Below are 280,106 nucleotides of genomic sequence, written 5' to 3'. Positions count from 1 at the left end.
GTGAGGAGGTGTGTGTAACACCTGTATCATAGCATGGTGGACAGGGAAATGGAACCGCACCTCTGTGTGATGTTGTGCACCGCCTGTGGCAGTACCACTCACCTGTTGGATCTTGTCTGGTGCCTCACACACACACGCACCCACACACACATCCTTTTGTTCCAGCTGCTTCATGGGTTCAACTCTGCGGTTCACTAGCCTTTTTTCCACTCAAGCTTCACAGCAGTTAAAGATTCCTCAAACACTTCCCAGCGTGTCAGTGTGTTTATCTCTGTCATGTCTTCATATGCCTCTGTATGAGGGGACATGCAGGACTTCAACACATTTTTTACTTGTACAACTACTAAAAATTGTTAAAAGCTAATTGCTCAGGCATGCATGTAAACCTCTACATGCAGTACATATACTACTGTCTCCTACAAGAAAAAGCATGCACAATGCTTACGTACATAGAGAACTGATGCTGTTGCATGTGATGACAAAAATATTCAAATTAATCTCCAATTAATCTCAAATTGGATCTAAGCAAAATCTCGCACATAGAAAACCGGAAAGGGTAAATTTCACATTTAGTCATTTAGCAGACGCTCTTATCCAGAGCGACTTACAGTAAGTACAGGGACATTCCCCCCGAGGCAAGTAGGGTGAAGTGCCTTGCCCAAGGACATAACGTCATTTTGCACGGCCGGGAATCGAACCAGCGACCTTCGGATTACTGCCGCAATTCCCTAACCACTCAGCCACCTGACTCCCCAATTTCACAAGTACTTCATTTCGAGGAACTAGTGCAGTGGCTGTGATGAGCTACACATGCCTTGCGTCCTCTCCGGATCAAACTCAGAGAGGGAGACAACAAACAGGTGGCTTTCAGTGGTGTTTGTAAAATACAAACATTACGAGGAACGCTGTCCATGTGGCAGAACACTGCCCCCGGTCAGGATTGGGGAGTACTGGATTACCAGTAATCGGATTACTGTAATCTGATTACAAAATAATTGTAACTGTAATCCATTACTTTACTGGCCATATTTCTTTTATCGGATTACGGATACTTTTGAAAAATATTGAGGATTACTTCAATAGTCGATTTTCTTTTGAAAAATGTATCATTTTAATTGCAAAATTGGTTGTTTTATCATTGGCCATTTTCTCCGCGACGTTTCACATTTGCTTAACAGACACACTAGCTTGTTAAAGCTTTGATAATGGCTGCCTAACAAAGTCAAAAGCAATCGCAAACATCATGTCGCACCAACACACTGCATTTTTCTACTGGTTTTTCAACCATTAATTTCTGTTCTAAGAAGTTCCAGGTTATGTAAACAAACTTCAACTGGTTATAAACCAAGTTTTGAAAGTAATCCAAAAGTAATGGAAAGTAAACATATTACATTACTGAGTCTGGGTAATCCAAAAGTTACGTTACTGATTAGAATTGTGGATGGGTAACTAGTAACTGTAACGGATTACATTTAAAAAGTAACCTTCCCAACCCTGCCCTTGGTCTCTGTATGTGCAGTCTCTGATCGTTCTGGTTCTCGGTCCAAAGGGGTTCCAGGCATGGTTGTGTGGAGCCAGCGTCAGCTCAGACTCTTGACCCTCTTAGCTCCGATGGAGGCCTTAGGCTGGAGTAGAGGAAAAGGTCTGGCGTTTGCTAAGGGCTGCCACAAGACCAGATGTGAAGTTTGGGGAAGCAGTTTCTAAAACTGCTAAATGACTAAATGTAAATGTCAACCAAGGCAGACGCAGAGCAGATGATGAGAAAGAGAAAGTTGGAACTGTCTTCCTCAAAGAACCAAAATAAAGAGGTTCTTACTTTGCTTACTTTGTCTCTTTCACGCTTTGTTTCTTTTACATAAAACACAGGGAACATACACACACACCCACACACTCTCACACCCCTGCACACTCTCTTTCTCCCCCTGCTGGTCATCTCACACAAAGATCAGGATGTGATTCAGCTCTGTGGAGTAGCAGTACAATCACACTGGCATAATTTCTGTTTACCTCGGCCACTTCCTGTCCTCCTTGATCAGTGGTCTGGCCTACCGCACAGAAGTCTATGACACACTGTGTTTCACTGCTGGACAATGACACACAGATTCTACCGTAGTTGGGGCAAGTACTGTCTTTGAATAAAAGGAAGTCCCACCATAAGGCCTCATTTGATGACTCAATGACCCATGGTTAGAGTCCCCCCCCTCTAAATATTTGAACCAGCTGTTGATCCCGTGAGTGTGTGTCTACAGAGTTTTTGAGTAATGCATTCCTGTTACTCACGCATCTACCAGGCCAGTCAAATAATCTAACCTTTAGTCACATCTGACCAATCATTTCAACCACTATCAGTTTCACCTTTTGACCTTTTAATCATGATGCTGTGCCACACACTAAGCCCTGTGCTCAGGTCCTGGGGCAAGATTCACCCCTGGTGCTTGAGGGGCCGGCAGGGAGGATAGTGGTACATTAGAGGGGCTGCACACTGGTGTTGATCCCAGTGTTTGTTTGGTTGGTTAAACATGCAATCTAAGTCTTTGGAAATTGGTGCCCCCATCTTTATGGTGCCTTCATGCGTCACCTATACCAATAACCGGTTTTGCCTCTGCTCCAAGTTTATCCCTTACAAAATATGATGGTACATAGCCTTTCAAGCATGTTTTATTAGCTTCACATATATCATGTTGTCCTAGCTAGCTAAAACTAGCTCAATGCTACCAAAACATAGCTTCCTCCTGAGGTAAACATCCTCCAACAACTGAGCTTTCATGGCCAAGAATGATCTGGAACACTGTTGATTGGCATAGGTCTCTGAGCCCTCATTCCTCGTAGAAGTACGGACTGTCAGCAAGCATTCCGGTGATTCCAGAGCTGCAGGTTATACAGGTTATAATCTAAAACCACTATTGGCTGTCACAGGTTGTTGCCAGGGTCTGTGTTAGGTTATCAGACTGATGTCACCTCTCTGGGTTTGGGTGGTGTTTGTTGACATACCAGTACCTGGATTCAATTAGGAGGAGACACAGCCAAAAACACAATAATAGACTTGCGAGTGAGATGGAGTCAAATTCACTTGGATAAATGCAGTCTGTAATGTGTGCACATATGAAAAGATGTAATGAGAATTATACTGAGCAAGGAAATTATCCATATTTTTTGGTTTGTCATCTGTCTATCTCTCTTCCTCTGTTTCTCTGGCAGGTATTGCAAGGTCCACCAGTGGGAGGCTGAGGAGGACAGACAGTAAGGGGGAGGGCTCCTCGATCACCAGTCCCAGTAAGTCTTAGCCCTCCAACCATACATGTCATAACACTGTTGACCCAAGCCATCTACCATGGTTCAATCAAACTTGAAGCTGAACTGAAAGCTTTACCAGGGCCTTCACAGGTACGGTCCCCTACACTGTGGGACTGAAGGCTAAGACTTGATCTGTGGCTCTCAGAGAATCAGAAGGGAATGGATCACATGTACTCAGCAGTTGAGGATAAGAGAGATGGAGAGCAGAGCTTAGTTTTTGGGCGAGAATAAGCATGAGGAAAAGAGTCACATGGTGGAAGGAACATTTGGGTGTGCGTGTATGCATGTGTGTGTATGATTGTGTGTGTGTGTGTGTGCGTGTATGATTGTGTATGATTGTGTGTGTGTGTGTGTGAGTGTATGACTGTGCGTATGATTGTTTGTGTGTGTGTACAATTGTGTGTGTAAGTGTGTGTGATAATAGGGAAATTAGGCTGCAGTCTGTGGCAATAGCTCACCACTGAAGCATCTCCCTTCAGTGGGAAGAGCAAACTCCTTCTGCAGAATCAGCATTTAGAGTGAGGGGGGGAGGCAAACGTCTGGAGCTCTGGGACCCACACACACACACACACGCACACACACACACACACACACATACAGTACACACACACAAACATGTGTATGTGCACATGTCCTTGCAGGATATGCACTCATGCCACAGGAATCTGACAGGCGCTGAGGCAGACAGATACTGTATGCAAGCTAACAGACAGTTGAGGAGATACACACTGACAGACAGGGTTCTGGACAGACGACTGTGTGTGTTTGTGTGTGTGTGTGATTGCAAAGTATTTGTTCCTGTGTGAGTAAGAATCAGAATCAGAATCAGAATTCGGTTTATTTGCCATGTATGTTATACAAACACGGAATTTACTGTGGCAGGGAGGTGCAAACACTAAACATATACGAATCTTAAATTAATTAAGACTGTGTGTGTGTGTATTGTAGTGACAGACAGGCCGTGTTCGCAGGTAGACATGCAGGCTGAGAGACAGGAAGTGCTCAGGGCTGTGGATGAGGCTCAGCTTGTCAGCAGACCTGCCTGATGCTGACACTGGCCCACTGGAGGCTGTACTTATATATGTGAGAATGTGTGTGTATGTGTGTGTGTGTGTGAGAGAGAGAGAGAGAGAGAGAGAGAGAGAGAGAGAGAGAGAGAGAGAGAGAGAGAGAGAGAGAGAGAGAGAGAGAGAGAGAGAGAGAGTGCATGTTTGTGTATGTATTTGTGTTTGTGTATGTGAAGCATTGTATGTCTCAGATCTAAGGAGGGGGTGAGGTTGGCCAAGGTGGGTAGGTGGGTAATGGATGTGCCCCACACACAACATTCGCAGGTAGGCAAGATTTATGAGGAGTTTTATTGGAACCTCAACACACACACACACCATCATACATGCTGAATACACAAATAGGGACATATACTTATCAACGAGCAGTACCTCAGAGCAGGGAGTAAACATACACAGACACATACACACACCAACACACACACACAGTGGCTGTATTGTCTGTCCCTGAGTGCCCTCAGGACACTGCTCCCTGTTTGAAGAGTCAGGAGACCCAGCACTGTGGGGAGCGAACAGTCACACGCCATTAAAACATCTCACTTCTCTGTGTTAATAGTGATTTAGTTCTCACTGTTTATTGGCTCCTTTTTACTCATTTTAGAGTTGGCTTTGGGAGGGAAACTTAATCAAGACAAAGAATGGGAGATGTTTCAGACCGGTGAGTCAGAAGCAGGCTTGTGTTAAATGTTCACTCTTTGAACACCCACGTACATGAGCACACACTGACGCAGAGAGACAGGCAGGCAGAAACACATGCACACACACACACACACACACACACACACACGTACACAGACACACTCGGGTCTGAGAGGGAGGTAAGGACTGTGTTTCGCAACTCTACAGTTAAACAAATCTGGGCGTGTTTGATCACTGGCTCAGAGCTCCGTCGCTTGCCAAGAGGCCCTTGACCCCTGGCGGAGTGTGAGAGACGTGCCAAAGGTCAGGGTTCACCTGAGTTGCCTGAACAAAGAAGTGGCTGGATGCCAAAACACTTCGCAGACAAGGTGGCTTGTTCTCACTGATAGTCACCATGCAGAATTCACTATCAATGGCATTTCATTGGTCAGCTCTTAGAAACACTTTCTGGGGAAGTCAGATCAATGTTCTTCCCTAGCTACCTCCCTTCCCTTTACTATTGTTTGAGTTTTAAACAGCTGATAGAAAGATAATTACCCTGGTATGTACATTCATACAGGATGACTTGTGGTATATAGCAACATGACCTTGCAGGGTTCCATTGAGCCAGACAAGAGCAATTAATCACCAATAAGTAATTTAACTGATTCTATGTGGTATTTTGACTCAGGTCAGCAAGTGGACAGACAAAATTATCATACGATGTTCTGAGGGGCTCTTGAGTCCGTGGAAGGAGCAGAGTTATTTTAGTCGAAGGAGTCCATATCACATGGTGCCAGAGTTTCTATTTTCAAGATACAATGCTGCTACAGTCTTAGAAGTCAGTTGAAGGGAAGAGGGGTAAACGAAGAAAGAGAAGGAGAAGGGACATAACAAGTGAGGAAGAAAGAACAACTAAAATCCCCCATATGATCAGCACATGGGCATGTCGTCACTCTGGATGCATTCATTAGAGACCAGACCGAAGGATTCAAACTGTGAAAAGGGAGAGAGGGGGAGCTAGAGAGAGGGAGAGAAAGAGAGGAATTGGGAGAGGGAAAACGAGGGACATAGTGGGAAGGGGAAACTGACTCAAAGAGAGCAAGAGAAAGAAGAGAGAGGGAGAAAGAGGCAGCGAGCAGAGACAGGGAGAGAGGGAGAGAGAGAGAGAGAGAGAGAGAGAGAGAGAGAGAGAGAGAGAGAGAGAGAGAGAGAGAGAGAGAGAGAGAGAGAGAGAGAGAGAGAGAGAGAGGGGGAAAGTCAGTCCACCAAAAAAAGAGAGGAGAGGAAATAAGCAGACGCTACATGAGGGTACGAAGGGAGTGCTCTGGATATGGAGGGGGACAAATTCTCAGGTAAGATATGGCTCCCCTGCCAAACCAGCCTCCTCTCCTGAGGGGACTCCTGGTGTCAGATGTTTGTGGCGTGCTTTCTGCTGCGGTGGAAGCAAGTTTTGGGCTTTCCCTCTGGTTATTTTCCACACTCCTAATTGTGTATGTGCTGACGAGTTGCTTTTGCCATTGAGCTCAGCAGGATCTTGGAGACTTTGTTTGCAGAGGGACAGTGGACCTGTCATGTCATGCTGTGTTTTGTCTGTCTGTCTGTCTGTCTCTGTGTCTGCCTGCCATAGACAGACAGACAGGCAGTCTATCTGTCTATGTCTCTCTACTTGTCTGGCTGTGTCTGCCTGTCTATCTGTCTGTCAGCTTGACTGTTTGTCTTGGTGTCTGTCTGTCTGCCTGTATGTCGACCCACCTGTCTGTCAGTGTATCTGTCTGCCTGCCTGTCTGTGTGTCTGCCTGTCTGTCTCTGGTCATGTATATACAGAATACCGTTGAGGTGGGTGACAGGACAGTAGCACAGTACTGTGGCTTCCTCTGTTCTCTGTGGGGGGTTCCTGTCTTTCTTTCTCTCTCCATCTCTCTGTTCTCATGTTCCTCTTTGGCGTGAAAACAGGAAAAGGGGTGTTTGAACAGTACTACTTTTGTCCCCCGCGACTCTGGTCGTGGCCGACACACACACACACACACACACACACACACAGAGTTGGGACAGAGAAGCACCATCCAGTTTCCAAGTGATCCTCACATTTTCCACCGTGTCCCATGTTGATGTGATTTCCCTCAGTGGAGCCCATAAGGTCTATCTGTCAACAGCGTGCATACTGGACGAATTAGAGTCAGTCTGTGAATGCATGCATGCTGTATGCTAAATCCATCAGTGGAGCCGCAGTGTCAGTCCCTTAATGGTGTTTTTATGAGTGTTTGTGGACTATTGTAAAGAAGGCTAAGTGTTGGCATGGAGGCTGTGTAATGGTTGTAACAGCTCGCAGACACAGTGCCCTTGCGTGGCTCGCTGTAGCACCTACTCAATGTCTGAACCCGGGTGAGATCACCAGCAAGTTTTTGTATGTGATGGTGGTGTCACGACCCCCCCCCCCTTCCCCCCCGCCATCCTCCATCCCTCCCTTCTCCTCTCTCCCAGAGTGGCCCCCCTGTCTCCAGGTGCTTCCTACTGGGAGCTGTAATGGCTTCTACAGCCCAATCAGAGAGAAAGAGAGAGAGTGTGTTTGTGTGTGCATGTGTGTGTGTGTGTGAGGGAACAGCTGAATGAAGAGAATCACAGTTCTACAGGCTGATATCTCCTTCTGTGACCTCCATCTGACCATCCCAGGAGCGGTTGCTATTGGGCTGCACGCATTAAAGACCACAACCATCCTAGAACGCAATCAATCTCACATTAGTCCTGCATCATCCTAATGGTATCTTGTCCTGTATGTGCATTGGGTTCATACATTTTGCCAAGTTGGATTTGACTGTTGTTCAGTGTCATATCTTTAAAATGTACTTGTTTTGTTTTTTTTGCCCCCAGCCCCCCAGCTCCCCAGCCATCCCTGCAGACTCTCCATTGAGAATGGAAAGACCATACAATACTTGTTATTACCACAAGATGGGGGCATTTAGTTAGCAAACAAATTCCATCCAGCATCATAAACTGCTTTAATAGGGTCCTTTTCTCTCAAATTGCAGAGATAGTGTGTGAGAGGAAAGTTTCAAAGTCATGGTAGGTCTTTATCTGTCGGCCTTCTCCTTGTTTCTAGTCTCAGACTCTGTCTCTGACTATTTCGAGTACTCCAGAAGAGGTTTTATTGGGGAAATTGTGGGCAGAGCTACTTCCTGGTTGACTGTGTCTGGTGTTTTGGGTGGGTTACCATGGAGACGAGCTGAGTAGAACAATATGTGTCTGCCGCTGTGAGGCCGTCGAGGTCGGTGATTATAATGCTGGCCTGTTGACGTGCTAACAGTATTATTATGGAGGGGAAAGACATGGAAGAAGAAGAAAGGGGGAGAGAGAAAGGAGAGGAGAGGGAGAGAAGAAGAGAGGACTATTGCGAGCCACCCCTGATGGAGGACAGCTGCTTGCTCTCAGAGTCATTCCATCCCTATGTGTGAGGGATAACACAGACACACATACACACTCACACACACACATGCTGACATGTACATATGCACACTAGTGGGCCTTTTTGGACATACTATGTGTACAGGGGACACATATATGTATGCATGCTTGTCGTCTGACACACAATCTCTCTCTCCCTCACTCTCCCTCTCTCTTTCTATCTCTCTCTATCTGTCTCTTTCTCTCTCTCTGTGAAGCAGCCTGGAAGTGTGAGTGTGTGTGTGTGTGACTGTACAGTTTGCGTAGACACATTTTTCCAGCAGGTGCTGTGTTTGATTAAGGTTTGGGTTTGTCAGGCCTGGCCTCATGCTGTGACTTTGCTTAAGGACAGCTGTGTGCGCAGCTGTGCATATGTGTGTGTTTTTCCATGTGTGTTTGGGTGGCGGGGGGTGGGGGACTTTCATGTGTATGTGTGTGTCTACGTGTGCATGTGCCCGTGTAATATGCGTGCATGTCTGAGTGACTATGATCACGTACATTTAGATTCAAACTTACCACAGTAGTTTTCAGCTACATTGATCGTTGATGACAATCAGTGGAGATAAACCACAGCTCATTTGCCATCCATGGACCCTCATAGCTTAGCCACGCATGCGCCTTCTAGGCAGGGCTCCAGACTAACTTGTTGCCTTGGTTGCACTGGTGCGCCTAACTTTTTGATTTAGGTGCACCAGCACAAAATTTAGGTGCACCCAAATTTTTCCTTGCGTCGCCACAATTTCAAGGTCACCTTTTTATCACGCTCCATATACATTCATATATATTATGTAAATGATCTTAAACAAGAATAAGGTGTAGGTAAATATAGGCCTATTTTTTATTTGAAGCACAATCATACCGTAGCGTATATATATATATATATATATATACAGTGGCGGCCGGGACTTTGCAGAGGCCCCCGCAAAGTCGGAGCTCGAGGCCCCTCCCCTAAATCCACTCAAAATGTATCTCCATCCTATCTTATACATTGCTGTCTACCTTTAAATATAGCCTCTATATGTGAGAGAGAAATAAAAAGGTTTAAAAATAACAAAAGCACAACAGCAGCCTATTTGTGTGGCATCCTGCGGAAACCCGTCGGATGTCGCGGAAGCTCATTGTTGGCTATAAGACATAAAAGATCGAAAATCGTTTTCTGTCAAAATTGAGATTTTTGATGTTTTCTATAGTTAACACCCTAAACTTCATTGTAATGTACAAAAAGTATATATTTACTTATTAAAAACAGTTAATTTCAACGGTTTTTGGACATGTCAGCTAGCAAGATTTCCAAGCCATTTCAAATCAAATGCTTAGTTTGCCTGCTCTTTTGAGTGCTGCAGCATCTCCAAACAACTAAAAATAACTTGCTAAGAAGTTATTAATGTAGCTTATACTTAAACTGACATTTACATTCACAACGTGATTACGAACAAAATGATTTTCTTTCCATATTCGCCACAGAATTAGAATGAAACGGAGTGGAATCTTTGAATGCAATTTTCTAGCTTATAACTTTTTGACACAGGTCAACTTTAAAATGATGTAACTTCAGTTGTGATAAAGATATCTGAGTGATATGAACAGATTTGTATTCAGGAGAGTTTGTAGTTTCCAAATGTATAATACCCAAAAGATCCAAATGTTCACGATGTGAAGGGTTTCTGCAGGCCGCCACACATTTGTCGTTGTTCAAAACCAAAGACAGCGCTTGCCTTCTGATAGTTCAGCACCAAGGATAGCATCGCCGAAATAACACACAATCAACGGAGGAAAGGAAAACATTTATTCTTGCCAATAAGTAGGCTAAGCAAGTATATTTATTGTTGGTTGCTGGTGAAGACGTGCTGCTGCTAGCTACCTGCGGCTGCGGTAGTGTTTCGTCTGTGGAGATGTCTTTAATATTCCTCTCTGGCTGGTCTAAATAAGTGTGTAATCTTCGTTTTGTTCGACCTTGTTCAGACAACAGTTTATTGCTGCGCTTTTGGGCACCGCTTGCATATTTTCTTTTACTCATGTCTCTACCGTCATCTAGCAGAACGTAATGATTAGCATTTTTTAATGTGCGCGTTCAATAGGCGTAATGGCGCAAAAGGCACGTAAGAATAGGCGTAATGGCGCAAAAGGCACGTAAGATGCGCAAAAGCCATTGTTGCCGGATTCTGGGATTTTGAGACTATTTAGCCCATGGAAGTGGATGAAGATCTGTTACGTTGCCTACATTACGGAATTCCTTTACCTGGCAGTTGAAACTTGGGGCTCTCAATGAGCGCCCTCAAAGTGTTTTCCTTGTTTTTATATATATATATTTTATATTGGCCATTAGTCTGTTTTTTGATATGCAGGGCGGGGCCCTTAGGGCGTGGGGGCCCCCCCGCCTCGCGGGGGCTGCGGGGGCTTCCCAGCCGCCACTGTATATATATATATATTTTAAGTGCTTCACTGAGCTACCAAACTAAAACATTTTAAGCAAAATAAAACATTTCAAAATAGAAAGTGCTACTTTTTAAAAGTGCTTCCCTGAACTGAGACCTAACATTTCATGGCTCAAAGTCTTAGAGCAGGTCCCACCTTGCTGTCGCATGCCCTTCAGATGGCCAACACCTGTAATTTGGCCTTCTTGCCCTATGGCCTTGGCTAAATCATCTTGCCACACTCTCCCTAGCATCAAAATCCTAGCTCCATGGGTTAGCTCCATGGCCCAGCTTCGTAACTCAGGGGTCCGCAATTCATTTTTACAAGGGGCCACATGAGAAACCTGAAATGTGTTGGAGGGCCTCATCAATTTGCTCACTATTCATTTTCTCCCATTGTAAAAAGCAGTAAAGTATATATTTTGATTAGATGCTACTGGTTATCAGAAGAATAAGAATATTCTGTAAATATTTATATAAATATTTTAGATTTTGGTGTAGGTCAAATAGGAAAGATTATAGAAGTAATAAACAGTATAAACAGCAACAACAGTGTTTCATTTTATTTGTAACCAGTTAATCTTCACAAACACTGAAAAGTTGTTTTGCAGTATGTTAAAGATGTGGAATTGATCAACTTTATACAAAAAGCAATACGTTTTTTCAGTTAATTTTGTTCTGTGAGAGAAATCCAGTGGGCTTGAACAAGTGCATCGAAATCTGTCTGAATGTCTGAGGTGGATATGCGAAGGACAGCTGACAGGTAATGATCAGGGTCTGCAGTTCAACTAGCAAACCATCAGCCCGCGCCCACTGAATCAGTCAAGTTCTTATTATGTCCGCGTTAGTTTTTTTTCTTCACAGCTTTCACTTTGACCTCAGTAAACAGATACTTAGAAGTCCATGTCTTGTTAAAAGTTAATCAGTGGCAAAGTTTTTCATTTTCGAGGGCTAACCAACAGCTAACTCTCCTGTCGGTGAGGTTGCGCAAGCGCACATATGTAACTCGCCTGATCACTGTAGTCTTTCAGGACTACATATTTACTACCGCTCAACACATTTATTTATTTTAATTTTTTGATTTACCTCACGCGGGCCGGATTGAGACAGCCTGTGGCCGGTTATGGCCCGCGGGCCATACAATGCCCAGGTCTGCTAAACTGACTCTCTGGTGCTCAGGTCGTAATTTCAATCACACAGCACGGAGCTACAGGAATATCTGGACCACAGCCAATCAGAGGCAAAGACCCGCCCCATCTCTGTGTCTGATTGGTTTAGACCACGATATGATCCAACCATGAGTGTCAGTTCCGTTTTAGGATAACAAACGCTTCGTTTGTGGAGAGACAGCGGATGCGAGGAGGTTAGGTGCACCGGTGCGACCTAGGAAAAAATTTAGTCGCACCCGTGCACATTTTGGTCGCACTCTAGAGCCCTGCTAGGGAATATACGGTTTAGTACCGCACACTGCATAACACATGGTTTCACATGATTTCACCTCACTGGGATATTTCAGCTATTCATAATGGTACTTGACCAGTATTCTGTTTCTTAGAGCCCAACTGTCTCGGTGTACAGGCATGTCTGGTTGTGTTTAAAGAGTTCTGGTCATTACATTAGTCATGCAAGAGCTGGGTTCACACACAAATACCCCCCCCCCCCCCCCCCCCCTGCCACACACACACACAGGCGTGAGCGCACACACATACTGAGTCTACAGTGGGAAGTTTCACCACTTGCTAGTTTCCATCAAAACAAGTTTTGGGATTTCCTCAAACTCTGTCTCTGTCTCAGTCACCACTGTAATCAGGTCAGCTCAATGGCACTCCCACAATCTACAATATGCTCTTCCTCTCCACCTCCGCTTCACTTCCTCCTCTCGCCTTTCCCTTCCGTCTCTCCCCTCCTTCCATCTCCCTCGTTTTCGCTCCAACTCAGCCTGAGCCAGGTTAGACCTGCTTATTATGGGGTTGCCATGCAAACAGAGCTGTGGAAACACTGTGGTAACCAAGGAGAGGAGTCCAGAGTACAGATGGCATTTGTGTAAGGTGTGATCGGAACAGAGAGAGAGAGCGAGAGAGAGAGAGAAAGAGAGGGGGGAGGAGACAGACAGAGAGAGAGAGAGAGAGAGAGAGAGAGAGAGAGAGAGAGGGGGGGGGGGGGAGACATACAAAGAATCCATTAACCTTCTGACTGTGGTGTGTGTATCTGTAGCAGATTGTTTCAGGCGGGTGTCCAGCTGACATCTTCAACCACCTTACACACGTGTGTTCAGTCACCCCGCTTCCCCTTCCTCTGACAGACACACCCTGTCAAAGAACACTCCCTCACTTATGTTTTTAGGATGTTGTCACACAATCAGAGCTAACAACGACAATGTCCCCCTCATGTCCCTGTCTCCCTGTCCCCTGCCTCACAGGTTTTCTGTCTCTTTCTTCCTGTCGTTCTGTTTCCTGCCTCCCTGTCTCCCTGCATCCCTGTCTCCCTGTCTCCCTGCCTTCCAGTCCCCTGACTCCCTGTCTCCCTGCCTCCCTGCCTCCCTGTCTCCCTGCTTTCCAGTCCCCTGCCTCCCTGCCTCCCTGTCTCCCTGCCTCCCTGTCTCCCAGTCCACTGTCTTCCCGTCTTCCCGTACCCCGTCTCCCTGTCTTCCTGTCTACGTTGCCTACAGTCAAGCATGGGGCAGCACTTCCCAGCTCAGCGTCTCAGATTCCTGAGATGGAGACAGGTCCCATGGAGTGGGCTCCAGCAATACCGTCAGCTGGCAGGGAAACCCACATACTCTGTCCTCGGGAGAGGGGGTGAGGCTGGCGCCAACGCCTGGAACAGGCGTGGCGTAGGGGGGCAATTGTAACCTGTCGATGCTTGTCGATGCCACACCACCCTGGAATCTGTTTATAGAAACTTGCCTTCACTCCTCTCTTTCTCGCTCCCTGACTCCTCTCATCTTCCAGTTCACCACAAGGCAGGTGAACAGAGTGCCAAGGCCAAGGTTACTTTCAGCATTGGCCAGCTGTCTATAAAATTATAACAGACAACTGGAGCCAGTTGTCTGTGGCTTTCATAGTACAGTAAAAACAATACATCATTAAATACATATTATTTCCAGTCCCTGGAGTAAATCTCCAGTCCTTAACCCCATCTTTAAGCCTCACCCAGAAAGCAAAGTAATCCTTTACAGACTCTAATGTGCATAATGTGAAGTGTAGTTTGGAATAGCATTAGGACAACCTTCCCCAGTAAGGATCAGGAGAAGGTTTGAGGGTCTTTTGAGTATATCCTGTGCCTGGAAGCAAGCCAAATACTTTGATCTCAACTGTGTAACCCAGCCCTGAGAGTAAACGGTGAGGGAGGTGATGTCTGTGGTGACCGTGTGTGACCCGATGGAAGGATGCCAGGACAGAAACACTTCCTGCCAGGCACGACCCATAATGCTCTGCACAGGGCACATGAACACTGTCAGTCACATGTGACAATCCAAACAATCTTTCGTTTGTCTTCCTACCAATGTAATATATATAATAACTGATGCTGTTCAGACTTTGGTTTCGATTAAAATGTGAGAAAATAACTAATAAAAGTCATCCCTCAATGCCCAACTACTCTGTCAGGATGTTCTGCAGAGGTTATGACTTGCAAACACATTTGGCACATACTGCTTTAGAGGACAACATGTTCAAACATGTGGTGTGTGTGTGTGTGTGCTTGTTTGTGTGTGTGGGTGTGTGTGTGTGTGTGTGTGTGGTGCAGAAACATAGCAGAATGTGGAACACAGGTGCTGGAGGTGTGTGTGTGGGTGAGGGTGTGACACAGAGAAGATAGTCTAGTGAGGGATTCTCCAAATCTCTCCCTCCGTATCAGGTTCCATATCCTGTTACTATGAGATGGTCACACACACTCGCTCCTGGCCATGATGTCGATGGTGACACACAGGCTTCTCACTTTTTACAACCAATACTGACATCTAGTGGGGATTCTGTGTTGTTGTCGGGGAGTAGGTGGGGGGGTCTGACCCCCCTAATTAAGACTTGGACCCCCCCAAAAGAGGTAAAAACAACAGGTTGGGGGGGTCAATACACACCCTGGAGAAGAAGTTGACCCCCCCGATTGTCATTGTATAATTCGCACTCTGCATGCACACCCGTGTGTAAACATGTGTGTGTCTTATGGAGTAATTCTGCTGTTGTAAGCATTTGGCACTGCATCATTAAGAGTAAGTAGAGGTTGGTTGACAGGTTTATGGTAAAGATACTGGGACACACACACACACACACACACTGAGAACACCACTATGGTGGACGAGAAGGGAAGATTGGGCTCTGGTTATTTCTAACTGGTGTGGTAACTGACTGTACCTGGAACCTGAAGGCTTTAGCTGCCACTCAGATATCCAGGCTTTGAATCGGCCAGTTAGCACAGTTCTACACCACACCATACCACTACTGCGATATACACACACTAAGCAGACACTCACCGCGTGACACTATTATACACACATAATACACATGAGCAGCATAACCACAGAGGTTGCAGCTGCCAACTCTGTTTTACTAGATGGTTTGAGAAAAAATCAGCTGGTTGTAAATCATCTCGTTGAGCACCCGTATCCTCTCACATCTCTTTAAAGTCGTTTTTCACTCCTTCGCTCCGTCCTTCTGCCCTCCAGCGACGTTGTCTGGATCCGTGGTGTACGTCTCCTCCCTGTTGAGACAACAGGCCCCTGTGGTGGACGAGAGAGAGTTATGAGGCTGTGAGAGAGGCGGATGCCAATCGTCACACACAATACACACAGAGACATGCACACATACGCGTCAAGCTACGTGTCTCTCTTTTTTCCCCTCTCTCTTTGTGCCTTTCTGTCTATTTCTCTCTCTCTCTTTTTCTCCATCTCTCTCTGCTCTGACACACACACACAACAAAGCCAAGCTACTAGGTGATGCATTGTATCATACAGGGGCCAGTCTCAGACCTGATGATTGGCCTGTCTCCTGTCTCCATTGGAGGAAGGTATTGGTGGCCCCAGGGCTGGCTGTGGATTGGCAGTCTGCGTAGCTGTCAATAACTGTACCACCAACAGAGTCTGGAATCCAAGAGGTTCGGAGAATGGAGCCTTGTCTAGCTAGACTGTCTTAGTGGACATTCATGTCACAATGGAAATAGTGAACATCTCTCCAGTAGTTTTACACATATGCTTATTGGACGTGTATCTGTAGTACACATCCAATCAAATCCATGTGTTCATGGAACATTAACTCAAACAATGTACATTTTTTTAAATAGTATTTTCTGTTCTAATTTCCTTTCCTTACCTCTTTCTTCTCTTCCTTACAACACTTGTTTTTCTGCCACCAGCCCTCTCTCTCTGTCCTTCTCTTTTCTCTCCATGGCATAAACCAAACTTACACACCCACAGGCTCATTCACATGGCCATTAAGTCATTAATCAATTATTTATTGATGTCTGGCCCCAAACATATCTGAAGATCTTCTAACGGGCCGTATTAGAGAGCCTGTGCTGACATGCCCATATTAGTCCAGGATAGGATGCAACTCAAGCCTGTATTTATTTCTCTATCTAGGTATCCCAGATGTCTCTGTGAATCTCTAGCAGCAGTGTTGGCTGTGTGGGAGGATTTGTGAGGAAGGATGTGTATCATTGTGTACCTGCTAGCATACTTTTGAATTGTATTAAGTATTTGTATTTTGTAAATTTGCCCAATTCATAGTTGTGTGAATACGGGACTATGCAAATGATTTACATCTGTGTGTGTGTGTGTGTGTGTTCCTGTGTGTGTGTGTGTGTGAGTGAGTGTGTGCCTGTGTGAGTGTGTGCGCATTAGAGTGTGTTCCTGTGTGTGTTTGTGTGTGTGTGTGTGTGTGTGTGTGTGTGTGTGTGTGTGTGTGTGTGTGTGTGTGTGTGTGTGTGAAAGTGAGTGGGTTAAAGAATCTTCACTGACTAAAATGAGAGTATTGACTGAAAGAAACCCCATTGGAAGGAAAGCTAGAGAGAGGATAAGGGAAAAAAGGGGGAGGGAGTGAGGGAGAGAGAGAGAGAGGAAGAGAGAGGGAGGGAGGGAGAGAGGGGGAGAGAGAGAGAGAGACAGAGAGAGAAAGAGAGAAGACCCAGAGAGTAACAGAAGTGGGTGGGGGTTGTCATTGCTAACTCATTTCTAGCTCTGCAGCTCTAGAAGTGGAGGAGGAGGAGGAGGAGGAAGGGAAGAAAAATAAGTTGGTGCTTTAAGAGAGTGGAGGGCTTGGTTCAGTGCTCCGTTGCACCACAGTGTGTGTGCGGTTTTTTTTTTCTTCCTGCATGGGTTCCTAATTTGGGATTTGTTTAAAGCGGGTTAGCGTCTGGGAGACTTTGCCTTGCTTGGGAAGGGAATCCTGCTCCCTGATATTCACTCACAAAATGTCTGATTCCACTGTCAATGCTCACTTGGAGGGAATTATATCAGACTTTGAAGGTTAGTCATCTTTTTCTCCTTTTCACTCAATCTTTGTCTTTTAGTAGAGTGCTTTTCTGCTCTTGCTCTTGCAAGACCCTCATTCAGCTGTTACACCAGGCACATTGAAACATTCTCCTTTAGTTGGCTAAACTTATGTCCTTCTCATTTTGGGTGTGTGAAAGAAAAGTCAGTGTGGTGTGTTTCTAGTATCTTTTATGCACCCTTTCTATATTAAATTGTAAAATGCTCGCCTCCCTCCTCTCTCTTCCTCTGTAGCTGTGTTAAGCTCCATGCGTTATCAGTGCTGTGTGTGTGTGTGTGTGTGGGTGTGTGTGTGGGTGTGTGTGTGTGTGTGTGTGTGAGAGAGTGTGTGTCCAACAGGTCATGTGGCCATATGGTATGTCTGAGCGTGTTCAGAGCACAGTGTGCTATTGATTTAGCAACTCCCTAAAGCACACTGCACCGGTCAGTAGGAGAATGAGAGGGATGAGAGAGAGAGAGAGAGAGAGAGAGAGAGAGAGAGAGAGAGAGAGAGAGAGAGAGAGAGAGAGAGCCCATGAGACAGCGACTGACCACGGCTGCAAGGGTAACACCTGGCAGTCCTCCCCCTCTGTTCCTCCCTCCCTTTTTAAGGAGCTTTCTTCCCCCTTTTCATCTCCCCTGCCCCTGGCATCGATTCCCCCTGTCATCTCTCTCCTCCTCCCTCTCTTCCTCTCTCAGCACCTCGTCCATCCCCTGTTCATTCTCCAGCTGTGTGGGTTAGTGACAGGCTAACGCCTCTGTCTGCCTCTCACAAACACACAGCCATTAGGGACGCATCCACACTTGTCCTGGGCTCCTCTCTGTCAACACCAGCCAGCCTCTGGTATGCACTCTGCTGTGCTCATCCTAACCAGCCGCCTGACAGCCATCACCAATAAAACCCAGGGAGAGACCCTATAACAGCACAGAAACAAAAGGCTAGACCTGGAAAGAGAAACATTAGGGGAGGATTTTTTTTTTGGCCATGTGGCGTGAAACTATTCTTTTGTATGTGGTCATAGAACTGGATGTAAGTCATGGCTAATGGGCTACTGTTTTGGTTGCCAAGACCGTGAGCTGCTCCTGTCTTGCTGAATGGGGTCTGTGTGGCAAGGCTCGGGTGATGTACGATTGGTTGCAAAGCAGAGAGTGTCTCACTGTCTGAGTCAGAGTGTGGAAACCCCTGTCAGAGTTCTTATCTGATGGTGTGTGTGAGTGAGTCTGTGTATGTGTGCGTGTGTGTGTGGATGGGACACAGAGGGCAAGCTTCTCTCACACAGTAGGGTGATGGCCTCAGGCATGACCTCATCCTGACACAGCCCCTGGTGCTCCGACCAGGTCGCAGGGGCCTTCCGCCCTGAGGTCACTCCAGTGTTTCACACTCTTAGCATTCCCCCTGTTCTTATCTTCTCTGAGGACGGTGTTGTGTTGTGTAATTAAAAGGACTCCTGCCATTTTCATTTCATTCAGTACTGCCGGTAGATAAAGATTTTAGGAGCAGAGAGCAAAGTCTTTCATTCACTTCCACAAAATATAACTATATGATGACAACATTGTGTAACTTCATTTTAGGACCCGAGTCCCAGTGGTTTGCATATATTAGTTCCCACCGGATAAAGACAGTCTCTCTCTCTTTCTATCTCCCTCCCTCCCTCTTTCTGTTACGTTGTGAGAGGCGTTTGGGCAGTCAGAGGAAATTCCACAGGAGGAGTAGATTTCTGTGGTGGGTTGAAAATGTCGGGAATGGTAGACAGTGGAGTGAATATCCACCCAGCCAGACCTCGGTGTGCAGGCCTGACAGGGGCTGGGCTGGTCCTGCATTCACATTTAACCCTCTCCTCCCTCACACAGCTCATACACTTTTTAGTGGCATTTTGTTGTCTTTAAAATAGAATTTTTATCAATGTCACTGATGCAGTTTGAAAGACAGGCTTTTTTGGTCAATTTAATCCATTGACAACTAACAAAACCAGTTAAATCCGTGTGACTCTAACTACTCTCTTTTGCTCTGGTAAAAACACATATCCTCTTAGCCAGCTGCGTCCTTACCCCAATTCCCACAATTACCGGCCTCCTGTACTGCCTGAGTGAGGTGTGCCCCAAAAACAATAAAACACAACCAGTACTATAAACAAAATTACAACTGATTATGGTGAAACGGCTTTGACACACTTCTTATACACTTAAGTAGGCTAATTGTAAACAGTGATTCAAGAAGAATGTTTTGGTATTGGTTTACAGATGTATGTTACACTTTTCATAGAGTTGCAATATTTAATCAGTAGTTATCCAATGGTAAGATACACAGGATCAAATGTTACTTCCTTACCGCAGTAAGGTTATGCTGCATATACTGCTACATAAAGCTGCTTGTTGCCAGCCAAACAGATGCTATGAATAACCATTGGGAACATTATCTCAGCTTACAGGCTAGTTTTACAATGACAACAAAATGATGGGACACACCTCATTTTTTAGGAAATGTAACAGCTCAAATGCAAAAGTTAGACAAGATGTCATGGTAAAAATGTAAGGCTTCAAATAGAAAACCATCATTAAGCCAACTACTATTTAGCTGTGGTTATGTTTTTTCCTGAATAGCCCTTCAATCATTGGTTCCCTATAGGCACCAACATGCCTTCAAACTATACAGTACCCTGAAAGGTATTCTTAGAATAAATACAAGTTCAAGTCTTTTATTGTCAGATGCACAGAACAACACAGGGTCAGACTGGGCACTGAAATTCTTAGGACAAGACAACGCAAAGCAACCTGGCATAACATAACATATAAGTACACAGAACATAGATCACATCTATGAGAAGCAAAAATATAGCAAATCTCCTACTATACAATAATATACAATATTCAATAGAGTATACTAAACCTCTAACCCTAACCTCTAGGAGTTAGGTGGCTGAGCGGTTAGGGAATCGGGCTAGTAATCAAAAGGTTGCCGGTTCGATATTTGGCCGTGCAAATTATGTTGTGTCCTTGGGCAAGGCACTTCACCCTACTTGCCTCGGGGGGAATGTCCCTGTACTTACTGTAAGTTGCTCTGGATAAGAGCGTCTGCTAAATGAAAAGAATATATATATATGTAAATACACATAATAACCTATACTAACCTTAGAAACCTATACTAACCTAAGACAAGTAAAGTACAATAGTGCAATATTGCTGATAGTGCAACCAGTGGCTGAAAGTGACAGTGTGTAAAGCGACTAGTGAGAAGTTCCACATCAATGTTCATTCAGAAGCCTGATGACCCTTGGAAAGAAACTGTTGTCCGGTCTGCATGTGCGAGGCCGAATGCTTCGGTATCGCCTGCCAGAAGGCAACAGGGTAAAAAAACTGAATGATGGGTGGTAACAGTCTCTTAGAATCCTGCCAGCTTTCCTGAGGCATCATGTGTGTATGCTCTCTATAGTGCATCTGTAAAAGTTAGTGAGGATGACTGAGTCCATGCCAAACTTCTTCAGGCTTCTCAAGAAGAAGAGGCATTTCAGGGCCAGAACAAGTCAAACAATGTTCTTCAGGTTATTCTGGTTAATCAAGAGTCAAATTGATGTATAGACTACAGTGTAACAAATAAACTGTACTATGTAAATGTCTTGATTGAGTAGATTCACATAAAAGTGGATTTGGAACTCGGACCTCTTGATAGTCAAATGCTCTACCACAGAGCTATAAATATCCCACATACACATACAATTCAACATCATATGACCAAGGAGCTAAAACCATCAGTCAATCTTATTGTACATGTATGTCCTATACGCAAGTTATTGGACATTAAAGCCAGACTTAGGCGTACAACTCAAAACTAGAAAATGCAATGCATGATTTCCAGACAAACACACTGGACTTTATTCTTAGAAGCTTTCAATCCACCACTGAAGGAAATATTCTGCACCTGAAGCGGATGAAGGCCCAACCAGCTGTCTCCATCCTTATCAGAGCTATCAGCCTGCTTCTCACCGGCTAACACAGGTTTCCTGCTGGCACCACAGTAAATAGGTACTGTAGCAACTTCAGCCATCCTTAGGAGTTATAGAGAGAAAGAGAGAGAGAGAATAGAGAGAGAGAGAGAGAGAGAGAGAGAGAGAACAGTCAGTCTTTGTGTGCTCTACTCTACTGCTCTTTGTTATTCTCCCTCTAGGACACGTGGAGTGAAACCCATACTCACCCTCAGATTCGCCAAGACCTATTATCACTAGGCCAACACGCTAAGGCTAAAAACCACAAGGCAATGAAAGACTTCCTTTTGGTTGGTCTGAGAGAGACAATTATTTGCAATAGTTGGAGTTCTTTTTTTTGTGTCTTTTTTTGACAACGGTGAAGGAAGACTTTCTGAAGGATTTGGTCCTGCTATTATTTAAGGACGGCTTGTTCTTGTCAGAGTATAGGGTCATTTAAAAGATTCTGAGTTTGCTGAGGTGAATTATGGGGTTGGAGCTTGAGCTTGACTGGGAGGAAAGAGAGGAGCAAGTTCTCACAGGCTTCCATCCGGCCACTTTGTTATGGGTCACAGGGTGACTTTCACACAAAGCTTTCTGCCACTCAAAAGAAGAACTTGCTAGGAGGTTGTAGTGCTTCTCTTAATGACTACAGCTTGGCTCTCTGCTGTCGGGATCCGCTCATTAAACTCAAACCGAGTACCGTTGTTTTGAAAACAATTTTGTCCACTGCTCTCCTCCCTTTCCCTCCTGGCTCACTCTCAGCTGAGATGTGCTCATGTGATGAGCGAGGCCTCAGAACCAACCATCCATTGCTCCCATGTGTTGCTAATATCCTGCATCATATATCATGCTTCGTTGCTAAATCGAGCAACAATATCACATGATTTTTTTTCTTCTGTAGTTCCTGCATGGGTTGTATCATTTGTGTTCAGCTCAACATGATCTTTACAACATTGATCAGTATGACATTGTTCCCGACTTTTTTTAATTGGGTGTGCTTTGCCTTCGGCAAGGGCACAACCTTTGTTCTCTCACATATATATTATTTATTGTTTATTTTCGCCCCCCTAAGGATCAGTCAATATTTGGACTACATAGACAACGCCTGTGTCAAAATGTTGCTTGTATTTTTATTTACGTTCCGTTGCACGGTTTAGGAAGTTACAACGTTTTTGTGGCAAAAAAGTGCCTTTAGTCGACGAAAGGTACTCAGTGCTAGCTACGTCACCACGTCAGCACACGTTAGCAACGACGCATGGATTGATGTGCTGTTGCACAGCGAGTATCGTATCGTGCCGTGGTGTACTACTACCAAAGAACTTATATTGACTCTTTGCTACTACTAGCAGCATCATACATGTACATTTAAGCAAATCAAGACTTGCATGTACAGTAAGTAATGTCACATTAAAGAATGTATGTAAAGTTTAAACTCAAGCTTGTGTGGTGCGTCGCTGGCTTCAGTGCCACAGCCTAAACTTTATGTCAAAACAAACATTCTCATTTCCGGCGCTTTCAAACAATCCCCTCACTCAGTGAAGTTTGGCTAGCCACCGCAACTAGCTTGCTCGTAGCAAACTTCTTTTGAATTAGCCATTTCTCCCTAAATAGATGTAAAGCTTATTTACGTTGTTGGGGGCATATTTTCAGTTTGCAGATGGTACTGTTTGAATCGCGATTCCATCTGGAATACTGCCGGTGGCAACGTTGTTACAGTAGCTTGTTTCAAAGGGGGTTCGCTTGTTTCAAAGGGGGTTCTTCAGTAGGCTAAATGCTTGAAAATATCACTAGATGGGAAAAAACTTAGGGGGACGGACCCACCGGCGCAAGCGAGCACACCCTACAATTTCCACAGAAATTGTACCCTCTCTAGTTGTATCTGATCTTCAGGTATTAGGAAATAAGTGTATGTAACAGACTGTTTGTCTGGGAGTTCCAGGTCAAAGCCTTAAAATAAGGAGGGGAAAGCAGGGACGGAGAGATATGAGAATAATGAAAGCAAACGATAGGAGAGTTGACATTTGTTTCACATTGGTTCTCATTATTTTAATCTAGCCTATGCTGGGAGCCTTGTGATCACAGCTCCCTTCTGATAGCTCTAGATACAGCAGCTTGGAAGAATCAAACACCCTGTCCTTGAGCACTGGAATACACAATAATACATTCACAGACACTTGTGGACACAAACAGAAGGGTAAATAAGATTTCTTGTACAAATAATTACAAAAACACAAGCTAACACACACACACACACACACCACACCATACACACACATCTGATCCAACAGTATGGCAACACAATAACACAGCAGTGATTTAGGGGGGCCCGTGGCTGATGTGTGCGTCAGAGTCTATGTGAGCCTGGCTCCAACCCGGGGACAGGAGACGTTCTGTGTTTACCTTACAGCACAGCTGTGTGCAAGGGGAGGGAGATACACACATAGTCCACATCTCTCACACTCGTACTCGTGCGTAACATTACACACACACACACATACACTGAGAGGTCCTCTGTTTCCAAGTCTGTCTGCAGTGGGGGCCTTTCTCACCCCAGAACAGGCCCTCACAGACACACATATCCCTCCATCTCTCCTTCCATTGTATGGACCACCACAAGGTGATCATCATATCACAAACTATCTGTTAGGATCCGAGACATTAGAATACTTGAGACTGCGTAAGTTCTAGATCTATGATGAACCACCAGGAGAAATTAGCTGGACAGTCAGTCTGTTGCAGTTGTAGATAGCATGTTTGTTTGTGGAAGCCAGTGTGGCCTCTTTAACCCTATCCAGAGGCCTGGCTCTCCTAATCCCTGTCTTTCGTAGTGTTGGTGATAGGCCATATGGACAGTCTCTGTGGTAAAATAATCTTCAAAGCTGTCAGCATTGGTATCACATATCTCTATGGTGGTGTTATAGTGATGATACACCTGGATTGTCAATTCCTCTGGATGTAGTTTGTGTCCCAACATTATGTCACAAGAGGATTATTCCATCTGACAGTGTCTGACGTGATTTATCAAGATATTTATGCATGGATATCTTCACTTAACAATTGCAGGAGTGAATCTCAGACACATACCTAGAGAAGATTGCGACTAATTCCAACTGGTGGCAGGGTTTCAACCTCTGCAAACGGGGGACTCAGACACATATCTCTTCCACCCACTCATCACTAGTGCTGACAGTTGGTCCAAATCCCTCTTCCTGTCTGTGGGAGAAAAGCTAATGTCTGTATGGACCAGTTGGCCATCACCTGTCCTACCTCGCTGACACACCCCCTGCTGCCTGGATACAGACCCCTATTGTCCATAAACGAGGGGCTGAAATGCTCAAGGTTCCAAATGCTGACAGATCAGGAATACCAGCCTGTCATTACCCATCATCAAGCATCCTATGACTCAGGGCTCCAGACTAACCTTTTTTACTAGGAGCACCGTAGCCCTTGACTGAAAATGTTAGGAGCGCAAGCAGAAAATTTAGGGGCACACCTTTAAAATCGACCTGCAATGCAATTATTAACGTAACTAGAGAGGGTACAATTTCTGGGGGAAATTGTGGGGTGTGCTTACGTCGGTTGCAGATGGGTCACTTTTACAACTGATATACAGCGACGCACCACACAAGCTTGAGTTTAAATACATTATCTAATGTGACATTACATACTGTATGCAAGTCTTAGCTATGCCTTAAATGTATGATGCACTTATCAATCAGTCCTCCTAGAGGGGGCGATTTTAGACCCTTTTTAGGGGTGCTCAAGCACCCCTAAATTTCCTCTCAGCACCCCTAAAAATAATAATAATAAAAAAATAACAATTATTATTGTTTATTATCATTTGATGCTGGTAGTCCTTAGTTTTTTCATTCATGCAATATTTTGCATAATAATACATAAATGAATTAATTGTTATCCAGTGAAGTTAGGGATTTATTAGCAAGGGGGGTTAGCACTTTTGCAAGGCACTGTATTCATGTCACATTCTCATTGGGGGCTGAGCACCCCTGAAGGTCTGATCCTAGAATCGCCCCTACACCACACTTGCTGAGCAACAGCGCAAACACATGCAGGGATACAGTAGCTAACAACGCTAGTGCTAAATAAGTATTTAGCTGCTCGGCTCCATGACGCCGGGTAAGAAGGGCTCGTGACACATCTCACCAAAAGAACGAAGGGGAACCCACTTGTCTGGCAGATAAAGACATGTTCGTAGGAAATAGCCTAAACATTCCAAGACTTTTAGCTACGGTACTAATGCTGAGGGCTCGCTGATATCGCTGTCTTACTAGAACGTGGTATCTATGCGTCGTTGCTAACGTGTGCTGACGTTGTGCACACCCAATAAATTCCAAATGTGTTGGTCGCACATGCGCACTGTCTCAATGCTCGCACTGTCTCAAACTGGTCGCAAAATGCAACCATTTGGTTTCAGTCTGGAGCCCTGCCATGACTGTAGAGTCTGGAGCCAGCTAGGCACATTCTCATATTGTGAGTCATTCTTTTCCCCAACTCAAATTATCGTCGAGTTCTACGGCACCTCATAAATGGGAGTAACTCTTAGTTCTAACACTCCTGGTAAGCAAACCCCAGCTGCCACCAGAGATGTGATATTTCAGAAATGACCTGCTGAAAGGGAGTGAGTGTGCAAAAACAGTGGGTTCCAGAAGGGGGCCTTCTTCCACGCTAGTGGCTCGCTTCGTGCACCATGTCCCAGGTCTGACAGAGCAGAGCCAAGCCAGGTGACAACCCCGCCACCCCACCCCCCCACATCTTACAGGCCACTGTGTCTGGAGTACACTAGACAATCCTGAACAATAACATCTGGAAACAATGAGCCCAAGGCTGTACTGGTGGCTTGGTGTGTTTGCTGATGGTGAATGACCTGTGGACTCCATGGCACCTGGTGAAAGCTCTGGCATCTGGAATCCAGAGACTGAAGAGTGTGTGTACTGAATTAGAAGTTGATCTGAAAGATTCCGGGAAAACTGCTGCAGGAAAGTTTAGGTGTAGGTATTTTTCATAAATCACACAGACATTGATATTTAGTATGGTGGGATGGTATGGTGGGATCTAATCAGGTAATTAAACTTGGGTAGCTATAGACTTCCAAACTACCATTTGGGGGATGCAGAATTGCCATTATCTATATCTGTTTATCCCAAAACCTTTCTGTATTTGGATAGAAAGTGCAAATGAGTGGGGCTTAAATAAGAATTAGGTTTACTTTTTGTATAGACAAATAAGGGTATTAACAGGTAAAAACGAAGGGGATAAAAGTAAATGTAAGACTGAAATTATTCAATATTGCTTTTTCAAATGTTTTATGGTTTGTTATTAAAATAGTACCATGTAAGCAATGCAAGGACCTGGTAAACTTACCAGTTCACCAACAGCTCAGCTGCGTAAAGGTAGAGGAGTTTTTTTTTTTTTTTTTTTTTTTTTACACAAGACTGGAGACTTAGTTTCTATCAGCCAAGCTAAATATAACTAGTGACATTTTGTCAAAATGTGCTTATCAAATTATAGACAATATAGACAATTTTGAATAAATAATTATTGCATCCAGACAGACATGAATACATAGCGCTGAATACATGAATACAGGATGCATGTGCAAGTCACAAACCTACTGTGACAAACTATGACAGACAAGCTTTTGTGTAATCCCAAAAAGATTTTGGGCTTCAGATACATCCTTACTATCTACAAAGTATAGCTAACTGTTACATAATTTTTCCAGCTTTAATCCTTAAAGTCAGAATTTACTCAGCTGCCTGTAGAGGCAAGCTAGCTTTTAAAACACACCAGTTTCCCATACGCTGAGAGGACTGGCTTATTAGCATCAGCTGAAACTGATTAGTAATCAAGGCAAACGTACCAGTTCCAGTTGACTCCTAGTTGAGCACCTACCGATGTTAGAAGATAACATTATTTAACTAATTTTTGACCATTAATAACATTTCTATAGTTCAAGTACTACAATGCGTGTTTTCTCATAGATAACCTCCTTCATTGTCAACTTAGTCAGTTTATTGGTCATCCTCTTGTTCAGTTTGGCATTGTGCATCAACTACAATTGTGGGAAACACTATATTTGGAAGAGGATTTATTTTCTGAAACAATGACATCATTGTCAAGATATGTCAAACGTGTCAAATCAGGTAATCTGTGTTTTGTGAAAGTTTAAATAGATTCTTAAACCAGGCTTTAGATTTTAATTTTTCTTTTGACTTGAATATAAACACACAATTACCTTTAGTTTCAAGCATCTTATTGTTATACTCTGTTAATGGACCTTGTGAAAGGTTCACTGGAAGGTGGTGGCATTCCTGTAGGGAATATTGTAAATGTCATTAACTACACCTATGCCGTTTTTTTTCTTCGTTATTTTTTTCAGCATTGAAGCGGTCCTTTGAGGTGGAGGAGGCAGACTCGTCCACACATCCCTCACCCTTGACCCGTAGGACCACCAACCCCCTCCGCTCGTCCTCCTCCGCTCAGCGGAACTTCCACGACGCCGGCTCCCGCAACTCCGACTACTCCTCTAGGACCTCATCGTCCGAGTCCTCCAACCCCCGCTCCCCCAAGGCCAGCCTGAGGCGCATGGAGATGTCTGGGGGCCGGGCCCCTGACACCACCTCGGCTCGCCGGACCGAGATGTCCATCGAGGTGTCCTCCAAGCAAGTGGACAGCTCCCCCAGCCCTGGCATAGCTCGCTTCGGCCTGAAGAGGCCTGAAGTCCAGAGCCTTGGCAGCCGGGCTTCTCCGGACAGCTTCACCTCCAGCTCCGCACAACGACGGGCGGAGATTAGCCTCTCCCGCCCCCTTGAGCCACCCGCCCCCCCGAGAAGGTTGGATTCTCAGCCCACCGCCACCTCCAGGATCCCTGAGCCCTCCCTGAGAAGGGCTGAATCCACCTCCCCCAGCCTGAGTCCTGTGGACGTGCCCTCTAGAAAGTCAGAGGTTCCTGTGTTTAGACAGCCTGAGACGGCAGCCCCAGCCAGAGTGGCAGAGAACAACAGCAATCCCCCCCCGGTGCCCAGTGCCCCCCTGCCCAGCCTGGTAGAACCTATAGGAGAGAGGACGCTGCCTGCCGTCACAGAGACCCCCATCACCAGACCCACAGAGAGTAAGTCCAGATTCTTGGTCATCCTTCAGTCTTTTAAAAGCAAAATACAATGCTTTCAAAAACTGTAACTTACCATATAAACGACATAAACGTTAAGTTCCTAGCATACTGTCATAGCTAACTTGAATAGAAAGCTATTGTTAGCATTTTTTTATTTTATATAATTCTTTTTTGGGGGGGGGGGAGGTTGAATGTAAGACCAAACCGTTGCGTCCGCAATCTTATTGAACCATATGCTGTCTGTAACTTGCAGTTTGACTTCATACAGAAGAGGGTTGTCTGAGTATCATCAGGCATTAGGAAGTGTGCTACATATTTAGTTCAAATTCAAATAACTGAGACAGTGCTGTAGATTGTTAACCATTTTAACTGGGCTGCCTTATCCTCAGGCAATAAGACTGTTTGGGCCTGTACCTGTTACACAGGAAGATTAGTCCCATAGAAGATGGTTCTCCTCAACCTGTCTGAATGTCTGTGAATATAGGTCACAGTGATGAGAATCCCAGCCATGTCCCCGTGGTGAAGAATGGGCTCAGTCAAGATTTGTCCAACCATGACATCACTCTTATGAGGCACTGGGTTGAAACGGAGGCTGGAAAATCATGGACAAATATTGTAGTTTCTAGCTTTTACCTTTTTCTGCAAAAAAAAGACGGATGTCAATGGTGTTTGGGGCAAATCTTTTTTGTATTTGTTTTGTTCTTGAGGGAGTGAAGCAGGGATCTTTTTCTATCCATTTTGTGTGGGGGTGAGGAGATGACTGGAGAATGATGTCATAAAAGAAAAGATGAAGTAAAAGCATGTTTGGGAGCCCTTTCTCCTCTTCACCTGACTTAGCATGAGGCCGCTCTGGATCTTGACCACAAGTGACTAATGCTTGAAATTTGCTAGAGCTTCCTTGGAGCTTGTAGATTAACTGAGGAGCTGGAGGGAAATCAGGTCTCATAACTTTGGGGTTTCTAAGGAGTGCATAAATAGACTTATAACTGTGACGGAAACCACAATGCACCGACAAGTATGTGACTTGTGAGTCATGATGATGAAAGAATATTCAACTTTCAGCCAGTTGATGTTTTTAAAGGTTTATTATGTATATAGAATGTTTTTTCCCGTAAACCACAAAAAGAGCCTCTTAAGATGTTACCCATGGGTACATTTCCACATGGGTCAGAGATTTAGGTTTGTGGTTGTAAGTCTTAGAGTACAGATTATGTAATGTTGATGTAGAGATTCCCCTTCTACCATAACACTTAAAAGGCCCAGATGGCCGCAGAGGTACTCCTGAGAAGGTTTGATTTCCCTCTTTCTCTGTTGTAGTCTGGTTCCTGACAGTTGGTTTACTGAAGGGGCTATCATGTCAGGCATCTCTTCTGAAGCAGTTATATTGCAGCCTCTGGGTAGTGTGGTCCTAGTCAGCCATTGGCAGCTGGTAAGTGTGACATTCCAAATCTGGAGTCCATAAATGTGTTGCATATAAATAGCAACTCTTCAGTTTTCTGCTTGTTGAGCTCTTTTCATATTGTATTCTTATCACTTGATTTGACAGACATGTTGACTTTCTTATTGGGCGGTTCATCATTGCTCTTTCCCCTGACGTTATTGTAAATTGCTGACAGGGAACTGACGGGGCAAATATCACAAAGCAGCTACAGGGTTCTTCCTCTTTGTTTATACCATGATCTTAGTGTTCATAGAGGCTGCTTGCTTTGATTGGCAGCAAGGTAAATTGTCACAGGAGTAGAAACATCTGGAGAAATTTGTAGCTGGGTGATTTGAGGACTTTCGGTGTTTGAGTGATCTATCCAAGAGCCCCCTCTTCTGACCTGACAACTACTCGCCCCTGTCTTCTGATTGAGGTAGGAACCCTCCAAAGGATTGACAGGAATGAACATGAAAGAACAAGACAGTTCCAAAATCTGAACACAGGGGCAGAATGAGCCGGGTGGAGATGTCAGTAGAGAAAGACAGTGGGAGAAAGTGGAAGAGAGGATTAGGGAAGAGAAGGCCTCTTCTGTCACATTTGTATTTGATTATAACCCCTCAGCCCCCCTCAGTCCCTTGTGTGGAGGTGGAGACGTCAACTAACTCAAACCAGCCCATCTGAGAGACCGGAGAGAGAGGAATAGAGAAGGGGAGAGACAGACACAGATTTAGATGAGAGAGCGGATCAAGTACTAAAAGGAATAAGTGTGCACATGTGGGTCAAATGGATGCCTGGTTTCCTGTAAGTGAGAGCTGGGCTGGAAAAAAGTACTGGAGAAACAGGAAAGCAACAACTCTGACCTTTTTAAGAGGGTGGGAGGGGGTGGTGTGCTGTTACACTTCAGACTTCTGTGCATTGCCAATGTTATTCAATTTTTCTAGACTCGAGTCTTGTGTCTAGAAGGTTTTGCAGTTTTTAGAGACCCGATCTTGTCCTGGACACAGTCACCATCTCAAGCTTTAGCTAGATACTGTTTATAAGTTTATAATACTGGAATCTTCTGAACCTTGCCCTAGAGGGAACAAGTTTGCAAACAGTAAATTAGGTTATGGAATTAAGTGTTAGTATGTTTCCAAATCTCTCAGCTCTGGTACCCTCGGTGTTCTTCGCAGTTCTGTGTACTGTCGGACTGTAGCCGCCATCTCAAGTGTATGGCTGAGTTACTTGCCAACAGAGACTGTGTGTCAGGCCTCTTTATCACTTTGTTAAAGTATGACGTTCCTGTGGCCTTAAGCCACCATGACAGTACTGTATATCACAGCTGTTTACACCACTGGGACGTGAGCGGAGGTCCAGTCCTGAAAGGGAGGTTCTGAAAGTAAATCTTTCAAGGTGACTATTGACAACAATTTGGTGCAAAAATGGGGTCTTTGTGTGACGGTGCTTCAACAGGATGTGATCTCATGTTTACATTACACACACACAAACACACACACTGTCTCTCTCTCGTGCTTTCTCTTTGTATCTACCCCTCCCTCTTTGCTGATTTCCTGTCCTAGGCCCCGACCTTACTCTGGTTACTCTTGGCTGTCAGCAGTGAACCACACTAGGGTCCACGTAGGGACCACACACGCCTGGAACAAACAGGCTCTCTGGTGCTTTAAATTACCCTAGCCTGACAGATTGTAGGACACACGGGAAGAGACAGAAACATGCGTTTGTGTGTGTAACAATAGATATAAATGACACCATTGGTGTCGGCCCGTCTTTTTGTGTGTACTTGATGGACGATATACGGAATATTACAACTCAAAACATTACCAAAGTCATTTCCTCTGTCAACCCAACTCCCTCTTTATAAACTGTGACCCCTACTCTGACCCTAGGAAGTAATTAAACTGTTTCCTCATTTTGCAATGAGGCCAGAGCCTCTCAAAACCATGGGAATGACCTCACGTGTCCTTTCACACTGCGATATCAAAGCAATGAATTGCAACTGATGAATGCAATACATGACAATGGACTGCAATGCAATAAACAATGTTGAGGGGGCAAGTAGACAGCAGTGAAGTAGAGCAAAGCCAGCAACGTTATGCCGAACTGTCCTGGTGACAAAGTCAATGAGCCCAAGACTGAATAAGTCTCTTTGTAGTCTGTATTCACACAGCAGAGAGCGTATTGGAGAAATGGAAAATTGTTAGTCACACTTCAAGGATGTTTTCTCTCCCTGTGTTGACATGAGTGAAGTGCAGTGGACAACAGGGGTCTGGATTGGAGATGCTGGTGGACTAGTGGTACATTCCTGTGGGCAGAGACGAGGAGAGGAGAGGAAGAAAGGCAATACTAAAGCACTTCTGGTTTTACTGGTTGTGACCCATTTTCTCCCTGGTCATATAAAGATTCTTTTCTAAGATCAAAGATCAGTAAATGTCGATCAGGAACGCCGCTAGCCAGAGAAAAATAAACCCATAGTCACTGCAAAAAACTATCCTCAGATTCAAGTTAGCCGTAAGGCTACAGCATGTCCGGAATAATGGTTGCTTGTTGTTCACATTCTCTTCAGGCTAGCACTGTGAGTATTCCCTTTGATAAAGATTAGCTCCAAGCTAGAGGCATGCCTTCTGATTAGAGCTAATGATAGTTCTGGATGACTGTCCTCTCAAAGGAAATGGTCCAGGCATTTGCTGGGTGTGTGTTCTCCCAGGCTCTGCCTCTTTGGACAGTATTCACCCCCCTCACCCACACATAAAGAGAGCTATTGATAAGCACCACTCAAGGGACGGCTGGAGATGTGGACTTGTGCATGTCACAAGGGATGTAAATGTTTCCAGCCATAAACCATTAAGAGAGGGGGAGGGAGGGATGGATGGATGGAGGGAGTGGGGGGAGGAGGAGAGAGGAAGAGGTAGAGTATGTGTGAGACCAAGCCAACAATTTTCTTAGATTGAAGTTGTCAGGTTGTGGGTGGGTGTAGGAGAGAAAATACTTACCCAGAACTGAGCAGCCAGTTGCAGCTCTTGTGATAACCAGTAGGAGATGCTGTTACACAGGTGTAATTCTCTTTGCACCAGGTATAGTGGGGGGGGGGGGGGGGGGGGGGGCATTTTATTTGTTTTTTTGAAACATTTTAGTTTAGTGGTGTCTGTCATAACGTTGGATACCATGGTTCTCTAAGGTTTGTGCAGTCCCATTGAAAACCTTACCTTGAACCTCCTAGGGCAGGGGTGTTCAATCTTAGTCCTTGGACCCCGAGGACCAGGCTTGAACACCCCTATTCTAGGGTGTCGAGTCCCTAAAGCTTTGTAAAGCCAGCTGTCAGTTGCTATGTACAGACTTGGATTCATTTGTTGTAGCTGGGATCAGTGATGGTGAGTCAGGGCTGTCAGACTGTTGACCGAGTCCCTTGTCTGTTTTATTGAAGTGTGTAAAGGAAGCACTTCCTGCTTTCCCAGAGCCCTGCACTTATGTGACACCCCCATATATACATTTCACACAGTCACAGAGAGAGAGAGAGGCCCAAATAGTGTTCTTGTGTTTTAATTTTGTTCTACTTGGTTTCCCGTCAGGGACTAATATTCTCCCTGGATGTTTCATAATATCGCAATAATCATGGCGTGTATAAAACGCACGAGCAGCCTTATATTTTTTGTGCCTAACTGCCCACTTCTTTCTCATAGGCAGCAGAGGGCATTATGTGCCCCCTCAACATCTGTCACTTACTGGACAGAACTACAGTACATCTAGACATTTACTGTGATGGGTGGAATTTCCCCATTCGCGAATATGTTGCAGACAGGACTTGGTGGACCTGATTTGCCCACAGAAATGTGCATGAGTGAGCGTTTACGAATCCTTATTTTGGGTTTCCCCTCTCCCCTTGCTGGTACAGTACTGCAGGGGAACAATAGTGGCCCTGTTTGGTCAAGGTCTTCTAGTTTCTTCTTTCTCTCTCTCCGTTCTTCTGAGGCGTTGCAGCCCACTGAACACTGAGTATGGAAACCTGGGGAGCACAAGATGGCTATTCACTTTAGGGAAATCAGAATCAGAATGGGTTTTATTCTCCATGAAAGTTTGCACAGACAAGGAATTTGCTTTGGCAGGAAGGTGCAAACATTAAACATATAGGAATCAAAAATTTTAATATGAGGACTTACTATACTAAGGGTACATAACTAGCAATGGAATTACATTAAAATAAACTATACAATAAAATACGCTTTCTCTTTCACTCACACACTCACACATATACACACACGCACACACTATCTCTCTCTCACACACACACAAGTGTATCCAATCCTAGGGAAGCCCTACTACTCAGTTCCATTGTCTTATCTCTAACCACTAGTTCTAACCCTAACCCCCTGAAAATGTGGGGCCCAGCAAAAGGGCCCCGCGAGGTCAAGTTATTCATGTTTCATTATACTTGTGAGGATGAGTAGTTAAACAAGACCACACTCTCTCACACATACAGACACAACTTTCACACCCTCTCTCTCTCACACACACACACACACACACATTACAACTCCTCCCACTGCTGTATATGTGAACTCTACTCTATATGCAGAGGAAAGGCACCAGAGTAGGAAAATTGGCATTCAGAAGACATTGCATCAGTTCATCCCATGCATAAGTACTCACAGCCATCCACAAACCTTGTTTGTCCTGTACATTCTACATTGTGTATTGTACAATGTGAAAGGTCCTCCTCCGCTGCAGAACGCTGGTCAGCCAAGCAAAACCTCCATTTACCCTGCCAAGAGCAGACGCCATCTTGGCTCCCCATCTGTCCCTGTAACATCAGCCACAAAACCCCTGCTATTGGGTTTCTGGCACTGGGTCTCCCCCAGCACTCCAAAGGTCTTTTATCTGGAAAGTCATGTTCTCTACAGGGCAGCCACTCAATACTAAATGCACAAGCCAAGATGTTTTTGATCAAACAAATTGAACTTGGCTTAATGTGTGTGCAGGGTCATTTTGGAGTCAGCTTTTTTTCCCTGCAGCAGTTTTTGCCAAGTGTTTTGCTCAATAGAGGAACTTGGTACGTGGTACACGAACACACACAATGTATTTAGTCGTGCTGGTTTGGTGATACATTTCCGTGGGATGGTCAAGGGTATTGACCTTGAGCTGTATTCTTTTGGGGTCGAAGGGATGAACGGAAGGGCAGTGAGGAATTTCTTTCCCAAAGAAGTTTGTGCACATTATCTGTGTGTTATCTGTGTTGAGGATGTCACAGTGAAGGGTCACACAGGACTACAGGGGGGAGCAGGAGGAGAGGGAAGAAGAGAGGGAGGCCTCTGAGAATAGAGTGATAAGGGGGGGGCGGGAATGAGAAATGGCAAAACAGAGATTTCAGCTCTATGAGCAGATTGAGCCAGTGAGAGACTTGAGGCTAGTCCTTCGGCTTGTTCCAGGCTCTCTGCAGGAGGAGAACACAACACAACACAACACAGCTTCAACACTTTCTGTGCGTAGAAGGCCTCTGAGCTCTCTGTTGGCGTGTGCCATGGAACACATGTTTTAAACATTGGCGCCAAGGGGGGAGGGGGAGGGGGTTGGATGCCATGTAGGCCTTATTTACCTGAAGCTATCCACCTGGAGAGGGAGTAAGGGGGAAATAAACGTCGGTGTTTCACTTGCATTCCATCCCTCGTTAGCCCACACTGTTGTTGCTGGGTCTGGGCCCAAGGGACAAACATGAGGAGTGGGGAGAAAGTTGGTTTTGTTGTGCAGCAGCCTGCTCTGTTACCCAGAGAATCGAGTTGTACTGTGTTGTTTGAGCACCCAGAGGTATCTAATTACTCTGGAATCTGCACATGCTCAGTGCAACACATCAGTATCCTACTCAAATCTGCCATGCTGTTTAGCAACCCAGCTGGAAAAGTTTTGTCCTGAAGATTTTAAAGTTGCGGAAACTACATAGACACGATAAAAAAAAAAGCATCCTCAAAGTCATGCTACTTCCTCCAGCCAAATTCCAAAACCACAAGAACTGACTGTTTATCTACTTTGTGGTTCATGTCTTTACGTTTGAACTATTTTACTGTTAATAGATAAGCACTGACAGAGAGAGAGAGAAAGAGAGGAGAGGGGTGGAGATGAAGAGGTGTGTGTGTGTGTGTGCGTGCTAGAGGTCTCAGGGTTTTAGGGTGGCGTGGGGTACAACTTGGAAGAGTAATAATAATACAAGTGCCACTAGTAAAAGTGGCAAAAGATTTAGTGAAATGTGCCCGTTCCTTTTTATCTAAGAATGCAGATGTGGTATTACAGGTTGGCGTGTGTGTGTGTGTGTGGCTGTAATGCTATGCTCAGCCGCTGCCCTAGTGTATAATTACACTTCCTGTGAGGTGAAAGACAGCTGGTTCCTGTGCTCTTTAATCACACACACACAAGGACCTTCAACACCTCATCCTGGGAAAGGTTCTAGGTGACTTGGAGCCTGCCTGTGTCTTCCTTGTCACCATATGAAGTCGAGATATGTAAAGCTTGACCATGTATATTATTACATGTATTCATTTAGAAGATGCTTTTATACCAATTGTGAAAATAGTAAGTGCAGCATATAATCGAGGAGTACAAGTGCACTGTTCCAATCGTTTGACCGTGGTAAGAGTTGGTTTGTGTTTTAGAAGACAGTGACATGGTATCCAGATATTACACGATAGTCTCCCGAAATGTTACTGGTTGTTGCATGGAAGCTAGGTACTGTATGCACGTAGCAGAGGTAAATACTGACCTCAGTCCTTTGCCCCCCTGCCCCCTAGGGGTCGAGAGGCCACAGGAACAAGTCAACAGAACACGTGTCATCATGTTTGTTTAGCGCTGTCGGGCTCTGCTGTCAGTGCTGTGGAATGACTGGGATGCCGTAAATTCCATGCCCAGGAAGAAAGGGCCGTGCCAGGTAATTGAGGGGTTGTAAATCAGGTGTGTTTGGACACGGGGGAGGACAGGGGGCCTCAGACCTGGCTAATCCTGCCACGGGCTAGTGGATTAAGGGAAGACTGTCTGTGTATATATAAACACACTTAGAAGAGAGATTTGTATGGCAACTGGATTCTTTTTTTCTCTTTTTTGCTTCCTTCCTTCTCTGCCTCACTCAGTCCCCTCTGAAGATGTTTTGTGGTGTTGGGGGAGGGGGCGTGGCATGCCTCTACTCTGGTGTCACATGATCATAAGGGTGGGCGGGGTGGTGGGGATCCAAAGCGACCGGAGCTAGGCTTTCACTGGAGGACTGCTTCAGCCGTGGACGACACACACTCGGTGAGTCTGCAGCTCTGCAAGTGTGTGTGTGTGTGTGTGTGTGAGAGAGAGAAAAGTAAAAGAGAGAGACTATTGTTTTCTCCTCCTCAGTGGAGTTTTACTTTCTTCTCTTTCTTGACTCGTTCCGTTTCTTTTTGTTTTCTCCCCTTTTCTCTGCAGCTACTTCTTGTCATTCCTGGTGTGCTCAGTCAGAAACAGCTCTGCTTGTTTGAGCTTCTGCTGTAGAAGGAGAGACCCGAAAGGGAAATCCTGTCAGTCAGCTGTTTGGTTTGTTCTAGACATGGAGATGGGGAGACTACATGTATGTTTTTGTTCTAGATACATGAAGCCACGCATGTCATTGTATATCCTGCTACATTGTTCCTCAACAAGTGGTTTCCATACTGCACAGATAGGATGTGTGTGGGCACTGGGGAGAGGGAGGTATGATAGCTGTAGCCGCCTGCTATTGTTCAGGTTTTGTATTCCCCCTCTTCTTTCTTTCCTGAACGGTTCACATCTTGTTCCTGGCCCAACCTTGTAATCAATCCTGGGGAGGCGGAGGAGAGGGGTCGCTTGCATAAGCTCACGCACGCACGCGCACACACACGCACACAGTGAAGGCTCAGCGCTCTGGTTCATTACAAGCCTGGCTTTTTCCATGTTTTTCTTTTGCTGACATTATACACGCAGGCTTGTGAAGCTGCATCTGACAGTGATATGTTCCATGCACAAAACATGGGGAGACATTGTGCAGGCCAGTTTGACTGGGGGGTTATGGATGAAGGGCTTAATGATGGAGTTTTTGGAAGACTGGAGATGAACTTGCCTCAACCTACAATGTTAGTTCACCAGGTTTGACCTTGTGCTTTTTACAAAGACACATCTCTCAGATGTTTAGGCAGAGGAAAGCTGGAAAAACATTTTCACCTTTCGAGTTTGCTGTAGTTGGCTTCACACACACGCACACGCGCACACACACACACACACACAAACAGTTCAAAGGAGCTCTGTTCTAGACAGTCAGAGGCTCTTTTAAATTGCCAGGCGAGAACAGACACAGTAGCTTTTCACCAGCTGCTGATGGGATGCTGGGAAGGAAACATAACTTTTGCATTGTCTGTGTGTGCGTGCGTGCGTGCGCGTGATAAAGAAATAGAATGAGTCTGCTCAAATAGACTTCCAGAATATTCTGGTTAGTCTGTTTTGAGGTGGGGTAAGCCCATTTAGGCTTACCCCACCTCCAAGGGGAAAGTGCTGAGTGGTGATGTGTGTTTTGGACCTTTCAGCCATGACTTGAATGTGACTTGAATGACTTGAGGGACTTGAATGAACACCTTTGCCCGTGGGTCGCTCCAGGAATCCTGCAGCACTGAACAGGATGCAAGGGGCTCAGAGGTGACTAGTGGGGAACCAGAGGGTCCACATCCGTCATTTGAACCTCCAAACCCCTCTGTGGATGACAGACTAGGACTGACGCATTACTGAAGGGAAGCATAAGGGTGCTTTACTCGCAGAGTGTGGGTGGTGAGCACACAGACAAGATGTTCACCCAGAGCAATGTGACTTTGACTCCAGGATTGATGACAGTTGATGACCCCGGACAGTATTACTTTACACTGACTGGAATGCCATCAGACCAGTGTGTCACACACATCATCTCAAGCCTTCCACTCGAGGTGTCTCGCCACCATGGCCATTATATGTTCAAAGCCGTAAACATAATCTCCAAGTAAGATATAGCAGACCTCTGTGTGTATGCTGGGGGCAGAGAGGTGAAGCAGGGGTGAGATACCACAGTGCCCATTGGCCATCTGCTAGCTGTCACAAAACCATTCAACTGATAGCCTGTGACCTCCTCCATAATAGACTACTGGACTGTGCTAGCTACTGCAAGCTAGCTAACTTAAGCTACCTAACACAGTCACCTGTTAGCATTAGTGCTAATGTTCTCACTGTTGGAAGTGCTCATAGCTTTGTTTTGTGCCTGTTGATGTCAGTGAGTGCCAAAAGCATTACACATCAGTTTAGAGTGGTGGGAATGAGTAATGTTTTGTTGGTAGATAATTGCAGGAGGTGGTGGTGAATGAGGAACCTTGGAATACTTTCGATAGCCACCGCTAATTGTGTGTGTGTGTGTGTGTATGCCGGCATTCTTGCTAAGAATCATGAATTGTGCCTGTGAGCACTTGTGGTGGGCGCTTGGGTCTGTTTTCCATCAGATATTAGGACTTCTTATCAGGGTCTGTGACTAACCCATTCTGCACCTCCACAATGTCCCCATGCAGGCAAACATCCCTGGGGAAGTCTCATACGACCAGAGTGGGCTTGTGTTAGCACTGCTAGCTTGTTGCATAACTGTGATGTCTACAATAGCTATACTTGGTTAGTAGCTCTGTTCAGTGTTGGTAGGAACGAGCAATGGTTAAGAAATGTAAAATAGTTTGACAGCTATGCTCGTTATTGTCAGAATAGTCTGTCAAGCTGAGCCTATTTTGTCGTTTGTCACCCTGCCTATCCTTTCTGGACACACGCATCCCCAGTGGCAGGTGACCATCTGCTTTTATAGCCCTGGGGGTCAGGGGTTATGTTCTCAGGGGACCTGAATGGAGAGGACTCTGGGAAATGGATCCTCTACATAAACACGCCTGCATATTAGCACAACACGCCATGTTTGCACTGTCTTCACCCCAATTTCCCTCCAACATGGAAGAGCTTCTCTGTTGGGGGGTGGGAAATGGTGTGTGTGTGTGTGTGTGTGTGTGTTAAACCTGTCCGGGGATGTTTAACCCTTAATGCAAACTTGATGCCTTAAGGTCAGTTGCTGCTGCACTGTCAGACTTGCTCATATGACTCATTCTGTGTGGGGTTCTGAGAACTTCACCCAGCTAGCAGTGTGGGGTAGGTGGGTCACTAGCTGTTTTACATAATCTATCTCTTTCAATGATGACCATAGGAGGACAGTGTTTCCAGTAATAAAGCAGGAAGCATACTGAGCAGGAGTGCAGTATGTTATCCAGGAAGTACTATTTTATCTTTGCATTATTTAAGTCACAGAAGTTTGTGCCAGTTTTAAAGAGAGGAGCGTGTGGACAAAGTGCCCTTGAAGTACAGTACAGAATGCATGCTGAAGTAGCATCCAGATGAACCACAGGAAGCAAAGTGGACCAGCTGTACTTTTTCTTCTTTTGTTACTCCTTTGTTTGTTCTACTCTCTTTGTGTCTGTCTCGGAATGCCAACGGATAGAAAGTAACAGATGTTTTTTAACGTACGGTCATAAAACAGTTTTTTGTTACTAGAGTCAAGATAGAAGGGGTCATCCATTCACAGGAAAGCTTGTCTGAATGAGCCCTATTGCACCAGTGTTTGACGTGTCACCCTGGGCATATGCACCCATGACATCCCTTGACCTCCTTGTCACCTCAACACCCAGCACTGGAGAGGAACAGTAAACATATCTTTATGTGTAGTACAGGTAGGGTGACCAGATTTGAGTTTGTGAAAAAGAGGACACTTTGTTGTGTCGACGGGGGACCGGGGGGTGCTGGTCGTGTATTGCATGCCGCACTATCTGATCAAATTGACAGTTCTCTCTACAGTCAGAGCTCGCGCAAGAAGGTTGAACGTACGGGAGATACCATTTCGAAAGGGGTGTAAGGGCCTAATAGTTTGTGAGAGACCCAGAGAAACACAAATATCCGACGAGGCAAAATCCCAGACAATTTTGGAATCCCTGCCGGACGCATTCTTTAGGTCTCAAAAAGAGGACATGTCCGGGTAAAAGAGGACGTCTGGTCACCCTAAGTACAGGAGAAGGAAGATGTCTGAACATCGTCCACTCACAGCTCCCATCTCAGTGTGGATTACCAGGCTGCCTGACGCTGGACTCTTTTGCTAACTGACAAGGATTGTTCAGGCTGTTGAGCAGAGACCAGTTTGGCCTCAAGGTGCCCTCACTTAGAGTCCTCCTGGGAGATGGATCCCTGGACCTTTACGCCCTAGTGTTAACACACTGGACTATTAACATGCCTACATTCCTACTCACACAATAGACAAATACAACCTTACTGTTGCTATGGGTTTTGAATACTCCACTCTGGTTGATGTATTATGGTTATGGATGCTTCTATATGTTGCACATATACAGCCTTTTGTAAGTATAGCTGGTTATATACAGTATGCAGAGCCAGATCATTTAGTTAGCTGGGAATACCCCACACTATGAAGAGAATGAATCATAATTCCAGCATCCTCCCCACCTTCTCCTCCCATATTTGCGGTAAAGGGACTGTTGGCCTTGTTTACACAGCAAAGCAACTGGATACTCTGCAAAGACTGGAAAAAATTGCATTCTTATTGCCAGTAATTGAAAACAGGAAGAAGGCTCAAAATGTCTCCCTGGATTTCGGGTTTTTACGTTTCTGAAATTGTCTTTGTGGACCCAGAAGAAATTTGTGTATTCCAGATTGAACCCATGTTCAGTTTTGAAAAGTGAGCTCTTGGACAGAGCTGTGTTCTCTGATTGATACCTTGTGGAATAGAACACATTCATGTCTTGGAGCGTACCAGGCCGACTCACCATGTAGTACCAGGCCGACTCACCATGTAGAACTATGCTTGAGCTTTCTGGCTCCACTTATTACTCACAGCTGACGTGCCCAATGGTTTGGTAAAAACATGCATTTTACACTGACACTTTCTTATATGTACGCTTTCCACTGCTGTGGAACTTTAGTTACCAGAGGGAATGTTAAGAGTGATGCACAAAGCAACTGAATGCAATTGTGATTGGATAGCTGGATTGTAGTGCTTATGATGCAATCAAATTTGAACACAAAAGGAATTTGACATGTTTTTGTTACCTTTTATGTGTGCAGTTCAATGGCAGACACTGCTGCTATCTCATGTTGTAGTGTGCCGTTTGCATGTGCTGCAGTGAGCAAACCGTTGGTTGAGGCTTATTCCTATGACATGTTATTGTAGGTTTGTGAACCACAACAGGATTCAGCCAGTCACCACAGGTGTGTCTGACTGAAACCAGACCTAAACTTTCAGAAAACTGAAGTTCACACGCACTTTCTCATGAGTAGCTCTGACCTCCGTCTAGCCAGCCATATTTGGTGTGCTTCGGTCTGTATTTGGTCTGGTTTGGACCATATTCGGCTCTTTCGATCCTCCTGTGTTTGATAGCAGGTCTGTAACATCCTCCAGCTGTATAGGTTACATTGCCCAAGAAGGTAATGAATGGGTCAGAGGTTACCTCAGATTTATGGGGTTATTTTCCAGCAGCGCTGGGACACCCGTTTTCAGCACTTTCCACGCAGGCCAAGACAGACCTTTTTAATGAGCAAAAAGTGCACTTAGTTCCTTGGCAACGCTTGGCAAGATGTCCTACAGGACGTCAGTTGATTTAATTTCACATGGTTGTGCAATTCCTGCAAACGGTCATTGGGTTTGTGGATCAATGGATTTAGGGTCTGTTGATTTCTAGTGTCAGCAGGTTGAGCTTTGATTATGATTTGTGTGTTTGTAATCTGATCACCGACCATTAGAGGATTCTGTAAGATGCCTGTTTGTCTGTCTTGCTGCACAAGCTTCCAGCATTCTCCAGCAACACTGAGCTATAGAACTTCTAGAGTTAGTTGTATGCACTTGGTTTTATTCTTGGAACAGACATGACTGTGTGTGAGTATTTGCCTAGTACTTAAGTTTTTGAATGATCCTTTGTCTGTACAAACAAGTTGTGTGTATTCAATAAGGGCTGCTCGATATGCCCACCAAACACACTTCCTTATCCTGAGCAACTATTTGAGATGCAGCACATTAGAGCATCTCCATAGAGAAGCAGTGACAACCACACAGAAGAAAAGGAGATTAGTGTGGTTCTTTTTAACCAGCCCGTAGCAGAGCCCACTGGGTCCAAGTGGGAGGGTGCGCACACAAGCAGATTCACCCCTCTTAAGACTCTCCAGAGGACACAAAGGGAGAAAGGAACAGTGTGTGAAATCCCTCTTCCAATTCAGTAAAACCTCACAGGACTAGTCATTTTCAATACCATACCTGGCATTTTGGCTTGGGTAGGCTGGAGGTGCGGACACACACACGGGTGGTGTGCTGGAGGCGAAGGGAGAGGGATGAAAGGATCTCCGCTCGTATGGCTGGCAAAGCAGAAAGGAGTGGATGTGCTCTCGGGGAAGAAGAGGGAGCTCACTAGCGTGCTGACTGACTGCTGGAACAGGATGAGGAAGTGGTCAGGGAGGTGGAGAGCCTCAATACAGTGAGGGGGAAAAAAGGATTTGATCCCCTGATGATTTTGTACGTTTGCCCACTGACAAAGAAATGATCAGTCTATCATTTTAATGGTAGGTTTATTTGAACAGTGTGAGACAGAATAACAACAACAATAACAATTTCAAAATTGTTATAAATTGATTTGCATTTTAATGAGTGAAATAAGTATTTGACCCCCCTCTCAATCAGAAATATTTCTGGCTCCCAGATGTCTTTTATACAGGTAACGAGCTGAGATTAGGAGCACAATCTTGTTACCTGTAATAAAGACACCTATCCACAGAAGCAATCAATCAATCAGATTCCAAACTCTCCACCATTGCCAAGACCAAAGAGCTGTCCAAGGATGTCAGGGTACACCTACACAAGGCTGTGTAGGTGTACACAGCTTTGGGATACAAGACCATCGCCAAGCAGCTTGGCGAGAAGGTGACAACAGTCGGTGCGATTATTCGCAAATAGAAGAAACACCAAAGAACTGTCAATCTCCCTCGGTCTGGGGCTCCATGCAAGATCTCACTTAGTGGAGTTGCAATGATCATGAGAACGGTGAGGAATCAGCCCAGAACTACACGGGAAGATCTTGTCAATGATCTCAAGGCAGCTGGGACCATGATCACCAAGAAAACAATTGGTGACACACTACGCCGTGAAGGACTGAAATCCTGCAGCGCCCGCAAGGTCCCCCTGCTCAAGAAAGCACATTTACAGGTCCGTCTGAATATTGCCAATGACCATCTGAATGATTCAGAGGAGAACTGGGTCAAAGCGTTGTGGTCAGATGAGACCAAAATCGAGCTCTTTGGCATCAACTCAACTCACCGTGTTTGGAGGAGGAGGAATGCTGCCCATGACCCCAAGAACACCATCCCCACCGTCAAACACGGAGGTGGAAACATTACGCTTTGGGGATGTTTTTCTGCTAAGGGGACAGGACAACTTCACCGCATCAGATGGACGGGGTCATGTACCGTCAAATCTTGGGTGAGCAACCTGGTGGGCAACTACAAGAAACGTCGGACCTCTGTGATTGCAAATCCATTTATACAAATTTTGACATGCCTTTTTCTGGATAATTTTTGTTGTTATTTTGTCTCTTACTGTTCAAATAAACCTACCATTATATTTATAGACTGATCATTTCTTTCAGTGTGAGCAAACGTACAAAATCAGCAGGGGATCAAATAAATAAAAATTTCACTGTAGGTGTGTCGCTCCTACACTCCCTCAATGTAATGGCAGCAGAATTTGTGAAATAGTTTGTTTGACACAATCACACCCAAATCCATAACCCAGCTTTATATTTTTGACTGTGAGGTTTTTCTGTACATGGGAATGTGTGGACATTAATTTTGAAACTTTCGAAAACCTTCTGCACTAAAGTAAAGCCAACTCTGTTTTTTTTTTCCTGGGTGTCTTGCATGTCCTGTATTGGTGTTTGTCTTCCGATGTAACAGGCTCCATGTTTGAGGTAGGGAGGGAGGCTTGTGTCTGTTGGAATTTGAGAGCAGTAAGGTTCTTGGCTCCCTGCCCTGAGTCCTCAGCCAGGGGAGCTGACAGCCCTTGACAGAAGGAGCTGGAGACTGAGAGTGTATGCATGGACTGGACCAGCCAGCGTTTGTGAGAATGTATACATGACGTGGAACATGGGGCTTGCTGATGCATGTCCGTGACCAACTTCCTGATTTCAGCCTGTCCTGAATAGCAGTGCTGTTGACCCACGATGGTGTGAGTGGGTCAGTTTTCCTCCCTAGTGATTTCTCGGTTTCACGCTCACAAGCAGGACCGGAGGGGAGGGGAGGGGAGGAGAGGGAAAGGAGGAGTGGAGGCCCTGTTGGGGACAGTTAACCCTGCCTTTCTATGTGCTGGGAGGCTTGTAGCTATTTACCATCACAGATACACCTATATACACAGGGTAAAAATGAGTAATCAACCATTTCCCTGTCTCCACGAGTGGGTCCTGGAGACCACTCTACACATATTAAAAGTGAGTCATGAACCTGTGACGGGTCCTACAGCTCTTTTAAAGATGTATGAGCACTCGACCTGTACGGTATGTTCCTATGCACAGTACAAAAATTAGGACTGGTCCCCTGTGGTGAAGATAAACAAACATGCCATGTGTGTCTAACCTCTCTGAGAAGACTGGATATGGTTCTAGGAGCTGCAGTGAGAGATTGGCTCTGTTTGGGCTGTCTTTTGTTAGCCTTACAGCGCCGTCAGCCTGTGTGACATACTCTCAAGTATATTTTATGAAAGGCTAGGGTGTGTTTGGCCTCAGCCCAAGATTGCAGCTCTGCGTGGATCTCTCTCTCCTGTTTATTATGTCTGCAGCTGCTCTAGCTTTTTCATTCCGGCTACCCTGAACCGGGCTGTAATGATACAGCAACATGGCTTCTCTCTGCACTAACCTGTGGGATGCCTCAATGCTCTGAGGGGTCCTTCAAGCTGAATGCGTCTCTACAACATGGTAGTTCATGCTAACCTGACTCACCAGATGGCTTGTTACACATAGCCATCTGGGAAATCGTACTTCGAAACTGTTTGCTAAAGGGCAGGCACTTAAAAAACATATATATATATATATATATATACTTGGCAGGTGATTGGGGGAACCGTCTGTCACGGACTAACTTCAACCACACCCGTAACTGCCAGTAGTTTGTCATAGGACGTTAAGTGGTCCGACCCACTTTGGTTCGGGCACAAATGCATAACTTGGAGTTTGGCAGGGTTAGGGTTAGGGTTAGGATTTCACGAAACCAGCTGTCTCGCAAGGTTAAGTTCACACAGGAAGGAAGCAAGTTCTCCACTCCTGGTGTTGACACATCTCTGTCTCTCCCCCCCCCCCTCACTCCTCCATCTCTCTCCCACTTTCTCTTCCTACATCCCTCCCGATGTATCCATGTGCAGGGTCTGAGGTCATTCCCAGCTACAGCAGCAGTGCCATGTCTGAGGTGGCGGTGCCTGAGATGCCCCCTGCCCTGGCGGGATGTGGGGACAAGCCTGGCGTGGACTTCAGCTACGTGGGCATCGATGCCATCCTGGAGCAGATGAGGAGGAAAGCCATGAAGCAAGGCTTCGAGCTCAACATCATGGTCGTGGGTGAGGTTTACGCACGCTCACTCACTCACACAAATTCACACACAAACTCTCTCTCTCCACAAATCCACACACACACACAGGACACACACACAGTCACAGAGGAGGGTGTTAAAATACAGAGAGACATACTGTACAAACCCGTAGGTTTATTTCATCACCACTGTTAAGACCTCTTGAAAGTTGCCCATGCGTGACACAGCGTATGGGTTATCTTACAGTACTACTTTCAATTCAATTCAAGTATCCCAAATGATGTCTTCTTGAAGATCTTCTCTCTAATCGACCTGAAATACATATTCATGTACACACACAGCCCTCTTAACTCCCTACAGCCAGACTCACTAACACTAGCTTATGGCTAATAAGTAGCCTACACACGCACTCTCCAGCCGCCGTCAACGTACGGAGCCTTGGAGCCATGTCTCCATTTGACGATGTCGCGACTGACAGTCTACTTTCGTGGATAAAAGGATTCACTCAAAGATGTAGCCTTGGGGAGGAAGGTGAGGAGAGGTGTCTGAGTTTGTGGGTAAGGTAATCTAGTCTATGGAAAACTTCCATGTCTTGGGGATTGGTCTGGCTCCGTGTTAGAGCATTTGCCTGAAGATCAAAAGTTCCCAGTTTCAAATTACTCCCTGTACTGTACATCACTTCGGAAAAAAGTGTGCTAAGAGAATACGTTATTTTGCTATACCATTTTTCTTTTGACTCCCTGTATAGAGGTGGTGGCACACATAAGTTAAATGGGTGAAGGTGGGGGTGTGTGTGAGCGTTCCAGGACTAAACTCTCAGAGCAGACGGAACGAAAAGAATGAGTGTATGTGCTTTTTTTTACTTTGCAAGAAGCTAGGTTGAACGAATGTCTGGGTTTTACATAATGCTGTCCATAAAAAATAGGGGTTGTGTATTTAGCTATTGACCGATTGATCTCTCTAGGAATTAACAATCCACAAAACAGAATCTCAAGTTATCAGAGGCCTGTTCCATAAAGCGAGTTTACCGAATAAGCCAGACTTATGCCTAATTTCTAGTTCATTCGGTTCCATAAAGCTAGCTCAACGTAGTTCGAACTCCGTTACTATGTTAACTAGCCTGGTCCGGGTCAGGATAATTGTCAGGCTTAGACCGTGTTCTTGCTTAACCAGAAGTTCCTGTAACACTGACCCAACGGGAAAACGATGATTTACCACGGACATTCTCATTTTCTTTTTCTCATCAGTTCAATATGTAGGCTACATTTATAGAAAATCAACTTAAATAGCCTATAGAAGCTACAACATTTAGCCTAATGCATTAAACAATGAACAATGATTTGATACACACCATAGTCGTTAAATGTATGGCTATGGTAGTTTGTGATTTCAAATGTTTAGGCATCAGGCATAGGCCTATATCTCAATCTAAATTAGTATAATTATCATAGCAGACATCCCAAGTCTCCCGGAAAGTCCGGGAGTCTCCCGCATTTCAATTGTGGCTCCCTGACGCCCGCAAATGCTGGCGTGGGGGGGGGGGGGAGCCACCTCCCGGAAGTGAGTCTCTGCAGGTTGGGATGTCAAAGCTATATAATTGTTAACAGTAGCCTATTGCAAAACAAACCTAAATCCATAGGACATCTATCCTCCATTTTCCCGACACAAAAACCATGTTAAAAAGTTTGGCTACTGGATAATGTATTGAAGTCACCAAAACAAACAGCAGCTTTGCCCAAGACACTGCACTTTCCCTCAGTGTAGAAGCAATATTTGTTATAGGTTGTGGCTGAAGGACACACTTCTTTCCCTCAGTGAGTCTTCCACACAGATCTATTTAGTAACGTAGTGTGCAGACTGTCATGGAAATCCCATCTCCCAAATCTGCAGCAGCACAGCAGCTTGGTGGGGTGGAGAGTCATAGGAGTCACATGGTGTTCTCACCCTTTTAAAGACGGCAGTGACGGGTGGTGTGTTGCCAAGAGCTGTTTCCTGGACACCAGGGGTAATCGCTGTGGAATGTGGGGATATGTCGGCTCCACAGACACCGAACGGAGACCCAGACCTCACTCCCTTCACCTAAGCCCCCCTCCTCTCACTCTCTCTCACTCTCACACTCACACTGGCCAAATAGGTTTAGGGGACATGTAGTTCTTCTAGACCCTGGTGCTGTCCACCTCAGATGAGTCAGTGACACACTGCAGAAGAAACACATTTAACTATCCTTAACACTCTTGGTAGCCAAGTCCATACAGCATGTTGTAGGAGACAACCAGATGGGCCCCATCCTTATGCTTCTCCAACTGAGGTTGGTCTGCATAGTAGCCTGACATGAAGCACTTTACTGGCCATGTGCCTGTTATTAGCCTGGGCTAATGCTTTGTGATGTGACCTAGTGAACACCTGTTGGAAATGAAAATCAAGAGACCATTTTAAAGACAGTACTGCCAATTTGTGTGTTTTGAATGGATGTGTGGCCATGTTTAGAGAATGGGATTGATGATGGTTGTGGCCCTGCTATCACACACCAGCAACCTCTTCCTGCTGTCGCCAAAGACAGCTGTGAGGCTGGAGGTGTTGCAAGTGTGATGACAAGGTCATTATTCTGAATTCCACAGCTGTTCCAGCGAGCTCGACAATTGCAGTTTGTGAGTCTTCGAGCTTGTACATGGAACTTTTTGTTGAGCCATGTGGGTCTGTGTATTTAGGTCAAAGTGGCTTGGGGAAGTCTACCTTGATGAACACGCTGTTCAAGTCCAAGGTGAGCCGAAAGTCTGTGCTGGCCACGTCCCAGGAGAAGATCCCCAAGACCATTGAGATCAAGTCCATCAGCCATGGTGAGATCGGGGGGGATGGAATGAGGCTGGGGGGGGGGGGGGGGGGGGGGGGGGGGGGGAAATGAGGCTGAGTCGCAGAGTCACACCGTGACTCTGCGTTTCTGTTGTTCAGACATAGAAGAGAAGGGGGTGAGGATGAAGCTGACTGTCATCGACACACCCGGCTTTGGGGACCAGATTAATAACGAGAACTGGTAAGGTGCCATTCTTCATGTACTTCTTCATGCACTACTTATTTGTTGTTGTGCTGTTGGACTACTAAATACAATGTAAACAGTCGCATTTGCTCATCCATTGTTGTGATCTTTTTAATGGAAGGTGCCAAAGAAAAATCTCCATCCTGGATGGTCAAAATGTTTTTACTCCATTTTCTTAGAACTAGACAAAAGATGATGAGCAGATCTCTCTCCCTTTCTAAGTCTCTCCCTCCTTTCTTCCCTCCCTCTCTCTCAGCTGGCAGCCCATCATGAAGTTCATCAACGACCAGTATGAGCGCTACCTGCAGGAGGAGATCAACATCAACAGGAAGAAGAGGATCCCAGACTCCAGAGTGCACTGCTGCATATACTTCATCCCACCCACGGGACACTGGTGAGTGTGCACACACACACACACACAGCCACACACACACACACACATTCCTTCTGAGAGTGGAATGTGTGTGTACACACACGTTCCTCCGGTGGAATGTGAAGGTGAATGTTGAAGATGGTGACTGTACAGAGGGTGAAGTCCCTGAGGTAGATCAGGAAACAGAATTTCAGATCAGTGTTTTCAAGTTTCCTTGAAAACGTAATCTAATTTTCGTAAACTGATTATTGATGTCATGCCCCAATGACTTATTGGCAGTCACATCACGCAGATATTTCATCTCTCACTTGCACGTACACATGTACACACACATGCACACTGAGGCAGTGCTGCCCCCTTCTGATGTAAAAACAAGAAACCTGGATTGGCCATAGAGGGGGACAGAAGAGAGGAAGACGATCTCTTCTTCCATCTTTGCTCCTCTGTTATGGAGGGTTTATGCATGAGTCATGGGCATGAGTCATACTCAGAAAGCACTGCATCAACAGAAACAAAGAGAACCGTACCAGTTGACTCTGATATCAAACACACAATGACTTGGCATCGCGTAGTGTAACCAGACCATGGAAAGGTCTCCAGTCAGATGGAATGTGGATGAATTGGCCTTATCTGTGCTGACTTCTGTCCACAGATGTGAACATGTACTCTTTGCTAAGAACCCCTTCCTCCCACAACACCAGTTTTCCATGACTAGATTGATGGGGAAAGTCCCACCAGGACTTTGAAATGCCATGTTTAACTTCCCCTTCCAACTGGTGTTGCTTGCTCGCTCCAAAATTCACATCTGGGCCTGGTTATGTTTTAGTATGGTTTAACCCCCCCCTCTCTGCACTGTTTTGGTTGAACCCGCATGGCCCTTAAAGACATAACAGTCTGGGGTGTACCAATGGCAAAAAATAAGGATAGCGTTTGACAATTTTGGAGATGGCATGTTGCTGCCATTTGTTTGTTGAGCAACACCACACCAAGAACACGTTGCATAGTAACGGAAGGCAGGGGTGGTGGAATGTCTCTGTGTTGATCCTGGGCTGGCACCCCTCTACCAGCAGCTGCAGGAGATCTGGGTGCTGTCAGCTGTTGGAACGAACGCACCAGACGAACCCCCGCCCAAACTGCAGCACTGAGTTGACTGAATCACCCTGAAACGCCTGTTATAATACAAGCCCAGCATGCAGTACTAGTCTTCTTTAATGTCCTTCTCTGTGGAAAGTCTCTGCACGTTCAACCCCTGTGTGCCGTGCTGCTACGTTAAGGGTGTCCAGGATCTGTGTGTGTGTGTGTGTGTGGGCACCCACCGAGATCCTCAGTGCAGCGTTTCATGTTGCTCCAGCACTGCAGAAGTCTGTCATGTTCTGCCCAAGATCTGTCTCAAGGCTGGTTTTCACTTTTGGAATTGGAAGAGAGGATGAGAAGCCCAATAAGGGGGAGATTCAACTGGGTGTGACTGGAGAGAGAAGCAAGTGTGTCGAGGGACGGGGAACGGGAGGATGACAGAGGACAACCCAGGGGTCTTTGTTCATGGTGGCCAGTGTCCAGTGCTGTGCTGAGAGCTAGCATCAGCTGCTCTGACCGCTAACAGACGCTCCACGCTTGGTGAGGGAGGGGCTCAAGCCAGCCACAGCTCCTTTTAAGTCGCCCACCAGTCAAGGGCAGATCCTCACTGAGGTTTGATTGACGGTGACAACCACTGAATAAGCTTGGTCCCAGATGTGAGTCTTAAATGCATGTGATTTGTACTGCTTGCTGGCTTCTGTAGTTTCGCTATTTTGCAGGACCTTGTAATACTGTCCTCTGGTGGCCATTACATGTCATAGCAGGTCAAATATTCACCTAACTTGCTTTGCCTTTGTCTCCCTTCTTCAGTTTGAGACCTCTGGATGTGGAGTTCATGAGGCGCCTTAGTAAAGTGGTCAACATAGTTCCTGTCATTGCCAAGGCAGACACACTCACCCTTGAGGAGAGGGACTTCTTCAAAAAGAAGGTGAGCATTCCTCCTCCTCCTCATCTGCTCTCTGACTTCTTCTTCCCTCACTTTCAGGCATATGTTCTCTAAATTCCTCCAGTCCTGGTGTGTGTCGTAGCAGAAACATTTACAGGAAGTGATGTCATTGGATTTCCACTGAAGCCACATCAGCAGTCTGGGGGCTGGGGTTGGAGGGAGGGAGGTTCCTTCAAGCCAGAAACATTTACAGGAAATGTTTCTGGAGTCTTCTTTGGCCTCTGCAGCTGCCGTTGGTCTTCGGCCAATGAGAAAGCAGCCCTGTGTAGAGAGGGCTCCCAAGGTCAAAGCCTCTATAAAGAGTTCAGGATCGGCTTGGTTTGGTTTGAAGGAACCTCCTTCCCTTAACCCCCAGCCCCCAGACTGCTGATGTGGCTTCAGTGGAAATCCAATGACATCACTTCCTCCCACGCGGGGTGCCAAAACATGAAAAAGACCATTTTGATCATGGACCCCTGGGGAGAGATCAGAGAGAGGGGTAAGAGGCTGAGAGGGTAGTAATTGAAAAAAGGCAGGCTTTAATTTGCTTTGCTGTTACTGGCATCGTGTACAAAGAAACCACCAGGCAGTCTCTCATTAGAAAGCCATGTGAGAGTGGATAGGAAAAAATCAACTGTGTGTGTGTAGACTCTGATGTGTTGATTTTTTAAATGGAGCATTTTGGGGGGGGGGGGGATTAGTGGAGGGATTTATGCAAATAACACTGGGGAGTGGGTGAAAGCATGTCTTTCAGCTAACGTCTGTTGGGCTGTCCCATCTTTGAAAGATTCAGAGGATTCCGAAGACAGACTGTTTTAGTTTGGGGGCTCCTACAGGCTTTGGCATATTGTGCTCACGACAGGCTCTAGTTAGGCGTGATGGTGAGCCTTTATGAGTTGGAGCTTTTGGTGTGCATTTGTGGACCTCGAACACCCTCAAATGACTGCTCGCCCCAACCCCTTCTGATCACTGACACACGCACACACCCACAGCCTATATACGCCAATGTAAAGGGGTATTAAGTGTCTCCTCCTACCTGTGTGTGTAGATCAGGGAAGAGCTGCGAGCCAACGGGATCGATGTGTACCCCCAGAAGGAGTTTGACGAGGATGTAGAGGACAGGATGATCAATGAGAAGATCAGAGTAAGACACTCTCGCACACGTACACACACACTCCTGGTAATCGGGCCGTAAAATATGTTGGAGGCCCACACCACCTGCTTCTTTACATCCACGGAAAGGGTTAGGATGACATCACATTCACATCACAAAATGTCACCCCTGACCTTTGCCCCTTGCGGACTTTCTGCAGGAGATGATCCCATTCGCTGTGGTGGGGAGCGACCAGGAGTACCAGGTCAATGGCAGAAGGCTTCTGGGAAGGAAAACAAAATGGGGCACCATAGAAGGTATTTTAACGACTTGACTTAATCTCACCCACTTCTGTCACTGCATTCTCATACAGTCTCCTCAAGGCCTCTGGGAGGCTCTGTCTGTCACTGGGAGGAGTCTAAAGGAGCCGTCAAAGGACTGAATGATGGAAAGAGTAGAGGGAGAAGCAAATGGGGCCTTTGATTGACTGGACATGCATGCACACACACACACACACACACCACATCAACCCAGACAGAGAGAAGTGGCGTGTGTCATGCAGCTGGCAGGGTCCACATGACTACAGCCATCGTGTGTGCGGGGGGGGGGGGGGGGGGGGGGGCTCATGCCCCCACACAAAGGCAGCTGTGTGTCCTGGGCTGTGGTGACCCATTGCCAGGGGTTAGAAGAGAAGGAAGTGCAGGGGGAGAATGCAAAGGAAGAAGAGGAAGAGAAGGAGAGTAATGTCCCCTTGTCCCTGGTGCTTCTATTGGCACATCTAAACCAATGTACTCAAAGTATGGGAGTCAGATGGCTGAGTGGTTAGGGAATCGGGCTAGTAATCAGAAGGTTGCTAGTTCAATTCCCGGCTATGCCAACCAAATGATGTTGTGTCCTTGGGCAAGGCACTTCACCCAACTTGCCTCGGGGGGAATGTCCCTGTACTTACTGTAAGTCGCTCTGGATAAGAGCGTCTGCTAAATGACTAAATGTAAATGTATGCCGGCCTACACATTTCATTTCCCTCTCTCTGCTAGCATATTAAAGTTAAGAGAATGCCAGAGCAGGCATGGCTATTACTTGTGTGTGTGTGTGTGGGCACACACGCATCCTTGTGTGTGTGTGAAGAAATCAAATGAAACACAAAAATGCTCTTCAGCTCATCTCATTTCCGATATTCGCCTTTAATGACCGCCTAATCTGGCCAGAAGGTAGACGCCTCACGTTTTATTGAAGTCTTCCTGAAGGAAACTTTAATATCCTGTACAGGCAGTTGTGCTGTACCCCCCCGCTTCTCTCTCTCCTGGGTCTGCAGACCAGGGATGGAATCTGGGCTCCAGACGTACATTCCTCTCCCGGGCTGCCTGGGCCCCGGCTGTCAGGCAGAATTTGTCGAGCCGTCAGCCGTTATCTCCTAACGGTTTAGGCTAAATTGAATTAGTCTAGCGATGGCGGGGTTCTCGAAGCTAAAGAGGAGGGGAAGAGTTAGGGGGCTGGCGGGGTGGGACACGTACACACACTGTACTGGCTCCTGTACTGGACTGTGGTGCCACACCACCTAGTGGCAAACATGGAAAGCTGCATTTTGTTAGCGAGTCAACCAGGATGTTGTCATCGGAACACCGAATGCTTTCACACTTTGCATGTTTGACTGGTGCTTTTTATTTAGTTTTGACTGCCACCCTTCTGGTCTCTTTCCTCCCTGCAGTTGAGAACATAGCTCACTGTGAGTTTGCTTACCTGCGAGACCTGCTCATCAGGTGAGTGACAAACACACGGCTCTGACTTTGACTGATAATCTTGAGTCCTCTTTTCCTATCCGGCCAAGTGTGTGTAACTGCTTGTGTGGGGTGCGTGACTGCTTGTGAGTGTGTGTGTGTGTGTGTAACCGCTTATGTGGGGGGGTTGTAACTGCTTGTGGGGTGTGTAACTGTGTGTGTAACTGGTTGCATGTGTCACCTCAGGAGCCACATGCAGAACATCAAGGACATCACCAGCAGCATCCACTACGAGGTGTATCGCGTCCGCCGCCTCAACGAGAACAACACGGCCGCCCACGGCCACGCCAACGGCGTGCCAGAGCATCACCTGACCTCCCACGAGATGTAGGGCCCCGAGAGCCCCTCCCTCCCCGCCCCCTCATCTCACCAGCCTTCACTTCCTTCTGAGGGAGCCCCTCCCCCAGAAAACCACAGCCCTATCACAGGAACGGGAGGGAGGGAGGAATGCCCACGACAAGCGAAAAGCAGACACGTGGACTGTCGATGCCCATGCACACTCTTCCACCTAGAGCTCCATAGAAAGAACAGGTCTTAGATGGTCACCAATAACTACAAATCCCTAGGTTCCTTTGCCCTCCAGTCTACATGTGTTTCCAGTTGTTCTCTCTTCTTTGTGTCAGTTTTGGGCAGGACGTGTCAGTTTTGACGGCAGCACGTCCTGTCAAACCGGCCAGGCCTGTGTCTGATGCACCTAACAATGATGGTTGTATGTTAGAATAGTTCAGTAATACTCTCAAACTCATTGTTAATGTACTAGCCAGACCCAACACCACTTAGCCAGGCAATATGTTTGACCTTCCCTGTGTGACGCACATGCGTATTGTTGAAGTCCCACTTTCATTAGTTAGCCAACAGATTCTTTTGGACAATGGAGACACAGTCACACAGCAATGTTCCAGTCAGATGAGGGGGTGTGGGTGGGGGGGTGGGTTAGAGGTGGGGGGGTTTAGAGACACTTCTCTGGGATGACTTTCACACCAGCGATGAGCCTAAACTGGATGTTGGGCTGACCACACGCAGTAATACAAGCCCCATGTCCTAGTGGCTGTTGTCGTTTTTATACCGCAGTTTCTTTGTTATATGAGTGATGTCAGTTGTATGGATTTCACATGCCTGCCCCACAGTGCCTTTTAAATTCCAAATAATAAATATGTGTTATAATAGAGATGCATTTAAAGAGTGGTTTAAAATGGTATTTATGCACAGTAGAATGACAGTATGCCAGTCTGTACTAAGTGTGCGTACACCCTCACACACACACACATCTAGTTATCCTAATAACGATTGTACCCGTGTGCCTTGGCCTTCAGTTTTAGCCTATTTATGAGACTGTCCCTAAGTGGGTTTTTAAAAACTGGAAGGAAGTCCAAGCATATTGTAGACTAAAGGATGGTTCTTAGTCTCATTATTGTGCACCCAGAGACATAATTCCCCACTTGTAATTTGTTCTCATGACTTGGACATACATCTCTTTCAGTGATATTTCTGTTCTTTTAAACAATTTATGATATTCAGACTTCAAATCTCACCACACTCTGTCTTGTGTATTCATTGTGTTCAGATTAATTTTTTTTACCGGTATTGATAACAGAATTGCCTTTGATATCATGTTATTTTAAAGAAATAAAGATTAGTTGTAAATATTCATGTTTCTTTTTCATGAAATGTGTCTTACTTGATGCTGTATAAATGCAATTGCTGGAATGGAACATATACAATAGAACTATAGCTAAAATCCTCCCAAATTTCTAGAAATTCTCCACTATGCCTGTTCATAATAATCATTGCTTATTATTCATGTCAGACATGGGAGCGTTTAATTGTATGGTCATTTAGCATTTTTACAACACGGCAGTGCCTGATGGTCCATAATTGCATACCTGAAGTTTAATGGCCTCAGCCACTTAGAGACCATGCTCTCTCCAACTGATAAACAGAAAAGGAGGACCCCAAAAGGTCAAGGAGGACCCCAAAAGGTCAAGGTTTGATCATTGGAGGTAGAGCACTTACACCTGATATTAGAGAGCAGTGGAGAAGAGATCGCTCAGAGGACAATTATAGCCATTCAAATCCTGTAAAGGTTTGTCAGAGCTAATATCTCTAGGCAAATAATTATTTACTTACACTATCATTTCACGGGCAGCATTGTGTGGAAATCACAGACCGAGTCAAACAATCTCTAAAACCAAGGGTTTTTGTCAAAATGGCATCTATGTACCCCGTCTCTCCTCAAAGCACACATCAGTCCCCGAACCCCCAAACGCGTGCGCCCCCTGCCCCAACCACACCATGTCCCATCGCAAGTCGAGACCTGGAAGGGAGCAGAGCAGTAGCAGTCTCTTCCTCTCTTTCTCTCTCTCTCTCCTTCCTCTCTCTCTCCTTCCTCTCTCTCTCTCCTCTCTCTCTCTTTCCTTCCTCTCTCTCTGTATGTCTTTCCTCCCTCACGTCAGATCCCTCTCCTCTCCTGGCACTGTGACAAGCACTCAGACATGCAGGGGGAGGGGCCACCCCTTCGTATGCAAATTGCTCTGCCTTATGCAAATCAGCCAAGCTGTTAATTAAAAGGGCCAGTTCAATTAGGGGGAGGGGTGGTCAGGGACAGGGCTGGTGGTGGTATTTGCAGGAATAAACGGGCTGGGTTCATGGCACGATGAAAGTTTCCGATCAATCGAATAGCGAGGGTTTAGGACACTCAGGAGAACAAAGGAATCCTGGGGGGGGGGGGGGGGTGATATTTGGGTGATGAGGGAATCTGATGTTTGAGGGGGATAGGGGGCATGCCAGTCTGTGGTCACGATGAGGAAAGGCTGGCGATAGCTTACATTGTGATGCTTTTAGTTTGGGCGGACTCACCAGATGTCATACACATAGCGACAAAGCACCCGAGCAGAAGTAGAATAGAGAGAGAGAGAGAGAGAGAGAGAGAGAGAGAGAGAGAGAGAGAGAGAGAGAGAGAGAGAGAGAGAGAGAGAGAGAACGGGTCTTCGTTCCCCCCTGTGTGATGGTCCTGCCTCAGGCTGATCAATGTGAGTAATTAAACCAATCAGGCCCTGCCGTTAGTGGCTCGCCGTTGCGTGGGAGGGGTTGGCGCAGCGTGTGTCTCTTCAAAAATTGATTGTGTGTGTGTGTAGGAGGCAGTAGAAAGGTAGAAAAGTGACAGTAAGGAGGTGTATGTTTCCATATTTCATATGTCTTATTACATTGTAGCTGAATAGTTTGTGCTCTGTGTGAGATAGAACATACATGTGCTCTGTTTGGTCCCACTCAGCCGTGTGTGAGTCAGTCTGTGAGTCAAAGCTCTTCCAGTGTGAGGAGCCTTCACTTGCGGATATGAGCTTTGGGGTTTCACAGATGGGGGTGTAACAAGAGGTCCACCAGAAGATGGGTGTCCCTTCTATACTGTGATATATGAAGGGGTGAGGGGGGGGGGGGGGAAGGGTAAGAGGAAGATGTGTCTCTGGTAATCATGGCAATGAGTGCCTAATTCCTCAATCAATCAGGAAGTGTCTATCAGTGATAAACTATCATCCAGGGAGCCACAGCCTCTACTGTAGCTGTTAATATATCCATCTTCTAATTAGCTACTGGGAGGTGAGGAGAGAAGAGAACTTGCTGGGTTAAAAGGATCAATTTTTGTCCTGGGGAGAACCAAGAGTCGCCAGATTTGTACTCTACGGGTGTTGTACTGAATCTATAATCTACAATAGACAATATAACCCCCTACCACAGGAACAAGGTACTGCATGCTGCTGGTGGAGAAGTGATACTTCCAAAAGTGAACTTCTTTGGGAGAAAGAATATTATGTTTCTGTCTTTGTTTTGTGAAGAAATGAGAGAGTGTGTGTGTGAGTGATTGAGTGAATGTATGCATGTGAGAGAGAGAGAGTGTGTGTGTGTATGTGTGTGTGAGAGACTGTATGTGTGTGTGTGTTCTCCTTCCTCCTACCTCACCCCCCCCCCCCCCCCCCCCCCCCCAGAAGTAGCAGACTTCAGTAAGAGCAGTTGAAATTGAGGATTTAAGGATAGTCTTCTTCAACTGGGCGTGACTGGATGTGGGTTGTAAAAAGGTGTTCGAGTTATCTGGAGGGAGGATGGATGGAGTAGTTAATGAGTGTCTAGTGAGTCCGTCTCTCTCCCTGCCAATGGTAGGAGCCTCTGTCAAATACTGCCAAACTGATGATGAGAAAGAATGAGAGAGAGGGGTAGAGAGAGAGAGTGATATCATCAAGGAATAAGAAATTAATTTTCCCCTTGGCTGCACAATGACTGGATTGTAGAGAGTTGTGATGGGAGGGATTTTAGAGAACACACACACACATACACTTGAAAACACACAAACACACACACACATGCTTGTATGGCCACCACATCCCACATCCTCCTCTGTTTGAAGCTGTCAGGATCATGTTCTGTCTCAATCTTCTTCCTTTCTGTACCACAGTTGTTCCCATCCTTGGTTTCTGAAGATGGACACACATGCATGCTCCCGCACTTACACACACACACCCAAACTCTCACAAACATACACACACATGCATGCTCTCACGAACACACACACACACATCTATACTCTCATTAACACACACACTCAAACTCATACTCAGCCGCCCCCCTCCCTGTCTCTTCCACAGGCTATGGAACTGCTGTCAGAGTCTACGGACAGGACACACACCAGCCACAACACACAGGCAGGTTGGTACCCACCAGCCACAACACACAGGCAGGTTGGTACCCACCAGCCACAACACACAGGCAGGTTGGTACCCACCATCCACAACACACAGGCAGGTTGGTACCCACCAGCCACAACACACAGGCAGGTTGGTACCCACCAGCCACAACACACAGGCAGGTTGGTACACACCAGCCACAACACTCAGGTGGGTTGGTACCCACCAGCCAAAACACACAGGCAGGTTGGTACCCACCAGCCACAACACACAGGCAGGTTGGTACCCACCAGCCACAACACACAGGCAGGTTGGTACCCACCAGCCAAAACACACAGGCAGGTTGGTACCCACCAGCCACAACACACAGGCAGGTTGGTACCCACCAGCCAAAACACACAGGCAGGTTGGTACCCACCAGCCAAAACACACAGGCAGGTTGGTACCCACCAGCCACAACACACAGGCAGGTTGGTACCCACCAGCCAAAACACACAGGCAGGTTGGTACCCACCAGCCACAACACACAGGCAGGTTGGTACACACCAGCCACAACACTCAGGTGGGTTGACATGAGGTTGCATAATACCTCATAGTGTTGTCATTCTGTATGTGGTCTAACCGTGTTTCAAATGATCGGTGTCATGGTAACCAGTCAAATTAATTGGTTGACTGTCATTTGTCTACCAGTAACTTTTACGATATTGACATTCTGGGTATATTCTTCATCACTGATAAAGTAGGAATGTGTGTGTGTATGTGTAGGACATTAAGTTAATAAAGTATTCAAGGGGGACTAAAATTGTTTAAGCATAGATACCTTATTACCATGTCACATACCAGCTGTGATTTCACTCTACTCCTGGGAAGAGAAGTGAGAGTAAAGGCTTTTAGTTTTTTGCAACTGTTTATATAATACACCTGCGCCAAACTCTACTTACTCCCTGCCTCTCTTTCTCTTTCCCTCTGTCTATTTTTCTCCCACTCCCTTCCATTGGAGAGAGATAATATTGCTATGAAGCAGGTCCCTGTAGAGCTGCCAGATATTAACCAGTAAAGTCAGCCAATCATAGCCTGCAGAGAGATATGCTTTTTATTAAAAGGGAGGTTTATGAAGTCTCTGGGTGTGAATGAAATTCTGCCTCTCAGCTCAGTTCAAAACACTTTCTTGGAAACAAGAAATACTTAAATTACCAAACATAGTAAACATACTTAGGCTATACGATGTATACAGCGCAAAATTATTTCAAATGTGTTAACATATTTTATCATTCGGTTATGAATGCAGGTTGCCTCAGATTTAGTTTCTGAAGATGAGTGAAGTGGCTCCTAGTCAGAATTCTGTTCAAGTTTGTTTCTATTTTCAATAATTGTACATGATTATTTTGAAGATATAGATTGCTAATGTTGGTGTACGAGTCTTATTGTAGCAGGAAGAATGTTTGCTCACCTCATTGCCTCTCTATAACCTGTATCTGTGTGGTCTGTGTAACTACAGGTACCTAGGGACACCTTGATGCACCTTGGTCAGACTCACCCAAATTTGCATGATATAGACACATTGCTGAAATACAGATTCAGGTACTAGACAGGTCTCAAGGGCAAATACTACAGTTTTTTGTCCAACCTTCATACCGGTAGGAAACTGTGAAGTTATCAAATTTCAAGTAATCTTCCGTTGAGATATCTCTGCAGCTTTGGCTTAGGACCATAATATTTCATCTCTTTCTCTTTTACTCTTTCTCTGTCTGAGGAACAGGCATAGTATCTCTCTCTCTTTCTCTCTCTTTGTATCTATTGATTACTTTCAATAATGTAGTGACAGTAACAGAAAGGAGGGGAGCTGGAAGTGAAAAGAAGCAGAGGGGAAATAGTGAACTACATTTGCAGACAGTAGAAGACTTCATGGATACAATTGTGAATTAAAGAGATTACTGTTGTCACCAGGGTGCTATCATACATACACACCTGGGTTTCTAGACTGGAACACATCCACAGTGTATGTTTGTGTGTGTGTGTGTGTGTGTGTGTGTGTGTTAGATGTGTCTGTAGTTGGAATGTGATTAGGGGTGTAGGGCGCCTTGCTGTCCATGGATAAATCCTTCTTCTTTGGCAGGCATCCATCTCAGTCACACACACATAGGCACACACACACACACACACACACACACATACACATACAGACAGACAGACACACATCTGGGCTCAACTCCTCATCTGCATGGCAGAGCCTTGGAGATTAGGAGGAATGCAAATTACATGCACAAGGTGATTTCAACCCTCCCCTGTCCCCTCACTCCATCCCCCATCCCTGTTTCTGAGTCTCTCTCTTCCCAAACACACTCTGTCTTCTCCCATTGATGGGTCTGTTTTCTATTCATGGTTCATGACTGGTTGGTTGTGTATCTCCCTAAGACTTTCAAGGTAAAATGTTTGGGATATCCTGGATGGATGACTTTATTATAAAAAAGAATATACTTGTATTGTGTGTGGCTGTGTGTGTGTGCAGGTGTGGCTGTGTGTTTGTTGTTTGTCGGTTGGTGGGGCCCTGTTGAGATCACTAAGACAGTGCCACAGGTGTGTGTAGAGACAGCCAGTTTAACACGGCACACATTATCTGTTGCTAATCTATGTGCCGTAGAAACTGAATTCGAGTATTTCAGACAGCCAGTATCTACAGACAGATGGTCCCCTTCACAAACACGCTCACAAAGCAAAATCTGTTTTTATGTACTTTCCATGTCAAATTTGTTTTGCCTTGACTAAGTCTGGAGGGAATGAGATTGAGATGCAGGCGGTGTCAGTAGAGGCAGGGTGCTGTGCCTGCCTTGCTTGTTATCTTCCACTGTAATAGTTAATTACACTGAAGAATGTTTTCATTGTGATACATTAAGAGAATAAATTGTTCTTTTGTTGTTTTAAATTGTTGTTGCATTAGTTTTAATTCATGAGTTTTAGTATGAAGGGGAGATGTGTGCATCTGCTTCTTTTTTTCCATCGGTAATAGAGTTCTAAGTGAAAGGAGTGTGCTAATGTGTTTTGTGAGACAGGATGTGAGTTACCTTTAAAGAAGGTAGAACTAGAGGGAATTAAAAGGAAAATTCTACAAAATGTCAAGAATCCTGACGCCTGACTCCCTCCCTAATGTATCAAAAAACTGTTGATACTTCAAACTGCGTGTTAACTAAGAGATAGATAAAGAATAGTGCCAGCAAGTGCCTCAAGTCTGGGTAAAGCCACCATGCTTAATAGACTTGGCTGAGAAAAAAGAATCTGTGAAGACTCAATCCACTAAAGTTCTGTTCAAGTTGGACTGTGGATTTGTCAGGATTTGGGTTCCTGTAAGGAATCAGAGAGGATTTTCCGGACAGGATTAGGTGATTATAGTGGAGGCAAGTGGGATTGGGATGAAGAAGCTTCTTGTTAGATGACAGAATAAGAGAGAGGGAGGCACACACAGTCTCTCCTCTTCTCTCCACCTCTCCTCTACTCCAATCAAATCAAATCTACTCAGAATCAGAATCAGAAAGGGTTTTAATCGCCATGAAAGTTTGCACAGACAAGGAATTTACTTTGGCAGGAAGGTGCATACATAAAACATATAGGAATCTTAAAACTTAAATACGTGGTCTAACTATACTAAAGGTACAAAGTCTAACTAATACTAAAGGGATTTATAATTTAAAAAATAATATATATATAAAATAAAATATAAAGTAGCCATAATTTACAATATATTAAAAAAATATATACAAATAGTGCAAAAAATACAAATAGTACAAAAGATACAAATAGTGTAATATAGTGCAAATTGCAATGTGGTAAGGTGTCATTGTGCAGATTGTGATTAAAGTCAGTGTGAGCTCTTGGCCTTGTTGAAGAGGCCAACAGCGGATGGGAAAAAACTGTTTTTGTGGCGTGTGGTATTGGTCCTGATGGACTGCAGCCTTCTGCTGCAGAGGAGTGTCTGAAACAGAGAGTGTCCAGGGTGGGAGAAGTTGGCCACAATCTTCCTGGCTCGCCTCAGGGTCCTCGAGGTGTGCAGGTCCTCGAGGGTAGGCAGATTGCAGCCAATCACCTTCTCAACAGGAGAAGGTGATTGGCTGAGGAGATCCGGTGCTGATGGACCAGGAGTCAGAGACTTGTGTTCCCAGCTTAACGCACTGCTTCCTGTCAGACAGGAAGTCTGTGATCCACCTGCAGGTGGAGTCGGGCACGTTCAGCTGAGAGAGCTTGTTGCGGGGATGATGGTGTTGAAGGCAGAGCTGAAGTCCACAAACAGGATCCAGGCGTAGGATGCTGGGGAGTCCAGGTGCTGTAGGGTGGCTTGGAGGGCCATGTTAACTGCGTCGTCCACAGACCTGTTGGCTCTGTAGGCAAACTTCAGGGGGTCCAGGAAAGGGTCCGTGATGGCTTTGAGGTGTGCCAGCACCAGGGGAGGGAGGGTAAGGGATAGTTCAGGACAGTCCAATTGTATGTCAAATCTACAGTAGAACTCGTTCAGGTCGTTGGCCAGGCGAGAGCCGTTAGTGGAGTGGGGGGCTCTGAGCTTGAAGTTGGTAATCTGCCTGAGCCCTCTCCAGACAGAAGCAGAGTCGTTAGCCGAGAACTAGTGTTTTAGTCTCTCTGAGTACAGTCTTTTAGCCTCTCTCACCACCTTGCTAAACCTGTTCTTCGACTCCTTGAAACTGTCTCTGTCCCCACTCCAAAACGCGACCTCTTTATCCAGTCTCAGCCTGCTGAGTCTAGCTGTAAACCAGGGTTTGTCGTTGTTGAAGCTCACCCTGGTGCGTGTTGGTATACAGCAGTCCTCACAGAAGCTGATGTATGATGTCACAGTCTCCATGAGCTCATCCAGACTATTGGCGTCAGTCGTGAACATGTCCCAGTACAGTCCAAGCATGCCCGCAGAGCCTGCATAGCCTCACTGGTCCACTGTTTCAATGTCCTCACAGCAGGCTTACAGTGCTTTAGCTTCTGACTGTATGCAGGAATCAGGTGGACCATGGCGTGGTCTCTACTCTCTATTCTATCCCCCATTCCTTGTAATACCCTCTTGCTTCGGAAGAAGTCTGGTGCTGGTCTGGTGCTCAGGGACGGAACGAGAGAAGAAGGAAAGAAGTTATTACATTGAAGTGAGAGAGGAAAATAGAGGGAGTCGGTAAGTTTGTTCTCAAGAGAAAAAAAGATGATAAAGCTAGGTAAAGCGAGTGACAGAGTTGTTGAAGGTAAAGTGTTGTATGAGGCTGGTATTGTCAAACAGTCCCAGTCAGCAGCTAGCTAGCATTCCAACTCAGTCTGGAGCCTTGGGGACCCCGTCTAATTAGCTGGTTGTCAGGTCTGCTGACAAGCTCACGTACTGTACACACACATTTACACACACACACATGCATACATACACACACTTCCCTTTCATGTTTAATGTTGGGGAGCCTTAGGGACAAGTTAAAACTTGCTCACCTACTCAGAACCCCCCCCCCCCCACACACACACACACGTACACACACCCCAATCACACACACCATTTTAAAACAATACAGTCTCTACAGGGATGGGAAGGCAACAGGATACATATTAAAGATGAAGTTGTTTTGCATTAAGTGTGTGTATGTGTGTGTGAGTGTGTGCCTGTGCATGTCTGAATTTGTTTGGTGTGTGTGTGTGTGTGTGTGTGTGTGTGTGTGTGTGTGTGTGTGTGTGTGTGTGTGTGTGTGTGTGTGTGTGCGTGTGTATGGGGGGGGGGGGATATGTGTCCTACCTGATTACGGCAAGTGATTCATACTTACTGACTGAAGAGAGAATGAGTGCTTAGAGTGACCATGGGACCATGTCTGCATGTGTGGAGTTCCAGGTGCTGACCCACACTTCCTGTCAACCATATCTGAGCAGGAAGCCAACCCCGAAACCCCTGAAAATACCACAACACCAGTACATGTTGCTTGGCAACCAAGAGATACCCCCTCCCCATGCTGCCCCATGAGGTGTAACTCAATTGGCTGTGTTTAATGAAGAGCAGGCCACTCCAGAGCTGCCACTCCAGAGCCTTTAGCTAATTAGGCAAGGATATGAAATGCTTGCTGTTGTAATTAAGGTGACATGGTCAGGCAGAGAATTGCACTTGAATCTTGGACCGTTTTCCTGGCCTCACTCGGTTGGCAGCACATACTACAGTGATGAACTTGTGTGTTTTAATTACTCTAATACAATTGAGTTGGTCTATGTAGCTTTGGTTATAATATGACTTTTTATTTATTAAGATACTAAACTATTAAGGTCCAAGACTGTCTGTAACTCCTTTATTTCAACATCAGGTGTAATTTGCTGTTCAGTTGAAAGAAAATCAGGGCAATATTAATTGCAGTTTTGCTGCAGATTCTAAACACTTTTCACAATCTAGCTTTCTGGCACAGTCTGGTTCAGCCCAGAATACTGGTGACAGACAGCAGCTTTGGGCAGGGTACAAATGTGTCAAGGAAACACCAGTAAGGCACCAGATGAACTCCAGCTTTGAGATTGCAGAGAGTAGCTGTAGATGGTCAGGGTCTCCAGTGGGTAATTAGATTGATTACAACTGAGCTTGTCTCAAGACGGCAAGACCCTACAAGGAAGGAGAGGGGACAGATAAACTGGAAGAAGCAATGGAGATGGATGAGCCTGCCTGGCTGCTGCTGTTGCTATGAGATAGGAATGGTGAATGGGCCCAGTCTGGGTTACTGGGTAGAACAGCACGCCTGCTAATCCACAATAGTCCATCACCATTGGCTCCCGAGGGATCATTTCTGTCAGAATCAAAAATGATCCGCAGTAAGTGTTTTGGCCCTTTTGATTTCTCCCTGCCTGCCTCTTTGCCTCTCTGCCTCTCTGCCTGCCTGTCTGCATGTATGTCTGTTTGTCTATGTGCCTGCCTGTCTGTCTGTGTATCTGCTCATCTGCCTGTCTGTCTGTCTGTCTGTCAGCTAGTCTGTGTACCTGCCTACCTGCCTTTGTGTCCCTGAGGCCATCTCTTCCTCTGAGTCTCCTGGGGACAGTGTGAACAGACTGCTAGGTGCTTTCCAACCATCAACGTCACAATGAGATTCTGTTCAGTTGGGCTTGCAACTTGTAACATTGGTTACTGGGGAAACTGCACTCTGTCCCTGGATGAAACAAAGGGCCAATTAGCTCCCCGCCAGCATAGACTCTGGCCCAATCACTGCACACAGGGATCTCAGTGGAGCTTGGACTATCACAGGTTCTCGACATCTCTCAGGTTCCTTATCTTGTTTCAGAGTGGGCCTGACGAGCCTGTCTTTGTATGACACAGCATGGGTCGAGTAAAGAGAGTTTTATTGGCGAAGCCTCGCTCCACACACCTGTTATAATGTACTATTCCTGAAAGAAACCTTTGAAGAGAATGTGGGGGAGCAGAAATGGAGAGCAGGAGGAGAAATGTGAGAGCAACCATTCATAAAATGAACTGTCCTGAACCTCCATTCAGCACCTTCCTGTTTATGATGTCATAGAAAGTTGTGTCAAAAGAAAGGAGACGAGCAAAAGACCTGAGCCGGGCTGCCCTGTTCTTACCACACAAACTGCGTAAATAGGTCCTCAAATTAGGTCCTCAAATTAGGTCCTCAAAATGGTCCTCAAATTAGGTCCTCAAATTACGCGAGGCACCTCTCTGGACTTTTGCAAGATGGAAAGCAATATATATTGAATTAAAAATGTTGATTAGCTGGGCATGCAAGGCAACATGGATGCTAATCTCTCGGAAAATAAAATTACTAATAAAAATTACTAATAAAAATTACTAATAAAAATTACTAATAAAAATTACTAATAAAAATTACTAATAAAAATTACTAATAAAAATTACTAATAAAAATTACTAATAAAAATTACTAATAAAAATTACTAATACAAATTACTAATAAAAATTACTAATAAAAATTCAAGAAATCAAATTAAAAAAACATATAATATTTTATTAAAATAATAATAATAAAATACATTGTGTGACTGTGGCAGTGGTAAACAGTTTACATTAGTCACAGTGGGTCAGGTAGGAGGGCGCCTCAGCAGGATTTTCTCAGGGCCCCAGGGAGGTCTGGACCAGCTCCTGAAGAACACATGATGAAGAGTTAAGGAGAGAAGACAGTGTCTGGGGGAGAGAGAGGGCTGGAGTAGGTGATGGACTTCTAAGTCTCCCCTTAATATCAGAGGTGTGATAGAAATTCAAATGCGCCATTTGGTTCTCCGATGCCTCTGCTTGGATTTATTTAAGGCTCTCAAGAGCTCCTTTGACCAGTGACCTGGAGTTCATTGACCCAACCACTTAGGAGAGAGTGAGGGAGTGTGTGCGTGTGGTTGTGTGAGTGTGTGAGTGTGTGTGCGTGTGTATAAGACTGGGGTAAATGTCTTCATGTCCTCTTCACACACATTATTCTTTCTCTCACACACAAACACACACACACACCCCCAATCATCCCTTCATTAAATTCTGTAAATTACAAATTAAAATGTAATGGGTATCATTACTTTTCACAAATAACCCTGCATTCATCCTTCTCTCAGAGCGATTTCTCTCTTTCTCTGTTCTATCCCTCACATTTTCAATATTTCCCTGTCAGACACACACACAAATATCATGTATTATGTAAACACAGAGCAAAGACAACTTGAGAAGAATAATTCAACAGCAAAGCATGTTTTTTTCTCAATAACAAAGGCTTTCTCAATTCCCACATTTCTCACATTTTGCAAGTTAAAAGTCTGATACACAAACAACAATGACAGATACACGCTCCATCTCCCACAATCTCTCAATCCCCCTGGGATCTGCGACGGTGACCCCTTCATCCTCTGCCAGGAAGCTCGGGGTTACCATAGATGACAAGCTCTCCCTCACAGCCCACATTGCTGCAGTCTCCCGGTCGTGTAGATTCACCCTCTACAACATCCGGAAGATCAGGAGATACCTGTCTGAGCATTCCACCCAGCTGCTAGTCAAAGCACTTGTCCTCTCCAAGTTGGACTACTGCAACTCGCTGCTCGCCGGTATCCCAGCATGCGCAACCCGCCCTCTTCAGAGGATTCAGAATGCAGCGGCCCGCCTGGTCTACAATCTACCCAGAAACTTCCATGTTACCCCGCTCCTCATCTCCCTCCACTGGCTTCCCATCACGGCCCGTATCAGATTCAAGACCCTGGTACTGACCTTCCGAGCAGTGAACGGGACTGCACCCGACTATATCAAGTCTCTCCTCCAGCCTTACACCCCCACTTACGGTCCTCTTCGGACAACCGTCTGGTGGTCCCACCGCTCAAGAGTGCCCGGTCCCAACACAAGCTCTTCTCCTGTCTGGCCCCCCAATGGTGGAATCAACTCCCCACCTCCATCAGGGAGACTGACTGTCTCCCCACCTTCAAGAAAAGGCTCAAGACGCACTTGTTCCGGGAGTATAACGGTACTTAGGAATGATCTGCTGGCCCTTAGTTCCTTCAGGATCACAAATGACTCTTATTGAGAGACTTTTTGCTCCGGTTGGTTAGTTGTAACTGATTTAAAATTCTTGTACTCGCTGTGAAATATATTATATTATTGTTGCTTGCTTTTTTTTCTACAGGTACACTCTTGCACTTTGAGGTTCATGTTGTTTAATTGTAACTTGTTTAACTGCATGCTCTTGTGGTTCTGGCCTTTGGCACTTATTTTGGTTTTCACAATGTATGCTTCATGTTTTGGCTACCTGCAATGATTGGAGCTATCTCGTTGTTACGATCAGTGACCTATGCACTTTTGTAAAGCTCTCTCTTGGAAGTCTCTTTGGATAAAAGCGTCTGCTAAATGAATAAATGTAAATGTAAATATACACAACAGAAGTAATTCATCGCTGAAAACCACATTTCACAAGTAAAACATTTACTCAAGAGCACACCTTTATTTGCTCTAAACTGTTGGTTCTATTTAAATTCATGAATGCTCATACTGACAGCTCATCTTCTGGGGGTTCCATCAATGTTACAGGCTTAGCAGCCATATTGGTTATTGATCAAGTCCCAGGGGTTGAAAGATCAGAGGGTATGTCTCAGCTGGTCTGTCTGAGGTCTTGAACCCCTGGCCTCACCATCTGACCTCTCCAGCATCTTCCTGGAGAGTGTGGGATGTGTTTGATGTGTGTGTGTGTGTAATGGTGACGCATGCTAAAGATAAGCCTCTCCAATCTTCATGAAAGTACCTTATTTTTGGGCAGTTTGCAGTCCATTCACACACACACACACACTGCTGCACCTTTACCTAGGTTAACCGACATCATCTGTCACTAACCAGCTAAACTAGTTAATCCAATCAGCCAAATTCTCTGGTAAATGGATTGAGGAGCAGTATGCTATTGTTAGCATTGCTTTGTAAAGTCTGAAGGTAGAAAAGATTAATTCATCAACAGTGTCTGTAAGAAAAGAGAATGATTAATAACCTTTTCAAACTGCTTTTAACTTGAGTTCTTCATCTAGACCATTTCAACAACACCATCCTTTAAGAGACAGCTACATTTGTTCGTAGCTTTAACTGAAAGAACAAAACCCCCCAAGCTCTAATCCCTGTCCTCTCTCTTACTGATCTATTCCTCTCTCTCCCTCTGCCTCTCTCTCTCTCTCGCTCGCTCTCGCTCCCTCTATTTCACCCTTCATCTGTTAATGAACCTGAATCCACTGAAGCCACAGGATTTGTCAAGTTATCTCAGTGCCAATATGTCTGCTCATCAAAAGCTTTCAGCCGTTATTTCTGTTCCTCTGCTCTCTCTGTTTCTTTCTCTCTCTGTACGTCTGTCTGTTTCTTCAAACGTCTTCCTCTGTTTTTCTGTCTCAAGATAAACTCAGCAAGTTCAAGTTTCATGTTCATTTGGCATTTGTATCAAATACGGCTGCAGGTCTATCTTGACAATCCTTTGTGACCTATATAAACATAGAATACATCATCTTGACCTGAAATAAGGTCCAAACATACACTGATCAGCCATAACCTTATGACCTGATTATCTCCTTATCATGGCACCTGTCAGTGGGTGGTATATATATTAGGCATGAAAGTAAACTTTTTGTCCTCAAAGTTGAAGTGTTAGAAGCAGAAACATTTAGCAAGTGTAAGGATTTGACTTTGACAAGTGCCGAAAACTGCATCTCTTCTGGCTCCAATCGACTCCCATTCAAAAATAGCCAACTTCTCTCATGAAATACCAAGTTAAAAAAAAATCCACAATTAATTATGGTGTCAATACCTACAGTAAGTGTCCTGGTGGTCCATCTGAAAATTATTGTAAAATTAATAAATTATGACTTTGAATAAAATTGAATTACAATCATTTTGGCATGCAAGGAACGCCCTACTGTTTTCATGTACTGTCGTGATAGAATCTCCACTTACTCTTTCTCCTCTCTCTCTATTTCTCTCTCTCTATTTTCTCTCTCTCTATTCCGTTGTCTCTCTCTTTCTCTCTCCGTGTGTCTCTGTCTCTGCACTTACAGCAGCTGAGGATGCTTGTTGATGGAGCCGAACATTTAATCAAGTGAGTGCAGAAAGATAAACAACATTTTGTGTGTATGTGTATGCAGTATAATATTATGTAGTGTTATATCATGTAATAATAATAACACTTAAAAGTTATATAGCATGCATTAGCCATACTACCCAGTTGTGTATAAACCTGTGACAACAACAATTAAATTGGAATCAAAATTGGTCATTGAAGTAAAACAATTTTAGGAGATAACATAATTGCCACAACAATAGATTTTCCCCACAGTAACAAAGTTGTCAGTACAGCATTCTTCTATGTGACTTACTAGCCCACACCAATATGCTACTGCCACTGACAAGCTACAACAACCGCATTAAAGATAATGAGGCTCATCCTGGTGATCAGGGCAATTGCAACCAGCCATGTCATGTAAATCACCATGACTGTCTTGGAACTAAATAACTAAGTACATGTTTCTTTACTGTGCAGGACATTTCATTTTGTCAATTAAGGCCAGGGATATCCCCATCATTTAGGGCTGTAATACTTTGGTCAAGATATTGGATACCTTATGATGTCGACACTCAGGCCACCACACACACATGAACTCCCACAAATGGACACATGAGGCCAACAATCTGTCTGTGTGTCAATCAAAGACTGGAAGTCTCTCTTTCCCTTAGGCCAGTGGAGACCTGGTTGTACTGCTTCCATTGATCTCCAGTCTGCTCATGCACATAGATCAATATCTGCATTTGAACATGTCATCTCCAACAAGCACCTCTCACTGTGTGTGTGTGTGTGTGTGTGTGTGCGTGTGTGTGTGTGTGTGTGTGTGTGTGTGTGTGTGTGTGTGTGTGTGTGTGTGTGTGTGTGTATGTGTGGGAGGTGGGAGGGGAGGGGTGGTGGGGTTTGCAGGGGCTCATGTGAGCCACGACACCCAAAGCTTCTTGATGAATTGTGTTCTAATGCAGATAGGCAGTCTATCATTGTGTCAGCACCACAGTCTTGTCTCTCTCTCTCTTTCTCTTTCGCTTTCTCTCTCCTCACATTCACTTGTCTGCCTGTCTCCCCCCCCTATACTCTACAACCCCTGCCCATCCCCACAACACCGCTCTGCACACACATACACACATGAACACACAAACATACAAATACACACACACCCCTTTCCAGATGCTTCTCACTCCCCTCTCCCCCCTTCTAGCTGCACTACATCTACACTTCTACAGTAATTGACATTTTCCATTCCGCGGGTCCTGTATCTCCTGCCCATTGTTGCCTTGGTAACCAGCGGCAATGGAGGCAACGGCTGCCTCAGCTGGCAAGGTAGCCCGGCCCTGTGGGCTAGTGCACCCAGCTGCTGCCTGCCCAAATACCTGACAGCAGCACTGTGAACCTCTTGCAGGCAATTTAATAAGACAAATAATCAGATAGACCACATCCAGTAATAACGCATAATTATATTTAGAGGAGAGAATTAATTATCACAGAGTGTGGTACTTGGCAGTGACAAAAACAAATTTCACAAGCACAGTGGTCTGCACCAAGATTATTTTGTTTTGGCTAAATTATTTTCCAGCGATTAGTGTTCTCTCAATTGTTGCGTCTTTCATAAATAATACTTTCTAATGTAAGTTCAAGTATTATCATTTGACTAGTATTATTATTTTTTATACAAAGCCAACTGATTAATTTTTTCAAAAAAGTTCAGTTGAACTAGTAGGGAGTCAGGTGGCTGAGCGGTGAGGGAATCGGGCTAGTAATCCGAAGGTTGCCAGTTCGATTCCCGGTCATGCCAACTGACGTTGTGTCCTTGGGCAAGGCACTTCACCCTACTTGCCTCGGGGGATTGTCCCTGTACTTACTGTAAGTCGCTCTGGATAAGAGCGTCTGCTAAATGACTAAATGTAAATGTAAACTTTTGTGGAATGAATGAGTTGATGTCTTCATGTTGTGTTCTCAAGTTTCAAGTTTATTGCCAACTGCAAGTACAGTTACAGGTACATTGGAATTCTTTGGTCAACAAAACACACTCAACAAATGCTGAGAGTCCTGGACCCTTATTCAGCAACTCTCTGCACACACACACACACACCTCCCACCCTCTCAAACTAAGACATCAAAGCTTTTAGTCACTTCACGAGAACCGGAAAAGGAGGTATAGAGAGGTTACGTCTGTGCATTAAAGGATGTCTGATAACGAAAACAATGCTTTTGTTACATTGAAATGCTGCGAGACGAAAGTCTAACATTCAATGAGGTTGTATACAACAGCACTCATCCACCTCAGTTTCCATTCAGACTAAACAGACTTGAATGTGCCAGGCTGGTGACTGTCCTTGAAGTCACAGATTCCTTTCTCCTGCTCCCCCTTCAGATCCTCCTATTATGAGTTTTAGAGTGTTATTATAATTGTGTGTCTATGTGTGTGTCTATGAGGGACGCTTTATTTTTTTGCATGCGTAAAAATGGTACGCAACTAAATATTGTGTGAGCTGTTTATGTGAGTTTGCACTTCACATCAGCAGTAGCAGGTAGTCCCAGGTAGCATGTAGCATCAGGAGGAGTGTGTGTGTGTGTGTGTGTGTGTGTGTGTGTGTGTGTGTGTGTGTGTGTGTGTGTGTGTGTGTGTGTGTGTGTGTGTGTGTGTGTGTGTGTGTACAGTCTGTGTGTACTGCATGTGCATTTCTGTGGGTGTGTCAAGGAGGGGTGTAGGACCACTCAAATTCCACAAGGACATGAAAGACTAATGGTTACACTTGTCCAGTATTGTTCAGCAGCTGACAATCTTTGAATGAATGTTCATTCGTAGACTGAGAGAGCTGTTGTAGAACAAGCCTCTTAAGGACGAAAAAAAACGGAGAAGTATAAATCGGCCTTTACACCAACTCAAGGAACCTTCAAAGTTACATTGGTCTGTAGTCACTGGTCACACACAGAAGACAGACTTGATTCAGTCAGATGATCTACAGTATAAAGGGTAGCAAGCAGGGCAAGACTGTTGGTGGAAAGTACCTCAGTTCTCCACTCAACTGTAGAGTGATGTAGCGTGTGTACAATGACTGAAGTCTGAACTTGTGAAATCAAGTTTAAGTGGCATGAAAGTGGGTGACATTTGCATAATTCCATACTCTGGAAAATAAATGTGTCTATTTGAGCTATTTCTATTAAAAGCCTATAGGATTCATTATTTAGCTAGGTCAAAGCTGTGTAAAAGATGTGTAAAATGTGAAGGCTGAATCAACATTGTCTAGGTTTAGAATGTAGAGAACATGTTTTTTATGCATGCAAAGACATTCAGGGGCTTTGAAGTGCTGACGCTTTTGCCAGGCAGGTGAACATGCAGGTGAACGCTTGGGTACAAGCATGAGTTTATGTGCTAGTGCACTAGTACAGTATACTGTATGAGTTTCCAGAATCTATGTGTTGGCCTGCGTAAGGTTGGTTAATGACTCAGCCTTGCTTCCTAAAGGAGGCCATAAACAGAGTCTGTTGACCCACTTCAGAGGCTAGGACCGTCAGTAACACCAGGCAGAGTCAGTAACACCAGGTAGACATGCAGCAAGACAGGTAGACAGACATGCAGCAAGACAGGCAGACATGCAGAAAGACAGTCAGTAGCACCAGGCAGAGTCAGTAACACTAGGTAGACATGCGGCAAGACAGGTAGACAGACATGCAGCAAGACAGGCAGACATGCAGAAAGACAGTCAGTAGCACCAGGCAGAGTCAGTAGCACCAGGTAGGCAGGCGCCAAGACATGCAGACAGACAGGCAGGAGGGAGGGATGGTGAGGAGGAGGACTGGGACATGGTTTATGGCTGCCCACATTCCCTTCACACACCTCCACCTTTACTTTGGCTCTGCAACATATATTCCTACCACAATACTGGCTCCCACTGGAAATCAAGCTCTATGCATTTATACATTATTCTACCTACGTGCATGCGTGTGGGGGAGACACACAAACACACACACCCACTGTTCTCAGGGGAGGATTAGCTTATTACTGGCTGTGTGATTTAGTGCCATGCTGATTAAGGGGGCAGGCCAGAGGAAGAGGAATGGATATCATTATCCTGCCAAGGCCAACATGCTGTGCAATACATGGCCTACACACTGGTCCCTATAACACATACACATTCTATACAGCACAAACTACAGTGTGCAAACTGTTCTTGTGCAAAGCAAGCTTGTAAACTGGATAGCAGCACTCAGCTGTAGCCTGTCCATTACATTGAGCTAGCCAGCGCAGTAATTCTACCGTAGAATGACAATGATACAAGTCTATGATTGCCAAACGGCACAGTGCAGTATGTTTTGTATTGTGGGAGAAGCACTTTGCTCTTTTAATGGAGTCTTTAGCATAACTGGTCATGCCAGAGCCATCTGGCATGACCCTAACCGTCATCTTAAGAGGTGTGGGGAGTATTTCCCCACACCTCTTAAGATGACGGTTTCTCACCTCTCCATCCTGACACACTAACTTCTCTCTGTTCGTTCTTCAAGGCTCGTCCTTTAAAGTCCTTTTTATTCTTTTTCTCTGTTTCTCTCTCTGTCTCTCTCTGCTGTCTCTCTCTCTCTCAGGCGAGCAGACCTATGGGATTATGCAGTGGTATGAATGATTCATTGCTCCCCGTAGAGTGTGCTCTGACTGGGAACAGTGAAGAGGGATGGGGGGGAAGGAGGGTGGAGGAACAAAGAGAGAGAAGGCAGTGACAGGGGGGTGGGAGAGGAATAGAGGGGAGTATAAGATATTGAGGATTTACTGTGTGCTATTAACTCCCTGTAAAGGATTCTGCAGAGCATAACAACATTTTGCAACACATTACCTGCAGTGTAGACTAATCAAATGTGGATTCCAGCTGCGGATGTTTGAGAAAGCTCATGACCTACTTGAACTCTGGAACCTCAGATAGAGATAAAGCAGGAGTTACAGAGGTCGGGAAAGACATCAGCATGGAAGACCCCTATCCACTCCCATACTTACACGCACTCCAACACATCACGCATCACCACTCATTTTGTATGGTGAAATAAATACCCCCATATTGTTCCCAAGGATCAGACCCCAAGAAGTAGCATCATCATCTTTTCCCATTTCCCATTACCAAGCATGCACGGATTGACTGAGATGCAATGAAGCTGCTAAATAATTAATTGAACAATAATGCTAATTTGTGAATAATAAATGTGTGAATAACAGAGGAGATTGTGTATGTGTGTGTTTGTGTGTGACATCTGACATGAAGACTGATTGTACAGGCCAGATAGTATCCCTCCACTGTGAAGGTGAGGATAAACTCTGTACATATTAATTCTACCATCTCTGCTCCTACTCTAATGACATACTTATTTATTATTAACAGGCTAATCCTTATGCAAAAATAGGGACATGTTAGTGTGGAGGTTGAAAGGCACTGGAGCCTACTGCTATAACAAGTACAGCATGAAGGTTCCGTATTCTGTCTTGGGAAGGTTGTTTTTATTTACAGTAAAATATCCTTTGAGCTAAGGGGGTCGTTCAATACTTTCCAGAATTGAAAAGTGCTTGTGTGGTCTGCGTGTGTGCGCGCAGATTTGTATAATTAAATGGCCCTGGTGTTTGTGTGTGTGTATGCATTTGTGCTGTACACGTCTGTCCATCTCTGTGTTTGTGTGCTTGTGTGTCCATTGTGTGCATCGACCTCTAATTAGGTGAGCCAGATCACAACATGCTTTTTCTCCACCTCCTTCAACATAGTCTTTCGCACTCTCTCCACAGCAGTGTAATGGGCAACACACGAACGCCAGTTTGATTACATTTCAGATTAGAGTTGTGGCCAAGCGGCTGCCTAGGGCTCTAAATTATGTGTCTGTTGTCAACGAACGCTTCTGGGGGAATGAGGCTGGCTGCATTTGCCCCACTACTGTTGACCTTGGAGGTCATTTGGAGGAAGGGGGCATTCATCAACGTGAAGCATGGGTGCTGGGGGAGAGGTGTGTGTGTTTGAGTGGGGATGTGAGTTTCCTTGTGTGTGTGGATGTTACCACTGGGGTGAGTGTCTGAGATCTCCTGCTGCAAGCCAATCCAGCATACAAAACCCCTCACTTGTGTCTACTTGTGCCGTGATATCCATTGTAATGAGACAAGGATAACACAGAATTTGCCAGTTATTGTGTGATGTCATTGACTGCAAAATCTGCAACATCTCCAACTTCAAATTATTTGCATATGTATGATAATTTTTGTCATTTTATGGTGTTTGATTAAACTAGTTCATCCTATTTGTATGACATCATCCTTCTCTGCTTCTCCAAAAGGACAGTTTATAGATTATCTGAAAGCCTTGGGACTGGCCTATCAGATAATGGTATTGATCAGGGAGAGTCCTGATCACAATGGAGGCAATCTACACAGTCGATTATTAAGATCAAATCCATTTGTGAATAGCCCTTTTAACAAGCAGTGTCACCAGTTTCCTACAGATCAATACTGACAACCAGCCTAAAAAGTCAGAGACAAAAAGGAAAAACTCCAGACATGAATCTCCCATAGGAGAGAAAATAAAAGCAAGAAAGCTCAGGAGGAGAAATTCAGTGGGGGATTCCCTTATCCTAGGATGGTTTGTATTACTGTAATACACACACAATCCACTGTGAATCTTGTAGTATTTAAGTATATGTATTTCTCTGTATGGCGCAGGACGATATCGACACAGACAGTTAGACCAAAAGGCTTGCATGTAAGGCCAACGAGATGCTGCTGCTCCCCTAGACTTCAGTCTCATCTGTGGCCAATTGAAAAGCAATCTGAGGACTGGCAGGCAGCCTTTGGCGCTAGCATACCTCCCCTCAAAACAACAGTGAGCGACCTTGGCAGGTATTGGTGTTGAAGGCTTTGAAGGATGATGAGAAAAACAGGCTTTGATGGCACACTCCTACTCTCTGCTTCTCTGCTTCTCAGAGAGCCATGTACCCTTTATGTCTCATCAGCAGTGTGTACAAAACGTTGTATGAGTGTGTGTGCTTGTGTGTGTGTGCATGTTTGTGTGTTTACCAGAGTCTATTTTGAGTGTGTGTGTGTGTGTGTATGTGTTTGATTTTCTTAAAACCGTAAGTGGGCAACAGAGCAGGGTTCATCTCCTAGGAAACTCTGCTGAAATGGTGGGCCCTATCTTGCACCCAGCGCAATTGACTTTGTCAACGACGCAAGTATCATTCCTAGTTTGCACTCGACGCAAAGCGGACTTTTCCCTCCACAGAAGCACGTCGGTAAATTAGGGCAGTGGGCACTGAATTAGGGAATGACTTTGCGCTCCCGGGGGCGGTTCAGCGAAAAAAGGAGGCGTGTTCCGGCTGGTGCTATTTTGCAGTTTCAGAAAAACAATTCCGCCACAGACCAGGAAAAACGTCAATGGCGGGTTATTCAGATGTTATTTTAAGGGCGCAAGCTTGGCCCTTGCGCACTGCGAAGCCAGGGTCTTCTTCATTGTTTTGATTTATTGTATGGCTAGCTGTGTTACATTTCTTTCAGGTCAATGATTAAAAAGATTTTCATGAGAAATATCTATGTATGTGAACTTGATTTGGAACAACTGTGGCAATTTCCTCCCACGCCTGTTTAACCGAAGCTAATTTGGGTAGGTTTCTTCTCCCATGCCCATCAGAATCAGAATTCGGTTTATTCGCCATGTAGCCTATGTTACACAAACACGGAATTTAGTGTGGCAGGAAGGTGCAAACAATAAAAAAACAAAAACAAAGCATGAGTGGGCAACTTAGTGCAATGAGAAAAGTGCTCTGCCTTTCCCATATGTCACTTCTCTATCTTTTACGGCCCTGACGAGAACGTCGGTCTCCTCGGCTGTGAACCGCTCCTGGCGTACGCCTGGCAAATCCGCCGTTATAATAGCAATCCGCCATGGAACAAGCGCTGTTCTTAAAGGGAATGTGAGATGACGCTTTGATTGGTTTATTGCACGTTACGCCCAAACCACACCCATTAGTAATGTCGCTACTTCAGACCAACCCATTTTAGACTTGCGCCAGGCGCAAAGTCATTTATCCCGCCGGCAAAATAGCAACCGCGCCGGAGTCCCGCCCACAAAGTTACTTGCGCTTTGCGTTTTGATACTTGCGTTTCAGATCGTTAAAATAGGGCCCGGTGTCTCCTTGACTCAAAGTCATCTGTCTGCATTTCTTTTTCTGAGGATGTAAATGAATAGTTTTGAGACAAATTGAGAAAGAGATGGCAGACAAGAGCATGCAGGATCAAGGGAATGAGAGAAAGATAAAAACGCTGTTTGCAGGTTCTTAATTGTTATAATTTGAATTCATATTGGCCTCCAATTATGTTAATATCTTCCATAAATCTGAACAAAAGTAAAGTCCACTGGCTTCACACAAGTGAGTCTGTATGGATTTAATGCCTACTTCAGCTAATATGTTTGCTCAGCACCTAGGGTTATCCTTGATATAATTCAATAGCCATATATTGCCACAGACACAGAATGTGTAAAGCAGAATGTGTAAAAAGTCATTCACAACAAACATCAATGAGGGACTGCTCTGCTTGACAGTTGGGCTGGGAGAGACATTCATTTTGTAAGTGGCCCAGAGTGTTGTTGTGCGTGATTAAGAAAGAGCTCTTGGCAGTTCCTTTATTGTTTACATGCTGTGGGCTCTTTTTTCATGGTTCTCTGGTTTGTGTTTGTTGTGGCTTGTCATGATTTGTGGAAGGGGAAACTGCAACGTCCATTATATAAGGGGTTGGACAGAGAAGGTGTCTTATTACAGATAATGTCCACCTTGACAGACATTTCCTTCTGTCACAGATGTGCTCCTCTTTCACTCTCAGTGATATGCCTCCAGGCCCTGCCCTGCTCAATTATCCCCTCTGGAGAAATGAACCCATTCTATATAGTACCACCACTTATGTCCTTGCTAGCAACCCTTCCCTTTGACACCCCATATTTCAGTGTGTGTAGCCCCAACCCATCACCCCTTTAGCTCACTTTCGGCATCTGACAGGCACACAGAGTGTATGTGTGGGATCAGTTGTTCCTGAACCAACTTCTCACCATACATTAGAGATCAATATAAAAAAGTTTACCCTTCCACCCCGCCCCCTACCCTCCCCCCCCCCACACACACACATTGTACCTCAGAGATGATCATCTTGACCAGCCTCCTGTGTTGTAGTGCTGCAGCTGATACGTTAACAGCCTGACCCTGACCCTGACGCCACCCCCAGACAGATGTAATGAGGTTGTCAGGTCATCATTTAATCTCTGATGTAATAGCACATCTGACGTTGACTTGCTGTGACCACGATCAATGCTAAGGTCTAGAACCACTCAGGGAACACCCTAACCATAGCCCCGAAGTGGAAAACACCAGAAATAATATGTAAATGGGGGATCACCAGGACAACGACACCGGCTAGATTCATCCACGGATGCTGTGATTAGTGCCTCTCTCCTGATGCAGCTCTACTCCATGCTTTTACTTTAGAAATCATCATTGTGGTGGCTGAATAATTGTGATTTTCCTTTGATGCTGTAAAGTATAACATCACCATATAAACCATACGTTGGTGACACTTGTACAGATGGTGATTTAATTGCATGCGCCTGTCATGCTGTTCTGTAGTCAGTTATGATGTGCTCACACCATATTATGTCTTCCAGTATTTCTATATATATCCAGTATATCTCCACAACAGCATCAGCTACAGGAGCAGTAGTATCAGATGGTGATGGTGGTTAATGGTGAACCTGCTAATGATAGGAGGGAGGGAGGAAGGGACAGTGAGAGAGAAAGAGAGAGAGAGAGGGAGGCAGGAGAAAGAGTGAGAGAGAGACATAGAGAGAGACAGAGGAAATAAGGAGGGGGGGTAATGATGGATCTGTCCCTTGTTTCAGATATGGCTCATTGCACATGGACATATTTGGCCAACCCTCAAATCAAATTTGTTTTTCTCATTATGAAGGCAGAGATAAAGTTGTGGCTAGCTGGGGGACTGTGGGCTGGGGATTTGTCATCCTATCAGCATGACTATAATATTGACTTGCGGGAGGTAATTGTGTTTCCCTGTCCCTACTGGAAAGACAAGATACCATGCCAGCCTATTGTAGTCTCTTCTGTCTAATCTGCTGCTGCCAGTTTAATGCAGTGCCTCCTTCTTTGGATCTGAAGCAGACAGGAGGTGGCTACCCAGTACCCACACACTTTTAGCACCGGACAAAACCCTGTGGAGACCACTTACAGACCAATTTCTTTCCCTTGGAGCAGTCTTCTAAAATTCACAAATTAAAAGTGTGTGTGCGTATTATGTGTGTAAGGGGTAGGGGTCTCTTTCAGTGTGTGTATTGATGATATATATGGTGTGAGCTCCAGGTATCTTCACTGAAAGGTTGTGAGTCAGGTGTCTTTACTGAGATTGTCTTTCTGACATACAGACAGTCGGGAGTGTATTGGCGTTATTCACGATTCAGGGTCTCTTTTTTTTCGTGCCCTCTGCTGGTAAAATATGTTGAGAATCAATTTTCTTCGACAAGGTTGTCCAAATTGTCTATGAGAAACCAGCGAGCTTTACGAAACAAAATGTCAAAGCTCTGCATTTTGATAAGCGCTCCTGCGTTTGTACAAATATGAGGGGAACCCGCACAGTGTTGGAAGGAGGGATTAGGTGGAGGGACTCTTGTTGTCATGGAAACGGGTAGGAGGAGCATGGGTGCCTGTAGTGGGACCAGTTTGTTTGTTATTGAAGGTCACGTGGCTGGGGACTGAACAGAGGTACTTCCCCTCACCGCCGAAAGAAGCGTCGCGAGCCGCTCTCACCAGTTTCAACAAAATGGCTGCAAAGGCACCATCGCCTTCGAAAATCCACTGACTGTTCAACAGTTCATGGTAGGACTTCTTTTTTTAATCTTCAGCGGTTATTTATTTTATTTTAACATATTTTCATATGTTGGACGTTGCACGAATTAATGACCGGGATTGCTTTATTACCAAGTCGCGCGCTTTAAAACGTTTTTCTTGCACTTTGCGTTTGTCTCGACGACAACTCGTCAAAAGAATAAGGATTTCTTGACGTTTGTAGCTGATTACTTAGTTGTATTGATGGTTGTTGTTATCGCATTCGCATATCTAACGAATGCATACTATATAGCTGACGTTGGCTAAGCAAGCTAAATCTGCTGAATTATAGTTGCTAGCTTCGTAGCAAGCTTTGTATCTCGGGACGAATACTAGTGCATCGCCTTGCAGATAGCTTGCACAGACCTTGCTACGATCATCAGGATCAAACAGGAGCCCTTATGCTCAAGCGAGTTGAATTGTTATGAATTTGCAAGTTCAACTAGCTACAATAAGCATTGTATCTTATTGCTGTCTAGATAGCTAGGTTAGCTGCCTAATAATAACATTGGAGGAGGGGCAGTGATTCGGAGGCAGCTTAGCAACGCATTTAGTTCTCCCCGCTTCTGCACAGACATTGGTACAGTGCTAAACTCCTAGTTGGGATGCACACTCAAAATTGATTTGTTTAAAATAGCTACTTGACCGAGGAATTATTGTTATATTTTGTGTCCATTTTGCATGCACGATAAAGGCAATACAAGTGGTTTTTGTATGCATAACATAACTGACAGATGCATGTTACCTTATTTAAATAGTTATCTTAGATGTACGTGCCCGTGACTTATTTTGAATGTTAAGAAATGTAATTGAAATGAAATGTGACATGCTGTGGCTACTAGATTCTGACCTTTTGGTTTTGGTAGTCTTCCAGAGTTGTGAATCTATTCAAATGACTGTGTTGTGGACGTAGGCTATGTGGCGTAAAACTCTGGTTCAAAACAAAAAAAGGACAGTTAAAACATGAGCTATTACGTAGTTCCTATCAAGCACAGTGACTGCACATCACAGTAAGCCACATATACAGTGAAGCCTTCCTGAGCAAAAGAAGCTTCCATTGGTGGGGGGGTTGAGTGGGATGCTATGTTCACTTATTTTTTGCTGAAGACAGACAGACCCTGCACTGCTGCCCTGGCAAAATGCCCCCCTCATTCAATTGAAGTGTATTTCCTCTGCCAGTGTCGCCCCACTAAACAATGACGCTCCTGTCATAACTCTCCGGCCTCACTGCCACTTATCCACCGGCAGCCAGCCTGAAGGGTTCGCTGAGCACACTCCGATATCCCTGAGCGGGTTTAACACACCTAACACAGAGTGGGGGCCAGCTGCTTTGAGCCTGGCTGGGGACCTCTGGTTAGCTAATTCGTTGCAGTCCCTGCTCTGTGGCCCTGGTGGAGGAAAATGGTGTGTGTGGAAGGCTTTTCTACCCTTTTCAGGGTCAGGGCCCCCTGTCAACACCCAGGCCTGTGAATGAGCCTGTGTATTCACGGGGAGGCGCCAAAGGGGGGGGCACGATAACAAAAAGAGGCCACTTAATGCTGTGATTACTGTCGAGCTTAGGTCATATCCCAGATCTCAGTCCTCCTTCTGCAGCCTGTTGCACCATAGCTGAAGGGCTAAGTGAATATATTTCTAAGGTACAGTTTAACTCCGGGGTCCCCAAACTACGGCCCGCGGGTCGAATATGGCCCGCCCACACATTTGTCCCCACCCTCAGAACAATGCCAGAGATCAGTTCACACTGATTAATATGCATAAGTAAGTAAATGTTTTGATTTCAATAGCAATGAATATGACAAAAAGTCATTACGATAGTAATAATGCTCTTTTAATAGGCTATATATCCCTTATGTACGGAGCATAATAAACTAATCTAGCATAATAAATACATTTAAAATCATAATAAAATCTCCACAATAATACTCGTAGTCACTCCGGCCCATGTAATTTTCTGTTACAGACCGAGCCGGCCCCACATTAAAGAAAGGAAAGATTATCTGGCCCTCGCAGAAAAAAGTTTGGGGACACCTGGTTTAACTCTAAGTCCTAATGATGATATTCATGCCTTTAATACAAACAGTATTTGTACATGCTTTTATTGGCCTCTCTCCTCTGTGCTGTGGATCATTCATTGCGGGAAAATACTTTGCATCTTGTCCGTGCAAGTGTGGTCATTTGACATCACCGCTAGTGACATTCACAGGTCTCGACTGAAAAAGTACAGAACTGGACTGAAAACATAGTTGACTTCATTTCTGTCTATGAACCTCAGCCTCTCCAGATTCCTATCAATAGGATCCAGTCCACTCATGTCATGGACTGCTGCTTCGTTTGAGACAGCACTCAATGGAGTCCCTGTTGGTAAATGCTTGGAAAGGTTTAACGAGCCATGAACCAGGGCTTTCTCTGTGCTAGTGGCCCATGCCCCTCAGGACTCCAGCTCTGTCAACCTCGAGATGGCTATTTAATCAAAGCTATTTAACGCTATTGAATGGTATTTTGAACAACTTTTTCGGTGGCCGAAATAGGGCTGTAGTCAACCAAAGAAATGCTTAGGCGACCAAAGTCTTGTCCTGCCCAACGATCAGTCGACTAAAAAAAGAAAAGAAAAAAAAAAAAGACGCGATGTTTTGCATTTTGATTGACCATTTATTAAACAATTGTCATAGAGCTTTTATAAAACAACGAAAAAACAGCAATAATACATAAAACTATAATAATAATAAAAAAAATTGAAAATTAAGTGATTTTTTTAACTGCAAAGTGAGGATCTCTGTCCTAGGTCTATAGTGACCGTCACAATCGCGCACCTGACCACACCACACGCTACAAAAAATATAACTGCTAAAACTGCCAAATAATGAAAAATCCTAACAAAAGCTCTTGTTTATACAGGCTGTATATTCTTCTTTACTTTCAAAGCTATGGGTTAACTTTTGTCCAGCCGATCTAAGCGTTTTAAAACAAACACAAAAAACCCAAATAGCCTAAAAAAACAATCCTAACAATAATAGGCTGTATAGTAGGAAGGCCTATAGGTTTATTTTCGTTTTGTTACATTATTAAGGCTATTTTCAAACATGTCAAGTGTACAAATAAAAACAAAAACATAAGAAAACACAATCTATTGAGTCAGCATAATAAAGCCGTTAAGGCTACTTACAGATCTGCAGGCCTAGTCCACCTTTTTTATGTTGTGGGCCAAAAACACTAACATGTCCACATTCTTGGGTAAAAGACAGCTCCTCGACTTGTTAACAATAAATCCTGCTTTGGAAAATATGCGCTCTGCAGGAGTGGAGGTTGCAGGGATGCAGAGCAGGCGTTTGGCTGCCCGAGCAAGTTGTGGATATCTCTCCTCATTATTTTTCCACCACGCAAGTGGCCCAGCAGTGTCCACTTTACTTCTGTCCTGAAGATAATCTTTCATTTCGTCGCAAGAGGATCCACAGTCTTGTCGTCTTTTTTTGTAAAATGCAGCCAGACAAAAGATTTAGATTTCTTGGACATTTTGTCGACTAAAGACAAAACACGTAGCGTTCTAACTGAATGAATACAGCAAAACTACCCATATTTCTTAGGCTACTGAGCGCGAAGCAGCAGTGCAGCCAGCCACGTGCGGTTCCCGAGTGTTCTACGTGGTGCGCTAAACTGTGGCGCTGTTACGAAATAGCCTAAATTAAAGCATTTAAAGTTGGGGATAAAACATAGGCTAATTATATTTTGAATACAGTAATATATAACTGCTTATAAAGGAATAAATATCAAAGACTAAATTAATGAAAATGTCTTTATTGGTAAAAAAAATGCAACTGGTCGACCAATGAGAATGTCAGTCGACCAAGACGAAATTGACCGATTAGTCGACTAAACGACTAAAGTTGACATCTGAAGTGGCACAATGTTGGGTCGAATGTATCAGGTATCCCAATAAAAGCTTGCCTAGTCATGAAACCACACAATGGAAATCTTGAGTAAGGTGATGTGTTCTTTATTCAGCCCGGTGTTTTGTGGGTATCCCCTGCCTTACAACCTATTACTCCACAGAAGTCCTAGATTGTTTGCTCTTCGTGAAGACAAATGTGAGACAGTGAAAGTGCTACACGATTAGAGGCCAAGTCCTTTGTTGGTGACTTTCTGTGATCTATTGGAGCAATAAATCGTGGGCCGGGCTCATGAAAGACTTCTCATTACTGACAGAGAGGATCATGGGAGTCATTTGGGACTGCCATCAGAGTAAATCCGTAGTTATTTCAGGAGCTTGTCGGAGTGAGCATGAGAGCAGAATATTAAAAATCTCCTTTCCTCTTCATTGTGGATTGGCATTGGCCAAGTAAAGCTATGACATAAGAGAATAACTTTATTTTTGAATGGGAAATCCTCTTTGTTGAGCAATAGAGAGAGCTAGTTAGCCAGTTAATCTGAATTCTATTATAACTTCAATTAAATAGGAATTGGTACCGGGTGACGCGTTATGGCTTAATCCTGAGTTGACTTCGGACTGGGTATGGGGGATGTGTTTTGAGATCCAGCCTGGGTTCTTTATTAGCATCGCTTATCACCACAGTTTGGTGAAGGGTGTCTCACCACTGCTGAGAAGCGGAGTGGCAGATTCTGCCGTTGTGACTGTGGTTGTTGCTGTGGCTGTGGCTGTTGCTGTGGCTGTGGCTGTTGCTAGCGAGTGAACGTGCTCCCTGGGGCTTGCCGTGCTCTTGTTTGTCTTGCAGCACTGGCATTCCTGGCTCTGTGCCCAGTGACTAGTCGTCTAGCTAGCGCATGCACGCGCACATACACACAGACACGCACACACAGTCCGCCTAGTCTCGTCAATCTTTGTGCACTTGTTTCCCCACTCCCTAACATTCTTCCCTCCTTCGTTCCAACATGAGAGCATTCAGACATGCCTCTTCCATGTGCTACACACGCACGCACACACAGACACAGACACACACTGACTGACATAAAAAACCTGTCTCCTGACATTTCCACCCTGCAATTTTACACTTGCTCTTAATAGGCCCTTTCTGGGGTCTCTTTGTTCTCCTTGTTCATCCTCCCCGTCTGCCTGGTTTGAGGGACCTCACCCATGATCCAGGCATGGCTCTCTGGGCCAGCAGGGTTCCACTCCCTGACAGGTGTCTGTCCATTAGCCCCTCCCTGGTCCCTTCTCTGCTGGGCTTCCTGCCGTTGCAGCGTCCACTGCAGCCGCTCATGGAACTCCCATTTGTGCACCACACTGTCTTGAGGTGTTTCAGCTTCACACTTGGTTAATGCTGCTTCTGTGTCCCAACCCTATGCATAAAGACTGTCTGGCGGGCCACATAAATACCTGACAGATGTTGAGGAACAGGAGCCCTTCCCTCCAACCCGCCCAAACTAGATTCCCTGTTGATGGGTGTGTTCTCCTCTCGTCTCAGACGGGGCAGACAGCAGTACAGATTAACTGGAGCATCCATGGGAGTCTGGGATGCTACGTGACACAAGCAGACTGTTGGCTTTGAATAAAGAGATCCTATTTATAGCAAGGCAGCTGAAGCACCAGGACTTCTACTTAGACGCTTGGATCTGAAAAATAAATATTTATGAAGTGAATGGGTGGTAAGGGCAGTGTGTGCGCTGGCCTCTTCCGCGTGCGCATGTACATTTTGAGGCAAATTCCATCCACGTAATTGCAGGCCTCCATTCTAGAGAACAGCCTAGTGATAAACAAGGACAGGACTATAAATAGCCCAACTGTCCTTTCCTGTTTTTCTCTTTGAAACCAAAATGCTTAAAGTGAAGTAAAAGTATGTTCTTTCCTATGGTGGCTTGGCAAAACCCTGTTCTAAACCAGTTCCAAACCCATTGTGAGACAGCAGAATTGTAGGATCCAAAATCTGACGAGCCCTCAGGGTAGGGTGAAGAGAATCACATTGCCGCATAGCTTTGGCTTGATGGCAGACTCCAGAAAATAGTTCTCCTCTCAGCCATGGTCTAAGATGAACTCTCTTCACTCCAGCCCTCACCTGGCTACACACAGGGCCTGGGTGGAGCGTCTTCTGCCATGCAATGGCCCGCTCCACAGGCAGCAAGCTGCTTTGCCAGAGACTTAAAAGCAAACCTTTTTATGTGCAAATTCTCATTAAAGGTTCAAGGAAGCGGATCACAATTTATGTATTTTTCCAGACTCTTTTATTTCTCTCCTCTCAGGCCTTAAAGCAGCTAGCATTTTAAAGCACAGAGAAATGCCAAGACTTATTAAGGCTAAATATACACCCGTCTCCCCTGGAACTGCCTGCGTGGTGAAAGGATATGGAAATGTCAGGTAGCTTTTTAATAGCATTGGTGGTTTTGTGTGTGTGTGTGCGCGTGCCCGTGCACGTGGCGGTGATTCCAACACAGGTCTGTTTAGGTAGAGTCCAAATCATACTGAGGCAGGCAGAAAGCAGTTGCAGTTTTTTGTGTTTATGAAATGGTCCTTGTTGCTTTGATTCGATTTCCTGGGGATGTTGAAGAACGTAGGGTATCGGTTTCAGGATATGGGTGGGTTAGGGTTAGCCTGCCACAGTAAGTGGCAGGGTGGGACTTTGTTTTAGGATAGTTGAGCATGGGCCCCTGTGTGAGGCCTAAAGATCTTGGTACTGGCTGCCTCTGGAGGCTGGAGCACAGGGGGGCCCCAGAGACCCCCCGATGACTGCCTCCGGGCCCCAGAATCACCACCACCAAGCATCACCCTACGGCCTCTTAATAGGTTCCATAACCGAGCCACATACCAAACACCCAGAGCAACCCCACCACACACACGCACTCACACAAACACACACAAAAGGCAAAAACATCTTGTGTTAGAGTGAAGTGCCTCGGATATTTCAATGGAAATTGACCAAATGGACCATTCAGCAGTATTTAACTTCCATTCAGAGTCTATTCAGGAGGCTAGTGTCTGTGGAAGCGGCTAGAGACATAGACCTTGGTGTGAGTGCTAGGGCTGTCACAATAACTACTTTTAAAAAATGTATTGTGATAAACGATATTATTGTAATTTTCAGACAATTTTATGCCAATGATTACATAAGGTCAGGGCTGGGGTATGTATCTGGTCTCTAAACACTTTGACTGCAGAGTCCAGTCAGCAGTTTTGAAGTGTATGGCCATGCTCATATAAGGCGTCATATTTGAGCTTGACCACATATCTGTAGTGGCAGAGTAAAAGGAGATGTCTTTGATCTCCTTCAGAATGTCGTCTTTTACTTTATTGTACAAGGATGGAATGGCAGTTTGGGAGATGTACGTTTTCTTTGGCAATTCGTACCGTTTATAAAAAGTTTGCAGCATATTTGTAACTGCTGGTTTTTCGACCGTGTTTAATGGCTGCATCTCTTTGGCTATATAGCGAGTTACGCTATCCGTGAGTGTGCGCCATTTCGCGCTGTCACGTTTATATTTGCACTTGAAAAGGCATCTGTAACAGATAACAGATAACTGCATGGAAGACCCCTTTCCAGCTCCAGCTGCAGTTGTTGTTCCCAGGTTGAAAAACTGGGTGGGATGGTTGGTTATGTTTTAGGTTAGTTGTGTTGCCTCTTTTCGTTGCCACTGTTTTTAAACAAAGTCGACATACCGGCTCGTTCACGTTAATTGTCTCTCATCTCATTCGGCTTAAAGCCAAAATGTTCCCTCACCGGAGCTGAAGATTGCGGCTTTGAAACCAAATCCATTTGGACTTGTTCTTCCTAACTAGCTGTAGATGTCACAAAACAGAACACTTTATAACACAGTGGGTTCACTCCTTCTCTTCACCTGTCGGTGTCCACTGTGTGTGTGTGTGTGTGTGGAGACGCTAGCCCCGCCTATGCTTTTGACACAGAAAGCAGACAAGCTGACAGAGGCAGCGGGATCGACTAAAAAGTGGGTGACATTCGTTTTTATGTAAAAAATGAATATAATCAATATTTTTTAAATATAAAAATGATCAGTTGCAATATATCGCGGCACCAATATATTTCCATATATTGTGCGATAAGTCAATATATTGACTATCGCGACAGGCCTAGTGAGTGCATCATTTGAGGAATGACCCTGTGGTTTTAACCACTGCTCTGATCGGAGGTGACATGGAAATACAGCTCTCGGGCACAGGTGTGTTCAGCTTTACCTCCCCCCTCTCTCCCCCATGTCTTTAACCCCCCTCTGGTGCTCTCATTTCAGCCACGAGACAAAGCAGAGAGCACAAGCAGAGAACCATTTGATGGAAGAAAAGAAAAAGAAAAAGCAAGAAGAAAAGAAAAAGGACGCCGCTCAGAAAAAGGTGTGTGTGTGTGTGTGAGGCCCTGTCATGTCCCTGCAGCAAGACGGCGATGTGGCCCCTTTCCTCCCTCCCTCCCTCCCTCCGCCTCTCGTCCTCCCCACGTGAGCATGTGTGTGATCTCTTTCTGCTCCATGAGTTAAACAGGCCAACATTCTGATCTCCATATCCTTCGCCCACTCTGTCTGAGGAGTGTGTGTGTGTCTGTGTCTGAGGAGTGCGTGTGTTTCCGTGTGTGTAGATCCTTAAGACATGTTGCGCCTCTTTTTTTTCGCAGACTGACTACATTTCCCATAAGCCCCTTCCCATAGTCCCACTAGCATCAAACATTTAGCATTACAGGAGGCCAACAACAGAAATCCAAGTACATGGTGTTCAATCAGGGAGGCTGGCTCATTTGGGCCTGGGGCTGGCCAGTCCAGCCCACAAGAAGCCTGTTGGCTCATGGAGGAGGGGGACAGTTTGTGTGTGTGTTAGTGTGTGTGTAGTAGCAATAGTAGGGACTATCAATCCCAAGGGTAAATTGTGTGTGTGTGCGCACGTTGATGGTTTGACCCTCTCATCTTTTGTGCAATGTTCTCCTGTTCATGCCAGAGAAGCTCTCTGACTATCAGACTGTAACGTATTCTCCCTCTTTTCTCCCAGGCCACTGAACAGAAAACCAAAGGTGAGTGTGCCGTTCTCACAGTCAGTTCAAGCCCGTTTTCAACTGCGTTCTTACCTCACCCCCACCTCCCCTGGTCCCATGTGTCCGGTGTCTGACCCAGTGCGAGCGCACCATATTTGGTGTGCTATTTGAAGTATGTCAGAGAGAGGTTGTATGTTTCGTCTTGACCCTGATATCATTGAATCGGAAACAGCTCAACACGACACTGTGTCTGTCCCCTCCGAGGAATGGCGCTGCACTTTGAACAATTCCCTCCCGTCTAAAGCATTGCTCTTGAAATGAATGATCGCATGTCTAGTCGGGAAGTGTTTGCCGCGCGCAGGTGGCCCTGGCTTGAGCCAGAGGGGGAGCCAGACTATAATAAGGAGCAGGGAGACTCTTGAGGAGACCCAGACGCTCCTCACCCTCTCCTGGGCTCCATGGCCCAATGAGGAGAGGTGCATTGAGTTCAGGGAAGAGGAGGGTGGAGGTAGGTGCACAAGGCTCAGAGAGGAGGAAGATTTATGGGTTCACAGGGATAGAGGCTGGAAGGAGGAGGGGGGGCAATGAGGTACGGCATTAGAGGAGGGGGGGGGGGCATAGGCAGGAGCAGAGTGCGCAGTAGGTCTCCTAGCTAGCAGACTGAACTCGGCTCTTTTTGTTTGTCAGTCCGCAGTGCCAAAGTTCATGGATGACAGAGAGAGAAAGGTGATCAGTGGTAGATGGTTAGACTCCTAGAATGTCCCCTCCAGTGAAAGAGAAATTGATAAAGAGAGAGAGAGGGCAATTAAGGTGGGGAGACAGTCAGGTGGGGGGGGTAAGGGATAGGCAGGGCCAAATCTCATTAGAGCATCTGTTGAGCCATTAGTGGATGCCCTCGGTTTCAACTGGAGTAATCCGAACTGGTAGTGTAGAACATCATGTGGAGTAAGGTCTTTTAGTCTGTAATTCAACGACGACGACACTGTCGTTTTCACACTGTTAAGGGGAGGCCCACACACAAACGACCATGTCCATTTTGGGGGGAGCTGACATTTAACATTGTGCACGTGTGTTTTATGTGCAGCCTATCTGGAAGTAGATAAGCCTAATTGTGTTGACATAGCCCAAGCTGACTGCCGTGCCAACGATGAGAGGACTGATGAGGACGGCAGGGTGGGAGCGGAGACCCAGATTTACAGCTCGGGGGGGGGCCCCTCCACCAGTGTAACCCTACACCACCCACTGCTGTCTGGGGAAGTGAGGGTTGCCTTGGTTGAGGATGAATTGAATTGAGATGACAGTTGGAGACAACTCCCAAAGGCATCTGTGCTCTTGTGGGGGGGGGGGGGGGTGTTGTTGCCTAGCTAGGAGAGCACCTGAGAGAAGTTTCTTCTCTTTATTTGTCGGTATTTGCTAGAGGGGCTCACATCAGGAAAGAGGTGGAGGAATAGGCAGAACTGAGTGAAAGAGTGAGAACATGCTCCAGTTTCCTGTCTGCTCGGTGACTGGCTTTTGCAGTGGAGGGGTCCTGTAAAGAGATGAGCGCACCGGGTGCGACTGACAAAACACACACACACATGAATACACCTCAGCGAATCCGACACACACCAACCCCCCTGTGTGCCAGATGCTGGCTGCCCCCCCCACACCATCCTTTTAAGGCGGTAATGCAGCTTGTGCACACTGTACATGCATATACATTGCGCAAGCACCCATGCGTGTCAAACAACCTTACTCTGCCAAGTGCCCCATTTGGAGTCTTTGTAGTACACACACACACACACACACAAATGCAGTTAATTTCAATTAATTTTTTATACATGCGTCCAATCATGTGTGCACAGTAAGCACAACCTAGATACACTAGCCATCTCGTTTAGACCCACACACACACGCATAATAATTCTCTCATCCTGGTACATGCACATACCCCTACTCAGCAGCGCAGAGCCCAAATCCCACTCAGTATAATGACCAGGGCTCAGATGGAGGGAGGGATGGACAGGCAGGCTCAGGCACTCCTCTCACAGTAATGCCGCTGCAGTTAATACCCACTATTGTGTCGGAAGTCAGGGGGGTTAATTAGCAACTGTTATGACATACCTGCTGTACTAGAATCTTCTTTCATGTTGTGTATATTTTCCCATCTTCCCCAGCAGAGGCGGAGTGTGTGGGCGGAGGAGCAGCACACACACGTTCACGACGCGCCGAGCCGCACATTTACATAGTGTCATAAAAAGATAACGCTGTTATTCCAAAGCGGCGTGTGCTGTAATTTCATAACAGGTTAATTTGCCGTTTCACGTTGGCTTAATTACACTCGGCGTCTTGTGTTGAGCGCCATAAACTGCAGCGTAATCAGAAGGGGATTTATTTCGATCCGCCCCGCCGCTATGTCACTGCCGCCAAACACGGCAACACGCCGGTAATTGTAATCAAGACTTGCACACACATACAGAAAATGGTTCCGTTAGCTAGCGTCACTGATTTCTTCCAGTCGCCTAATAGCGGCCATCTCTAGATTGGCTCCTCAAGACTCAGTTGTCAGGTGATAAAACTAAAGGGATAGTTCAAGATTTGGAACGCCTTGCCAACTTTTCCAGTCATCCAGATCACCATTGGTCGTTACAGACTGTCTCGGTCGCACTGCGTGGTGTGGTTGACTGAGAGGTGTGGTTGACTGAGAGGTGGGTTAGATGGATAACATGAGTGGGCCCCTGTGAAGCGGAGCTGTTTCCAGGGGACTGCAGTCGGGGTGAGAGCCAGTCGGCATCCCCCCGACTCCACGCTAGACGGATGGAATATCCAATTTCACTTCCTACCTCGCACACACATTGAGGTTGGCCAAAGCCAGCAGCAACCACTTCACACACACCCTACTGGAAGGCATAAACGTCTGCCCACCTGTGGCTTGTGTGTGTGTGTTGGGGTGGAGGTGTGTGTGTGGTGGTGGTGTTGAAGAAGCTGCTGGCTCGGGGCTGGTGTGGTGGTGTGATGTATGAGGTGAACTGGCAGTGGTGAGAGCAGGTAGCAGCTGAGCCAGGCAGTAGAGTCGTCTTAGACCAGGAGTCTGTCGGTGCTAGTAGCAGCTAGTAATGGAGGTGTCAGTCTGTTGGCAGCCAGCCTCAGTCCGCCAGGCAGCCAGTCAGACAGCCAGTCAGACCAGGGGTGGAACCTGGAACCTCCATTGCCCCTCGGCAGAATTGTAGACGCGTTCCCAGCTTTCCACGTCTGTGTGAGAGTCGTCCGTTAGAGTACTGTGTTTATATTGCAGAGTCTGAGAGCAGGTTTGGACCTATAACTAATCCTCGGAAATGACAAGCTATTGATGGATTGTCCTCCAAGCATTTCTTGACAGCACGGCCTTTCTGTTCCTGTGTTCACACTGCCCACACACGCACACCAACACGCACACACCAACACACACTTCAACCTCATACGTCACATCCATTTAAAGAATGGATAAACAGGCAAATGTTGACTGTACACGTTAACCACCGTTTGGTGGGCCTGGTGGGAGAGATGCTCTTCTTAACTACAGTATGTATTTAATCTGTCCTAATTAAGATGTGTAATCTCTACACTCCCTTCAGGGGCCCACTGCTCAGATAGTAGGACCCAGAGTGTGTGTGTGTGAGGGGGGGTAGACAAGCCGAAGAGATCTAGGAGAGACGGCTAACCCTCTTATCCCCCTTTTGGTGGGTAAGTGGTTTGTTCCTCCAGCCTTGACCGCATATCTAATAGGTTCAGATGAGTATCTCCAGCATTTTGTCTTTTTTCTTTTGTGCTTGGATTATTTTGTGGCTGGCGATGTGCAGTCCCAGCCCAGGATTTCTTGGGAGCCCAACCAGTGAGTTGTTCCGCAGAGAGCAAGCCATCTCGATCTGTGCACAGTTGTGCAAAGTGCAGTATTACCACAGGAGAGTAAGCCATCCTGATAAGGCTTTAAGATAAGATAAAAGGAACAAATAAAAATCCTTTCTATGAATTGGTAAGTGTTTATGTGTAAAACGGTGTTGGCAGAACAGCATTAGTGTGTTGGAAGCTGTAAGACGTCCTCCAGAATGGAGCCCTGAAAACGCCCCATTCAGGTGTTCACTGGGCTGATTAAAGGCTCAGCTACGGAAAGCCTATAATCACTGGCTAACTAAACGTGGGTGTGTTTTGAGTACGTGTGTGTGTAGATACTGTCCCATCATTTCATGAATGAGTGCACACTCGGCACTGCATTTTCACTTCAAAGACATTCTCCTGCGAGCCAGGGTAGGACTACCCGTCTCCTCATCCTCCCCACCCACCTCTGTCTCTCATCCCCCTCCAACAGACCCAACTCTCTCACTACCTCTTGTCTTTTCCTCAAGTCGCAAATAGTCTTGTCTCAATGTGCTGGCGTCTCTATTCCGTGACGACACGTGCAGCAGCTTTAAAGGGTAAAAATGGGTCGTCTTCAGCGTGAGGCTCAGAGATCCCGCCACTGTTAGGTTTTGATCTGCATCTTTGATGAAGTAGGAACTCGGCACCACGCTCGTGCAAGCCGGCTCCTCGACACCCGGTGCGCTGGCAACACTGTGTGTGTGTGTGTGTGGGAGCGTGTGCTTGCTGTATGTCATTGTCTTCTCTCCTTTGATCTTTTTCTATTTTTCTTCTCCCCCCCAAAGAGCGTGTCCTCCCCCGTTTGACGCCATGTCTCGCAAGCGCCCAGAGGCATTTTTTTTCCTTCTTCTTCATTTGTTAGTGTGATAAGATACCGGGCCTATAAACGGCTGAATGAACGTCTGGTATTCCTGTACGAACAGCGGTGGAGGCGAGTTGCAGAAGCAGAAGCAGCGCACGCTCCAATCCAGTGATTAACTACAGATTACACTCCCCCTCACCAGATCCAAATTATGCCTCTCGATCACACTTAAGCCCACATTTCATCATCACCCGTCATGTGGACGCTGTTTACGGCATCACAGTGTAAAATAAACCAATTGGAAAGTATGGGGCAATTGTCATTTTTGTTCTCTCGTTATAGGGAAGGAGAGTGTGTGTGCGTGTGTGTGTGCCGTAGGAGAAGGGTGTTCGAATTGTAAGAGGATTAGCAGGAGTTGGATTCAGGCATTGAGACTCTCAGGCTCGCTCGGTGCAAAGCAGAGAGCTCAGACGGTTGGACTATGTGGCACACACACGTACACACACACCATTTTCTGCACCTCTCGACCCCAGCCCCCTCCCTCCTTGTTACCTCAGCCCTCTCCACTGTCTCCCTTTATCTCGCTCTCCCTGAGCTTGTTCTGATTGGTGGGGGGAGAGTGCCGGCAGCTCCCTTCCCCCAGCTTCTAGAAGGTTTTACGTCACAGAGCTCTGAGAGAGCACACTCTGCCTCTGCACTCACATCAACGGCAACAACGTGAAATTCTCTCGTTTTCAAGGTGGAAAATCCCCCTTTTACAGTCCACAAGCCAGAGTTGGCCAGGAATTATGACTTCCATCTGCTGGCTGTAATTTGTCCTTAATGAGTTGGGACAATGAGGTGACCAGGATGGATGAATGAGGAGAAGGAGGGAGGGAGGGGAAAAAAATAACATGTAAAGCGATCAAACGCAAAGCGTGCTCCAGCTCAAGAGCTTTCCTGTGGTTCCTTTGCTGCTGGCATGCAAGTCTTAGCAGGAGCTTGAGCCTGGGGTAGTGACCCAATGTCAAGCTTTGTTTTTAAGGCTAAATACTTCACAAAATATCCCGTCTCTGGAGGGAAAGAGAGGGCGGGAATACCTTGAAGAAGAACTGTGTGTGTTCATGTCTCTGTGACTGCCCCTGTGTTCTAGAATGACACCATCCTGTCCTCTCGCCCTACCATGGGCCTCACCGTTATATAACTGCGTGTGTGTGAGAGAGACTGCGCGCATGTGTGAGATCTGCTCAGCGCTTTGCTGCATATGCACTGAACCACATCCAATGGCGAAGCCCTGTTCTTGTTTTCGTACAGGCTATACAGGCGACTCGTGTTTACCTTGCTTCTCCTCAGCCAACATGTTTTCATTTGTTAAATTATTACACACACACACACACACACACACCCTGTTGTCTAGATCCAACCCTGAATGTTAATCTCATGCTGGTTTGCCTAAGCACAGTCAGCTGATGTTTTGGTTCATGTTCCCAGCTCTTTTCGGTGTAGCTGCCTCTGTTTGTAACGGACAGGCCTGCTTAATCACTTGTACTGCAGTGTCTGAGCACTCCAACATCACCTAAACACGTCTTTAAGCAAACATGGAAATGGCTGTGACAGTACAGTACCATCCTCTCATATTTCATGAAAAATTCATGTGTTATGTAAGCTACTGGATAGATATTATTATCCAGCCTGTCCTCTGTTTCCCATCATGCATCTCACCCGCCCTGGGAAGCTAGCCTCCCCATGGACCTAGCCTTATTTACAATATACAAGTTAATATACCTGTAATACACTTTCTACCAGTGCCAATGCATTAGCATACTCCTTGCACTCAGTGATGCTAGTTAGCTAGCAGGCTAACACAGACCAGGAGGAAGTGAACGAGTAGAGGCTTGTTATTTCAGGACTGTGACCCCTAGACATAATAGCAGCTGGTCAGGAATTATGTGAGAGAGAGAGAGAAAGCGAGAGAGAGAGAGGTCATTGCCAGGTCAACTACTTTTCCAGTCAGCTTTCAGATATCTGGAGAGAGGGAGCGAGCAAGCTTTAAAATCTGTCTCTTTGTACTGCCTGTTGCCAGGGGAAACCCAGGGTCTGAGATGGACCGAGCCACTTAGCCGTAGCATCCTCAGCAGCTAATGGCTAGCTTATGTGGTGGTGATTGTTCAGGGGTAGTGACCTATGCGAGGGAACACTGTGGTGTGGTGATCTTTAACAATGCCCCAGTGATGGGCCTGTTAGGGAATGATGGTGTAGAGGGGTGGTTTTAAGTCCATTATCGCACTCTTGACCCTCCGAATGGTTATAATCTGTGGCGAATTGTCATGGGAACCGTTCATTCCACACCGTCATCAGCCGTGGCAGCCAGAAAAGGAGTTCAAGGGTGGTTGGGTCTTGATTTATGCTTCTCACACAACCCATTACAAAATTGCGGGAGGGCTGTGTGAATGCAGGTGTGTTTGTATTTTGTTTTTTTGGGCCATCCAGGTGCTTTCTAACCCTTTTCCCTTCTCTCTCGCTCACTCTCTTCTCCCTACCTCATCCACTTATCCCACAGTGCCAGACTCTGCCAAGCCCAGCCCCACCCCTCCTCCTCCCCCCGCCAACCCCATTGCAGCCCCGTCCGTGCCCTCCACCAGCAGTGGCAATGGCAAGCGCCCCCCCGGTGGTGCCCAGCCGACACAGCAGCAGACCCCGAGCCAGCCCCCACAGCGCTACCCGGCCAGAGAGGTGCCTCCGCGCTTCCGCCAGCAAGAGCACAAGCAACTGTTGAAGAGGGGCCAGCCCCTGCCCCCCGGCACCCTGCCCCCTGCCCCAGGGCGCCCTGAGGCCACCGCCACCCACTCGCCACCGAACCACTCTGCAGCCAGCCTGCCAACAGGTTAGCGTGCCCTCTATGTATCCTCCCATCTCTGTATCCTCTCTGTCTATCCTCCTCTCTCTCCATCTTTCTGTCTCTTTCTGTATCCTCTTTCTCTATCCTCCTTTCTCTGTGTATCCTTTTCTCACTTTCTATCCATGTATCTGTCTCTCTCCATCTTTCTGTCTCTCTCTCTCTCTCTCTCCATCCTCCTCTCTGTCTTATGTATCCTCCTAATTCCCTCTGTATAACCATGGTTGTAGCCTTTGACACTGGGGGGTTCACATATTGTTTAGCTTGGCATTCCGCTCTAGTCATGGCTATCTGCCTTTTTCCTTGTGTGTGCGTGTGTGGTGTTTCTTTCAATCCTACTTTACCAGGCCCAGCATTATAAATGGAGAGAGCAGGGTAAAGTAGGGGGCCTGACTAGGAGTAAACACAGCTGGTGGGTTATATAGGTGTGTGTATGTGTGAGAGAGGGAGTGTTGGCAGTGTGTGTCTGCCTGTGTGTGTATGAGTTTATAACAAAATGCTATCTTTGCCCAAGCAATGTCACTGCAAAATATGACCCAAATGCTCTTCCCAAGAACAAGCAGACCTCAGATTAGATCATAGTTTAGAAAGATCTTCGTTCATTCCAAGAACTCTCAAACACACACTCTGTTAGACTACCCCCCCCCCCCCCCGCCCCATCCCCACAAGCCAACACCCAGAGTCCCCCAGCTCCAGCCAGGCCTTTGATGTTTCCTGAATATGGGGGCCCGTGTCTGGCTGGTGGATTCCTCCTGGTGGAGTGTGCTGCTTTGCTGGCCAGAGCCGTTTCCTGCTCCCTCGAGGGGGCGGAGTCACAGGGAACTGGCGGTGCCAGAGAGGGACTGGCCTGGTACCAATAGAAAGACAGAGAGGAGGGGGAGAATGGCAGAGGCCCAGCTGTGTGGGCTGAGTGACTCATGGTTTACCGTAAAAGCTCCTGAGTGTCTCCGCCCCTCTGGCAGCCAACTCTTTATTTTTCTTTCTCTCCCTTTCCCTCTGTCGGGAGAGCAGGGTTAGACCTACCTGAGAGACCCTGTAGCCTGGTAAGATGGGTTGGGGTGTCTAGCAAAGAGCTTCTGCATGTCTGGGTTTGTCTCACACCACAGAATTGAAGGATTAGGCACGTGTGTGTGTTTTTCACATGTGTGCATGCAGAAAACTGCAGGGCATGTGTGTGTGTGTGTGGCCTGGGATGACCAAAGGAAGTGGATGCCTGAGATTGAACTCAAAGCCCTGTTTGTATAGCTCTTCATCCTCCCTGCCTGGACTCTCACTATATCCAGTGTGTTGCATATTGAGCCGGTGTCTTCTTGCCTGAAGCCTACCAGATTTCCTCCTCTCCCGAGTCCCCCCTCAAGCACACACACACCCTGCTTGGCACGCTCTACTGCTCTGGAAAGCGGGGGGGGGGGGGGGGGGTTGAAGGCAGTTCCTGTGGCTATAAAAAGCCTGTCACCCACTGTATTGATTTTGACAGTGTCTCTCGCTCTCCCCCTCCCTCCATCCTTTCCACTTCTCGTTCTCACCCCCTCTCACCGTTCCCCTAAACTCCACCTCTCTGCATATCCTCTTCTCTGCTCTCTCCTGCTGTGTCGTGCACCGGCCTTTGGTTGTGTGGGACGCACACTTGACAGGGTGCCACGCGTTCTCTCTCCCTCTCTTTCTCTCTCTGTGTATCCTCCCTCTCTCTTACACTCTGTCTATCTCTATATCTCTCTCTCGTGTAACTCTCTGTCAGTCCTGTAACCAGATCCCTCCATCACCTCTGCGGGGGGCCATTGGAATGCAGTCCAGCGCAGTGCCCGTCCAGAATGGGGGTGGGATATGGGGGGGGGGGGGGGGACGGGACGGCTGCTTCTCGTGGTTGTCCACACTAGACCAGCAGACCCAACAGCGGCAGAGCACACTGTCTGCATTCATTTCCTAGCTCCTTTCCTCCCTCCCCCCCTCCCTCTCCTTCCCATCCCCCCTCCCTCACCCCTCCTTCCCTCTCTCCGTTGCTCACCTTCTCTCCGTCTTTCATTACCCAGTCACATGTTTGCTCTCATGTAAAGCGGGGGCTGCCAGACCGCACAGCACACAACACAGCCCCTCTGTGTGCTGCGGCCAGAGATCTGCTGCTGCTGCTGTGGCTCGGTACACAATGTCCTCCCCCTCGTCTCCTCTCATTCTCTCTCTCCCTCTCCTCCCTCTCTCTCTGTCCCGCTCTCCTTTCCTCCCCCGTTCTCTCGTCCCCCCCTCTATCTCTGCCCCCCCTCTCCTTTGCTCTTCTCTCTCTATTTTTCTCTCTCCCTCTTTCTCTCCCTGTATCTCCCCCCCTCTTTCTCCCCCACCTCCCCCTGTCTGCTTTCCGTTCTGTGTGCCTGCCCTCAGCAACCCTGAGACACTGTGTTCCTTCTGGCTCCCTCTCTGTTTCCCCCCCCCCCTCTCTGTGCTGTGCTCTGTAGACCTGCTTTCTCCCTTTTCCTGCCTGCTCTCTCTGCCTCTCCCAGCCTCAACCCTGCAGCCCCCATCAACCTCTTTCTGTAAAACTAAAGTGGATCTTGTCGACCTCAAACGCGCTGTCCGTCTCCACTAGAACAATGTGACCAACGGTTTAGAAGTATTACACAACCAGCTGGTTGAAGGGAGAGTCTAACAAGCACCTCAAGTTAAAAACGACCAGTTCAGACACACAGCGGTACTGGCAAAGTATCTTTTGAGGCATGAAGATCAGAGGTGTATAGTGAATATCCCAAAACAAAGATACAGACAATAAATGTTCATTATTATAGGCAGGCAGTGACAATCACAATGAAAATACAACATGTGAATGATAGCATAGAATACATGACCAAATTATAGTACAATATCTGATCTACTGATTATGATCAACTGAAGCACATAAGAAATCCCTGATTTCCTCCATAATCTGTTATACATAGCTGCAGATCGCACTATGAATCTAGTTATTGTGTGACGACACAATGATAATAAGTGTGACTCCGGCATGGCTCCAAATCCAATGAAATAAAATCAAACTTTATTGCTAGAACCTATAAAAAAATGACAAGCAATGTTGGGTTCCACTTAGCTTATTATTTATTAGTAGCTCACATGGCACCAACATATGATATGGAAATATACTAGCCTGCTGGGTGGATGCGGCCAGGCTGGGGAAGCAGTGGTCTAGGCCTGTGTGCTACTGAGCAGAGAGCAGATAGGCTGGGCTGATGTGCTCTTTAGCCTGATGCTATTAACGAGGCCAGGGAATCCCCCTCCAATCCTTCCTCCAGGTGCCTATGAGCAACCCAGGACGTTTCTCTCCTCTCACCATTTCTCCCTCTCTCCCTTTCCCTCAGTTTCTCTGGATTAGACTGCGGGTGTTGGGAAGTCAAGGACGGGGGAGTTCTTCCTCTAGGAAAACGTTGTGTTGTGTTTACATTCTAAAATACTGTCCCCCTGGCATGTTGCACTTGAGGGACACTTTGATGAACCCCCTGGCTCCCACAGGCAGCAGCAGGGATGGCTGGAGGCCATGTATAATCGACACTGGCTAACGGCACCCATGCTGTAGCCATGGAGCCAGACATGACATGTTGTGACATGTTCTGACATTTAGTTGTGGCTTCATAAATAAGGGGTCTTTCTAATAGATATCTCAACGCCATGCATAGAATTGTAGATGGAAGGACCCAAACTATAGGTGCCTATTTCAGTGCCCATCTATGTCTTGCCCCCCCCCCCCCCTCCCAGCGAGCCTGAAAACCCTTCCTGACCTCCCTGTGCCTGGTAGGAACTGGTGCTGGCGCCCAGGGCTGTCCCATGAGATTGGCATCACAGTGGGCAGGCCCGATGCATGCAGGGCACGGGCCTAGTTGAAGTTGCATAAGAGCCTCTCTGGCCTCACACACACACACCCTTCCCTTCACCCTGTAATCTCTCCATGAATGCATGATGGAAGGATATGAACGCAAAGTGCCTTCCATCTCACACAGAGTGCTGTAGCACACACAGAGGATACAGTTTGCACACACACACACACACACACACACACACTCTTTCTCCATCTCATACACACATGGGACACTGGCAGTGATACCAGAATAATGTTGTAGGTAGTGTTAGTAAAACAAGCCCAGGTGGCCCTAAACAAACAACAGACTTCCCCACAAACCGGTTGAAGTCTGCATCAAATGTTATTTCAGAGCCACAGTAGAGCTCAGGTGCACATTCAGTTGTCCCTGCTGTGCCTGTTGCTGCTTATTTGACTTGTTTTGGTTGTGTTTCTTTCGAGCTGGAGTTGTCAGTACCTGCGTCGAGTCAAGTCTCCCACCTCTCCTTTTCAATAGACAACAAAGTGGAGAGAGAGAGAGAGATGGCTGACGGCAGTGTTGTAGACCTGCGTCTATGCGCTTGTGAAGCTTGTTTGTCTGGCTGGCTGGAAAGAGCCGGCGGCGTCAGCTCTCTCCAGCCTCATCCCTGGGGGACTTTTGTTACACTAGGGACCCCCCCTCCATTTCACCTTCGCCTGCCTCCATCCCCCTTGCCGTCCTCCTCTCTTCCTGTCATGACTCCCCAACACTGATAAGACCTCGGTATGGAGCGAGGCGAGCCAGTAGCCTAGGTAACAAAGGGAGTCCTCATACGCCAGCAGGACTAACAGTCCAAGTCTGCCGGTTCCTCTCCCAACAGCGGAACCTCGCACGAGGCCTGCTTTATTCACACACAAAGAAGCCAATCAGACTGCCAGCTTTGACCTTTGGGGAAACGCCCCATAATGAGACTGCTCCCAGGGTCCGCTGTGACTTGATGTGTGTTTTTTTGCGCACGGAGCATTCGTAAACATTGCCACTGCAAGGACTGTCCTGGAGCCCCGGAAAGCCGCTTGCTCTATTACATGCCTCTCTATCTAGCTCTCTATCTCGCCCTCTCTTTCTCTTCACACCCCATGTGTACAGCATGGAGGCAGAACTCGATGTTCTGGCTGCATGCCTACCTCCATTTGAGCAGGTCTTATCCTGTTCTCCAGGCAGCCCTGGAACCTGTGTTTTTCGTCACTCCTTCCAGAGACTGGGCTGCTCGGGTCTCCGTGCTGCTGCAGAAGCTGTGTGCGTCTGTTTGGGTCACAGCGCAGCCCTGAACAGCACGTGAGCTGTGTGCATTTTGAAATAGTTACAAATAGAGCTGAGAATTTGGTTGAGAAGACTATTCATATATGTGAAGTTTGTGTGTGTGCCACATGCTTGTCTGTATGAGTATGTACGCTGGGTGGAATTCCAGAATTCTGGATAGACGCAGTCGTGCTTTTGTCTCGGGGACTGTCGCTATTCAAAAGGCTGCCATTGTGGGCGGCCGTGCTAATTGCAGATGAAGTGGTCTTGGCTAAATATTTAGTGACAGTTCTGAGGGAAGAAAGGCTGAGAGTTGGAGATGGGGGGGGGGGGGAGGAGTGGAGACATTAAAAGGAATCTCCCCCTCTTTGTTTTATTTTGCGAAAAGCACTCTGCATTCCCCCCCCCCCTTTTGCTCTGGGAAAGTGAGGGGGGAGACACTGCCAAGCTGTGTGGGACGAAGGGAGGAGGAGCAGGAGGATTTTTTTTTTTTGGGGGGGGGGGGGGGGGCGGGGGGGGGTAGTGTGCCGTCTCTCTCATGCCGCGCAAGAGCCGCAGCTTCTTGGCAGCTTTTCAGAGCTGAGCCGAGGGAGCCTGGCGAGCCGAGCAGACATATTGAGACGGGCAGGGATGGCCGCCACCGCTTTGCGCTAGCGCTCCCTTGGATGGGGGGGGGGGGGCACTTATGCTCAGGTATTTGACCCCCCCCTCTTTTCGCTGTGCCTCTCGCCCCACCGCCTTCTTAACCCCCCAGTCTTCCTCTCCTCTCTCCGTCTGTCCTCGACGGTCTCACTGCAGCTTGTCCGTTTCTGCACACGCCGCTTAGATAATCCCAGGGAGACAGAGAGGGAGAGAGGGAGAGAGAGAGAGAATAAAAAAAATAAGCAACAGCATTTCGGTGGTGGTCGGACACTGTGACTAACCCGCTGCAGAGGGCACTGTGTTCAGCTGTGGAAATGGAGATGGGAGGCAGATACAGGCGCTGGCTTCCAGGCTTTTTGGCTGTCGTTCAGCTTTGAGAAAATGGCGCCCTTTGCTGCACGGCGATGCCACAGAGGAACGGTTGCTGTGTCAGGAACACACTGGCCCTCTTCTCCTCACTTACGCCTCCCTCCCCCTCTCCTTCTTGTCGTAACAGAGCGAACCTTGCTGTGGGAGAGACGTTTAACTGCACAAAAGGCTGTGGCTTTCCACCACTACGTAGACTTGCCGTCAGCTGTGATTGTGTGGGTGTGGGTGTGTGTGTGCGTGCAGAGTCGAAGAGGCATGTGTAGCTTCACTGAAAACAACAACATCACCACCACCGATGGTGGAGTAATTGTTGTGGGCGCCAGGGGGATTAGCTAGACCGAGTTGGGCTCCAGGCAGACCAGGATGTGTGGACCTATGACCCCCAGCCTCAGTGTGCCTCGACTGGAGGGTCCTGCACCTCTTCCTGAGAGGAGGTCCAGTCTTGGAGGCTGATGAGGCCAGTGGGAGATGGGGACCTGTGCAGTTTCACTAAGGCTATAGTTGTCGCATTCATACCAGTGTTCTCTCGCACCTAAAAAAGTGTTGATGGTCTGAGAATTGACGGTCGTGTTCTTGCATTTGATATTCACAATCATGGCTACTTAGTAAAGTCGCATTCCCGATTCTTATATGGAGATGCCCTAATGGTTACCATGGAATCCTGTCTTCAGCGCTGTATATGTTTGTGACCTCCTCCTCTCCCCCTCTTGCCTTCCATGTTCTGCAGAACCGCCCCCACAGAGTGGCTTGGGAGCCCAGTATGAGAACCCCCACTGGGGACAGCCACCAACCAATCGGAGTATCCCTAGCAGCACAGCTTCCACCAATCACAGCAGCTGGGATCAACTAATCATCGCCGAAAACGACACAGAGGCGTGGCCCTCTATCTGCCGCAGCGAGAGCCAGAGCCGCCACACCCTTCCAGGAGGATGCGGGGTGGACACTGACGCAGGTGGACCGGCCAGCAGTAGCAGCAGTAGTTTGAGTATGGCCACGGGGGCTAACGGCCAGACTGGCCACTTCCCTGCCAACCACCCCAGCAGCAAAGCCAGCTCTGCGCCTGGCCTAGCCAATCACACCGGGGCCGCCGTGGTATCCAGCCAGGCCGCAGCCAATCGTGGCTGGGGATCCGGGCCCGTGCCCTCCCACTGCTCTCCTCAGTCCTCAGTGGGGGGCGGGGACGGCAAGAGCGACGGGCCAATGGGAGGAGGCCCGGGCTGGGGCTCCGGCTCCTCGTCTGCCAGCAATTTTAACTTGAACCTGAACCCGAACGCCAACCCCTCGGCCTGGCCTGTGCTGGGGCATGATGGGGGCGGCGCTGGGGGAGGCAGCTCGGGGGGAGCCAACTCCCCTCCTCAACCCCCACCCAGTCTCTGTAACCCGCCCGGCGCCCCATCCGCCCAGGGAAACACCAACGGCAATGCTGGAGCCGTGGGCGGCGCCAACAGCAACCTGACGGGAAGCGGCAGCGCCTGGGGCGGCATTATGCCCTCCGACCCCATGGAGCTTCTCTCCTCCCCTTCCACGAATGTGTCTTTCAGCACCGAACCTCCGAATCTTAACACTGACGGACCAAATCACACTAGCAAGCAAGAGCCGCCCAGCCCCATCCACAGTCTGTCCAGCTGGGGGGGGGGCCACATGGGCATGCCCCCGCCCGGAGCTCCCCAGGTCAACGGAGAAGAGGGCAGCTCTGTGTGGGGCAGCAACGAAGACCCCAAGCCTGCCTCTGCCAAGGAGGCCTTGGGCTGGGACTCTGGGTCCGGATGGGGCAGCGGAGGAGGCAGCGGAGGAGGCTGGGGGACCCAGGCCAGTGGAGAGTGGGGCAAGCGGCCATCAGGGGAGGCCCCTGGCTGGGAGGCCCCAGGCTCCCCTCCCCAGGACCAGCAGGCGAGCTCCTGGAACCGAGCACCGAGCAACGCTGGTGCCAGTGAGGGCAGCAGCAGTGATGGTGCCGATGGGCACTCACGCCATCGCGACCGCCCCACCAGGGATGAGCCAGCCCCGCTGCTGCCCACCCCTGACCTGGACCCCCGGGTGCTGTGCAACACAGGCTGGGGCCAGACCCCTGTCCGCCAGCACACCACCTGGGACATGGAGGAGGCCGCTCGCCTCAAAAGCAAGAATGACTCGGGGGCCGACTCTTGGGGTTCGGGCCCCAACACCCCCACAGACACCCAAGGGCCTCCCAACCTCGGGCCCCCTCCCAGGGCTGAACGGGGTGGCAAGAGTGAGGGGCCTGGTCCTCAGGGTGCCCAAGGGTGGGGCGGCAGTATGCCTACCACCAACCCAGCCAACTCTGGCTGGGGAGAGCCCGCCAGCATCAAGAAGCCCTCCAACAATGGCCCAGGGGGCTGGGGTAACCCTCCACTAGGGGGCCATGGTACCAACATCCCCAAAAGTGGAGTCCAGTCCTGGGGAGAGGAGAAGTCCCCCAGCAGGGACGAACCTCACAGCAAGGCCAGTAAGCCCCAGGGATGGGGAGACCAGGCCAAGCCATCCCAAGGATGGGGCAATGGTCCTGGAGGTGGTGGTAATAACAATGGAGGAGACTGGGGAGAACCTGGAGATGGGAAGAAGAACACCCCCTCAAACCCACCCTGGGAGGGAGAGGCAGGAGGCTGGAAGGAAAGCTCCCGAGGCTGGGGTAAGCCTGGCCCAGGAGTGGCTGGTTCTGGTTCTGTACCTGGTTCTGGACCTGGTTCTGGACCTGGTCCTGGACCTGGTCCTGGACCTGGTCCTGGACCTGGAGCAGGTGGTAGTGGTGGGGGTGGAGGAGGAGGGGGCTGGGGAGACACAGGGGCCCCGCGCCCCAGTGGCCCTGCCCAAGGATGGGGGGGCAAGCCCCAGGAGGGGCCCAATGGCAATAGTGGAGGAGGGGGGAGCATGGGCTCATGGGGGGGCACTGGCTCAGTGAAGCAGGGCGGAGCCTCCAGTTGGGGGGGCGGCGGCGGCGGCAAGCCGGACCCTTCAGGAGGAGGAGAGCCCACCGGCTGGGAGGAGCCTTCCCCACCTTCTATCCGACGCAAGATGGAAATCGACGACGGTACCTCAGCCTGGGGCGACCCTACCGCCTACAACAAGGCAGTCAACCTGTGGGACAAGAACAACCCTGGGACAGCCAAGGGCAAAGCACCCCCTGGTGGAGGAGGAAGCAGCAAGCCCCCAGGGCCTGTCAACAACATCAACAACCACCCTCACGCTCACCCCTACCACGGTCCACCACCACCCCTGCAGAGCCACGGCCACAACCCTCAGAACCCCGGAAGCAACAGCGGCCCCATGGACACAGCAGGACCTCACCTGGCTGGACCTCACCTGGCTGGACCTCCACACAGCAGACCTCCCCTCATGGCTCCAGGTAAGAAACTCACTGTCATTGTGGTTCTGGCAAGGAGAAAGAATACCCTTCCCTTCCATCATCACTTAACCCTGCTATAGACTAAATTGTTACTTCTCTTTCTGGCAGTCTTTTTTTATTTATTTTTGTATTTTTATTTAGAAGGATCCCCATTAGCTCTACCCTAAAACAGAGATACTTTTAGTGGGGTCCACATATAAGACTTACATACTAACAACAAACATGTGAAACATACATTACAATACCAATATCTAACATTTAAAACATACATTACATTACAAGTATCAAAAGTTAAAATACATAAAAATAATGATCATACAATTTTACATTACAAATATAAAAAATGTACCTAGTGGTTATGCAATTTTACCTTTGTCATGATATAAAACACTGACATATCCAATTCCATAGAAGCGTAAACTGCAAACCATGTAAGAGAGTACTACACATTTCTGTACAGTATATCACCATCTGGTGTCACAAGTATGCTGTACCCAAGTGTTTCATTATTTGCTTTTTGAACATACGTTTACGTGTCATGTTTATAATTTCCGTCTGTAGTAGGTTCCATGACTTCATGGCCCTGTATCCCATAGTTTGTTTAAGAAAATTGGTATTAGCTCTGGGGAGTGACAACCTACCTTCTATTGCTCATCTAGTGGCATAGCTATGTGAGGCTACATTTTTATTTAGTTGCCTATACTGATCAGCTGGTGTTTTAGACTGCAAGAGGCGCCATGTTGACAAAAGAAGTGCAGCTATCATCCTGTCTTCAACTTTTAGCCAGTGGAGACTGGCATGCATACTTTGTATGTTGGTTCTGTAAGGACACTGTAGAGCAAAGCGTGCAGCCTTGTTTTGTACAAGCTGTAATCTATTCAGGTCTTTCTTGGTGGCATTTGCCCATACTATCTGGCAATAATCCAGCTGTGACAGAACAAGAGAGCTAACTACCAGTATTCTTAGATCAGGTGTAAGATGATTTCTGCATCGTCTAACTGCAGCTAGTGCTTTGCCCATTTTATGGACAATAGTGTCAATATGCTTTGACCAGGACAGTTTATCATTTAGGGTGACTCCCAATTGCTTAGTTACCTTTACTTGTTTGATGGAAGTTCCATCTATGCACAGTCTAAGCTCTGGCTCTGCTCTAAGAGAATGATTAGACCCAAAGATGATGCTTTTTGTTTTAGCTAAGTTGAGAACCATCTTGTTCTCACAGACCCACTTTCCAATGGACCTTAGCTCCCTGTTTAGGACAACTGTCAGTTCTTCTACTGTTATGCTGCTGCATATACAGTAGTGTCATCTGCGTACATACTTAGATTTGCACTTCTTAATACTTGAGGTAGATCATTAGTGAAGATCGAGTACATTAGTGGGCCTAGACAGCTTCCCTGTGGAATTCCACTGTCCACCAACACACTGTCCGAGTGACTCTGTGATCTATTTAATAAGTAACTTCCCATCCAGGTAGCTGCAGATGGTTTAAAGCCGTAGCACACCAGTTTTTCCAGAAGAAGCTTATGTTCAAGGAGATCAAATGCTGCTGTAAAGTCCAAGAGGACTGCTCCACATAACATATTGTTGTCTAGTTCTCTTTAGTCTTTAGGTTTACAATCTGTAGATGCTGTATAAAATGATGACTTAAGGTGAAAGACATGGTTATTTTAGTGGATTCACACGGGATACAACAGAAAATTGTTTGTGTGACTGGGATTGCCTAATGATTGAGCTGGTTTTCCGGAGTTCACGAACATTAAGCTCATTGCTACCAAACCCCCGCAAAGGCAAGATATTGACCTTGTGTGCCCCATGGATTTGCATGTAGTTGAATAAACAAATCAGTGTTTCGCTGGCTCCTCCTCCCTCTCGGTCCATCTCCATTTTCACAACAACAGCCTGGGGGGGGGGGGGGGGGGGGGCGTAACCCTGGCCACCTCACGTGGCCAGCGGAGGAAGCCCAAGAATGCTGTTTACAAACGGGCTTGTGAAAATAGCGATTCACAGCAAACATTTGAGACGGGTGAGGAAGTGTGTGATTATAGTGGAGCTGCCATCTGTCAGTAGTTTGAGACGAGAGGAGGAGTGGGTAGCTCAGACTGGGCACACACACACACCCCCTACTGTTTGGGATGTGGCATTACACACAGTCTCGGTACTTCCACAGATTCCTACTTTTTCGCCTCGAGCTTCTGGCAGTTGCTGCACATTTGGACTACATCAGTCAAATTTTCATATGTACACCGACCGAGTCTGGAAGTAATAAATATGCCGTTCTAAGTCCATTCTTGCACAGTTCATTTTTAACATGTGCCTAATTCAATTGGGTTTCGGCTCCTTCTCATGGAGTTGTCCCTGGCACAGACAGACGGGGCACTCTCCCAAGACAGCTGGTGCAGACGAGGCCCAGGCCGTCCTTTCCTCTCTCTCCTACCCCGAGACATACGAAGCCTATGCCCGCTTCTGTGGGAACGACCATCACATGCACTGGTTTGTGGTGGTTTGAGTTTTCGACACGTCAGTAAAGTTCACGTCTTGTCTCCTAGGCTGGGGAGAGCCACCCGCCTCCCACTCCAAAGCCGAGCCCTCCTGGGGGGAGCCTGCGGGACCCCCGGTCAGCCTGGACAACGGGACGTCAGCCTGGGGCAAGCCCACCGGCAGTCACGGGGGCTGGGGGGACAACGGCCCCGACACCTATGGCAGGGGCAACCCTCCCCTCGGACCTGCACCCTGCAAACCAGGTCAGAACACCACAACATATGACACTTGCTGGAAATCAGATCAGCCCCGATGCCTAAATCGTGGTCACTCTGGGTAAATTCTCAGATATTTGTTTGTTTGCCCACTATTGAAGTTTGATGCAGTTGTGAGTCAGGTCAAGGACAAGGCAAGGCTGGCGCGTTGACTGAGCATGCTGTCACACTGACTCCTGGTGGCAGGCAGACCACACTGCATTTAGTCTGCTAGAACGTCTGCTGCTAGATTACCTTGGAAGTCACCTAATTCGTTTGAGCGTTCGTGTACAATGCCAAACTCCACACACTGTCATCAGGAAAATATTTCGAATTAAGGACTGAGAGTATTCTAGAACATTCCATGAAGGTGTCCCGCATACATCTTGTTCCACAGCCCCCAAATCTATGCAAGACGGCTGGGGTGGCGGAGGGGAAGAGATGGGTATGTCAGGGGGCCAGTGGGACACTGACGACGGGGACATGTGGAACAGCACCGCCTCCCAGGAGAACAACTCCTGGGGCAACGGACCCAAAAAGGGCCCTCCCAAGGTACCGCTCCACTGCTAACACACACGACACGTCATGGTTTTGTAACGACCAACTATGATTTAACTATAGGACTTGCCTCCGGTTCAAATCAGGCCGTTCACTCAAGTACCTAGCACATGTCTCTCGACAAGCAGTGGGCCGTGAACATGTCTCTGTGTCCCAGGGGAAGGTCCCGAGCAAGCAGGAGGACGCCTGGATCATGAGCCGCCTGACCAAGCAGCTGACTGACATGGGCTTCCCTGTGAGTGTCCGTCTCAGCCACCAGACCAGGAAGCGCTTGCCTCAGAGCTAGTCAGAGTGCGTCTGTGTGAGTTGTGGGTGTGACACTGACACTGTTTTGTTTGTGGGTTTGTGGCCGTGGGTGTGTGTCCGCGTGTGTGGGCGTGCATGCGTGTGTGGGTGTGCGCGTGTGTGTGTGTATATGTGTGCATGCGTGTGTGTTCCTCCGTGCAGAGAGATCCAGCGGAGGAGGCTCTGAAGAGCAACAACATGAACCTGGACCAGGCCATGAGCGCCCTGCTGGAGAAGAAGACCGAGCTGGACAAGCGCGGGGGGATGGGAGGCATGTCCGACTACAACAACGGCCTCATCAACAAGCCCATGGCCTGCCGCCCCCCCCTCCCCTCTTCAGACCGCAGCCCCTTCCTGGACAAGGTAGTTGCCAGCCCCTAATACACGCACACACACACACATTCACACACACGCACAAGCCTACCCTCAAACGTTAAACTCACCACAAAAGGCAGATAAACTGAGACACAGAAATGGCTGTCGAGACTTTGACGTGTCTTGCGTTGCGGCTGCCCCCAGATGCAGAGTGGAATGTTTGGCAGTAGTGGAGCAGCACAAGCCCGGGCCATGCAGCAGCAGCAGCAGCTGCCGCCTGCTCCCCAGCCATCAGTGCCACCTCTCAGCTCCTCCCAGCCTAGTCTACGCGCTCAAGTGCCTCAGTTTATCTCCCCTCAGGTACGCGCGCACACACACACTAGCCCATGTACAGACACAGGGCCATGCACAATTTTCTTTACGTTTTTTTTTTTTTTTTTTTTGTGTGTGTGTCCTCCCTTCCTCAGGTTCAAGCACAGCTCTTACAGTTTGCCGCAAAAAACATTGGTCTGAATCCTGCACTTTTGACCTCACCAATAAACCCTCAACACATGACTCTTCTGAACCAACTCTACCAGCTGCAACTGGTGAGTTCCATTCTCTCTACCACACACACACACACTTCTCACTCCATACACACCTCTGTACTGCGTATTCACCTCAGCAACACACGTGCGTGCGGTTATGTACAGGGATGTGTGTGATCTTGGTCCCCTCCAGGCTTACCAGCGTTTACAAATTCAGCAGCAGATGTTGCAGGCCCAGCGCAATGTTTCCGGCCCCATCCGACAACAAGAGCAGCAAGTCAGTGTCTCTCCCCTGCAGCCTTCTCTCTACCTCACTTCCTCCTCCTGCTTCATCTAAATACAGTCCGATAGAACTCTCCCTTGGTATTGCCAGAAGCTGACCTTGTTCTGTGTGCGCGTGCGTTTGTCTTCCAGGTTGCACGTACAATCAATAACATGCAGCAGCAGATCCAACAGCACCAACGCCAGCTGGCCCAGGCCCTGCTGATGAAACAGCAGCAGCAGCCCCCCTCCCACTCCGGCCTGCACGCCGGCCACAGCGCCGGCAAATCGGCCCTGGACTCCTTCCCGGGACACCCCCAGGCTCCGGGCCTACCCGACCTGCAGACCAAAGAGCCGCAGTCTTCTCCCAACTCTTACAGCCCTTACCCTCTCTGTGAGTGCTTCAGTCGCTCCGCCTCGCACAGCATCTTATCGAGCTAAGTGTAGCCGTAGGGCTGATGTCTGATAAGTATGTTATTCTTCAAACAACGTCCAATTATACATTCCTTTCTGCGTTTTGGGGGGGATATATAACCTCTATATAACCTTGATGATTAATGCCCCTCTCCCTCCCACCCTCAGCTGGACTGAATCCTAACATGAATGTAAACTGCATGGAGGTGGGGGGTCTGTCCATGAAAGAGCCCCCCCAGCCCCAGTCCCGCCTATCCCAGTGGACACACCCCAACTCCATGGAGAGTCTCTCGGGAAGCTCCTCCCCCCTGGAGTCCAACCTGGGGAAGCACGGTGAGCCATCATGGGAACACTCCCATACTCCAGGGAAAGATGGCCAAATAGGATGTGAAAACATAGTCGCAACAAAGTTTCTGTCTAGCTTGACCTATGTTGTACGACCTTTGTCAGGTGTGGCATATCTATGTTGTACGATTACATCCCATCCCACTGTTTTGAAGGATTTATGTCTGTGTGCATGTGCATTAGGTGCCAATCTTTGCCCCCCAGGCAAGCCCCCCCTGGATGACTCATACAGCCCCTACAATATGATGCCCGGCTCGGACTCCCCCACCAGCCCCCTGGTGCCCCCGGACAGCTGGGGCCAGGGCAAGACCTCCAACGACAAGATGGCCAACGGCACCAACATCACCTGGCCTCCAGGTCAGTAGCTTGGGTCTGGCGCTGTCAAGACAGCATGAGCCTGAACTTGGATGGTGGATGATGGTGTCAGTATTCAGGCAGCGTAGTCCTCCGGTGATAGTCCAGTTCCTCTGTGAAACCTGTGGCTCGTGCTGTGTTTCAGAGTTCTGTCCCGGAGTGCCCTGGAAGGGCCTGCAGAACATCGACCCGGAGAACGACCCCAACATGACCCCGGGCAGCGTCCCCAGCGGGCCCACCATCAACACCAACATCCAGGACGTCAACCGCTACCTGCTCCGGGACCGCAGTGGAGGTGAGGGAGGGAGGGAGGTGAGGGAGGTGAGGGAGGGAGGGAGGGAGGGAGGGAGAGTAGGAGATCATGTCTAACACAGACAGTGCATTCCTTGCTGTTATAGAATGTTGGTGGTGGATAGTGTTCAGTCTTTCACCCTTTTTATACAATCTTCTATCCAAAGGAGGGGGCTTCTTTTCCCTTTACTTTTGCTCTCTTTTTATTTCTCATACCCATGTGTGTGTGTGTATAACTCTGCCACACTTCTACCCAACCCTTCCTTTGAAACTAGCAGTACGCCATCACTTTTAGGGATTATTTTCCTTCACTTCATTTTCTTTCCTTTTTCTCCTTTCCCTCCAAACTCTTTCTTTGCTCTGTGTTTCTTTTGTTTGTTTTCTGTTGTTTTTCTTTATTTTGCTCTTCATTTTGCCGGACCCGCCATAGGCTCCTCCCCCACCTCATCTCAGAACGAGGCTTTGCCTCCAGCCCCTGATTGGCCCGTCAGTGCCTACTCTAGCTCATTCTCTCTGTCGTCCCCGGAGACGGACGACCCAGGTACACACAGACAGACCACCCTCTCTCATCCTTACCCTGCATCTGGTTTAGTGTGCCCCCTCCCCCCATCCACTCTAAGCTGTGCCCCTGCTCAAACTCTACGCAGTGTGTAGTGGTGCCCCTCTCCCCCCCCCCCCATGTTTGTGTGTAGCATGGGAACATTGCAGAGGGCTGGGGGCAGATGGATGAGTGTTCCCAGAAGGTCATCAGGCTGTGACCAAGGCATGCACTGAGCTGTAACTCTCCTTCACTGGCCCTGTGGTGGTGTTTTAAATAAGTGTGTGTGTGTGTCTTTTTCTTTCACATATACACACACACTTTTTTTAAACACCACCACCACAGGGTCGGTGAAGTACAATTCCACCATGACTGGCTCACGCACACACTGGCCCACACGCACACACTGGTGAATGTGTGTGTGAGAGTCAAGGCCGTGTTTTGTTAAACCCAGGAAAAACAGAAGTGTTCTATAATAACTTGCCTGGCTGCAGTGTGTTATGGTGTGTTTTGGGGAATGATCTCCTGCGTGGTTTGTCCCTGTAGTGTTCAGTCTCCCTGTAAACCATATGTTCAGCATGGACAGACCCTCTGTTAGAGATGTCTTTGAATCAAGCTCTTTCATACATTCTCATGAATAAGTGTTCAAATGTAATAAAAACATACGTAAACTAACTTTACCTCCCATTTCCACTGTTTTTACACCTCCCTCTCCCTCACATACGCATTCTCGCTCTCTCACTCTCCCCCTGCCTCTCAGGTAAACTGTCAGACATGAAGTCCACCTGGTCCCCAGGCCCCATCTCCCACACCCAGGCCTCCCTGTCCCACGAGCTGTGGAAGGTGCCCCAGGGGCCCCGCAACACCACGGCCCCCTCCAGGCCCCCGCCGGGCCTCACCAACACCAAGCCCCCCTCCTCCACCTGGGGGGGCAACTCCCTGGGCCTGGCCCAGGGCTGGAGCAGCTCCTACACCTCAGGTACCCCTCAGCCCGGACACCGAGCGCACACACACACAAACAACGTCTCGTCTAGTTTCCATGTTCATGATTGAACGGTCCTGACAGTAGGAGTTTTGAAAGAATGGTCAGGTTGCTGAGGTGCAACATGGTGTGCAGGCGTCCTGTCTATTACGGAGCTGTCAGCTCTTTCACGGGGCCCCAACTCTGACTAGGCACTCCTCTGGGGAAAGCAAACAGGGTTGACAAGGCCCAGATAACCCCACTGTGCCGTGGGCGGACACGCCTCCACTGACTGTGGTCTCCATGCACAGTGTGCATCTGGTACAGCTAAGTGGTGAACTCACTCGCTGCCTTTCTGTTTTGTTTCCATCTCCCTCTGTGTCTGTCTTTCCCTTCGCCTGCCTCTCTTCTCTCTCCCCCCATCCCTCTCTCTCTTTCTCTCCCTCCTGCCCTCCTCTCTCTCAGCAGGTACCACATGGAGTACAGACAGCTCCACCAGGACCAGTAGCTGGCTGGTTCTTAGAAACCTCACTCCACAGGTATCAGCCGTCAACCCCATGCACTCACCCCATTCATAGACATGTATTTCTAAGCCTTTTCACTCCCTTGTAACACTGTGTGTGTGTAACACTGTGTGTGTGTGTATGTGTGTGTGGGTGCGTCTGTGTGTGCGTGGGTACGTGTGTGTGGGTGCGTGTGTGTGTGTGCTCTCCAGATTGACGGCTCCACCTTGCGGACGCTGTGCATGCAGCATGGCCCCCTCATCACATTCCACCTCAACCTGACCCAGGGCAACGCCTTGGTGCGCTACAGCTCCAAGGACGAGGCCGCCAAAGCCCAGAAGTCCCTGCACATGTAAGACACACTGTCGCACACGCGCACTCTTAGAATTCCAGGTGCCCAAGTATGAGAGTTCAACTTTGCTTTACCACCATCATAAAGCAGTGCGTCACTTTTCACTCTCCCTCCGTCTCTCCAGGTGTGTGCTGGGGAACACCACCATCCTGGCTGAATTTGCTGGGGAGGAGGAAGTGAATCGCTTCTTTGCACAGGGCCAGTCTCTCGGGGCGACCACCAGCTGGCAGGCAAACCCAGGCACCAATCAGACGCGGATGGGCGGGAACGGGCACGGAGCCCAACACCCCATTGGCCACTGGAACAGCGGCGGCGGCGGCTGCCTCGGAGGAGGCGGCCCCAAGACGGGTGGAGAGCTTCTATGGGGCGGCGTGCCGCAGTACTCCAGCCTATGGGGGCCTCCCAGCGGGGAGGAGGGGCGGGTCATGGGGAGCCCCACCCCCATCAACACGCTGCTGCCTGGGGATCTTCTGAGCGGGGAGTCCATGTAGAGACATGGAGCCCAGGCCAAACACACACACAGGAGCAAAGACTTTGCAAATCATTGTGGTGATAATCAGTGTGGGTGGACTAGTGAAGGAGAGGCTGAGGTCAAACTCAGTGTCTACGCTGCTGACCCTCCTCCACTCCTCCTGAAAAACGTCATTTGTCGTTTTGTTGTATCTTCTTTTTTTAATTAGATTTTTTGTCCTTCGGCGGCAAGAGACTTGGTTACAGTGCTCAACTTTACTTTCGGAGAAGCAGGAGGAGGTCTTTGACTCAACAAAGGAAAGATAACTTTTTTCTTACATACTTCAAAATAAATTAAAAAAAGATTAAAAAATGTAAAAAGATTTCACGTCAGACGTGTATCTTAGTCGAATTGACACACAAACGAGCTGCCATCCTCAAAACTCTCACTCCTCTCACTATCTGCCTCCACCCCCGGAGGCAGTCACCGGACACCTCAGAGGAAAGGCATCATTCCCAAAGCAAGCCCGTCGGAGGGTTCTAGAACGTCCTTGCGGTCAGGACTTCATGTTTGTGTTCTCAGCACTAATACTAGCCTTAACCTCCAGTCACTCCGTACATACTGAAGAAAATGTACTGAGAAACTGCACACTCATTTCTGAGCCAGCGAATCAGAGGAGGGGGGGGTGTGGACATGGCTGGGCGGGGGCGGTACCGCTGGCAGCTCAAGCCCCCTGTCGCTAAGCATGCCCCACCCCCACACCTGCAACTCTTAAAGGGATTGATGCAACTCTGTTCTGCCTTGTTCATTCAAGCCATTTTGTCATGCGTTGTATTTTTGTCATTGCAAAGTTACGCTGAGAGAACCTTGTTTCTCAAATGTGTCAATCTTTTCTGTGGGGGAGGGTGCGTAGGAAAGTTTTAACTAACCACTGCTTTTATTAAACTGAAACACTTTCTTTTTTTTGGGATGAACCTCAACGTGTTCTTCAAGGACGACCGGAAGCCCAGCTAATTTCTCTGACTGTGGATGACCTCAGTCATATGTGGTCCACTGGTGTCTGACAGGAAACCCACACCATTTCAAGTGACGTGCAATATAGGCCACAGACCCCTACCTACCGTCCATGTAACCAAGGCCGGTAAAACTACAGGTTCCTATCGCTCTCTCTGCCCATCCTATCCTTTCAGAGAGAAGCGACGGCGTGGAACGACATACTTCAAGAACTGGATATCTGGTCACACTCCTGGACCCCTATGACCCCTCCACCCTCTGAGAGTGTGTGTGTGAGAGATCTGTGGAGCTGTAGCTGAACTATAACGCTCTTCAGTCTGGTACACAAGGAGGCCCACCAAGCACTTCCGACACTTCCTGTCCCCACACACTTGTGCATGTACCCACCCACACACGCCAGTGGCAAGGGGAGGGGCATACCAAAATATGAGGTGTTCCTTACTACAGAGAAGACTGAGGCGTTTTCTTTTTTGTTTTCTTTTCATTCGTTTTATTTGGTACAAAAACGTATGGAACATAGATTTGCCTGGTTTCTAATGAGGTGGTTTATCAAAGCACTTAGCAGGAGCCTCCCCAGCTTCTCCTTCAATGCCAACCAATCAGAAGAGTGGAGAAGCGACTGAAAACAAAGACAAAAGCAATCTAACATGGCTTCTCCGTGCTCTGTGTGAAGTGTAAATTTGGATGTGAAAACGATAATCCCTTTTTTTATATATATATATATATATCCTTCCCTCAGAATGTGGGACCTGGTAGGATACAAAATGGTAGCAAAGTGAAGGGAAAAAGACAATGTCAGAACAGACTTTACCTGAGTGGAGGATTTTGGAGCAAGAACTCCTCTTATCTCTTTGTCCTCTCAACTATATCATAGTAAATATCACTGTTACATTACTCTGAAATACGTTAGCCTTGGTATCTGGAGATTAGGCTTGAAGCCTTCACGATCACCAGGGAGAATTGCCATTTCTCTCTCTTACTCTCTCTTTTCTCTCTCGGAGGCCCTGCCAACCCGTATGAGTGTGGCCATTGAGTGCCTGCCTGCTGCCGAGCTCCCGGAGCCCCCCAGCCAGGGCTCTGCAGCAGCTCTCACCCCCACCCTCTACCTCCCTGGGGAGAAGCTCAGACTGGCTCCCCCCCTGCCCTGTGCCCTTCCTGGGCCTCCTGGCCAAGAGCAGCTCCATCACAACTGGTCCACTCCTGTTACTAACTTCTACTATTACTACTACTGCTACTGCGCCAGCCTCTGTCATCAGCAACCTCCACTCCACACTCTCCCCCTTTTCTATCTCCCATGCAAGGATCACTTTACCCAGAGGGAGGTTTGATTTGGTTGTTCTTGTTTTTTTGTTTTGATTTTTTTTTCCTTTCCTTAGGGTCAACCTCGCTGTTATCGTTGATGATGTGTTCATGTTTTATAGTGACAATGATGATAAGGATGTATGGCTGTTGATGGCGTTGTTTAAATGCAGTGTTTATCTGCCCTCCTGCCCCTCTCTCTTCCTGGCCTCTCCCAGGTGGAGGCTCACCTCAGCAACTTCTACGGAGAACCTCTCGCTAATGGTGAGGGCTCCGCGTTCAGTGCGGTCGAGGCCGTTGTACTTAAGACCCAGGAGGAGGTTGGAGATATGCAGGTTAACCATCAGTTGAGGGAAGGCTCCTGCTATTGCCCCTGCTATTGCCCCTGCTGCCTCCTCCTCTCTCAGCCTGCTCTCTACCCTTCGGTGGGGTATCCCCCCTTCCCCTGTCTCTCGTACCGTGGGCTCTCCACATCACCACTTTTTTCTGTACCAACTACACACACCGACGCAGCCTGCCGTTTCTATGCAAAGTCAAGGAGGTGTGTCTTCAGAGCCATCTACTATCAACTACACACACTCACACATTATGCTGACTGTCTACCCCCCTACCTACCTACCTACCTACCTAGCCAGCCATCCAGGCCTCTGGCGATTAACCAAGCAGAGACTGATGGTCTCTGATGTCCTTTAAACCGGTGGGTGAAGAGCGTCAGCAGTCGCCTTCCTGTGAGCTTAGGGTGTGTGTGTGTGCGTTCTGTCTCCTTGGTGTTCAGAACGGCGCTAGCAGCCTGAGGAGCTTCGAGGTAACACTACAGACTTAAGGTGTAAGTGAGCAAGCACTGTGCCACAACAAACACCACAACAAAAAAGTATCCTCTTCAGAAGAATTGTTCAGATCATTTCAGCTGTGCCCCCTCAAAGCAGAGCTGGTGCCCTGCACTCAAACAGCCCCCCCTCAAACACACGCACTTAACTGGGGCTCTGTGGGCTGCCATCGGGGGTCGCTGGATCCACCGTGTTGATTTCCTTTCTGAGCTCCAATCTGAAAGGGGCACCACGGACCAGAACATTTCCACAGAACCAGATCAGGGTTCAGGTGGGCCCATCGCATCAGCAGGGCCGGCGACACCATCTCAGTCTGGTACGCAAGTCTTAAAAGGGGGAAGGTCCTCTTCCAGAGTCATTTTGGACTCACTTGACATTAGCAACAATCACTAATTGCCTGTTTCTGAAAACCTGCATTTTTTACTCCACACTGGTTGTCCACGGGATACGGGGGCAGGTGGGTGGAGAGGTGGGGCTGGGGTGGGTGAACTCTCAGAGGCGCCCCAGGATTCGCGCAGCACCAGCACTGAGAGGCCACCCCACCCCCACTGCTTGTGTCTAGTATTGTAAATCATAGGCTCTCCCTTTTTAAAGTGCATGGGCTCAAATGCTACTGGAGTTCTAGCAAAGTATGCTTCTCAATCATGGAACAACAGAGGGAGGCTCAGGGGCAGGTATCCCTAAAGAGTCGAGACAAAATCATCTTTCTTAAGGGCCTGGGTTGAATATGCACATGCTAGTTCATATACAGGTATATACTCTAAAATACATAATGTGTGTTTATATGTGTATATGGCTAGGTTTCTCTCTTTCCACTTATCCTAAGCCCAATCTCTCCCTGCCCCTAGTTTCAGCCTTCCTCTGTGCATCCTTCTCTGCGTATTTCCCAGAAGATTGAAGATCATAAACATATCAGAGTAATACAAAAATAAAAAAACACGAATACTTGAATCAAAGGAAGCGCCAATAATGTAATGTGAACACTTTTTTTAATGGTTTTGTCTCATTCATACACTTCAGAGATTTTTGATAACATCTGTTCAAAGTCAACTAAATTTGAGATATGAGCATTGTTGAAAACAGATTGGTGTGTTAAAAAGAAAAAGAAAAACAAGAAAAATGGCATCTGTTGTATTTTGAGTGTTTGCACAAGGTTGCGTGTATTGTGTTGTGTGGATGGATGAATGTCTGTTTGAGAAGAGTTTCAATGCGAGGTTAAAACGGTTGTGAGCTTGTGATTTACTGCGGAATAGAGATTCTGCTGTATTTCTCATTTGACTTCAATTCAGTATATTAGTTTTCTGTTGATGTCCTTTTTTTTAATGCTTGTCAAAAGTATATTCTGATGTTTCTTGTTGTTAGTCTCTAGCGTTGCACTGAGTGTCAGCCTCCCCCCTCATCCAGCTGATGGAACTAGGTGAGACAAGAGTACTGAGGGGTGATGGGGACAGTTCATGTGTACATGTTTACTCAAGGACTAAAAATAACAGTGTGTTTTAATCTGTAATATGTTTATCTACCTTATAGTGGCTTTCATTGTGGAATAATCCAAGAAAAACAATGGATTATGATTGAGTATTGCACCATTTTCAGATTATAAACAGAAAATGTATACAAAAGCAACAAAAAAAAACTAAAAGTAAATAAAAAAAGCTTTAAAAAAGTATTTTTCAAGACCTGTGGCCATAGATTGGTGTGAAGAGACTTGTAGCTCTCCAGAGTTGGAGCAGTGGAGAGACTGAAGGACATGAGAGTTGGTTACAAGGCTCACTTCAGAGGTGCCTACCTTTTTGGTTTGTTAGCTTTCGTTCAAGTTTCATTTCAGTTTTCTCATGTTTGTTGTTTGTTTCCTGCCAGGCCACCAACAGTTTACAAACACTTTTTTCTGGAGTTCGAAAAGGAATTTACTATGGGAATGTTTGAAAAACAAAAGGACAAAATGCTTCCATTGAAAAGAATAACAAAACACTTTACAGAATGAAGATTATTGTGCTACTTTCAGAACTCTGGGACCGAACAGTGTTGTCATGTTATATTTGATCGATGACTTCTTTGTTCAATGTCGATGTTGATTTCATAGACTATCTGAAGCCTGTATGTTTTTATGTTTATATTTTTCCTTTGTAAAAGAAGACATAATTGCTCACTATCTTGCACACACACGAAAAAGTGGATCTTGTCTCAGGAAGGCCAGGGTTCCAGAGTACCAACTCCACGCCATTTTAATGTACGTTTTATGAGAAAAAAAGTTGTGGGGGGGGAAACCATTCTAAGCACTGAAAGTTATGGATTTCAGAAGAAGAAAAAATACCTTTGTAAAAAAATCCGTAGCAGTTACATATTAACCAAATAATGGACTTTACATGAAAATGGAGTGCTTTATATAAATATATATATAAAAATTGCTTTACATTAAAAACAAAAATGGTAAATGATTTTGATTGTTAAGGAAGACCGTGAAGAACATGCAAATGCTGTATGTTGGAATCTTTATTTTATTTTCTTAAATGAGGTCCCATCCTGAATGAATCAGGAACATTGTGCATTACTCTTTCTTTCCTCTCTGTAATTCTCTCGGGTATTACAAAACAAACGTTTTCTGCATTCATTTGGATAACTTTTTGAAAACGAGCTGGTTCTAAAGGATCATGATCTATGCACAAGTGTTGTTGGGGGGGGGGGTTTCCTACATCAGTGTGGCTCATCTATTTGCAGGGTTTATTTGGATTAAATGTTTGTGTTTTGTTTTGGGAGGGGGAGTGTGGCTGGGGCTCACATGCTGAGTGTCCCCTACACCACCAATACCCCCCACATCCTACTTCCTCCCCCCTGATTCAGATTGACCTAGCGCTACATCGTCATGCTGTGTATTCCTAAACCAATGAGCGTCTCACTCTTTAGCACTGTGGGATTTTAGCCCGTTGCCCCTGAGGGCATCTGTGTGTTTAATTTTTTTCGTTGTCTAGTTTTGTTGGGATGAGGGGTGGGATGGGGGCGGGGGGGTTAGGGCTGCTTTTTGCCTTTTTTGTTTTTGAAATATTAAGGAAAAATGTCTGTACTGAGATTTAATGAAAAGTCAGTGGCTTGTAATTTTTTATTTTTCTCTGTATATCTCTTTCTCCTCATAGAATGTGATTGTTAAATGACATGCACCAGAAAAAAAAACAAGTTTTCATGACATATGGAGCTTCTTTGAAACAATTAATAAAATTGCAGTTTTTTCTTGGCTGTTACAAAAGTGTTGTGTACAGTTTTTATGGGTGGTTATTTCTCTAAGTCTTCACCATCCTTGTTGGCCTGGGGCATGCATAGTGGTTCTGTGCATGCCTGACCTGGGTATACTCAGGGGGGTCCGTTTCCTCTGGCTTTGCTGAGCCCGGATGGATATTCTGGGGGCTTCCGTTCTCCTGCCTCCCACTCTTCATTTCCTCATAGATCGGAAGAAGGCCCTGTGTTTTCTGTTGGTTTCTCATCTTGATCTGAAATACCAACATGTCATATTATCATATAAGCACATGTCCTTTTTACACCCTGACATCATTTCTTCAGAGTCATCCATATTCTATTTTAAATTGGTTGCGGAGCGACAAGTCCCCCCAAAACATTTGAGTCATTGGTTATTTACAGGGCCCACATTCTGTTTGTTCCAACGATGTGTGTATCTCTGCTTGTTACGCTGAGGTAAATTCAGCTGTACTCACACACTCGACAGCACACAGCCAGGTGAGGTTGACGAGAAGCAGTCCCACTGCTGCTGATATGATGTAGAGTAGAGGAACGTAGCTGGAGCACTCTGCACACAACACATACATACGCATACAACTTTAAAAAGATAGGCCATATCACAAACTGCGGTAGATGCTAGACTAGCAGAAAGCATATAGTTAATTGCTAGCACGCATTTTTTCATACCTTTCACTTCGATGAACAGGAAAATGTTTTTGGGGAAGGATTGGTGGTCTGGGTTTTTGTTGACTGCGTAGGTGAACTCACAAACATAGAGACCTGTATCTGAGTGCTGCAGGTGAGATATGGTAACGTTGAGCTGTGAAGAGTCCATCCCCCCAGTGACTTTCAGACGACTTTGGTACGCAGAGCTGATCCTGAGAACACTGTCAGCCGTGGACAGCAGGTCTTTCTGGACCTGGCAGGTCTCTGCGCTCAGGATGACACCTGTAGGAGCCAGTCCTGCCTGCTCAGGGTCAGGGACGCAGGACAGCTGCACTGACTGTCCATCAGTCCTCTTGAGGAAGACCATCTCAGGATTGGCTGGGCAGAGTGAAGAACAAGTATTTTTGTTTGAATTAAATAATACTGTAATTTTTTGCTAAACAAAGACCCAATAAGTATTGTGTAAAATTGAGGCAGTTAACTGTACTGCTAACTTTTTACAGTCAATAGATATTTACATTAAAACCAAATTCCAAAGTGTGAATAAAGTTGTAATTGACTTTTCGAATTCACAATGACCAAGCAGGCCTAAACAGCCATCGGTATAATACTATTTAGAATATCTTTGCTTGATAGTTCTTGGTTGGCACAATAGATTTAGTTTAAATGCATATATTTAAACTCATGTCTACTGATCTAATGTAATAATTATTTTTTTACAATTATCCTATTATAGGCAACTGCATCATGGGCACTGTGCAATATTGCACAGTGCCCATGATTTAGTTGGTGATTAAGATGCCAGTGAAACATGTAATAGAATTTTAGGATGTACAATTAATGTGTTTTAAATGCGGTTCATTGATAACAAAACATGCTGGAACATCAACTTATGTTGTCTGCAGGAAGGGGAGATAATTAAGCTGAGTTTGCAGAAAGTTGAGACGTCGAGGAGTTGAGAGGTTGTAAAGCTTAGGAACTGTTGGGGGATTTTTATGATAGGGCAAATGGCTAAATGGCTATCTGTATTACCTATTTCTGAGGGGGATGACCCCACAAAGGTCAGTTGACCATTTTGGATGATCAACTTCTGGAGTTTTATGACGTCCTGATTTAGAGAGAAATGCAGCATGAGAGTTCTTATCACCTGGGGAGAGGAGCTTTGGGAATCAGGTTCTGAGCTATGTTGTTTCAACTATGATTATATTGTCTTAGGAGTGGGCTAATGATAGGAAGAAGACTGAACACAGATACATGTTTGGTTTCAGTTCAGGAGATCATTGTATAGAAGAATGTGTTCAATGTCTATATTGATTAACAGATGTTTAGAATGACCAGATACTGTGAGTGTATATGAGACAGCCTATGTTTTAGGATTCTTATCACTCTGCTGAATAACAATGGCGATACGTGTCCTCCGGTAGATTGGTCACAGAGTGCTCTGTCTTGTACTTTTATATTGAATAAAGAATTTTTATTAATCCGTTAATCCTGACAATCCAAGTACACAGTGTCTTCAGAATATTTCCTTAACAAACACACAATACAGATTACTTGAACTATAGATAGTGCACAGTGCCCATGATAAATTTGGTGACACACACAGAATCCTGGAATTATAGATAGGGCACAGTGCCTGCGATGATGTCGGTGAAACACAGATTTCTGGAATTATAGATAGATAGTGCAGTGCTTTCACTGCATCACGGGCACTGTGCACTAGTTCTAAAAATACACAGACACAGATTCCTGGCATTATTAGAGAGATGTTCAAACTAGCCAAGGTAGGCTCAGGCCTTACTGTAGGTGCCTGGGATTTGTTCCAATTTGTTTGTAAAGAAAAGTATGAAAAGTATGAATTACCTCCCCTCTCTCTCCCCTACATTTCCTTTCACTCTACACTGGCTTTATCCCAATAATGCCCAAAAATATATATTAAAAAAACAATTACTAGGATGAATTTGAACAATCAAAATGATTTCTTACCAAAATTGATGTGTGTGAGAATAAGTATCCATTTCAGACAGCTAACCCTCATGTCTGTTCCAGCTATTCTATTTCCACTTCCTACTCAGCTGAGTCTTTGTGGTGGTGTAGACTACCACACACGCTTGACTACAGTACATATATTGTCCCCACCTTCCAACACAGGAAGAGGACTTCAAAGGCGCAACTGTCAACAATATCTACACCACATGAATATATGTAGGGAATAGAAATGTATCCATACATTTGCAAACAAGGGTACAGTTGAAAGCACATTTTGGGAACACACAAACAAGAGACTCAAATGGCTTGGGTGTGAAGTATGGAAAATACAAGAAGTTGTAAAGCGTGTCCTATGCACTTTGTAAAGCTCTCTCGTGGAAGTCGCTTTGGATAAAAGCATCTGCTAAATGAATACATGTAAATGTAAAGTTTCTGAAACCAAGGACCATGGTACAGCAGGTTGTTCCGCCTCTCTTCCAAATGCAAATAGAAATATTACTCTTTACTTTGTACTTCTACTTTGTACACTTGCTTGTAACATTAAGGTTTCAGTGTAAGCTTGATAACAAAAAATGCTTTTTTTGTGTATATGAAAGGAAACGTAAATATATATTTTTCACTCACTGTACAGTGATGCAGAATGTATAGATGTATTTATCTATGTATTTCCTTTCTCCATTATAACTACATAAGCCTAACTACATAATGTCCCTCAGTCCTCATAAGGATAACTATCTACAAATAGGCTGAGGAAAGTGTTGGTGAAAGTTTAGACATTTATTTTATGGGTCAATCCTCAAAAATATGTCATTTTAGATGTTTTCATTATTTTACCATTTTGAAAAATATCAGAAAAAAATACATGGGTACAGTGCGATCTCATGATGTTACAGGTTCTTAATTAAGAGCAATGTATCTATTCATGTTATACATGCCTGCATAATTTAATTAAAATGTTCAGGTTGGATGATTTTTCTTTACTTCAAACATAAGTACATTTACAGTTATCAGTCAAAAGTAGGCCTAACGGGTGACTTTTAGGTAACAGTATTGATAGAGTTTCACATTTACATTTATGTATGTCAACCCTGTTACTCTGAAAAACCCAACATTGTGGAAGTAGCAGACATTATTAGAACCATTTTGATTTAGTTTTAGGTTTTATATGCATATACAAGAAGAAACAATGTTCAATCATTTTAGTGTCAGTTTTACCCCTGCACTCCAGCGTTTTTTTCTACTAGCCTATGAAACTATAATGTCGATATTCGAATATGAAACCAAGTCTAGCTCCGTCCCCATTGCTGTGTATTTTCCTGACGTTTTAATAAGTTTGCATCAACATTTGCATCAACATTCAAGGTGTCTCCGCTCTGGTGTGTCAGCTGTGTCTGTCGGTCCCTCGGTCTCACCTTATAACTAAAGGTGACAGAGCTTTTGCGGTGGCAGTCCCTAGACTTTGGAACGAGCTTCCGTTGGCCATGATATCATCTCCGTCTTTAGAGTCTTTCCAGGGGGCATTAAAAACTTATCTATTTTGCTTAGCTTTTAATTAATTGCAGTATATATTGTAGGCTGCTATGTCAATTTCACTTATCCTGTCTTTGTTGGTTTTAAATATATTCTTAATGTGATTTTATCAACTCAATATACAGCACGTTGGTACCCAATGCGTTTTTTGAAAGTGCTCTATAAATAAAATTGAATTAATTTAATTGACGTGTTTTGTTCGGTGTTCTCTCACACTGCGGGTTGGGTGAATTGTCTCGTCGTAGGCTATAACAGGAAAGACTTAAGAGACGACAACAGCGCTGGCTCACAACAAATTTGTTTCCGTGCTCTGAATGGTAAACGAATAGGCTACGATGTGTGCATCTGAGTTTCACATAATCCCATATTTTATTATGCAAACCATTTATTATGGACGCAGTGCTAAACATGAGGTCTAGGCAAACAGTTGTCTTTTGAAATGTATGCTGTTGAAGTAGGCCTACAGACCAACACAGTAGTAATTCACAGCCTATTAGGCACAGGCTAACATTTACTTTATTTTATCCTTAGTTAAGGCTGTGATAATTTGAATATATTTTCTTTAGAGGCTCACCGCATGAAACTCTGCTCGTTTTTAAATAGGGTACTAAAATAGCCTGTTCACGTTCAATCCGTGCTACTCATATCGTTCGGTTATTATTCAAAAGATTCGTTCAATAGACCTATAGTTTTATTCACGCATTGTTGCAGACATCCCAACCTGCAGAGACTCATTTCCGGGAGGTGGTCCCCCCCCCCCCCCACCCCCGGGACGCAATCCGGACGCATGATGTAGTCTACCCCCTCAACCTGCACGTAACCACCACCCCCCCCCCCCCCCCACCCCCCCTGTCTGTTGTTGTGAGCAGACTACGTTCCAGATGTGTCACATTTGGTCTACATAACTCTATAAAACCTGTGAAACAAAATTCATATCCTAGACTACATAGCCTAAAACATTCCTATAATTGAACTGGTAGGCAACGAAACATCAAACTATGGCATAGCACAATATGTTTAGCCTACAGACACAAACTTTTCTGTGTCAGTTCTTTTTCCTCTCCAGATGGTGTACTCTTCTTACAGGATGTAAGAGTCTTCTTACAGGATATGGAATATAACAGCCACACCCCCGGTTGGTAGGCTATCAAATGGAAGTTATAAAAGCAGTGGACCCGTCAAGAGTAATCATTTTTCAGATGCGCAACTTCAAATTTAATGGTGAGTAGCCTAGCCTGCATTTGTTTATTTAGCAGACGCTTTGGTCGAAAGTGATCATACAAATTACCTAGTTGGTGCAGATAATAGGCCTAATTTCAACAAATAATCAATAACTAGAAGTGCATCTGTTTACTGTCACGTCTAATTTGACCTACACAGCCGCAGCCACACCCTGGTATCAAGTGTAATACAGTGGATCCGTCAATGTGGTTAACAATGTAGTAACAGTAAAACAAAATAGTTTTCGCAAAATAACTTGAGTAGACTACGTTTCTATAGGCTAGGCCTATAATGTTTTTGTGATAATGTTTTATAATGTATGCCATTATGACTAAATCTGGATTGTAAGAGCAAAGACTTGGTAGTAGAATTATGATTCATACACTTATTTTATTTTTTTATTCCCCCTACACACACACTTTTAGTAATGCAGAAGTGAAATGGCAGACAGTGACTCTGATACGGGTAAGTAGAGAAGCAAAAATATGCAAATTTTTGTCAGAACTAACAAATATACTATGTTATATAGGATACCTACATTACATATACTTGCTATACTGATATGCATAAAGATGCTAAATTCATTTTTTGTGAATCCCTGAAAGAGTCATCAGTGTAGCCTACTGTTGGCTGTAGTCGTGGCCATAAGTTTTGGCAATGACAAATGTTTTTGCAAAGTTTGCTGGTTCAGTATTTGAAGAAAATGTTTTCACATGTTTCTATAGAATACTATAATACAATAAGGAACATTTCATATTTTTTAAAGCTTTTGGGGGGCGAAAAATGTCAATATATGCAAATAGTCCCCTCTTTTACAGCAGTCAATCTGCTCTTAAAATCCAATCAGAATGATAGAGTGATTTCACCGGCTAGAACTAGTTCACACTTTCCCCTGTGCTGATGATATGACTGAAATTATGTTAGCAGTCATTTTATGCCAAGGCCCAGCAAGCTTTGCAAACAAAAAATGTATGTCGCCCCCAATGCTTTTGGCCACGGCTGTAGCCGTAGGCTTTAAAAGATTGAGTAGCGTAAAAGGGTGGCTAACCAGTCCAGCAAAAAGAGCCAAAAAAAACTCACCATAGCATAGAGCCACACATGCACGCCCGCACTACAACAGCGGTTTACAGATCTAATGACAGTCATAATACAAAGCATAACCGCAGCCTCGCGCCTGCCTAGTTTGCAATCACAAAAAATATGTTCTACTGTCAATATTTTTTTATTCCTGTTCTTGACTCGATGACTCGATCTAAAATTAAATTCCCGTTTGTCAAAAAATCGTTCATTATTTACGTTACACCACAGGGCGTTACGCCCTGTGAGAGAGTGCGAGGAGGAAGGAGACGGCCGGGAGAAACAAACGTCACCTACAAGAGAGCAAGACCGATTTTGCAAACATGAGTCGGGTGCTCAGAAAAGGAATACAACTAAAAAAGAAGCAAGAATTTCACAAGTCGATTCGAGGATCGCTGGATAAATTTGTCAGCACGTCTTGCAGAAATGGTATGGCTCCGCGCGCGCGCAGGATGATAGGTGTCGGAATTATGGTCTCCGTGTGGGTTGAGTGATTCTTGTGCGTGCATCACGTCAATAAGCAGTGCCTCGCATGTTAAGCTAGCACAGGGCCTGGCACCCTCCCTGCGACGGCTCTGTGTGGTTTGTTTAAGTCTTAAACAATGATGTGATACGCGATACGAAATGCGAAAGGGTCCATATACAGTATAACTTTTTTGTATTCCTTTTATTCCCCCAGCCGCTCAGTGAGAGCCTCACAGGAGCAGGCAAAGAGCGGCAGGTTCGCCACCCCCGAGGTAGCCTATATCATGAGGTGTATTATAATGCGTTAAGGCGCGGTTGCTGGACAAGACAAAGCCAAGACAAGACTTTTATTTAAAAAAAAAATGTATTTATTTATTAAAATTTATTACATTACTGCATACATTTGTACATTTAGTCATTTACATTTCGTCATTTAGCAGACGCTCTTATCCATTAGCCAATTTGTACAGTTGGCTAATACCATACTTATATTATCTTGACTACACAGCAGGTTCTTTAGTAGGCATAGAAGACACACACCAAGCTGGATAGCCTAAATGTTGACCGAATTTGGTTTCTTATATAAATAATGATATTTGATGGACTTGTAATGTTTCTTGTCAGAATCCAAGTGTGGACCCAAAAGCAGACTCCAAAAATAAGCGATTAACTCCTTTTATTGGCAGTAGAAATTATATACAAAAAGAAGATAGTCAAAAAAGCACAACCAAGGAACTCTAACCTGTGGCATGTGAGAGAAAAACTAAGCACAGAACTAATAATCCAAGCCACTTAAAAAGCACAGAACAAACAAGGCACAGGTGAAAACAATATGTCATAATGAGAACAGATTAACAGAACTAAAAACAAGAAAACACAGCGAGGGCCTCTGGTGGCCAACAAAGGGTCACAACCCTGACAGTCTCTAATTTGGCTATCAAAGAAACTTGGGTTCATCAAAGATCATTATTTATTAAGTACCTTTTTATATATAGCACTTAACTCACTTTACTCTAAATAAAAAATCTGAGGCTACTTTAATGCACTCTACTCACTACTTATTCAACATTCTCTTGTTCCCTGTCCTTATCTTCTCTTTCTCGTTCCTCATCTTCCTCCGTGTTAGTTTAACAGTTCTATCCTGAAATACGTTTTTAACTGTTTTATATTATACTGAAAATAAGTAAATTATAGCCTATCCCAAAGTAGTTACTACTAATAAATGCAATCATTGTTGACATGTACATTTATAATACACACAACAAAAGGGGACATAAACCCCTTTTAAATGACTTAATTGGCTGTCCCAGTTTACCAGTAACACCCTGTCCCACTTTACCAATAGGCTACTGGTAAACTGGGACAGAGACAAAATGGCTGTCAATAAAAACATATACAATTATTTTAAATACATTTCAAGATTTCCTGCTACAGTTTTACTTCTTATGAAAATATATGTTGTAACTACAAACCCTAAACCAAGTTAAACTTTTTTATAGCTTTCACAATATTTGCTCCATATTGCTATGTCATTTCACTTTTCATTGATTTTTTGAGATCCTGGTGTTGAAAAGACGCATGCCCCTAACCCAAAAGTGACATCACAAACATAGAACCCCACCAATGTAGCCCTTTACCCTCAAAGACTGAACTCTGTCATGAGTCTTGTAGTATTTACACACGAAGACATAGAAGATCAAGCTTAAATGTCCCACTTTACCTGTATTCACCCTATTGTTATGAACAAAATGTAACTAAAGCATTTTTGCCATTTATATTTGACTTTTTGAAGTTGATCAAAGTATTAAGGAATTTACGAGCAGTAAAATGTAGGCTATTGTAGCCTATATAGATAAGGTGACACAGAGGCAATATTCATTTAACCCTATTGCAAACCTGTGGGCTGAGCTGAAGATCAGAGTGCACAAGAGAGTAGGACCCTGGATGATCTGAAGAGATTCTTTAAAGAGGCTTGCTCTCTGATTCCTAACAAACCCTATTTGACAGTAAATTATGTAATATTAGTTATCTCTATTCACTATAAACACCGTCCTAGCTTCAGAGAGACTTATTTACCGTTGTGTCTGAACGGCTCATTTTACGTTGTTGTGTTATTTAAACATTCTCTCCAATCTGCAGATTGATAATAGGCTTCTTATAAAACCCACAACTCAGCTTAATTTTGTAACTCCGTTAGTGAAAAGAAGAGTGAACAGTTTGCGATCCCAGAAGCAGAGAAGCGATCAGATCAGTGGCGTTGTTAGACATAAAACTGTACTGGGGCACAGGCCCCTATTCATATCCCATATCTTCCAAGCGTGTTGCACACAATGCGCTACTAGGCTATATAAACTCTATCTGGCTATTTGGCAAGCTCAGAAGAGCTCGCTGACATGCATCGATTTGTGTTTTCGGTTAAACTGCTTTGATTTTACAAGCGTTGAGATACTGCGTACATTTTTCCGGGATTATCAACCAAAATGAATGCACTAACTAATAAAGTAAATTGTTAAAACTTTTGATTTTACTGGGGCACAGCAGATTTATCCTGGGGTACGTGCCCCAGTAAAAAGGGTCTAACGACGCCCCTGGATCAGATGTTTTTCAATCCGCAGACATTAGCCTACGTAATCAGTTATGTGAAACGTCGCTTTTGCACATTTCACAATGCATTTTAGAAGCAGTATAATAAAGCTGAATAAAAATGGCCTCGGAACGATCCACGCATAGCAGTAGGTTACTAGAAAGAGTGTGTGCGTGTTCACGTGTAGGGGAGTGGAATTCTGACAGGGAGTGAAATTTCAACACACACAACACCTGCCATTTCATATCGGTGTGTCTTTCTGCTGTGTGTCTCTGTCCAGTTGGTGTCGTGAAACAATGCAGATTATGTCCCGTGCAGATGTAGCCTACAGTTGTTCTTAATTAGCCTACGTAAACTTGTACAAAAACTGGGATCTCCATTATAACCGTACAAGCACAACAGTGTTCCTTTTCACCAAAAACTTCCAAGAGTAGGCCTATTCCAGGGGCGAAAATCTCATATATAGACTACTTTGGGGGGGATTATTACATACATTTCTCAAGAGCAATTTTTGAGGAACACTACGGTGGTAATGGGGGGGAACTCGTATTTTGCCTAGGGATTTCCGATGATGCCTAATTCATTTTCACATTCCTTTCACACACACTGCAAATAGGCCTACTAAACGCCTTTCTCGGGTGAGCATCTGACATTTAAACATTTATTCTAGAACATAGGCTACCTACAAAAGAGTAGCCGATAATGATGTCAATGTTACAATTCAATATTGCACCCCCCAAGTTAATATCAGTGGCACTCTAAAAGTTACTGTAGCCTACATTAGGAACCGAGGTGAAGTTGGTTTCATATTAGACATTTGACATTCGTCTCAAATTAACACTAGTGTGCTGCGACACGTTAGGGACCAGGTTCAAACGACTACAGTTTTAAAATATTGTGTCTCTTACAATATTGATTAATATATGATATAAAACTTCAAACGGACACCAGATTACATAGACATAGCTTCAACAGCTACATAGACAAACGGACACCAAACATAGCTTTGCTGCTCGCCCCTTATTGTTTTTGTTAGGTTTATTATTATTATTATTCTGCCATGGGAGTCTATGGCAGCCCATAGAACAGTATGGTAAACAAGTTTTTACATTTGGCACACTCATTGGGGACAGTGTCCTGATCCTTGTCAGTAAGTTTCATGTCTACAACTTGAGCACTCTAGCGCCACCAATGGGTCAAAATTGGAGGTGCGTTAACCATATGATCGATTAGCCAAAATGAGGTATCATTGGATTCCTTATCAGTGGATACAATCGCTTCAGCAATGAACATTGGGTGAGAAAAATCTCCAAGATCAGATTAAACAATATACAACGAGAAAGAAAATTACTAAAATAAAATGTTAATTAAATGGCAAAATATGCCTCTATAAATGCACATACAAAACATTCAGCAGCAAAAAATTGAGGCACAAGTTATAATATATTTTTTAAATGGATTCATACAATTAAACTAGTTTTACACTTTTTTCATTGTGCATTGTTTTTAGTGTTCTAATGAGGTACTTAGTCATGTAGAAAATGAATAAATAGGCACTGTTGATGAAAATTCACATTTATGAATAAAGTATTTAGCCATTCAAATAAACACATTCCCTATATTCTACATTAGAATTGGAGTGAGACAGATAACACATTACATCATGTAATGTTAATACAATATCTTAATTAAATTTGGAGGTAAAGAAATTGTATAAAAGTCAACCCAAAACTGAAAAGGGCATTTAAAAAAAAGTAATCTCAGTGAGACAGATAACAAATTACATAATGTAATGTTAATACAATATCTTAATTAAATTTGGAGGTAAAGAAATTGTATAAAAGTCAACCCAAAACTGAAAAGGGCATTTTTTTTTAAGTAAACTCATTATTGCCCAATTTTTTATGATTTCATTTGTAGAGTACATTTTACGTAGAATTCTTAGATGCACATCTCTTTGTTGGGGATACAGAATTTATGTCCAATTTATATTTTCTATTCGTGAATTCCAAAAGAACTTCCCCTAGGGGTGACACGTTTTCTCAAAGAGAGAATACTTCTTAGCATTTTATTACTGCACTTCGGGTCATAAATGCTCTTGACCCGACTGTAAATGTTGGTTCAATCTCTAATCTATAATCCCAAATCAAAGCCGTAGCCATGGAGTCAACACTGGGGGGGACTATTTAAATTTGTTATGATAATTTCAGACAGCATGCGTGGTTGCAGTGGCGATTTTAGACCCTTTTTAGGGGTGCTCAAGCACCCCTAAATTTCATCTCAGCACCCCTAAAAATAATAATAATAAAAAATAAAAATCTTAATGTTTATTATAATTTGATGCTGGTAGTTCATGAAGAAAGGGACATCCTTTGTTTTTTCATTCATTCAATATTTTGCATAATAATACATAAAGGTTTTAATTGTTATCCAGTGAAATTTGGGATTTATTACAGGCATGCAAACTCCTCACCTTTAGGTGAGACTCACCTTTTTAAAACCAAAGTGGGTAGGGGGGGGGGGGTAATTCAACACAGGTAATCCTGTTTGTAATTTTTTTTTAATGATGTATGCTATACAAATAAATTATTTATGGTTAAAAAAACATGACATTGTTTACAAGAGCTCAGATTCTACATAGATCTAGCCTCTTAATTTTGCACATTCTTATTGGGGGCTGAGCACCCCTAAAGGTCTGATCCTAGAATCGCCCCTGCGTGGTTGCCTGTCGTAGCGTAGCACATTTATATTTTTATTTATATTTTTATATCAATATATTGGGGGGGACATTTTGACCAGATTTGAATATTGGGGGGGAAGTGTCCCCCCCCAATATATGATTAGGGCCTTGCTCCAAATGATAAATGTGGATTCCTTGGATCAAGACGATTCAACTGCACCCTATGACGTCATTGCCTTTTGAGCCATTTAGAATTTTCAAAAAAAACTACTTTTTCAGACTCCTCTTATGCCATTGTAGTGTGCAATTTTCACAAAAGTCAAATCAGTTCATCTTCAGAGCATGCCAACAAAAATGTATGGAATTCAAATTGATTACTCAAACCGTTTTTTACAAAGACCACGCCAAAGTGGAAGTGAGGCTATATCTCTGCAATGGTTTACCGTATGGAGACGTAACTTGGTAAATGTCATCACAAACATGACTTAAGGGTAGGCTACTTGCAAAGTTTCAGCACAGCATCACTGGTCAGGAACAACGACAAATTGCTTTTTTTTGCTTATAACTTCTGAACAGTTTGACCAAAAATCACAAGATTGGTCTTGTGTCTCAACAAAAATGTTGTTGTGAAAGGAAAGATTTAATGAACGCATTGGCTTATTATTACAAAACTCGGTATTCGTCTTTGGCAGACTGCCATGAATTTTTGACCTTGTGGTCAAAAATTATAATGCAATAAAAAAAAGATTATATATTTTCATTTGTTTTGCCTTGCTTGTTTAGCTCATCACTTTTTTTGCGCTTGGCCCCATAATTACTCCTTTCAACTATATTTATAATATTGTCTGGCCTACAGGGGTGCCGCTAGACTCTTTTTACTGCGGCATGTGCCCCAGTATAAATCTGCTGTGCCCCAGTTAAATCTCCAATTAGAGTTTTACCAATTGACTTTATTAATCAGTGCATTCATTTATATTGCTAATCCCAGATAAAAGAAAAGCAGTAGCCTATCCCAGTCAACGCTTGTAAAATCTACACAATTGAACCGAAAACACAAACTGAAGCGTGCTTGCAGAATTCCATGTCCGCATGTGCTTGCTATAATAGCCACTGCAGTGGCACACAGAAGTCCAGGTGTAGGCACGCAAGTCAGAATTGAGTTGCATTAACTATTCATGTCCCTGCCAAAGCTAATATCAAACTTGCATCCCTGATCTGTACGTATAGAAGGAAAGTTTGTATAGTGCATTGTGTTGCACACTTCTTGCAGCAAGCTTGGAAGAAAATGAGGCCTACTCATATCTACTGGGGCACAGGCCCCTTTCTCTAAATAAATAAAGAGCAAATCTCAAAAAATAGCATTAAAGCCACATTAAATGTAAAAACGTTTTCCCTATGGAATATAAAAATATCAAACCTACACTAGATTACTCTAATAATCTCTGGTCTACTTCCACACCCTTTATTTGTTTTTAGAAAATCGTAAGAAGCAGGAGCATTGCCTTGTCATGAGTATAGAACATTTTGTGAAGATGACAAAAACTTCAGATACGTAAAACACAAAGTACTTCCACCTGAGACTGGTAATGACAACATGATAGTTCCATGTCACGAGTACAAGTCTCTAGAGAATGCCCACAAACTAGAATCAAGAAAGCTGAAAATTAAGTTGATTATCTCAGAAAATAGCATTAAAACCACACTAAACTAAATAAATGCTTGGCTAACGATTGGTATTTCTGCTGTCGCTACAGTAAGGACTTGATAGGTATAAAAGCGGGTAAGTAGCTAAATTAACTACATTTGCCCCAGCCGTGCATGTGGGCCCTGCTGTATAGGAAAAGACTGCTATAACTTAATAGTCACGTTGACAAAATTAAGTTTATGCCGCAGATGAACCAGCAGGTGTGTTAAAGTAAACAATTTGCTGTGTTGCTAAGTACCAGGTGACGTGATCACTGTTGCCAAAACACATTTGTATGGGAAGTTGCTAGAGGGAGGTCGATTTGTTGCTTAAAGTAGCTAAACGACATAATTGAGTGATTACATCATTACGTAATACTGTACAATAACTTACTCAAATTGACTGGCCATCCCAGCAAAAAATATGATTTGACAATTGTTTGTTTATTATCCAATATTTTAATTCGTAAAAGTAATATAAACATTTTATATGATCAGATATTTTTACACATTGTTGCTTCAGTAAATTTCTGCTAGCCTGCTGCTGCCTGTGTACGAGCTGAGCACTCACAGTGCACCTTTACAGCCAGGCACTTGTTTTGACTGAGTGTGTGACATAGAAAATTATTTGTGTCATTGAGAGGGAAAATTCGAGCATTTGAGTCACTTTTCAAAAGTTGCTAAAAGTGCCAGATAATTTTTTTTAAGAAAATAGTGTTGCTATAGGTACTGTTTTAAAAAAAGTTGCCAGGGTAATCTGAAAAGTTGGTAAATCTAGCAACAAAATTGCTAAGTTAGCAACACTGAACGTGGTAGTGAAAGAGAGAAGGAGTACAATCTGCATTGTTTCAACTGTGACCCAACAGGCTCAACCCAGTGTTTGGGTAGATATAGTCCAGCATTGAGTAGAGCTTTTATCATAACTAGTCCAGTGCCCATTTTAATTAAATACTCTTGTGATCTGGCACACAGGGATGGTCTTGGGAGCATATCCTGCCGCTCAAAAGGATTCCATAATGGAGTGATTGATGGTCTTTATTGGCAAAAACTAGTCTATGAAAAAGTTTTCATTGGATCCTGTTTCGAGAACATAAAATAAATTATTGGGGGAGATAGTTTTGGATATTTTAACTGGAGCATTTAAATGCAATATCACCAAGATCCATCAGAGACTTTGCTTCAAGCTGAGGGCTAGGGGTGGGGGCTTGGTTTACATCTGCATCAACAGCTCATCCTGCACGTCCTTGGGTTGGTTGGAAATCAATGCCTAGCTTCAAGAAACATATTTCTATGAGCATCACAAAGATTACTATCAAAAGCGATAAAATCACATACAAAACAAATTTTATATTGATATTGGTATTGTTGTCTATCAAAGAGGAAAATCACAAAACATTTTGTGTTAAAAGTTAACATTTTAAATGACTCTTCAAAGATGGTTCAAATCAGAACAATAAATGCTTGAATGTCTAAAATTGAGTTTTCTCTCTACAGAGTGGAAGAAATGGCCCTGCAGCAAATGGACAGAATCGCATGTAAGCACCTGGTTGAAATCCATTGGAATAAAAGAAAAGTACATTCAAAAACTATGTGAAGAAGAAGTTACAGGACCTATCTTATTAGGCCTGAAAAGAAAATACCTCTCTCAGACCATTTCAATGAGAAGTGCCCAAATTGAGCATCTACTGCTAAAAAGGGATGAGCTATTAATGCCAGAACCAACTAAAGTACAGAAAGAAAACAGTCCTCAAGGAGGACATAATGCACAAAGAAATGGTGAAGAAACATCTGAATTAAGTGCTGCGGGGGTGTCCACTCAGGAAGTTCAAAACAAAAATGAAAAAAAGGCACTGCAATCCCATCACCCCAATAATGAATCACACATAGGAGCATTGCCTTGTCATGAGTATAGAACATTTTGTGAAGATGACAAAAACTTCAGATACGTAAAACACAAAGTACTTCCACCTGAGACTGGTAATGACAACATGATAGTTCCATGTCACGAGTACAAGTCTCTAGAGAATGCCCACAAACTAGAATCAAGAAAGCTGAAAATTAAAGTTGCCCGTGAGGTACTTCGATTTGGATGTGGATGCATGAATATGCGAGCTAACGGCACAATTCACTTCGGTATCATGGACAAAGTTACAGGCATCCATAAACATGGTGAAATCATAGGGATACCTGTTAGAGATAAAGAAGACTTCATAGATGCATTAGACTACATTGAAAACTGCTTCAAAAAAACAAAACAAAAGGTTGATGCAAGAAAATGCATAAGAAATCCAAAGTTCATTGAGGTGATTGACACAGATGACAGTGAGGAAAGATTTGTCATTGAATATGACATTGTTCCACAAGCAAGTGTCGTGAAAAATGAACTGTACAGTGTTTGTATTCCGTATCTAGACATGAAGGACATGAAGCTAAAACATGAAGACAAAGCCTTCTATCAGAGGATTGGAGCTAATACACTTTGTTTACCTGACGATGACCTTGTAGATTTTATTCATGGATTGAAGGAGAAAGATCAACAGAGAGAAGTGGATGAATTATCAGTCGATCAAACAATCTTTGTCTGTAATGAAGATCTAAAAAGAAATCTCTCTATACTATTGACAGGTGGAACTCAATGCATGGATAATTCACTGTTTTACATAATTGTAACAAACAAATTTCAACCTGAACATCTCAAGAGCATTGACTTCTTGGTTCACATGAAAATATTCTCAGTGTTTGACTTTGACCCAGACTCCAAGACATCTGGTCTTTGTGCAATGTATAAGGAGAAACATGCTGCAAACCTTCACTTTCTGCATGACTACATAAAAGATTTGAGTACAGCTGACTTAATGAAGCAATTGCAACTCTGTGACAGGACAAGCTGGATTTTCTGCAATGGACGGAGTGATTTTGACGGTGGTGAGGAGACCCTTGATGACAAAACGTGGATCAAAACTAAGAAAAAACAATTGAAAAAGGCAGTGTCTGTTATCTGCAATGAAATCCTGCCAAAAGGCTCATTTGTCGTGATTTTTTTACTCATGTCTGAGGTGGAGCAGCCACTTGTTGAGACATTTCATGAATTCTACTCAGAAATGAGTGGTCATGATTATTTGACAGTCATATCTGAATCTAGGGAAAACTACCTAAAGTGGTCAAACTTAGCCCAGACATCTTGTAGCATAACTACACTCAATGAAATAAGCATTGTTGACATGTCTTGGAGTCATGTAAACACCTCTGTTCAAAGTGTTCAGCTTTCAGTTAATAGGCCAACAAGATGCTTGCCTGTCATCAAAGGAGGGTTGTGCGACCTTAAATCTGTCGATGAGGACATGCTCCATTCCTTGGAAATTGTCAGTGTTGACCAATGTGATGACACAAATTTAGAGATGATGGATGAAGGAAAAATTAAAGACATTGAACAACACTTTTATCAAGGTGGGAAGATAGACTGGATGAATCTGTGGCTTGCCGACAAAAAACTCTGTGGGGAGTCCATTCAGCGAGATGCATTTAGACAAACAAATGACATTCTTGAGGGTATTGTACAGAGTAGCAACGTCAAACGATCCATAGAGAGTGTAAAGATATGTCACCATCCTGGCAGTGGAGGGAGTACAGTAGCTCGACAGATCCTCTGGAGTTGGAGAAAAAAAATTCGTTCTGCAGTTGTCAAACAATCAAATGAAATAACAACTGTTTGTGAGCATGCTTTGAGCCTCAGAGAATACGAAGAAAAAGACAAAAACCGTGCTCTCCCAGTGCTCTTGCTGTTGGAGGATTGCAATGATGATTACCTGGATGATGTAAGGCGGGAGTTAGGCAATGCCATAGCAACCAAGAAGATAAGTTCCTCTCTGCTATGTTTTGTCCTGCTAACTTGCAAAAGATGTCATGATCCAGAAAGGATGTGCAGAGCATTACCATCCCAGACTGTTGCTGTTACACACAGGCTTACACAGGATGAGAAGACTCTTTTCTCAAAAAAACTAGAGCTATTAAAGCTACAGTTTAAACCAGACTTTATTCTCACCTTTGTGTTGATGAGTGATGGGTTTCAAAGAAGTTACATTGAGGACTTTGTGAAGAATCTACTACACAAAATTGATCATTCATCTCTCATTACTCGACTTATCAGATTTGTTGCACTGTTAAACTGCTACATTCACGACTCGTACATGTCTGTGTCACACTGTGAGGCTTCACTTGGCATAGGTATGCTTGTAGAACAAACCAGGTTCTACAGATTTGTTGATTCTCTCAGTGAAGAAGCCCGCCTTATTTTTATTCACTTCAGAGAGAGCACACAGATCTCATCAATTCGCATAATCCATCCACTCGTGGCCAAAGAAATTCTGAGGCAGCTCTCTACCAATCGACCCCAGAGTGAAATAGCAATGGACTTACTTCAGGACAAAGTGCTAATTGAGCACAAGTTCGCCAAAGACCCGTTTTTAAAGTTCATTCGAACTCTCTTCATCAGACGCAACAAAATAAGCAAAGGTGATAATGTGAACAGTACATTCTCTCCACTGATTGAAAAAGTCATCACTGAAAGAGAAGGAGTTCAAAAAGCTGTTGATCTTTTAAAAGCCGCCTATGCTGCTTTGGGCAAAGATGCATTTGTAGCCCAACAGCTAGCTCGTTTGCTCTACAGTTACACAAGATTTGAAGAAGCCCTGCATTGGGCTGAGGAAGCAAAATCCCAACTTCCATATGATACATTTGTCCTTGACACACTGGGACAGGTGTACAAAAAGTGGTTTTACCACTTGCATGACACTCTTGAAGAGCAAGAATTGGAACCTCAAAAGGTCTCTGAAGTCATAAATATTGCTCTGAAAGGAATAACTGCTTTCCGTGCCTCTGAGAAGGCACCCAAAAAAGAGACAGTCAGTCTAAACAACTCATACTATGGGGAAGTAGATGTTGGATGTAGGCTGCTAAAACTGCTTTCAATGGTTAATGTTTTTGCAACAAAGGATGGAAATTCTGAACTTATGAATTACTTACTAACAGACTACATACCAGAGACTGTTCAAAAACCCTGGCAGAAGTTCCATGGCTTGTTAAAAGGGTTGCAGAAGAGTATGTATCATGCACTTGAGTGCATTTCTGAAGATCTCAGTTACTTTCAAAAAGACATTAGTGAGGAGGATGAGGAACTTGATACAAGAGAACCTGAACAAGTACACAATCCTAGAAAATGGCTTACAAGGAAGTGTGCCGTTTATGCCAACCTTTTCTGCCATGTTTCAGATGTAGGCACCCATTCTGAAAGAGTCACGTCTTTCCAAAGACAAATGAGAGCTTATAAGCTTGGTGGAGGCAATATAACATCAATCTTCTCTTTGCTCAATGATCTTATGACAGAGAGAACTGGTAAAAAGCTTGAGGAAATAATTAGCATGTACCCAGAAAACCCAAACAGAAATGACCTTGATGAGACAGAGCTTGTTAACTTCCTTTTATGCCAGGTAGCTCTTGCCTGCACTTGGCCTGGTTCATCAAAGCTACTCACTCTTGAGAAACTTCAAAAGCTTTGTTTGAGATTCAGTTTAGAGGGGAAATATACATCATCAGCAAGTGCTCTTTTTCTTGTCTCCATTCTATTCTGGCCTGCAACAAACAATGAGGAACGCAATTCAGCTAATAGTCAGGTCCTTATGTCAGCAATTGATGCACTTCAGAAACTATTTGAGCATAAAATTACGAATGTTCCTCTTAGAAATAGAAGAATAGTGACCCACTTCTTTTTGGGGAAAGCTATGGGACTTTACAAGATTGTACACAGAAGTGCACTTGAAAAGCAAATAAAAGGAACCATCAGTGAAAGAAGGCTAAAATGGCTTGGAGGGGAGGTATGGACAAATCCTGAAGTTGTGCAACTGCTAAAGCGAGTGGAAGGATGGACAGAGGGTGGCCACCTGTTTGTTCGAGCCAATACCAAGGGGAGCAAGATCAGGGTGTTTCCTCGAAATTCAGCTTCCCTACCAAATTCTAATGAAAACGTAACTTTCTATCTTGGCTTTTCTTTTGATGGAGCAGTTGCTTTTGACATCCAAGTGAAGTAAGGTTCACAATAACAACGTGCCAGTGATACATTCATCAACTGCTCATTATAGAGTACTTACACTATTAAGCCAATATATAATATAGTTTTAGTAATCAGTGAGATCGGCAATAATAGGAAAATATTTGAGCAAATTTAGCTCATAATCGATGGTAGGAAACATATAATCTAAATGAGGATTTGGACACTATAGTATAAAATGAGGAGTCAATTTGGGTGAACTCCTGTATCATACAGTGAACATACAGTTGTCAACAAAGGATGATGGTATTTGTAATTTACTGATCATAAAAGTAAGGAAGGTCACAAAGCTGCGTTTGACTTGCATTACCATTCTACTCATAGACATTGTGAGTTTGTAAAGAGTTTTGACTGATGGAAAAAGTAGGCAGAGACCAGCACTGAAAACCTGCACTCTCCGATGTGAGCAGATGAAAGGAGAGGATGTGGCATGTGGTGGCACGCACATAACAGTGCGTTTTCAGAGTTGAAAAAAAACTAGTATTCAGACATTCAAGACTAGAAGAATAGCAAAATGGAACTCAATCATAATATGCAGTCATGAGTCACGTGTTGAGTTTATTATGTATGTACATTATTAGTATTTTGAGAGGCCAGTAACATAACAGGATGATGTTATTGACACGTCTGTCTCTTCATACTGTTTTAAAATATTTGTATAGTCTTCATCATAAATAAATGTCAAGTGTGTTTTTGTGTGAAAAAGATTAAGGAACAATACTCATCTTAAGCAAAGGATTAGTAAATAGGCAAGCTGAAAATAAGACAATTGTGTCAGATACTTTGTTAACAAAACAAGAAAGTTCATACTTTTGTTAATGTGTGCAGAACCATTACAGTACATTTAATTTCTTAAGTTAGAGTAATCATTGTAAAACTGTACTGTCATTGTGTTAATGTTTTCCAAACATTAACAGCCATTTTCCAAAGACAGCTTAAAACCTCTCTATTTTATTTATATTAGGAAACCACAAAGACTGCGGCTTGTGTTTTTGTTGAGTAACATTTTATTTATATTAGGAAACCACAAAGACTGTGGCTCGAGATACCGCAAAGACTGCGGCTTGTGTGTTCTGGCTTCCCGCAAAGACTGCGGCTTGTGTTTTGTTGAGTTACAATTTTATTTACATTGGGAAACCACAAAGACTGTGGCTCGAGATACCGCAAAGACTGTGGCTCGACATACCGCAAAGACTGTGGCTTGTGTGTTTTGGATTCCCGCAAAGACTGCGGCTTGTGTTTTGTTGAGTTACAATTTTATTTACATTGGGAAACCACAAAGACTGTGGCTCGAGATACCGCAAAGACTGCGGCTTGTGTGTTCTGGATTACCGCAAAGACTGCGGCCTGTGTTCAGAAGGGTTTTATTACTTTTATTACTTGTAATGTTTTTATTGATTTTATGTAAAGCACCTTGAGCTGCAATTCTTGTATGAAATGTGCTATATAAATAAAGTCTTATTATTATTATTAATGTTGACAAAACCAACCTGTTAAATTTTGAAAGACTGGTCAGGCAAATGTTGTGAATACTGTCTGTGGATGAAATACAACAATATTTACATTGTTATTTTAATCATTTATGATTTACCTACCTTTATATGTACAATATAATTCAAATGTGTGTATTATTATTGTGCACTCACATTAACATGCCTTACCCTAAAATAAAATACAATTTTAGTGAACTTTATTTAGTTTTCTGGCAATCACACCTTATACTTGTTTATTATTGTTATTTTCAAAGAGAACAATTAATTGTCTAATGATTTTAATGGTTCTTTAACACATTCATTTACATGAACCCCAAATAGTGAAAGGAACTAGGTACATCTTATACAAACACATTAAGCTATGTCATGGCAATTACCTTAGTGTTCCTTAAATATCAGTTATATGTTCAGCAACGCATTTTCAGTCAGAAGTAAATTTTGACTATAAACATGAAGTTGACTTGACAGCTGTAGGCAACGTGTAACATATATTTCTCTATTATTAACCCAAATCACATTAGTGAAACTTTTTAGTTATGATGGGAATAATAATAATTAAGTATAATACACAAAGTAATTACCAGAGCAAAATGTTTTCACAGCAGAATATCTAGCTCTGATGCAATTATAAAACGTTTCCATGTCATTGTGGTGGCCCAAAACTTGATTAACAGGGTGATGTAGAGGTTAGGAAGAACATTTTCGAACATTCTCGAAGGAGTAAGGGGGGCCAGGGTGACTAAGCATTATCTGGGACTGTTATGTATTCTTATGTCTCAAAAGGAGTTGATATGAGTCTGGGAGTGAACAACATCTTACCAAGAACAAAGGGAAGGGAAGGAGCCATGGGGTAACAGCTGGGAAAGCTCAGATTTGAAGGCCCTATGTTTGGGTTACTGCTGTTCTGAGAAACTATGTCCATCAGGGGAGTGAAAACGAAGATCAGGAGTGCAAGTCAGGTTGACCTAGCCAGATATTGAGTGAGCACACATGTCGGGAAGGGTGATTCACCTTGGACAGTATGGGTGATAAACTTTGAAAAACATTGGGAAATAGTATTATGCAGGGCGGGGGATTTTCCTCATTTAGACTATATAAAGTGTTATCTTTTGAATCATTAGCTTTTTTTGTCTTCCTGTACCACTGCTGCATTGCTGAATAAACCTCTCAAGCCATCTTGACTTTGAAAGATATTCCGTCTCTGTCTCTATTTTTTTGGCATTCTATTTTTTTTTTTTCCAAATCCTTCTGAAGTAAAAATTCCTACATCAGTTAATATCTTTCATTGTTATAAATGATTTAATATTTCATTGACTATGCAACAGAGGGCTTTATTTCTCCTTAGCTGAGGGACTTTTTTAACGTTTCTTTTTTTGTTTTGTTTTTTAAAGGAAAAGGAAAATTACAAGATTACAAGCAAAATTAATACATGTCTCTCAATTTATTACTCTACTACTTTATTTGAGGTGTAATCATTAGTGTCATTAAACTCAGCCATTGTATAACCAGTTTATATGCCACTATGACCAGACTTTAAAAAAACCCTGACTTAAAAGACATCAACATTTTGGAACATTAAGAACATTATACGGATCTCAACAAGTTCTGTAGGGCTAATTGACAACAACAAAATTACGTTGCTCATACCTATGTCAATTGTATGGTCTTATTGTATAGTTAGGGAATGGATATTTGACTGCTATGAAGTAGTACCAGCAGCTGCTCACCATTTTACTGTTCATATTCTTTACTGACCTTCAAAATTAAGTGATCCAGGTGTGATGGCTGTTATCTTCCACTGCCTTTTCTTTGTCTGCTGCTTGACAGACATCATCAGACCTTTGATGTCCAGGTGCAAAAGGAAACATTCTCCTCTGCCTAAAACCAGTTCTGTCTCCTCTTCTAGACCCACAGAGTTGTGTGGCCTAATGAATCTTCTTCTTATCACCTGGTGTTGACTCTCAAGAGTTGTGAGGCCCATTGTACCTTCTCCTTGTCCCATGATGTGGTCATCTCGCCTCCCCTATCCGGTACCTCTCACCGGCCTTGACTTCCAAATTCTCTGCAGCAAATCATATCACCCCGTGCACCCCTCCCTGCCAGTACGCTGACTTATTGCATTCCTCTTCTCACGAAAGGATACATTCTCCTGAGCATATGGCCCTCTTCTTACTTTCACAGACAGTCACATTCTGGTGCATAATCATACATTTGGAATATAAGTTCATCATTATCATTACTTATTTTATCTGAAGCATTAATTGGGTGTGCTTTGCCTTCGGCAAAGGCACAACCTTTGTTCTCTCACATATATATTATTATTATTATTCTTTTATCCCCCTAAAACTCAGTCAATATTTGGCCTACATAGACAACCTAGGTGTCAAAAGTTTCGTCTTGGTAGCGATTGAGTTGCTTCTATTGGGAATTACGTTCCGTTGCATGGTTTAGGCTCAAGTTACGTTTTTGTGGCGAAAAGTGAAGCTAACGGTGGCTAATTTGCTAGCCACCGTCACTGACGTTACTAACGTCACTACGTCACTAACGTCACGAAAATGGATATGGATATCAAGAATGAATTCTTGATATCCATAATCATTTTGGATATCAACAATTAGAATTCTTGATATCCAGAATTGTATTTTTGATATCCAAAATTGGAATTGTTGATATCCAAAATGGAATTCTTGATATCCAAAATTGGAATTTTTGATATCCAGAATTCAATTCTGGATATCCAAAATTGGAATTGTTGATATCCAAAATGCAATTCTGGATATCCAAAATTGGAATTCTTGATATCCAAAATGAAATTCTTGATATCCAAAATTCGAATTCTTGATATCAACAATTCAATTCTGGATATCCAAAATTCGAATTCTTGATATCCAAAATGCAATTCTGGATATCAAGTTAGCATACATTTGCATCAAATTTGCGTACTTAAAACTAAACCAATGGAGTTGAAGAGTGAACACATGCGCAAACGCCGACAGTGAAAATCTTTGAGTTCTTTCCATGTTGCAAGAGATGGGATAGCAAGGCTACTGCAAGGGCGATTTGTACAGGAATTTTTTGTAATAAGCAGGTTTATTAACATTTATTATTTAGAAAGTTTTTAGAAAGTTTCACTTATTTAAGCTCAGCATAGATGTAAATTATGAAAAAAAAATCGAATTCTTGATATCCAAAATGCAATTCTTGATATCCAAAATTGGAATTCTTGATATCCAAAATTGAATTCTTGATATCAAAAATTCGAATTTTGGATATCAAGAATTCATTGGTTAAATGATAAAACGGCTTGCCATACGATTTTCCACTAAATAAATGTCAAGCTTATTTACGTTTTTGGGGGCATATTTTCAGTTAGCAGATGGTACTGTTTGAATGGCGATTCCATCTTCTACTGCCGGTAACGTCGTAGAATAATCTTCAAAGGGGGTTCTTTATTAATTAATTAATGCAATATGAGTAGGCTAAATGCCTGAAAATATCACGAGAAGGGCAAACTTAAAAGGACGTTTAAGTCATAGATTAGGTCCATTTTTACACCGGTCTGCCAAATTTATTCGTTTTGATTCAGCTATGAGGCTGCCTCTTGCAGGGGAAATGAGAAGACATCATATTTAATTCTACACTTCACTCGTATTTTCAGTTGTAAATGAGCAGCACAAAAAAAATGCTTTTAAATCTATGTAATCTTTATAAATAATAAGTATGCATTTTTATATAAAATATACAGAAATATCAGTTGTAAAAATGTCATTCAAAAACGGACCCCTGTGCAATCGACGCAAGCAAGCACACCCTACAATTTCCCCAGAAATTGTACCCTCTCTAGTTATATTTGGAATATATGTTCAGCATTGTCATTACACATTTTGGTATATCCGAAGTATTGATAGTTTTTTTATGTAACAGAGACAACGAACATATGAAATAGCAGCATAGATTTCATTCCTCCACAGTATACAAGGGAAACCAAAAAACACCTGATGTTGAAAGTATTTATTTAGTGCAATATATGATATTTTGTGTATACACCATTTCATCAAATGTATCCAATACATAATATAGGATGGAATTTAGGAAAGTCATCCGACACACTGTACAACTACATTGCAAATAACACTGTTGCTTTTCTACAGGTAAAGTAATTAGAGTAATAGCAAAGGGTCTTCACACTTCTGTGAATGAAACATTACAAACTTTTCAAATAAATGAGCAAAAATGTATTTAAAACATTTGGTCAATTTGTCATTATGGTGTGTAGAGTAATGGCAAACCAAAAAGAATCAATTTTAAGTTTTAACACAATAAACTGGAAAGTGAAGGGGCCTGAAGTGTTTCCAAAGGCACTGTACCAGTCCACATCACACATATAGTGAGCTGAAAAAGATCAACATTCAGATGAATGTCACCTGAATGTTGTCTCTCTTGCACACATGCACACACACACATCTAAGGAAACACTGTGTCTGGTACTTACAGCTTTAACTAACCTGTAACTGGAGGGGATTCTCCTTCACTAGAAGTTAAAACCAAATGAAGAAACTGAGGACTGAAGATAGCTGATGGAACAAACAGGATTAATTGGTGCAAACCAAGTTGTTTCACGGTTCTGGCAGCCATTGGTCAGTAGTCTTCATAAGTAAGAGCTACTAGAAGATCTAACAGAAATCATAGTTTAGAGCCAAATCTACTGGTTCAATAGTAAATTACAAGTATGAATTCTTATTCAAATTTCTGCCAGTCTGCTGTGCCTGAGCAGTGTGTGTTGCCTCACTGAACAGAACAAGGGCCTTCACCAAACTTGCTGCAAGTTTGGGGACATGAAGATCCAACAGCCAGTAAGCTGTGAGGGCCCCTGGTGTACATGAGAAGACAGAAAACAGTGAGACTTGCCTCAGGCTGAACCAGGGCTACACTGAGGCAGGGCCTCAGACAGTCCCCCACCCAGGGCATTGCTACAGGGAGAAGAGAAATCCTTGGTTTAGCAGGACAGCCAGTGCCACCCGGAAGCACTCATTACAATACACTAGAATGTCCTCTGAGTGCTTAACAGTCCGTTGGAAAAAGCCGAGATTGTTCAGGGGAGTGCATGACTGATGTTGCACCGACTGAAATGCTATAATAGATTATCATTCAAAGATCATCAGCAGAAACAGGGTCAATGTTTTACACAGGTGCATGACTTCAGTTTAGTTGAGAAGGTATGAAGACCGTTCATAATACATCAAATGATTAAACGTTGAGTGATATCCACTATCAGAGTACAAACCTTGTGGGTACAAACCTTTCTCCGGTCACAAATGAAGAGTCATAAGGTTTCTGCACATTTTATTCCAATACAATTTCATAACATTACATGAACCCGTTCACATGAGCCTATAGGGTTACTTTATATGTAGGGTTAAAGTAGCATTCAAGATGGAGGTCAGAGAGAAAACATAGCCTACATGAACACAGTGAATTAATAGAACGCCATCTGAAGCCCTCACCAAACAATGTTGGGGACGCAAAGTCCAACAGCACCTATGTGTGCTGTGAAGGCCTCACTGATTCTAATGCAAACAGTGTAATGTATTTTACGTAAACTTGCCTTGATATAGATGGGTACTGCTCATGTAACTCCAGGGCCTTCAATATAATACGAACCATATCTACTATACTTCTACACACCTAAATGGAACATGAGAAGAAAAAGCCACAGAAGAGAGTGATTTGCAACAGTTCATAGTCTAGGCAGGTTAACTTACGGTATAAATAATAAGTCCCATGCAATGTGTTTTTTGTTGTTGTTCTGTTTGCTTTTTTTCATGTATGTCTCTTCTTCATAGACCAGGTAGAATGTGTGTTTACCATTACTGGTTTTGGCTAGAAGCAGAACGGGACATGAGAAAAGGGTTGAATGTCCAAACCTAGAGCGGTGTGTTGAGTGGGCTTCAGAAGCGGCCTCCAGGGGACATGACGGGGGGCCTCATGCCCATTGGGGGCCGTAGGGGGGCTCCTGGGTAAGGGGGCACCATGGGGGGGCCCTGCCCATACGGGGGCATGCCTCCTGGCATGTAACCTGGCATTCCCCGGGGTGGGCCTCCGTACTGGCCTGGAAGGAGATAGACGGTTGGTTGGTTCAAACTCAGATCAGTGTTGCTATCACTGCCAAGACCATTTCAAAACCATTTCAATATCTCAAGACTCCCAATGCACACTGCATTGAAGACAAGAATTGAACATAACTCCTATTAATACAAGGATGTGAGAATGTACAGTAGCACCACCATCGACCTCCTCGACTTCAGTGCCAGCAGCAGCTGGAGCATACCATGCATGTGGTGTCTCAGGCCCGGCTGTTGGGGGATCATCATGGGTCCTCCCGGGGGGGAGACGTGGCCTGGCTGGGGGATGTTACGCTGGTACCGTGGCAGCTGGGCTCTCAACTCTTCCTACCAGACGGAAAGAGAAGGAAGACAGTAAAGTAAGATCCTGAATACACACGAAAACATCAAATGTTCAACATTTCATTCATATGTAAGATCTGCACAACAATAATACAACAAAACGGCCATGGTAACAATAATCAAAAAATATTTTTGCTTAGTTGCTGCTAATCTACGTGAAATTAAGTCAAGGGTCTGATGGGCCACTTACCAGTGAGATATCCTCATCGGGGTGGATCAACTTACTGGTGGCACTGCTGGTGGTGAGGGTGGCAGGCTTACTGGTCACTGTAGAGGGGGGTTTGGAGACGATGCCTCCAGGGCTGGGGCTGCCCACCGTGGCAGAGGCCTGAGTATAGGCTGGGAAAGTGGGCTTGGAGGGCTCAGAGGGGGTGGCGGGGCCACTGTGGAGCTTAAAGTCAGACCCTGGAACGGCCTGCTGACTCTGGAAACAGAGGGAGAGAGAGTGAGAGGGAGGGAGGGATGCAAATGAGCTATGGCAGGAAAGAGAACAGGATTCAAACTCATACAACATGCTGTGTTTTCCACACTTGTGCCAGCTCTTGAAAACAACCGTCAAATATTCTTCTACTGTACACATCGGCATGTTTACACTGATTGCAGATGAAAACAAGATGAGTCCAGTGATATGAAAATTATGCAGATTTGTAATGGGGGGGGGGACTGCATTGTCACTGACTGACGACTCATTAAAAAGGAAGGTTTTTATTGGAGCTGACAGTCGAAAGCATCCCACTCTCATAAGGGAAAGTTGCTTCACGGCATTTAAAAATGAACAAGCCATCTACATCTCTAGGCGCAAAAGGAAGATGTGTTTTTGGTTGTTGTCTTGTAGCATGCCCTCAGTCTATTTCGTGAAGCACTAGATTCACAAAGCGTGCCAGGCAGGCGGGGCGGCGGGCAGTGAGCCGCGTACTTGCGCAGAGCTAGGGAATGTAGCTTTGGAGGAGGCAGACTGAGAGTCTGCACTCGACAGGCCTGTGCTTGTACTTGCTGTGCTCTGAACGTGTGTTCCCATCTGTAGCACAGGGGGACAAGAGCACAGAGTAGAAATATTACTGAGAAAGAGCTGGGGGGGAGGGTCAAGACTTAGCTCAAGATATTTAGTCCACGCCGATGTCAAAGACATGCATGGCACAGCACTCACTACGATAAGAGCACGAGCAGTTTATACCACTCTGTTGTTGCGCATCAACATGTCAGTGTGCCTACAGAGGTGTGTTAACCCGACACAACAGCATTATTCCTTACCTGTCCTGCGCTGGGGAACAGGGGTTTGGTGACGGCAGGCTGGGCGGGGGGGGCAGAGGCAGCTGGCATGGCAGGTCTGTTCAGCATGCCTGTGGTGGGGGGGCCCTGGGGCATGTGGGGCATTCCTGGGCGGTGCCCCACCGGAGGTGGCATGCCTGGACGAACACACAGGGTTTGTATTAGATTTCACTCGCTATACGTACACTTTCTCACTTTATCTTAGGTGGAATGATGATGGGAGATTGAGTGTGTGTGTGTGTGGGGGGGGGGGGGGGGTACCTGGTGGCATGCCTGGCATCATTGGGGGCATTCCTGGACCTGGAGGCATCATTCTACCCATTGGCATCATCCTGAAGACCAGAGAGGAGAAATTAATTGACTTACTGTTGACAGAACTGATATCAAAATGATTTTCCAAAGATTTACTATCAACTGGACTTAATCAACACTCACCCTGGTGGCATGCCTGGCATAACAGGGGGCATCCCTGGCATCATAGGTGGCACACCTGGCATCATTGGGGGCATTCCTAAGATGAAAAAGTGAGTTAAAAAGGAATATTATCTGTGATAATCACAATACAAAATATATAGACGTACAAAACATTGAATTACGTGTAAGTGAGCCCAATGGTAAGTCAATGCTTCTCATTCTACCAGCAACATGTAGGTGATGGGCTACCTGAGTAGCTGCCAGGGGGCATCCCTGGAGCAGTGTGGACCGGGGGCATGCCAGGCTGGGTCACAGGTGGGATGTATCCTGTCTGGGGCTGGGCGGCTGGCTGCTGGAAGGAGGGGCCAGGTTCTTCATCCTCCTCGTACTCATCAGAGTCATCCTGGTTCTGCTTCTTCTTCTGACTCTCTGTGCGAAACACACAGCGCGTTAAGTCACACACTCACACGCCAACAGATCTCACGAGAATGGAAGCAAGTGTTAATATAATGATATAATGATAATCCTTGTCATGGCGATTGCTGTTTGTGTTTTGTTTTTTTATACCTTGGGTTTTCTGTTCAAGGACTCTTCTTCTCTCCTCCATGTCTTTTTCTGGGATACCCTCCATGCCATAGATCTCCAGCTCAATGTCTGTCCTTCCAGGTATGGCATTGGGGACTCCATCAATTGTTTCTTTGTGTACCTACATCAGGGTCAACATCAAAAACAGCCGTTATAAACTCAATGACATCCTACTGTTCATACTGCATGCATTTTTATTCATCACATAAGCAACAACTTGAACTTTAAAGAGGAGCTGGGGATAGGTTTAGATAACAACATTTGAGATTCTGACCTGCATACAGTGAATGGCTAACCCTGGTCCAGTATAGAGTTTCTTGTGACATATGTGACACTTGAAGTGTTTGGCCTTCTGGTGTTGTATGAGAATCTTTTCATCATCAAAATCTCTGTTACAATACCTGTTGTTCATAGTTCAGGAAATAAGAAGATACTGTATCAGTATAGTTCATAGTTAACAGTAGTTAAAACAACGGTTGAAATCAATTTATTGTACAAGTTCCATACAAGTTAGTTCAGAGTGTCTGACTGTCTCATCCGTGCAACTTCCAAAACATTGAATGAGTCACACATGGGGCTGGGATGCTGACCGTGTGCGTTATTTGTTAGCTAGCTCGTCTACTCAACAACACACATAGCTTTTCACACAAAATTGCTGTTAAACAACAGACCTTCAGTACAGTGCATTTACAGTATGAATGAATTACCGTCCCTTTTCCAGCTTGCTAGAGTAGCTAGCTCCAACTAGCTAACAAGTGCTAACTCATCTGGCATGTGTGGATCCGACGTTATTATGGAAGGATATTCCGACGACTTAAATGAATATACGCGAGACATATGAATTATGAATAAAGGTAAAGGATACCAGCACCACGGCTTCATCTGCTTTTTCTTTTTTCGTCCCATGTTTATCCTATATTACAGGTGACAAGCAGGGGGCTAGCTGCTGTACTAACAACAAGAACAACAGCTGATTACAGAACAGAAGATGGCGTACAGTACAGTACACCAGTCCTACAACATCCCACAAGGCATCGGGGCATTATTGCTGTGAAGACAAATATATTTGTATTGATCTATTTTCAATGTGTCGTTGAAAGCAATACATACACATTCAGTGACTACACTGAAAAATTTAGCATCACCATATGCTTAATCATTACAGAATAACAAATATTTGCATAGGTCCGGAACTGTGAGTACGTAGCAATCAAATTACGGATCATGAAAAGGGACGGACATACTGAGGATCAGTGCGCATGGCCGACTCTGATCACTGATCTACTGAAGAGTGGATAAGAGTGTAATTCACTGCAACACCTGTTCGTAGTCTTTCCACAATCATTATGTGTGTATTATTTTTTCCGGTCTAAACCTGCGTCCTACAAATATCAAACGGCATTCCACTATATTTCTTGAAGCTACGTGTCAAGGAATAATGTTTACCTCTCAGACCTCCTCCTTTCAGGATTCAATTGACGTGGACGAAAAGGATGATTTTGACAATGAAGAGATAACAGGATATAATCAAAAACAACTGAACTGTTACTACACCATTTACCTTTACCAAGGCACCAGGTAAGATGCCCAGCAAACTAGGATTTCTAGGCCAATTTGCTATCAAGTTACATCGAGTTGTCTTTCTTATCTTTCGTTACGTTATGTTTGCATATTTTATCTGTGCAACCTAGTAGCTTTTGGTCCAATATATGCAAAGGTTATGCATGCACACGTCTTATTCCGAGGTAAACGTCTACGCTAAACGTAATGTGTGTAGATATGTCTTCGTAGACTCCCTATTGAATCGTTTTTTAACTCCGATCAATAAAAAGACAGATGTGCAACAGTAGTACAAATGAGAATATTGTAATACATTGTCCGTTTTATTTGGCTTGCATGTTCAAATAATGCCAACAAGTTGGGTAGTCTGTCAAGACACAAACATGCATTTACAACGTCCAAAATGTGACACAACCTTTGACCTGCACAGTGCAGGCCATTTGTTTTCCAATGTCCACCAAGTCGTGAGTTAACTATCGATTGTCTAGATCTGAGGCAACTGGAGACAATGTGGCTTGGAGCCAGAGAAGAACAGAGTCCACTACCAGTCAGGAGGACTTTAGGTAACCAAAGGTCCCACTCTCGTCGCTGTAGTAATCGTACTTTTGTGGCTTTCAGTGTCGTGCTTTGGTGTATCCATCGGGCTGCTGGAATCCAATCAACGACAGAGCTGTGTCTTGTCTGCTTTTGGTGTAATGGCTGTACTGAGTCACAAAGTCTACCTACTTACCTCCTTTGGAGTTTATAATAAGAACAGTACACTCTGCGACTCAGAAATGGAACTGGGAGACTTGCTCTCTCTGTATCTAGCCATGGTGTGGATGTGGCTTTTTACCATCGGCTGCCTTTGATCTCCACCTCATTGGCCATGGCTGCCCGCTAACTCATATTAACTAACTCTTACCCCTCCCACAGTCTGACCCTAGTAGATAGCAGCCTGCCGTCGGAGGCGGAGCCTGAGCTGAGATGCTACATCTCGCGGAGGCTGAGCAAAGGAGCCCTGCTGGGGGGCATGGGTAACATCGCCACTGTGGAGCTCAGGTGATGTCCTACTTGGGGCCGCATTCCAAATCAGTCCCTGTATTAATTTTACACTGCATATGAGATCCAAGTGTAGGGATACTGAAGCCATGGATGTTCCTCTAATAATGATATGACGTGGTGCCCCTCCCCAGTGTTCCGGAGCAGGCTGTGGGCTGCTACTGCTGCCTCCTGGAGCAAGAGAGGTCCCCTGAACAGCCCGACGCTGACGGAAACGGCTATGTCGTGTGTCTCATGGGAGGGTCGGAGAAAGGCCTCAACCTATATCCTTCACAGGCTCATAGACATTGGTGGTTCTGTGGATTCAATACGTTTGAATGAAGACCAAAATACAACTGATGATGGAATAAATGGTCAGACTCAATGCTTTCCTTAATGGCTCATACATTCAGACTGGAGCTGGACAAATACGTGCAAGGCATACAGAGCAGCCTACAGACACCAGAGGTACAGTAAACAGCAACACTGTGCCACTGCTCTATCTGTTTTTTGGTTGTCTTAGGTCGCTCATCTTCCCACCTCCTCTTAGCTGCAGAATCTGGAGACAGAAGTGCGGCCTTACCTGAGCAGGTGGTACGAGGAGTCCGTCATGCACATGCACCGAGTGGTTCAGCTGGTCCAAGGAAGCATCAGCTTCCTGTTACATGCCGTGAGTCACCATTAACCCCTTGTCGTAGCTTATGTGAGCGAGCATAAGATAACCCAAGATGAGTCATTGGAGTACTGATCCACTACTCTTGGAGCCCTCTTGTCACCATGCATTTCTTTCCATACACTTGCTGTTGATTCAACACAACGTACTACAGTACGTGTTGCCAAAACAAATGTGAACAAGGAAGTGAAAACAATAGTGGACAATCACATGATCGCATCCCAGACATCTACTGGATTGTTTACATCTGTCAAAATGCAAAGGGTTCACCCAGTTTCAACACAGATCACTTAATCTCATACCAAATGTATTGTTGGTGTGTTTACCCAGTGGTCATGAGTGGAAAATGGTCCATGTCAAGGCTGAGGTGACACTTTACAACTGTATACAGTAGTGCCAAGTTTGACATTGTTCACAGCGCTATGCTGTTTTATGACAGGCTCTAAGTCACACACCTGTGGACGTCATTAACACAGATGACAGCACCAAAGCTGATGTGGCCAGGTGAGTTACATTACTCTAAACTCTAAAGCGGTTACTATACTCTAACTCTATTATAGTATACCCCAACACTACTCTTGACACAACCGTATTTTATGGAAAATAAGCCGCATCGTGTATAAGCCGCACCCCCCCAGAATGAGGACTTTGAGTTTGTAAATCGGAGTACAAGCCGCACTGGAATATAATATGCACTTTTACATTACGAATCATTCCTCTTTCAAGTAATAAGCCCCCGTTCAAGTGTTGAGAATTAAATTAGCTGCACCGTCTGTAGAGATCTTGAGACAAAGCCACTTTTTTGTTCTAAAACCAGACTATAAGCCGCTTCAAAATATAAGCCGCACAAGAAAACTGTAAAATCGGAGTACAAGCCGCGGCTTATTTTCCGTAAGATGCGAAAGTGTAAACACCTTGTGATAACAGCGCTGACGCCTGCAACCCTTTATTGTGTTGTGTTGTCAGGTTCATCAAGGCCGCCAGTCTTCAGGGTTTAGTCCAGGAAGACACCACCACGGCCTCCCTGTGTAAGGCCATCTCAGAGGACCCACCCAGCGACCTGACCATAGACTGCTCCACCAGCCCCCCCACACTCTCCAACACCGGTGGGTGGGACTGTCTGGTTAACCCCACACATACATTCATATGCCTGACAAGTGCCTATCTACAGATGGGTAGTGCTGCTTCTCTGAACACACACACACACATGGCCCAACACAGGTGTGTAGTGTGACTTAAACGCCTCCTTGCCTCTCAAACACACGCCGTAGCAACACGGTCTCCGTCCTCTCTTCCTCCGACAGTCAGTAACCGCTTCTGTGATGAATGGATCCAGGCTTTCCTGAACGCAGCAGAGCGCTTTAACCCCTTCCTCCTCCGACAGATCCTGGAGAACTTCAAACTCAAGGTGGGCAGAGAGATGCACGCTAGATAAGCACCGTCACATACATCCCACAGATCCTTCTACAGGATCCTAAACACGGTCTCAGTCCTATTGGCACCTGTCATCTGCATAGTCTTTAATCCACCCTTCTCTGCCCCCAACCCCGCCTCCAGGCCATCCAGGACATGAACAGTCTGAAGCGGTTCATCCGGCAGGCTGAGATGAGTCACTACGCTCTGTTCCGCTGCTGCTTGTTCCTGCAGGGCTGTGGTAACGGGGATGTGCTGCTGCAGAACGCCCAAGCCGAGCACGCCGGCTTCCCCGAGGCTTGCAGCATCATCCGCGTGCTGGACGAGTTCCTCGCTGAGCAGGCCCCACAGGGCGCCCCCGCACGCTAGCGTCAACGCCACCTGCGTTGACTCCTCCCAGTCTGTCACGTGTTACGTGCATTAAGTTCCCATCAGTCTGACGCCAACCTTAACCTCGAGAGTGCTTTTCATTGACTTGTCCTTGTGTAACTACCTATGGCACTTTCCACTGTCTCCATGGAGTTCTACATGTATGCTTTTTCCTGTCAAGGTAGCCGGTGGCTTCCTGGTACAATGAGAATTTTAACCTTCAATGTCAATGAAAATGTCTAAAATCATGGACCAAGTAAGTTGTTGCTGGATTCAGCAATAACTCTAAAAACCTAACACTCAAAACAGTTCTGCATCTACACTAGTAACTAGTAAATTATGATATAATAAAAACACTTTCACGGATGTAAACTAACACACTTAACTATAAATCATTTGTTTGCCATATATTAAGTGTTTTTTAGTTAAGTTATTTGTGAGTATCTAGTTTACATATGGGTATTGTGCTGCAAGCTTGCTTTATTATAGAACAAACCAAATCACTTACAAACATGCTAACATCTGAAATGAATTCATCAATTCACACTATATCTTATACAAATATGGCTGCTACTGTCTATGAGTGATGCCTATTATATTTGTCATTTTAATCTATGTACATTATACAATGTTCACGTCTGTGTACAGGTATATGAAAATGCTTCAACCACTTACATGGAAAGTCCCAGTATCTGTGTTTGCTTGTGTATTTAAAAGGTAATAATAATAATATGGTTCCGTGTCTGTGCTTTGTCTCCATTGCAATCCAATGCAATAAAATTCCCTTGATTCAGATCTTCAGAATAGATTCTAAAAATGTACATTGCTTCCATATGAAAAAAGCATAAGAGCTACACATGCCACAAATCAGAATTTAAGAGCACATGGTTGTTCGTCCAGCCCAGGCCTATGCCGGGGGGCCTTAGAAGTCTTTTAGCTTGTGGGGCTCCACAGAACCTTCTCCCTCTGGCCTCACATAGCATCCCTCCCTGGCCCGCCAGGCCCTCCCCCACTGGGTCTACGGTCTACTCCCAGGCAGGCCATCATGTCCTCCAGATGTCCTACAGCCTGTGGTTCTTTCCCAGAGTGGGGCTCTGCAAAGAGAGAGAGAGATATGTTTTAGTATGTATTGTATACTACCCTGGTAAAACTGTAGGTAAAAGAGTAAGTGGATAGGGTGCGCAAGGGAAAAATAGTTGGGGGGTGAAGATGTATTTGTTTGTTCCCAATTGCTGTGAAAGTACAAAGTCAATGAAGTGGATTGCTAAGTACAAGTTCAAGACAAAATCAACATATTTATTACATATATGTAATGTGCAGGTGTCTGATACACTCAAGTTGAGTATCACAGAAGACTGGACAAAGAATACAGAAATGAAGGACAGTTAAATAGTATCACAATATGGGAGGTTTTACTCCCATAAGCAATGTTAGGGGGTGACATCAACACAACCTTCGCAAGCACAGACAGAAGAAGCTGTATTCATGGTGCTAGATAGCGTTTCTTTAGTCTTTAGATATGGCTCCTAGAAATGGCCCTGACGTCCATGTTCTCATGAGCTAATATAGCAGGGTATTCAAACATTGTTTATTATATTCAGAGCATTACAAATAGTTAAAAAGTAATAAAGTAATCATCAGTTATGGTTAATTGATCAGTGGTTAAAGACCACTGACCTCTTCATGGGCCCAATTTTGTGAAGAAAAAAATACATATACATTGTAATTAATTAACTAAGCATTCTAAGAGATTTCTTTTTTACAAAAAATATTTATTTATTTTGTCCGCTTCTTTTGGAAGCGGACAAAATAAAAATAAATCTGGAGTGACTTTGAATCTAAGCAGTCAGGATTGAAGTAAACAGAAAAAAGAACGTTAAAAGAATCTACCTGATGTGTATTCAGACCTTTTCCTCAGTAAGGAGTTTGGCACGTCATAGACACTCTCAGTAACCTCTGCTCTGTATGCTGAGGAGGAAAGCACATATGCATGGATGGCCTTGCAAGTAGACACCATGGCTTGTGACAGTTAAAACCTTCTGAATGTTTTGTAAGAAATGTCTGTCATAATGGGTTTCTCACCTCGGCGCTCACTGGCCCGTCTGTTGTTGAGAGGCACATCATAGAGGCTTTCTCGCTGTGTCATGTCTGGTCTGGATTGGTTAATTTGATACGAAGCTACAGAGGGAATACAATTCAACCCACTTATTAAAAACAACTGCAATGAAGATGATGACATCTCTACACAATAGTTTACTGAATAAAAATGCAACCTTCCACTTCTGTCAAGTGAGAGATCATAAAAGTAGAACTCACAATTTCTGGCAGGTAGAACATCATAGACTCCCTCCACCACCTCTGTTGTCTGTTCACAACTCCCCCTTGGCAGATCGAGCCTGCAGTGGTGGTCCCTTTCATCAGAAAATGAAATATGAGATGAGACGGTGTTCTGGTAAATGGCCTCCTCATTGCTGAGACCCTCATAGGAGGACACTGACAGGCTCCAGTTTCCTTGGTCCTGGTCATGGTCTTGGTCTTGGTCTTGGTCTTGGTCCTGGTCCTCATAGGAGAGTGGATGGGCAGAGACTGGAGAGTCATAGATGCAGTCACACTCCTCTTGCCTGAAACACAAAATGTTTTGGCAGAAGTTCAAAATAGATGATCTTGAATAAACCAAAGCCATAGCCATGGACAAAGCCATTTATGTTTTGGAGCAGTCGAGGTAAGCAAGCTTGGTGAAATCGGCGAACTGGACACAGGTCACACTAATCATGTCATAAACTATTATCCATGGTATTTGTAACACATTGGAGCAACAAAAACAGATTGCCAATACAAAATACGGAATATACAAACACAAAAAGAAGAAAAAATACATACAAAATACTGTCCATACACTGGGCTGTACATGGAGTAAAACATGAAAATCATGGTGTAATACACACATCACATAACCTCTCATCAGTTGTTTTTTTTCTCCTTGGGTATCAGTAAAGTACGTCTTCTACCACTAATTTTGTCTGGTTTAGGATATAAGAGCAGATGGGGACTGAACAGTAATGTTACCATGAGCTGCCAGGGTCAGTTCCCCCTGGAGAGGTCATGTGCATCGCCCTCCAGAGGTGACGGATCCACTCCGTCCTCAGAGCAGCCGTTTCTGCAGCCTGCAGACACACGATCACGGTGTGGAAGGTCAAATGTGGAAAGTCACATTTAGTTTAAGTGTAGGTTCACAGTTTAGCTTCTGTGCTCAATACTCTTACACCAAACTTTAACCAAAACCCTACTCTACTCTAACCATAACCTAATACGTTAATGTTACATCATAAAAATCAATAATAAATACATAAATAATAAATTACTGTGAAACTGGTATTTGTATTATTGGTCATTCTGTCCCCCGTTAGTTCCGAGTGAAAGGCAACATCCTAAGAGAAAGCAGCCCCACAACCAGACAAACCCCGTGTTTGCTGTGAAGATGAACTGGAAACAGTATGACCGTGAGTGACACTCACCAGCACTTTCTTCCTCCCATTCGTCATGGTGATCTCAAACACATAGTGCTTTGTCCCCTCCTTCTGGACCTCGCGGACAGACTGCACCTGCCCCGACATGATAGTCTTATCAATAAAATATCAATAACGAATGTGAATGAAATCAAAATGCCAAAGTCAAGCACCGGCCTATGGATGGTCTTATTTCCCTTTTTGTAAGAAAGAGCTGTGGGACTCACAGTGTAGATGTAGTAGAGCCCTCTGAGGTGCAGCTGTGAAGTATATGAAAGCAAATTCACTAAGCAATCTTGTCTAATAAATGCAGCACAGGTCCAAAACCCAAACACATTGGTTAAGCTGTTAGCCCTGTTCCAGAATCCCCTACTTACGGCACTTCCATCTTTTTTAGTGTAGAAGAATAGTGTTGTGTTCTGGAGCCTGAACCAGTATGTTGCCCACGTCAACTTCTAACACATGATTAAAAAACAAGATATTCAGCAAGGTACAGTATCACTGGGTCAACAATACTAAATTCTGCTCAATACCATCCGGTAATAACATTTGTGTACATACTGCATGCAATCTCCACTGAAAAATCTTTATCCCAGATTTATACTTTACAGCTGTACAGTTGTAATCGTAGTCACAGATAACAGTACCGATTCCAATAAACATGAACGTTACATTTCTCACCAGAATATCTTTCCTCTTCTTTAAGAATCCTTCATGAAGCAAATATTTCCCTGCCATTGATTTGGGTTTGAAGTAGACTAAATCCAAAACGTGTCATTAGTTGTGGTACAGTGCCTCTCTGAGAGTTGGCTTGACTTCCTCCTCTCAGCAGCAGAGAGCAGGGGATGCATCACCATCCTCCACTCACTTCTCTATTCCAACACACATAAAATCCTTTGTCTCCATTTACTGTATATAAACCCACTGAAAAACTACCAAGAATAGTGTCATTGTTGGACTGTTGTTCAACTAGTTACTGAATCCATGGCATTTAAAAAAAGTTTGTGTGTTTCTACTAGGGGTACTGTAAAGGTGGAGGACTTGATGAGAAATTAAACAAATACACACAACCGTATTCATATACTTACGCAGAGACACACTGTCAGATCACACAGTTCTTTATTGTAAATGTTGGAAAAGTCAGTTCTGAGAATAAACAGTTCCATGGTTCAGGCTGGGAAAGGTGCACAGAATGGCTGTTAATAACAGAATCCTCTCTACAGGCTCGACAGTAGTGTCTAACTTCATAAAAATATAAGAGGCAAAAATTCTATCTCAAAAGCGGAAAATAAAAACCCAAGAAGCACAGGATTGACATTTATGGTGGAGACGGCTTTGATAATACCAGATACAAAAATACATGGAAAATATAAAGTTCCTTGCAGCTGTATGTGCTTCATGCGACGATGAGCAAACTGTTCAAACAGACACACAAAATAAGGTTAATAAATTAATACAGGTGAAATGTGCACAGAAACCCATGACTTCTTTGACGTTGAAAATGGCTTTGATGAACGACAACCCTGTTGTGCAGTCTGGGTGAGGAGCTGAACCCTTCATTCACTGTGGCAAGCTTTTGTTCTTAATGTGTTCTCATCAGGTACTCCTAAGTAGTACCCTGGTAATATAATATATACATACATAACTATAAACAATGTTGTTCAGTCCCTTTTGAAGTGGGTTCTGAGTGCGGCTGCCCTCTGCTCTCTCTGGCCTGGATATGACCAGCTAGCTAATACTGACCTGAGAAAAAAAGCCGGGTTATGTTACTATGTACTTTAAAAACAACCAGCAACTACTGCTAGTACTGTCTGACCAGAGAAAACCCCCATGACTAGACAAGAGCACAAGATCCCAGATAGCCTGTGACCGATTAGACGGTGGTGAGCTGATGTTCCCCCCTTCCCCAAAAAAGGAAAAAAATAACCCCGGAAAAAACAGACATATAGTTGCAAAATGACACTCAGTTCAGTTTCAAATATATAAAATGCATCTATGATTTCTCGTTTGTTCTCTCCTATGGAGAAGGGGTATGGTTCAGGTGGGCAGGACAATGGTTGGGCATTTTGTCATCCATGAAGGAAAAGTGGGGGGGGCAACAGGGCTGAGGGACCACGGGGCGGTTAGTTGCCTCATGTCTGGCAGCTGATCATCGTTGTTTGAGGAGAGCTCTGTACATGGCAAAGCCCAGCACCGCACACACGGTGGCACCCACGCTCGCCCTCAGCCAGAACGTAGAGCTCTTCAGGTCCACCTGAGCCATGTGTCTGAGAAAAAGACAGAGAGACAGAGAGAGAAAGACAGAGAGAGACAGAGAGAGACAGAGAGAGACAGAGAGAGAAAAACAGGAGGAGGAGGAAGCAGATCAGTACAAATCAAAACATGATTTTCAACAAATGGGTCTGTTGACAAAATGGCAAACCAAAGTCACAGTTCTCCAAGCTGGGAACTTCCTTAAATGACCTCAGAAGAAACACACAGGAACAAAGAGAAGGTATTTCCTCTCCTGATGAGAGGAGGTGATGATAGGAACGTGCTCTTTGGTTGGTCATTTGGCCCAGACCTGACAATGATAGGATCACAGAGAACAGAGGGGGCGAAGAGATAGATGGACTAGAGACAAGATGAATGGGGAGGGGTGAGTTGTTAGGTTGCGTCCTTAAGGCAAAAGAAGAACTATTTTTGAAATGGACAAAAAAATTATAATATGGAAACACAGAAAAGGGTAGTGTTTGGTTTGTAAAAGTCCTTAACTTTATCATGTGGCTACTTCAGCTCGGACAGAGGGCAGAAAGAAATATCCTAACCACGACTGAAGACGTGTCGGAGCAAGAGGCTTAGAGAAAGCTTGGAAGAAACCTGCGAGATGTGAACTGCACATACAAAGAGTACATGTAAAGCTGAGGGAAAAAATGCTGGATTCACACACTAAAATGTAAATTCACTAGACTCTCACACACTCCAATTTGCACACCAGCACCAGTCCTCTTTACAAGCAGACCAGACTAGAACACACCACACAAGACCAGAACACACCAGACCAGACTAGGCCAGAACATACCAGAACATACCAGACCAGAACATGTCACACCAAAGCAGACCAGACCAGACTTTCCACATCAGCGCAACAATAAAGCAAGCAAACTCAGCCATAGGCTATTGACAGAAACTTTTAACTTACTACCGATGTAAAGTAAAGAATTGCAGGAAATAAATGTGACTATAAAATGACCATGACTGTATGGACTCCCTGGAAATCTTCCTTGAAATATTCATGGGCTTCATGTTAGACACACTTGTTTGACAACAACATAGCCACACTCTACTTACAAACAGCGGCCCGCTAAAGCCCAAGTACATCCTCATCCCCGCCCCCCCCACACACACACACACACACCCTTCATAGTCCCATGGCGACTAACCCATCTGGCGTGTGTGTTACCTGTGCAGGTGCACAGAGAGCTCCACAGAAAGCTGCATGTAGATGGACTCCTCTACGGCAGTGATGACGGGGCCCCTGCTGGACCAGGCTGTGGCTCCTCGTCAGCCAGGCAGGCCCCTGACGCTGCCCAACAACCTTGGACGGCACACACACACACGATGCTTGCACACACACACACACACACACACAAACGAAACCACACCACCACTCAAAACGAAACCACACCACCACCCAACAATACCTGGGTGCAATGCACACGGTGAACCACTATTGTGTACGTACGACTTACTAAATGTTGTCTCCCTCCACCACGAACCGCAGTCAAGTCTAAACACTGGTGGGGCCTCGTGGACAGAATATTCTCTTTTTTTGAGAGAGACTATTGAATTAGCGTACTCATTTCAAAACCAAAAGTTTGTACTGTGGAGTGCTGTGTGTGGCCCCAACTGTCAGGCAGTTAGCCAAATGTATTTTAGTGACGTGCCATTATTGGTATGTTAACCCCCTCTTCTAAAAAGGTTCAAAGAACAACAAAAGAGTTAGTCCAGCATTGTCAGACACCAGTATTAGAGTAGGCGTGCCTGGGTCCCTGCACACCTAGCCCCAAAGCCCTTTGTCAGCCTGGCCACTAACCAATATACAGTACACACATCCAACACAGTCCTCTATTGTACACGCACAATGCCGTGTCAGGCTTACAGAGGTGGGCCATTCAGACCCTGCACTGAGATACAATTAGCTGAATCCCACCACATACAGACCAGGTGGTCTTTACACCGCTTTCTGCTTTTAGTGGGCTACAACGTTTCTCCCTTAGGGGGCGATGTTGAGCTATGGACAAGGACAGAGCCCTTTGTACAAACAGAGGGTTAGGGACAGAGATGCAGGCAGGCAGGCAGACAGGCAGGAAAACAGGCAGACAACGCATGCATGAGGGAACAGGGCGAGTTAGCAGAAGGTAAACACATGCAACAGGAAGAGAAAGAGGGGCAGCCAGACACGAGTGGATGAACACCTGTGGGGTGGAAGGACGGAAGAAAACGAGACAGACAAAACACGGCTCTATGAAATGAACGTGGGATTCAGACACGGTCAATGTGTGATACTGATCATGGGAATGAGAAAACTAGGAAAATATGTTATTGGAGCATTCAATGTGTGCTTCATCCGTTTGAACTCACCAGACAACTTTGAATGTAGAACAACATAACGGAGTCGTGTTTTTCGAGCTTGAGTAAACGAAGGCAATGGAGCTACAGTATGTGCTCTGATTGAGCTCCATAAAGAGACACTCATATTTGTTTGAAAGAACAAGACTAGTCCTATGTAATGTACTATTTTTTAAAGTTGTCCAAATGTGGGTACAGACTTCAGGTGTACGAATCGTTTCACACTGAAAACACCACAGAAATCCAGTCAGGCAGTCTACAGGCATCGAAACAGACAAAGGAGGAAAAACTAAACATGCAAGCAGCCCACTTTTGATCTATGTTAGATATGCGTCTCCATTAGTAAAGACTAGGGAGTGACAGGCAGACTGCTGTAAGGTTTCCAGCGTGATGGCAAACAGTCAAATGAACCAACCAGAACACAAGCGCTGGTTACATTTGACCCTCGCCATGTAGATGATGTGGTCGATTTAGCCTACTATTTGCATATCCACCTCGCATGACAGGCGACACCACATTCAACAACGAGGCTGGTCTAAACCTCCAACTTGTGAGGTGCTTTTCTTAACAGAAGAAACCCATGCGGTTAGTTCAGAGTCTGAGTAGCGTTCCATCACCGATATCATCGAGGTCACGCTCGCGGCCAATGAACGACAGACATCGGCCGGCAGACATGCACAGACAGGGCGGTTCTAACAGGACGTGGGGGGGCCCCCGGGGTACCTCCCTGGTTAGGAGTGTGGGGGTCAGGCGGCGCAGCGTGGAGGCAGAGATCAGGGCGAGGCGCTGGGTCAGGGAGGGCTGAGTGGGCCTGGGGCACAGACCAGGATACAAGGTCACAACTCCAACCACCATACAGGGCTGCCAAGCACACACGTGTTTCATATAACAAAGCCTTATGAGGAGACAGGGCACTGTCGTGTCATGAATTAGCGGGAACGCTTTTACGCGAAAACAACGTTTGGTTCAGGGGGAATGTGAACCGGCGACCTTTGAGGCCACAGTCAAGCGCTCTAACCACTGTGCTCCTCCCCTAAACCCTTCCTCCCCCACCGTGTGGTCGCAAATGAGGTAGTCGGAAGCTAAGAGTTGGGCTCTCAGTCGTTAAGAGTTGCAGCCTAACCCCCCAGCAGCGTCCCTGCTCTGAGGAGTGGATACACAGACAGGCTGACCCCTGAGGAGACGCTGACCCCTTCACCACTGGTAGATAGCTACCGTTAGCAGTCCCTGTCCCTACCAGAGAGTCGGCAGAGGGGGAGAGAGAGGGACAGGAAAAGGGAGGAATGGGAGGGGCGGTCTAGGTTAAACCACTGTGGTGGAGAGAGACGAGGACCTGTTGAGAACCACACGGTAGAGTTTGGCCTTGACCGTCCTCAGAAGCTGGGACCTGAGGATGTTCTGAGCGATGCAGAAGGTGCACCGGTTGCAGGAGCACATGCAGCGGAGGCGGGCGTGGCTGTGGAGAGACACACACACACACGTGTATACATGCATTTACACATGGAGAAAGTGAGGGGTCCTCACAACTGCTATTAGGCCGGGCGGCCCACTGTTTCCAAGGCAGCCTGATCACAAGCAACTATTTCGTGAGAGAACATTAGTCAAGCTTTTGAAAAGTTCGGTACTCATTCCTTTCTCCTACTTAACTAAAAAATCTGATATTTTCTAAAAGAGGCCGTACATTTTCAGAGTTACTAAACACATTTTAGGAAAAGGGGGGCGAACTCACAGAGGATAAAAGATGGGCAAAGAAAGAGAGGAGACAGGATTCCCCCTTCAGCAAAACTAAGCTCCGCGGTGCTCTCAGAACCCGGCCTTCAGATGTTTTGGATGTTCTGTTCACAACACCCATCTTCCTTTAAGCCCGGGTGACTGAGTCACGCTACTCTGGTTCGGCGAAGACGGATCGCGCTAGCAACCACTATTGAACGGACTCGTGACGGCTGACTGTTCCAGTGTGTCCACGTCTCATTAGCTGTTCGTCTGAGGCGCATCTAGAAGACAGCTGAACCTGCAGCTTTCGCTCCAGGGTGACTATTTACAGGAAGACTGACTCCCTGTAATCCATTTAAGACTGAACATGCAATGGTTTTAGTGACTGGAGTCCATCACCTTTAAGATGGGATGTAAAGGCGAACTTCATGAAACCGTCATTAATCTCCATTAATGTCCAATATCCTAATTAGCAACCCTGGCTCAGTATACAGTCAATATCGCCGTATGCAGAACCATCTGACTGTGGGGCTTTTCCTCTAAGGCCTGCCACAAGCCATCCCCAACAGTGGATTCGCTTTGTTTGTTTGGTTCATTCATTCTGCCTTTTAAACCAAGGCTACAGGGTCTGAACCAAAAGCCCAAGGGAGCAAAGCTGCAGCACGGTCTACAGCACACTGCCTGCATATCGCAGCTGAGCCTTTGAAGAAAGCTGAAGAGACGCTAGGAGAGAATGGGGGTGGGGGGGATGGGGGTGGGGACAACACACATCCTGAGGGGGGGGACATCCTGTGCAGGGGCCAGGGGACATGGAGGGATGATGGGGGGAGGGGTGAGGGAACAGAAGGGGGCACAGTCGGTGAGGGGTAGGTGCAGGTGTGTGTGTGTACTCACGGGTACATGGCCATGGTGGTGAGTTTGGTGTATATGTCTCTGCCGGGCGCCTCCGCCGTGTTGCAGGTGAAGGGCTGAGGGGGGTGGAGCTTGTGCTTGCGGCAGAACTCCAGCGGCGTCAGGGTGTGATGCTGGCGGGCCTCGTGCAGGTCCGACTTGGCCGCGATCATCATGCACGGCGTCTTGCTGTCCATGAAGTATTGCTGCGGGGGGGGGGGGGGGGGGGGGGGGGCGAGGGTCGACAGTGAGTTGTGGAGAAACGCCGTTCTTCGAAACCATTCAATGGAGCCATTTCGTGAGGGTTAGACCAACGCGAAGGCGCTCAGTGGCGCTCGTACCTTGTAGACTTTGGCGCAGTACTCGAACGAGCGGGGGTTGTTGACGTCGTACACCAAGCAGACAACGTCACATGCCAGGTCTGTCTCGGAGAGGAAGTCAAAATCTGGCATGACCTCGTGGAGCTATGATGGAGGGGGGGAGGAGAAAGAGATCAAGAGAGAGAACGCAGGAGAGAGAGCGCAGGAGAGAGAGCGCAGGATAGAGCACAGGAGAGAGCACAGGAGAGAGAGAGCACAGGAGAGAGAGCGCAGGAGAGAGAGAGCGCAGAAGAGAGAGCGCAGGAGAGAGAGCGCAGGAGAGAGCACAGGACAGAGAGAGAACGCAGGACAGATAGAGAGCGTAGGAGAGAGAGAGAGCGCAGGAGAGAGAGAGCGCAGGAGAGCATGGGAGAGAGAAAGCAGGAGAGAGCGAGAGAGAGAGCAGATGTCAGGATAAGAACCACAGCAACAACACAGCGGAGCTTCTAGAAGTGTAATCTCTCTCACCAGCAGGTACTTCTCCTGGCCGTAGACGTAGGTGGTGCTGATGGCGTAGAGTGACTTGTGGTCCTCACGGATCTTCCTCTGTTTCTGCGGAGAGGGACGGACGAACGCGGTCAGGGCCTGCTGTCTGAGAGTTCAGAATCCCCTACCGACCATGAACAGTCTCGAAACAAATCAATGTGACCGTAAGCTGTTTGTAAGTGACTGACTGACTGACTGAGTGAAAAAATTGACTGACTGACTGAAATGAGAGTGAGTGAGTGACTAAGTGAGTTACCGACTGACTGACTGACTGAAAAAAAGAAAGAGTGACCGAGAGCGAGAGACAAACGAGACTCTGCTCTCCGGCGGTGTGGAGGCCCCACCTGAAGGTTCCGGCCCAGGAAGGCCTGCAGGAAGGCACTCTTCCCGCTGCCACGGCCTCCCAGGATGTTGCAGCGGAACACGCTGCGCTGGGTCTGCTTCTTCTGCAGGTCGATGCGCTTGTTACGAGTCACTGGGGAGGGGCAGACGGTCGCATGTGTGAGGACAGGGGGGGGGGGACGCGCGCACACCGCGGCGGGACAGGGAGCTCAACACACACACACATACACAGACTATGGGTTTCACCTGTGATGGCTGCAGCCTGAGACTCCTGTTCGCAGATGATGGAGTAGCCCAGGTAGCCCATGTACTCCAAACACCTCTGTACGTCCAGGTAGGTCGTTAGCCTGGCGGGGGAGACAGACGGCAAGCCAACTGTGGATGTGTGTGTACATAGGTGTGGATGTGTGTGTGTGTGTGTGTGTGTATATACGTGTGTGTTGGATGCACACCACCCAAAGGCTCATTCTGTTCCAGGAAAAACCCTGGTGTGTGTGTATGTGTGGCAATACGCATTTGTGTGGATGTTTGTGTGTACATGTGTCGGTACGTGTGTGCATGTAAGCGTGTGCGAGTGTACGTGTGTATGAGGGAGTGTGTGAGGCTGTAACTCACGTCCACTGGGAGAGGTATCCCTGGTAGGTAATCCAGCCCTGCTCGTTGGTACAAACGGTGTTGTTGACGTCAGGGCCCCAAGGCATGTAGGGGAAGATCTTAAACAAGTCCTTCACCTCGTCTGGAGACAAGGCACAGTCTCTGTCCTGGAGTTAGACACACACACACACACACACAGAGACCGTTATCAATCATGAAGAAGGCCCTATTAAAAAGTAGAGGTAGGGATCAAAAAGGCAATTTCGCAGACTCACTTTATCATGCTTGTCGAAGACACTCTGGAGGAAAAGGTATGCATTGTGGTTTAGCTCTGTGGTGCAGTCCAGAGGGATCTTCATTCTGGAAAAGTCCGGAACACAACACAGGAATAACTCCATCAGAACAGACCAAGACTAAAATTGTCCCTCCTCAATGCTTAAAACTCATTGTTTGTTTGGAAGTCATGAGCATGTTGAGGAGTGTTCAGGGGGTGCGCCCTCACAGGGGGAAGAGGTACTCCTGGGTGAGCTCCAGGTCGTCGTCGTAGCCGAACCTCCGCAGCACCGTCCAGGTGGTCTCGTGGCGGCCCCTCTGGATGAAGAGCGTGTGCAGGAACAGGAACCCTGGTCCAACAGAAGCCATGAGCTTAGCTTACCAAGTCTGTGTGCGTGCGAGCGAGAGACACAGCGGACGTGAGCCGTCCCGCCTCACCTTTGAGTGTGAGGCCGTTGTCCTTCACGCCGTCCGTCATGTTCTTCCTCACCACGTTCTTCACGTCCTCCAAGGCCTGGGGCGCCAGCGGTGTGTTGAAACACGTCCTCTGCGACACAACACCACACACGGGGTGTTACGCGCAGAGAAATGCATGCGTGTGTTTTGTCTTTGTTTCGCTCTCACTCTCTCTTGCACTCACAACGTCAAAGACTACCGGACTGACTGAACTGCTGCTGGTGCTAAATAAAGCAGCGTCTTCCAGTAATAACTTGAATCATGAAGCTAATCAGGTTCTACGGGCCACATGTGTTGGAGTCGGCAGTCGGCAGGTTTCCCGCAGAAATGAAACGCAGCACGCAGTCGCATAAACCAAACAGGAGACAGCACGTACCTGGAAGAAGTTGAGTTCATTGTCGTTGAGGATGCCGTCGTTGTCAAGATCCGACACTTTGAAGATGCGAGTGAGAGACTTGATGCAAGACGGCTTCATCTGTCCCCAAACGCAAAATACAGGAAGTCAGTGGAAGAATGACTACATCTCAGACCGTTGATGGTTCATGTTGCCCGTGGGGGTATTCTGGTCCCGCTGCCTAGGCAGGGCTCACCTCCTTCTCCTCTGGGCAGTACAGGGGTCCAGTAGGGTGGAGCACGGCCTTCTGGGCGTAATAGAAGAGCTCAGAAATGTTCTTCAGGTTTTTAGCAGAACACTGAGGAGCAAAAAAAAAAATATATATATATATATAATTAAAACATGGACATCTTACTTCCAACAACAACAGGAAATGCACTATTCCATAGAGGCAGTACAAGTTAGTCGTTTGGACATTAACTACTGACTGGGCTGTGAGAGTTTTAATATGAGAGATTATCAGGAGAGATATGTTGCGATACCCTAACCCTACAATGAGGCTTTTATGAGCAAACCAGCCATCAGAATGGTGGACGTCGGTCACAGTGGTGGCTTAATCTTAATAACTTCATGTAAAAACACACAATGTCAGGTACAGTAGTCTAATAAGAGACATGGATACAACTAGCGACAAAAGGGTGTGCTGCTCTGTGGCTCCTAAGCGCCAGAAGGAGGTTTCCCACTGACTGACATGAGACAGCTTGACTCAGAAGAGGACAGTATTCTAAACCAACGACTCCTGCAAGAACAGACAAGGAACAAACTGCCAGGGAGTTTGACGTCTCTGTCACACACGGCCTGACTCGACTCTGAATATGAATCTGTCTGTCTCTGTCTGTCTGTCTGTCTGTCTGTCTGTGTGTGTGTGTGTGTGTGTGAGAGAGTGTGTGTGCTCCCTCACACGTCCACCAGTCTTCCTCTCCTCCTATTAGCCTGTAAAGTAATCCAGGCAGGGAGAGCATGACTGGGCTGTCACATGAGCCCATGTGGGAGAGAGTCCAACATCCTCCATGACACCAGTGCGCCTCTGCACAAGCTGGGTTCAGCAGGGCATTCGCTCATTACTAGACATTGAATTCGAACCGCAGTCAGGAGTTGTGCTGAAACATTAGGAGCTGCTAGTGGTCTATTACGTCCAGCAGGCAACTCGGAGCTAGCGGTTTTCAGTACAAAGGTGCATCCATCAATGGGATTTTCTATGGTACTGAATCAATATCACATTCAGGACAGAATAACAGCTCTTAAAGTTCTATTTGAAAGGGTTTTGGGTTATAGTGACAACAGTTGAGGATTGTTTTGTTGTGATTAGAGTTCTGGATTAAGTACTTTGAGAGTACTGTAGTACGGCTACAACACTGTTATAGAGTAAACAGGGATAGATAAAACAGGAGTGCGTGTGCCCTCTCCAAACACCATTGTTGTGGGTCCAAACTAGGAGGAGGTAGGCACCGCTGGTATCTCTTACCTCCACGCAGGTCTCTATGTCGGAATACTGGTTCATGATGGGCAGAATGGTCTCCATACTGCTGTGCTCCACCAGGTCAGACTTGTTCCCCACCAGGATCAGAGGAACCCTGCAACAGCAGCACAGTAGCATCTTAGGCTAACTTAGCTAGCTGCGGTAAGAACACTGTACAGCCCCTTTAGGAAAGCGATCAGTCAACCATGTTCTGATGGAGCATCACAACTCCCTGACCACTGGTCATCAGAGCAGACCTGGACAGCGGCTTTACTCATCCTGGGTCAAGTCAGGTCTCAAAATTCTCAACATATCACCATACCTAGTACTGACATTCATCATTTCTATTAAATCAATACCAGGAGGAGGCAAAGAGGGTACTGTCATGCTATTTACAACTGTTAGTTGACTACAGTATCTCTTCTGTTAGTCCTATAGAAAAAAATGGTCACTCCATCTTGTCGATCCTTGTATTTTCAAAATAACACTTTTACACCGTTGACACACAAAGGGGGATATAGATGTGGGCCTTGGCTTTTCAGTGACTTCAGAAACCAACAGAACCAACTCGACACAGCAGGATTGGTGTCAAAGTCACAGCTTCTAGCAAGTGGACCACTTCTGAATCCAAGACTGGCTGCCAGAGTTAAAGAGGTCAGTTGCTGCCCCAGCTGCAGGTTCGATATGGGGCTTAGCAAGACCCATAGCCATCACTGTGTGAATACGGCCCCTGACCGAACGCACGCACGCACCTGCTATCCTTGTCCGTCCTGTCATTTATAAGGGGAATCCAATGGCTTGTCACCTAGGAGACAGAACACAGAACACACTGCATCAGAGGTCCAGCACAGACACTCTCTTTGAATCAATATGGCAGGCAGCCTGATGGCAGATTGCAGTTGCTAAATCAGGACGTCCATCAATCAACGTTTATGATCTACTCAAATCTTGAGAGAGAGAGAGACAGAGAGAGAGAGCACAGCAAGTGAGAAAGTACAGAGAAATTGACAAATGAAGCCGAACAGACCTTCTCAATGGACTTCTTGTTGTTGACAGAGTACACTATGCAGATAACGTTTGCCTGTGAAGAGGAAGAGAACTGTTACTCTCAGCGGAGGTCATTTTTTAAATCCGTAACAGGGTTTCAGTGACGTCAGACCAACCTTAGAGATTTCCTGATACAGCTGTTCATCAGACTGCTCTGCTTCTGAGGAGGGAAGAAGAGTCAAAAGATCAGCAGACAGTTACCAATCCACGAGCCTTTTATTTTTGATACCATGGTCCTTATTGTTGGACGCTTAACTTCTGACTGCACTGAATGGGTTGTAGGAATTACCTGAGTAGTCCACTATGTGTGTGGGGACTCTCTCTGGGGTGACGTCTGCAGGGATTGTGATCTCCTCGGCTCGAAGGGGAACCTGTCAGGCAGAAACAGCGAGGGAAGCTCAAACAACTAGGCATTCAAGAAGGGAACCATATCCCGCTAAGCCTATTCCATAGGATGAAAGGAAAATCTTTGTTTGGATGTCAATATTCCATCTTTTCTTTTTAGACACTATTGTGTTCATTTATTTATCACAGTTTATACGAGAGGTTACTGAGCCCAAGTGTTCTTTGACAGCATTGGGAAGAAACCCAATGACAACTTTAAAAGCATTAGTACTGAAGTGGCAGACATATGTGATGTGTTGTACGGTTTCTTACCTCATCAGGGAACTCCTCACTGACCAATGACATGATCAGGGACGTTTTCCCCACTTTAGCTGTGGAGACAAGAGACAAAGCCTAAAGACACCTCAAGGACTATGATACTATTGACCTTAACCATCACCCCTTGACAGTTAATGCTGTTATGTGATGCGTGACACAGAATAATAGATAGGGACAGCTGACATTTGTAGTGTCCTGTGGCAGGTAGGTGAATAAGTTTCATTCCTTGGTCAAAGCATAGTATGCAAGGAGAGGGAGGAGGGCCAGAGTGGCTGTTGTCACAGAGCAACAAAAGTTGTGTTAATAAATGCTATATAATGAAAGAGGAGACCTACATGGAAGCTTACAGCTTCTCTCCTGACAAATAAAAAAACCCAAAACAAAACTGAAGACCATGACAATGAAATATGCACATACAACCTAACCATATTATTAGTAATAATAGAGGTCGGAAGTGAAATTATTCTTTTTATAGCCTCCTTAGAAAGGACTCACAAACACAGGCATGTGCACGTAGGGTTTTGACTGCACTCAACAGAGCTGTCAACCCCAAAAAGAATGTGGCTATGTAGGCCAACCTGCATCTCACCATCCTGCTATAAAAATAGTCTTGACGATAAACTGAGTGTGTCAGAAAGAAAGCAAACATGAAAATTGGACGAGTTCAACCCATAACTGTTGTCTCACATTTGTCTTTACACATTTCCTACTACCAAAGGAGAGTCAATCCAATAACTTGGATTGTAGGGGGAACATTTGAGCTGCATTTTGAGCAAGGTCACCAGACAGAAACCCTACTATAGACAGACATTTCCACATTGTGATTTTCAGTACCTTAAGAAAGCGCAGAAACTTATGTGATAAGTATGAAAATGTCACTTCTCCTGCAAAACATTGAGCCTAAAATTGCTTTTTACACTGACAAGTCAGGTACAATGAACATCCCTAATTCTCTGCCGATTACAAGCACCGGTTGCAAACGACAGTCCACTAGTTTAGCTAGAGAATAATATAAATACACTAGTTCAATGTTGCATTAGCTAATTAATTAAATAAATAGTCCATCCAGCTAACTAATACAGCTTAATGCTAGCAAGCAAGTTAGCATTACCTAATAATGTCAAGTAATCATAAACCCCAAAAGCAGGCTGTCAATATGAAATAGGGTACTTACGCTCCCCGACGAGTAATATCCTTACGTCCTTTCTCATCTTTGCAACTGCTTATTTATTCACAAATCAAAGTCTTTCATAAATATCATTTGCTATTTCAGGTGCCGTCCGACACAGCAATCTTTTATGTGGCTAATGCAATGTCAGGCCTGCGCAGTGCACCTCGCACTATCAACTGTCGGCGGCTCTTTGTAGGACAAAACGGACGGAAGGTTTTCTCAAGATTCTTCTGGAGCTTGGTTCTCCTTTCAACTATTTTAGTTTCCCTCCCAACTGCGATACAGTCAACAGTCGTTTAAAGTACACAATTTCTGAAGTTATGTTAATTCCTTTCATTTCGGTACTTTCATGACATTTCGCTGTAGATGCTTTCAACGCACACCTCCTCCGGCTGACCTCCAGTATCCGGCAACTACGGCAGGCCGTGACTGTCAAACGTAGCCAGACAGAAGTAAACAAAACGCAATTTACTGCCCTCTAGAGCCATTTGTTAAAAACAGCAACATAAAAATGGTCAATGCTGTAAATAAAATACACGACTTGAATATCAACAAATACATTTTGAATAAATTATTTATTTTTGTAATTCATTTTGTATATAAAATTAGGTAATGAGTGATACAGTGATCAGCCAAACTGCTTTTCATAAGTCATTATTTTATTTATTAAATTTCTGAAATTGTCTGATTAAAATATGAAAAATTAAGCTCTTGTATAGCAATGTATGTCCTGCACAGTATGTGCACAGTATGTTATTTACCACCACAGTGATGTATGTATCATGCTGTTCTAGTTACTTTATCTATAGAACAGTCTCAACAGTTCAACAATCCTCAGAGCTTCATATGGTTTCAGCTCCGCTGTAAGTTGTGGTGATTCAATGGTGGATACTAACACCAGCATTTGATCATGTAACCAAAAGTAAAATAATCCAGTTGTTCCATGGGATAGATAAGGATAACTGGTCTGAGGTGGCTCAGCAGTGGCAGTAGTATTTTCTTCTACATCTCTCTGTCATCCTTTCAGGTTGGCTTCAGCTGAAACAAGATCCATTTACTTAGAAAATACGCATCATTACTTGCCATTTATTGTTTAGTTAATGAATCCACAAATACATTTGACTTTGTGTGAGCTGAGCTGTGTGGTGGCTCTTACTGGTGTAGTCCTGAGGTTGCATGGGTTTCGCCATGACTAGCTTGAGGGCTTCCACCCACTCTTTCTGCTCCTCCTTCCGCTCACACAGGAAGGCAAACTGACGTTCTGGGGTTTCCATAACAATGCCATACTTCCATTTGTTCCCTCTGGCCCCCTTTGGATGACTCTCCTTTACAGAATAGCCGCTGCTCTCTGGGCCGATGAACACTGCCTTCTGCTCTGTGGCATCCTGGACACACATACGCACAAGCTGTTTCTATATACCATCAGTGTGTATAGAACTTGGTCTGTGAATAACCGCTTGAACTGATAAGAATAAGGATAACTGATTATTCTACCAGTTGGCCTTTAAAGTAGAGGAGCTTTCTTTCCTGGGCATCCAAGAGGAACCATCTCTTCTTGAATTGTTCCAATTGCTATCCAAACATTCATAGACACATACACATTATCTCAACACATACTGAATTGGTAACAAATGGTAATATTTTATGTGTGTGACATAAGAGAAATTCCAACCTTAGGGCCTGTCTTCTCCATGTATCCTTCTTTAAGGTAGTTTCTGGTAATCCTGGGAACCAACTGTCAAAATTCAGGTAATTTAAAGAAACGAAGAACTACGGTCTTTATTTTGAATTACATTGTTGTCAATGGCTACATTTGGGTTAAAAGACATAAGATTTTGCACAGCTCTTATTTGCATGAACAGACCAGTAGATTGGGAAAGCCCTTGGCATAAAAATGTCCTCTAAATGCATTGCACCTTTGAAGAAGTAGTTGATACAGTCTATTTCAGATGTGTACACTGGTACACAGGTGTACACTCTACAGTACACAGTGTTGTGACGAATTAAAATGAAAGAGCACTTACTTCTTTGTCACTCCCTGTGGGATAGGCTGTTTGTAGGTAGGCAAAGCGAGCAGCTCGAATGGCATTGAACCAAGTGACAATCTCCTACAGGGAAGAATGATCAAATTGTTTTGCACTTGTATATTCCTGTTAAACAACCCCTGTGTTTTACCCCATGTACAGCCAATGTGTATTTTTGCAACATGTATTTTATATATTTGTATTCAATGTTTTGTATATTTGTACAGCGTTTTTTGTATGTGTGTGCTTTGTATTTTGCATACTGTGTATTTTGTATTGGTGACCTGTTTTTTAATTTATATTTTAATTTCTTGTTTTTATCTTGGCTGCTGGAACGACACAATTTCCCCTTGAGGATGAATAAAGTACCGACTACTACTACTAGATGAGGTTTCCGTAACAAGATGTTGGTATGCCCTTGTTGTACCACCTGAGTATTTTTCCCCTAAACTAGATACATTTAAGATAGGACCCACCTCACCACTCTCATGGTAGACATAAAGGTTTCTGGTGTGGGTGTCCACCAGGAAGCTGATTTGTAGTCCATTAGCATGACCAATCTTGTCAGGTTGGAAGGTGACGTTTAGATCTTTTATGTGGATACATGCTTTAGGTCTTTTGGACTCCTGGTGATAAAACAAAATAAAGCACTGATGTCCAGCCAGAAAAAAACTTTTACATTACATAAGTTTAAAGTTCCATTTAGTTGTTTGGATGGATGCAAAAATGAACAAGCGGATGCTTCATTATGAAGTCTTCATTATGAAGTCTTCACCACACTTGGACTGCCCACCTCTTGAGTGTGAGAAGGAAAATAAAGCTGACTTACATCCTCCTTGTTATGGTAAGTCAGGGTGAATTCTGCCTGTGACAGAATAAACTTCCTCTTCAGATACTGTCCGTTCACCTTCCCCTTCTTCAACAGCATTCCCTCATAGAAACCTGGAATGAAACCAATAACATGCACTGTATAATGTAGTCTTTCCTGTATGTTAGGTTTATCCAGTATTGCACCTAGAAGAACCTAGTTGCACCTGGAAGTTGGAAGTAGTTCAATAGTTAAGATATTTGGCAACATGCAAAGTAGTGCGCAAAAACGTAGGTGTAAGAGGTGTAATGTCTTTTGATGTGACTCTGGAAAATATCTATCAACTTCTTCACCTGTTGTATATCCCAGAGGTGGGTACTTTGTCACTCCGGCAAACTCCATCCTTTCATACTTAGCTCGAATCCACTGCTCCCTCAATACACTGGAAACATATTTAATATGTTGCTGGATAAATACTTTTTAATGAAACAGTCATTCTTTTAATTGATATGAAATTCCTTTATATTGTATCAGGCATGACATGCCTGCAGAGCTTGAAGGCATTGTGAATAAACAATCAGAACATCTGGGGCAAAACACTTCTGAGAGCCAATATGTTACTGATACAATTACACTACATTTTAATCATTGCTAAACTTCTGTATTTTCAAGAACAACACAAGCCTGTTTGCTTCCCCTTTCTACATGGGAGTGTCAAATCAGCAAGACACTCTCTCTCAGGAAATGATGCCAGTGTGAACTCCAGGCAATACTTACGCACAGTCATCCTTCTGGGGCCGGTAGTAGTACACTGGGACTGCTTTCTCATACTCAACCTTAGCAGTGGCATTTCCATTGGATTTCATAAACTTCAGTTACACCCCAATAAACAGACATAAAAACACAAAAATACATTAGAATGACATTATGAAAAGTCCAACAAATTACAGAAAATAACTGTATTGGTCCATACCTTAACCAAATCATCTTCCCAAAAATCGAGAATTATAGATTTGATGCGACCGGAGAGGTTCCGGTGGACACCAGCGCATTTTAGACACACAAACACTCCCAGTTTACACGATGCCCATTCTGGCTCTGTTGAATGTTTAGAACAGCTTACTTTAGTTAATGTTTAGATTGACCCGCATCCTTATACATATATATTACAATAATTGCTGGTTGCTAGATTGAAGTAATTCAACTATCGATTCTCTTCCACACGCACACTCACCAGGCGCGCCACAGTCTGCGCAATGATTGTTGTCCGGCAGTTTCACTAATTCCTGTAAAATCTTTTTGTTTATATCCCCTCTTTCCATTATCTTGCGATGAAAGATGTTACGTGTGGTATTGGAAATCCTAGGTGCATACTGCACTCCACGATCTAATTTGATGCAGTTAGTTAACTGGAATTTGTGTACGACTGTATGCCAATCAACTCTTAGCGTCTTTCTCTTTTAACCTAACACCCCGGGGTTTATACCTCCCACGGCTGAACACTACAAAAAACATGGCGCAACGTTTAGGCATTTTTCTTTCTGGTGCACCAGTTTGGTCATTGCACAATCATAGACAACCTCAAGGCAAAAAGTTATTAATGTAGAGCAAAAAGCAGTAAATCAAAATACACCAAATGCTAAAACGTGGAAACTTTATTAACTCAAAATAACATTGTGATTCATGATGAAATTATATAGAGATGCCACACAATCATGAGGGCAACAAGTGAGGTCCAGAGTGCATTAATAAAAAATAGTTAGTATTGACAGAAACAATATTTATACAAGCCAATCATTTCTACAAGTGTGCTTTATACTGTACAGGTGTGTTAACTTCATGCAAGCACTAATACAAAAAAAGATACACCATTGCATCCACCAGCAAAGCCTCATTTATTACATCATTTAGAAACGTCTCCGTTTCTACGCAACAACATCCCTAAAACAATCTCTCTCACATGGTAAAACACACAACTACTGTTTAATAATTACTGTACAAATGCATAATGAGCTGTCAGTACGGCCCCAGGTTCAAGCACCTCTTGCCTGACGAGAGGACTGATTCAATCTCATCTCTTCTGTTAGCAATCAAAGTCAAGTACACAAACAGCCCACGGCCTCCATAATCCACTCTGACTGCACCCCCTCCTGAGATGAATGAGCACCGTGTTAAAAGACAGGGCTGCTGTCTGGGGCCGTACGGGCAGGAGGACGCTGGATAGAGAGAACGGAGACCACCTTCCGTGTGGGACATCCTGCACGTGCCATGCTCTTAAAGAGTTCCAGTGGCAACACCTCCAGGCGACCGCTGGTTCAGGGGAAGCCCTCAGCCAGGTGCTGTAATGTGTTCTTGGGCAGGCCCAGGTGGATGGACTCCAGGTAGTGCAGGAATCTAAAAGGAGGACAGGGACGTAAATGATCAAGACATCAAAGCTTTACATGATAGTACGTCATGAAATGAGCTCAAATCAATGAACACGTGTCAGTATAACTTAACAGGTCTCAACCCTGAGCCTATGGTCTCACCGGCGTTTGGTCTTGCCCTGCTCCTTCAGTGTCTCCGTTTTACAGATTGCTCGTAGTGTGGGCAGGTAGTCGAGGGCTACCGCCCGTCGGTTCCCCAGGGTCCCGTTAACCCGGGCGGACAGGAAGGTGTCCATCACTCCCCTCCTTGCCTGGAGCACTCTGACACAGATAGGACAGTGAACACAGCCTTTATCAACCGTAGCCAGATCATTCCTCTTCATTTGCCACATTTTGTCACCGTTTCACCGCAAAACTGAACACAATATGGTTGAAACAGAATCGTAATTGGACTTACTTGGCGTCACAGGGGAGGTCCAGGGTGAGGCTGAAGCCTTGCCTGTGAGGGGCCACCGGGAGAGAGAGCTCCTTCACTGCCTCCTCTCCCAGCTCCCCCCCTAGAGCCTGGGCCCTGGTCCATCCCACCTCCACCCCTCGTCTACACCTCTGGAAGCTCAGAGCCTCCACCATAGCCTGGATCTCCAGCCTTCTCTCTTCCTCGGCCCAGCTCCCTCGATCACACTCCTCCCTGGGCTCGTCTGTCATCCCGTCCTTCACCTCTGCTCTGGTCGAGAGGCCAAACGTCAGCGAGCCTCTGGCGCCCCCTGGCCGTGCTGTTGGGTGGAGCAGGGAGGAGTCCAGGAACGACATGTGGTCCAGAAACTCAGCCAGGGAGCTCAGGCAGCGAGAGACGGGCTCACTCTTCATCCTCTGCTCTGGGGTTAACGGCACCCTTCTCATCCTCACGGGAGCAGCGGTGTCGCCGCCGCTCTCTTCCTGGACGTCCGTCGAGGCGTCTTTCGGTTCCCGGGATGTCTGAGGGGCGTGGTGCGGCTCGCGGAGGGACAGGAAGGCGTTGTCAGAGTCCGAGTCAGAGTGGAAGGGGTCCTGGTCCTCCGGGCAATGCTGGCTCTTCTTCCTCCTCTTCATGGCGGAGGAGCACTTCACCGGGCTGCCGTCGTCCGAGCCCTCTGCCACCTGCGGCAGCCCGACAGGGGGCAGACTGTCAGGCTGCGGGGCTGGGCTGGCCGTTTCCAGGGACTCGGTGAAAGGCATGTCCAGTATTTTGCTGAGCGCTTGTGGATTCCGAGGTGCTGTAATGGTCAGGTGAGTGACAGGGAGGGGTAGTATTGCCTCCAAGTTGGAGTAGAGCAGGTCCAGGCCTCTCCTCCGGCTGGCCCTCAGCACCTCCAGGCAGCCTGGCTCTGCTGTGTTCTGGCTCTGAGGACACACACACGTTTTGTTGTTGATATTAGTTGATTCTTAGTTTTATCATTGTTAAATATACACCGAACCGATGTATAAGTGTTTTAACTTCGTTTTGGTTGTCCGCACAGAACAAACCACATATTTCAGTTTGGAAGTTTAAGTTAGGCTTGTTCCCCTGAGGTGTCATATACTGTAAATATCATTGGATTTTAGGTTCTTATTGCTTCCCTTAAAAAAACACCAACCGTGAGCATGTCCAGCACATCTCTGTCTGGCTCCACATTCAGCAGTCCCAGCATCTGCTGAGTGCAGCCTGTGTCACAGGGAGGCAGTGTCACCTCCTCGCACACTCCTCCGTCTGCCGCCCCCTCTACCTCCACCTCCGCCTTCGTCTGGGACTCTGAAGAGGAACACCCGAGTCAGCAGAAACAACATGACTACTACGGAAAATCGATTCAAAAAGTTGTCAAAAACGGCCATTTCGTTTTTCCAACTTTTTATTCTCTTCTTCGTGAGTTTGCCTTCCAGGACGTCCTCTCTCCCCGCGTCAGTACCTGTGCTGAGCGAGCGTGGGAGCACACAGGGAGCGGGGCGCCCCCCGGAGCTGCGTGTCCAGTACTGCAGGTGCAGAAGGCTCTGGCGGATGTCACAGCTGTTGAGGCTGAGCATGGTGGACACGTCCCTGGGGTCCGTCCTCGTGTTCTCAGCCAGGCACAGCAGCTGCAGGTAGCTGCCCACGTTCACCTGGACGGAGGAGAGGAGGCCTGCCGTTAGCAACCACACACTCCTGATTGTTTACTTTGAAACAGGAAACGAACGAGGATCACCGCTGTGATGGGCTAGCCTGGATCACTCAGGTAGCTATATTTGTTTGTTTACAAGGTTAGTTACACAGCACTCAGCAAACGGTGTTGACCATAGTGGATTTCTTACCACTGATGGAGTATTGAAATGGATTTCCTCAAAGAATCCATCAAATGTTGTACTGAAGCTCGGATCTACAAAAAAAAAGAGTTAAATATTAGATAACGGTTCCAGAATACCATCAAGAGCATAAAGGGCACATGAAGACGACAGTCCTGCTCCGTATTTACACTTCTATCTACAAGACCACCAGGTCCTGGACCTCTCACCGCTGGTGGTTAGGATCACAGGTCTCTTGGTGGTGGCCATGAAGGTCTTGATGGCGGCAAGGAACCCCGAGTCGTCATCCAGGATGACGTCCACCTCCTCGAACAGGATGAGCGACGTGGCCGTCTTCTTGCTGTTCTCCTCGCTGGGAGGCTCTGTGGCGCTGCCGGCTGGCGGGGTCGGAGGCTCTTTGGTCTTGGCGGCAGTCTCCTTGGCTTTGGGGGCCTTATTAGGAGCAACTGCGTTGAGGTAGAGACAGAGTGACATGATGTGTCTGACTAGACAGCAGGTGTGGAGGGGTATATACACAGCGTAGATCTACGGAAGAGCCATTTGACCCTCCACAGGACGTTAGGTGACTCGTACCTGTTGGCTGAGTCTTGTCAGGGTTGGCGGGCTCTTTGCTGGGGGGTCGTCCCATCTTGAAGAAGCTGGCCAGGGAGGTGGGAGCCAGGCCTCCCCTCTTAGGGCCGCGGGGGGACTGGGGGACTTTCCTGGGGGAGGACACCACCCTACGAGGGGTGTTCACCTTCCCTGGGGGGCAGGATGGAGACAACAACTGTTAAGACTAGAACTACTATGGTGACTAAAGAGTATTATGCTTTAGCCGTATCCCTTGGCATGCTAGCATGGCACCCTACTTAGCGATTCTTTAAAACAAATCAAATAAACTCCCACTACAAAACAAGACGTGTTTTTTCTGGGGGTATAAAGTGCACTCTCCACTCACTGGGAGAGTAGCCCAGCCGGGCGGAGCAGCTGTTGAAGTAGGTGGGCTTGTGGGTGTTCACTCCCTGGATGTCCACCTGGTGGGACTGGGTGGCCTCCTTCAGCTGGGACAGGATCTGCCTGCCGCTGCGCTGCGACGACGCGTTCACTTCGAAAACCTAGAGGGAGGTGGGTGGGCAGGCACGGGTAAACAAAAGTGATATCTAGAAACACTAGACAGAAGAAAGATTTGACAACCTTTTTAACAATGACCGTAATCTTCTAGGCCCAGTTTCCCCAACGTGGATTAAGCTTAGTCCTAAAGTAAGAGGAAAAATTCAATGAAGTTTAGTCTAGGACTAGGCTTAATCCACGTCGGGGAAACCGGGCCCCAGTGTGTATGTGTCGTTTGTCAGAGGGAAGACGGGGACCTTGAAGCCGAGCTCCTGGGCGCAGGCGTAGACGGCGGCGGTCTTGCCCACCCCTGTGGGGCCGCTGATCAGCAGGGTGTTACACGTCAGCTCCTCCCCCTCCTGGGAGTCATCCTCCCCACAGTCCCACGAGTCTGGGAGGACCACACGACCACACACACAGTTTCTGTCACCGTCCATGAACAAAAGTCCAATTCAGTTGTGAGATCCTAGAGTAGATGGGCTCTCACCGTTGCTATTCCCCTCCTTCTGCTTCTTCCGTTCCTTCCTCTCCTCTCGGTCGGTTCGGAGCTTCCATTCCTTCAGCCAACTGCAAGGTCGGCGGTTCAGTCAAACTTTAAGGCGGACGAAACCGGACCAAAATGCCTGTCCAACTAGCACCTCTAAGCCCACTGACTGATGAATCACTGGGTCTGTTTTGTATCGTCCAGGGTGACTCGTGTGTTCTTGTGTACAGTGAGACGCGCTCGCTTTTACCTGTGGAGTCTCCTGACTGAGCCGGTGTTTCCTATGACATCGCTGGAGTGCTGCGGTTGGTACTTCTCGGTCCACAACACGTCCTCCTTCATCGAGTCTGGAGAAACATGGACACGGCAAGTTACCCAACACTGTCAAATGACATTTACAATAACGGGAAACAAACGGAAATAGATGTATTTCCGAGACAGAGCTAGTTTGTGCAATAGACTAATGCGTTCTGCAGAGAAGGGAGACTGGCGTTTTGGAATGGAAGGGAGAAAACAGGACAGAGTAACATGGCAGATATCGCTATAAAAAAAGGTGGCAGGCGTGTGTTGCTTAGAGGGGCAGCCCCCTGAAAAGTTAAGGTTAAACGGGAAACCCTGTAATGTACACAAGGGCAGGTTTCTCACCTTGTTTCCCAGCCTCCTCTGACACAGGAGAGTCATCCAGAACCACCATTATGTCTCCAGAAGGAGGAAGAGGTGTGGTCTCTATTGAGGGATTCTGTCTGTCAGCCCCCCTGGTCCGTCCTCGCCTCCTGGGGGGCTGGGGTTCCGGGGTGGGAGCAGCACCTGTGCCCTTCTCCTCCCCCTCAGACCTGTTGGACCTCTGCTTCTTGGTCACCTTCACCACCCCCTCATCCACCCTCTTCCTCTTCCCCCCCACCGCCTCGACAGATGCTGGGGCACCGAGGGCTTTGGGGCCAAGCGTGACCTCTACAGCATCATAAGACAAGAGGAAGTATTACGGCAAACAGCTGACATTACGCCGGTCAAATAGAAAATATAGTTTCTAATAATGTAATCAGTCTTACTACCCCCCCCCCGGTCATGATGAGTTATTTAATCTTCTCTTCTCACCCGAGGTGGCGCACGGCTGGAGGTGATCGGCCCGCCTCTTCAGGAAGTGAGTGAGGAACCTGTGAGCCGGGAAGGGAGGGTTGGACGCGCTGATCTCCTCGGCGAGCAGCTGACGAGCCTTCTGAGAGATCTCCTCCCTCCAGCCGGAGCCCTGGAGAACGGCAGTTACTGAGCATGACCGGGTATCGAAAGAGAAACCTCCTGGGTCCTTTTCAAATACAACGTTTAGACTTACCTTCTTAGCATGGACTCTAGACACTGGCACAGTCTTAGAGAAGGGGGAACTTTGTACACATGGGAGAGGGTTTGATGACAGGATTTTCACGTCCTTTAAGCATTGTAGTAAAGGTGTGACAGGCCACGGGAGAGTCCAGAGAGAGCAATCTGTAAATATAAACACAAAGTTGGCTGTCTCAAATTCAACATGACAAAAAAGCTTCTCTGAAGTACCAACCCATTAAGTCTTATATAGAGAGATAAGATCACATCACAAGTCAAACAAGGGTTGAGGGCTGTACAACTCTCGACAAATTGGGTAACAAAAATAACTGGACCTCTCTGTGAGGATCCTTGTAATACGTAAAGCACTTTGGTGACATGTTGTGTTATGTTGAGGTGCTCTGATGTTGTTTGTTGTTGGTGCTGTGGTTTTGTTGGTATCGTCGTTTGTGTGACAACTGCTGCATGTCACATAATGAATTTCCGATAAACATATCTAACTTACCCTGTGTTGTCTGCAGCACGTGTACAGTGGGCTGGAAGGAGGAGCAGGAGAGGGAGTAGGCCTCCTGGGAGGCAACAGTTCTGGCTATCTGCCTCTTGAAGGATTCAGGAAGGCCACTCTTCAGGAACTCTCTGCGCGCTCTTAACTGCTCATCATCCTGGGAGTTCTCCGAGCCCTCATGGCTGGAGAAGACCACATGTGAGGTTAGTATGGGAGTGTCAGTGCATAGAGAATTCTACAATGTTAGAAATTATATGAATAACATAACTAGTTTGGCATACATAAAAGCACTGTGAGTCTCACAAGAAACATGAACATGTTTACATAAGAGAAGTCTCTACCTGCTTTCATCAAATATGGATATGCCTGCCGACGTCCTCTGTGGCTTTTTACCCAGGACCAATAGGGACGCTTTGGAAGAAGACAAAGCAAAAAAGACAAAGCAAAAAATGAAAATAAACCCTTATTTAACATTCCAAGCAATAGCTTTCTTTACTAATTGGGCATTTCCAGTGGAACCATTGTAAGAGTGACAAAATACCTGCTGGATTCTTGGCAGCGGGTTTCCCCAAAACCTCATTAAGACTCCGTAACCGTTTCTGAGATTTTCTCTTTGTCTGTGCAGAGTCACTCTGCTCATCCTCTAAGCAAACCACAGACTCCTGCACGCACACACAAAAAGAACATTTTTGATCAATTATAGTAGTTCGCAGAAAGGTACGCAAATTAATACGGAAATATCCTCCTCTTCAAATAGAATTATTACTTGTTATCTGACTCCAGTACCTCATTCTCACAGAAGATCCTGCTGGTGGAGGTATGACTCCGTGAAGACCTTCGTAAAGACCCACGATCCTCGGAGGTATCCTTCTTGTTCTTTTGTATCGCTTTGGCTTTTTCTACCAACTTTTTGGCCTGCTTTCTTTTCTTAGAGGCATTTGATCCCTGATCAAGACAAACATGATTGTTTATTGCCAGCTGTAATGTCATTATGTTAATCAAATACACATGTGCACAGCAGTTTGTTTTTCATGTAGCTCATAACATTTACCTTATTAGCAGGAGGACTGAGTATTTCAAAGTCACTAACAGCTTCAGGCGTTGAGAAGACCCGTGTGAATTTCATCCTAACGGGAAAAATACATCAATATAAACAAAACAGCATGACAAAATATGTTTTCACAACAAAACATAGACACTAAATGGTCCATTGTTAACATCTTACCTGATGGGACTTTCCTTCTCGTCAGGAGGGGAGACCATCTGAGCCAGGAACACTCTGTGTCTGGACCTGGGGGTTGACATGTGGCCCGGGCCGTTCGGGGGGACCCCGGCATCGTTACCCTTCTTCCGGCTTTTTGTCTTTCGAGCTGGGTTCAAAGTCCCAGCCTCCTTGGCTACACATACCGGTCTGGGGGGGATTTTTCTTCTGGGTCTTTTGACTGCTGGCGTGGTGGCGGGGGTGGACGTGGTGGGCACCACTGCTGGTTCTTCTTCTGCCTCTTGAGTTCCTGTCTCCTTGGGGTCAGGTTCTTCCTGTGTGGCAGGTGAGGGAGAGGACTTCTTGTTCTGGACCTTCTTCCTCCCTTTTCTTCCTGGCTTCTTTTTCATTTCCTTTTCCTCCTTGTCGCCAGCACTGGGCTGCTCAACTGCAGGAACACTGGAGATGTCCCTGTCAGCTCCCTCATCCCCAGCCTCCTCTGGGACCTTATCTGCAGGCTGCTTCTGCTTGCCCTGTCCCTTACCTAGCTTGGGTTTCGCTCCCTCCTGGCTGGGCTGCTTGAAGGCACTCATGAACTGTTTTCTTTCGGCCTGGCTGCACTTGGGTGTGGAATCAGATTCCACCATTGCCAGTTCCAGGTCCTCCTCTTGGAGAACCACATTAGACTTCCGTTTGGGGACAGGCAATAGCTCAGGCCTTGGCTGGGGATGCAGAGACGAGGAAGGCCTTACCTCCACTGGGCTCCCTTCCCCTTTCCTCCTGGTGAAGATGGAGGCCACCTTCTTCTCCACAGCCCTGGCAGGCTCATGGTTAAGGGAGATGGCGTGCACCTCTGCCTGGAAGGTGAGGGTTCTGGGAGACACTTGAGGACCTTCAACACCAGCTGGTTTGGGGACATCCGCCACATCTCCCTCTTTCTCTCTTGACTCCACGCTGTCTTTGCTCTCCTCGTCCTCCATCCCATCTTTCTTGTCCCCCTTGTCTTCCTCTCGGTCCTGACTCTGCAGGAAGTCCTCAAAAGAGATGGTGATGGTGCTGCTGTTGAGTTGAGATGCCTCATCCATGTTCACCTCCATGCTCACGTCACATAAAGACTGCTCAGCCTCCTCCACCTCAGGTACACACTCCTCCCCATCGTGCTGCTCCTGTTCCTGCTTAGCTTTCCCTTTCCTTGCTCTTATCCCAGAAGGCTGGGTACGTTCTACCTTGTCTATGGGGGGTCCTTTAGCAACGGCACCGTCAGCAGATTTCCCTGACTTTTTCTTGGTAGAAGTGGAGTCTTTTTGATCGGGTTCCTCTTTATGACCCTGTTGAGCAGAGACAGTACCCGATTGTTTTTTTACTATGGTGTCCTCATCCACACAAGCGTCTGCACAGACCTGGGCCAACAGAGCGGCTGTGTCACTCCCCAAGATGCCAGAGCCACTCACTGTCATCTCCCTGGAGCTTCCATCATCTCCAAGGGTTTCAACAATAACACACTCCTCTGTGGAGCCCTCCGTCTCTTTCTCCTGCAGCCGCCTGGCAGCTTTGCAGGGCCTCCCCCGTTTTTTGGGGAGCTTACCTGGCTGCTTCACAGTCTTCTCAGTGCCACTAACAACCTGATGGGACTCGTTTCCCTTCTGGTTTTCTTTTGACTGCTCTGTGGTGGCGTCCTTCTCTCTTTCGGGTGGGGTCTTGCGATTGAAGTAGTCCATGATGTTGTTGGACCTAGGTGGAGAGAAGGGTTTCTCCATAGACTTTGGCACAGGGGAAAAGTAGTTTGTAATAGTCTTGACAGCTGGAGTGTCCACACTTTTGCGTGATTTCTTGCATGGCTGTGGAAGAGAGAATGTACACAGAGACTTTGTGGCCTTTATTCCTCATCCCAACATTATCCAAAGTTTAAGTTAAATGTTTTGACATGCTCTAGCCCAGTTAGTATGGATGCTGTGCACGCACTGTAATGTTGCTCCAAATCAATGACATCTAAACATACATACCTGAGTCTCAAAGTCTTCAATGACAGATGCCATTGCAACGACGTCAGCCATAGTTTAACAGACCTATAAGAATGACAATGGTTTGTTTCGTTGTTTTAATGTGTATGAACTGGAGCTGGAAGTGCAAGCTAGCTTGGTCTACACTACTGCATAATATTCGTTACATCCGACAGCAAAATAATAGAACAGGTTTGGAAAACAAGTCAGCGCCTTCGCGAGGTAGCGTTAAGTGACAGTCAGCAGAACAATGGTACTGTACAGTACACGAGCGTGACCCAAAGAGAACTTACCAGTTATAATGTCCGCGCGCACATCCAGTGACGAATAAATTCAATAAATCCCAATGTACTAGACAAAGTCACGATAGCAACTGTCATTATGTACAGTTCAGTTATGTTGCTGCCAGGTAAAGAGGCTACATTTACAAGAAACTATTATCTACTAGCTAGCTACTACTAGCGACGCAAGCAATTTATGCCAGGGTGTCATAGCTTAAAGGCTTGAGTCAATAGTAACTAGCTGTTCAAAATACTTTGCCATAACAAAGATATTGTCAACAAAAATGTGTCTAAAAACCAGTTATGCATGCAAATATAGCCATTAATGTGTAAGAAATAACTCCAAAACCATTCGTAAAATTGAAAACTGGTCACTGTCTCTGCATCTCAAAAAACGCGCCTGTACCGTCTATACAAAGAGCGCCAAATTCAGAGTACCTACGCTTTGTACGCCGGGTGTCCCCAATAACGCAAGGGGTTGTTTCACACGGTCCGAAGGTGGTGGTAGGGTGGACCTTACAGGATATAACAACTGTATGAAATATTTCCGTAACTAGTAAATGAACAACTAGAGATACATGATATTAGCTTTTCTCTACGATTCACGACATGTAGCCTCTTATGGAGCAAACTCCGTTCACAGGAGTCCCAACTGTAAAACAAAGTTTACAAAAACGAGTGTACCTATGCCCAGTGAGCTAACCTTTGACATTACCGGCGCTACCAATCACGAAAACAGAAGACATAAACAGATGTTAAGTTTTTGACAATGGCCGCAAAGGTACTAAAGTCTACAAAATATTTGTCAAAAATAATAATAAATTATGACAACGTCTGAAAAGTGACAGGGCCAATGCGTCACTGCTATATTACTGTGGCAAGTTTGAACACGGTAGGTTTATTATGGGTTTGACATTACATCTTTAAATCATGATAATATAGCATAAAGACAGACTGACAATTATTTAAAAAAATGTAAATGTACTTTTAGCATGACATAATTTCTATCATTTGTTTAGGTGACTTTACGAAGTAGATAGGATAACTCAAATGAACCTTTACGCCCGCCCTCCAATCTCTGATTCCTTCCCTTGCCTTGCTCCTCCCGGAATCTTGGCCGTTCGACTTCCCGCTCCTGCGCAGCTCTACCCTGGCCTAAACAGTGATTTAACTTTGGTCTTCTCACCGCCGTTTTTCTCTTGGCGAACATGTCAGAGTACGGTGCGGTACCACCACCCGGGGCCGGGTCAGTTCTCGGCGGTCAGGCAGCAATAGGGAACGGTGGAGGAATAAAAAAAGATGCCTTTGCCGACGCAGTACAACGGGCCCGGCAGGTAAGGGAAGGGGAGGGTTGCTAGTATGCGCGTGAGTGCAACTCAGTGAGAAGGGGAGGAGGGTGTCGTTGTGCTATCTAGCTAGCAATTAGCTATCTAGCTAGCAATTAGCTACAGTAATCCGAGAGCCTCAGCATTCTAAAAGGGAGATTATACTTGTTTGAATTTAGGCAATTCTTCGATGTAGCTAGCTGAGGGTACATTTCTGTTCTAAAGAGCATGTGTTGTAGTATAGTTGCCAGCTATTGTTATCTAGCTAGCTAGGCTAGCTAACAAGCAAACTAGCCAGTTAGCGTGCTCCCTTGCCTACAAATGCAATGCTGTCAGCAGGTAACCCATAGGTAAGCCAGTTAGCTAGCTACGTATTGTAATATTCTGCCAATTCCATATGATAATTGGCTCTCAGACCTTAAATCAACGCATGAAAAGTAAAATGTTTATATGTCACGGGTGTCTGTAGCTACCTCTGTGCATACACATTCCGTTAGAAGACATTACGTTCTGTGTACCAGATTGCTGCAAAGATTGGTGGCGATACTGGAGTGCCCCCTATGAACAACAGTAATGCATCTGATGGCTTTCCATTCTCTGCACAAAAAAGACAGTTGGAAGACCCAGGTAACGTAAGATTAATTCTTCTTGCTTGCATACAGAACACACGGAATATTAGTCAACTTTAAACAATCTATCGTGTTATTTCTTGATAGATCAACCGGAGAGTAAGAAGATGGCTACACAGAGTGATATTGACTCAGCCACAGCATTATGTAAGTAGTATCTCTCTTGTATACAGTGTTACCAATCATGGTATTCAAACTGTTAATATTTCATATTTGAGCACTAGCCAGTCTCTCACAGCAACCTGGTTAGTGCTCATGTTTATATGAAATGTCTTTGTCATGTCCTCCTCTTGGAAGCTGTCAATAATGTGAATCCTCTTGCTGTCTCCCCCTTTCTCACAGCTATTGGAGCACAACTGGCCGCTCTTGCCCAGCAAAGGTAACAAGTCTGTGTTTTCACAACACCTGATGTATTAAATGCTTAATATTTGCATTTCCCTTTTAAAAGTCAGAGCGTAGGTATAATTTGTTTGTTGATTTGTGTCTGATCTCCGTCTGCTCCTCTCTCCCTGACAGTAGCAGCAGACCCTCTTCCACCTCAGAGGAATACAGCGTTCCTGATAGCATGGTCGGACTCAGTGAGTACATCTATCAGCACGTCAGCCTTTGTCTATGCTGGGGGTTTTGAACATGGAACCACAGAAGCAACAGCAGAATTCATAGAGACCCACTGAGCGTGGACAGTAACCCCCTCCTCCCCTCATAATTAATTCCAGTTTGGGAATGGTTTGTGTCAATGTTTAAAAAAAAAAGTGAGGCTGGTGTACATGCTGAAGAGAGAAGACTTTCATAACTGCTTTGTGAAAAACAGCTCTTTAATCATGGTGACAGGAGCTGGGAGTTTAGGTTTCAATTTATGATGTGGTTTTATTTGTCAATGTAAGCATTCATGTCGTCTGGATCCATTGTGTATCTTCTGTAAATAATTGACAAAAGTGTAAAAAGTATTTTTTATAATAAAAAGAGAAAAAAAAAAAGTAACCCCCTCCTCTTCCCCAGTTATCGGCCGGGGAGGAGAGCAGATCAATAAGATCCAGCAGGAGTCGGGCTGCAAGGTTCAGATAGCTCCAGGTATGTCTTGTTTTGGTCCGAGGGTCCTGCCCGTCAAAAGGCTTTCTGTTAAGCGTTAGCAATAAAGTTACTGTTTAACATGTACATTTTTTTTAAATTTGTGGTTGAATATTCCCTGTGCTGAGTGTTAATGGCTATGGCCTGTGTTCAGACAGTGGAGGTCTACCAGAGAGGAGCGTCTCTCTCACAGGGTCCCCTGACTCCATACAGTGAGTGTCAGACCACAGCTGCATGCTTACTGCATGTTTGTCAACAGTAATGTCATTTGTCCCCCTTTTTTTTTTCTAATTAGCATTAGCTGTTTTTATTCAGCCGTCTGCTTGTTTGTAAATGCACTGAGATGGTCATGCTCGCTGTCTTGATCCCTGATTAGGAAAGCCAAAATGCTGTTGGACGAGATTGTGTCTCGAGGGAGGGGCACACCTCCCTCCTCCTTCCACGAGGCGACCAATGGGCAGAGCGGCTCTGTGCAGGAGATGATGATCCCTGCTGGCAAGGCTGGCCTCATCATCGGCAAGGGAGGAGAGACCATCAAACAGTTACAGGTACGGAGCCAGAGGAATGTTCCAGACTCTGTGTGTAAAGGTCAGTTCACACCGCCCCAACAATGTCTAACAAACACCAAATATTCTACTTTTGGGTTTAGAATGTTTGGAAAGATAACCGTCAGTTTCACACTGCCCCAACAAACGCCAACAGGCATGTCAGGCAACAGAACCCAACAATTGGTGTTTTCTTGGGCAGTGGGAATTGGTCGTGTGTGTGTTATAACTGCAGGTATTGCAACTGTAATACTTAATTGAACATGTCTGTGTGTGCTCACAGGAGCGTGCTGGGGTGAAGATGATTCTAATCCAGGATGCCTCTCAGGGACCCGACATGGACAAGCCCCTGCGCATCATCGGAGAACCATACAAAGTCCAGGTACACTGGCTGCCTATGGGGCGTTTATGTAGGCATTCTTCAAAATATTTCAATATTTATTTATTACTCTTTCTTTGATTTTAAGTGTCTAAAGCAATGGCTCTCAACCCTGGTCCTCAGGGACCCCCTCCTCTGCATGTTTGAGATGTTTCCCTCTTCCAGTGCACCTGATCCGCATGGAAGGGTTGTTATCTAGCTCAGTAGAAGCCTGATAACGACCCATTCATGTGAATCAGGTGTGTTGAAGCAGGGGAACATCAAAAACATGCAGTCTACATGAATCCGGATACATTTGAAAATTGTGTTTTTGTTTCAAAATGCTCCCTGTCCACACTAGTGTTTTCATGCGTTTTACAAAAGTTTCTCATCCACACTGAAACGTCTGAAAATGCTTATGTCTTTGTACTGTGCACAAGGAAAATTTAAGATGCGTCATTTTCCTTCTACGTGCGTTAAGTTATTTATTATTGTGTACAGACTGAGTGACATTAATCTTTATCGTCATTGTTTTCGAAAGCGTCCGTTTTCACAGTACACACTACAACGCAAAAACTGCGTTTTCAAATTGATCCACTTAGGAATGCGTTTTCAAAAAGCTCAGTTATCGCGGACAAAAACACTGTCTCAGTGTGGACGGAAGGCCAAAACCGTAAGAAAGAAATGCTTTTTCAAACAAAGACCTATTAGTGTGGAGACGGCCTGTGGACCAGGGTTGAGAACCATTGATCTAAAGACTGTCGTTCCCATCCCAGGTACTCAGCCTGCGACAGTATTGCTCATGTAGCAGTAGTCCATGCGGCAGTTAGTGTTGTGCTTGTGCCCTGATATCTGCTCTGTCCTATGGAACTGCTCAGCAAGCCCAGGAGCTGGTTCAGGAGATCCTGAGGGAGAGGGATCACCCCGGTTACGGAGACAGGGGCGAGTACGGCTCCCGCATGGGGGGGGGAGGAGGAGGAGGCATGGACGTAAGTGCGTTTTGAGTCGGTGAGAAGTTGATTAGCCCAAGGCCGAATGGACTGCGAGTGACAAAATGACTCTCGTTTGATTGGTCAGGTCCCGGTGCCTCGACACTCTGTGGGTGTGGTGATTGGACGCAGTGGGGAGATGATCAAGAAAATTCAAAATGATGCTGGAGTTAGGATACAGTTCAAACCAGGTATGACTAGATGGTGGTGCTTAGGTTCTTGTGGGAAGTCACATTCTTGGTTTGAGATCTTTATTTTTTTTTATACTGGTGTTTGACCTAACTGGTGTGCCCTTTCAGATGACGGCACAGGTCCTGATAAGATAGCTCACATCATGGGCCCTCCTGATCGCTGTGACCACGCGGCCCAGATCATCAACGAACTGCTGCAGAGCATCCGGGTCAGGGAGGAGGAGCAAGGGGTGTGTACTGACCGACAACACACCAGTCACCTCTATAGGACACACACACATTCTTCTGCTCTCACACACTGTTTTATACATACATATTCTCTGGCTGGCTTGCTCTATCATGGATAAAACATGTATTATAACCACACTCTACTGAGGTGCTGTTCCAACACAGGTGTATGAAACAGCCTTGTTGCTGCAGCCATAGATCAGAAAATTCAACTCTAAATATGAACATTAAGTATCTAAATATAAGTATTTACAGCTGAACAATCTAAATCCAGGAAATGGAGCTGAAGGCTTTTAAATATGGGTCATAACGGACAGTCACCGTGCACGAGCTGCAATGTAACAGTCTGCTTTCCTCCCCTTCCCCAGGGACCCCCTGGTCCTCCAGGCATGCCCCCAGGGAACAGGGGCCGTGGCCGGGGTCAGGGCAGCTGGGGTCCCCCCGGGGGAGAGATGACCTTCTCCATCCCAGCCCACAAGTGTGGCCTGGTGATCGGCAGGGGAGGGGAGAACGTCAAGTCCATCAACCAGCAGACGGGGGCGTTCGTGGAGATCTCCCGTCAGCCACCGCCCAACGGAGACCCCAACTTCAAGCTCTTTGTCATCAGGGGTTCCCCCCAGCAGATTGACCATGCCAAGCAGCTAATTGAGGACAAGATCGAGGTACAGTTCATTGTAGCGTATTCATCATATAGAATAGACCGTTTAGTGTAATAGGGATACAAACAAACCCAGGAGATGTGACTCAATATTGAGATGATTATTGATGAATTTTTTTCCTCTTTCAAGCTGAAGGATCATTGTTTGTGTTGGTATTCTGTCACTGTGGATTGTCACTGCTTCTCCCAGTAGTGTGGGTTCTAATTGCCGCTTCCTGCTGTGTTTTCCAGGGTCCTCTGTGTCCTGTAGGCCCAGGTCCTGGAGGGCCGGGCCCTGCTGGTCCTATGGGGCCCTACAACCCTAACCCCTACAACCCTGGACCACCTGGGGCCCCTGGCCCACAGTGAGTCTCGTTTTTATCACACACACATATTTAAGCAGCATATTTCCCAGTATGTCATTCATTTTGGTGATGAGCGTAAGACGGGAAAATGAAGGGAAATGAGGAGTTCTGAATGTATGTCGAGGATTAATATCGTACATGGAGATATGCGATTACGACACTGTAAACGGCAGTCTATGGAAAATGTATAGCAAGTGATGAACGTTTTCTTCTTTCTTTTACCAGTGGGGGTCCCCCCGGTCCTCACCAGTACCCCCCACAGGGTTGGGGCAACACCTACCAGCAGTGGCAGCCTCAGGCTCCCCATGACCCCAGTGAGTGATCCACGAACTTCCACCCGACTCTATTGATAGTGAAGTGGTGGCATGTCTGATGAGGAACTACTACTCGCTTGTTGGGATTGATATCGTATACGTGGGTACTCTTTTGTGACTGCTGACGTTGAAAAGACTGTTGGGTAAGCACGGACTGAGGCTCAGGGCTTAGCCTGGGAGTGAGGACAGCGCCTCCGCCCACCCAGTCGTTTCAGACCAGCGGTCACAAACAGGAGTCGTTTGAACCCGCTGCCTTTAGCACCAGTGCAGAGCCTGCGCTGGGAGAATGCAGATCAGTCCTGTGTCGGCCAGTGATTGATAACACCGTCTCTGTTTCTCCCCCCTCTGGTTTCCAAGCAGAGACCACTAGCAGGGAAAGCTCACCCCTATGAGGACCTCACTCCAACTGCCATCTTTTCTAGGCAAGGCAGCTGCCGCGGACCCCAACGCCGCCTGGGCTGCCTACTACGCCCAGTACTACCAGCAGCCCGGCGGCGCCGTGCCAGGCCAGCACCCCGCTAACCCGGCCGCCGCCCAGGCGCCTGGAGACCAGGCCGGCCAGACCCCCGGAGGACAGCCGGACTACACCAAGGCCTGGGAAGAGTACTACAAGAAGATGGGTGAGTCCTAGCCACTGCAACAGAGCTCAAAGAAAACTAGAGAGAGAAAACAAAATGTTAAGAACACAGTTTGTTTACTATTATTTATACTTATTTGAAGAGCCTTTTTCCAAGTGACGTCAAAGAGGACTTTATGCATGCCCGTAGAACTGCTCCTAAAGATCCTACAGCTAGCATAAGTTTGGACATCGATAATATACCGATGTCGGGTCGCTCCACGGGTGCTGTACCATATCGGTAAGCCCGCCTATCCTCTCCCCTACCCAGCCCAGGCTGGAGGCTCGGCGGCGGGGGCCGGAGGGCCAGCTGCAGCCCCTGGGGCCCCGGCCTCAGCGGGAGGCCAGCAGGACTACAGCGCGGCCTGGGCTGAGTACTACAGACAGCAGGCTGCCTACTACGGCCAGCCAGGACAGGCCACAGGCCAGGCAGCCGCCCCTCAGCCAGGCCAGGTAGGACACATTTCAGCCAAGTAGAGGGAGGGTGGGCACAGATGATGAATCTCTAGCTTCGTGTGTAAAGGGGGAAAACCCACTGTGTAAATTAGTATTTTCGTAAATGCGACCTATGTTTCTTATAACGGAATTTTGTGTTTCAGACACAGTGAGAGGCTACAATGGAAATGTCATAATTTGAGCATGAGAGAAAGAAAGGACGAGAAGACGGACAGGATACCACTTCACCCAGACAGCAACAGCTAACAACTACTGGGCTTCTTCTTTTTAAGTTTCTTTTTTGTTTTTGTTTTAAAATAATCTTTTTTAGTTTTTCCATGAGGGACGCCGTGCTACAACTGCAATCCCCGTCACCATCACCCACCTCCTTTTTAAATAAAAATAAAAAATTTGAAAAGAACAAAAGACCTTTCTCACACTTTGCTGTTTGGTGGAATATGGACTGCAGGGTTGAGCCCCTTTTCTTCCACGCCTTTCCTCCCTTCTGTCCATCTGCCAATCAAGAACATTGACCCTCGAAACCGCTGATCGGATTCTCTCATTAAATCACCTCACCACTTATCCACTGTCCCAAGTGTTCACCACAAGATCTTCTAGTAAAACGACTTCTAATCCTATTACTGCATTTACAGCAATTCATGTTGATTTACCATCAATAGCATTTCTTGTATAAATTAGTGGATGGTAAGATCCCATTTTTTAAATGGCTTCATTATGAACATGCTTCTCAACTTTTTCTGTTTTGATTTGGATTAGTCCCATAGCCCAGATGGCTTGGCCTCAATCTGTTCTGGCCGGAGTCTAATTTAAATTTTCCTAATTGTACTTGTTGATCGTCTCCCTTTGTATATGTGTTTGGCCGACTGTGTACAGTGTCTGAATGTGAAGAACATGTTGCTACATGCATGTGTGAGTGTTTGTGATGGCACAGGAGATGTCTTTATTGATTGTGGAAAGTTAATCAATAGCCACGGGTATATCTACAATGGGAAGCCAGCTCTTGGGAATGCTAGTTTATCTTGACAGCTGTTGATCATATGAGTGATGGTGTCATGTTTCTCCTAGGTCTGCAACCCCATTTTATTGAATGCTTGGCTTTTATTTTTTATGGCTCGTTTTTAAAAACTTCACAATAAATGACGTCATTACCTCCCCGTTCTGTCATTTAGATCACTTTTTGATTCACATAGCCTGCTCATGTGACAAATGGCTGCACTGAAACTGGCTAAGATTGGAGTCATGTTTTAATGTATCCCTTCATAGGATAGTAAAGTATTGGTGTTTATTTTGTCGGACTTGTATTAATACCACTGAGAACAAAAGGCAGCTTGGGCACTGACGAGCCTGTATTTGGCAGCACAGTGTGAATATTGTTAACAAATGACCACCAGCAGCAGCAATACTCTGTTGAATTAAAAAGGGCAAACGTCAACGTATTTTAAAACTTGTGTCCGATTATTTTGTTACTGCTGCATGTGCTAATGTGTGCACGGGAGTCACCGCAGTCGTAACTGTCACCCTTGAGCAGGGCTCTTGTGTTTAACCCCCCCCCCCCCCCCCCCCCCCATGATCTGCCTGTCCTAATTACTCCACTAGAAGTCGCTGCAGGCAAGGATTCAGGGCTGTTGGATTGAAGCCTATCTCATTAACACATGCACGGGGTGATATTTAGAAAGCTTGATCCCAGTAGCGGAGATAGCGTGGGTGCTTCGGTGCGGCCGCCCCAGGGCCCCGTGCCAATAAGGGGCTCCTCAAACACCACTGATCTTGCATCACTTACTTACATTTTGACAGTTTAACCTTCAAATGCATAATGCAACCCTTCTGTCTCCTTTCTCAAAAACCTTTTTCGTTTTTTCCAGAAATTAGACAATATTTATCCAGGAAGTACAGTTAGACAGTGGCAGCGCCATAGATATAGCACTTAAAAGAATAGTTACGAAAATGGAGAGAAAATGTAAATCGGGCGCATTAAAAAGAAAAGAACGAGATAGTAGGAGAAGTGTGGTAGCATCGTGTGCTCCTCTCACATCGTACTTCTCATCATCTGATTGAGCGCACTTGGCCTGTTCAGCACCATCGCTGTCAATCAGCTGTAGTTGTCTGTGGTGTTGAAACATTTTTACTTGACTGGCAAACTGTTTTCTGTGTTCGTAAATAGAAATTTGTAAAAAAAAAAAGGCTTTTCTTTGTGTTTTATTTGACATATAGGCTTACTTGGCTCAACAAGTGACACGTTATAACATGTGCATTCATCAGATATTTAACCGGTTTTTTTTTACGGTTTAATTTTTTTTATGATTTGGTAGCAGAGGGCCCCGTGATGAAGCTCCGCCCCACTGTACTGAGAGTCTAGCTCCGCCCCTGATCAAGTTGATCCCTTTGGGTTATTGAGGAGTGATAAAATGAGATTCTTTAACATTGTGTGATCATCAATCGTTCCTAGTCCAGGCCTCTAGACTACTGGATTCTCCAGCTGCTCTACCAAATGGCTACATTTAAATGCAATGTTAAAGTACCCGAGACAGGTTGGCCTCCAACCTTTACGAAGGAGAAGCGGAAGGTAGAGTTGTCTTTCTGTAATAGATCATAGAAGAGTATTGCTGACTTGCTGTCGTGTATTACAACATGCCAGGATGCGGCCTTGTGTACGGAGGTGTGAAATGTGACCGCCTGCTGTTTGTGTCAGGAGAATGTGTGCGGAACAGAAGCACTGTGCGGCTTGTCTTTGTCGAAATAAAACAATTGAGACTCCGTAGCAATTTTAAAAACTCTTAATTTATATATTTTCAAATTAAAAACATCTGAATCGCATTCTACAACCTCCAAAGGCACAGTCATTCTTGTAACTGATCAAATTCATGAAACACTGCCACTTTCACTGTTTTTTCTACATAAGAAATCGAACAATATAAAAATGATAACACATTTTAGTCTGGAAAAACATGGCCATATTCAGAGATCGTCTTTTGAGTGATATGTCACATCAGCGATAGTACCAGTAAGCTCCTCAGAGATTAAAAACATGCTGGTTGATACCTCACAATGAATCTCCGAGAGGGCATCGCAGCCACAAATAGGAAATCAAATCTGGAAATATTCACTTGTATGATTTTGAATGACAAACGGCGGTAGGGCAATGTTTTATGAATATGACTGTTGGAAGAAACGGAAAAAAACACATTGGCAGGAGGGCCGTGTACGGTTCAAAGACACAAAGGATGAAGTGGGTGGAGGACTGTACAGAAAGAGCAGCATTCTCGGAATCACACCAAGCCCTTTGACTGCAGCATACTGGCACGTGCACACAGGGACTTTCACATGCAATCTGACACCTGTGGCCATAAACACGTATCTCACACATGTGCCACACAGTACCACAGGGAATTTTTGAGGTTGAAAAAAAGTCACCCTGTGACAGATAATCTCATCTGACTATCATTGACTGTGCAAAGAAGCAGCAGTTTTATATCCTGTGTACTGGATGTATGTGTAGATTGACTGTATTAGGACTTACATCGAATGTAGGGCTCAAACTCAATTAAACATTCAATAAATACACACAAAAGGATACTTGCAGTGTGTGATACCACATCACCATACAAAGGTTCACTTAGTGACACAACAGAATTAGAAGGATTGGATATATTTTGATAGAACTCTGTCAAGAACAGTCCTCCTCAGGAACACAGACAAATGAAAAAGAAAAAAAAGGCAGACATACTGAATGAAACAGATTTGGCACAGAAATCGGGGACAAAACACAGAAAAACGATAAAATGGATGTATCTGTACAAAGAAAGGCAACAGATGGAACACACACAATGAACAAAGTCCTTCTTGAGGAGCTACCCTTCACATGTTGTGAAGGGTATCGTGCAGTTAAGAAATTAGGAGAACTTTTTCATGGCTCCAGGGGTTGAAATGAAAACACCTTTTAAAGGATGGTTCATGAGAGTGTGAATGGATAGGACAGGAACCTTTAGACCCCAGACACTCGTAAAAAGAAAACAAAGGCAAACCAAATCAACCATGTTTAACAAGAAACTCTAAAAGAACACTCTCCCAAACTGATATACAGCAGAATGCCTTTGAAAATATCCACCAAAGAAACAGTCAACACATCGTATGAAGCACAAACTAACGCAGTCATACAACCAGACACACCAACAGCACAAAAACCATACGTTCACTCAAACTAGAAGTACAGCACAGCAGCGAGACCCCAGTGCACACACAAGCACACAGGCAACACATTACAAATTACACACACTAGCGACTCAATTACAGTCTGCTGACACCTGCAGGCCCATCTTCTTCTGATTGGCTCTGGGGGGAGGGGGGGTTGATTGACATGGGAGCGACAGCGAGGTGGGCCACTTAAGAGCGGACGTTTACTTTAGACGCCTCAATACCTCCCTCAGCTTCTCCCAAAACGTCCACATTTCCTGGGACACTTGGTGTCAGCAGGAGCAGCTATTGAAGGGGAGCAAAAGGCTAGGTGTCCTGTCCAGAATGCTGCTCTGAGCAGTCCCGCCATATCTTGCAGAGGAACAGACCCCTGCTATTCATTCTGGTAGAGCCACCCTGCTTATCTTACTCCACACACAAGGAGACACCAGGTGATACATGTTTATCCTCACTTCCTGGTTCTTACAGGTTCTAAGTTTCAATCTTTGTTGGAGGAGCACCCTGTTCCCAATGACAACTATGCCAGTGATTGTGCGCCCAATTGTGCCTTTGAGTCTGTGCTTTAAGCAGTGACAGTGGGCAGTTGTGGGACTGGCTTGTGTGTCTGTATGAGTATGTGTGTGTGCGTGTACGAGTACACTGGCGGGGCCCATTTTTGCTTGACCGCAGCACTTTTCTCTCTGAGTGTGTTTGTGTGTGTATATAGCATCTGCATGTGAGTGTTTATGTACAAATTAGTGTCTTATAAGTGTGCTGATGTTTGTGTATGACTGTACATAAAGCGAGTGGTTAGAGTTAATCAAAGAGAGAGAGACAGGGTGTGTGTGTGTGTGCTCAGTCTGTCGAGCCTGTGGAGAAGAGCACTCTCTGGTCGGTTCTGGCCAGCTTAGCTGGGGGCTCCAGTGACTCCTCCCCCAGCCCCGCCCCGTCAGAGGGGAGAGACAGCTCCTGGCTCTCATCGTCGCTCTCCTCTTCCTCCTCCTCTTCCTCTTCTGAAAGGCACACACACACACAGGGTAGGAAAGTTACCTACAGAAACAGTCAATAATAACATACCAATGACTAAACTGCGCCAGCTACCTTTGTCAGGATCCAAGGGGTTCAAACTCCTGCCCAGACTGGCAAACTGGGAAAGAAAGACAGACAGACCTGTGTCCTTATCTAGTGATAACAATCCAGTCGTGGTAGAATGGTGATAACGTAGTGTATCAGCAGCCTTCTGGATGTGTGTGTGTGTGTGTCTTAGCTACCTCGCCCATGACAGCGATGGGTGTCTCTCCCTTGGCCTGGGCCACCCTGTGCTCTATCAGGTAGTACATGTACTCGTCGTAGAGCAGCCGGATCAGGTGAAAGGAGCCAAAGCTGGCAGCACTACGCAGGGTCAGGTCTCTGATCACCATGGAGCTATAGAGGGGAGAAGGGGGGAGATCCACAAAGCCTGTTTAAAGCTTATGAGCCGTTGACCAATCGACTCATGTCAGAGGAGCAATTTCTCAGTGGAAGGGAGACAGGAAGTGTATTGGAAGCGAGAAAGAGGCTTTAGACAGGGTGCTACCCTAGCCTTCATCCTTCGTGTCTGCTCGTCATCCCGATCCCTCCCCCAAGGTTCCCCCTGACTCCAGCGCTTGTCAGCGCCCCTCACCTGTAGAAGGACCATTTCAGCAGAAAGAGTTTGGCGGCCTTGGGGAAGGCGGCGCTGTGCTGGTAGGGCTTTAGGACCTGGGAGACCACACCGTCCAGCCAGGAAGCCCACTGCTCCAGGGAGTTCTGCTGCTGCAGGGTCAGCTTGAAGTCCTGCTCCAACCGCTGCACCACGCGGTCCTCACACCTGCACACCCATGATGCCTGCTCCTGAAAGGGTGGAAGGAGAGATGAAGAAGGAGAACGGGAGGTAGAAGTAGAGACACAGTTCCAGTTCCTCCATCCCTGTTACAGTTAACACGTTACCCATTGGGGGATAGGAACTAGGCTCATCTGACCAGTGATGCTTCCAACTGTTGTTAGGATTTGATATCATTAGAGAGATAATGCATCCTATCATTGTGTAAAAATGAAGCCCCCTTAGGTTGGCATCGTGGTTTAGCTAACCTGCACATTGGCAAAGTCCACGCGGTTGAGGTCGCTGAGCATCTGGTTGATCTGGGCGGTGTTCTGGAGAACGGCACGGGCCGCCTGGGCCAGGTGGTTGAGGGAGGTGTACCTCCGCAGGGTCTGGGCGAACGCACTGGCAGAGGTCACCTATTCGGGGTCAGTAAGGAGAGGTCAGGGGGCGAGAATGGAGAACCCCATCCTCATATGACACATGAAAGGATGCACGTTTGTGTTTTTTGCTTTACACACACACACACACACACACACACACAAGAACATATACACACCTTGATGCGGACCATCTCCTCTGGGATGTTCATCATAGCATTGGTCAGCCAGCTTTCCAGACTCTTGGCAAAGTTGCGGATTGCTTGAGTTAAGGCACCTGTGGAGGAGGAGAAGGAGAAGAGGAGAAAGAAGATGGAGTTTGAAGAGGAGGAACAGGAGTTTGGGGGAGGAGAAGGTGGAGGTTCTGCAGCTCTCTGTCACGGGCAGGAACTCACTGGGGATGGGGCGCAGCACGTCAGGGATGAGGATCTCCACCAGGGCCTGGTACAGCGTGTTGTCACAGTCACGGCTCCAGCGCAGCACCGGGTCATACTTACACAGGATCACCAGGCAGGACTTGGGCAGACGCTTCTCTGACTCGTCATGCCTAAGACATCCGAACGGACATCAGGTTTACTGTGCGTGTCATACGAGCGTGTGTAGATGTCCCGACGTTTGTGTCGACGTGTAAAACTGTGTGTGGGTTTGTGTGTGCGTGTGTGTTCACTCACACGGCAAGTGTGACTGAGTCTCCAGCCTGGTTCTGGCTGAACCTCCAGAAGGTCTTCCACAAGGTCTCCACCAGGGTGAACTGCAGATTGATCATCACATCCAGGATGGCCTATAGCAAATTAGATGGGAACAACCTTAGTATCTCTCTCTCTCTGTCTTACTCACACACACACGGCTGTCCAGACAATCTCACAAATATTCTAATTTTTCCTCAGACAGAAAATGTATGTAGATTAAAAAAGCAAACAGACAAGGACTCAAGGCAACCAGTTCGACAGGCGAGACAAACTGGCACGAGAACATTAAGTCAATCGATGGAGAAGATAACAAATCCTAAACCAGACACACAGACAGTGGTATACACCTACAAAGAGCCAGCCAGCCAGCCCAGACAGCCAGCCAGCCACACAACCAGTCAGTCAGAGGAACGAACAGTGCGACATACAGACAGGCACCTCACAGTGTTCCCGATAGAGCAGCTGGAAGCCTTTGATGTGCTCTGGCTCTATGTCCTCCGGCAGGGCTTTCCCCTGCAGATCGATGTCAGGGAACTCTGGGAGCGCTCGCGATGCATCTGGGGGGGGACGACGACAGAGGTGTCACACACGGTCCAGACGACAACAACGCAAATACCCTTCATGAGGAGCCTCCCCTCCCTCATGCTGGCAAACGTAGGCAGCGTCTAACCGCTGCAGAAGTGCTTCTAGTCCTTTCTAAACAGGCTCTGCCCCTCACCCAGGAACTGCTGGTACTGCTGCACTTGGGCGCTGATGTCAGAGAGCCCCGCCCCCTGCTGCTGCTGGCCTGAGCCTGCTGCCGTGCCATTGGTCATCCCCTCCACCTTCTGCACCGGCTTCAACCTGGGAGGGGGGGGGGGGGGTTAACACACCAATGGTCAGATCGCACACACAGGCTTTCAGAAATACAGGGGGGGGGGGGGGAATGACGTATGGGGACATGGAGAGAGGGGTTGAAGTGAAAACGGCGGAGGGCTGTAAAAGCGGTGAGGGTCCACCTCTGTTTCTGGGAGAAAGGCTGCTGCCTCATGGCCAGGTGCTGCTGGTCCTCCATCAGTCTGATGAGAGACGAGCTGGCCTTGATCCTCAGGCCGTAGTAGTGGTACTTAGAATTACCCCTGGAACAAACACACACACACACAGGTCACCAAAGCGACATTAGCGAGCCTGTATTTGCGACTTTCGGGGCCTGACGGGTGTATGTGTCCACGCCGTTTTGTGTGTACAGTACCAGCGTGTGTGTGTCTCTCTGCCGCTCACCGTGTTCCCAGACGCCGCGTCCGCAGCCCCATGAAGACCGAGCGGATGAGTTTGCCGAACGAGGCGGCGTTGACCGGCTCCAGTTTCTGCTCCTGGCAGTGCAACAGGTAGTGGCAGTAGAGGGTGGAGCGAGGCAGGCTGACTCCTTCTGCTGTCTCGTAGTTATCCAGTAACCACTGTACCTGGCCAGGAGGCAGAGAGACACAGGAGGACTGGAGGGATCAGTCAGATCGCTGACGTGTACACACACACATATCAAACAATGGCAATGTGCTGTACAGAAGATGCAGGTCATTTATGCGTTAGGCGACTTGATTTCACTTATCATGTGACAACAACAGTTCACATACGATACAGATTTACACTTAAATCACTTCAATATTTGATCACTCACACACTGACACACACTGACACACACTGACACACACTGACACACATCACATGAGTCAGATGGCTGAGCGGTTAGGGAATCGGGCTAGTAATCAGAAGGTTGCTAGTTTGATTCCCGGCTATCCCAACCAAATGACGTTGTGTCCTTGGGCAAGGCACTTCACCCTACTTGCCTCGGGGGAATGTCCCTGTACTTACTGTAAGTCGCTCTGGATAAGAGCGTCTGCTAAAATGACTAAATGTAAATGTAAATGTAAATCTGCGTGCCGTGGCATACAATCTGGGTATGCAATGATTCATGACTTGATTTACCAATGGAATGCTTGCTGAGTTTATCAACAATTATCATATAGGGCAATATGATGAATTTGGATAGGAACAGAAGATACAGATGCCGATCTATCACATGCACATGATATGAGACATGGTGAAGTCATGGGCTGGCTTTGAATTGTCTATGATGACGAAATCACAGTTAAAGATCGAATATTCCGATTATATCAGATCAATCCCACTCTCAGGTCCTCAATAATAACAAGGAATTCTTGGCCAAAATGTAAATGCAATTTGTGCCATCGTGTTTACAGAAGGTCCACGAGAACTGACTTTAACTGTGCTTTCAGAATGACAAAACTCAACAATGACATCATCAGTGTGCGTCCCCCAAACAGCCCCTGCCTCCCTCTTTCGAGACTGTGAGTGAGAACAGTTTTGGAGATTGACGTCTCTGCATACCTTTTTGTCTGCCGACGGCACGCTACTCTCCTCTCCCTCTGTAATACTCACAGTGGCAGGAGACGCACGGGCGTTGTGTGAGTAGCTCTGACTGTTGCTGCCCCCACCGCCTCCCCCCAGCATGTACCCCCCCTGGATCACATAGCTGCCCCCGCCACCGTTGGCCCCTGCCCCTTCCCCGGACCCGTTGGCCGTGCCTCCAGTGGTCACCACCGTGGCCCCTCCCCCGGCGGTGGGGGTAGGGTTAGCCACGATCTGGCCCGTCCCTGCCACGAACATGGACACACCCGCTGAGCCCGTTGTCACGGACACAGTCAATGGGGTCCCTGGGGTGGTGGCCGGTGACCCGGAGGAGGGAGGGGCTTCGTAGTAGGGGGCAGCAGTGGTCTGGGTGTACAGAGGGGTGTCTGTGTAGGAGAAGCTGCCAGAACGACTGGAACAAGGAGGAGGAAGGAAGTAAATAGGAGGTGCTACATCTTTGGTTTGTATAAACAAAGATGTAGCAGTAAAACAGAAGTGAAACCCATAACCAAAGATAGACAGAAATTACTTACATGGTACTGGTGGTGTAGCTGGTGTCTCCTCCTTCCACATATTGAACCTGGTTGGTGTACACATGCTGTACTGGAACCTGCTGCAACTGCTGCTGCACCTGAGTGACACACACGCACATCAGTCTTTTAGTTTCTTCCCACATCATCCTCCACAGCAATTACACACTCGTTCATCTTCTTAATAGGCGATCTTCCAGTTTGCTCCTTTCTTCACTGACTGCACTGTCTCATGCGCTCATTTAACACTTTGAGCATTTGAGGAGGAATAATCGTTCCACCTCCACCTCACCAAACACACACAAAACTTTTTTACCAGAAAGGGAAAATCTAAGGCTGAAATTTGGATGTGTCGTTACCCTGTAACACCTCTCCACCAGTTTCACTCCTTAATCTCCCTACTGCAGTGACCTACTCTGAGTGTGTAGGCAGGGTCCAGGAGCAGGGGCTGGCCCCGGCCTGTGGCAGGGTATAAGCCCAGCTCCGTCTCCCAGCCCACAGACAGCACTGGCAGGGGGAAGGCAAAGGGCTGGAAGCCTAGGTGGAGGGGGTAGTAGGGGGAGTGTTCCAAGCTGTGAGTTGGGTGAAGTTCTGCCTGGATGGTGTCTGTTTGTCTGTCTGCTGCCCATGCCAGGTACTCTGTCCTCTTCTCTGTCCACTCTGCTAACTCTCTGTCTCTGCTTAGAATTGTCTCCCTTCTTCTCTGCTCGCTAGCCTTAAATCAACCGGGAAGTATTAGATTGTACACCTGCTGTGAATCCTCGGCCTTAAACGAGTCAAAGGACAATGCAGTTTAACAGTTTGCTAAGAGGTTCAATACTATAAACAAAGTGTGTGTGTGTGTGTGTCTCACCTCCTGGGTCAGGTGGACAGGCTGCAGGTTGGTGACATTGAGCTGGGTGCCAGGTTCAGTCTTGGCTATCTGAGAGGTGGTCTGTACCACTGACCTCTGCTGACGGGAAATACAAAGTGAGCAAGTGCTGTGTGAGTCCCTAAATGATATGTCTGTGTACTTAAGATAAGATGAGATAAACTGAGCTTTTCAAAGCGAAAGCATGCAAAGCTAAACTAAGCTAGCGGCCTTGGGTCTCTGTGTTCAGACATGCTCAGGGTCCAGAGCTACCGCTGATTATAGCACACATTATGCTTCCCATATTACTCATGTCCTGACTTGCTGTCAGTCGGAGAGCATGTGACATGACTTGAATCTAGACTGTAGAGTGGCATAATGACATCCCCTAATCATTTCCTGATTCTCAGGACACCGCAACAAAACAAAAAAATCCTCTTTGCTATGCTTGGTTTCTCCTCAAAGACAACACCTCATGACACCTGATGAGGGTTTTAACTTTACAAACCAGCGGAACGCGAAACTAAAGATTCTAGATTTGACATCCTTGATCAGTTGACGTTGTGCAAGTCATGTGTACCGCGGTTTCTGATAGGGTTGGCTTTGTGTGTTATGTGAGGGTGGAGTGTGTGGGGGGGAAGCACCTGTTGGGCTGTCTGAACCTGCTGCACAACCTGAGTGGGAACCCCAGTCTGCACCACGGCTGGAGGGGGGCTGGAGTCAGACACTGAGTCACTGGAGTGGAGAGACCCCTCTGTAGGGGGGGGGGAGAGATGGAAGAGGGAAAAGAGTTAGTGGTTAGTGGTGTGAAAAGGGAGACCATCGTGATATTCAGTGCTCTGTTAGTCAGCGCAACATATGACACTCTTTGACAACAGTCCATCGAGTGTAGGAAGAAGGATTGCTCATTTTCACACTTCCTTCATTTCTTCTTTTACAGCAAGTTCTTGTCTGAACGTGAAGTTGATGCCGAGTCAGACCACTTCCTGTAATATAGTGCAGGGGCTGTTGCTTCACTAAATATTTTTAGCTGTGACAAGGAGGTCTATAGCTCGTTCTGACGGTCCACAAAAATGTCCACACCCAACAAATCATGCGTGGTTGCAGCTTGTTATGAAAACACATTCAAAAGGGAGCTATTACATTGGGTATCTGTGTAGTCTCTGATATGCAACTGAAATGATTCAAGGAAAGCTGAATGAAGAACAGTCAAGCCTAATGTGTCTACTGGTGAAAGGTGTAAAGAGATTTTGGACCCTCACCTGTGACCGTGACAACGATGTACTGAGGTGTGCTCTGGGAATTCCCAGACTGCGTGGGGGAACTCTGGATCTCTGCAGTCACATACTGAGTCTGAGCGGGCGGAGTGGTGTTCTGAGAGGGTGTGGGAGGGGCCTGGTCAGGAGGAGTGGTTTGTCCTGCAGGTGCTGCTGTAGGCTGGGTGGTCACTGTGGTCTGAATCTCAGCCAGGAACTGCGGTGTGGAGGGGTCTGAGGTGGATGTCTGTCCCGTTGTCACACTTACACCTGTACCTTGAGGCTGGCTGGTTGGCTGCAACTCCCCCACGTAGCCTGATGTGGCCATCACTTACTCTGGGATCCACTACTGGTGACAAGTTGGAAAAAATGAACCAGTTAAGAAGGATTCAGGCTGGACAACAAATAGTTAAATAACAAGTTATCTTAAAATGAGACTTCCTTGTGAATTCTGAGTGAAACGTGAACATGAGTCAAGCCAGACATAAACCATGGGGATGTTCATCTACATGGGACACCTCCACTGAGTTGTAAGCATACTAAATGACTAGCCTACACACATAATTAATGATTTGTGGTAAATTAATCGATGTAAATAATTTATCCAAATACATTTTATTCCTCTGGTTCTGTTTAATTTCTGCTTCACCCTGAACAAAACGTTGTGCAGCTTGGAGATGGGAGGGGGGGAGATGAAGGGGAAAAGGCATTCGGTGTCCCATTACTTGAAATGCGATCACTGACAGCCACATACTGTGGTTTCGCAATAACTCTGTCTAAAGGGTTGACCCACATTTTAATTGCCGAAGCAATTTTACAATAGGCTATGTAGCAGGACTGTTATTGTGTTTTTTTAACCAGCGACCTATAGGAAATAGTTAGCCTAGGTCTTCTATCAGAATTTAGACCAGTCTTTTACCCTATAACCTTGACATCTATTACTATGCTACGCAAACGTGCGCACGCTGACCCACAAGGGTGAATTACTATAAAATGTATGTTTTATGACCATGCTTGGTAAAAAAAAAAAAAAAAGACATTTTACAACCAGCTTGGGAGCAAAGTCTGACTGTGAAATTTGAAGCAAATATATAAATGGACATCCTATTTCACTCGTGCTGTATCATGGTAGTCTTTCAAGCACATTTCCCCAACTTCAATTGATAAATAGCTTTCTCACAAATGTTACTTCCAGATAAGCGGGTAGCCTACTATTGGTTACTTTTAGATAAGCCAGCCGTGTATCTGAAAGTCACGCCCATCACTGTCACACCCCTTCACATTTTCCACATCCTTCTCTGCCTTCGTGGCTTTCATGAGCCCGAAAACCAAACTTTTGTAAGTCTTAAGATAGACAGCAAGTTATATGAAAGCCAACACTGATTCACAATATAACTGACACAATGTGTAGAGCTAACTATCTTAATGGCTATTTATGCTGCTCTGTGTCTAGGACACCACCACCATAACTACCAAACATTTGGTAAAAGTCAAACACATAACGTTCGTTCCTTGCTAGCTAGGCACTGTACAGTTGGCGAGGTATCGTTATTTAGCCTAGCTAACTAGCAAGCTAGCAAGCTTGTCAGCAACAGGCTAGTTGTATCTATGCAAACGGATAGCTAGCTGGCTAATGTTAGCCAGCTAGCTTGTCTCTGCAAGTCTATGCACCCGCCATTTTGTACCCCTATCGTGCATTTGACATCGTCATAACAACGGCCTGGGCATTTACTGTGGCTGGCTGAAGCGTCATGACAGGCATAATATACTCGGGCAATACAGCTATGCGTTTCAAAACACTTTCAATAGGATATGTCATCAAGCTAGTTAGCCAACGTTGGCAGCTAGTTTGCTATTAATGGCTACTGAAACAGCAGGCAAAAAAACAACAGCAGCAATGAAAATATTTTCATTTGATACCTTTGTCGACACAAAAGCTATCTATTATGTTTAGAGTTTCACCTCTGAATCGGCGTGAATTTCCCACCGGTAATTTTGCTTTTTATTTTTTTCAAGGATTCGGGCTGTTGTTGTTGATTCTCGTTGCTGGGTTCTTGTCGCCAGGGCTACCGTGGCTATGGCGCCTCGTCCTCACCGGGGCAACTGTTGCTACCCACCCGAATTAATCCCGCCCTCTTCCCCGCAGTGATTGGTAGACAACTCCCATCTTGTCTAAAGGCAATAGGATCTTCGACGTCTTCGATACAAAGCATCTACTGGTGATTTGCTGAGTATACTTGTCAGTCAAAAATATGAAACGAACAACTAAGGCGTATACCATAATATTAAAGGCCATTGGAGCATGACCCTGTCAATGACGTTCTGAGGACAATGATTTGTTACATCGTGACTGAATGTTGATTTATTCTCCTTGATACATTGATACAAATATGCAGCCACTTTAATGATACATAGTTCAATATGTTTAATATATATGATAATGAACCATGTCCAGAATGAAACTGATCCACATGCTGAACAAAAAGCCACAAATGTAGGCTATTTTGCAGCTGAAATTATTATACCAGGAAATGAACCACCATGCATGGTGTGGTCCTCACTGACGTTGAACTGGACACATTATTTTGACATGTTTGCAATGGTCATAAGGCTGTGAAGTGTTACATTTATTTTTGGTATTCAAAGCAAAGTTGCACATGTTAACTTGCACAGAGAGGCACAATGCAGACACTGCTCAATTTCTAAAGAAAAAATATATATTATTCAAAGTCTACACCTCAGGTCACCTCTGAGTCAGTTCAAGTGAATATTCTGCTTGATGTCCCCTGAAATGCCATGTTGTTAGAATTGTATTTTATCAACATATTAATTACATTCACAACCCCATTGTCCTTTTCAAAAAGAGAGACCTTTGACTAAGCGGATACAAAGATAGGGCCTGGCCCTTTTTTGGACACTTATTATGACTTCTATGTTATCTGACATTGTAAATGTCACTGGGCCTGTCTCACTGTCTCAACGCCCCTATTCCACCTCTGTGCACCTCCCTTTCAGAGGGGGACAGAAAAATGACAGAGCTACTTACTAAAGAGTAAAGAATTGGGAGGGAAACTGAAGTAATACAGCAGGGGTTCCCAAACTTTTTTCTGCGAGGGCCAGATCCTTTTTCTTTTATTTCATGTGGGGCCGGGTCGGTCTGTAACAGAAAATGACATGGGTCGGAGTGATTACCAGTATTATTGTGGAGATGCTATTATGATTTTAAATGTATTTATTATGCCCCTCCCTGAGTCACCACCTTACCGCGGTGGAGGGGTTTGCGTGTCCTAATGATCCTGGAAGCTATGTTGTCGGGGGCTTTATGCCCCTGGTAGGGTCACCCAAGGCAAACAGGTTCCAGGCGAAGGATCAGACAAAGCGTGGCTCAAAAACTACCATGAAGAAAACTAACAATGGTTCTCAGTTGCCCCTGCCCGGAAGCGGGTCACCGGGGCCCCCCCCCTGGAGCCAGGCCCGGGGGTGGGGCTCGATGGCGAGCGCCTGGTGGCCGGGCCTTTTCCCATGGGGCCCGGTCGGGCACAGCCCGAAGAGACAACGTGGGACCCCCTTCCAGTGGGCTCACCATCCGCAGGAGGGGTCATGGGGGTCGGGTGCAGTGCGAGACGGGCGGCGGCCGAAGGCGGGGGCCTTGGCGGTCCGATCCTCGGCTGCAGAAGCTAGCTCTAGGGACGTGGAACGTCACCTCGCTGGCGGGAAAGGAGCCGGAGCTGGTGCGCGAGGTAGAGAAGTTCCGGCTAGATATAGTCGGCCTCGCCTCGACGCACAGCATCGGCTCCGGAACCAGTCTCCTTGAGAGGGGCTGGACTCTCTTCCACTCTGGAGTTGCCCTCGGTGAGAGGCGTCGAGCTGGGGTGGGAATACTTGTTTCCCCTCGGTTCGGTGCCTGTACGTTGGGGTTCACCCCGGTGGACGAGAGGGTAGCCTCCCTCCGCCTTCGGGTGGGGGGACGGGTCCTCACTGTTGTTTGTGCTTATGCACCAAATGGCAGTGCAGAGTACCCACCCTTTTTGGAGTCTCTGGGAGGGGTGCTGGAAAGTGCTCCTCCCGGAGATTCCCTCGTCCTCCTGGGGGACTTCAATGCTCATGTGGGCAATGACAGTGAGACCTGGAGGGGCGTGATTGGGAGGAACGGCCCCCCCAATCTGAACCCGAGCGGTGTTTTGTTGTTGGACTTCTGTGCTAGACACGGCTTGTCCATAACGAACACCATGTTCAAGCATAAGGGTGTTCATATGTGCACTTGGCACCAGGACACCCGAGGTCTCAGTTCGATGGTAGACTTTGTAGTCGTGTCGTCGGATCTGAGGCCGAATGTCTTGGACACTCGGGTGAGGAGAGGGGCGGAGCTGTCAACTGATCACCACCTGGTGGTGAGTTGGCTACGATGGTGGGGGAAGACGCCGGTCAGGCCTGGCAGGCCCAAACGTAATGTGAGGGTCTGCTGGGAACGGCTGGCAGAATCCCCTGTCAGAAGGAGCTTCAACTCCCACCTCCGGGAGAGCTTCGACCATGTCTCGGGGGAGGCCGGGGACATTGAGTCCGAATGGGCCATGTTCCGGGCCTCCATTGTTGAGGCGGCTGACCGGAGCTGCGGACGCAAGGCGGTCGGTGCATGTCGCGGCGGTAACCCTCGGACTCGGTGGTGGACGCCGGAGGTGAGGGAAGCCGTCAAGCTGAAGAAGGAGGCCTATCGGACTTTGTTGGCTGGTAGGACTCCAGAGGCAGCTGATGTGTACCGGCAGGCCAAGCGGAATGCGGCTTTGGCGGTCGCGGAGGCAAAAACCCGGGCGTGGGAGGAGTTCGGCGAGGCCATGGAGAATGACTTCCGAACGGCTTCGAAAAGGTTCTGGACCACCATCCGGCGACTCAGGAGGGGGAAGCAGTGCACTGTCAACGCTGTATATGGTGGGGATGGTGCGCTGCTGACCTCGATGGGGGACGTCCTGGATCGGTGGAAGGAATACTTTGAAGACCTCCTTAATCCCACCAACACGCGTTCCGACGTGGAGGTAGAGTCTGGAGACATTGGGGGGGGCCCTTCTATCTCTGGGGCTGAGGTCGCCGAGGTGGTTGAAAAGCTCCGCGGTGGCAAGGCCCCTGGGGTGGATGAGGTCCGCCCGGAGTTCCTTAAGGCTCTGGATGTTGTAGGGCTGTCTTGGTTGGCACGACTCTGCAACATCGCGTGGACATCAGGGACAGTGCCTCTGGACTGGCAGACCGGGGTGGTGGTTCCCCTCTTTAAAAAGGGGGACCGGAGGGTGTGCTCCAACTTTAGGGGGATCACACTCCTCAGCCTCCCTGGGAAAGTCTATTCAGGGGTGCTGGAGAGGAGGGTCCATCGGATTGTCGAACCTTGGATTCAGGAGGAGCAATGTGGTTTTCGTCCTGGCCGTGGAACTGTGGACCAGCTCTATACCCTCGGCAGGGTTCTGGAGGGTGCATGGGAGTTCGCCCAAACACATGTTTTGTGGATTTGGAAAAGGCGTTCGACCGTGTCCCTCGGGGGCTCATGTGGGGGGTGCTCCGGGAGTACGGGGTACCGGACTCCCTGATCGGGGCTGTTCGGTCCCTGTACGACCGGTGCCAGAGTTTGGTCCGCATTGCCGGTAGTAAGTCGAACTTGTTCCCGGTGAGGGTTGGACTCCGCCAGGGCTGCCCTTTGTCACCGATTCTGTTCATAACTTATATGGACAGAATTTCTAGGCGCAGCCAGGGCGTTGAGGGGGTCCGGTTTGGGGACCTCAGGATCGGGTCGCTGCTTTTTGCGGATGATGTGGTCCTGTTGGCTTCATCGGGCCGTGACCTCCAGCTCTCACTGGAGCGGTTCGCAACGGAATGCGAAGCGGCTGGGATGGGAATCAGCACCTCCAAATCTGAGGCCATGGTTATCGACCGGAAAAAGGTGGAGTGCAATCTCCGGGTCGGGGAGGAGATCTTGTCCCAAGCGGAGGAGTTCAAGTATCTCGGGGTCTTGTTCACGAGTGAGGGAAGGATGGAGCGCGAGATCGACAGGCGGATCGGTGCGGCGTCCGCAGTGATGCGGGCTCTGCATCGGTCCGTTGTGGTGAAGAAGGAGCTGAGTCGAAAGGCAAAGCTCTATATTTACCAGTCGATCTACGTTCCTACCCTCACCTATGGTCACGAACTGTGGGTAGTGACCGAAAGAACGAGATCGCGAATACAAGTGGCCGAAATGAGTTTTCTCCGCAGGGTGTCCGGGCTCTCCCTTAGAGATAGGGTGAGAAGCTCGGTCATCCGGGAGGGGCTCAGAGTAGAACCGCTGCTCCTCCGCGTCGAGAGGGGCCAGTTGAGGTGGCTCGGGCATCTGATAAGGATGCCTCCTGGACGCCTCCCTGGTGAGGTGTTCTGGGCACGTCCCACTGGGAAGTCTCTCGGCTGGCCTGGGAACGCCTCGGGGTCCCCCAGGAAGAGCTGGTGGAAGTGGCCGGGGAGAGGAAAGTCTGGGCCTCCCTGCTTAGGTTGCTGCCCCCGCGACCCGACCCCCGGACAAGCGGAAGATGATGGATGGATGGATGGATTTATTATGCTAGATTAGTTTTTTATTTTGTTATGCACCGTACATCTGTACATATCAAGGGGTATATAGCCTATTAAAAGAGCATTATTACTATCGTAATGACCTTTTTTCATATTCATTGCCATTGAAATCAAAACATTGACTTACTTATGCATATTAATCAGTGTAAATTCATTTTTATTTTATTTATTTTTTATAAAAAACGTTTAAAAAAGGTATCTGTTAGTGTTCAGAGGGCTGGTCCAAATGCGTTGGCGGGCCATATTCGGCCCGCGGGCCATAGTTTGGGGACCCCTGTAATACAGGGACAGTGATGAAATCTAAAGTGGAAAAATTAAACATGCATTACTACTCATGGTAGAAAAAGAGGTTAAAGATTCCATAAGCTTTTGGGCGTTTTTGTTCTTTCTCGCATGCTAAATGTTTTTTTTGGGGGGGGTCATAAAGGGTCAGTCCTATATCACATGTATGGCTGACATAAGTACAATAATAATATTTAAATGTAAAACTAGTTTACCTATAAAACTAAGTGTTTTAGGGGGAAATGTTGTAGGTGAATCACTGGAGGATATGAAAATACATTGTTTCTCTCAATCTGATTACAGTGCATGGTGACATCATGCACTGTTTGGGCTGCATTGGTTAATTATTCCACCTCTGATCTAGGCTTTGTCTCCATAAAGGTCTCTTTTTCTATCTCTTGTTTATATCTGTGACTTCGATGGTGAGGGCCTGTGTGCGCATGTTACACGTCACAGGACCAGAGAACCCTTTATAAGCCTACCCCAGGTCACTGGGAAAGTCACATCATTTACCAACCTAGAGTGACAAACATCTTCTCCAATCAAGCCAACACTGCAGTATTACCTGAAAAATCCGTTTTGTCGTCTCACCCTCTGGCTCTTTGTTCACTTCCCTGGGTATGATGTGGAAAGCTGTAGTCCTGGCTGTATTTCTGCTGGTGGCAGGGGTGCAGGCGATAGAGGGCCCCACGTATGGAGTGAAGCTGTGTGGCCGGGAGTTCATCCGGGCGGTCATCTTCACCTGCGGAGGCTCTCGCTGGAGAAGGTCCATCATGAGTGAAGGTGAGACTGGTTTGCATTGGCTTTGTCTTTATGTGCAAGAATAGACACCTTCTGAGGTGCCTCATAGTTATTATATTATATATTTTTTGCACAATTGTCCAGGGTTTACTTTATAGTTGGAATAATCTCTGAGTTGTTTATCTGTAACCAATCCACTGGCATTGTTAAGCAGATACTTTTATCCAATGCAACAAATTATTTTGCATTTGGAAAGCACAGCAGAAAATCAGGGATCAGCAGTGTCTCTAACAGTGTTTGGGTGGATATCAAGCTGTATTTCCATCATTGTGTAGGGCTGTTGTACTGTAAATCTAGTTTGTATTGAAATCCTCAGCTGCCCACCATCCCTTAGTGTGTGGTATTGGAGTATAGTTATATGAACTAGTATATGAACAACTGCAACTTAGATATGCATACCATGCTGCATTGTAATGGTAGAGATCACAGTGCATTTTTTTGATGTTGTATTGCAGGGGACTTCTCTGAAGACCCATTCAGCTCCCACAATTATGAGTCCTCTGAGGGCTGGAAGGCAGACTCTGTGGCAGACCGTCCCTTTCAGCTGGCTGGTGACCTAGAGGTCCAGGGCCGGGCCAGAGACGGACAGGACGCTGTTCTCAGCAGGCAAGCTCGCTCCATCATCTCAGACGAGATCCTGGAGGCTCTGCGTACGGCTGACCGCAAGGGCCGCGATGTGGTGGTGGGGCTGTCCAACGCCTGCTGTAAGTGGGGTTGCAGCAAGAGTGAAATCAGTTCCCTTTGCTGAAAATATTTTCCCTTCACAGACACACCTCAGTATTCATGACTCAGTTCATATCATTTGCAGAGTTCCTCAGTTGAAGTGTTATGTTCAGTGTCCTGCGCATTACAATATTGTACTCTTTGTAAAAAAGGCATTTCCACTATGATTTTCTTTCTCTTACCCCATGTCTTAGGATAAATTAGCATTTTTGTAATCTCTGTACTTTTTGTAATTGTTATGAATGGTACATGTCTCCTTTAAAGTTACATCTAAGCATGTTCATTGGAATTTTGTATGTGTCACAAATGTTTAATAAAAACTTGATTTGCATTAGACAATATAAACCTTTTTCTTGAATGCTTCCTCGCAATCAGTAGAGATAGCACGACAACGTAGAATTAATATTGATTTTCCATCTAAATCATCAGAATGGCTGAGATTGACATCTCAATGCTAAACTAGAGAGGGTACAATTTCTGGGGAAATTTTAGGGTGTGCTTGCTTGCGTCGGTTGCACAGGGGTCCGTTTTTGAATGACATTTTTACAACTGATATTTCTGTATATTTTATATAAAAATGCATACTTATTATTTATAAAGATTACATAAATTTAAAAGCATTTTTTTTTGCTGCTCATTTACAACTGAAAATACGAGTGAAGTGTAGAATGAAATTAGATGTCTTCTCATTTCCCCTGCAAGAGGCAGCCTCATCGTTGAATCAAAACGAATAAATTTGGCAGACCGGTGTAAAAATTGACTTAATCTCTATGACTTAAACGTCCTTTTAAGTTTTTCCCTTCTCGTGATATTTTCAGGCATTTAGCCTACTCATATTGCATTCATTCATGAATAAAGAACCCCCTTTGAAAATTATTCTACGACGTTACCGGCCGTAGAAGATGGAATCGCGATTTCAAACAGTACCATCTGCTAACTGAAAATATGCCCCCAAAAACGTAAAAAAGTTTGACATTTATTTAGTGGAAAATCGCTTTCATAAAAAGCTCACTGGTAGCAATCATTGTCAGTAACAACAAGTGCGATATAGCCCTGTGTGGAGAATCTGCCCCGGTAAATTGTACTACTACGGTACAGTACTGTACTAGACTACTGCTGTGTTCGTTCGTCTTGGTTGCGATTGCGTTGGTTGAATTGGATTTAACGTTCCGTTGTACGGTTTAGGCTGAAATTAATTATTTTCATGAACAGATTGACAAAGTTTAGGCTGTGGCAATGAAGTTAAGGTTAGTAGTTAGATAGACTTTTGGTTTAAGTAAGGGGAGTGCCGAACATGTTCTGTCGCCGTTTGACTTCCTACAGCTGTGTAGATGTTTTTGTAGTGTCTCGCGTAGGCTACAGCGTTGCAGTGAGCAACACTGGTTTGAAACCACAGGTAATGATAATTTCACCAACAAATCGTTTACTTGTAATGTAATGTCATAATAAATCCTACAACAAAAATGTATTTGTGAGGAATGTTTATTTTAACGATTGAAAACAGATGCATCATAGACCACTATAGTATGTGTTGCCCGGGCAACAGAGGCTAATGTCATGATGCTAATACTTCAGTGACATAGTAGACTACTGTTTCCGAAAGTAGATGTACTTCCTTAATAAAATCAGCTTATATTGTACATTACACGTCACAATTGTGTGTCATATCACAAAGTAAAATGAGTAAATAGTTATCACCCTGGCCTCTTTGCTTGTGGCGTTTCTGCAGCTGCCTTGCAGTAAAGCAGTTAGCTTAGCTATCTCCCAGAAGTTAACGAGCTGCTAAACTAATGTTCTGCTAGAGGTAGTCACGCGAGTTTTCGTGACGTTAGTGACGTAACGAGCGTCATTGACTGTGGCTAGCAAGTTAGCCACCGTTAGCTTCACTTTTCGCCACAAAAACTTAATTTCCACTTAAACCATGCAACGGAACGTAAATCCCAATAGAAGCAACTCAATCGCTACCAAGATGAAACTTTTGACACCTAGGTTGTCTATGTAGGCCAAATATTGACTGAGTTTTAGGGGGGCAAAAAGAATAAAAACTAGAAAAGGCTGTTCCTGCGAAACAGCAGTGAGAATGCTGAAAACCTGAATGGGGATAGCTGACCATGCTAAAAAAGCTGAAAATAGTGAAAATTTAGTAGAAAGTTATAAGCTGAAGCTTCAAAGCAACCGAAAGGTATTTTTGAAAGGGGCTGGAGCAGCATTCCAACAATGATTTGAAAGGATTTACCATTACTTTTAAAGGGAGAATAATTTGCACAAAAACCTTAATATTTTAAAAAGTATAAAAGTGAGAAATGTGAAAATACCCGCAAGCTGAAATGAATTTCAAAAATGTGTGAGTCACACAAAAGAGGCAGTGTGGAAGCTGAACTGCATCATCTTAACAAAGCTAAGAGCTAAAATAGCCTACAATGTGGGAGAAGCTGAAAGCTGGACTGTTAAACAGAAGAAGAAGTAGGCTAGCTAGTCGTAACAAGAATATTATCGTTTTAACAGATTAAATTATAGTTGGGATAGTATTAGCAGTAGCAGATGTAGCCTACCATTGAGTGCGTTTACTCGGCTTTCTTAGTAGGATTCAATGTGTTGATGGAATGAAACATACAGCAGTAGAGCCGATACAGGAAGACACGGCGACACTTTGTTGCAGAAGGATGATGGTGCAAGTTTTGTCCGTGGAGCATACAACGATTAATAAAAAAGAATCATGTAGACACGTTTATTGAGTAATCGCATAACTAATTACACATGTAAACGGAGTAATCGTATTATTGGCATAAACCGACAATTGCTAGTAATCGTGTTTCTCATGGTCAAGTAAACGTACCAATCACCTGTGTGAGAGACTGAGTGGTGCGTGTCTGTCGTTACGGTGATGGTGCAGCTATGATTGCTAACGCGCTGAGGGCAGAGAATAAGAGAAATGTAGCTAGAATCCACACCTCAAACAAGATAACCTAGACGCAAAACTGTACGTCCAATCCAAAATATAAGGATATTTTCCGAGACCCAAGACTCTGCCGAAACCAGAGATATTCTTTATATGTCTGTGCAGTCAGAAATACGACTCTACCTGCAGTTTCAAAAACGTGTTCCTTTTGCTTTCCTGGTGCTTGTTTGTTTGGTTGCCACGGTGATGGCGCAGCTGTGATAGCTAACGAGCTAGGCAGAGAGAAAAACGTACATTTACCTAGCATCCACACCTCAAACAAGTTGACCTAGACGCAGCAATATAAGGATATTTCCCGAGACCCAAGACTCTGCCGAAATCAGAGATGTCCTTTATATGTCTGTGCGGTCAGAAATACGACTCTATCGGCAGTTTCAAAATCTTGTTCCTTCTTGCTTTCTCTGACTGATTTTACTCACCTCTCCATTGAAGTTAGTGAGAGAATTTGAAAGGCTGCTCTCGCTTCAAGGCTCATAGCTGAAAATCTGTAAATGTGAGCTCTTTAGTAGTTACATTGGCTGAAAGAGGACAATATTTCCTACATTTTAATGTATAACTTGTTTCTGTAAGTTAAACTATATGAACGTTAGAGGAATTTGTTTGACAAATTAGTTGAATATCAGAAAAAGAGCAGCAAGCAGAGTGGCACTCTGCTTGCTGCTCATTCATAAAAATCAAGAAGGAGCAAACATTTTAATGTATTTCAAACTGTCATAATTCAAAATTGGCTGAACATTTGAAAAAGCTGAATCATTTGGGAATAGCTGAATGTCTTGTGAACATTTTAAAGGTTGAATGGTGTCTCTAGCTGAAAGTAAGCTGAAGTAGTTACGTTTGAAAGAGGAGGAAGCTTTTTAATGATTTGAAAGGATTTACCATTACTTTTAATGGGAGAATAATTTGCACAAAAACCTTAATGTCTTAAAAAGTATAAAAGTGAGAAATACCAAAAGTCATAGCCATCATCTCCTGAAGGAGCTGAACGTTTTGATACAAAAGTTGTAGGAATCGGTTAAAGTATGCAGAACGAGTTAAAGGCCAAAAAACGGCGGAAGAACTAAGAAGTTGAAAAACAATAGTGAGAATGCTGAACAGCATTCTCACAATAAAGAGAAACAGGAAAACAATAGTGAGAATGCTTAACAGCATTCTCACAATAACTAGAGAGGGTACAATTTCTGGGGAAATTGTAGGGTGTGCTTGCTTGCGTCGGTTGCACAGGGGTCCGTTTTTTAATGACATTTTTACAACTGATTTCTGTATATTTTATATGAAAATGCATACTTATTATTTATAAAGATTAAATAGATTTAAAAGCATTTTTTTTTGCTGCTCATTTACAACTGAAAATACGAGTGAAGTGTAGAATGAAATAGATGTCTTCTCATTTCCCCTGCAAGAGGCAGCCTCATCGTTGAATCAAAACGAATAAATTTGGCAGACCGGTGTAAAAATGGACCTAATCTCTATGACTTAAACGTCATTTTAAGTTTTTCCCTTCTCGTGATATTTTCAGGCATGTAGCCTACTCATTGCATTCATTCATTAATAAAGAACCCCCTTTGAAGATTATTCTACGACGTTACCCGGCAGTAGAAGATGGAATCGCGATTCAGACAGTCCCATCTGCTAACTGAAAATATGCCCCCCAAAACGTAAATAAGCTTGACATTTATTTAGTGGAAAATCGCTCATTCATAAAAAGCTCACTGGTAGCGATCATTGTCAGTAACAACGCAAAATGCGATATAGCCCTGTGTGGAGAAGCTGCCCCGGTAAATTGTACTACTACGTTACAGTACTAGTAGACTACTGCTGTGTTCGTCTTGGTAGCGATTGCGTTGGTTGAATTTGATTTAACGTTCCGTTGTACGGTTTAGGCTGAAATTAATTATTTTCATGAACAGATTGACAAAGTTTAGGCTGTGGCAATGAAGTTCAGGTTAGTGGTCAGATATGGAGGACCAAACCTGCCAAAATAAAAAATAAATAAATCTATAAATAAATGTATTTATACATAAAAAAATGTAAATATATAAAAATAAATGTATGAAAACATCTTAATTACGTATTTATTTATTTACATGGCCATTTATTTCTGTATTTATTTATTTCTGTATTTATTTATTTCTGTGTACATTTATTTCTGTATTTCCTTGTCCTTAAGCTAATGAGGTAAGCTGTCAATCAATGTATGTCACGGTGTCACCTTAACCCCATTGGTTGATCGGTATCAGAGTGCGAAGATGGACTTTCCATGCCTGGGGTTGCTATGACTACCTTAGTAAACAAAAGACTGCACACACGCAATAGATAGCGAGATATGAGAGTTTTGGCTAGCTAACCTTGCTAAAAAAAAGTGCTAGTCAAGATGTTTAACTTTTTCGCGTTGAGGCTCTGGATACCAATTTGTACCATTTAGCTGCCTGCAGAGTCATAAAGAGAAAGAGTTGCGTCAATTGCCTTTACGTTCATGGTACTGTACTGTACTGTAGGCTAGTTAGAACTAGAGCGAGCTAGCATCAGTTTCAAACACAGCAGCATCGTCGTTGAGGAACAGTTGTACTGTACTGTATGATGGAGTTGTGCCAAGGTAAGAATGTGGAAGTTCTTGGCCCATTTTCTGGCATCTAGTACATTTAACATTTCAGTATCTTAAAGTGCCGAGATTTTTTGATGCTACAGTAGCTAGACATGTAGAAGCCAGAACGTAGCAAAAACAATGTGCTACGAAGTGAGTGATGAGCTGTTTATGTAATGTTAAGTGTAGCTAGCTAATTTAGTGCACTATTTATATTTATTGAGAAACTAATGCCTACAAACAAGTTTGTGTGAGAGGAAAGCTGTATTTAATTATTAATCCGTAACTGTGGTCGCTTATTTCACCAAAGTCTGGGAGTTGGTACAGTAAGAAATTGGATGATATTATACAGTGTCAAGGAACCATCAAAGAACATAGTAAAACATGGTTAATCTATTCATAAAGTGAATGTTTACTAAGCAAACTATGAGTTAGAGACCATTGTAACATTCAGTCCATCATGTGATTATCATTACAGCTTACTGTCTGTTTATGTGTGTGTGTCTATGGCCCTTGCAGTCTGGCATTGCTACTGATGTTGATGTGAGCTGAAAAGGAGGCCCAGTGCCTTGGAGGTGGATGTCAGACCACTGGACAAAGGAGCGCTGGATGGGAGACCACTAGTTGAAGGAGCGCTGGATGGGAGACCACTGGATGAGAGATTTCTGGATGAGGGAAAATGTGATGGAGTGGGCTGTCTTATATTTAAACCACAGTATTTTTGTCATTACTATGCTTTTAATTGTGGTCGTTATTGAGTTATATTGAGTTTGCTCCTGTTGACTTTAGCAAACCACCTCCTCTCACTATCAGCTGGGAAGCTGTAGCCTACATCACGACTCCCTATTTGGAGCATGCAATACATCCCCATGCATCACACCCAACCATTATGAAATCCAAGATGCTAGGTGCAAGACCAAGACAGCGCGGTGTAGACAAAAGCGTTACCTTTATTGTGTCACCCTTTACACTCTTTTCATAGCAGAGACTAAAATAACATGTGTACATATTTGAATAGTCATGTTGACTATCATGTAGTTGTACTGTAGCCTTTCACAACCAAGTCCTTGAGGTTTAATCATTGTGCACTACACATGCATAAAATGATACTATATAGTAGGGAAAGATTAAATAAAGATGCAGAACAAACTACTTGTTTCCAAGTTACATTTAATGACAACACATGAAGGGTATGAAGAGATTCTTAAAGAGATTCTTGAAGACATTCTTAAATTGGAATACAGCTCCTATTGCATCGGTTGATTTTCCAAATCCTGTTGATAATGACATGTGCAGCACGCTCCCTTACAAATGCACTGCTTGAACTATGAGTATCGGTGTACCTCAGTAAATTAGAATATTGTGGAAAAGTTTGTTTATTTTGATTAGTAAATTCAAAAGTTGAAACTCATATATTATACAGATGCATTACACACACAGTGAAATACTTCAAGCGTTCATTTTAATTTTGATGATTCTGACTTTCATCTAATGAAATCCCAAAATTCAGTATCTCAGAAAATTAGAATATTACACAAGACCAATAAACCTAAGGATTTTTAATACAGAAATGTCAGCCGACTGGAAAGTATGTTCATATAGGCATTCAATACTTGGTCTGGGTTCCTTTTGCATGAATAATTGCATCAATATGGCATGGAGGCGATCAGCCTGTGGCACTGCTGATGTGTTATGGAAGCCTAGGTTGCTTTGATAGCGGCCTTCAGCTCGTCTGCACTGTTGGGTCTGGTGTCTCTCATCTTCCTCTTGACAATACTCATAGAGTCTATGGGTTCAGGTCAGGCAAGTTTGCTGACCAATCAAGTGATACCATGGTCATTAAACCAGGTTCTGTTACTTCTGGCAGTGTGGGCAGGTGCCAAGTCGTGCTGGAAAATGAAATCAGCATCTCAATAAAGCTTGTCAATGGAAGGAAGCATGAAGTGCTCTAAAATGTCCTGGTAGACGGCTGCATTGACTTTGGACTTGATAAAACTGTGGACCTACCAGCAGATTACATGGCTCTGCAAATCATCACTTGGAAACGTCAAACTGGAGTTCAAGCAACTTGGATTCTGTGCCTCTCCACTTTTCCTCCAGACTGGGACTTTTATTTCCAAGTGAAATGCAACATTTACTTTAATCTGAAAAGAGGATCTTGGACCACTGAGAAAGTCCTTTCCCTTTTCTCCTTCGCCTGGGTAAGACGCTTCTGACGTTGTCTCTGGTTCAGGAGTGGCTTGACACGAGGAATGCGACAGTTGTAGCCCATGTCCTGGATACATCTGTGCGTGGTGGCTTTTGATGCACTGACTCCAGCCTCAGTCCACTCCTTGTGAATTTCCCCCAAATTCTTGAATGACCGTTGCTTCACAATCCTCTCAAGGCTGCAGTTATCCCTGTTGCTTGTGCACCTTTTTCTACCACAATTTTCCCTTCCACTCAACTTTCTATTAATATGCTTGGATACAGCACTTTGGGAACAGCCAGCGTCTTTAGCAATGACCTTTAGTGGCTTACCCTCCTTGTGGAGGGTGTCAATGATTGTCTTCAGGACAGCAGTCTTCCCCATGACTGTGTAGCCTACTGAACCAGACTTAGAGACCATTTAAAGGCTTAGGAAACCGTTACAGGAGATAATCAGCTGATTAGAGTAGGACATCATGAGTCTACAATATTTAACTTTTTCAGTCAAATGTTCTAGGATACTGAAATTTGGGTTTTCATTAGCTGTAAGCCATAATCATCCAAATTAAAAGAAATAAACACTTCAAATGTTTCACTCTGTGTGTAATGCCTCTGTATAATATATGAGTTTCACCTTTTTCCATGATATTCTAATTTACTGAGATTCACTTGTGTCGGTCTAACTGCAGAGTATAGTAGTATAACCTATAAACTAGACCGCACCATTTCAATGATATGCAATCTACATAATGTATTTGTGACCTGCTAGGGAAGTTACCCGGCTACTTATGTAATGTTACAACACTGGATTAAAATCAAAATGATTAGAGCTACGTCTAAATTCATTTACACAAGTTTCTTAGTTTGACCCGTCTGACACACTCGTCGGATAGCCTTCAAAACATGTATCCTGGCTGTAAATAAAGCAGGACTTTTTGACCTATTTTTAAGTCTATTTTCTGTGGTTTAATATCGATTGAAGTCATGTTGATCTTTAGTTAGGTCAGGTTTGATTTCAACGTTGTTTCAATAGTAATAATGGTGGAAATACCGTTAGAATGATTATGGGTCAACATCAGAGTGACGTTGGTTCAATGAAATTAGCGTTGACAGCGAATGTTGATTCAACGTAGTTTCAATGAAGTTTGCGAAATGGACATGTTGGCAAAAAGTAAAACAAATGGCTAATTCAGGTATTCTCTAAAGAAACATTCCACTTAAACGAGCATTTTGTTATATTATTGCGCTGCTATTAGTCATCAGAGCAAACAGTTAAGTGATAATGAAATGTGCAGAACATTGTTCAAATAAATGTACAGTATTGTTTTAAGTGTGTCGCATAAACATATAATAATGACATGAATTAATGACATACGTAATTATAATTAGCCAAGAGTAGGTATACCACATCAGTAACACTCATCAATACATATTGACATCTCTGCACACTTACAAAGTTGGAAACGAACCTCATTGGCATAATACACGCATGTGCACAATTAATTGTATTGCTACAGGGTTTTTGGGGATCACTTGCAAGGGCTACCCCATTCAGGGTCAGCCAGTGTCGATTTTAAGTCTCCACTAAACACAACAAGAGGAAGAGCCAATACTACATAAACACTTTCAACATGCTACATATTATGTTATCCGTTGTATAAAAACGTCTCAACAATGTTCTCATATTTCTTTGTGTTTTTTGGCTATCCTGAGCAAAGCCAGCTAAATCGGAAAGCAAGTATTTAATTAAAGCTCAACCGAGCTACCATTGTGGTGCTGAGACTTGTAGGCTTATAGGCTAGCTACTTGACGCATGGTCACTTAGGTTGTTTTTACTATCAGCTGATCCTGTTACCAACCATTCGATTAGCTAACAAGATGATACACGAGTTTTGGTTGGTTGGAGAGTTTAGGTAGTTGAGACCATTTCCTGATAAAGTTGCTAACTTTGAACTAAGCTATAGAAAAAAATGTGCAAGAATTGGACAAACGAAAATGTTTTAAGAAAAAAACGACAATGATAATATTAAAAATCCTGCTCCTCCATCGACGGGGACAGGTCATTTAAAAAACTAGCAGATACGCGGGCTCTGCCCACCATCTACACGTGCCAAAGGCAATTCCGGTAGATGGGCGGACTTTTATGGGAAACAAGCGGTTCTTGCTGTGTGTAGCATTAGCATGGCAGGAAGTTTATGGAGTTTGATTCACTTCACGGGGTAAGTGTCTGTAATTTTGTAAATTAAATCGGTAATATATTTTTTAGGCTAATGATTTGATTAATCTGTCTATACATTTCTCTACTTTTGTTCTTTATCGTTGATCCGAGATACTCGGAATTTGTGCAATTAGACGTAACTTCTATCACTGTTGTCATTTTACCCTCACCAATAATTACTTCCTGCCAGTGCCTTCAGAACAACCCATAATCATAAAGTAAAATGTGTCTATTTTTCATTTGAAGGTACAGTCTGCCTTTTGTGATGGCGAGGGCCTGGCTCATATCTCACCTGTTGATGCTGCGGATAACTCCGTCTAACGGTTTAGTCCATACAGGTGAGTCTTTAGATCTAGCAGTTGGTAGACATTAGTGTCCAGTTCTTAGTGTCTTTATGATACTTTCTGAGCATCTAGCAGTTACACTGGTTGACTATTTTTCCATTCTGTACCATCAGCTAAGACAAGGTATGTGTTTTTAGGTTGATCTAAATAGCTGCCTACATTATGTTTATCTTTTGTTATGGTTTCTCCTTAGTTCTAATTTAGTTAAATTTAGTAGTGCTATAAAAACATACAAGCAATTGTTTGAGACAGATGAAAGTTATACCAACGTAACCTACAGTAAGACTGGTTTCCTGTTTACATTCTCCGCAACAAAGCCCATGTTATTTGAAATTGGATTCACATCCGTTCCTTGTGGTTTCAAAATGTGTTGTGTTTACTCAGTCTCTCTAATTTGTTTCTCTATCTCTCTCTTTCTCCCTGTAGGTCCTCTACCCCATACTCCTTCCACTCCCCGGTGTTCTATCCCCTATAGCATTAATGAAGACTTGACCATTCAATGTTCCTGGGACCCAGGGCCAGAACAGGATCCAGGTCTTCTCACATCCTACAGCATTCACTGGGCCGCAGACCTAGATACCAAGTAAAAACAATCCCATCTGCTGACACTGGTTTTGAAACAACTCCTTGTCATGTTTATAAAGGCTGTATATATACATGTTACAAGCTCACGAACAAAGATGAAGAGTGAACATTACCACACGACAGGCGCTGTCTGTGAGATTCTTTGAGTGTTTCCTGAGGTGTACGTAATTACAGACTCCATCCTTTTCCTTCCACGACTGATGCAGAACCTACAGTGTGTCTGAGCGGTCCAGTGGTGTCATTCCTCGTGATGATTACCCTAGTCACAGAACATTATGGGTGTGGGTGGTGGCTAAGAACCAGTACGGCTCTGCCCAGTCTGACAATGCCACCTTCAGAACAGATCTGATCCGTGAGTCGCCTTGTATCTCACTTGACTTTGACTTCTTCTTCTTTGACTTCTGCCTTTCTCTATCTCGTCTTTCTCTCTCGTGTTTTTTATGCAGCCTTTTTTATTTCTCCAACAGGGGTGCCTCCCGCTCCCATTATCACCGAGTTCACTAGTGATTACCTGGAGATTACCTGGGGCTCTGGCTGCAGCCTGCTTAAATTGTCTGAAGGAGACTGTGATGTCCGCTACCGTTCTGAGGGCCAGCAAAAATGGTCTGAGGTAAGGGAACTTACAATGGGCTATCCTCTCAATCAATCCATATTATAACTATATTGGTTCATATTTACAGGATGACATGGCAAACTTAAGTTAGACTAGAAGGATGACTGGTTCTAGGTCTTTTATTTTTGAAGGGTATAACCTTTGCCACCTTCATTAATGTAAACTACGACACAGGGATGCACTGTGTTCCTGCTGCTGAATTGAAAAATAAGTTCAGCACTCAAATAAGGCTGTTGCACTGTGACATCAATAAGGGGTTGTGAAACCTTGGTGACATATGCCAGATCATATTTTCACTTGTATCTTGTTCTGTGCTAGCCAATGTTATCACTGAGCAGTGTCCTATACTGTTCATCACAATGATAATTTCATCAGATAGAATAGTTGGTGCTTATTTCATTACTGTACGTGTGAATCTTTCATTGAAACAATCTCCAGTAATCAGAACTCACCGTCAGCCGGGAGCACTGGACTTGACCTGCAGGAACAGACAGGTTGCCAGAAAGTGAATAGATGGGTTGAAATAATCTCTTTTAACATGAGGAAGCTTTCCAAAGCATCAGGCTCCATCAGATCCTCTATTTTCCAAAGTAGAGAATACAGTACCAGGTCAAATGTGCAGACTATCTTACATTATCACTAGGCATTCTGTTTCACCAACCCAGTGACAACATGTCAGGAAAATCTTTTATCAAGTAGTTCACAGAGTCCCTGGAGTCAAGAAAGGTTATTGCTTGCAGCATGCAGCAAGGAGACACATCTATGGTGATACAAAGTTGTCTGAAGAACTGTCAGTCTCCTTTTATCCTAAAGTTCTTGTGCGTGCGTCTTAGAGTGGAAAACTACATCTTCAGTTTGGAGTGGACAGTTGTTGGAGTTGTTACAATATGGAGTTTGACCCTGGTTCCAACACAATATGACGTTTTTTTATGGAGTATATAGTGTTTAGCTTACTTGTTAAACTTTAATAAACTGTTACTTGAGTAACGGTCATAATGTTTAAGTAAGCTTGCGGTTGCAACTATGAGGGGTTCCTTTTTCTGAACCGTGTTCTTTTAAGCTTGCATAACACGCACATAGAACTATTTCTAACACAACACAGCATAGATATTTATATAGTCCTGTTGAAAAATACCTTGTCTACTATTCGTATGTAATTTGTATGTTCTATTCAGGTGGTGAACAACCTCCAAACGAGATTTGAGCTCCTGAGGCCACTGCCATTCACCAAGTATGAGTTCCAGGTACGGTGTGGATGTAAGGATACCATCTTGAGTGAGTGGAGCTCAGTGCAGAGAGTTGGTAGGTACTGGTACTTCTCTTTACCACACTGCAGCCTTGGATAAATTCACTTTTAAACTCACTCTCTTTGTGGAAATATCTATTGTATTTTCTTTCCACTCTCTATCTCTCCTCACTGTTTCTCTCTCTCACTCTATCTTAGGGCCTTCAGGACAGATGGATGTGTGGTGTGACTGTGAAAGCCTCTCTGACCTCTCTAAATGTGCTTTGATGTGGAAGGTGTGTGGACAGCATCAAATCAAAAGCACAAAAATACTTTGTTGAAGTAAAAACAAATCTAACCCCTGAACCCTGTTTGATTTCTTAGCTGCCACCTCCCCCTGTGGTGCATGGGCTGAGATACGTGGTGACGGTTTCATACACCAATGGCACTGTGGAAATTGTCAATGTGTCCACGACAGTTGATGGGGGCCGGTCGGGTTGTAAGGGAAAACAGTGTAATCTCCGTTCCTCTCTTCTGGGTGTGTCAGGAGTGCACGTGTCAGCACAGACCTCGCATGGCACTACAGAACCCACTTCCTTAGCTCTACCGACACTAGGTATGCTGATGACTCATATCTAACCTGACACGTTTGAAAACACAGCCGCTGTGTTTACCCCTTCACGTGTTAGTTTATTTTGCATCGGAGACTGTCTAAATGTGGTGCCTTAGTGTGATGCCACAGAAATGACAGCAGTATATTTTTCCTACAGGCGTACAAGGCCAAGAGCCACACATCATTTGTAACATGGATGAAGTGAGCCTGTTGGTATCATGGAATCTGTCCTCCCAATTCACCAACAAGCTGCTGGGGCTAGTGGTGCAGTACAAGCAGGCAGGACTTCCTCCATCCCAGGGGTTTTGTTGGAGGAAAGTACACAACAACAGCCAGACGTCAATCCCTTTGCCAGGTCTGAGAAATTTGGGTTTCATATATATTTAGTATCTCATAGGACGGGAGACACCTTTCAATCATAGGAGATTTTACTGCAGGTGCAGGCATTTGCACCCCATACAATTGGGATTTAAATGTTCAATTAATGTAAAAAAATGATTAAATGTTTTTAGAACATTTTTAAGTGATGTCAGAGTTGTATGTTCTATCACGGTTTGTTGTACTCTAATGATTAATTTAAAATTTTAAGATCTAGTATTAATTTTGAGCATGTTCTTTGTAATGCTTTCAATCCATCGCGTGTTGAACTCACCCACGAAAGCAGAAACAAATGATCTGTCTCCATCTGTAGGTTCTTTTGAAAATTACACTTCCTACATTGTGTCGTTGTTTGGAGTATTAGGAAACAGTTCTGTGTTCCTTTCATCCACTACTGCATATGCACGAGAAGGAGGTATGCATTATCATCATACAGATCCATAGACCTTCTTACACATCAGTGATACACCTAAATCCTTATTAATGAAAATACATATACACAATTTATGCACTTAGCATGTTAAGAAACAGAAGTGTGTGCCCTGTACCCAGTACAGAAATATATACTTTGTTTAACTAACCTGAATGTGCCAGCATACCTCTAATCTACTCATTCCAATTATCCTGTCTTCTCAACCCTCCTCCTCAGCCCCTCCCCAGGTACCCTTCATCAAGATCCATGACATCACTGACTCTCAGGTGACCTTCACCTGGGGTCACATCCCCCTGAGCCAAACCAGAGGTGTCATCCTGCAATACCTTCTGGAAGTAGACGACCAGACAGGTAGCGGCCCCTCTTGAAACATCATGTTTTTGTAACCTACCAAACATTTCAATGTTTCTCCCCAACCATTTGGACTGGACAGAACATTTGAGACACACTGCTATAGCTGCCTTGCCATAACATCCTAGTTAAAACAGTAGTTTCAAGCTATGATAAAGCAACAGTATCCTAGTTCTCATGAGAAGTTCTCTTCTCTTGGCCAGTGGGAAATGTGAGTGCAGAGAAGAACAGCTACGTGATATCAGCTCTCTCCCCTGGCCGTTCCTACCAAGTGGGGATCCGAGCTGTAACTAAAGCTGGGTCTGGACAAGCTAAAATCATCTACATCACCACCAAGGACAAGCAGGACTACGGTACTGTACCCTCTAGCTGTTTTTAATCTTGGGATTGATATGCATTGTGTTCGCTGGTTATGTTAGGGTTAGCAAACAGTTCAAAGTTTTTTTGTTTGTTTTTTAGGTTTAAAAACTTTGCATTGATTTCTCTCTCTTTTTCTCTTTCAATCTCTGTTTCTCCCATTCACAGATATAACAATGTACATATTAATCATACCGGTCATAATCTTGCTATTGATGGGGTTTGCCTACAAGGTGCTTGTGGGGTGTGATAAAGTGCCTGACCCCAAAAACAGCCAACTGTTCCAACAGATGACAAAGTCCCAGGTGAGACAAGCCATTGTTACTGGTCAGTATTGACCTACTGTTATAATGTCTGTCCTGATTTGTCATTTAATGTGTGCTGTCATTTAAACTGTAATTGACAGAATTTCCTCTATCTTGCTGGAAATCTAAACAGTTATATGTATGCTATACAGCAAGTTTAATACTCTGATCTTAAGGTATGTGAAAACTCTGCTTTGATATATCACACACCTGACAGAAATCTGTGTAACTCGGCAGGTCAGTCGCTCCTTTATCTGCGCTCCTTCAGAGCCAAGTCCCAAGATCTCTCAGCTGGAGGTGGTCCAAATCGAGCCTCAGGATATCAAGGCCTTCCCTGGGAAAACAAATAATCTGATGGAAACGGGGAATGAGGAGGAGTGCATAGGAACAGGGACCGAAGAAGAGAAAAAAAATGCGGACATGGAAAGGGGATGGATACAAATAAAGGGGAAGGGTAAATTTTATGAAGAAGCTTACAGTACAATGATTGACACTGATGAAGAGAAGATTGGAGGTGACATGGCTAGTTTGTCAGAGGAGGAAACGTTTTTTCAAGACTATGAGAAGCACTTCATGCCTAGTGCTGTGGATGTATGACCCCTTCATAGAGTTGTAAATCAATTATTCTACCTCTACCCCACCTAGTTGTGTGGTTGTTAATGCAAACTAGTATGACTATGTTGTATAGATATGTTCTTACCCTGCATTTTTTTCTAACATGTAAATGGGTATGCAGACACAAAGTGATGATTAATAAGGGACTGTACTATTTCTATTGGTTCTGAACTTTGACTCAAGTTATCTTTGACAGAAATACAGCTGCACAGCTATGTTCAGGAGAAAATCTCATACGTGTCTTTATGCATATAAGTATGTGTGTGGTAGGGATGTTTTAAGAATCAAGGGAAGATAAATGTACTGTACTTAAGTAATCTATGAAGAGGGTTCTCTCTATATGAGCATGACCAGAGCTTTAAAAAAATACATCTCAAGATTGTACATGGATGGTATTGTTTCACAGACTTCTGAGCCATACTTCCAATGTGACATACAAAATGTTTTGTTGTCCTGTTTCTTAAATAAAACTTTTTTAGTTATATAGTAGGACCTGTGGAAATAATTAGCTGCAAAATGTGTCTGCTAGCATGGATGATGGAGTTACTCGGAAATTTCTTTTAAAATAACAAAAACCGAAAGGGTGAGATTATGAACTTCATTAATTTCCTTTATTTCTCCTCGAACGATAAATTGCTCATATTTAAAGAATCATGAAATTGACACGTTAGGTTCGAGTTATCAAACTCGAAGAAAGTGGTCTTTTGAGGACATTTGAATTAAGACCTGAGCTGTGTGAATCTTAAATTCATGAAAAACAATGTAGGCAATTGTGGTTAACGACAAAAGTATTTGGACACTGACAATTTGTTGTTTCGGCAGGCCTACTCTAGTTATCATAATATGACTACAATGCTTAATTATGTGTGCATTATCATCACATGGTAATGTTATCATAGTTTAAAAGTACGCCTACAAGTAAACATTTCAAATATAGCTATTTTATATGCCGTTGTCAATAAAAAAAAATAGTACATATAAAAATATTGTCATAATTATTTACTCTCGCACTTTGTGTCGTCAAAATGTTATTGGGGGTTTAGGGTCGATCATAGGTATCATAAGATGAATAGGGTTTATCATTGGTGCCCCAAAGATGTTTTGTTCCTTTTCGATTAAACGCTTCGCGAAAATTACGGAAGTCGAAAAGGATCAGTGAGTGAATCGGCGTGCTCGTCTAGGTTCAGTAGCTAGCAAGGATCCGCGAACGAGCACGAGAAAGAAGCGGCCCCGTCGAAAAACTTCAATCTATAAATCAATATTGTACGTAAATACCTTACAATGTATTCATTCAAATTGTCTCTTTTAAATTAGTATTTAGGCGAGTGGCATCCGTAAAATGGTTGAAGACGACGTTGTTTGCTTTTTCGCAAATAGCTGAGCAGTTGGAATGTTAGTTAGCTAGACGTTGACAATGTTATAGCTAGAGCTAGCAAGCTAACTAGCTAGCTATACATTAGGCTTAGTATATTTCCAGGAATCAAACTATTCCGTGGTCTGGCCAAATACTTATTCCATGATTGTGTAGTATTAGTTACTGTTGTTAATCATGTGCGTATATGGGTCTGTGATTTTACAAGTTACTTTGGGTTCCTTTATACGACGGTAAATTGTAAACATGCAACTCAAACCGCCATTGATCGTGGATGTTTCAGTGAATATTCGGAGCCTTGGTTGGCCAACTGGTTTAGCTAGCAAGCAGGCGAAGACAGCGTAGCTATGTGGTGTGTGCAAGCAATGAAACAAATAGCTAGCCGTTGCGATTTGAATAATACTGTACCACACGTTTATAATAATTTGTATTATCTAGTTTAAAACGAGGGAGGTACTTGTCGACCTTTATTGCCCATGCCGATGTTGAGGCCGCATGTTTGGCCCTTAGAAATGCATGGATGGCGAAGCCGGGGGCTGCCGTGGTGAGAAGGGCAAGTTCAGTGCCTTAGACCCAACTTAGACTTTTACAGACATGGACCTCACTCACAATTGACTTCGTTTCTAACTCTGAAGATAACTACACAAAGTGACTCGTGCTAGAATAAAGCGATCTACTAGTAGGAGGCAGCTAATTTACTCACAAGCAGTAAGTGTGGCAAAGGCTATCTGTACAACACGGACATCTGACTAAGTTGAGTTCTGTTTTCACACCAGCGCTTTAGCATGCCATCCACGGCACAGTTTTATTAATTGAAGCCATTTCATTCGAATATGTTATATCCTAACAATTAATTAATTTTAATGTTAGTAAACGCTGCAAGTTGGTAACATTGCTAACCAGAGTTTCTCACCGGCGGAAACGGCCGGGTGGCGTGGGGGTGGGGGAGGATTAGGGCGGTTAAGCCGGGTCACCGAGAGATTTTGTTCCCTGTGTTGGAACAGACATGGCCTCGTTTTTGTGCCACAAGCCGATTCCCAATTATAATTTAGGCGTTACATGTGAACACCCAGAAACGAGCGTGTTGTCTTTGTTTACTCTGCTGAAAAAACCTTTTCAGACTAGACCAACTGTAGCAGAGGGCTCTATTTTCGATAGGTATAAATACGTGCACTTTTAATTTAGCGTTTCTTTACACTAAACTATTAGTAAGCACTAGGTCTTCTAGAACACCCTTATTAATCCATGCCTTCTATATTGTTAATTGTTCATTAATCATTGTAACTGTAAAAAGGTCTGCTACTTTCACAATAAGGAGCCAAAGCCACACCATTTTTAGAACTGCAACAAATGCTTGCAGGTACATTTCTATTTTCTTTTGGGTTTCTATTGGGTTATCCCCCTGGAGATGATGCATATTACAATGACCTCTGACTTTCAGTGATGGTTTTGTATTCATACTGTCTGATCCAGAACCCTCACACGCTCATCTACATCCCTCTGCAAACTCGGCTGTCAGTACTCCCGTTTACCATTCATCTCTTCATTGTGCATGTGTGTCCAGGATGGAGTGGCAGCCAGACGAACAGGGACTTCAGCAGGTCCTCCAGCTCCTAAAGGACTCCCAGTCACCCAACACAGCCACACAGAGAGCTGTTCAACAAGTATCCTCACCATTGACTGCCATTGAAGGGGACGGGTGGGGGTTGTGGGTGGTTGGCTGCGTTACATAAGAGTTCCCGTTAGTTAAGTATGCCGTTCTGTGTTTTGTTGGGTTGATTGCATCATCCTGTCAACTTGTATCAGTAGTGCTATCCGCGGGAATGATGTATCTGAAAGAAGAACCTGAATGGCGCCTCACATTTTTAAGAGTTGAATTAAGGAGTCTACTCTTTGTTGTGATATGTTCATGATGTAGTCTGGGATTACCCTTAACCCCACTGTCAGAAACTTGAGCAGCTGAACCAGTTCCCGGACTTCAACAACTATCTCATCTTTGTACTCACAAGACTGAAAACCGAAGGTGGGTTGGGACCTCAGTGTTTCTCTTAGTAGAGAAACACTGCTCTATCTGCACAAGAAGAGCTCATATACTTGCCTCACCAATCAATTCACTCTTGACAGGTTCCTGTATTGCCATCTTTTATAACCTGACCATAAAAGTTTAAAACAGTCCAGTTAAACCTCTCCCTTTCTTCTGGTATCGCAATAAAGCAACGAAAGATGTGTCTTTTGAAGTCGCAGAAAGTTACCAAAGTCCCTTCCCTCTCAATGCTTCTGTGATGAACTCTTTAAGACATTCGAAATCTGAATCAGACATGTGGATGTTTTTTTTTGGACTGAGAACTGCTGAGAGAGGTGGCTCACTGGAGGGACATGGATGGATGGATTAGATTGGTCCCATATTTTGCCACCTTCATTTTGAGGGTCCCCCTCCTTTCCTGCACACCCTTCCACTTTCTGGTCACAGCTAGGACGATGGTGGTTGCACTCATTCCAGGTAATAATGTGATTGTAAATGTGATGTCTTTCCCCCCTCCCTGTAGATGAGCCCACTCGCTCCCTGAGTGGTCTGATCTTGAAGAACAATGTGAAGGCCCATTACCAGAACTTCCCCCCGGCCGTGGCAGACTTCATCAAGCAGGAATGTCTGAACAACATCGGCGACCCCTCACCCCTCATCCGTGCCACCATCGGTGAGTCTGGCCCCGTGTGTGTGTATGACTGTTTTTGTCTTCAGTCTGTTGTTGCACGCAAACTGTCCTTTTCTTATGACATATGTACCTTTGCCACCAACTGTGGCCATTTTGCAGTGCTGGCGTTTCTTTCGCCCTTCCTTCAACAAGTTCTCCCTCAATCTTACCCTCTGTAAAATGTCCAGTCTGTCCTCATCCCATCTCTCTCTCTCTCTCCTCTGGAGATGATGCATACACTATGACAGCTGACTATCCGTGAAGGTGTTCGTATTCATACTGTCTGATCCAGAGACTCCCCCTCCCACCTGCTCTTCTCGGCTCTCTCCATCCACCCAACCGCACTCCGTTCAGTCGGATAAAGACTTCACTTTTCAACCTCTTCCCTTTCCCCCCCAAACCTCCTCAGGCATCTTGATCACGACGATCTCCTCCAAAGGGGAGCTGCAGACATGGCCGGAACTCCTGCCTCAGCTGTGCAACCTGCTCAACTCGGAGGACTACAACACCTGCGAGGTCTGTACCCCCTCTCCCCCCGAGGCTGGCCCTCGCCCCTTGTGTCCTGGATATGATGCATAACATACCTTTGGTGATTGCCAGTGACGCTTGTCGTATTCATACTGTCTGATCCAGTCCCGCTGCCCTCGAAACGTCCGCAAGCCAATCTGGGTTGGATTCTTCATGCCTGTCTGCCTTGTTCGATTCTCCACGCTTTTTAGGGCTCGTTTGGCGCCCTGCAGAAGATCTGCGAGGACTCCTCAGAGCTTCTGGACAGTGATGCTCTCAACCGCCCCCTCAACATCATGATCCCCAAGTTCCTGCAGTTTTTCAAGCACTGCAGCCCCAAGATCAGGTACGTTTTCTGGTTGCCGATTACACAGATCTCTGAAACACCCTGCTATACAGTCACTAAGGACGGTCATTTCCCAGCTTGTTACCCCATGGTTTCTGAATATGTTCTCCCCCGTCCAGATCCCATGCCATAGCATGTGTGAACCAGTTTATCATCGGCAGAGCACAGGCTCTGATGGACAACATTGACACCTTTATCGAGGTGAGCTGGGACCGGTATCATTGGGTGTCAAACGGTGTTACAGTGAACCGCAGTCGGCTGTCAACTGGTCATGCTAACTCAAGTCTCCTCCTCCACCCTCCCTCCGCTCCTCTGACCGGCCGCCCCCCAGAGTCTATTTGCGCTGGCTGCAGACGAGGACTCGGAGGTGAGGAAGAACGTGTGCCGGGCCCTGGTCATGCTGCTGGAGGTCCGCATCGACCGCCTCATCCCCCACATGCACAGCATCATCCAGGTGAGAGGCTCTCCTTCCTGATTGACACCGGGCAACGTCCAGCCGGTCCCCCATCTCTGACTCCCACATCCCCCTCTTCCCTACTCCCAGTACATGCTGCAGCGCACCCAGGACCCCGACGAGAATGTGGCTTTGGAGGCCTGCGAGTTCTGGCTCACCCTGGCCGAGCAGCCCATCTGCAAGGAGGTTCTGGCTGGACACCTGGTGCAGTGAGTAGCTGCTCTCTGCTTGCGATGCATATGCAAAATATGGCTAATATTCGGCCCTCGGCCTACCATGTGGTCTTTTTTATTTTATATTTTCGTTGCATCAGTTGGGGGGGCGGGGGGGCTGAATGGGCTCAAAATGGCGTGCCTTTCTGACCGTTGTGCATGGCAGGAGATGCAACTGAGAAGGCTGTCGAGTTAAGGAATTAATGCAATGCTCAGGAATGCTGTTTGAACTAACATTCCTTCATCCATCCCGCAGACTCATTCCTATCCTGGTGAATGGCATGAAGTACTCTGAGATCGACATCATTCTTCTAAAGGTAGCGCATGCCTTGTAACTCTCGCTGTGTCTGTGAGACCACCGTCCATCTCGCGCCTCCTCCTAGGTTATTTTGTCTTTGCCCTCGTCTCTTCTGGCCGTTTCACTTCTTTGCCCTGAGCTGGAATGTTCCTGGGATTGAAACAGACCCACATGGCCTCCTGGGCTGGCTCCAGAATCTGTGGCGTTTCTTTTTCTCTCTCCTCATGCTTTCTTCTCACCAAGTTTCACACCACATCATCACGTTAAACCAGAGAGACTTATACAGACACCCCTGACTCATTTTTGTCTCTAGACACTCATTTGCACATTCAGCAGGTGATTTAGACGGTTGCAGAGTTCAGTTATTTCTAGCTGCGAAATGTTTTTTTTAAATAATTTTTTTAATCTATTTGATGGCACAAGGCCCATTAATCCCGTCAAGAAACCAACAACTTAAAGACCGTTCATTTCTCTTCATGTTGTCTTCTATAATCCACCCACTAACATATTTTTTCCTCTTTCGCCCCCTCCCCTCCAGGGTGACGTGGAAGAGGACGAAGCGGTGCCCGACAGCGAGCAGGACATCAAGCCCCGCTTCCACAAGTCTCGCACCGTCACCCTCCAGCACGAGGGCGGCGAGGGCGAGGAGGGGGAGGACATCGACGAGGACGACGATGACGACGACGACACGCTGTCTGACTGGAACCTACGTGAGCGCTCGGCCTGTTCATCCAATCGCAACAGTTCAAAAGTGTTGTGGCGGAGCCTACTACTGCATGCTAAGGCTAACCAGACAGTAGTTAAGCAGGACATGAAATGAGAAGCTGTACAGGTTATCGCTTTGCAGATGCTTCGTGAAGGAGGGTAGGTGTGACCGTTAGGGGTGACTTCCCCTGTCCTCTCTGTGGCGTGCAGGGAAGTGTTCGGCGGCGGCGCTGGACGTGCTGGCTAACGTGTTCCGTGACGAGCTGCTGCCCCACCTGCTGCCGCTGCTCAAGGGCTTACTCTTCCACCCTGACTGGGTCATCAAGGAGTCTGGGATCCTGGTGCTGGGGGCCATCGCTGAGGGTACGCACTCGCAACTGTCACCCCCCCCCCCGGCGCTCCCTTCACTGTCTTTGTCTGTTTCTCCCCCTTGTTGATCACACACTCTTATCTCTCTCTCGTGCTCTCTCTCGTGCTCTCTCTCGTGCTCTCTCTCTTGTGCTCGTTCTCTCTCTCTCGTGCTCTCTCGCTCTCTCTTGTGCTCTCTTTCTCGTGCTCTCTCTCTCTTGTGCTCTTTCTCTCGTGCTCTCTCTCTCTCTTGTGCTCTCACTCTCCTCACTCACTCACTCACTCATTCATATATATCACTCTTCACACTCTGCCCACTAAAGCAGAAGTTGCTTCAAAGCAACACCGGACCCACGTCCACATCTCCCTCTCCTGGAATATGGAGGTTTGTCTCCCACGGTACGTGAGGCTGACCTGCCCTGCCGCCTTGGCCAGTCCTCCAGATAGAGCCACAGCCATCAGCCCTTCATAAGAGCAGCGTGTCGTCAGGCTGTTGACTCTGCAGATGTTGAGCTCAGCTGCTCTACTCGCCCTCAGTAATGACACATCATTTCTGCTGACCCACTTAACACTAATAGGATGTAGACTAATTGGATTCCATCCGGGAGAATATTTCTTTTATTAATGCACATACTTACAACCTCTTATGGCCACAGCTAATGGATGGAGTACAAAGCCAGGCAAACTATTGATTTCAAGCTAGCGTTAAAACGTCTCACTCAACACGCTCGACACTACAGATATACGGAGGCCACCGCGGCAGTGGCCGACGGAGGCGCTGCGGGCCAGACATGCCACTGACGCACTCCTGAACTAACACCCTCCCCTCCCCCCCTTTCCTCTCATCCTGTCGTCCCCCCTCTTCCACAGGCTGTATGCAGGGCATGGTCCCCTACTTGCCGGAGCTCATCCCCCACCTCATCCAATGCCTGTGTGACAAGAAGGCCCTGGTGCGCTCCATCGCCTGCTGGACGCTCAGCCGCTACGCCCACTGGGTGGTCAGCCAGCCGCCGGACTCCCACCTCAAACCGCTGATGACCGAGCTGCTGAAACGCATCCTGGACGGCAACAAGAGGGTTCAGGAGGCTGCCTGCAGGTGTGTTTGTGTGTAGGGGTGGCAGCTGGTTTGTGTTATTTATTTATTTTGAACGCCCCATGAGTTGTTCATGCAAAGCGAGTCAGCGTTGGTTTAGGGTTTGGATGGCTTAGCCTCCCAAATGTGCACCTGACACACCACACCAGGGTGACACAGCACGGATAGACTCTGCTACTGACAGTCGAGTCAGCCCCCCCCCCCCCCCCCCCCCCAATAAGTTGTTCATGCAAAGTGGGTCAGCGGTGGTTTTGATAGCTTAGCCTTGCAAATTTGACTCTAACCCCTCTCCCCCTCCCCCCCCCTCCCCTCCCAGTGCGTTTGCTACTCTGGAGGAGGAGGCGTGCACAGAGCTGGTCCCCTACCTGAGTTTCATCCTGGACACCCTGGTGTTCGCCTTCGGCAAGTACCAACACAAGAACCTGCTGATCCTCTACGACGCCATCGGGACTCTGGCCGACTCCGTGGGACACCACCTCAACCAGCCGGTACGCAGAGACGACCCCACAGCTGTGTACCGCTAACAGAACTCCACCTCCCAGAATGCCTCAACTCTTTTGATTCCACCGTCAGGATCCTAAAAGTCAACTTTCCGCAGCGCCTCAGATTGACAGTTGTAGTCTCCGCAGCTTAGTCCAACAGATGGACGCTCGTGTTAAAGAGTCCGTCTGCTCCATTCACAGGAGTACATCGAGAAGCTGATGCCCCCCCTCATCGCCAAATGGAACGAGCTGAAGGACGAGGATAAGGATCTCTTCCCGCTGCTGGAGGTGAGAGTCATGACCATGGTGGGATGAAAGCGGGGGGGGGATTGTTGTGGTTTGTTTCGTTGTGTTGACTTGATGTTTCTCTTTCCACCCCCAGTGTCTGTCGTCAGTAGCCACGGCACTGCAGAGTGGCTTCCTGCCCTACTGTGAGCCAGTCTACCAGCGCTGTGTCACCCTGGTGCAGAAGACCCTGGCCCAGGCCATGGTGAGACCACACACACGCACAGAGCACTGTCACCCTGGTGCAAAAGGCCCAGGCCATGGTGAAACCACACACACTCACACTCTCATATACACACGCGCAAACCCATGTTCTCACCACTCTAGCCCAAAATCCTTTCACCATTGTGTAACTTAATAACTTTAAATTTGTGTAAAATAAACTTCCATATGCAGATATTACACGCTATGTTATGAGTATAAACTCTTATGTTTAAACCCACTCACACGTACCCCCTCCCCCCTCCAGATGTACAACCAGCACCCAGACCAGTACGAGGCCCCCGACAAGGACTTCATGATCGTGGCCCTGGACCTGCTGAGCGGCCTGGCCGAGGGCCTGGGGGGCCACGTGGAGCAGCTGGTGGCCCGCTCGAACATCATGACCCTGCTCTTCCAGTGCATGCAGGTATGTCACCCTCTCCCAGACAGGGAGAGGAGGAGGAGTCCCACCGCTATCTGGGAGGAACTCCTCCCAACAGACATTCGGAGTCTGAGTAGCCGTGGGGATGTGAACGCTTTTGGACTCTGGAGGTGCCTCACGTGAGGGGGAAGACGCCAGACTCGGAGGGGAGAAAAAAAAAGGATGCGTTTGTTGGTGTTTTTCAGCATGGTGTATGTCAGTAGCCCGAATCTGCCTTTCCCCATGGCTGGAGTTAAGAGATCACATCCGGGCTCTGTCTAACTTGAGTGCAATTAGGAAGTAGCCGGTGCATTCTTTTTCTCTCTCCCCCCAGCGTACACATTAACCAAGATGTGTGTTTTCAATGTATTTGTACTTGTACTGTGAGTCTTGGGTTTGTCTGAGTGTTTGTGTTTGTGTGTGTGTCTGTCTCCGTGTTCCAGGACAGTATGCCTGAGGTGAGACAGAGCTCCTTTGCTCTACTGGGAGACCTGACCAAGGCCTGCTTCCCTCACGTCAAACCCTGCATTGGTGAGTTGCAACACACACACACACACACACACAGAGTGTGTGTGGTGTTGGTGTATGTGTTTGTGTAATGTTGTATGTGAATGTTTGCGTATTTCTGAATGTTAACCTGTGTGTGTGTGTGTTCCTCCCCACAGCTGAGTTCATGCCCATCTTGGGGCTGAATCTCAACCCAGAGTTCATCTCTGTGTGCAACAACGCCACCTGGGCCATAGGAGAGATCTCCATGCAGATGGGTGAGCCGCATGTGTCTCTCTCTCTCTCTCTTTAGCTAAGTCTCTCTTTTGCTCGGCTTCTCTCTCTAGCTAGGTCTCTCGCGCACACTCGGTCCCTGTCTGGCCATTGAATGAGTGGATGTAGATATGCGTTGTGCTTCCTGCAGCCACCTCACGTGTGTGTGTGTGTAGGAGGTGTAAGCCTGCTGGAGTGTGGACAGCATTCAACTGGTGCTCCTCTTGCATCTGACGCATGCTCAGTGTTCAAGCCCAGCGAGAGAGACAGACTTCCCAGTAACCTGTTCATGCTCGGGTGTCCCGGAGCTACCAGGCCCAGCGCTCCCACTAATTGTGTGTGCGTGTGCCTTGTGTGTGCGAGTGTGTCTGCGTTTGCCGTGTGTGCGTGCGAGTGTGCCTGCGTTTGCCGTGTGTGTGTGCGCGAGTGTGCCTGCGTTTGCCGTGTGTGTGTGTGTACCCGCATGCCATAGCAGCAGTCAGAGTAGTGACAGTGTGTATACTATCTCTACAGGCAAAGATCACAAGCAGGAGGAAGGGGATTGTGCAGGTGAGCTAGGGAGACCAGACCCCAACACTGACCAGTTAGCAGGACCCCCAACACTCCTGTCTTACGACAGATCTTCATCAACCACTACTTAGTGGTGACTGAATGCTTCTTGTAGTATAAGGCCATACTGTGGTTCTTGACTTTCCAAGGGGTGTGAGGTCCTTCTGTGATGTAGTGTCGGCAGGGGTGTGATTGGCTCTTTCCTTTGTGACCTCAGGAGCAGAGATGCAGCCCTACGTGGGCATGGTCCTCAACAACTTGGTGGAAATCATCAACAGACCCAACACACCTAAGACTCTTCTGGAGAATACAGGTACACACACACAACCTTTTCTCTGCTGGCTATCCACACCAATGATGAACTCTTCTAACAGACATTCGAAATCTGAACTATTCTTTGTGGAGGTTACAGCTCTGAGCGTGTGGCTAAGATATGAAGCATGTCTCTCTCAAATGGGGCATACCATCCTGTGATATTGACCAATCTCTCCTCCTCTCTCTCTGGGTCTTCCCTGAACAGCCATCACGATCGGCCGGCTGGGCTATGTGTGTCCACAGGAGGTGGCTCCACAGCTGCAGCAGTTTATTAGACCATGGTGAGTTCCTCTTTTGCGCCCGCACACACACACACACACACACAATCACTCACACACACACAGTCACTCACACGTGCACATTTAACATCTACCACGCCTTGGACTGAGAAATCTGACTTCCAATCCAAATGAAAGAATTTCCAGGTCTCGTTCCATTGGTCAGTTTTGACCAGTCCAACACGGCCGGCCTGTTGCTGACCCCTCCCTCTCCTCTCTGCCCAGGTGCACGTCGTTGAGGAACATCCGGGATAACGAGGAGAAGGACTCGGCGTTCCGCGGCATCTGCATGATGATTGGAGTGAACCCCGGAGGAGTGGTGCAGGTGAGGAAGCGCCCTGTGGTCTGGACACCTTCAGTCCCGCAGTAGGAGAGCAGAGCTGTGACCACGACTCCAGCTTAGCACGTGATGTCCCCGTGTCCCTCCCCTCTCAATGCATCTGTGATGAACTCTGTAAGACATTCGAAATCTGAATCAGACATGTGGATGTTTTTTTGGGGACTGAGAACCGCAGAGAGGTGGCTCACTAGAGGGACATGGGGGGATTAGATATGGTCACATATTTTAGATCTGGAGCTCAAGTTTTTGGGTGTTCATAAGTCCTTCTGCACCGAGAGTGATATAGAGAAGATATTCTGCGTAAGAGAGCATAGATGGACCCTGAACTACTTGCTCTCAGGCTTACTCTCCAGTCCTCAGAGGACACAATGACTGGAGTATAGGGACACGGTAGGGGGATCAGGAGAACATGAGGGAGTGCAGATGAACCTCATGTTCTAAGCACTGCGGTGGTGTCTTCTTTTGCACAGGACTTCATCTTCTTCTGTGATGCTGTGGCCTCCTGGGTCAGCCCCAAGGATGACCTGAGGGACATGTTCTACAAGGTGAGCTCTCAGACAGGAAGGTTGCTGTTTTATGCTTCGTATGTTCGTACGGATCCTGCGTACACCTGGGTTTCGAGTCGGGAGCACAGCCTAGCCCACTAGGTGCACATCCCAAAACAAACCTGTGTGATATTTCAAGTCAGGGGTGCTGGGAGCCAAGAAGGTTCCATTTAAAGCCTTGTCACCCAGAACGCCTCCTCATCTCCACCTGTGGTCCATCTAGATCCTACATGGCTTCAAGGACCAGGTGGGAGAGGAGAACTGGCAGCAGTTTTCCGAGCAGTTCCCCCCTCTGCTGAAGGAGCGGCTGTCGGCCTGCTATGGCGTGTAGCCCCCCCCCCACCCCTGGACGACGCGGGACACGCCTGTAAGTTCCGCAGGCACTCTCCTCACCTGCTGTTGTCATCCTTGGGTTTACGTCCGGATGAAACCGGTTGTTGACCCGTCTCCATTCATTTTTGTCTCCCTCTCTCCCAGGTTAATGTACGGGAGGGTTTACTGGGGGAACTCATCCATCTGTGTAATTGCACTGCCCTGATCGTGGGGGGAAGGAGGAGGGACGCGACTAGCCTGCCCCTCCGGACGGCCCCACGCCCCGTGTGTCTCCTGTGAGGGTGGGTGGGAGGGTGGTGGGGGGAGGGTACTGGGGGGGAACACACAACCTTCTGGATCAAACGCCTAACTTAAAACCGTCACACTCAAAAAAACGATGACACGCAAAGCCACAGGGATTCTAGACGGGGAGGGAGGGAGGCGTAGACGGGGGCCCCCTAACTAAGTCTATTAAATACCCAGGTTAGAGGACAGCAGTGTTGGGGGGGGGAGGGCGGGTGTCGGCAGCGACCACATTCACAGGATACTATCTTCAAGGAGAATCGAAACCAGCCTGGAAGCCACAGTTAAAAAATAACAAAAACTGAGAACCATGACAACACTCATAATAAGTAGGGCTGACACATATTCTGAACGTGCTCAGGCGTGCAGGCAGCTGCCCTGGGCTCGAGGCCTGTGCCACAAGCACATGCATCCGTATTCCAGTAGGCATCGATAATCTCTTAACAGGGTGGGACTGATGTAGCGCTAATGTTTCTAGCAGCCCAGAGGCTAGCCAGAGGCAATAGCATGAGATGCTTTCGTACGTAATAAGGGGGAGGTCTCCAAGTGTAATTGCACCTTTACTACTACACAAGCATTCATAGAGAATACATATACACTTCATACTGGGTCTAATCCTTTTTTTATTTTTGGTTTACATTTAGCTGAATTTTCCCTCTTCCCTTGGTTGCAGAATGCATTTTTGTCCCCTTCAAAAGAAAACTACTAATTAAAGTGTAGTCTGTTTTTCTGTTCGATACTGCAGCAGTCATCCTTCAAGGAATCATTACTGTAATGCTGAAGAAGTCTCATGGTTTTTTTTTTCTTTTGTTAGCTGTGATAAGGGAATGAGACAAGGTTTGCATGGCAATGATCATCTCTTGTCAAGTGATGTGATTCGTCTGTGTGTGTGCTGACGTGTGTGTGTGTGTGTTATGTTGCAAGTCCATTTTTACATTCAGACACAATGCTCGTAGGAAGAAGTTAATTCCAATAGGTATCACCCACTCCATTACATCTACTCTGTGATCGTGTCTCACCTGTTTCTTTGCCTGCCATAGAACCGGTGATTTAGTGTTGAGCAGTGTTGCTTAGTTAAGACACAAGGTTTAACTCACCCAATAGTAAGAGAATCACTCACTGCAGCGAGAGTTATACTGTAGTACGAGGAGTCTGTTTGCTGCTACTGCTTCTTGGTTTTTAGATTATTTTCAATGGACTTTAAAAAGAGCGATAAGGCATCAGTAAGAGCTAGAGAATGAGTTGCAGGTTCTTACTGATATTATGCACTTTTTTTGTTTTGTAAAATTAGTCTCTTAATGTCAGGAATATACCTGTCATAAGGTCTCTCTGTTCAATGAGTTTTAGACCATTAAAGCTTGCTAAAGTAAAAAGCAATGTAAGGATAATTATAAAGCAATGGTAAGTGAGTAGGTAAGACTAAGGCCTCCGTTCTTAGGGAAGTTTTAAGAACACCATCCAATGAGATTGGTGGGATAGCTTTAGAGGGGAGGTACATCCCAAGTATTTGAATTCGGTGCACATCCCAGTGTTCCAGCCTGTCCAATTGTAGTGCTCCCAGCGGTTCCTCAGGAGCTTTTTGCAGAATGAGAGGTAGCTGTGATGAGTTGGTGGTGGTCATCCAAACCTGCTGTCAGTGGTCATGAACGAAAGACCGATGTGTTTTTATTTTCCTTCGGGGGAAACAAGTTTGGCTTGTTTCTAGGCCGTCATCTCAAGACCAGCACCCTCTCGTAACAACCTTTTTTTTTTTTTTTTAATAAGAGCTTCGGTTGCTACACGTTGCTGTGATGATAACGGAATGCAGCTGCTCTTTATTCGGGCCTAGAACGATGTACGCGTTTCTCTGGCCCGGTGGCGGTCGCTATCATGAGCCATGTCCTCATCGGTTGATACTGTGTAGGATGTTGGGGGGGGGGGGGGGGGTGGGTACGCTGGTCCCCTCTTTTGTTAATATCCCCAATTAGATTGGATATATGTTATAAGCCTGGGTGATCGTCTGTGTCCATCTGTATTTTGCAGCATCATAGGTCTGTATCACATCTGACTATTCAGTTGAGTGTGCGTGTGCATGTGTTTGTGAGTCCTTTTGTCTGTAACTTACTGTACGTGTGGTCATGTGTGAGTGTAGCTTAGGCTTTGCGCCGGCCCTCCCCCAAGGTGATGTCGTAGACATGTGACACGCATCTCGAGTTGCGTAGAGACCCAGAGTATCAACACTTGCCCCTCAGTTACCATATCACTTTGTGATTGACAGTTGGACCATAGGTCGCTCAGCTTTCTAACATTTAGGGGGTTCTTACTGAATATATTGAGATCTGTGTCTCATTATTTGCAGCAAAAAATATATAAAAAATCCAGCTAAAGATAACGTTGCCTTAAGCATCAGCGCAGAACTGTGAAAGTGTAACTTGAAATTAAGGCACAGAAGTATCTGTTTTAGTCCATGTAACATGGATTCTTTTTAAACACAAACACACTGATGCGCATGTGCTTGATACTACACTGTTTTTGATCTTTACACGCTTTTGTAAACTGCTCCACCCTAGATGGTGAAACCTAATTGTATGTTTTAAGGGGTGAACTGACATGCAAGTGTTGATATATGGGTATCTGCTCTCAGGTGGTGAGGGGGTAGGTGTGCACAGACTCTTGACAAATGCCACAATCTTTGCAATCTGCCCTAAAATGACCCTTGTGTTCTGCCAGACTGGGTGAAATGTCAAGCTAAAACACCTCTTAAAATTCTAGTGAAACTTTTATCTCAAAATACAGGCAAACTTTATTTCAGATGTAACAGTTATTTAGTTTCAAGATTTAAGTTTTTTTCTTTTTTTACATTTATATTTTATTTCAAAGTGTTTATTTTGTTAATTTAATTTGCCATTTTATTTATGTTCATTTTGCTTTGAGATTTTTTTTATATTTTAATTTTGTTTTTGTGTGCTGAAGTGCACAAATGTTTTAGACTTTAAAAGTTTTTTTTCAGTAATGTTCTTTTTATTTAAAGAATTTTTTTTGTTTTCGTTGTTTTATAGCGGACCATTTTGATTTTTATCAAATTAGTGTTAAGTGGTAGGACTGAGGGATAGACAGAGCTTGGTGCATACCTGGGGGAAGAAGGGAAGAATGTGAACTCATAATTTAGTTGCAATCTTTAATCAGTCTCGCGAATGAATTTGATGTAGTACCGGTATTTCTTCTCAACTGTGGTGCAGGTGGGATGTTAACTGATGTATCCCTTTCTCTTACTTTTGTGAATGGGGAAATAAAATGTTTTCTATCAAGCTGGGAAAAACTGAAGCTTTGTGTATTTATTTCTCCAGAATGAAAGTTACATCAATACAAACAACACATCAATACAAACAACCCAATATAATGGACTTTTGGGGTTTACTTGCTGTGATTCGTTGTTTAGTTGCCTTGTTTACGTCACTGGCGTCCTGGCTGTGGATGACGACACTTGGACGGCGCCGGAAGACGGAACCAATTGAATAAGACAACAGCTGGTGTGTGTTTGAAGAAGCTAGTAACTAAACTGTCTCAGGTTGAGAATGTTCCTGATTGTAAAATTGTTAAATAAAATGCCACTGTTTTCATAAATAATGTAAAAGATGGAGAGTATTTAGATGTGACAATCAGACCGTTATCCATTTGAGTGGTCGTAAGATCCACTAAGTCAGCTAGCTTGATTAGCTAGTGCAGTATGTGTTCAGTTGTGAAGACAAGTGCTCGCCAACTCTGAACAAAGGTTGGCTCACTACAGTACTAAACCGCTGATGGTAAAATATAACTCGTTAGCACCGTAATTGTTAAAGACTCATAACAAGATGGCTACTGACTGAACAACATGACTGAACGAGGAGATCGTTGAGCTTGTGACTGGAAGTTATTAAAGTGTTTTGTGGGTAAGTGTTAGCTTGACATACATTTGGTCAGCCATAATTGTTAGCTGGTACACTATACTTTTAGCCAGGATGCTTGTCAATTTTCCAACAATGTATTCTACTCTATTGTCGTAGAAAGGGTGAATGTCGGAGCCACATAACAACGTGGAAGAGCAGGTGGCAGAGCTAGACAGACATACTGACTGTCAGCCGCTTGGACCTTCAACCCAGGAGTCTAATGAAACCCCCAGACCCGAACAGTTATGGTGTGTCTATTAGTGTATTTCTTTTTGGATGTTGCTGTTTTGTCTTGATCTCATTTTCCAGATGTCTCACAACCTTGTACTTGTCCCACAGGCTCTCTCCAGCATCTTATCTCTCCTCTGCAGAACCAAGCCCTTCCCCTTCTGGGGAGGGAAGTGCCCTGCTGTCGCTGCCGTGGGAGATGGTGGCTCGCATTGCCTCCCATCTTCCAGCTCAGTGTGTCATCACAGTCCTACCACGGGTGAGTGCGTTCCATTGACAAGCACACGCACTGCATAGCTGACAATGTCTACTGCCTTTTTTACAAACATGCCCAGAGACCTTTTGATCCAGAAATGATTGTTAGGACCTTGAACTTGATCTTTATTACTTCTCTATAACCCCGTACAGGTGTGCCATGCTCTTGGTAATGTGTGCAAGGACAGCACAGCATGGCAACTCCGAGCGCGCAGACTCACAGGCCCCAGGGCCTGCTTCCCAGTGGGACCTAGGGACAACTTTGACTGGCCCACCGCTTGTGTTGAGATGGAGCAGCTGATTACCTGCTGGGCTGGTCAGGGGGAGTGGGCCACCAGAGAAGCTGAGAGGGACAGAGAGAGGCAGGGGGATGGAGTGGGTGGTGAACGAGGGGCTGAGGGGCCAGAAGTGGGTGATGTCCAAGGGGAAAAACCGAGCAAAGCCCAGGCGGGGGTAGAGGCACTGGCACAGGAAGCAGGGTTTGTCCCAGAGGAGGTGAGGCAGGTAGCACTAGAGGATGGAGAGAGAGAGAGGCATCAAGATGGTGGTCCACCTGCTGGAGGGAGGCAGAAGGAGGGAGAGCAGAGGCAGGAGGCTGACATGGTGGAAGAGAGGGAGGAGAGAGGAGTGATGGAGGCCATAGAGGTGGAGGAGAGGGTGGGGGTGGCAGAGAGGCAGGAGGGGGGAGCTGTGGATCGAGAGAGAGAGCCAGCCAGGTCCCCTAGTCCTCCCCCGGCCCTGGAACATATCTCCCTCCCGTCAGGGCACATTGCTGAGGTCAACTCTGTGCTGCTGGTGGGGGGGGAGGGGGCGGTGTGTGCCTCAGGATCACGGGACAGGAATGTAAACCTTTGGAACCTGCGGGAAGGGTCAAAGGGTGCGCTGCTGCGTACGCTGGGGGGGCAGGGCCTCTTCAGTACCCACCTGGGGTGGGTGTGGTGCCTGGCGTCCCGCGACAACCAGCTGGCGTCTGGCTCTTTCGACAGCACAGTGAGGCTGTGGGACCTGGGGTCTGGGGGCACAGAGCAGGGCCTCATCAGGACCAAGGCCGCTGTGCTCTGCCTCTCCTTCCAGTCGGACGTGCTGCTGGCCGGCACCTACGACAAGAAGGTCAGCATCTACGACACCCGAGGTGAGTGTCGCATGCCACCAGGGTCTTTTCAAGTGGGACCCTATTTGAGCCCATCGCCTCTCGCAGCAGAGCCGAATAACAGACAAATAATGCAGAGCGTTTCTGTTTGATATCTGTCATACTGTTTTCTATCCGGCAGTGGCGGAGCCCCTGGTGAAAAGTCTCCGTCTCCATGGTAACGCAGTGCTGTGCTTGGCCGCCAATGAAAACTACATCATTTCTGGCAGCAAAGATCACACTGTGGCCATATATGACCGTAGGGCAGGAAAACCACTCCAGAAGCTCCAGGTGCGCGCGCACGTTCATATAAGCAAGGCTGTTAGTGTGTGCACTTGTCTTTCTCGGTTGATTGTTCTCTCTCTGCTCACTTACTCTCTACCTCCTTTACTCCCTCGTCTCTCTTTTTGTGCCCTTTCGGTCCCTCCCTCCCTCCCTGCTCTCTCCCTGACTTTCCAATGCCCTCCTGCCTCCGCCCAGCTGAGCTCCTACTTGCTGTCCATGTGCTACAGCGGCGGCGAGGTGTGGGCTGGAGACAACAGGGGCATGCTCCACTCCTTCTCCGTGAGCTCTGGCGCCCTCAGGCCCGTGTCTCAGTTTGACGTGGGACACACCTCGCTGGTCACTGGCATCCACAGGTCCCCTGGGACCCTGTACACCTGCTCCTCAGACCGCACCATCAAGGTACAGCCAGCTCCCAGAGGATGGACTTGCTATTACGGTCACAGATGTTTTTTTGGTTTTGCTCGCATTAGTGAACAAAGCATAGTGCTGTTTTTCCTCTGTCCTTTTCCATTTGTTTGACCCATTATGTCTGCTTTTTCTTATGGCATCCATGAACTAACAACCTGTAACATATCATTTAGAGCCACCGTTTTTCCCTTCTGTGATTATGGTCTAATGCGATCCTTGACTGTGCCAGGTGCATCTACCATGCGCCCCTCCGAGGACACTATGCACTCTGCGCCACCAGGCTAGTGTCAATGGGGTACGTCTCTGTGTCTTTGCCGTTTCCCCGAGACCAATGCAGACGGCACGCCTATGAGCTGACAGGATGTTGACGTCCTTTTCTCCCTCTCTCCTCCAGTTGAGCGTGGAAGCCGGGGTGCTGGCTATCGCTTCAGGGGACATGTGTGTCGAGGTTTGGAAAGCTCGTAAATAAGGAAGAGGGGCGGACGGCCCAAGTTGGACAAGAGAGCCTGGGCCACACTCACCACAGTCCACACTGCTGTTATGAGATTGAAGTCATTCAAGACTGAAAAGGTTTTTGAAACTGACATTAGTTTATCAATTAATATATGGTGTTGTTGTGTCCTTCTGGGAAATGATGCTGTGAGCATGTTTAAAGGAAGGAGTTTGTGGCAAAATGTATCACTTTTGTGTGTCCTCATCCAAAACTCCTCATCCACCCTTTTCATCTAGCCTCTATAGGCTTCCAAAGTCATGAACTGGAGTCCAGCTTTAAGGAGATTTTATTGTCCTTGTGTATATATATTCTTTCCTCATTGGGAAATAGCATTGGGTGAATACATAAGTGACAGAGGGACTGATACTAAAAGCTTTAACAGTACATTGTTTCAAAGGACTGATTCCTTCCTGGCATTCCGACTGAAGCATTCCATATAGTAAGCCAAGAAGATAGTGATGATTTGTCTGTGGTCAGTAATATAAGACAATGTAAAAGACATACTGCTTTAGGCTGAGTCAAGTTGTGACATACCAATTGTCTTTGGTAGATCTGTATATGAATGTGGTGCCTGGTGACTAATTGTCACGGTTTCATAGTGTATTGTCGTTGAATCTTTCTCTGTAGTTTGGTCTTTGTAGATCTTGAGCATGTCTAACCATATAGAAGCAACTATATCTTATCAGACATGGTGAAGTGCCTCAATGTAGAAAGAGCAAATCCATTTATTTTGTCCAACTGACAAACTTCTCCCTAGCTATTATTGTGCAGGCTACTGTACTGTAGCTACTGTCACATTGTAGTATCTTAACAAGGACGAACATAAGTAAGGCAATTCCAACACTTTAATTCAGAAATTGTGTTATTTTATTGTGAATTGACTGGATTGAAATGGAAGTCATCCCAACCCTGACATTAACAATGTTAATTTAACAAAATACTTTGTTACTGTGTGCATAAACTTTGTAATTTCTCCGATTGAAATAAACAAACATTCATTTCTTTACAGGCTGCTGTGGCCAATCCTGACATATCAAGACACTATGCTACATATCTAGATAGAGATTGGAGAGCAGTCCGCAGCAGAATTGTAACCATTTAGATGACCAATTAAGTGTAAATCTGTAACCTAGGTATCAGTGTCTGGCTAGGGTCTACAACAACACACAGGTCTTCTTGTCCTTGAAGGGGTTGGAGGAGGCAGCGATGCCGGTGAGGAGAGGGTCACTTCGTTTGTGTTCTTGACAATACTGCACTAGCTCTGCAGCTGCCAGTGAAATCTGAGGGGGAGGATGTGGTATAGATGCGAGAACACACACGACTTAAAACGCGAACGTTCGATGGAAACTATGATATAGAATTTGGGTAAAAAGTTGGTATTGTATCCAGTTAAATGTTAAACTCACCATGACAGAACAACACACACAAACGCACTCACCTTAATTCGATCTATGCTAGCTTCCACTCGCAGTTGTTCTAGAGCCTTCCGTGCCTGTAACACGCTGTTGCTGCTGCACACCTTCCCTGACATTCTCTTCAGCAGAAGACACAAGCCCTGGTGGAGGTCAAATTATGTTTCTTTCCTCTCCCCAAATGTAGATAAAGGAAGATAAATCAGACCACTATGATGTGCATGGAATGGAATTTCCCAAAGAGAAAAGCACATGTCCCATATACCGTTGATTCCAAGTACCAAACAAAGTACTATATGTATCTCGAAAATAAATATGTATAGGAACCTAGTGCATGAAGCTTGATGTTCATTTCTGACTGAGTGTGGAGTCTGGCCTCCTTTTTAACCTCTCCTCTCTTCCTCTGCTCTGTGGACTCTGCAGAGGCCACTTCAAAGCTCATGTGAAGTGTGTCAGGAGTAAAGGTCACATGCACAGGTCTGGAAAATGTCACAGCTACATCACACGCATCCCGCACCATCAGACTGGATAAAAGGAAATTGTGGGAGAGATGGAATTAAGTAGGCTACACCTACATACATTTGATTCTGAGAAAATAAAATAACGTTAACCTTTATTACTAAGGGTGTGCATATCGAAAAGAAGAACTCTAGTGTGTGTGTGTGTGTGTGTGTGTGTGCCTGCATGTGTATTGGCGGCATAGGGTAAACATCTGAATACTAGTACCCACTACCGCATTATAACACTTGGCAACTGAGAAAACATGTCTGCTCGATTTGAACCTTTGCGCTTTCCGTAGCAGATATTACTTGTGCGCAGCGTACAAGTTCCATGCGTTTTAGCCTATGGTTTTAGCCGCAGTAGTAATTGGATACCTTTATTGAAATGACCATTTTTACCAGCATCCACTGATAAGACGACCACCCACTTATCTACAAAACGTGGTATGTTGCTTCGTTTGTCACTGTACATTACCGATATAATCTTTAGACTTCTGGCCTGTCACAAATGTAGCACTGACCGGGTACTGACAGTTTTTGTGTCCAATACAAATTTGCTCGGTCCACCAACCAAAAGTAGGCGGGACTGTTCTTTCTTTTAGCATTGCTGGCTTAGAAAACCTACGAAATACAATACTAGAAATCTAAATTAGTAATTTACACCTGCCCATGTTAAACCGGTGATTGAGCACATCTGTTATTTTACAATTCATATGGACGCGGGAGTAAATTGTGGGCTGTAAAGTTGTAAACTAGCTATTGTAGAACTGGTTTTGTACCTTGCTAGTAAGTTAGCTTGGTAGTTCTTGAGTTTAGACTTTGCTACAGATAAAAGCATTACTTTAAACATTGAATCTTGAGTCAAGTAGTCGCATAAGCACCAAAGCAAAATATGGCACCTGGGAGATCCAAGATTGTGGAACACTACATCATGCCTGAAGACACAGAAGGAAACTTCAAAGCTGTGTGCAGACACTGCAACCGATCAATAGCGTGCTCCAGGAAGGCTCTCTCCAATCTGCACGCGCATATAAAGGTAATCCATTTCCTACTGAAAATGTGTAATTGGGACTGATTTAACCTTATGAGTCATGAGTTAAGTGATAGACATTTGTATCTATCTTTGTTCCAGAGAGTACATCCTGCCCTCTTTGAGTCTATGCCCAGGGTGAAGAAATCCAGTCCAACCCATGCTCGCCCACTACAGAGCCCCACTCTGTTAGCTAATGCCATAGCAGAGAACATTGTACCCTTAAGTCTTTTGGAGAGTCCATCATTCAAGAGGTTCTGTCAAACCCTGGACCCAAACCTGACAGTGCCAACTCGTAAGACCCTATCTGGCTACATTAACAGTCCATGTTGAGATGGAGCACAGCCTGTATCTTCTGAGGTGGCATCTTCCATGTTTAGCGCTCTTCTGCCCCTCTGGGTGGTTATTCAAGCCAAGCTGCTGTCCGCTGATGGCATGAACTGGATCCGGTCTTTTGCTGTTTGAACCTGCTTCACAAAACAAACCTTATTTTTGTTTTGTAAGAGTAGCGTGAAATTTGAATGAAATCCACTTAAGTGAATTGGGGTTGTAAGACGTGCACCACGAACCTTCATTAAAACAGTAGCACATATCAACCTTTTCCCCTTGCATCCTTAATACATGCCTTCTCTTTTATTCTTGTTGTTTTATCAGAAGATAAAGCCATGGCAGACCATGCCCCCTCTGTGGCTATGGAGGCGGTGCTGAAGCCAAGCTCCGCCCTCCCAGAGGACATGCCCAAGATCCGGGGCTATGACTTTAACCAGGGGGTGGACCACCATGCCCTTCTGCAGTCCTACATTACCACAGGCTTCCAGGCCAGTAACATGGGCCAGGCCATCCAGGAGATCAACAAGATGGTGGGTAGAGGACCAGGCTGTTCGTATCTCAGATTGTATGTTGTTATATTGGGTTACCGAGGACATATTAATAATGTTGATGTTTCCAGTTGAAGAACTCTGCAGATGGATCACACAGTGCCATAGACTGCTGAGTTGTTTTGGATGTGGTTTTCATGGTTGCTGTCGACCTAAACGCTCCCCATGTTACGTGGTTCTCCCTGGCCTCTGCCCTCGTAACCTCAGATTGACAAGCGTCTGGAGGCAGTGAAGGAGGAAGAGGGAAGTGAAGTCTCGTCAGAGCCTGCTTCATCTTCCCAGTCAGGCTGCACCATCTTTCTGGGGTACACTTCCAACCTCATCAGCTCTGGAGTGAGGGAGTCTATACGCTACCTGGCCCAGCACAAAATGGTGAGACTACAACCCATTACAAAACAACCACCAGCTCTCCACAGAAGTCTCACCCACTGGATCAGAGGGATAAAGAGGATTTCACTTCTAACGCTCTACTTCTCCCCACCTGGCCTCTCTAGGTGGATGTGATAGTGACCACAGCTGGAGGTATAGAGGAGGACCTTATCAAGTGCATGGCCCCCACCTTCCTGGAGAGTTCAGCCTGTCAGGCAAGGAGCTGCGCCAGAGAGGAATTAACAGGTAACATCGCCATAGAAACAGGTAACATCGCCATAGAGAGGATCCAGACTTGGATCTCAGCTGAAAGAGCTCAGTGGAACAGTACAAGAGTGACTTTGACGGCTCAATAACGATAAAAGTGTATCCATTATGGCTGAGAGAGAGAGAGAGAGAGAGAGAGAGAGAGAGAGAGAGAGAGAGAGAGAGGAGAGAGAGAGAGAGAGAGAGAGAGAGAGAGAGAGAGAGAGAGAGAGAGAGAGAGAGAGAGAGAGAGAGGAGAGAGAGAGAGAGAGAGAGAGAGAGAGAGAGAGAGAGAGAGATGAGAGAGAGAGAGAGAGAGAGAGAGAGAGAGAGAGAGAGAGAGAGAGAGAGAGAGAGAGAGAGAGAGAGAGAGAGAGAGAGAGAGAGAGAGAGAGAGAGAGAGAGAGAGAGAGAGAGAGAGAGAGAGAGAGAGAGAGGAGAGAGAGAGAGAGAGGTGGGTACTTTATTAATCCCCTCGGGAAAATTTTGTTAAATCCGCTGGGCACTCTTTTGTTTCCTTGTTTTACTTTGTCTTTGCTCTTTCACTCACTCACTCACTCATATATTTATATAGAATAGGGAACCTTCTGGTACCCAATGATAACTACTGTAAGTTTGAGGACTGGCTGATGCCCATCCTGGACCAGATGGTGCAGGAGCAGACAACAGAGGTAGGGCTTTGTCACGAGACCATGATGCCAGCATGTATTCTGACCTGGCAAATGGCCAGTTTGACCTCTGACCTCCTACCATCTTCAGGGTACACGCTGGACGCCCTCGAAGATGATCCACAGGCTGGGGAAGGAGATCAACAACCCAGATTCTGTCTACTACTGGCCTACAAGGTGAGATTTGAACCCGTTTTTCTTTGACATTGCAGAGCACTAAAGATGGTCGGAGACACTAATTCAACTTGAAGGAGTATTGCACTTTAAAGAATAAAAAAATAAATGATAATAATTCAAGGCATTTCTGCTATATTGTGATATAGTGTAGAATGACAGGAAATGTAAGAGAGACGCTTACCTGCAGCTGTGGAATACTGTACGCCTATTGTTGATCTATATTGACGTCTTTGTGTTTCAGAATGACATCCCGGTGTTCAGCCCTGCTCTGACTGACGGCTCTCTAGGAGACATGATCTACTTCCACTCCTACAAGAACCCTGGCCTGGTGCTGGATATAGTGGAAGGTCAGAGACAGGGAGGGCTCTGTGTCCCATCACCATTTAACAAGACGTTGGTACATGGTCGCTAGTAATGACACTCACGATCAGTATGTTTCAGATATTCGCAGGTTAAACGGCAGAGCTGTGTTTGCCAAGAGCACAGGGATGATCATTCTTGGAGGAGGGTTGATCAAGCACCATATTGCCAACGCTAACCTCATGGTGACTACATTCAGTTTTGTTTACTCATTTGTTATTTTATTGCCATTTTGTTTTCCAGTGGTTGATCAGTTTACTTATGGTTTCAAGTGTTTTTGAAAGTTTAAATTTGATATGAATACCATATTCTTTTATTTCTTTCTTTTTAGTACTATGTGTGATTTCAATTTTGAATTCTTAAAGACGGAATCGAAATACAACTTTGTTTTCATTCTATATGATTGTGTTCTGGTCCTCTCTCTTTATCTCTCTTTTCCTTTCTCTCGTTCTACCCCTCCGCCTCTCCTCCTCAGAGGAACGGAGCGGACTACGCTGTGTTTGTGAACACGGGCCAGGAGTTTGACGGTTCTGACTCAGGGGCCCGGCCTGACGAGGCAGTGTCCTGGGGGAAGATTCGAATGGAGGCTAAGCCCGTCAAGGTACCTCCACGGCACTACGACACCCTCCACCAGACCCATCACCAGATGAACAAGATCCTACACTGCAAAAACTCTCCATCTAGCTGAGCGGGATCATCTTGTTTTTAGATCTTAAATCTTATTTGACTGGTTTCTACTGTTCTTGTTGGACTTGTGTTTCTAGTTCTAATAGTGACTTAATTTACGTAAACTACACATTATTTTGTAAAACAATTTTCTTACTGCACTTGTAGCCAAATTAACTTGGTATAAGCAAGTTCATAACTAATATTGAACTTACATACACTTACATAACATTTTATATATTTTTTGATTCGATTATTTTCACAGACTTTTACCAGTTTACTCAATCTAAAGTTTTGTTGCGCTCTGTACAAATCTTATTTAATGGAGTCTCATGCCACCAGTGTTGTTGTCCTAAGCAGACTGGGCTGGTAAACTAGTTGTTGTTGTTGTTCCTGGTCCCACCAGGTGTACGCTGATGCCTCCATAGTCTTCCCCCTGCTGGTAGCGGAGACGTTTGCCCTCAACGCAGACCGCCTGATGGCCGACAGGAAAGACTGATGGAACCTCCCCTACTTGACACGCGCAGCATGTCTGGAGTTCTCTGAGTTGTTTTCTTCTCCTTCTCTCCAGTTTTAGTTCTATTTATTTCAATATATTTTTTTCATAGCAACACGTAAAGCAAGAAGTATGTTGGACCAGAATCCAGCCCTGCACTTCAAGCAGGGCTCCAGTACCTGGCAAAAAGTGGAAGAAAGACATAAAGTGACACTGAAGTCAAGTTTACTGTGACACAGCGCAGTAAGTGTGCACACGCACACGCGCGCACACACACACACACACACACACACACACACACACACACACACACACACACACACACACACACACACACACACACTGTCTATGCCCTGGGTGTATAAGGTGTGTTTAGGATGAGCCGAGGGTTTAGCATGGTGTACATTACCAAAGATGTGCGGTGTAATATAAACAGTTTTGCATGAGACAGATCAAGCAAGTTAATTATTAGGCTGTTATCTCACTTGGATAAAGGTCATAATTTTTGTTTTTCTGTCTCAGTTAAAAGTTGTATGTATTTAACTTAAGAGAGAAACTCCTTGGTGGTGCATGGATCCCATCTATGCTTACACAGGGGTGGAATGTGATGATCTTATAACTCCGGTTTTTACATGATCTTTCCTCACCTGCTCTTGACCTAAATATGACTTAAATAACATGGCTGTACATGTAAATAAATACATATACTGTGATGGTGTGTGTGTTTAAGTGGATATTGACCAAACGCTGTAATGCCTGATAGATCCATAAGGGGACTCCAGCACCTCATGTAGTGTCGTTAGTCATGAGCCATTGTGAACCATCAAGTAGATTATGATGAGTGCTGTGGGCTCATCTCTGGTATCCAGAAATAGGACTGCTGCACCAAGTGCCTGCGTATCCAACAGCAGTTCTTAGATTGGGTCAGTTTCATACAATAACTTCACACCTATGGACTACCTTTTATACAGCCAAGGTGTGGCAGAAGGTCTGGCACTGGCCCTTTTTGTAGTCTAGGTGAGAGCGCTTTGAGTTCCAGTGAGTTTGTGATGCTGTGGGCTCTGAGGAATGCAAGGTCTTGTCAGGTGACAACTCCACCAATCACTGGGCTGCTGTTGAGGGTGAGGCTCCTCCCCCTCCGTTCCCCTGGAGAACTCAAGAGGGAATTTAAAATTGCATGCGTGGTTTATTCTGTGACGATGTTTGTCAGCACGAGCATGCGTGCAGAACACATGGTCTGAGCTGCAGTATTTTCAATAAGAATCAAGTTCCTTTCATAATAATACTTTTTTATTCACCTTGCAAAGTATCTAGGAAAATCAAAGTTTTTGTGACAAGGTTTTAGTGACAGACCTTCATAGAAAGTCAACTTTTCTCGTGATGAAGTGTTGTTCTTTGTTAAAACAGAGTTCTTCTATGGGAACTAAACCCTCTGACATGTAATATCTGTCCCCTGACAATGTCATCCTCCCCTCCCAATAATATTTGCAACCTTCACATTGGTAATTTGGGAGCATCCAAATTGTCCCAAGTAGCCCCCAGCGGTAGGGGAAATGTGTATTTGTCAGTTTCATATTTAGCAAGCACTGTGTGACCTTTACTTCCTGGATGGAGAGGCGGGTAAAAAAGAGAATATATAAGTGGGATAAGGTCAACTTTCCCGAAACCTCAGCCCAATGTGTCCTTTCCTGTCAGGGCGTTTCTCTTTCTGCTTAAACTGCTTTTCCATTCAATGTTTCGTTCATTTCCTATTGGCTGTTTGCTTCTGTGGTGCTGTGTGTGCATGTGTGTGCATACTGTAGAGTGTGTGTGTGTACTGTAGAGTGTGTGTTTACCTAAGGCTTGAAGCTGGATTGACTGTACAAAGGCCACCCTGTATGGACTTTCCACCTTTTCACCTATGGATGCTTATGTTTGTTTAACTTTTTTTTTTTTTATCAATGGTGACAGGGAGAGGGAGTGACTGAAAGAAAGAAGATAGTGGGTAGTGACTATGTATGTGTCTACGTTTGACATATTTCTTTGCATTTTTCATTTGGAATTTTTACGTGTGTGGGTGTATATCTCCGTGCTCATGTATGTGTGTATGATTGTTAATTCGGAAGTACTCGCAGTGTGTGTGACAATCTGCTTTGTGCTGCCCAGAACTGTGTGTGTGTGTGTGAACATAGATGAGTTGTAGTCACGCTATGATAATGTTGTGTGGCTTCTGTGGACAGAGTCCACAGTGTTAGCCCCCTCTCCTCTGGAACAATCAGCAGTCTGTGTGATGTGGCTGGGCACTGCAGTCATAGTGCCAATTATGTCTGTGCTGCAGCCAGAGTGGCAGCTTTCTACTGTGAGAAAGGGAGGCAGGGAGGGAGGCACGAGGAAAAAGGGAAGGCACGAGGAAGAAGGGGAGGCAGGAGAGAGGAGGGGAGGCAGGAAGGCAGGCAAGAAGAAAGAGACCAGAGAACATGATGTACATGAAACGTGATGAGCAGCTCCACAGCTGTAGGGTGGAGTATAAGCGTTGGGAAGTCTGTTGTGTGCCTGTGTGTGTATGCATCTATCTGTGTGTATGTATCTGTGTGTGTGTGTGTGTATGAAACTCCCTATCAAAGAGCAACGTCCTGGCTTCTTATCTTTCTCTCCACTGTTTACCTGTTATGTTGCCATGGGAACTCCCGCCCAAGCACCCTGCCAGGCTAACCTGCAGGTGAGTTGGGGCGTGTAAGGGAAATATGGCACATGCAGACTAAAGAGTAGATACAGGGGGGGGGGGTGTATTAGTGTGTGTGTGTGTGTGTGTGGGGGGGGGGGGGTTATAAAAAGTGAAAGAGAGAAGGACTGAGAATGTGTGTAGCACATGAAAGGAACTAAGAGAAAGACAAGAGAACGAGAAAGAGAACAGATGAGAGGGGAGAAGGGGGTTCACCTTAGCTGCCTTCTCAGAAACAGGAAGTGCAGCCCTGATGCACGTATCCCTCGCTGACGCACCCAACTGCCACTGCTGACGGACAAGGCGTTGCTCCCTGTGTTGCCTCGGTGACAACACAGGGAGCACAAACATTCAGACCGGCAGTAACCACTTTATCAGCATCCTTATCATTACTGCCATTATCGCCCTGGTAACGATGGTGGACTGCATCCTCAGCTGCCGTAGGGAGGGGAGGGGAGGGGGAAGAGAGATGGCGGAGAGACGAGGAGGATGACCCCTTGTTCCTCCAGTTGAACACCTGGAGCACCTTGTGTGATCAGCTGCCATGTTAGCCCACTGTGTCGTGTATGGTGCATATCTCATGTGTTCAGAAACACTTCAATCTCCTCGGCAACCATGGAGGCAGACATCCTTCTGATAAAATGTCACATTGTCTGACCACAACCTGATCTGGAACTGTAGGGGGGTTTGTGTGATATGATTGTCACAACCACATCCCCTTGAGCTGATTTCCCTGTCTGTCTGGTTTGTTCTTTGTTTTGTGTTACGTTCCTGAACGTACCCCGTTCCGGTTGCCGGGCAACAAATCTGCTCTCACCTGTTCCTCTTCAGCAATAAACACACCTGGCCCTGATCATCATCACTACACTACTTAAGCTGTGGCCTGACATCCAGTGCCTGCCAGGATCGTTAGCCGTACTCGTATGTAGTGCTTGCGTGTCAGCCTTAACCTGTCTGTCAGTTTGTACGCTTAGCTCATTTTTTGCTTGTTTCTGATCGGATTCCTTTCCCTCTGTTTTTTCAGTACCTTCACCCTGGAATTCCTTTCACTCCCGCCTGGCCACCAGTACCACCGACCTGCACGTTCGTCACCATCATCAGCCTCCCATCACCCGTACTCACCTGTCACCAATAAACACCACCTTTTTTCACCACCTACCTTGTCCTGGTCTGCGTTTGGGTTCAGTTATTGGGGATTGTGACAATGATACTAGTTTGTGGATCTGAATTATGGTTCTGACTGTCATGCAGTCACACAGCAAACTGAAACATGTTGGACTTTATTTGGTGCTAATCTTGACACCCATACTGTCACATTAGTGTTTCTGCACTGCACTCTACATCTGAGTGTGGTAACTTGTTTTTAGATTTTAAATCTAGTTAGACTTGTTTGTAGTATAAATTGATTATCTAGTGACATAATATTAGTACACATTATTTTAAGAAATCTCATCAGGGAACATTTTCTTGCTTCCAAATTTACTTGTTTTAAGTATAAGCAAACTCTTAACAAATATTTTTGGTGAGTCATTTCTGCCATGTGCAACATTTGGATAATTGTATATTAGTTGATCCTCTTATCAGTAAAAACCCATATCTTAAAACCCGATTCATAGTATCTCACAAAATCTCTCATTATCATTAAGTAATTACACTGTAAAAACAAATTAACATCTGTCTCTACAATGTTGACTCTCGGGGTGGGAATACAGGTGTACAGTGGATGACGTTATTGTCAGCTATGACGTTTGAACCCGAGTTGCACAAGTGTCTTCGTTAGATTCTTCTGCTATGTGGCCTCTAGAATTTATGATTTTATCCTGTTGTTCCCCAATAGACGTCAACAGTGTTGTGAAAGGTGACCGATTTCACCACAGAGACAATTCCATCGTAAAACAAGATAGAGCACAAAAGAGAAGATGGGGTGAGAACGAACACGAGTGAGAAGGATGCACGCGCAGTTTTCAGACAGAGAGGACTTCATAAATCAACTCTTTCTACAAGTTATGCCTGGCGTCAGCCAGTCTACCGGTGATGACAAACATTACAGACACCACTCAGACACTCACAATAGAAGTATCTTCAGTTTATTTCATTCTGGCAGCCAATCACAAGTCACATTAATACACAAATGAGCATGAGTAAATTCACAGCATTGGAATTCACTGTCAAGGATGACTTTCCTGCGCAGTATACAGTCACAGCACACAGTCCAGTTTTGGTAACAACAACACCTTCAGGTCCGTTCAGTGCTGTTGAAGGTTTGGGTGAGACCATAACAATGATAGGAAGGAGCGAATGACTCACCTCGTCGAGGTCAGCCGACATGAGCGATTTCTCTTTGAGATTAACAAAGTACCTACCCACCTTACCTACTTTCAGGTCAGAGACGATAGAGGAGGATGTGTTGCTGTGTGTGTATGTGCACGGCAGATAAGCAGGACTCTTACCCTGCTGCCAGAGGGAATGCATGGCCTGGAGGTTGGCTGCTGGTCCAAACTTTCGTTACCACATGGTACTCCCATACAAGCTTCTCATCGCTGGGACTTTGAAATGTCTCTCACCCCGTCTCTCCCTCTGGGTCTGGAGGTTAGACCAGGCCCCTGTTCCTGCTGAACTGAGCCAGCGAATGTCACACACTGATTATCAGCACAGCAGGCACGGGAGACCAGCCCCGTGGGGGGATGGAGAGACGCACACACATATGATATACATTTAGGCCTACACCACATATATGCAAGCACACATTGAACACATTAATGCATTTAGCCCACCCTCAGACCTGCACACATTCAAAGAAACATCAGAGGATAACACTTTAAGTGCAAAAGTTGCACACCATTTGACTGATTATTACAAAAACATTCCCGTATTACCATGCTATTGAGATCGGTACAAAGAGATCAGAGGGTTGATTAACAGTAGCTGGACAAAGAACACGTTGTGTTTTGTAGCCTCCAGACTTCCACCAGCAGTCTTCTGCAGAGCAGATGTTAGAATATATTGAGTGGATGTGAAGGCAGGGTAACTCACCCTATGGGAACACAACACACTACTAAGACTCACATGTGCCCACTGAGGAAATTAGGAAGACGACATAACCAATGTAAGAAAGTGTAGTAGCACGCTGACAAAAAAACCCAATGCCCAGACGAAACACATACATGCATGGACTCAAGACTGACACAGACACACTGTAGCGCAGACAGACCCTAACCCTAATCATGTAAAGAATAGAGACTGTGATGGATGGGCATACATTATCTCAGATATGAATACAGCTCCAGCTTCAAAACTTCATGTACAGGGTTAAACTGACATTAACCACCTGTGTACACAGACCTTCAAAGACAGCCGGTACATGGGATATATAATGCACTAAACAAACGCCATAACGCAACAGCCACATCAGTCAGAACAACAGAAGATACATAAGACTGGAAATGGTGTCTCCCATAAAACTAAGACCACAAAGTAGCACTTCAGGCAGGGGTCCTCTGATACTTTCTCCCCAGTCAGGGCTCTTGAACGCTGGGCTGATCATCCACTACTGCAGGCTGAGGCTCCGTGGTGGCAGAACTTAACCACTGTGAACATGGAGGGAACTTACAGTGTTCACATGTGGGCTAAGTCCTGCTGCCACGTAACCAGGGGTCCTGTGTCCTGAGTGAGTGTGTGTGTACTATGTGGAGAAAAAGAAAACATTAAAGAGCAAGGGAAGTTGAGAGAGAATGCAAGTGTGACTGCATGTGGACACGCTTGGCTCATAGTACAGCATGTCTGTGTTCTGGTGCACTGACTAGCCCAGCTCATCCCAGCCCCAGGTTGCTCATTTCATGCCAGCCATTGGAAATCCCTGGCAATGTGATTCAGTCATAGGTGCAAAAATCACTCTACCAGGAATTCCCCTGGCTGGCAGACGATATATTAGCCAGTGTGTGTGGGGAGGACAGAGGTGGGGTTCATCAGTTGGTTTGCTTCTCTTCTACTTCCTCATTTGGCCTCCCTCACTACTTCCAGTTTTATGGATAAGCCTAGCCGAGACAAGCGCGCGCACGTTTCAGTGTGAGAGACTGTGAGTTTGCTGGGCCCTTGTCATGTGCAGGTCATTGTCGATGCCCCTTTTCAGCAACTTGTGTGCTTCTCTGAGGCTAGCTTCCTGTGGCCTCTTATAAAAATAGCTTTTCAATGACAGCATGGAGAATCAGGGCTGAAGGAAGTCCCGCCAAGTGACACTCCCATGCGGACGCGAGTTGTGCTCTGCTCCTTTCTGTGCCCCCGTCTGGGGAAAAGGTCGGAGAGCATGGGTCCTCAGTCAGAGTCAACCTTAACAAAACCTTCCCTCTGTTCACAAATGACAGCGTCAGAATACCCCACAACAAAATGGTTTGGGATTCAAGCTTGAGATAGCAGACTCATTGATGGCAAGGCTCAAAACTAAATGAGACTAGCAAAAAAAGAACATTCACTACTAGCTACGCAATGTACACATTTAGTTTATTTGCCCGTTTCCTTTCTATGACGTGGATGTCATATGGTCTCAATGTTTGTGGTACTTAATGTTTCTTATTTTAGACAACGGATGTATTCCTGGACCCTGTGCACTAGATGAGTCATCTCACTTTTGGGGAATTCCAGGTTCTAAATAAGTTTATTCGGGAGTAAACCTATGAGCCATCGCTATGGCAAATCCCTAACATGCTGCATCACCACCAAATGGCGTAGAACGCCAGCAGTGTGTTAGCTTTCTTCTGGATTTAAAAAGGTAAGAAACAATGAGGTGAACAGTGAAGTGCAGCCCACACAAACCAACATTTAGAAGAGACACAAACGTTAGCATGCAGTGGCGCCGCACCACAAGCAAATGCTAACGTGAACAAAATGTCTGTCCCTGTGTGCCAGGCCCCATGTTCTGACAGTCTTGTACTGCAGTCTTTAGCTCAATTAACCAATCACAACACGTTAGTGACACAGCTAGAAGAGACCTGATTCTAGAGCTGAGAAGAAAATAGAATGAAAGAAAAGTTCCACTACTTTTTCTTTTCTCTGTGTGTGTGTGCTAGTTTTACTCTCTCTTCTCTCTCCTCTATAATTTGAAGTTCCAGAGGCATCTTTGTGGTATGAGTATTGACTGACTTTCAATTAAGAGTTCAATTGAAGTACCTGAGTGACCATCGAACATCTCTTCACAAAGTGAGCTACAGTTGGCTCAGACAGTTCACAGACACAGAGACCATAAACATAAAATGAAACTACTTTAACTCTCCTGTAAATCCTTCCCATGATACAAATGGCCTCCGGCTTTTCCTACATACTCACACCATGTGTGGCCCTTGGCTCAAACTATCCTTACCTTGAAACCAAAGGTCATATGAGGTCTCCAACACCCATCAAATAGACCTCCCTGCTCTCCTCTCCTCCATCGAGTCAAAGCCGCTATTTCTGTCGTTCCCACATCTCGGAAGGCCGCCGCTCGGACTCATGTCCTCTTATTTTCTCTGTATCGTTTCATCTTTTCCATTGGCCCTCCGCTCTTTTCCTCCTTCCTCGATCGAACCCGCAGCCTGTAATACACATGAGCTCATTCCTTCCCTCGCCTGTCCAATGACAGCACTCACAGTGACGCACGCCGCCTCACCTCAAACTCTCATTTAAGGATCTCGAACTAATGTCTCTCACTTCTGCATTGACCCTCTCTCTCCCATTCTTACTTCAGTGCGCTAGACTTCTAGCCTCCAGTCCATGCTGGAAGCACGCCACCCATGTGGATACTTGCTAATTCTCAGGCCGTGCAATGCCAATTTGTTTTGCACTCTGAGCAAAGTGTAAAGTGTGTGTGAGGAAAATGCCATCATTGAGTGATACTCAGAAGCAGATGTCCAACAGTGGCAACATCTTTTACTTTTTGGGGTTTCTGGTGTGTGAGTGTGTGAATGTGCGTGCACATATTCTGTATACTAATACACCGTGACTGTGTGTAGACGTGGCCTGTTCCCCTCAGGGTGTTGCCTGAGACTGATGTCCTCACTCCCCTGTGTGTGGCTCTGACTGCAGCATCGATAGGGTCGTTGACATAAGGGCATACCATTAAGTGGAAAACCCTCTGTTGAGACAGCTGGCCCTCAAGTCTCTGTTGTTTCTACACATAGCTTCTCTACCCAGGCCTACCAAAGCAGGCCCGCAGGGCGAACGCACGCATACACTACACTCAATTACCACTCAGCACACACAGACTCACAGTGCGCTCACAATCAATATACAAACAACGTGGTCAGTGTTCCGCTGAGCAAATGTGCAGTGTGTGAACTACGGTTTTGACCTATGTCTTATAAACCAACAATGGAGTACAAATACAGTCCAGGCTGATAGCAGTCTCACCTTGGTGGTTGGGAAAAAACGCAGAAACAGAACTTGTTGATCAAACTTTGTCACAGATGTTATGTAAGCAGTCATGTCAAAGTTACATGCTTAGACCACAATGTGATTTTTTGGGAACTTTTTTTGAAGTATTCTAAATATTTATCTTTTCTGTTTGATAAAAAAAATCAGGACTTGTGTGAGGTAACAATTTCCAAATATTTAGTCAAATAAATGTTTTTTGTCATGAAAAAATATACTTCTCTAGACTAGTCGACAAGGTTGAAAAGATAAATATAAATATAATGGACCCTGACACAGCAGAAAGGATTGCACATTGACTTTAACCTACTGTACTTCTCTGAACATACACACCTTTACAAAATACCACACCCTGTTCCTGTGAGAAAGAGTATGTGTGTGTGTGCTGTGTGCATGTGAGTGTACGCTCGTGTAATTTGCCTTGCGTGTGAGTGCACAATTATGTTGAGTGTCTGACATTCAATGACATTCAAATTCAAGATGGCTCTATTTCAAGTCTTTTTGTTCCATTTTTGCAGCGGTAACCAATGAAAGGAAACGTGCAGTGGTGGAATCAACACAACGGGTCTCATGTGGGAAATAAGTCTGAAAATAAAAAGTATTTTCAGGCTTAGTGAAAATCTCAAAGGCTTTCCAGACCAGTACCCAGCCCAGCCCAGCCCAGCTCGGCCAGACCAGTCCTAGTCGTGGTCTTCTCCCCCAGCCCAGCGTGTGTAACCCTACCCTGGGCTTGATCCTCTGCCAAACCCCACCACCACCAGAACCAGCACCAGCCCTGTACTTAGCCCAGGGCCGCTGGGCCACAGGCACACTGCACTGCCTCACACACCACATACATCACACACCCGTGCACACACACCACACACACACTAGCCTGCCAGTCCAATGCACCCTGTCTTATTCCACTACGCCACCATCTCACAGTCCCAGCCTACTTGTAGCAACTCTATCAGCCCCATCAAACCTGGCCTTGATCCAATACCTCATCTCCCTCTCCTCCTCCTTCTCTCTCTATCCCTCTCCTCCGTACCATCTCTGACAACCGCCCCTCTCCCCAATGCCCACAGACAGCAGTAGGCTAATGGGAACAGTGAGAGAGGGGGGGAGTAAAAACCTCCACGCAGCTAAACTCTGTCCCCAAGCCACCGTCCCCAGGTGGGCTGCTGTGGTCTGGGGGTGAAATCCCAGACAGTAGCCTGGCTGGAGAATGGAGGGTCTAGGACACCAGTAAACTCTAGTTTCAGTTTACCCTAGTTTGGAACCGTTTGGCCCTAACTTAGCCAAGGTTAGCTCCGCGAGGGCTGCATTCCCTGGGGTGAGTCTGAGAGATAGACAGGGCCAGTCATGAACAGACTAATCCCCTAGACTGCGACCAGGATAGCTGGATTCCCTGCCTTTCATGGAGGCTCTCTGCTCTCTGCAGACTTACAGGGCCTCAGAACAATGAGAGGAATGTTTGGGCGCTCCGCTCAGCGTCTTTTCGCCTGCTTTTCCAGAACTTTTTATGACCTTGTCCGCTCCTTGTGCCAAACCCAAGGCTGGTTGACAGGCACACTCAGAGACACTAACAGACACACACACACACACACACACACAGAGGAGGAGAGACAGGACATGAGGACAGGCAGACATGTAGACAGAGAGGAAGACAGACATACAGACAGGCACATAGACAGTTGAAACAGATGTCCCATTCAATAGAAACTATTTACAGATGACCTTTGACTGGACACTTTATTGCCAGAGATCAGCTCTTAGATCAGGACCATTTTTCCCATATCCCAACTGTGTCTGTTTAGCTATCATAAACTGCAGTCGCATAGGAAAGATCCACAGGTTGTTGAGGCTGTTGTAGAGAAGTTATTCCTTTCATGAGTACACACAAATTCACTTACACACCCTCCATTGAAAGCTACAAGAGAGAATACCGTCTAGTTCCAGACGATAATAAAACAATAAAACAATAAAACAATCCAGTTCTTGTCTAGACCAAGAATAACGTCCAGTCTGGAAGCATAACGTACCTGGGTGAAGTCTGTTTGACTCTTTCTCTTCCTCTCTCTCTCACTCGCTCTCTCTCTTCCTCTATCCTTGCTCCCTGTCTCTTTCCTCTCTGTCACAGCCTTAGTTGAACTTCAAGGTTGCAGCCTCTCTCGCTCTCTTTCTCTCTCTCTCTCCTTCCTTCAGCAGCGGTGCAGACAGAGTGTGTGAGAGTGAGTGTCTGGGAGCCAGACGGGTGAGAGTAAGCAGCCAATCCTACTAGCCCGGCCCTCTGCTCTGTGGCCCCACCCCAGTCAGGGGATTCCTGTTTGAAAACGTCAGACGGTCTGGGACCTCCCCTTGCTCACAGGCTCTTAGCCCTGTAGACTGGCTGGCTGACTGGCTTAATGGCTGCCTGACTGTCTGACTGTCTGGCTGACTGGCAGGATGCTTGGGCCGCAGGAAAGGAAGAGGAGTAAGGGAGGGGGTAGGGAGCTAATTAGCCACACAGCTGGTCATAAAGGGCAATGTTTATTTCACCCCACAGTTGGCTACACGACTGCAGGCAGTCTGTATTCCAAAGCAGAAGCAAAAGCGTTGAAAGTTGGAAATCAAGAAATTAAGAAGTTACGTTTTTTTGCGTGGCCATTTACTACAATTTATTCACTTCCGTCTTTGTGACAGAGTTGTCTAGTCTCTTTAAAGTGCTGGGACGGGGTGGGGCGGGGGCGGGGGGGTGGGGGGGTGGGTGGTGGGTGGTGGAGAACAGGCCTCGAAGGCGAGGGGGTGGGTTGGGTGGGTGGGGTTGTGACTGTGCGGGGTGTTTCCATGGTGGTTTGATCTGCACCTGTCTACTGTTGAAACAGTCTCTAACCCTCCCTTTCCTCACCCAGGGGTAAGACGAGACTCAGAGAGAGAGAGAGGGAGAGAGAGAGAGAGAGAGAGAGAGAGAGAGAGAGAGAGAGAGGCTATCAGAGATTTTACTACTTCCCCTCAATCCCTCCCTCAATCCCTCCCTTCATCCCTCTCTCCAACCCTCCCTCCATTCCATATACTTCTCTCCTCCCTTACTACTGCAAGCCATGGGTTGTGTGAGAAAAGGGGAGGCCACTTAGACGGGCAGGGCCTGTGAGCACTGAACCTACGTCACACATTCCTCACACAGACAGACACGCACACACAGACATGCACACCTGTACACACAAGCAGTATCTTAGCAACCCCCGCGCACACGGGCACATGTAATAACTAGGCCGCAAAGACAGATGATCACATCATTTGCCTTTGAATGGAATCAAGTCGGATTGTTTGTTTATGGACGTTCTGTTTGTTTCACGTTGAAGATGAATGACCTTTGTGAACTGGGGAATGTTAACTGGAAGACTTGCATTGATCAATTTTGATTGTTTGTATCGTCCTGATTCATGCATGATGAGGGTACTCATTTGAGTGACAGCATCTGTGCCATTGCTGTTGATGTGTACAAGGCTCTCGTGTGTGTATGTGTGTGTGTGTGTGTATACAATACATCACACATCTGGCTCCAGTGTGTGTGAGACCTCAGATGGCCTGTGGTTGGCCTGTGTTGGGTGTGTAGGAGAGGATCTGGTAATACTTCAGATCCAGGCGCCTATCATAAGGGTTAGTTAATATGTAACAAGGCCCTTGTTAGATGCTTCATATGTGTTCATATGTGTTACAAGACTATATAAGTCTTAACAATATCAGTAAGGGCAAGGGTGATTGTAAGATGAGATAAGTGCATATGTCATATGGAATATGACCCTCATAAGAAGCTTATTGAGATGAATATGTGTTAATAAGACTTCCTAATGCATTAAGGCCTTATTAGCTATTAACTAACGCTTATTACAAGCACCTGGATCTAAAGTGTTCCTGAGGATCTCAGTTCCGACAGCACCGTGTTCTGCTCTCTAGACATGTATGGAGAATGTTGCTAAAGTGGGACGATTTCACAAATATTACTGTGTGTCCTGAGCAATACACCAGTCGATTTCTAGCTTCATACATTGCCCGGTTCTTGAGATAATAGAGCCTCAGACACACAGACAGACAGTCTGTCTTTACAGAAGATTAGACTTAAGTGTCCCACTTTAACCTTTGTCCCGCATTACCAATATTCAGCGAACCACCTTGTTGCACTTCTCATGTAGTCCTCACCTCCAGTAGGGCATGAGGCTGCTGTGTGTGTGTGTGTGTGTGTGTGCCCTTGAGGGTCAAAGTGTACAGTCTAAGTCTGGTGTGTGTGGTAAGTTAGTGTAGGTATATATGGAGGGTGTGCATGTTGAGGGTATCTGTGTGTTTGGATCATAAAGGAGAAGAGTGCTAACCTTGCAACAGAAGTGCCCTTATGGGTCCCAGTTCTTAGACGTATTTACGTAAAAGGTGTTGAGGGCAAAGTCCAGATTTCCTATATTCATATCATAATGAATGTGTGTCCAAGTGTGTGTTAAAGTGGGTACATCAGAGTGAATGTTCATCTAAGACAGTGAATCACCCGACTCTACGTGACTAATCTCAACCTTGATGAAAACTCAATTTGGTTGTCATGGTAGCAGTGATGTAATCAGACATCAGCAAGTAGAGAGGAAATCGTTCTTCCTTAGAGAGAGAAAGAGAGAGAGAGTTAGAGAGAGACATTGAGAGAGGAAGTGAAAGAGAGAGAGAGAGAGAGAGAGAGAGAGAGAGAGAGAGAGGAAGAGCAAGAGAGGAAAAAGAGAGAGAGAGAGAGAGGAAGAGGAAGAGCAAGAGAGGAGAGAGAGAGAGAGAGAGAGAGAGAGAGAGAGAGAGAGAGAGAGAGAGAGAGAGAGAGAGAGAGAGAGAGAGAGAGAGAGAGAGAGAGAGAGAGAGAGAGAGAGAGAGAGAGAGAGAGAGAGAGAGAGAGAGAAAGAGTGTGTCTATAGTGGGAACCAAATCCACTACCCTAGACAATATACTACACTATGATATTACACTACATTATATACAGTACCATACTGTTCTATTCTATTCTATTCTATTCTATTCTATTCTACTACTACCACTAAACCATACCACAGTATTGTGCTATGCTATGCTATGATATACTATACTATACTGTACACCATACGATACTATACTATACTACACTACATTATACTATACTATACTATACTATACTATACTATACTATACTATACTATACTATACTTTTCTATACTATATGTCATGGGACAGTAAGACCTGGCCAAGGTACCCAAGGTTTAGTTCAGCTCAATATAGTTTTTCTGTAGCACCACGTCTACAAAAGAGGGTCCAGAGCTCAGTCATAAAGTCGACCCAGTCCTGGCTTCTCTTGTGAGGGAGGCCCAGGCAGGGTCCACTTGACTTAGACGGGTAATGGATGTGTCTTTATTTTTCTCGCTCTCCCCCCACCCCTCCCCCCTTTGCCTCTCTCTCTTTCCCGCTCTCTCTCTTTCTCTCTCACTCCGGTATTTATGTGTTGGCAGTCGCCATGGAGACAAGACACACAAACACTGTGGCTCGCAGACAGGAAGTGCCGTGGAACCACAATGGCGTCACTGCGGCTCGTTGCTCGCTCTCGCTCTCCCGTCTCCACGGCCAGGACGCATGCTATTATCCTCAACGCTGCCCGGACTGCTCTCTTTTTGGGTTCTCATTATTATTAGCATTGCTTTCACAGCTGTGGTTCCTCTTTCATTTGAGCCACAGTAGCTACAGTGATGCTCACAGAACACTGCGTCCCTGGAGTGTGGGCTTCCACGCTGTCTAATCCACTGATGGTGTCTGACACCCGGTCGTCGGACGATGCACTCACAAGGTTTTGGTTGGTTGGACTGAAAAGCTATCTGTGGAGTCCGCTGTGGTACTTCGCTCTCACGGCGGCAGGCTTGTCTCCAATGGCAGGCGTCCCACATGAAATGCTGGTCAAGTGTGTATATGCGTGTTCACACATGCGTGTTTTTGGGTGTGTGTGTGTGTATGTTGATTTGTGTGTGGCCTTCTTGCTCTGAGTTACATCAGTCTGGTAGTCCTGTACCGTATGCACATCATTCCCTTCCTGCCTCCTGTTTCTACAGAGCCAGAGTCTAAATTTACCCAGCTGGAAACCCCCTTGTGAGGAGACTGCCCTCTCCTCAACCAACTAAATATATCCTCCTAAGACCACCTTTCCTGCCCTCCGCTCCTTCTTTTCTTCCTCCCTCATCCCCCCCTCTCGATCTGCCCCGCTCTCTTGACCTCCGTGCCTCTCACGCTCGTCATTCAGGCTCTGTCGCACACTATCTGTTGCATGACAGCTTTCCTCCCTCTCTCCAACTCCCCCTCTCCAACTCCCCAATTCTTCCCCTTCCTGTAAATCTCTCTCTCTACCTCCCTCCCTCCCTCGCTCTCTCTCTCTGTCTCTCTCTCCCTCTCTCCCTCCCCCCCCCCCCCCTCTCTCTCTCTCTCTGTGATAGAGGTGCCTCCACCCAGTCCCCTGAGGCAGACTCAACGTGTCACTAAGTGTAAGTGCAGCCAGCAGAGATAATGAGGGCAGGTTGGGAACACTCTGCACCGATTAGTCTCCTCTTTCTTTCTTTCTTTCTTCTCTCTCTCTCTCTCTCTCTCTCTCTCTCTCTCTCTCTCTCTCTCTCTCTCTCTCTCTCTCTCTCTCTCTCTCTCTCTCTCTCTCTCTCTTTCTCTCTCACTTTCCTTCTGTCTCTCTCCCGACACCCAAATAGAGAGGGTGTGAGGGAGGATTCTCCTGAGATGAGGTCATCGGCTGGATGATCTGGATATGTGGCGGTAGGTGTCTGAGAGAAAAAAGGGTGGATAGCCCGGTGGGGCTGGCAGGGGAAAAAGGGGGGATAGTTTATGAATTGTTAATATGTCATCACAACTAGAATAATGTGTGTAGTCTTTATTTTCAGAATATATCATGGTTCTGGCACGTATGCTGGGATATGAAGTACCTAAAACGAGTCCTCTGGTGTCCCTTGGTAACATAAAAGTTTTTTTTACCAGTAGGTCTACTCTGGGAGTTTGTAATTTCCAAAGACAGAAGAATTCTAGTGAAATACTTGATCTTTAGTTTTATTCACAAGACTGGGAAAAATTTGCACAACAGGATAAACATAATATCCTGTTTATAAATAATAAGAAAAACAACATAACGATGATGACGATATTTACAAGAACCACGGTTACTAATTTAATGATAAAAGTGAGTGGTAGACTATCTGAGACAGCATCTCAGAGTGACTGTGTAACCGGGACTACGCAAGCATTGATAGAGTGGACAGGGAGTGTGGTTAGCTAATAGGTGACCGAGGGGATCTCAACACAACGCTCCCTTAATCGACCTGCTGACTTTATCTGTCACATCATCTGATCAGTCTACTTCCTTGAACTCACTAATAAAATCATGCTTGCCCTCTGTCACACAGGCACGCACGCACACACACCCCAACAGACACACGCGCACACACACAATTTGATCTCTGGCTCCCGGGGGCAGTGCATCTGGACTGTAACTTACAGTCAGGCTGTTTCTAACTATTCACCTGCTCATGTGAGGAGGAACATTCACATGTTACACAACCAACACGTAACAAACCTTTCATAACAAAGATCGCGACCCAGTGTTCCCAAGGGGCCCTTTTACACTACCAGGCTGACAATGATAATGTTATCTTTACATTACATTTAGCAGACGCTCTTATCCAGAGCGACTTACAGTAAGTACAGGGACAATCTCCCCGAGGCAAGTAGGGAGAAGTGCCTTGCCCAAGGACACAACGTCATTTGGCAGAGCCGGGAATCGAACCGGTAACCTTCAGATTACTAGCTCGACTCCCTAACCGCTCAGCCACCTGACTCCCTCAGACAGATTGATCTGTGAGCTCAGAAGGCACAGCAGGACACCAGGGTCAGTGTGAGTGATGTTTATGATGCAGAGTGATGAGTACTGGTAGTATATCACTGCTTTTATGATGTAGTAAAAACAAAGATTTTGGTGTATAGAGAGTAGAGGGCTACTGTTTGGTGTGGTCTCTGTCTACTATTCACACACACATACACACACACACACACATTCAAGGAGAGTGTGAACACTGTCTTTCCGCTTGAGATTTGCTTCTAGACAAGCAAGTCCCAAACACAGACACACACACACACAAATAAACACACTCTTAAATTACATTTACATGTATTCATTTAGCAGACACTTTCATCCAAAGCGACTTACAAGAAAGAGCTTTACAAAAAGTGCATAGGTCAATGAACATAAACAACGAGACATGGTGGGTAGCCAAAACATGGAGCATACATTGTGAAAAGCAAATAAGTGCCAATGGGTAGGACCAGAAGAGCATGTAGTTAAGCAAATTACAATTAAATGACTGACAGTTGACTGACAACTGACAATTAACACATTACACAGAGATGGAAGAAACACCCTAATTCCTCCCAAAAGTACAGTATCCAGATACATGTGTCAATGCTCACACACACACACACACACACACACACACACACACACACACACACACACACACACACACACACACACACACACACACACACACACACAGCCACTCAGCCAGGCCAGTGGCAGCCAAATCACACATTAAGTGAATGGGTGGGGATGAGCAGTGGGTCTGTGGGGAGTGTGTACAAACCTCATCAGATACACACATGAAGCCCTGGAGCCCTAGAGTAAATAGAACCCACCGTGTTAACCCTGCCACAGGCTCCTCCACTCAAACATCCAGCTGTGGGAAAATAAACTGCAGAAAGGGGCTCAAGATGACAACGACTACTAGGCCTGCACACAGGCCACACGCGGTATGAGTGAAACCAGGGCCGTCAGTCAAGGAGCCCTTCAATGCACAAGGGTGGGGCCTTTTCTATATAATGTGTAGGCGTTATCTTGGAATAGATATGCTTAGTGTTACTGTAATAAGGTGAGGTGTGTGTACCAACTAGGTGTGTCCGTTTCCTCCCCCACCCATGTAAACGCTGCTCATGGGAGTGGGCATGTGCCCGCGATCCTTCCCTCTTTCCTTGCTCCCCCTCCTTCCCTCTTTGTGTGCTCTTGTCATCAAAGCTCTCTCGTTCTCTGTCTGCCTCCCTCGGCAGACTCTCTTATCGGCAAATTATTTATTTGTCCTCCTTTTCACTCCTCTTTCTTTGACGTTAATCTCGGCCCCAACTTGCCTTCCTTCTTTTCCTGTCTCTCCTATTCACCGGACTTTTCTTCTCTCTGTCTCTTGGTCTCTCTCTCTCTCAGGCTGTATGTTGGTATAGTTGTCCTTATTTGGCTCCCCCTGAGAAAGTGAGAGAGAGGGAGGGAGTGCATGCATGTGAGTGTCCCAGTGTGTGTGTGTGTGTGTGCCTGTGTGAAGTGACTCAGTGTGTGTTTCCTCCTGACTGTGACTCATCGCTAGCCTGACTCACGCGCGCTAACAAAAACACACCGTCACCATGGAGACTCGCGCCCTTCCCCCTCTCAGCTTGTGTGTTTCCGTGGCAAACTCTGGTCTGACCTGTCTGACACTGACTGTACCAGGACTGGCCAATAGGTGGCACTCCAACCTGGGCTGTGGCAGGGCTGGTGGCGGTGTGTGTGTTGGGGAGAGGGGGGGGGGAGCAATACAGTTTAGTACAGAGAGTACTGAGAGGGAGAGAGAAATATATGACAACAAAGCCAGAAACAGAGAGAGAGTGCCCATCAAACACCACAATGAGAGTGGAAAATGTGTGCACACACACACACACACACACACACACACACCTATACACACATAGCATGAATAGAGAATAGAGATGCCCACCTGTGGATCCATTCTCCTCTCTGCTGCTCTGAAATTGTAGCTAGCTTTGAACCTGCCTGGTCCTTTGAAGTGCTGGCGTCACGGCGCTGCTCGTCTGGCCCTGCCAGCAGGTTCTGATGTCACGTGTGCTGTTTCATTTCCACAAAGAATAGATAGGCCTCTGGATGCAACCACTGCCCACACTTCTCACTGCTGCTGCACCTCCCCCTAGCGATGGCAACCAGTACTGATACTGCTGAACCACTGATACTGTTGAACCAGTACTGCTGAACCAGTACTGTTACTGTTGAACCAGTACTGCTGAACAAGTACTGTTACTGCTGAACCAGTACTGCTGAACCAGTACTGAGGCTG

The 280,106-nt window shown here is 45.6% G+C and overlaps 18 protein-coding genes, 1 long non-coding RNA gene and 2 other non-coding genes across 50 annotated transcripts in view; 12 read left to right on the top strand and 9 right to left on the bottom strand.

The window, feature by feature from the left end:
• Positions 1-55,617, top strand: part of LOC134012159 (septin-9-like) — a 59,993-nt gene extending 4,376 nt beyond the window's left edge. Inside the window, exons 2-12 of one of the 5 annotated variants that reach the window (XM_062451874.1) lie at positions 3,199-3,273; positions 27,657-28,388; positions 46,262-46,453; positions 49,134-49,262; positions 49,375-49,456; positions 49,716-49,853; positions 51,717-51,834; positions 52,880-52,975; positions 53,145-53,241; positions 54,633-54,684; positions 54,889-55,617. In XM_062451874.1, the coding sequence (XP_062307858.1) occupies positions 3,199-3,273; positions 27,657-28,388; positions 46,262-46,453; positions 49,134-49,262; positions 49,375-49,456; positions 49,716-49,853; positions 51,717-51,834; positions 52,880-52,975; positions 53,145-53,241; positions 54,633-54,684; positions 54,889-55,033 (1,856 nt within the window). In that variant the 3' untranslated portion in view covers positions 55,034-55,617. Of the gene's footprint in view, positions 1-3,198; positions 3,274-6,170; positions 6,332-17,132; positions 17,292-27,125; positions 27,421-27,656; positions 28,389-37,056; positions 37,078-46,261; positions 46,454-49,133; positions 49,263-49,374; positions 49,457-49,715; positions 49,854-51,716; positions 51,835-52,879; positions 52,976-53,144; positions 53,242-54,632; positions 54,685-54,888 lie in introns of those variants that run through there. The other 4 variants (XM_062451901.1, XM_062451883.1, XM_062451893.1 and 1 more) reach the window with 4 other exon arrangements.
• LOC134037749 (uncharacterized) lies at positions 23,516-27,014 on the bottom strand. 2 transcript variants are annotated; one of them, XR_009932571.1, is made up of 4 exons: positions 26,639-27,014; positions 26,142-26,247; positions 24,341-24,469; positions 23,516-24,112 (listed from the first exon to the last, which is right to left on the bottom strand). It is a non-coding gene; the product is annotated as an uncharacterized LOC134037749 (long non-coding RNA). The 2 variants fall into 2 exon arrangements; XR_009932570.1 differs by having other exon boundaries at positions 23,516-24,469.
• Positions 55,618-81,642: 26,025 nt separating the features above from the next.
• tnrc6c1 (trinucleotide repeat containing adaptor 6C1) lies at positions 81,643-121,386 on the top strand. Its single transcript, XM_062451800.1, is given in 21 exon segments — positions 81,643-81,766; positions 89,963-90,062; positions 90,705-90,726; positions 97,902-98,225; positions 105,069-107,012; positions 107,124-107,702; positions 110,252-110,446; positions 110,835-110,989; positions 111,153-111,230; positions 111,443-111,955; positions 112,063-112,182; positions 112,316-112,399; positions 112,537-112,777; positions 112,966-113,130; positions 113,326-113,499; positions 113,642-113,791; positions 114,218-114,328; positions 115,086-115,304; positions 115,752-115,825; positions 116,002-116,141; positions 116,266-121,386. Coding segments are annotated over 20 exon segments (5,715 nt in total). The 5' UTR covers positions 81,643-81,766; positions 89,963-90,002; the 3' UTR covers positions 116,633-121,386.
• A 1,102-nt stretch (positions 121,387-122,488) lies between these two features.
• On the bottom strand, positions 122,489-125,950 carry LOC134012111 (uncharacterized). Of its 3 annotated transcripts, none has more exons than XM_062451767.1 (4): positions 125,610-125,950; positions 123,645-124,001; positions 123,434-123,525; positions 122,489-123,211 (listed from the first exon to the last, which is right to left on the bottom strand). In XM_062451767.1, exons 1-4 carry the CDS (start codon positions 125,659-125,661, stop codon positions 123,005-123,007), a joined length of 708 nt encoding a protein of 235 aa, XP_062307751.1. In that variant the 5' UTR covers positions 125,662-125,950; the 3' UTR covers positions 122,489-123,004. The 3 variants fall into 3 exon arrangements, with proteins under 3 accessions (XP_062307751.1, XP_062307771.1, XP_062307760.1); XM_062451787.1 differs by having other exon boundaries at positions 123,738-124,001; XM_062451776.1 differs by lacking the exon at positions 125,610-125,950 and adding an exon at positions 124,771-125,207.
• Positions 125,951-128,793: 2,843 nt separating this feature from the next.
• LOC134012039 (sterile alpha motif domain-containing protein 9-like) lies at positions 128,794-145,641 on the top strand. The gene is made up of 2 exons (XM_062451656.1): positions 128,794-128,828; positions 138,347-145,641. Exons 1-2 carry the CDS (start codon positions 128,804-128,806, stop codon positions 142,933-142,935), a joined length of 4,614 nt encoding a protein of 1,537 aa, XP_062307640.1. The 5' UTR covers positions 128,794-128,803; the 3' UTR covers positions 142,936-145,641.
• A 2,805-nt stretch (positions 145,642-148,446) lies between these two features.
• Positions 148,447-154,207, bottom strand: LOC134011998 (BUB3-interacting and GLEBS motif-containing protein ZNF207-like). Of its 3 annotated transcripts, XM_062451602.1 has the most exons (12): positions 154,046-154,207; positions 153,455-153,581; positions 153,163-153,301; positions 152,845-153,024; positions 152,617-152,692; positions 152,443-152,513; positions 152,164-152,318; positions 151,829-151,930; positions 151,103-151,336; positions 150,777-150,897; positions 150,373-150,557; positions 148,447-150,133 (listed from the first exon to the last, which is right to left on the bottom strand). In XM_062451602.1, exons 1-11 carry the CDS (start codon positions 154,084-154,086, stop codon positions 150,397-150,399), a joined length of 1,407 nt encoding a protein of 468 aa, XP_062307586.1. In that variant the 5' UTR covers positions 154,087-154,207; the 3' UTR covers positions 148,447-150,133; positions 150,373-150,396. The 3 variants fall into 3 exon arrangements, with proteins under 3 accessions (XP_062307586.1, XP_062307578.1, XP_062307595.1); XM_062451594.1 differs by having other exon boundaries at positions 148,447-150,557; XM_062451611.1 differs by lacking the exon at positions 151,829-151,930 and having other exon boundaries at positions 148,447-150,557; positions 154,046-154,205.
• A 279-nt stretch (positions 154,208-154,486) lies between these two features.
• On the top strand, positions 154,487-158,708 carry c2h17orf75 (chromosome 2 C17orf75 homolog). Of its 2 annotated transcripts, XM_062451623.1 has the most exons (10): positions 154,490-154,758; positions 155,229-155,303; positions 155,656-155,781; positions 155,916-156,046; positions 156,170-156,228; positions 156,311-156,430; positions 156,873-156,937; positions 157,400-157,539; positions 157,738-157,841; positions 157,991-158,708. In XM_062451623.1, the coding sequence occupies exons 1-10, from the start codon at positions 154,619-154,621 to the stop codon at positions 158,213-158,215; spliced, it is 1,185 nt and encodes a 394-aa protein (XP_062307607.1). In that variant the 5' UTR covers positions 154,490-154,618; the 3' UTR covers positions 158,216-158,708. The 2 variants fall into 2 exon arrangements, with proteins under 2 accessions (XP_062307615.1, XP_062307607.1); XM_062451631.1 differs by lacking the exon at positions 155,229-155,303 and having other exon boundaries at positions 154,487-154,758.
• LOC134012033 (uncharacterized) lies at positions 158,678-162,554 on the bottom strand. Its single transcript, XM_062451643.1, has 9 exons — positions 162,403-162,554; positions 162,099-162,176; positions 161,949-161,981; positions 161,731-161,817; positions 161,282-161,379; positions 160,532-160,836; positions 160,298-160,393; positions 160,106-160,183; positions 158,678-159,309 (listed from the first exon to the last, which is right to left on the bottom strand). The coding sequence occupies exons 1-9, from the start codon at positions 162,457-162,459 to the stop codon at positions 159,188-159,190; spliced, it is 954 nt and encodes a 317-aa protein (XP_062307627.1). The 5' UTR covers positions 162,460-162,554; the 3' UTR covers positions 158,678-159,187.
• A 269-nt stretch (positions 162,555-162,823) lies between these two features.
• Positions 162,824-176,603, bottom strand: rhot1a (ras homolog family member T1a). 4 transcript variants are annotated; one of them, XR_009928527.1, is made up of 21 exons: positions 176,184-176,603; positions 175,004-175,062; positions 174,636-174,717; positions 174,463-174,506; positions 174,327-174,380; positions 174,052-174,104; positions 173,306-173,414; positions 172,037-172,138; positions 171,823-171,921; positions 171,429-171,537; positions 171,220-171,340; positions 170,993-171,077; positions 170,739-170,884; positions 170,370-170,470; positions 170,126-170,256; positions 169,764-169,847; positions 169,278-169,400; positions 168,940-169,142; positions 167,666-167,788; positions 165,164-167,143; positions 162,824-163,988 (listed from the first exon to the last, which is right to left on the bottom strand). XR_009928527.1 is itself a non-coding variant. In XM_062451688.1 (20 exons), the coding sequence occupies exons 1-20, from the start codon at positions 176,218-176,220 to the stop codon at positions 163,871-163,873; spliced, it is 1,983 nt and encodes a 660-aa protein (XP_062307672.1). In that variant the 5' UTR covers positions 176,221-176,603; the 3' UTR covers positions 162,824-163,870. The 4 variants fall into 4 exon arrangements, 2 of the variants coding, with proteins under 2 accessions (XP_062307672.1, XP_062307683.1); XR_009928529.1 differs by lacking the exon at positions 167,666-167,788; XM_062451688.1 differs by lacking the exon at positions 165,164-167,143.
• Positions 176,604-176,736: 133 nt separating this feature from the next.
• adap2 (ArfGAP with dual PH domains 2) lies at positions 176,737-180,486 on the bottom strand. The gene is made up of 11 exons (XM_062451582.1): positions 180,247-180,486; positions 179,986-180,110; positions 179,790-179,881; positions 179,366-179,454; positions 179,034-179,146; positions 178,681-178,830; positions 178,205-178,288; positions 177,853-177,915; positions 177,675-177,752; positions 177,337-177,565; positions 176,737-177,218 (listed from the first exon to the last, which is right to left on the bottom strand). The coding sequence occupies exons 1-11, from the start codon at positions 180,332-180,334 to the stop codon at positions 177,196-177,198; spliced, it is 1,134 nt and encodes a 377-aa protein (XP_062307566.1). The 5' UTR covers positions 180,335-180,486; the 3' UTR covers positions 176,737-177,195.
• Positions 180,487-180,647: 161 nt separating this feature from the next.
• On the bottom strand, positions 180,648-190,937 carry atad5a (ATPase family AAA domain containing 5a). 2 transcript variants are annotated; one of them, XM_062451673.1, is made up of 23 exons: positions 190,557-190,937; positions 190,267-190,329; positions 188,288-190,101; positions 188,114-188,189; positions 187,849-188,007; positions 187,604-187,724; positions 187,404-187,473; positions 187,063-187,244; positions 186,574-186,722; positions 186,339-186,489; positions 185,889-186,194; positions 185,494-185,590; positions 185,247-185,326; positions 185,017-185,150; positions 184,608-184,764; positions 184,244-184,411; positions 183,880-184,116; positions 183,680-183,744; positions 183,326-183,490; positions 182,992-183,144; positions 181,836-182,758; positions 181,541-181,699; positions 180,648-181,406 (listed from the first exon to the last, which is right to left on the bottom strand). In XM_062451673.1, the coding sequence occupies exons 2-23, from the start codon at positions 190,315-190,317 to the stop codon at positions 181,328-181,330; spliced, it is 5,496 nt and encodes a 1,831-aa protein (XP_062307657.1). In that variant the 5' UTR covers positions 190,318-190,329; positions 190,557-190,937; the 3' UTR covers positions 180,648-181,327. The 2 variants fall into 2 exon arrangements, 1 of the variants encoding a protein (XP_062307657.1); XR_009928525.1 differs by lacking the exons at positions 180,648-181,406; positions 181,541-181,699 and having other exon boundaries at positions 182,621-182,758; positions 182,992-183,490; positions 187,404-187,482.
• Positions 190,938-191,635: 698 nt separating this feature from the next.
• Positions 191,636-199,415, top strand: LOC134012081 (far upstream element-binding protein 2-like). Of its 6 annotated transcripts, none has more exons than XM_062451719.1 (18): positions 191,637-191,878; positions 192,391-192,496; positions 192,586-192,645; positions 192,841-192,877; positions 193,018-193,076; positions 193,498-193,569; positions 193,721-193,778; positions 193,943-194,114; positions 194,395-194,493; positions 195,348-195,458; positions 195,547-195,649; positions 195,758-195,879; positions 196,246-196,539; positions 196,767-196,879; positions 197,105-197,193; positions 197,616-197,813; positions 198,081-198,262; positions 198,409-199,415. In XM_062451719.1, exons 1-18 carry the CDS (start codon positions 191,753-191,755, stop codon positions 198,415-198,417), a joined length of 2,010 nt encoding a protein of 669 aa, XP_062307703.1. In that variant the 5' UTR covers positions 191,637-191,752; the 3' UTR covers positions 198,418-199,415. The 6 variants fall into 6 exon arrangements, with proteins under 6 accessions (XP_062307739.1, XP_062307730.1, XP_062307722.1 ...); XM_062451711.1 differs by having other exon boundaries at positions 191,638-191,878; positions 193,015-193,076; XM_062451728.1 differs by lacking the exon at positions 191,637-191,878 and adding an exon at positions 191,926-192,219 and having other exon boundaries at positions 193,015-193,076.
• A 1,606-nt stretch (positions 199,416-201,021) lies between these two features.
• rfx1a (regulatory factor X, 1a (influences HLA class II expression)) lies at positions 201,022-212,506 on the bottom strand. Of its 7 annotated transcripts, none has more exons than XM_062451507.1 (18): positions 212,349-212,506; positions 210,393-210,732; positions 209,775-209,884; positions 209,134-209,229; positions 208,284-208,381; positions 207,730-208,162; positions 206,605-206,816; positions 206,343-206,462; positions 206,063-206,187; positions 205,783-205,901; positions 205,327-205,436; positions 205,051-205,202; positions 204,835-204,932; positions 204,545-204,694; positions 204,099-204,307; positions 203,707-203,860; positions 203,537-203,582; positions 201,022-203,448 (listed from the first exon to the last, which is right to left on the bottom strand). In XM_062451507.1, exons 2-18 carry the CDS (start codon positions 210,712-210,714, stop codon positions 203,291-203,293), a joined length of 2,712 nt encoding a protein of 903 aa, XP_062307491.1. In that variant the 5' UTR covers positions 210,715-210,732; positions 212,349-212,506; the 3' UTR covers positions 201,022-203,290. The 7 variants fall into 7 exon arrangements, with proteins under 7 accessions (XP_062307491.1, XP_062307482.1, XP_062307519.1 ...); XM_062451498.1 differs by having other exon boundaries at positions 210,393-210,735; positions 212,349-212,501; XM_062451535.1 differs by having other exon boundaries at positions 206,605-206,786; positions 210,393-210,735; positions 212,349-212,501.
• On the top strand, positions 208,886-219,109 carry rln3a (relaxin 3a). Of its 2 annotated transcripts, XM_062451569.1 has the most exons (3): positions 208,886-208,914; positions 217,881-218,030; positions 218,504-219,109. In XM_062451569.1, exons 1-3 carry the CDS (start codon positions 208,908-208,910, stop codon positions 218,794-218,796), a joined length of 450 nt encoding a protein of 149 aa, XP_062307553.1. In that variant the 5' UTR covers positions 208,886-208,907; the 3' UTR covers positions 218,797-219,109. The 2 variants fall into 2 exon arrangements, with proteins under 2 accessions (XP_062307553.1, XP_062307545.1); XM_062451561.1 differs by lacking the exon at positions 208,886-208,914 and having other exon boundaries at positions 217,766-218,030.
• A 9,487-nt stretch (positions 219,110-228,596) lies between these two features.
• il12rb2l (interleukin 12 receptor, beta 2a, like) lies at positions 228,597-235,024 on the top strand. Its single transcript, XM_062451426.1, has 14 exons — positions 228,597-228,717; positions 228,963-229,054; positions 229,487-229,643; positions 229,852-229,997; positions 230,113-230,255; positions 231,434-231,560; positions 231,703-231,779; positions 231,868-232,099; positions 232,254-232,451; positions 232,788-232,889; positions 233,124-233,258; positions 233,462-233,611; positions 233,784-233,920; positions 234,158-235,024. Exons 1-14 carry the CDS (start codon positions 228,680-228,682, stop codon positions 234,515-234,517), a joined length of 2,094 nt encoding a protein of 697 aa, XP_062307410.1. The 5' UTR covers positions 228,597-228,679; the 3' UTR covers positions 234,518-235,024.
• Positions 235,025-235,662: 638 nt separating this feature from the next.
• Positions 235,663-247,374, top strand: LOC134011903 (transportin-2). Of its 2 annotated transcripts, XM_062451438.1 has the most exons (26): positions 235,663-235,798; positions 237,472-237,571; positions 237,855-237,930; positions 238,454-238,603; positions 239,010-239,116; positions 239,320-239,453; positions 239,573-239,654; positions 239,785-239,907; positions 239,998-240,116; positions 240,376-240,436; positions 240,956-241,127; positions 241,333-241,485; positions 242,341-242,566; positions 242,880-243,051; positions 243,247-243,333; positions 243,428-243,535; positions 243,800-243,958; positions 244,396-244,483; positions 244,618-244,716; positions 245,225-245,260; positions 245,478-245,573; positions 245,781-245,856; positions 246,079-246,178; positions 246,664-246,738; positions 246,962-247,105; positions 247,216-247,374. In XM_062451438.1, exons 2-25 carry the CDS (start codon positions 237,473-237,475, stop codon positions 247,067-247,069), a joined length of 2,706 nt encoding a protein of 901 aa, XP_062307422.1. In that variant the 5' UTR covers positions 235,663-235,798; position 237,472; the 3' UTR covers positions 247,070-247,105; positions 247,216-247,374. The 2 variants fall into 2 exon arrangements, with proteins under 2 accessions (XP_062307422.1, XP_062307430.1); XM_062451446.1 differs by lacking the exon at positions 245,225-245,260.
• Positions 237,310-237,380, top strand: LOC134015883 (small nucleolar RNA SNORD41). The gene has a single exon (XR_009929296.1). It is a non-coding gene; the product is annotated as a small nucleolar RNA SNORD41 (small nucleolar RNA).
• LOC134015892 (small nucleolar RNA SNORD41) lies at positions 238,822-238,892 on the top strand. Its single transcript, XR_009929304.1, has one exon. It is a non-coding gene; the product is annotated as a small nucleolar RNA SNORD41 (small nucleolar RNA).
• A 3,448-nt stretch (positions 247,375-250,822) lies between the features above and the next one.
• fbxw9 (F-box and WD repeat domain containing 9) lies at positions 250,823-255,060 on the top strand. 2 transcript variants are annotated; one of them, XM_062451466.1, is made up of 8 exons: positions 250,823-251,261; positions 251,376-251,506; positions 251,598-251,745; positions 251,895-252,873; positions 253,013-253,161; positions 253,351-253,554; positions 253,793-253,858; positions 253,958-255,060. In XM_062451466.1, exons 2-8 carry the CDS (start codon positions 251,385-251,387, stop codon positions 254,030-254,032), a joined length of 1,743 nt encoding a protein of 580 aa, XP_062307450.1. In that variant the 5' UTR covers positions 250,823-251,261; positions 251,376-251,384; the 3' UTR covers positions 254,033-255,060. The 2 variants fall into 2 exon arrangements, with proteins under 2 accessions (XP_062307450.1, XP_062307442.1); XM_062451458.1 differs by having other exon boundaries at positions 250,823-251,267; positions 251,380-251,506.
• Positions 255,061-255,149: 89 nt separating this feature from the next.
• LOC134011928 (guanine nucleotide-binding protein G(I)/G(S)/G(O) subunit gamma-12-like) lies at positions 255,150-255,870 on the bottom strand. Of its 2 annotated transcripts, XM_062451486.1 has the most exons (3): positions 255,796-255,870; positions 255,495-255,611; positions 255,150-255,336 (listed from the first exon to the last, which is right to left on the bottom strand). In XM_062451486.1, the coding sequence occupies exons 2-3, from the start codon at positions 255,585-255,587 to the stop codon at positions 255,211-255,213; spliced, it is 219 nt and encodes a 72-aa protein (XP_062307470.1). In that variant the 5' UTR covers positions 255,588-255,611; positions 255,796-255,870; the 3' UTR covers positions 255,150-255,210. The 2 variants fall into 2 exon arrangements, with proteins under 2 accessions (XP_062307470.1, XP_062307462.1); XM_062451478.1 differs by having other exon boundaries at positions 255,495-255,849.
• Positions 255,871-256,443: 573 nt separating this feature from the next.
• Positions 256,444-261,571, top strand: dhps (deoxyhypusine synthase). Its single transcript, XM_062451411.1, is given in 12 exon segments — positions 256,444-257,004; positions 257,101-257,293; positions 257,653-257,858; positions 258,084-258,248; positions 258,371-258,437; positions 258,440-258,491; positions 259,066-259,162; positions 259,251-259,328; positions 259,569-259,683; positions 259,778-259,881; positions 260,172-260,297; positions 260,769-261,571. Coding segments are annotated over 12 exon segments (1,440 nt in total). The 5' UTR covers positions 256,444-256,860; the 3' UTR covers positions 260,862-261,571.
• Positions 261,572-280,106: the final 18,535 nt, after the last annotated feature.

This window comes from Osmerus eperlanus, chromosome 2, assembly GCF_963692335.1.
Source record: "Osmerus eperlanus chromosome 2, fOsmEpe2.1, whole genome shotgun sequence".
NCBI classification, from domain to species: Eukaryota; Metazoa; Chordata; class Actinopteri; order Osmeriformes; family Osmeridae; genus Osmerus; species Osmerus eperlanus.
Note: the sequence above shows the minus strand (reverse complement) of the source record. Positions and strands in the feature narration are given on the sequence as shown.

What these genes read in the sequence shown, in the direction of transcription:
- LOC134012111 (XM_062451767.1), bottom strand. Translation starts at nt 125,661, where the DNA reads ATGAGGGTTAGCTGTCTGAAATGGATACTTATTCTCACACACATCAAT. An exon ending in CCTGTTCATCGAAGTGAAAG is followed by an intron (nt 123,526 to 123,644) that starts GTATGAAAAAAT and finishes TGTTGTGTGCAG; the next exon opens with AGTGCTCCAGCTACGTTCCT. An exon ending in GGCTGTGTGCTGTCGAGTGT is followed by an intron (nt 123,212 to 123,433) that starts GTGAGTACAGCT and finishes TTGGTATTTCAG; the next exon opens with ATCAAGATGAGAAACCAACA.
- LOC134012039 (XM_062451656.1), top strand. Translation starts at nt 128,804, where the DNA reads ATGGCAGACAGTGACTCTGATACGG. An exon ending in AGACAGTGACTCTGATACGG is followed by an intron (nt 128,829 to 138,346) that starts GTAAGTAGAGAA and finishes TTCTCTCTACAG; the next exon opens with AGTGGAAGAAATGGCCCTGC.
- LOC134011998 (XM_062451594.1), bottom strand. Translation starts at nt 154,086, where the DNA reads ATGGGACGAAAAAAGAAAAAGCAGATGAAGCCGTGGTGCTG. An exon ending in TGTTCCCCAGCGCAGGACAG is followed by an intron (nt 151,931 to 152,163) that starts GTAAGGAATAAT and finishes CCTGTGCTACAG; the next exon opens with ATGGGAACACACGTTCAGAG. An exon ending in CCGATGAGGATATCTCACTG is followed by an intron (nt 150,898 to 151,102) that starts GTAAGTGGCCCA and finishes TCCGTCTGGTAG; the next exon opens with GAAGAGTTGAGAGCCCAGCT.
- c2h17orf75 (XM_062451623.1), top strand. Translation starts at nt 154,619, where the DNA reads ATGTTTACCTCTCAGACCTCCTCCTTTCAGGATTCAATTGACGTGGAC. An exon ending in GGAGAAAGGCCTCAACCTAT is followed by an intron (nt 156,047 to 156,169) that starts ATCCTTCACAGG and finishes TGGCTCATACAT; the next exon opens with TCAGACTGGAGCTGGACAAA. An exon ending in GCAGCCTACAGACACCAGAG is followed by an intron (nt 156,229 to 156,310) that starts GTACAGTAAACA and finishes ACCTCCTCTTAG; the next exon opens with CTGCAGAATCTGGAGACAGA.
- LOC134012033 (XM_062451643.1), bottom strand. Translation starts at nt 162,459, where the DNA reads ATGGCAGGGAAATATTTGCTTCATGAAGGATTCTTAAAGAAGAGGAAA. An exon ending in ACTGACCCTGGCAGCTCATG is followed by an intron (nt 160,837 to 161,281) that starts GTAACATTACTG and finishes TTTGTGTTTCAG; the next exon opens with GCAAGAGGAGTGTGACTGCA. An exon ending in AAGGTCTGAATACACATCAG is followed by an intron (nt 159,310 to 160,105) that starts GTAGATTCTTTT and finishes CTCTCTTTGCAG; the next exon opens with AGCCCCACTCTGGGAAAGAA.
- rhot1a (XM_062451688.1), bottom strand. Translation starts at nt 176,220, where the DNA reads ATGAGAAAGGACGTAAGGATATTACTCGTCGGGGAGC. An exon ending in TGTATCAGGAAATCTCTAAG is followed by an intron (nt 174,381 to 174,462) that starts GTTGGTCTGACG and finishes TCCTCTTCACAG; the next exon opens with GCAAACGTTATCTGCATAGT. An exon ending in TCAGGCTGCAGCCATCACAG is followed by an intron (nt 170,257 to 170,369) that starts GTGAAACCCATA and finishes GCCCCTCCCCAG; the next exon opens with TGACTCGTAACAAGCGCATC.
- adap2 (XM_062451582.1), bottom strand. Translation starts at nt 180,334, where the DNA reads ATGGAAAGAGGGGATATAAACAAAAAGATTTTACAGGAATTAGTGAAA. An exon ending in GGGAAGATGATTTGGTTAAG is followed by an intron (nt 179,882 to 179,985) that starts GTATGGACCAAT and finishes GTGTAACTGAAG; the next exon opens with TTTATGAAATCCAATGGAAA. An exon ending in GCAACCTCAGGACTACACCA is followed by an intron (nt 177,219 to 177,336) that starts GTAAGAGCCACC and finishes ATCTTGTTTCAG; the next exon opens with CTGAAGCCAACCTGAAAGGA.
- atad5a (XM_062451673.1), bottom strand. Translation starts at nt 190,317, where the DNA reads ATGGCTGACGTCGTTGCAATGGCATCTGTCATTGAAGACTTTGAGACT. An exon ending in TGTGATCCTAACCACCAGCG is followed by an intron (nt 183,745 to 183,879) that starts GTGAGAGGTCCA and finishes TTTTTTTTGTAG; the next exon opens with ATCCGAGCTTCAGTACAACA. An exon ending in ATTTCAATACTCCATCAGTG is followed by an intron (nt 183,491 to 183,679) that starts GTAAGAAATCCA and finishes TCCTCCGTCCAG; the next exon opens with GTGAACGTGGGCAGCTACCT.
- LOC134012081 (XM_062451711.1), top strand. Translation starts at nt 191,753, where the DNA reads ATGTCAGAGTACGGTGCGGTACCACCACCCGGGGCCGGGTCAGTTCTC. An exon ending in TGACTCAGCCACAGCATTAT is followed by an intron (nt 192,646 to 192,840) that starts GTAAGTAGTATC and finishes CCTTTCTCACAG; the next exon opens with CTATTGGAGCACAACTGGCC. An exon ending in TCAGGCTCCCCATGACCCCA is followed by an intron (nt 197,194 to 197,615) that starts GTGAGTGATCCA and finishes CATCTTTTCTAG; the next exon opens with GCAAGGCAGCTGCCGCGGAC.
- rfx1a (XM_062451507.1), bottom strand. Translation starts at nt 210,714, where the DNA reads ATGGCCACATCAGGCTACGTGGGGGAGTTGCAGCCAACCAGCCAGCCT. An exon ending in AGCTACACCACCAGTACCAT is followed by an intron (nt 208,163 to 208,283) that starts GTAAGTAATTTC and finishes TCCTTGTTCCAG; the next exon opens with TCGTTCTGGCAGCTTCTCCT. An exon ending in CTGAAATGGTCCTTCTACAG is followed by an intron (nt 203,861 to 204,098) that starts GTGAGGGGCGCT and finishes TCCCCTCTATAG; the next exon opens with CTCCATGGTGATCAGAGACC.
- rln3a (XM_062451561.1), top strand. Translation starts at nt 217,868, where the DNA reads ATGATGTGGAAAGCTGTAGTCCTGGCTGTATTTCTGCTGGTGGCAGGG. An exon ending in AAGGTCCATCATGAGTGAAG is followed by an intron (nt 218,031 to 218,503) that starts GTGAGACTGGTT and finishes GTTGTATTGCAG; the next exon opens with GGGACTTCTCTGAAGACCCA.
- il12rb2l (XM_062451426.1), top strand. Translation starts at nt 228,680, where the DNA reads ATGGCAGGAAGTTTATGGAGTTTGATTCACTTCACGGG. An exon ending in GAGCTCAGTGCAGAGAGTTG is followed by an intron (nt 231,561 to 231,702) that starts GTAGGTACTGGT and finishes ACTCTATCTTAG; the next exon opens with GGCCTTCAGGACAGATGGAT. An exon ending in AACAGATGACAAAGTCCCAG is followed by an intron (nt 233,921 to 234,157) that starts GTGAGACAAGCC and finishes GTAACTCGGCAG; the next exon opens with GTCAGTCGCTCCTTTATCTG.
- LOC134011903 (XM_062451438.1), top strand. Translation starts at nt 237,473, where the DNA reads ATGGAGTGGCAGCCAGACGAACAGGGACTTCAGCAGGTCCTCCAGCTC. An exon ending in CACAGAGAGCTGTTCAACAA is followed by an intron (nt 237,572 to 237,854) that starts GTATCCTCACCA and finishes CCCCACTGTCAG; the next exon opens with AAACTTGAGCAGCTGAACCA. An exon ending in ACCCCGGAGGAGTGGTGCAG is followed by an intron (nt 246,179 to 246,663) that starts GTGAGGAAGCGC and finishes TCTTTTGCACAG; the next exon opens with GACTTCATCTTCTTCTGTGA.
- fbxw9 (XM_062451466.1), top strand. Translation starts at nt 251,385, where the DNA reads ATGTCGGAGCCACATAACAACGTGGAAGAGCAGGTGGCAGAGCTAGAC. An exon ending in CCCAGACCCGAACAGTTATG is followed by an intron (nt 251,507 to 251,597) that starts GTGTGTCTATTA and finishes CTTGTCCCACAG; the next exon opens with GCTCTCTCCAGCATCTTATC. An exon ending in CCTCAGACCGCACCATCAAG is followed by an intron (nt 253,555 to 253,792) that starts GTACAGCCAGCT and finishes TGACTGTGCCAG; the next exon opens with GTGCATCTACCATGCGCCCC.
- LOC134011928 (XM_062451486.1), bottom strand. Translation starts at nt 255,587, where the DNA reads ATGTCAGGGAAGGTGTGCAGCAGCAACAGCGTGTTACAGGCACGGAAG. An exon ending in CTAGCATAGATCGAATTAAG is followed by an intron (nt 255,337 to 255,494) that starts GTGAGTGCGTTT and finishes CCTCCCCCTCAG; the next exon opens with ATTTCACTGGCAGCTGCAGA.